General features: G+C 44.9%; 8 protein-coding genes across 16 annotated transcripts; 3 read left to right on the top strand and 5 right to left on the bottom strand.

The window, feature by feature from the left end:
• Window positions 1-5,504: 5,504 nt before the first annotated feature.
• Window positions 5,505-68,448, top strand: CRYBG2 (crystallin beta-gamma domain containing 2). Its single transcript, XM_035116928.2, has 22 exons — window positions 5,505-6,058; window positions 8,110-8,197; window positions 16,764-17,869; window positions 41,536-45,850; window positions 48,215-48,262; window positions 48,398-48,516; window positions 49,212-49,368; window positions 50,532-50,671; window positions 53,883-54,009; window positions 54,371-54,406; window positions 55,283-55,419; window positions 56,240-56,366; window positions 58,654-58,796; window positions 59,748-59,874; window positions 60,807-60,839; window positions 61,215-61,327; window positions 61,876-62,005; window positions 62,818-62,957; window positions 64,412-64,535; window positions 65,748-65,906; window positions 66,448-66,607; window positions 67,757-68,448. Exons 1-22 carry the CDS (start codon window positions 5,874-5,876, stop codon window positions 67,843-67,845), a joined length of 7,803 nt encoding a protein of 2,600 aa, XP_034972819.2. The 5' UTR covers window positions 5,505-5,873; the 3' UTR covers window positions 67,846-68,448.
• A 20,264-nt stretch (window positions 68,449-88,712) lies between these two features.
• On the top strand, window positions 88,713-114,821 carry UBXN11 (UBX domain protein 11). 2 transcript variants are annotated; one of them, XM_035116937.2, is made up of 15 exons: window positions 88,713-88,763; window positions 91,095-91,188; window positions 92,425-92,462; window positions 93,207-93,311; window positions 96,097-96,197; window positions 97,764-97,818; window positions 98,225-98,304; window positions 98,762-98,876; window positions 99,730-99,941; window positions 104,980-105,057; window positions 108,563-108,686; window positions 110,217-110,320; window positions 111,050-111,117; window positions 111,922-112,068; window positions 113,180-114,821. In XM_035116937.2, the coding sequence occupies exons 2-15, from the start codon at window positions 91,121-91,123 to the stop codon at window positions 113,337-113,339; spliced, it is 1,455 nt and encodes a 484-aa protein (XP_034972828.2). In that variant the 5' UTR covers window positions 88,713-88,763; window positions 91,095-91,120; the 3' UTR covers window positions 113,340-114,821. The 2 variants fall into 2 exon arrangements, with proteins under 2 accessions (XP_034972828.2, XP_034972829.2); XM_035116938.2 differs by lacking the exon at window positions 88,713-88,763 and adding an exon at window positions 88,772-88,987.
• A 1,483-nt stretch (window positions 114,822-116,304) lies between these two features.
• On the bottom strand, window positions 116,305-121,580 carry SH3BGRL3 (SH3 domain binding glutamate rich protein like 3). The gene is made up of 3 exons (XM_035116940.2): window positions 121,431-121,580; window positions 120,575-120,742; window positions 116,305-117,219 (listed from the first exon to the last, which is right to left on the bottom strand). Exons 1-3 carry the CDS (start codon window positions 121,476-121,478, stop codon window positions 117,154-117,156), a joined length of 282 nt encoding a protein of 93 aa, XP_034972831.1. The 5' UTR covers window positions 121,479-121,580; the 3' UTR covers window positions 116,305-117,153.
• Window positions 121,581-123,932: 2,352 nt separating this feature from the next.
• On the bottom strand, window positions 123,933-147,832 carry CEP85 (centrosomal protein 85). 5 transcript variants are annotated; one of them, XM_035116933.2, is made up of 14 exons: window positions 147,665-147,831; window positions 139,792-139,873; window positions 136,421-136,502; window positions 134,081-134,766; window positions 132,975-133,108; window positions 132,380-132,497; window positions 131,898-132,083; window positions 130,150-130,302; window positions 129,765-129,919; window positions 128,249-128,366; window positions 127,283-127,333; window positions 127,087-127,194; window positions 126,346-126,571; window positions 123,933-125,059 (listed from the first exon to the last, which is right to left on the bottom strand). In XM_035116933.2, exons 4-14 carry the CDS (start codon window positions 134,690-134,692, stop codon window positions 124,896-124,898), a joined length of 2,025 nt encoding a protein of 674 aa, XP_034972824.2. In that variant the 5' UTR covers window positions 134,693-134,766; window positions 136,421-136,502; window positions 139,792-139,873; window positions 147,665-147,831; the 3' UTR covers window positions 123,933-124,895. The 5 variants fall into 5 exon arrangements, with proteins under 5 accessions (XP_034972824.2, XP_060131766.1, XP_034972822.2 ...); XM_060275783.1 differs by having other exon boundaries at window positions 135,095-136,502; XM_035116931.2 differs by lacking the exon at window positions 136,421-136,502 and having other exon boundaries at window positions 147,665-147,832.
• A 4,724-nt stretch (window positions 147,833-152,556) lies between these two features.
• CNKSR1 (connector enhancer of kinase suppressor of Ras 1) lies at window positions 152,557-190,286 on the bottom strand. Of its 2 annotated transcripts, XM_035118981.2 has the most exons (21): window positions 189,880-190,286; window positions 187,247-187,404; window positions 186,264-186,466; window positions 185,147-185,231; window positions 179,466-179,507; window positions 178,270-178,389; window positions 176,832-176,891; window positions 175,849-175,920; window positions 174,112-174,246; window positions 172,279-172,364; window positions 168,091-168,212; window positions 165,140-165,315; window positions 164,461-164,491; window positions 162,434-162,606; window positions 161,127-161,200; window positions 159,505-159,576; window positions 158,856-158,929; window positions 157,745-157,809; window positions 156,861-156,999; window positions 156,498-156,679; window positions 152,559-155,889 (listed from the first exon to the last, which is right to left on the bottom strand). In XM_035118981.2, the coding sequence occupies exons 1-21, from the start codon at window positions 189,929-189,931 to the stop codon at window positions 155,677-155,679; spliced, it is 2,334 nt and encodes a 777-aa protein (XP_034974872.2). In that variant the 5' UTR covers window positions 189,932-190,286; the 3' UTR covers window positions 152,559-155,676. The 2 variants fall into 2 exon arrangements, with proteins under 2 accessions (XP_034974873.2, XP_034974872.2); XM_035118982.2 differs by lacking the exon at window positions 175,849-175,920 and having other exon boundaries at window positions 152,557-155,889.
• An 18,621-nt stretch (window positions 190,287-208,907) lies between these two features.
• On the bottom strand, window positions 208,908-212,851 carry ZNF593 (zinc finger protein 593). Its single transcript, XM_035120737.2, has 3 exons — window positions 212,613-212,851; window positions 210,346-210,408; window positions 208,908-209,457 (listed from the first exon to the last, which is right to left on the bottom strand). Exons 1-3 carry the CDS (start codon window positions 212,807-212,809, stop codon window positions 209,325-209,327), a joined length of 393 nt encoding a protein of 130 aa, XP_034976628.1. The 5' UTR covers window positions 212,810-212,851; the 3' UTR covers window positions 208,908-209,324.
• Window positions 212,852-216,768: 3,917 nt separating this feature from the next.
• C6H1orf232 (chromosome 6 C1orf232 homolog) lies at window positions 216,769-225,765 on the top strand. Its single transcript, XM_060275787.1, has 4 exons — window positions 216,769-217,630; window positions 218,777-218,863; window positions 220,344-220,441; window positions 222,421-225,765. The coding sequence occupies exons 1-4, from the start codon at window positions 217,544-217,546 to the stop codon at window positions 222,719-222,721; spliced, it is 573 nt and encodes a 190-aa protein (XP_060131770.1). The 5' UTR covers window positions 216,769-217,543; the 3' UTR covers window positions 222,722-225,765.
• A 546-nt stretch (window positions 225,766-226,311) lies between these two features.
• FAM110D (family with sequence similarity 110 member D) lies at window positions 226,312-238,397 on the bottom strand. 3 transcript variants are annotated; one of them, XM_035121022.2, is made up of 4 exons: window positions 238,295-238,397; window positions 237,043-237,148; window positions 233,848-233,980; window positions 226,312-231,306 (listed from the first exon to the last, which is right to left on the bottom strand). In XM_035121022.2, exon 4 carries the CDS (start codon window positions 230,980-230,982, stop codon window positions 229,930-229,932), a length of 1,053 nt encoding a protein of 350 aa, XP_034976913.1. In that variant the 5' UTR covers window positions 230,983-231,306; window positions 233,848-233,980; window positions 237,043-237,148; window positions 238,295-238,397; the 3' UTR covers window positions 226,312-229,929. The 3 variants fall into 3 exon arrangements, with proteins under 3 accessions (XP_034976913.1, XP_034976914.1, XP_060131771.1); XM_035121023.2 differs by lacking the exon at window positions 233,848-233,980; XM_060275788.1 differs by having other exon boundaries at window positions 233,848-237,148.
• Between the last annotated feature and the right edge of the window lie 5,169 nt (window positions 238,398-243,566).

The raw sequence follows: 243,566 nt of genomic DNA on the forward strand, positions 1-243,566 counted from the left end.
CAAAGGTTTTGAGTTCGAATCTTTCCCATTTTGTTTTCGAACTTTCACTCACCAGGAAAAGCTGCTGTTCCCTTGCCCCATGCCTGCTTCCCCTACTGATGCCTTTAATTTATTTCGTTCCCAGGACAGCTTAACTTGCCGTGTGAGACACATGGGGAGGGAGGGTGGGTGTCTCCTTGCTCTGAAGCCGAGATGTGAAACCTGCACTATGACGTGCGTGTATGACGTATCTTTGGGTTTGCTTTCTTTTTGCTTTCTTTGTTTTCTTGGTTTTTTTGGGGGGGGACGGGGTTTAGTGTTCATTGCTTTTGGTTTTTTTTAAAAAGAAAAGTATAAATATTCTGTTTTGTATTTTTGTATATTTTAATCTTTAAGAGAAAAAAAAGGAAGAAAAAGAAGAGGAAAAAAAGAGGACACGATTATTTCTCAGGTATTCTTGTACATCTCAGGGATGGAAGAACCTCAGCAGCCTTCTGGGGCTAAACAGATTGGAACCTTGTGGCTTAAAAACTTTTGGGGGGCGGGGCATTGTTACATTTAACAGCACAAAGAACAAAAGAGTCTCTTGTTTTTCAATTGTAGCTTGCTGCGTGTGGGTGGACTGATGTTTTTAGACACTGTATTTGAATAGATTCTCTCCCCCCCCAAACTGTATTCACAAATGGATTTCATGTACAATCTGGTGGGAAGTTTCTCCTGTGCATTGACACTCCTCCTCAGCTCCTATTCATTCCCCAAGGAGTTTAGGTAGGAGAATCTTCCTCCGGGTTGTACCTTTAGGCCATTAAGGGGCTACAGGGACAGCACAAGCCAGATGCATAAAGCTTGGGCAACAAAAGCAGTTTATGTATCAAGCCCATTCCACCTTTCTGGGGGTAGGTGGGTGCCCTCTCTGCTCCCAGATATCCAACCATTCCTTAAGATTCTTAACACTGTCTGTCCTCACCTGGTTGCCACATCTCCATCTTGCTGCTACTACACTCACGGATAATTATTTCTCTTTTGATTGTTTTGGCCCATGGTGGCTTTCTTGTGAGGCAAGGGAATGTTGGGTGCTGCTGAATCAGGGTGGCAGAGTAGAAGACAGAGAGATCTTGGCTCACAAGTTCCCTTGCCTGAGCCTGGTTCGGTCCCTGTAATAAAAGGATGCTGGACTCGATGGGCCATTGGCCTGATGCAGCAGGCTTTTCCTATGTGCATACGTTCAGGCAGGAAAATCCTTTTGGCTTCCATACCATCCTGTCTCTCTCTCTCTCTCTCCTTTTCCTGTGCCCAAGTTAGTCTTGTGAGTTCTTCTTGTAGTCCAACCACATTAAGAGCACCCCAAGAGGAATTCTGGCATTCTACTCTTTTAGCAAAGTGCTGCTTATTTAAGGAAGTTTTTAAGCCTCTTAAACCTCTACACTAGAGTAGGGAGATCAGCCTGGCCAGCTCCCCTGAGATGTGAATTTACAGGTCGATATTTGGGGGAACTAAAAAACATGTAAGGTTGTTGGTTAATCTCCAGATCACCAGCCATTTCCCACAGAGTTTCCTATCTAGTATATTTGAATAACTTACCCATGGTGGGCCCGTCAATTTCTAAATTACCTGCATTGCCAAAAAAAATTTCATAACTCACATAGCAGCTCTGCATGCTTTCCCTTACTGGACAGACTGCAAACATTTTGCTAGTGGAAGAAAGTGCTGGTTGTGGGCTTATTATCAAGATCCAACATTACCAGCTGCTACAGAGCCATGAAAAGCTGATATTAGATAACACTCACTTGCCTATAGCTGAGAGCGCACACTGTCTCTTCCCACCTCCCTCTCCCTCCCTCTCCTGCAATGATTGCAGCGAGGTGTGAAATATACAGGATGTTAGTTTTGAAATTGCTGTGGGGATCTTTACCTTATCTACCTCAGGTTAACGTATCTTGTGTCATTGGGGCCAAATGCATTGGTTTATATAGCTTGCTCTGAGTTGCCAGAAGAAAAGGGATGCTTCCCTAGAGTGTGTCCAAAGATTAAAATGCTACCCCTTCTAGTTTTGTATCCGTCTTAAAAGTAAAATAAAATACAGTAGCATTGCCCCCCCCATTCCCTTCTTAGATATTTAGTATGTGTAAATATCTTATGTAAATCTTTCTGGCTTATTTCCAGTTTACCTTTTTGATGATTGTTTACAAACTTGAGGGGGGTGGGAAATAGCCAAAGCATGTGGTGGGCATTTGCACCAGAGGGGCATAGAGGGGGGCACCCTCTTTGTACCTTGCCACTTTGCAACTTTGCCACGTGAGAGCTGGTTAAGGGGTGGGGGGAATTTCCCATATCTTCCTACAACCAATGAGAGAATTGGACTTCTGAAATAACAGGGATTTATCTGCAAGCCAAAAGGAACAATGTTCTTTTGGGGGGGGGGGTTGATTGCAGCTTCTTCCACCCACTAGTTTGCAGAATTGTTATGGAAATTCTTTAGGTCAGTCACCCAGATGGTTTCTAAAACTCTTCAGCTAGGCCTTGCAAATAAATCGCTGCTTGGAATAGGCAATATCATTACCATTTTAGACAGTGGTGGACACTATGCATTAGGGGCAAGCAGTCATTGCAGTCATTGCAGTCAGGCTGGTGCCAAGTCTGCACTCAGGGTCACTGTGGAATAGGGAGCACTGAATGTATTGGGGGTGGGAAGGGTGGGGGGATGATGGCGACTTCTTGCGTGGCTACATGATTGTGTACTAGGAGACAAAACGAATGTAACTCCCATGTTTACTGCTAGCGACCAAAGCTTGTTTTGTGTCAAACTCTTTGACTTTTTATGAAGCGGGTGGGTGGATGGGTGGGAGAGGGTGGGGGTGAGAGGGTGACTGTGTGGGGTTCCTTTTAGAGGGGGGGGTCACGTCTGAGCTGCAGGACTCTGTTCAAGCAAGCAGCTATCCTGCTGATTATGTCTGGTGGCGACATCAAAAATCCCCATGACTGCATTCCCTTCCCCTCCCCTATTTTCATTTTTGTACCAGTTTTGGAAAATGATGGAAAACAAATAAAGAATATGGATCATGGCTTTCTGTGCATCTCTTCCTTTCAGCAAAGCATACCTTGAGGTGAAGGCAAATTATTTTGGGGAGCTGGATTTGGGAATCTAATGGTTGCTCAACTTTGGATTTACTGGAGAAACTTCTGCAAGACCAATTTGTGAAAACACTGTCTGCTTACTAGCAGAGGTGGCTCTACCTTGAGATGAGGTGAGGCAGTGACCTCAGGTGGCAGATTTGGGGTATGAACACACCTGGGGGTAGGAGATTGGCTTAAGATTGGCCCTACTATTAATAAGCAAAGTGAGGCAAGGATGGGAGAGGCTCTTGTGGTATCCTGACCTCTCACATCCTTTGGAAAAGGCTCAGCAGTTATGAGTAGGTTCAGGTTTTTTGATTAATGAATATGGACTAAGCAACACATCATGGTTCTGCATATTACTTGCAATTACACACAGGTCCTGCTTACTAAACACAATGCATTCCATGGATATCACTCTTTAGACGTGCATTCGCATAATGAGCCTACAATTTCCATTATTTCTCTGGAAACATTTCTAAACTGGGGTTTGTCCAATCTCTATCCCCCTTTTTTCAATGGTTTCTCCCTGAAATGGCTGCAGCCAATCAGGAAGAGAATCTGATCTGTCCTCCCTGATTTGTTTGATCTTTCCTGCTCCCCAATGTATCCAATCTCCCTCCCTTCCACCTTGGTTTCTGCATGAAAATGGTTGTCACCAACCAGCAAAGCAGAAAGAAGCAGGGAAATAAGGAGGTAGGTAAACACTAGATGTTTGGATATCTGAATCTGCAGTGTTTTTAGCAAAGCTTTGCCGTAATTCATTACATTTAATTTTAGCACAGTGAGTGCGCCAATAGTGGGACTTGCGTACATTGAACACAATTCACAATAACGGACTGTGTTATTGCACATTTTGGGAAGTGGTGTTGCCTTTTTAGCCATTTACCAACCCTGACTCTGGGCAGATTCACACAACTAGCCATTGAGTGTTAGAAGTCTCTCACAGCGATGTCCACTTTGAGAATATCTGACAAGGTCCAGCTTGTAGTGGCCCCAAGGATAATGGATTGTTAGGTGATTAAGAAAAGATTTGAAGAACTTAATGGGTTTCTGAAGCCATTATCTCTGATCTCCAGCTGGGTTGAAGAGTCTCTTTGCCATTCCTGAAATTTAGTACCTACAAAAGCTACTAACGGCACAGTCTGAAGTGTGTGGTAAGTCCCGTGGAGTTCACCAGGACTTCTTCTCAGTTAATAGTGCATAGAATTGCACTGTGAGAGAGTGATTCCAAGAAAAGTCTGAGAACTGACCCATTTATAATCACTTCTTCAAAATGCAAGACACTAAAGCCCTATTCATTCAAAAGACTGCATGTGGGAAGAGACTGGAAGGCTGCCCAATACATTTGGAGTACTGATATGCCACTTTTATTGTCCTGGTTTTCCCCAAAGAATCCTGGGAACTGTAGTTTCCTAAGGGTTCTGGGAGCTGTTAGGAGATCCACATTCTCACAGAGCTACAAATAGCAAGAGTTCCCTGCTGTGAGGAATTGACAGTTAAAGAACTCTAAGAATTGTAGCTCTGTGGTAGGAGTAGGGGTCTCCTAACAACTGTCTTCACTCATAACAAACTACAGTTCCCATGTTTCTTTGGGGGAAGCCATGACTTTAAAGTAGTATTGGGGTTCTTTTAATTTTATGGCATGAATGTGGCCAAAGTGTGCAGAGGTGGCCATGCTAGCACCACACCTGGTGCCCTGTCTGTTCCACACACACCCCTCAAACTTCATCCAGTTGAGCAGAAAATTCTGAAGGGGAATTCTTCCCAGGTTCGCGTAGTTGTGCAGAATTCTAAACATGTTCAGTCAATCACATGAAGAATCTCTCCCCAGACTTTGAACCTCACTGCCTGAAAGTCTTAGGAGTGGAGCTAACAACTACCCAAAACAAAGAGAACATGCTCCAGTGGTTGCTAGTGCAAATCTATTAATGTGCATTTTGGAGTAAAAAAAAACACACAACCACCCTTCTTTGGGAGTTTGGAATTCAAAAACACTTCCTTCTTAAAATCTGACCAGAACTAGCTTGAAAAAGCAGTAGGACCAAACAAAAGAAGTTGTGTGTGTGGCCTGAATGAGTACCAGAGCCCATTCTCCTTTCTGTTTTGTATGGCCCATCAGGCTAGGGCTGATGGGAGTTGTAGTTCAAAACTTCCAGAGAGCACCAGGTTGGCAAAGGCTGCATTAAGGGCTTTAAAGGTTAAGACCAGCACCTTCCTCTTGAGCCCATAAAATAACCGGTAGCTTTTCCTCAATAAGTTACCAGTGGCTGCTTTGTTTACTCTCGGCTGCCGTTGCTGGAACCTTATTATGACCTAATCCCTCAGCCGCCACCTCTCAAATTCCTCAGGACTAGTCCTTCCCCACCTTTCCTTTGGGGCTCTGAACGGCACATTTGTCTCTAGGCTGCTCCTGACAAGGTGAACACTGCCCAAGTTGGAGAAATATCGGCCGGGAACTTAAAACCGCTCCCCTCTCCAGCATAGGCCTCGGAGGCTGCTGTTGGCTTTGCTCCCAAAGTGGCACGCCTGGATCTGTCAGCAGGTGTCACGCCTTCCACACCCGGATCCTCCCCAACAGGTGGGCCGCCTCCTCAGGCTGAGGCAGTGTGAAGGTGGAAAAGCAAAGCGCTTCTGGCTACAGAGAAAGCCACCAGCCTGGCCTTCGCTTGCAGGCAGGGTGTAGCGGCAGCCTCAGCCCGTCCTCCTCTAGCAGTTCATTTCCCTCAGGCCTGGAGGTCAGGACTCGGGAGCCGTCTCTCCCCAGACCGTTTGCCACCATGGCAAAGAAAGAGGGTCTGAAGAGGCGGCTTTCTCGCTTCTTCTCAAGGAGTGAGTTGAGCTTGAAGGAGCTGCAGCAGAGGCGGGAAAATGAAGATGCGGATCCCAGGTTGGCAGGAGCGAGAGATGAAGGCGGCAGAGGGAAACGGAGGATGAGGTCTCGGAAGAAGAGAACCTCGGAAGGGTGAGTGTACTAGGATAGGCATGGAAGTGTCCCTGGGTCAGGAGTAAGGATGGGGGTGTGGAATCTGTCAACGTGCGTTAATTTAATTTCTCTCCCCCCCAGTCTTAAATTCAGTTTTCCACATTTCCACATGAATCTGAGATTATCATTATTATAAGCATCTTGTGAAAATTCATATTTTAGTGCAATGTTCTTTGTATGCAGTTTTGGCTAATTACACATTTTTGCAAGCAGTTCCCCCTAATATATTGCATTTTTATATGTAATTTTCACAAATATTCTGTGAACCGCCCCGAGATCTTATGATGAAGGGTGGTATATAAATCTAAAAATTTAATAAATTATGCATTTTTATGCATGCTTCCCCCTCCCCCATATTTTTGTAAACATTGGTTGGAGAGTTGCATTATGAAATTCAGTTACTGTAAATGCAATTTTCAAAGGAGAGCTGTGATGCAGGTTACAAGTGCAGATGTAAAAATTCACCTTTAGACCTTTGTCAGGATATAGACCACGTACTTATTCATATACAGTAGTGTAAGGGGGTTTTTTTGTTTTTTTTTTTCATTTTACAAATGTGTACAATTTGGTGCTCAGATGTGTTTTTGAAGTTATCTACACATTCCTGTGTTGGGGGAGCATGCATAATTTTAGAACTGGGGAGAGACCGTGGCTCAGCAGAAGAGCCAGAAGTGGCTCTACTATTAGGCAAAGTGAGGAAATGGCCTCACACAGCAAATATTGGGGACCAGTGATAGTAGACCCCTGACTGTGCCTTCTCCAGGCAATTCTCTTTTGAAGAACAGAGGTATGTATGCAACATGGGATGTCCTGGCTCCATTAAACTAGCTTGCTTCTGTATATGGAATGTGTTTGTCCTCTGGAAAATGTAATAGTAGTAGTAATAATGATAATAATAATATTTATAGCCCGCCCATCTGGCTGGGTTTCCCCAGCCACTCTGGGTGGCTTCCAACAAAACATTAAAATACAATAATCTATTAAGCATTAAAAGGTTCCCTAAACAGGGCTGCCTGTATTGGGACAGCCCTGTGCAGAACACATCTTTTGCATGCAAAAGGTCCCAAGTTCAGCATCTCTAGTAAGGGTAGGGGGAAATTCCTGCCCCAAACCACGGAGAATGATTGCTAGTCATTGCAAACAATACCTGTGCTAGATGAACCAATAGTCTGATTTGACATAAGTCAGCGTCCTGTACAGAGATTTTGCAGGGAACAGCTGCATATCAGTGACAGAATCATAGAGTGGAAGGGACCACGAGGGTCATCTAGTATTCTAGTCCAACCCCTGCAACGCTGGAATCTTTTGCCCAACGTGGGGCTTGAACTCACAACCCTAAAATCAAAAGTCTCATGCTCTACTAAGTGAGCTATCCAGTAAAGCACATATGACAGGTGCACCTGAATGCCAGCATTTAAATTTTTTTTTACAAACAGATGTTTGGGTCATAATCGGCAACAAAAAGGACATTGGAGATTTGTCCAGGAGCCCTCAGCAATCCTTCCTCTCCACTCTGCAGCTTGCTGATATGCTCCCGTCCTCTGCTCTGTTTGCATTTCAACAGGAGCTGTTTCAGGAAACAGGCCACAGCTGAGTCATCCCAAGGAGCTCAGTAGAGATCATCTTTCAATGAACAATTAGCATCAGATTCTAGTTTTGCCCTCACTTCCTCTCAGCTCAGAGCATCCACTACCTGAGCCCTCACCTGTTGACAATATTTTGAAGGACCAAATATAAGAAAATATTACCTTTCTTGCTGGTGGCAGCAACGACATGCGATATGATAGTTAAGAACAGCAAAGCATGAGTGAGGGGGGTCACAATTCAGGAAACACCTTCCCCCAAAAGGGCATGCAGCCCTTGGGCTGTAAAAAGCTCTCCACCCCTCATATAGGGAGTGGCTGGGATGGGCAAGTGCTCAATGAAAAGGGGAAGCAGAAGCAATTATTTGGCTGAGAGACATTTGGCCTTTGTGGCCTCTTGTGTACCTCCCTTCTAGCTCCAATCCTTCTTTCTCGATTTCATTCCAGGGCAAGTGAGAAGGATGTAAGCTCAGTGCAAGTGAAGCATGTTATGGAGCCCCCTAATTGCAGTAGGTCACAGAAGCCGGCATCGAAGGTGAGCCCCACTGCTGTCAAAGAACCTGTGGAAGGGCCTTCTATGGGGCAGGAGAGGTTGTGAGGAGTGCAAACCCAGTGGGACTTACTTCTGAGCAGACATGTTGCGATGGTTCTCAACCTGGAAGGCTTAGATAAATTCATGGAGGATATCCATAGCTACTACCTCTAATGTCGGAGGCGGTATGCCTCTGTATTCCAGTTCCTGGGAATTACAAGTGGGAAAAGTGCTCTATTCTGGTTTGTTTGTTTATTTAGAAAACTTATAAAGCACTTGATCATAAAAATCTCCAAGCAGTGCAGAAATAAAATTATAGGTAAAACATGGCTGAAACCCACGAACCAATTAAAAACAGGGGCTTGTATACTTTGTTCCCCAACCCTTTTCCAAGGGTGTGTCAGGGAAACAGGATCCAGTGAATCCAAAGCTTCCCTCAATCTCCCTCAAGCATACCTGGAATAAGATCCCTTCTTTACTGTTACTGCCATTGGACAAAAATGGTGAAGCAGCAATGGCGGCAAAGCTCCCTTTCCCAAGGAGAGAGAGGGAGATTCACTCATTCATGCCTGCCAAAGGACCACAAGATCGCACCTTAGTTGAGTAATACCGGTAATTAATAATAATAATAATAATAATAATATATTTGTACCCCACCCATCTGGCTGGGTTTCCCCAGCCACTCTGGGCGGCTTCCAACAAAGATTAAAATACATTAAAATGTCACACATTAAAAGCCTCCCTTAACAGGGCTGCCTTCAGATGTCTTCTAAAAATCTGGTAGCTGTTTTTCTCTTTGACATCTGATGGGAGGGTGTTCCACAGGGCGGGTGCCACTACCGAGAAGGCCCTCTGCCTGGTTCCCTGTAGCTTTGCTTCTCGTAGTGAGGGAGCCGCCAGATGGCCCTCGGCGCTGGACCTCAGTGTCCGGGCAGAACGATGGGGGTGGAGACGCTCCTTCAGGTATACTGGGCCGAGGCTGTTTAGGGCTTTAAAGGTCAGCACGAACACTTTGAATTGTGCTCAGAAACGTACTGGGAGCCAATGTAGGTCTTTCAGGACCGGTGTTCTATGGTCTCAGCGGCCGCTCCCAGTCACCAGTCTGGCTGCCGCATTCTGGATTACCGGTAGTTGTAGTTTCTGGGTCACCTTCAAAGGTAGCCCCACAATCATTTAGATCAGGCATCCCCAAACTGTGTCCCTCCAGATGTTTTGGCCTACAACTCCCATGATCCCTAGCTAGCAGGACCAGTGGTCGGGGAAGATGGGAATTGTAATCCAAAACATCTGGAGGGCCGAAATTTGGGGATGCCTGATTTAGATCGATTAAAAATCCTTTGATTTTTTAATATGCTCCCCCTAAGTATCAGATTTTCTAAATAATGGTTAATTATTTTTAAGGCAAATAATTACACATCTATGTGTGATAAGCATCTTCTTAGAAAAGACACATGCATCCTACTCACACAGAAAGGCATTATTTATTTATTCATTCATTTATTTTTAAAATGTCTATCCTGCTTTCTGTCCTCAAGGAAGTTTTCAAGTTAAAAACATAAAACATCCATTTTTAAAAAACAAAATTGCAATCAATACAAACAAGATGCAAAGTCAGAAGGGTAAAATCGACTCAGCATCAAGGAAAGGCTCCTCTGAGCTAATGCTTGCTGTGACACATGCGTGAAACAGGGAAATATATTTTCTACCAGAACAACTGCTTCATTCCTAATCCATGCAGATTTCATTGATTAAATCAGTTAAACTCATATGATCAATAAGTCAAAATTTAGTTAAGCAATTGATAGGTAGCTCTCTTTAACTTGTATTTATTTAATTTTGCTTTTAATAATATGATACACAATCACCTGAGAGTCCCACTGAATTTGATCAGGCTTACTTCTGAGCATACATATGTATATAGGTGTTGTGTTGCTCTGAATATATATATATATATATAGGATGGCTGTTTATTTATTGAAAATGCTTCTAGGCCACCTATCAAAATAGAAAATACCTTTCCAAAGCAGTGTGAAAAATATACTGAAAGCGTTTTAAAACAAGCACCAGTATTCACAATCAAAACAATAGCACAGAAAGAGCAATAATAGCCAACAAGATATCTCATTTTGTAGAGCCATGAGACTTAATCTTAGGGTCATGGGTTCAAGCCCTACTTTATTATGTCAAGGTACATACAGCTTCTTTTCCCCAAAGATAAGGGTGCCCTCTGCTGGAAGCAAAGCACAACTGCATGGGCTTGTGCCTTTTGCAATACAGTTCCTTTCAGTAAGCGTGGGCACTTCCAGGTGTCCCGTTTATTGAGCTTTCATCCCAATTGGTTTGCATGGAGATTAGACAACATTGGCTCTTCAACAAGCAATCATTGTGATTTTTTTTGGGGGGGGGGGACATTGTGCCAAAGCAAGTGTTAACTCCCCACCCTTTCCAATTCATTTCCCCATCACTTTTAGAAAGCCCACTTTTGCGGGAGAAGTGGGTTTGTTGTGCAAGAGCTCCAAAATCAGCTCAGTCGTGCAACCTGGATTTGCCAGTATGGGATTGAGTCTCACCTGAAAACAGCAGCAGTCTGGAAACACCTTGTGCCATGTTATCCCTCCTTACTTAGCACACTTCAACTGTTTTTTGTACTCAGAATCAGAGTGATTAAAGGGTGTGTTAATATGAAGTATCCCGTCTCTTTCACCATGTACTTCATTCATTCATTCATTCATTCATTCATTCATTCATTCATATATTCATAAAATTATACAATGCCTGTCCAACCAAGCAGACTGCGAACATAATTTAAAGCATGAATTAAGACCAGCGAATCGACATTGGAGTGGAACCCTGATTCTCAAATCATGCCTCAAATCATGTTCACACAAACAGTCACTTCAGTAAAAACATTAAAGATCATTCCCTGTGTCTCCAATGTTCAGGCCAAAAGAGCACCACACCAGCAAGCTTGGGGTTAGGTGAAGTACAAAAAAACTGTAAGGAAAAATATCAAAGGGTGTGGGGAGGCAGTCTAGTGAGGATTGAACATGCTCAATGGACACATAATACTGACTGTTGTTGGGGTGTGTGTGTGTAAAAACAGAAAACCAGGGAAGGGAAATGGAATGGAGACTGGAAACTAGAAGAAGCAGAATCATACACTGCAACATTTTGTTGCAGATCCCACTTGTAATTTATTTTGCCATTTGAAGACTTTGATTACATGTTTTAATCTCCAGCACCCTGCAGCAGAAGACTTGCAAAGCTTGTCTTGCTTAACCTTTATGTAGCCTGTGTTCATGCAATGTTTTCTGATCTAGCATCCTTCTTGGACTTGTTCAATGGAGCAGATCAGCTCTTGCAAAGCAGATCTTGCTTACCTTTGAGTGAAGTATTATTTATAGATTTGGCTTTTGCAGAGTTCATTTTGCTTACCTTAATTGCTAACAGCTTTGGTTAAGAAATAGTCATTCTGAGACACCTTCAAAACAGAGATATGACACCACTCATTTTAATAGCGGACTTACCATAAGTGGGTGAGTGCCGACAGCTCAATAGAATTATAGCCAATTCTGATAATCAAGAGCAAGGTATTAGCAAGCTTAGAAAAGCTTTTGGATTTGTAGAAGTATAGAAATATATTTAAGGAAAAAATCCTAAGGCGACAAAAAAACAGCATGTTGAATAACCAAGGGAAGTTAGCTGTCAGATAGGAGAAGGCCAAAATAAAATACAAATCTGGGGCATGTGTGTAGATTGTACAAACTGAGCCACAAGAACCAAAGTTTTTCACAAGCATTTGTAGGGAAGGGAGCACAAAAAGATAAGTTACTAAGTATAACCTAGAAGTGCAGCTGCTTTATATCTTGGTAAGAGTCCTGCAGTTCTGGTAAAGTCCTTTGTTGCACACACTCCAGTTTGCATGATACTATATATAAAATGTTATTCCACTAAGAGAAGGGAGGGAAACAATGTTATCTGGTGTAAGAGGAACAAGGATTCTCCCCTTCTGGAGATTTATTAAATTAGGAGTGGGGAACCTTCAGGACCTTTTTCTCTGGCCATACTCTCCCCCAACCACACCCCCTCTTCCCAGGCTGCACCTCTCACCAGCCTTGCTTCTTCAAACCCTCCTGGCATTCTAGCCTGGATGGAGTGGGCCCTTGAACTCTGGCTTGCGTATGAACATGTGTATTAACTATCCTACTGCACAAAGGTAAATTCCCAATGCCTAGATGTCCCAGGGTTCTTGATGGGTATAAACAGGCCTGGAAGGTAGGATATTTTGTCCTATTAATTTAATGTGACACTCAAATTACTCAGAAGAAAAGTTTCTCCTTGGCATGTTTGTGGCACTGTCACTGTCAACCGGTACAGGAACCTGTTGGGGCGGAGAGGTACCTTGAAGCCTCTGAGTTCTCAGGAAATGATGGCATGCTCCACTGGGAGCAAGCAGAAGGGCGAGCCACAAACTAATTCACCCAGGGGCAGAACAAAGCAACTCACTTGAAGCTTTGAGCACATCCAGCGAGCAAATACATCTCTGGTGTTTCCTCTCCCCTTCCATTACCTACACAGTTTAGAAAAGGAAATGTGTAAGCTGCAAAAAATCCCAAGTACTTCCCTTACGTTCCCTGAAGCCAGAGATGTCCACCCAGAAGAGATTCATCTGAGCTAAATGAGATCTTGCCACATAGCTTACTAGTAGAACACATGCTTGGCATGCAGAAAGTTCCTGGTTTAAGCCCTGGCATCTCCATGTTGGACTGGGAACAGCTCCATTCTGAAACCTTACCAGTCAGTGAAGACAATACTGAGCTACGTAGACCTATGATCTGATTTGGAAGGCAGGTTCTTGGGAGTTATATCCAGCTAAGTTCTGCTCAGTGTAGATCCAATGAACTCAAGTTAGTCGCATGCATTGATTTTAAAGGGCCTGCTCTAGACCCACGAATCTGTGATGCTTCCCCAGCACAAAATACATCTTGAACTACTAGGAGGAAGTTGTTCTTTTGGCCAAGCCTTCTAGGTCTCTCTCTCTCTCTCTCTCTCTCTCTCTCTCTCTCTCTCTCTCTCTCTCTCTCTGCTAGCTGTGGGTCTAGCAAGAAGGAGATGGTGTCTTCTCCAGTGCTTCCTTTGAAGATCGTAGGGTGAATCACCCCTGTTTCAATCACAGCCATCTCTAGAGGCCAGCTTGCTTTACCTACAGTACATGGAGGTGGAGACATGTTTGGGTGGCAGCTGTAATCTCCAAAGGTGTGTGTGGAATGTGCACATTTGGCTGCTTATTATCTAGTGATTTCCTGCTACATCAGCAGCTCCTCTGGGTGGAGCACCCTTGGGCTGTTTTGTAGCAGTTGGAGATTTGCTGTGAGGGAGGGCAGGGCCCAAATCCCAGCAGGGTTCAGCTGATACAAGTGGAACCACCCACTAGCTGGTATGTCAAGGGGGATAGAGAGGATTACATTAAGGACACAAACCGCACTGCTGTTATGTGCCTAATCAGTATCACTACAATAGTCAACAGTTGGCTACAGGACTTAGGACCTGCCTCCAGAAAATCTGGTTTGGGGAGACAAAGATACTCCAGTATAATTAGGCTTGTTGAATACAAAGAATTTGGATTCTTGAGAATCTCAATGCTAAATTGAAATTCCAAAAGCTATGTGGCTAGTCCTCATGCCTGTGAACTGAAGACTTGAAAATAAGCGAGCAGTGTATTGGTAAAGGCAGCAAGAGGTGGGACTACTATGCCTGGCATGGTGGCTTGTCTCACCCTCCTTTTCGCTTTCCCATGCAGCCCTCCTGCCCTGTTTTTCTGTTCTTGCGACCAAATCTCCCTTAAAAGGTAAATGAAGCTTCTGAATAGAGGGTCATACTTACAAAAGCATGGGTTTTTTTTGTAATTATTTTAATTTTCATTTCTAAATGAAAAAAGCAATTAACAACAAAGAGAAAGAAAATAGACTGAAGCAAGATAGGAAAAGGAACGGAAGGAAGGATATGAGAAGAGAGGAGGGAATGGTAGTAATTCAGAAAACAACATTATAATTCCAGACAATTGTCTTAATTTTCAGGTGGCGTAGGGTTTGAGTAGATTTTTTAAAAAACTTTTGATTACTAATTAGCAAGTTGTTGTTGTTGGGTTGTTGTTTTTAGCAGCATACATTTTATTGATTTTATTTCAGTACAGAATTATGAGGTTTCTTGGAACAAAAAGGGGACTTCCTATATTAGGATTCCTACAGGTCAATGTCCAAAGGTTGCCCCTCTTTTGACTGCAGACTACTTAGTCCCGGAATTCCCCTCCCCAGCTAGGAATGTAAGGAGGCAGGACTTTCCATTGCATCTTGTGTTCTTCACAGTCAGTGCTGTTTCTATTCCGCCAAAACCTACCTTGTCCATCTAGCTAACTGCTATTCTGCTATGACCAAAACAAATGTAATTATTTCAATGGAGGGAAAATGTCAAAAAACAATGCAGAAATCATAGTTATTTACATAATATTTGTAGACTAAAAATAAAAATAAAATAAAATAGAGAATGCCACTCACATTCCATCCTGAAGCTGGACAAACATGCAAATTGTGGCAATTTCTGCTCCCATTTCCGATGGAATTCTCTGACATCCCTAAATACAGCTGACTGTATAAAACTGCCCTAAGGGTCTACTCTGCAATTTAAAATCCTCTCCCAGGGGCCGGCAAATGTTTGCTTCCCATTAGGCAGAGTGAAGCAGCTGCTGTGGGTTGCAGCTGCCAGGATACTGAGACAGTGCCAACATTTTGGAGAGAGAGTTGTGAGTGTCATGCGGCCTTCCCTGTGTCTCCTGAACCTGCCTTCCTCAGGCCCAATGGAAGATGCTGTCTTGTCATCAGTATTGTAGTAAGATTTGACTGCCAGCCTGCTTGCCTTTTGTTTATAGAAAGAGGAGTGCAGTATTGTCCATCTCCCCAGGCAGGAAAATATCTCGGCCATCGCTGTTCAGGGCATTTGCAGAACAGCAAAGCTAGAATTAGAGTTAATGGCTGTTTGTTAGGTTAGGTTTATTGAACTGATGAATAATTTCCCACAACAAAAAGGTCCTGAAGCAATTTACAAGAAGACTAAAATATAGCAATAAAAATACATAAGCATAATTAAAAACAGTGTAAGAACACTCAGTCTTTGGTGCTGGGAAAACAAAAGCATATTTCCCTGGTGCCAAAATGGCCACAAAGTTAGCACCAGGCAGGCCTTCCTGGGCAGAACATTCCACAGAAAACAGAATCTACTACAGCAGAGGTGGGGAACTTCTTTGGCCTGGTGGGCCAAATCTTTTAACTTCTCCCACCCCACAGGCCAAAGTTGGCAGGAGTGCAGGACCACCTGTCAAAATCTGACTTCATATCAATGTCAGGTGATTAATAGGAGGATAATCCCACCCATCTGTCAAAATTAGCCAATGAATATGGAGGAATATAGTGACCAAGCAGGACTGAGCTCCCCATGCATCAGCTGATGGATCCAGTCAGAGGATCCAACCATGTCTAAGATAATCACCAGGGGCCCAGCTCTGAGTCCTCCATCCCACTCTAAGGTGAGCTAAGTAGTTACCAGAGACAGGGCTTTTCTGGTGGTGGCACCCCAGGTTTGGAACTTTCTTCCATTATCTTTTTACCTCGTGCCAAAGTTTATGTTTTTGATTGACTTTTAATGGCTTTTGTTGTTGTGGTTTAGTCGTTTAGTCGTGTCCAACTCTTCGTGACCCCATGGACCATAACACGCCAGGCACTCCTGTCTTGCACTGCCTCCCGCAGTTTGATCAAACTCATGTTGGTAGCTTCGAGAACACTGTCCAACCATCTCGCCCTTAATGGCTTTTAGTAGTTTGAAAAGCTCATCTTGTTGTTCATAAACTTGTTATAATGTGCCGCCTTGAGAATTTGCGCTGAAGGGCAGGGTAGAAATATTTTCATTAATAGCATAAAAATAATTTGTGGATAACTAGTTCCCATCTTTTGTTTGATTGATGGATAAGGTTAGTCTAAGTTAGACAAGTATAAGGCAAAATATTTATTATAGTTGGAAATTTTGATTCAATGATTTTGGCTCAGTGTTTATTCATATTGATTCTACATCTGGGATTTATGGAAGGGGCAGTTAATGCTGGTATCTATTATTGCATTATGTCTTTATGTATGCATTGTTTCAATAAAGACTGCAAAACTCATACTTTTTAAACAAGCATTTCCATTCAGCAAATAACATGCCACAAAGTTTGTAAAAATACATTATGCCTAGTCGCCTATGGTTCAAAAAATTACCGTACCTCCAGGTAATCATGCTGGAAAGCTGTAAAACTGCTGGGCTTTCTTCCCTTTTAAGCCAAAAGTTAATAACACTGACAAATTCAGGGATGAAAGCTAGTAAAATATTATACAAGCTACTTATGATTGTGGATGTATTTGCAAAGCTGCAGGCAACCCAAACGTATATAATCTTGTTCAACTGTTGCATATACAGGGTTTCTGTCCCACCCCCCTTTCATAGTCTCTGTCTTCTCAAAGTTTCTTTTTCCATCCTGCAGGCCCAGGCTCTCAGTTATTCGGAACCTGATTTGTGGAGGAATGGCCTCCTGCGCAAGTTTGGGAACCTCACTTGGCACAAGCGACGGAGTAGCCATCTTGAACTCTCTCAGCACCCTGGGCACCTGGCAAGTGATCCTTGGTCAATGGGGCGGCTTCAGAGACCAGCTGTTGGCAGTGACATGGATATGAGGAGCAGGGCTGATGTTTATCCTGCTGAAAATCAGCCTGAAAAGCAGGAGAGACCTGAGCCTTCATCTAGGCTAAGTGAAACACACTCTCTAGGGACCAGCCCAGAACCCTCCACATCCTTTGACTCTTTGCTTTGTTGGGGAGATGGAAGCTCTTGGGAAGGGACTTTCTCCATCAGTAATTCTTCTCTGTGCTGCCCAGCGGCTCCCGAAATGAAGGGGGAGGAAACCAGCAAGGCCCCCAAGCCTGCCTCAGAGTGGGCTGAAAGTGAATTTGAAGGGTATTTGACCATGGGGATGTCCCACCCTGTTGTTACAGAACAGATGGAGAACCTGAGCTTCAGCAGTGGCCTCGGAGAGTCCGTCTCTGAGCACGTCAGTGGTGCAGAGGATGCTAAGACGGCCACTGCAAGCCTACCTGTTGATCAGCCTCTGGAGGTAGCAGACTCTGCCTCGGCCATTAAATTCAGCCTGGGCAAGAATGCCCCAAAGATCCGCTATGAGATAATGATTACAATGACCAAGGAGGTGGAGAGGGCTGAAGCAGAACCCACATTCAGTTGTGGTGAAAGAAGCCTGTCGTGTCACCCATCTGGGGAGGAAACACTTTCTCTGGGGGTTGCTGAGTTAGAGAAAAGAAAGGAGCGACGTCACCAGGAACCAGCCAGACCAGCTACCCAGCTGTCAGCGAGTGAGGAATTCCAAAACTGCAGAGGGCTGCTTGGGGTGGGAACCTGTAAGGTGTGCGGGCCAATCCTTACTCTTGCCACTGGGAGCCCAGCAACGCTGCAGTGGGGATCGGAGGCCAGCCCAGGAGTGGGTGAGGCAGACCGGAGTGAAACTGATCGACTGCACTCAGAGGATGGTGTGCTGGCGAAAGAGACAAACATCGTAGCAGTCGGATCCCCAGCCAACAGGTACGTGGGGGAACAGGTTTGGGAAGCCTCACACCACAACAGGTGTGCCAGCCAGCTCTGAGCTGCTGAGAATAGCTTGAGAGACATGTCTTGGCAGAGAGAAAGGGAGCCAGAGTGTCTGTTCTTTCCCCTGCATGCTTTGCTCTGCAGCAATGCAAGTGGGAAGTTTTGTGTTTGAGAGAGGGAGAGAGAGAGGAGTCTTTGGCGCACACTGCATGGGGGCAGGAACTTAGGGGGGTCGGAGAAAGGTGCTGTTAACTTGTCTCTTGTTTGATGGTCTAGACAGCAAAGTTCAGGGTCATGGAGAGGAATGAGCAGGATTCAATGCTTAGATCCTCACTGACCTCCGTCCTTGGGCTTCCACCCTCATCTGACTGAAGGCTTAAGTAATGCCGTCATCCAGGGGATTTCTGTACCACGCAACTGAAGAGGGAAAGAAAAAGAATTGTGTTTAAAATGGTGAGGAAGGCTTCCTCTTTCGAAGGTTTTCATCAGCAGGGAAGTCCAATGCAGGTGTGTGGCACAGTCCCACACACATTTACTCAGAAGTAAGTCCCACTGAGTTCATTGAGGCTTGCTTTCTTGTAACTGTTTAGGATTATAGTCACTGGGGCAAATTTGAAACAACAGGTCTGCAAAATAAGGGTATGCTACTACTTGTGAGGCTGTTTTGTTTCTGGAAATTATTGTTACTATTAAATTTCTATTCCATCCTTCCTCTCAAAGAAGCCCAATTACATTAATTTGGGAATGTAAATGAAAAAAAGACAGGATTTCTGTGTATTAAGTTATCACTTAAGGAATAAAAATTAATTATTTCACACTTCCTGAAGTAGCTTGGCAAGGCACCCACAATGAAAAGTTGGCTTCACAATATGTGAATTTATTTAACTTCAGGTTGCAATCCTATCCACCTGCTACCCTCGAAGGAAGCCCCATTGAAATGTATGGGACTTGTTTTGAGAAGACATGTTCTGTATAGGATTGCACTGTTAATCACTTAAAACGTAAATACTTACATCAGTTCAGTGTCCTGACTCCAGTCAGATTCACAAAAGCAATTATTTTGTTATAGTCTTTCACCATCTTTATTGCTCCCTCTGCCTACAAAGTAACTGGAAAGTAAAGCATGGTGAAAAGCGAAGATACATTCTCCTTTTTCAGGAGAACATGGCCCTGCTCTTTAAAAGAGTTTTACCCATTAGCAAGCATTTGTCATACACCCGGCAGGAGATGTGAACAGCATGCATGGGGAAACACGTATTTCTGAATAACCTTTACAGGAGCACTAAAGCCAATTGGGTAATTTACAACAATATAAAATATAGTGCAATATTAAAATCAGTTAAAACCGAATATTTCCTTAGGTGCACTCCAGCTCAAACATTCCAAAAAAAAAGAGTAAAGGCTTTGCCTTGGGTCTTTGCTTTTAGAGAAAGATGGGCAAGAAATATAGTCTGAAATAAGGACCCCTTTCTCACACGACAAACATCTAATAAAGTCAGGGTCACCTGTCCTGACTACAGACTCTGAGATGTAGCAACCAGTTGAAAAGTGTGTTTGTGTGTGTGGTGTAGGTCATTTCCCCAGCTTACTCCACCAGAAGTCAGTTAATCAGCTTGAGGAGACCCGGGACAAGGTGTCTTCTGGTGCCTTCTCCCAGTGCCACCCTACGGACCACCTGATAGGGGCATAGGAAGCTGCCTATCCCACCTGCACAAGAGCAACATTCAGGAGCTGACCCTAAAGGCTACCATTGCAGCTCCTTAGCATCACTGCCTTTACTTGGAACCTGGAGTGCCTTGAATACAGTATATGCATAGATGACAACCAGAAAGCATGCCCTAGATTTTGCTAGCATGATTAACATTGCTGTGGGATGATGTTTGTTCACCCATTCCAGGTCGCTGTGTTTGTTTGCAGTGGCTAGGACACTTCAAGTGAACTATATTATATATTAATTTTAAAACGTGTCACACATGTTATAATTTAAGTAACGCTTCAAAGTGTGCCTTAAACAAACACTTCAAAGTTTGTTCTTTACTAGATTTGCATCCTCCAAAAAGCTCAAGGTTCATGGTTTCCCCCCTCCTGTTTTACTGTCTCAGGAACCCTTTGAAGTAGATTAGGCTGAGATTGACTGGCCAGAAGGGTTGGAAGGAATTGCCAGTTTCAGTTCTCAGTTTCCCATTCTTAAATTCAGTTCTCCATATTTCTGCAACAATTTACGATAGATTTGTCTTTAAATGGTGAGCTGAATCAAATTTCTCCCCCATCCCTCCTGCAGGTGAGCTTCATAGTCAAGGGCTCATCCACACTGACCTTTAAAGCACTAGGGCAAAAAATGAAAAGGGCTCAGAGTTGGCGTTTTAAAGCGCAGACCTGTGCCTAGAAATGTGCCACAAAAGGAAGTCTAAATGAGCCCTCAGTGGTGATTTCAACCTTGGTCTCCTCTGTCTTAGTCTGACCCACTACATCCACAGAACAAAATGGAATGCTTTGTTCCCTTTTTTTTGGTCATTATGTAATGTGTGTGTGCGTGCGCGTGCATGCGCGTGCATGCAAGCATCATGGAGGTGCCAATAATATCAGAATATCTGATTATTCCCCACCCCCACCATCATGACACACAGCAAGGGGAACCCCACTGTGAAATACTACTTATATGCCAACACACATATGTTGCCTCATGAGTACACAATATAATGCTGCCTTCCATTCTCTGTGTACTTATGGTGCCCTCTGGTCAGTTCCTTTATTTTGCTTGCATTAGATCACAAGCTGCTTTTTGGCCCAAAATGCTCCAAAGCGGTGTGAATGAGTATAATGACAATCGGCTTTCAGGGTGACAATCTAAGTTCCTAGATCGTGGAAAGACTGCATGCAGACGGTCCCTGGTTCAGGTAATGCTAGGTAAATCTCCTGCCTGGTACCTTGGGGAGCCACTGCCAGTCAGTGTTGTCAGAACTGAGCTCTATGGGCAAATGGGACACCTTGGTATAAGGGAGCTTTGTATTATTGAATGGGTTTAGCTTTGCAAAAAAAGGGGGGGTAGTCTAAATGGCCCCCGTGCCTCAGTGATCCTATGATATATTTAGGATGGCACAGTTAACACATTGAAAACGTCCCTGATTGCAACGGATGCCCTTCCTATTCAGCAGGTTCTTGGCATTCTATTCACTGCTCACACCCAACCCCGCTAAATATTAATGCCTGTACTTTCTCACACACTAGTTATTTGTATATGTAAAAGCAGATTAACATGGGCTTCATTGCATGGCAGAGTAGGGCATTGTAACATTGCTTGCAAACAGGGACAGAAATAGGTACCAGAGACCACGGAAATGGGATGCAGAAATTCATGGGCCACGTTTTCTGCTAGCATTCCCCAAGGCCATGGAAGTATTTGCTAAAACGGTGGTTTTCAAACTGTGCCCTGTGGAGTTTGGGGACTCCTCTGAAGCTTACTGGGAGCTTCACAGCAGAGAAGCTTCCTAGGAGGATGCCTTGACAGCTACTGCTAATCTTTCCTTACCTTATCCACCCACAGAACAGTGTTGGCTGGGGGTATTCCAGCTTAACACACTCAGTTCATGCAAAACAGTGGCGAGGCTTGAAAGGTCACGACAAGGGCCTTCTATGAGCTGAGGCCTCATCTGCACTATACATTTAAAGCTGTATCATACCACTTTGAAAAGTCATTAAAGGTAAAGGTAAAGGACCCTGACAGTTAAGTCCAGTCGTGAACGACTCTGGGGTTACGGCGCTCATCTCACTTTACTGGCCGAGGGAGCTGACGTTTGTCTGCAGACAGTTTTTCTGGGTCATGTGGCCAGCATGACTAAGTCGCTTCTGGCAAAACCAGAACAGAGCACGGAAACACCGTTTACCTTCCCGCTGGAGCAGTACCTATTTATCTACTTGCACTTTGACGTTCTTTCGAACTGCTAGGTTGGCAGGAGCTGGGACTGAGCAACAGGAGCTCACCCCATCACGGGGATTTGAACCACCGACCTTCTGATCGGCAAGCCCTAGGCTCAGTGGTTTAGACCACAGCGCCATCTGCGTCATAGCTTCTTCGAAATAAACCTGGGAACTATAGTTTGTTAAGGGTGTTATGTGTTGTTAGGAGGCCCCTTTTCTGCTTAGAGAGCCACAATTCCCAGAGTTTCTTGGGAAGAAGGACCAATAGATACAGCACTCTGGGAATTGTAGCTCTGTGAGGGGAATAGAGGTCTCCTAACAATGCTCAGCTCCTGTAACAAACTACAGCTCCCAGGATTCTTTGGGAGAAGCCATGACTGTTTAAAGTAGTACAATTACTGCTCTGAATGTCTAGTACTGATGGGGTCTGCATGTAAGCACGAGAACATTTCTCCAGCATCCCCTGCAATGTTCTGAATGTCATGGAAGGCGTTGAGGACATAACAGTCAGGAAGCTAAACAAGAACTTAAGTGCCTCTGTTGAATGAGAGCAGATCAGACACAGGAAATGCCTGACTCCACCTGGATGTAACTAGTAAGTCCGGTGCCTTATTTATTACAACTGACCTATATTACAACATTATCCATACACTTTATCCATAGTTTGTGAAGAGCACCATTATAGTGCTCCCATTATAGATGGGAGATGTTATTTCTCCCTACTGTTTCCATATCACCTATTGATTTTTCCACTTCACTAGCACTTCAGTATCCGCAAACCTGCAATCAGCCTGATTTTGAAACGTGGTTGGGCAACTTGTCTGATGCCAAAGGCCATATGAAATAGGAGACAGCAACCGGAAGTCTGTTGGCCCTATGGCATATTTTGTTTGTGCGTAATTGGCATAGACTTCATTTAGCAGGTGCCAAACTCTCAGTGGCCATGTTTCCCCCCCCCCTCACCGCCTCCCAGCCAGCTCACAGAGCTTCCGTATTTCTAGCCCCAAGTCTTCAGAATCATAGTATATCCTTTTTGTAAGAAAAGATTAGGGCATAAATAAGATACAGAACTAAGCAGGCACTAACTATTCAGAACATAGCACCCTTGGGTGTTAAACCTTAAGGACTAGGAACCTACTTCATTTTTTTTTTAAAAAAAGCTTAGTATATATTAGTGCTTTAATTGTTCCAGTTCTTATGTCCCTCATTCCATATTTTAGACTATTGGTACAAATGGGATCTGCAACAAAATGTTGCAGTGTGGACTGCTCCTGTTCAGCGTTCCAACCAGCCAGATATGACCTTTTGCAGGATATGGCATTCATTTCCCCCCCCCCAATTATCCACAAATACCATCGCCATAGTCCGTCAGTTTTCTGTGTCCATTGAGCATGTTCAGTTCTCACAGGGCCTTTCTGATAGAATCCTCCCTCCCGTCTTGTTTAAATGGTTGTTGTTTTCTGGTACTTCTGCAAATCTCAGGGCTCCACGAGGCTCCAGATGACCCCCTCCTGTGTGAATGTGGTGTGTGCATGCGTGGGGGGCGGGGCGGGGCGGGGCGGGGCGCCATTTTGGCTACATATGCAACAGCACTGACACCTAAATATCAGAAATGGAAGGTATGATGTAACAGAGACAAAGCAAATGTCCAAAAGTTGACTCGACCAAGCAAGTCAGTCAAATTTTCTCCTGCAACTCACAGATATCACAGTGCTGGGAATTACCGGTACCTCTTCCTGAGACCCTGGAGAGCTGGAAAGATGGACCAATGGACCGACTTAACTCAAATTGTTCACACATTCCTATGGGCTGTGTTACACATTCAACAGAATGAAGTAGCAGACTTTGAGATGGTAGTATTCTGGAGCATTAGAGGTCGCATGTCCCCCACATAAACCACTCACCTCATGTAATAAGCTAGCATTTCAGGGGGGGAAGCTGACAGTCCCTGCAACTCATTCCTTAATGCAGGCATAGGCAACCTTGGCTCTCCAGATGTTTTGGAACTACAACTCCCATGATCCCTAGCTAACAGGGCCAGTGGTCAGGGATCATGGGAGTTGTAGTTCCAAAACATCTGGAGAGCCAAGGTTGCCTATGCCTGCCTTAATGCTTGCAATTCCTCCACTGTTGGAGGCAGTATGCCTCTGAATACCAGTTGCTAGGAACTGCTGGAAGAGAAAGCACTGTTACACTCAGGTCCTGCTTTCAGGCTTCCCATTATCTGTTTGGCTATTGTGAGAACAGCATGCCGGACTAGATGAGCCACTGGCCTGCCGCAGTAAGAGATTCTTTTTTCGTTCTTACATTCTTGATTAAACGGTGAATGTTGGCTAAGCCTCCCGCAGTCTGGTGGCGAAAAACAGAAGGCTGCTCATTAAGAAGCTGGTTTTGTCCCATGGTTTTACCTGTGGAAATGCTTTTCCGTGGCAACATTATCCTTCTGTTATTATCATGTGGTTGGGCATAAGCTTTCGGTGTTGTGAGTAACTGCTGAGGTGCTACTGAGCCACGTTACACACCAGTGAAGAGTGAGACATGGCAGTGGGACACCACAAGTGTTGAACCTACTTTCTTTTTGTTATTCAGAGCCACTCCAGTTTTAAGGGGACAAAATGTCCTCAGGTACAGGAGCACAGGAAGCTGTCTTATGAGTCAGGCCATTGGTCCATCTAGTTCAGTTCTGTCTACACCAGGCATCCCCAAACTCAGTCCTCCAGATGTTTTGGGACTACAACTCCCATCATCCCTGACCACTGGTCCTGCTAGCTAGGGATGATGGGAGTTGTAGCCCCAAAACATCTGGAAGACCGAGTTTGGGGGTGCCTGGTCTACACAGACTGGCACTGACTCTCCAGAGGTCCAGAGAGGTCTTTTCCCAGCCCTACCTGGAGATGCTGGGGATTGAAACTTCTGTATGGAAAGCAGGTGATCTACCACTGAGCTACAGCCCTTTTGGTGCCTGTTGCAAAGGACAAGATGGCAGCCATGTGTAGGAACCAGCTGGGCAGGCAATTGAATCTTACTTCAACACTGGGCATGGGTAGCAGCTACTCAGCTAGTGATCTTAGGGAATGAATGACAGGCCTGTGGCACACATAACTCTGATATCTTTGGAATTCCCTTCCTCATGAGGCTAGACTGGCTCCCTCCATGCCATTCTGCCAGCAGGTGAAGATTGTTTTATTCTGGCAGGCCTTTGGGAACTGGCTGCTTTTAAATAGTGCTGTGTGCTTTTTATTATCTCTGTTTTAACATACCATACTTTTCCGTGTATAAGACTATGATTTTTTTGCTGAAGAATGTTGTTTAAAATCATGGGTCGTCTTAGGTGTGACGTGGGATTGGTTGATGCCGTGAGCCGGAGATGGTCTGCAGTGTGTTATTGCTGTCTGCGTCCAGGGGTGCTGTTGATTGGGTGTTGCTGCGGCAATTGTGCGGGCAAAAGGTTGCTTCTCCCGGCGAGGGGAGAGACATTAGGAGGCTGTTGCTATGCGCGCGAGTGTTAGCATCGGCCAGGCGGGTGAGTGATTTTTGGCAAACCCCCTCCCCCTAAAAAAAGCTCAACAACTCTGTGCCATTCTCCGCAAATAAAACCTCAATCTTCCCCCATTTTCTTATTTTTTAGTCCCCCAAAATAGGAGGTGTCTAATACATGGGAGCGTGTTATACATGGGAAAGTACGGTATATACATTGTTTTAATTCCATTGTAGTTCGATTACTGTTTAACTATCACCTTAGCATTTTTATTTTATCTGTGTTTGTTTTAATTTTTGTAAGCTACCTTGAGTCCTGGTTCTGGGGAAAAGGTGGAATATAATTAAATAAAATAATATTATAATAATCTCCAACAGAGGAGAATGGCCAAAGGGCTTAGGATGAATGGCTTGGGGGCTGTCACTGCTGCCCATTAAGTTCATGCCTATTAAGTTCTGAAGGCAGACCTGCATGGGGAAGTTTTTAATGTTTAATGTTTTATTATTTTTTGTATATGAGGAAAGCCATCCAGAGTGGCTGGGGCAACCCATTCAGATGAGTGGGGTACAAATAAAAAAAAATATTATTGATTATTATGGTGGTTAGTGTAAAGAGAAGCAAAGCTCTTGAGAGGCTCTTTTGTTTTTTCCAGAACCAATGTGGTAAATTATGGGGGGAAGAAAATGACAGCCATCAACTAAATTGCTGCTACGCAATGTTCAGTCCTTGGGGACAGGGGAGTAAATGCAGGCAGGTGTTGACACAGTGAGTCTGACGAAGCCCAATACTGATGCTAGGAAAAAGGAAAGAGCAAATAACCCCAGGTGCTTAAAGTAAGTTTTATTACAGGCCCAATGTCTCGATAGTATTCCACATACTTGATGAAAATTGCGAGGAAGGATTTGTCCGGAACACATCTGGAATAAATTGGACCTGGAATAAATCCTATTTCAAGCTCCTGGACATTTTTTCTCCCCCTGCCCCCACCAGTGGTGCTGTCCCAGTTTTGTGGTTGGTTAACATGTTGGGACGCGGGTGGCACTGTGGTCTAAACCACAGAGCCTAGGGCTTGCCAATCAGAAGGTCGGCGGTTCAAATCCCCGCAATGGGGTGAGCTCCTGTTGTTCGGTCCCTGCTCCTGCCAACTTAGCAGTTCAAAAGTGCAAGTAGATAAATAGGTACCGCTCCGGTGGGAAGGTAAACGGCGTTTCCGTGCGCTGTTCTGTTTCGCCAGAAGCGGCTTAGTCATGCTGGCCACATGACCTTGAAGCTGTCTGCAGACAAACACCGGCTCCCTCGGCCTATAGAGCGAAATGAGCACTGCAACCCCAGAGTCGTCTGCAACTGGACCTAATGGTCAGGGGTACCTTTACCTTTACTAACATGTTGATGCTGGCCTGATGTTTATACTATTTCTATTGTTAATTATTGGAATGGAAATGGAAATTACATTTCTGCTAGAGGAGGAGGAGCTGGAGGAGGGCAGATTTGCCCTGTGTGGCTTTGATTGTTATATGTACTCTGTTTGTTATATGTATAAACAGAGGCCCTCAGCAAAAACCCCTTTGGCTGAGCAGGTCAATCCAGTCAAAGGTTGATGTATCTATGCTAGGGCAGGGCCTCCAGGCATCCTGGTCTGACCACTGCTTCAGGGTATCATTCCCTGCCTTGCCCAGCTGGAGTGGCATGAAGGCCCTGGAGCAGAAGGAGGGCAAATGTTCGTGGACCATTCATCCTGATTTGCTTGCACAAACCTTGCATGGAGGTTAGACAATGCCTGGCTGCTGTTGTGACTGAGTGCTGTTGCCGTGGCTCAAGGTGAGAGGATGCTTTCTTGCCGGCTTCTTTTTTAACTGCAATATATCATCACACATTTATTACACTTGCAGAGAGAATTCCAAGGTAAACACACATTTACTGTAGAATCTCACACAGGGCAAATTACTAGCTGCTGCACTGGTCAGTAAAGATCACAGCATGTTTCCAGCTTAGGACCATATACTTTTGGAGAAGGAAGATTCATTCTTTTCTCTTTATAATAGGGCTAGGGAACACATCGTGGATTTCAAATGGCCATCCAGATTATTACAGGGAGGCTGCAAGCACCAGCTTTTATGGCCCAGGGATTCGGGATAAAATCGTGGGAATTGTAGCTTTAATTAAAAGAGCAAAGCCATCCTTTCACCCTCAGGGGGACATGCAAGCATAACTGGAGTGCGTACCTTAAAAACTAAGAACATAAATGAAAAGAACAAAGTGTTGTTGCTTTTTAATCATACATTTGTAATCTAATCAGATTATTTGTGGTATCTGATTTTTGAACTTTTGAGTTGTACTGGCAGCAGGCAACAGTGTATGAAGATGAATAGTTGGCTTTCAGTGACTGTGGAGGTGTTACAAAGATTTTTTTTATAAATTACACATATATAGTATGCCTTTCTTCCAAAGAGCTCAGGGAAATGTATGTGGTTCTTCCTTCCCATCATATCCTCACAACACTCCTATTAGGTAGGTAGACTGAGAGAAGGTTCCTGGAATCGTTGAATTGTAGAGTTGGAAGGGACCATGAGAGTCATCTAGCCCAACGTAGGGCTTGAACCCACAACCTTGAGATTAAGAGTCTCATGCTCTACCACTGAGCTGTTCTCTTCATGAAGGTGTAGTCAAATCTGAGAACATTTGTCATAGTTACTTCTTTACCTCCTTATAATAACTACTTCAATATTACCATTGAGGCAGCCCTGTTTAGGGAACCTTTTAATGTTTAATAGATTATTGTATTTCAGTGTTTTGTTGGAAGCCACCCAGAGTGGATGGGGAAACCCAGCCAGATGGGCAGGGTATTATTATTATTATTATTATTATTATTATTATTATTATTATTATTACCATCTATTATTTTTTTGCTTTTGTTGCTGAGGCAAAAACGTTTTATGTCATGGGCATGCATACTAAGTGGATAGTGTCATTATATAGTTTAGTCACTAGATGGCGCTGGACTCGGCTGCTAGCTTTGTGGAGTCAGGTGTTTCTCTTTTGTTCATGTTGCAGAGGGGCAATAAAGTTCTTGTTTGGGTTCCTGACAGATCTGTCCTCAAGGTCTTCCATGACACATATTATGTACTAACAATCCCTCATTGTATAGAACCAGTGAGCCCATAAGAGCAGATCCTGTGGAAAAAAATCACATGTGGTCTGAAACATTAGTGGTTATTGTGGGGGAATGATGTCTCCCACCCTTCCTAAGTGGAATCTCTGGCAGTGAACCATGTAGCTGCCTCAATATGTCTGTTCCTTCTGAACAGACATGAACAGGCATGTTCTGAAACTGGGGAAGGCAGATACATGTAGGCCCTGAACCACTACCCCCAAAAGTACCCCACAGTGCACCAGTATCCACAAGTGCCCTCTCTCAATGTGTTTTCATGCAGAATGTAGAGGATCACACAGACATGCTCCCTCACCAGGCTAATAACATTTGCAGGGGTAAATAGTCCTAGGCTGCAATATTTATCCCATGCAATCCTTAGGATCCTTTGATATGGAAAGACAGCTTATAAATTAAAAACAAATAAGTTGTAATAAACTCTTGGTTCTTGCTGTAGCCTAGTGTCTGCTGAGTGAAACTCATTAGTGATTTCTTGTTATATATACATTTATGCAGCTTCGTCCATGTATATATATTACGTAAGCTTTGAAGAGTTTCGTAAGCAGAAATGACAGATTTCTGCCTTGAATGAGCTTCCCATCTACATGTTGCCAGTGAGAAGATGGCAGAGAAAGGAGAAGGGGTTGTATGTTAATCTTGCATTTTAAGTTGAGATTTGGGCTTAAACATATTCCTGTAAGGAAACAAAAAGCAGGAAAAAATCTTTTGAAATCAGCCTACAGGTGCTGTTCAGTCAAGTAGTCGCCCAAACTCTTTGGAAGTGTTAACTTTGCAACTGGAAGGCAACAAAGATGTGGCACCTCAAATGCTAATAAATCCATGCTGGCACAAGCCTTTGTGAGCAAGGATCTAATAATTCTTGATGCATGAAGTGCTGTCCTCAACTGGCAGGCAATTTGTCATTTGTAACTCAGGCAAGGCACTTCATGCCTCCTTGCCTTCTGCCAAAGCACTTGGGGAATAATTAAGTAGACTTATTAAGACACTCATTACTCCGTTGCAAGTTGAATTTCGACATGCTATGCAGTGCACACTCGGTTGATGATCAGGTACTAGACACTCTGGTTGGCTGTGTTAGGTATGTGCACAATTCTTGCAGAATATCAAAGAAATGATATTCTTGGTCCTGCTCAAGGTATTAGTTTATCTACATCAAGCTGTCCTTAAGATTACGGCAATCTGACAGTAAAACTGTGTACACTGCATTATTATTCTAACTGGCCTCAGTATACCTAAAAAGGGTGAGACACACACACACACACACACACACAGAGAGAGAGAGAGAGAGAGAGAGAGAGAGAGAGAGAGAGAGAGAGTGACCAGATGCAAAGGAAGGAAGGAATTCTGTACAATGAGAGCCAGAGTGCGATAGAGGTTAGGGTGTTGGACTAGGATCAGAGAGCCCCGAGTTAGGGTTAGGGTTAGGGTTTCTCTGCAGGGTTATGTTTTCCCACAGGGTTCGGGTTCGGGTTTTCCCGCAGGGTTATATTTGAATGTGATTTTAATCCAGAGCTTCCACATCCATATTCCCCGTTTCCCGCTATTTGCTGTTTCAAGCAACTGCCCCTCTTCATAAGCTACTCCACATAAAAAACACCTGCATTAAATAGAATTTTAAAAAATGGACAAAGGCGTTCACAGAAAGCTGGCTGGAGTGCTTTTAAACTGGAGCAGATGTCTTTTTTGGGTTTTCTGAGGATAAGGAAACTTAATTTATTGGGAAGAAAGTTTGGGGCAGCAGTTGTTTCCTGTGAACGTTGTATGCAGAAGGGAGAATTAAAGGATGCACAAGGGGCAAATGCTGAGGGGTGGTTGGACCCAAAGTCATCTGGTTTAGAAACTCTGGGGCAAATTAGCATTTTACAGATTAGCTTTTAAAAATCTGATTAGCTTTTGAAGAGTGAGAAGACCTTCATATTTACCCTGCTTTCACTATGCTTCTTGAGTGATCAAAAAGGTGCTAAACACCCACACACCAGGATTATGGAAATAAGTGTGGCAAGCCCATTATCGCATCATTCCCAAATTGCACAGGTATCCATAGATCAAGCAGGAATTACTCAGCAACTCCCACAGAGATGAACTAATCTCAACCCTTTCCCAAAGTTACTGCAGAGTGCTGACACAGGATTTCTAGGGCTCTCAGCTTGGGCACAGCTGGAGAGGGAGCAAAATGCACTAGATGGGGAACATCATGAAGCTTTAGACGGTCGGATCCGCATGTATGCAAATGTATACGTTTCACTTCAACTCTGTGCTATAGTAACTTCTCCCCTTAACATTGCACAGGATTAAAATGTGCTGCGCTGCCCCCCCAGCCTGGGTGTGCAGCACTGGGGCCTCTAGATGTCCTTTTTTTGTGCATCCAAGATTATCCATGCTCATGATGGTATATTATGGGCAGGTACGGTATACACAATGCAGCTTTCAGTACTGTTTGCCTGCAAAAGGTCTAGGACAGTCATACTTCTTCGTTTCTGGTCAGTGCATGCCCCATAGCTGTCCTCCTGAAATCCTGTAACCTTCTTTACCACAAATGCTCCTTCCAAATTATTTTTTGTCCTGCTTTGTTGCACTATAGTGCACCAGAGGTTGATAATGCAACTACTCTGAGGAAGCATCACAGTGCAACTAATCAAGCACAATAATATGTGTGCATGGTCCAGTATGAGTCCACTAAGGCAGCATTATTACATCAATGACATGCTGCAGAAACCCTGATCGTTGAGAGTCTGCTCTATTTTGCTTTGTTCTAGACCTTGAATATCTACGGTACTATCCAGAGACAGGTGCAAAGGCATTCAGTTGGAATTAAAGAACAGGGTGCCTCTGAGCACAATCTGAGCCAAGGAATTTGTTTTCAGTACCAGAACTGTTCACAGGCCTTTCACACAAAAGTCCACCCCTGCTTAGCTTCCATCATTTCATCAGCCTCATTTAGACAGGGAAAAGTTATATTGTCATTGCTTGTGTTAAACAATCAGGAGTAGTTAGAAACCCTCGCCGATCCTCTAGAGCAGGCATCCCCAAACTGCGACCCTCCAGATGTTTTGGCCTACAGCTCCCATGATCCCTAGCTAACAGGACTAGTGGTCAGGGATGATGGGGATTGTAGTCCAAAACATCTGGAGGGCCGAAGTTTGGGGATGCCTGCTCTAGAGATCTACCAGCAGTTCTTGATCTTTCTCCTGCCCATCTCGTGCTCTGCAATGCTGGAGCATGGAGGATTCCAATCTTTCTGGCAACCTGAGATCTGGGGCGGCAAGGAGTGTTCCTTCTTTGGACAGACTCATTCAGAACTTGGGAAGGTGCTCTTATTGTGCTTCAGCCTAGAAATTTGGCAAGACTGAATGATTTTCATTTTCTGCCCCGTAACAAGAAACCTTGAGAATCAACAGTTGACATTCATTTGATTCAAAGCCAGATGCCAAACTTGCACAAAAGAAACCCACGATTGTTGCTTCCCCACCCTGTTGCTAATGAAACGCTCAAAATATAACAGAATATTATAAACTGTAAATCAGAGGGTGGGGAACCTTAAGCCCTTGAGACTTTCCCTAGGTCACAACTCCTTTTGAGTCACACCCCCTACTGGTTTCGCTACATGCCTTCCTTGTATGTTTTTGCCAGGTTGGACTGTGCCCCTGAACTTTGAGTGGATGCTTGCCTGGATGGAGGAAAGAGAGGGGTGTGTGTGTGTGTGTGTGTGTGTGTGTGTTTGTGTGTGTGTGTGTAGAAACGAACCTATCATAGGTCAAAGGTCAATTTACATTCATTGCCCCACCTTTGCCTCTGGTGCTGCCCCCTACTGGCACGTGGCCCTCGGAAGATTGCTCAGAAGGGAATGCAGCCCTTGGTGTGAAAAAGGTTCCCCATCTCTTTTGTAAGTAGCCATAGGAAAGAGAGAGGATAAGGTCTGATTCTTCTTTTATGTGCTTTCTTTGGGTACTTCACTTACTACTGTAGCTACTCAGGCAGTGACTGAATATTGGGCTTTTTCAGTAGTGGCACCCCAGCTTTGGAATGTCCTTCCCAGCTATAAATGCTTAGGACATGTTTTCATACTTATTTGCCTTTAAAATCACAATATAGTTGTTTTTAGCTTGAGTGTTTTATTCAGAACTCCTCTTCTTCTGTTCCAGGCCCCAGCTGTGCTACACCTTTCAAGCTGTATCATACCATATTAAGTTATTGCTTCCCCCAAAGAATCCTGGGAACTGTAGTTTCTTAAAGTTGCTGAGAGTTGTTAGGAGACCCCAATTCCCCTCACAGAACTATAATTCCCAGAGTTCCCTGGGAAAAGAGATTGATTGTTAAATCACCCTAGGAGTTGTAATTGCAAAGCCATGACTTTAAAGTGGACTGGTACTGCTTCAAATGTGTAGTGTAAATGGGGCCATTGCATTTCTTGTTTTGTTTGATTGTTGACTGCCCCATGGGGTATTATTATTATTGGAATTATTTATTAAGTTTCTATACTGCCCTTCACGCAAGGTCACAATATAAAAACACAATATAAAAACACAAACTGCATACCATATTAACAAACAAAAACAATACCTCCCACAGTTTAAAAGGCCACAAATTGTTTAATTAGCCGAAGACTGGGATAAATACTGAGGTGTATGTATGGGGGGCAGCAGTAGCTGGCCATTCCTATCAGTTGGAGTTGTACATGCACAGCCAGCATGGGCAATAGTCAAGGATGATGGGAATTGACAAGGAAACCTGACTTCAGACCATCTAATCTACTGGGTCACAAACAACCTTCTGAGTATATCAAAGCTTCACCGGGATGAGTGTTAGACATGAACCTTTATTTGGACTTAGGGGTGTATGGCGTGTTAGGAGAGGGGTAGTACCTCCTTCTGCGGTAGTCTAACCACCTTTGGTCCTCACCCTGCACTCTGCTCTCACCTGTGGCTCCTAGAAGCTGCCAGCATGTGACAGTGGCCACATCCCAGAGGACTGAGTGGATGAGACCAATGGTGGGTCCAATGGTCAAGAAGGCAGCTGTAGATGGAAGTAAGGGGCAGATGAGGCTCGCCAACCTGGAAAGGTAGCCCGTCTAGGAAAACTGATCCTAAAACTCTGCTGCCTTGCAGGAAGTCTTCAAGAAAATAAAAGGCTAAGGAGTTAACCCAACACAAATCCAGAGTAGAGTTCCTAAGACAGTTGGATGGCACCAGCTGGTGCCAAATGGATTGCTTTTCTTTTCTTTGGACCATATCCGTGAGGCAGAGAGGAGGGTCTTGTCATTTGGGCACCTCCATACACACTTCCCAGGCTTGCGCACCACAGAAGGTGTCTTCGATGCTGCTAACGCAGCGGTTTGACTTCGCTCCCGGAGGCGCACTCCATTGTCTCTTGAGACAGACAGATGCCAACAACAGTTGGTCTTAATAAAGGCATTACCCAACTCTTCCTTATGCATGCAGGTCTGTGTCTTTGGGTGTGTGTCTACCACGTTACGTTACTCCTTGCATTTTTGCAATGGTGCACTTAGGTAATTTTAGACTAGCCTTCTCCAACCTGGTGCCCTCCAGATGTTTTTGGACTACAACTCCCATCAGCCTCAAGCAACAAGGACTAATGGGAGTTGTGGTCCAAAACACCTGGAGTGCACCAGGCTGGAGTCTGTTTTAGACTCTGACTTCAATACCCATTTCTCTCCCCCACTCCTGCTGCCCTTAAGATGTGTTTGGCGTCCCTCCCGCTCATTCTGCCCCAAAGTCCTGCTCTGATGGCACCACTGCGCCTTTGAGCTTGTGGAGAAGAGCCAGCTAAGATGGGTGAATGCTTTTTTAAAAATCTGACAAATTACCTATGTGTTGGCCTCATATAATATCTTGCTTTTTTATTTCAACCAGTCCATATCTCAGAACAGGAGAGAAAGTTTCCTTCCTGTTTCCATGGAATTATGTTTGGAACGCTGTTGGTGGCTTGGCAGGGTGAGTCAGGCACAAACCTGACTCACCCTGGAGATTAATGCCTTGTCAGACTAAGCAGGTCAAGACACATTGAATTTCTCAAGCCCTGTCTGCTTCTCTGCTGTAGAAAGGAAAGGCTGAGTAGACTTGGCTCAGATGGCATTTACAAGCACTGGTCAGCAATTCAGGTTAGGAATAGAGCAACAGGTTTGCCACTTACGGTAGGTGTGCCTCCTTTTTTTTCTTTCTGGGCAGAGATCCCAGGCCTTCAGCAGTTGCATGGTAGGAATAAAACAGGTGTATTTCCTGCTAGGGCAAAAAGGCAGCTATCCTATCATAGAATCATAGAGTTGGAAGAGACCACAAGGGCCATCCAGTCCAACCCCCTGCCAAGCAGGAAACACCATCAAAGCATTCCTGACAGATGGCTGTCAAGCCTCCGCTTAAAGACCTCCAAAGAAGGAGACTCCACCACACTCCTTGGCAGCAAGTTCCACTGCGAACAGCGCTTACTGTCAGGAAGTTCTTCCTAATGTTTAGGTGGAATCTTCTTTCTTGTAGCTTGAATCCATTGCTCCGTGTCCGCTTCTCTGGAGCAGCAGAAAACAACCTTTCATCCTCTTCTATATGACATCCTTTTATATATTTGAACATGGCTATCATATCACCCCTTAACCTTCTCTTCTCCAGGCTAAACATACCCAGCTCCCTAAGCCGTTCCTCATAAGGCATTGTTTCCAGGCCTTTGACCATTTGGGTTGCCCTCCTCTGGACACGTTCCAGCTTGTCAGTATCCTTCTTGAACTGTGGTGCCCAGAACTGGACACAGTATTCCAGGTGAGGTCTGACCAGAGTGGAATACAGTGGTACTATTACCGGTACTTCCCTTGATCTAGATGCTATAGATCTAGATGCTATAGATGCTATAGCATCTAGATCCTATTGATGCAGCCCAGAATTGCATTGGCTTTTTTAAGCTGCTGCATCACACTGTTGACTTCTTTTGACATGCACTGCTCTCAAGCCAGGTGTCACCCATCCTGTATTTGTGCCTTTCAATTTTTTTTTGCCCAAGTGTAGTACTTTACATTTCTCCCTGTTAAAAATTCATCTTGTTTGCTTTGGCCCAGTTGTCTAATCTGTTAAGGTCAGTTTGAAGTGTGATCCTGTCCTCTGGGGTATTAGCCACCCCTCCCAATTTGGTGTCATCTGCAAACTTGCTCAGGATGCCCTCAAGCCCATCATCCAAGTCATTGATAAAGATGTTGAATTACATAATGAGAGGGGAGGGAAGAAGAGGGGGGGACAGGTGGTTCATCCCTGCCCTTCTAAATGTGCACAGTTTTTATTAAAACTTCACATGGGACCTGAAGGACACCAGAGAGGAACATTGCCTGCATACTACCACCCTACTCTGGCCAAAAGAGGGAACTACATGCAAAAACAAAAATGAGTCTCATGGCAATACAGTGGTACCTCGGGTTAAGAACTTAATTCGTTCCGGAGGTCCGTTCTTTGCCTGAAGCTGTTTTTAACCTGAGACACCACTTTAGCTAATAGGGCCTCCTGTTGCTGCCGCGCCGCTGGAACACAATTTCTGTTCTCATCCTGAAGCAAAGTTCTTAACCCGAGGTACAATTTCTGGGTTAGTGGAGTCTGTAACCTGAAGCGTATGTAACCCGAGGTACCACTGTATAGAAAGCTTAATATCAAATACTAAATATATATTTTTATCAAAGATAATAACTAATCTAAACACAAACACAAACCAAAAGGAGGAAAACAAAGGAAAAAGAAAAAATAACTTCTGATTCTTCATCTGCCAGCTACATATAGAAAATTATTCAATACATCCAAGGTAACACCTAACAATTCCACTTGCTACATACCAATATTTTCTTTAATCCTCAAACCTAGGTATCATAAATTCAATTTCTTTTTCACGTAAAAAGTCTATAAGGGGTTTCCAATCTTTAGTAAATATTGACAATGATTTTTCTCTGATTAAACACATTAATTTTGCCATCTTAGCTAAGTCCAGTAATTTTATCAACCATTCCTCCATGATAGGTAATGATGAATCTTTCCATCTTTGTGCATATTAAAGTCTCACCACTGTGATCATGTATTGAAATAATGATCCATAATTTTTTTTTCTAATTATATATCCATTATTTCTAGCAGGAAAAGTCAATGTATGTATTTGTAGTCAATATTTCTTGGCTTTTCAACAAGTCCACCAAGCATGATAAAATGTCCCTTCACATTTTTCACACTTCCAACAAACATTTGGAACACCTTTAGACATTTTAAATAATTTCACTGGAGTTAGATACCAGTGAGAAATCATTTTATTTTTTAAAAAATCTTTAAATCAACTCAGTGCAAATTTTAGCCCTGAGTTTCATGGCAGCTTAAAAGACAAATTAATTTATCACTGCATAAGCTTTTGTAGACTACAGTTACTTCAATAGATACATGAAGGGTTATCTATACATAGTTGTGGAGTAGAGAGAATATTATATAGTGGGATTCCTTTTTTAAAAAAAGTTATATTTGTTAATTGACTAACCAATATCAGGATGTCTATGTTATCAACACCTTTTTTGGGTGAATGGCCACTGTTAATAATGGAATTAGCATAATCTGTACTTTTCTGCATTTCATTTTCTTCTGACCTGACTGTTTACAATTCTCTAACCTGCAACTCAGGATAACACTTCATGCATCTAATGAAGTGCCGCCAGATTTTCTGGGGCCAATACATAGCATATGGATCAGGCCCTCTGCTGTACTTGCAGAAGAAGACATAATTTTGCATAAAAGTTGTATACCCTTTGTCATATGCCAACTTATGCCTTCTCTGGGGGTAGAGGACCCAAAAGTAAATCACATCACAAACAAAAAGACAGAGACAGACAGACAGACAGACAGACAGACAGACAGACAGACAGTGAATAGCTGAAGCTTTCCCCATCACTGGACTTCCACACTAGAAAACCTTACCTGTTTTCTGCCTGCCACACAGCACTGCTCTCCCCCAATGCCAACCCTAAACCATGCAAAGAACTCAGATTAAGAGCAAAAGCAAAACAAAAACAAAAAAATTGGGCACCTTAAATTTTTTTTAACAAATGAATACCTGTGATTAAGGCGATGAGACACTAGAATTTTTTTTAAAAAAAACCCCACAAAGGAAAGCAAGCACCTCCCCACCCTTCATGCTTGATTTATTGCTGCATTCCACTCTTGCCACTTTAAAGCAAAAGACAAACACAAACCAGTTTGCCAACCTTAGTAAACAGCAGCTAAACTACTCAAGTGTGTGCAGTTTCGCATTTTAAAACCACTTTTCTCATCACTGGTCCCTTTTCAAAATTGTTTGGTCAGGTGAGATTTATGCTGCAGGACTGGATCTATATGAGGTCAGAATTCCCCAAATGCCAGGTTGCTACCCTGTTTCCCCGAAAATAAGACGTAGCCATAAAATAAGACGTAGCAGGATTTTTAAGCATTCAAGGAATATAAGCCGTACCCCATAAAAAACTCATAGTGATAGGCGCAGCAGCAATGCCGGCCGCGGCAGGAGGAGGAGAAAAAAATAAGACATCTCCTGAAAATAAGCCATAGTGTGTTTTTTGTAGGAAAAATAAATATAAGACGGTGTCTTATTTTCGGAGAAACAAGAAACATTTATGTGGGATATAATGAAGGTGTTCCTGGTCCAGTTGATCTTAGAAATAACACAACCAAAATGATTAACAAAGCAGGGGGGTGCTGTATTCTAGGTGAAGCATTTGAACTGATACCACTCCTTAAAATATTTGACCCATAGTTGTCCTAGTTGGATTTCATGCTTTGAAACTAACGCGGTTAGCAGCAGCTGCTCCCACCGCTAGGTATGGAAGAAATTGCCAAGTTTTCGTTGCACCTTGCAAGTCATTGCATCTTTATTTGTGTAAGTTCTTATAATGACCAGCTTGAAGGAACGGGTGAGGGGGGTGGGCAAGTGGTGGCTGGTTTCTCAGTCAGGCCAGTGCAGTAGTAAGTCCTGCTGCTCCAGGGGTGGCGAACCTTCTTGAATCTGAGGGCCGCATTTCCTTCTGCACACTCTTCTGGGGGCCGCATGCCAGTAGTAGGCGGGGCCCTGAGGTTAAAGTAAGCAGGGCAACAAATGCAACGTTTATTTTTGCATACTGTCCAATTTTTGGAGACCCAAAACCAGGACTTGTGTGTTCCGGGATGTGCGCCCGGGTGAGTCACATGACCCATGCCGTGCTTTCTTTGGGGCAAGAGTGCAGTGCAACAGCGCGCAAAAGTGTGACACCCAAAATTAGCCACTGCGATCTCACAAAAACAACACAACAGGAAGCCCCAGTTTTTTGCACACCCCTGTATATTCTCCAACTAGACAAGCAAGAGGTATTCTCAGAATTCAAGGACACCTTCCAACCAGGCAAAATCATGTGCTGTATGTAATAGAGGTTACCGCACACACACTTCCGCTGCTCTTTCTGCTTGTGTGGTGGCACCTCTGTAAAACCACTTCTTGCTGTTTGTAGCAGAGTTTCCTCCCGGAGGCAGAGGACAAGAACAGGAGTCATACTCAAATTCTTCAGTCAATAGCTTCTTTATTGCTTGACTGGTTGCACAAGCGTTTCTGTTACTATTATATACAAGCTATTTACAGTCCTCCTTTATCACTCCAGCATGGTATAATCTCAGTGTGTGTGTTTTCCTCGTGCGGAAATTGCAGCCTGCAACTTCCTCCCATTATTTGCACCTCCAGCTGACACCCATCAAGCCTAGAGTGCCACTCCTACACACGAAAGAAAATTCTGGAACCCTCTTTAAAGCTTCCAGGAACTTTTATCTGTTTCTTAAGGAATGTTTTCCTAACAGTATGAATCAAAGCCAGTGAGGGGCATGACCTGGGGAGAGTTCCTGGGGTCAGACAGAGAAGCCCGGAGGACCATATCTGCCCATCTCTGCTCCTCTGTTTCTCCCTCTGGTGCAACCGGGTGGAATGGCTGATACTAGATGTCGGTGGAGAGAAGGAAAGAGACAAACGGCAGCAAAAGGTGTGACTCCCACTGTCCCACCTCTCCCTTTTATCTGGTCCCACATTGATTCTGGTTGTGCAGCTACTGCTTCTTTTGGCAGTGGTTTATGTTTCCAACATTTCAATTGCTTAATTTTTTTTAATGGCATGCACCTCTTTTTATGGCTTACGTCGCTCCGGATACTTTGTTAGAAAAGTGACTCATAAATAGGTTACATAAAATAAGAGTGCATGTGTAATACACACACACCCCGGTGAAGGGCAGGGTGTGTGTGAGTGCAGGTTGACTTGCAGAGTCCTCTCCCATGGCCTGTGGTGGAGAGGAGGGCTGCTGGTGGGAGGGCACTCAGCCGCAGCAAAATCTTCAGCAGCAGGAGGTAAGCTTCTGTTGGCAACACTGCCATTGGCAGTAGGCAATAGAGAGCTCTGAAATGGGGGCTCTTTGAAGTGGAATGCAGGATGCTGATGGTTCGGCATCTCTCTGCTGGATCCAAAGCCCCACAGATCCCTTGAGAGGCCTGATCATCAGGCCCCTCAGCTGTGTGAACTTAGACCTCAGTTGGGGGGGGGGACTGCCTGCGCACCTCCTTCCACTCTGGCCAGGATGAGTCCCAAGGTGTGGTGTGTGGCAATCAGTCTGCTGCTTTGTTGCTCTCCATCCAGGATTGCTCTGTAATTATTATTTTTTAAAACGGCATTTGTGATTTGAGAAATTGTGCCATGCCATTATGGTTCAGATCTGTCCCCAAATCCATATCGTCGCCTGTACAATCGTATTTCAATCAAATGCTAGCACGTGCTACTGTGCTTGTGTATAACTAATAGGCCCTGGCTGTGGTTCAGTCAGTGCCTTTGATCATAAACTACTAGTTGTCTTTCAAGCCATTCAGAAGATTCCCATAGCCCCTGGATTGGTTCCAACTCACCGTTTTGCAATCGCTGGGCTGGATGACCTTTTAAACAGACCATCCCAGACCAAAATAAAAAAATTCCTTCAGTAGCACCTTAAAGACCAACTAAGTTTTTATTTTGGTATGAGCTTTCGTGTGCATGCACACTTCTTCAGATACAGTGAAATGGAAGTTTCCAGGCATTTATGTAGAGAAGGGGTGGGGAGGGGTGGGGATGGGGAGGGGGGATCACTCAGAAGGGTGGTGGAAATGGGTGATTGACTGACTGATAGCTGTTGATGACCGGAAACGACTGCAAATGGTTTTGCATGAAAAAGCAAGGGTGGAGATGGCTGAAGATCGCTTATCATGTATAATGAGATAAGAACCCGATATCTCTGTTCAAACCAGGTCCCTCCATGGTTTTGAGCTTGGTGATAAGTTGCAATTCAGCAACTTCTCTTTCCAGTCTATTTCTGAAATTCTTTTGTAGTAAGACAGCTACTTTGAGATCTTGTATAGAATGTCCTGGGAGATTGAAGTGTTCTCCTACTGGTTTTTCTGTCTTCTGGTTCCTGATGTCAGATTTATGTCCATTTATCCTTTGGCGTAGGGTTTGGCCTGTTTGTCCAATATAGAGAGCTGAAGGGCACTGTTGGCATTTGATGGCATACACAATGTTAGAGGATGAGCAATTAAATAGTCCAGACCAAGTATGTGATGATTCTGCGTTCTCTGGAGAATGAGTGTAGATAATTGGGGCCCAGGTAAAGGAGCACAGGTTTGTCGAAATAGTTATTTAAAAAGTAGGAAGTTTTCAAGGGGGAGGAGTATAATAGAATAGAAGCATGAAGGGATTTTTACATTGGCTCAGAGTGGGGAAACTTTGCCACCCCAAGGGCCACATTCCTTTCTGAGGGCCACATGCCAGTGTAGGGTGGGGACAGGGCCAAAGGTGGGTGAGACAACAAATGTAAATTTTATCTTTGTACAGTAGGCTGGTCTCTACACACACACAGGATTGTGGAGACTTGTGGCCTGGGGAGAGGGTGGATGGCTTCAGGAGATCCCCAAGGACTAGAGAGAGAGATGGGGGGGTTGAATTTGGCTACTGGGTCTGTGTTTCCCCACCCCTGCTGCAAAGAATTTAATGAGTCTCTTGTCTCCCCTTGGCCTGACCATTTCTTTTGTCCTTTCTGTGCCCTGTCTCTAGCTTTTCTGAGTCAAGAGGACTCTCTGTGGCACCTGACAGCAAAGAACCTCAGCCTACAGGACCATTTGACATTGGAAGAGGCCTCCTTTGCACTCAGTACAGAATGGAGGAGGTCGCTGGTGGGTCTCGTTCCACTCAGAGCAGGTCAGGGGGATCCACTGCAACTGCCTCGCTCAGAAGGAAGACAGCATCTTCTGATCTACTGAAGGAAGAGACCAAACCTTCCTTTGGCAAAGTCTCGGCTGTGACAAAGATGCTGGAGAGAGGAAGTACCAGAACCAGAGGCAACAGCCCCTCCAGAGTGTCCGTGTTGCTCGAGGCCTGGGAGAAAGGGCTTGTAGGCACGAGCACCATTGGCCCATCTTCCTCAACAGGCATCAGGGACTCCCGTTCCCCCGTGCCCACCAGGCGCAGCTTTTCATCCAAAGATGCTCCCCACCCACTTCTATCAGAAAATACCAGGAGTTCTATTTCTCCCACCAATGCCAGGCAGCCCATTTCTCCAGCAGGTAGCAGGCGACCCATTTTTCCAGCTGATACCAGGCGGCCCCTTTCCCCAGCAGATAACCAGCGGCCCCTTTTTCTAGCAGAGACCAGGAGGTCCCGATCTCCAGCTGATACAAAGGAGTCACCCTCTCTGGCAGAGACCAGGAACTCCTTCTCTTCAGCAGAGACCAGGCGGTCCCGATCTCCAGCACATACCAGGAGGTCTTCCTCACCAGCAGAGACCAGGAACTCCTTCTCCTCACCAGAGACCAGGCGGTCCCAATCTCCAGCTGATATAAAGGAGTCATCCTCTCTGGCAGATACCAGACACTCCTTCTTCCCATCAGAGACCCGGCGGTCCCAATCTCCAGCACATACCAGGAGGTCTTCTTCACCAGCAGAGACCAGGAACTCCTTCTCCTCACCAGAGGCCAGGAGGTCCCAATCTCCAGCTGATACAAAGGAGTCACCCTCTCTGACAGACACCAGGAACTCCTTCTCTTCAGCAGAGACCAGGCGGTCCCGATCTCCAGCACATACCAGGAGGTTTTCTTCACCAGCAGAGACCAGGAACTCCTTCTCCTCACCAGAAACCTGGCGATCCCATTCTCCAGCAGATATAAAGCAGTCTCCAACAGATACCAGGAACTCCTTATCCTCACCAGAGAGCAGGCGGTCCCATTCTCCAGCACATACCAGGCAGTCTCCTTCACCAGCAGAGACTAGACGGTCCCATTCTCCAGTAGAGATAAGGCGGACTCCATCTCCAGCAGATACCAGACACTCTTTCTTCCCATCAGAGACCAGGCGGTCCCGTTCTCCAGCACATACCAGGCGGTCTCCTTCACCGGCAGATGCCTTGTTGTCCTTCTCAGAGAACAGGCGGTCCCATTCTCCAGCAGATTTAAGGCGGTCTCCTTCTCTCGCAGATACCAGGCTTTCTTTCTCCCCATCACAGACCAGGCGGTCCCATTCTCCAGCAGATGTAAGATTTTCTTCACCAGCAGAGACCAGGCGTTCCCTTTCGCCTGCAAACAGCAGGACATCTTGCCTCATGACAGATACCCAGGGCTCAGCAAGTTCCCAGCCTTTGCCTCCTCCAGTAGAGAGCCGCTACTCATCTGCTGCAGCAGATGACGACCATCGCTCCTCTTCCACAGCAGATATACAGTGTTCATCTTCTTTACCAGTTGACAGATACTCATATTCTGTGGCAGATATTAGACGTTTATATTCCTCAGCCAATACCGAGAGTCCGTCTTCCCCAGCAAACACCAGGCACCCAGTTTCTTCAGCAGAAACAAAGCACCCAACTTCTCTGGCAGATGCCAGACACCCATCTTCCTCAGCAGACAGCAAGCAGACATTGTGTTCAGCAGAAAACAAGCTCCCAGCCTCCCCAGTAGACGGCAAACACACATCTTCCCCGTCAGACGCCAAGTGCCTATCTTCCTCAGCAGAACCCAAGCACCCATTTTCTTCTGCAGAAAGCAAGCGCTCCTCTTCCCCAGCAGGTTCTAGAAGTTTCTCTCCCACATCAGATGGGAAGTGCTCCTGTTCTCCCAGCCCACAGAGAGATTTTACAGCTCACGGTCCTGTGTTTGCTCAGGTATACACCCCAGCTCCAAAGCCAAAGAGCCTGTCAGGAACAGAGACACAAGATGCTAATAGCACCATAGTAGCTGGATCCCAGGCAGGAAACCACTGCGGTAGTGCTACTAACACCCCCCTGGCAACTAGATTTCAGAGAGAGAACCTCATCTCAAGCACAGATAGCTCTCAGGAGGAACTTCTCCCTGTTATTCCTATCAGCACTGGGGCAATGGAATCCCAGAGGGAAAGCCATGTGCCAAATGGTTCTAGCTCCAGTATAATCACCAGATCCCTGACAGAAAGTGCCCAGCCCAGTGCCATAATACTTAGATCCCAAACAGAAAACTACCAGTTGCAAGTTGCCAACACTACTTCATTGAGTGGATCCTTGGGGGAAAGTTACACGCCTGGCTCCACAAGCACTAAACCTCCCAGTGGGCCCTGTGTGCTAAGTCCCTTGCCGCGTGTTGTAAGCTCCAGCACTGTAGCCAAATCTCAAACCCAGTGGTATGGCCCCAATGGCAACAGCATGGTTGTCTTTAGGTCTGAACGACAAGTCATCGTACCCCAAGCTGGAACCACCACTGTCTACAGAGCAGGGCAAGAAATTATCATGTCCAGCTCTGGGACAGGGAGTGCAAGCAAAGCCCAGCAAGGAAAGTCCCTTGTGCCAAGCTCTATCAGCTCCCTGCCGCCAAAAGAAAACTTGCAGTCCCAGAGTGACCTCCCTGATGACAAGTCCCCACAGGGGAGCCCTGCATCCCTTCCAGATGATGTTTGCAACTGCCCCATAGCAGGATCCGAGCAAGAAAGCTGCATGACTCAATCCAGAAGTGCCGGTGTGAGTGACGCCCAAAGGCAAAGGTGTATGCTTCTGCCAAACCCTGCATTCACATCAAATAGAGATGCTACCACACTCAGGGAGGGAGTTGCTCCTTTGAGCACGTCCGAGAGGGACTGCAGCCCGCACACCAAGCCTGCATTCCAGAGGCACAGCAACTTGTTTACATCAAGCAGGTCTGAAAGGGAACAAAGCATGCCTGATCCAGGTGGGCCTGTAACAAATGGGTCAGAGCAGGAGAAAAACCTATCGAGAACAAAGAAAGCCAACACATCTGCATCCCAAGGACTTTGTTGCTCATCAGATGCTGCAGAAGAAACCAGCATGCTTAGAACCTCTGCTGAATCCCAGGAATCTGTGACAAGGGAACAAAAATCCACCGTCTGGAATGAGCTAAGGGAAGAAGAAGGTTACCCCAGAAAAGATTCCCCTGTATTTGCACTGGAACCAGCCATTCCCCTTACCGAAACAAACTCCTCCCATGAACCTCCAAGCCAGGAAGCAGAACACAGCAGCAGGACAGCAGAAGAGGAACCTGAAGAAGCTGTGGACATGGAGCTTTTTGTGGACACCCTCCGTAATATGGAGCCCCCTGAACTCCACAAGCCCCTGAAGCTCCTCCCAAGGCCTCCACGTCCTTCCACGTTTGCAAAGCACACATCCCTTCCACCTATCGACGAGGACCATGTCGCTCCCAAGTCAAAGCTTCCTCTCCCAGCAGCAATAGGTGAGCTGTTCGCTCTTACTGAGGAGAGGAACTCGGAGGGAGAAAAAGAAACTGAGGAGGAAGAAGATGAGATGGAGGAAATAGAGAACCCATATCTTACAGAGGATGAAAAGTCGTGGGAGAAGAGCCAGGTCAGAGAGTCGTACCCTTGGGAAAACAAGACGTTCAAGACCGAGGAGGAGATTGGCTCTTTCCTGGGGAAGTTGCAGGAAGGGGCTGCAGACGCCAAGGCCAAAGCCATCGCTCCTAAAGCTTTCGCCAACCAGAGCAACTTAATCAGAGCAAACATTCTCAAAGGGCTTACTCTTTTGTCTGGCTTCTCAGACAAGAAACCTGTGGAAGATAAGCCTTATTCTCGCTTGGACAACAGTCTCCTCTATAGCAGGTTCATCTCCCCAGAGAAATCTCAACAAAAAGTCCTGGAAAAATGGAAAGAAGGGAGAGATTTGCCCACACTCCTGGCTCCAGCTTCCCAAAAAGTCAACAGGGAATGCCAGACATCTCCAAATGAGCTTCTGCTGAAGGCACCTGAAAATCTGAGCTCTGAGTCATCACCATCTGCGCTGCAAGCTGAGCCTGCCTTTGGGGTGCCAGGTGCAGACAATAGCTCCCAGCAGGTTACTCTTTTGTCCATAGAAATAGACTCTCTTCCCCAGTCGAAAGCTCAGGTAAGTCAGTCTACACTGTGCAGTGAAGGGTTCCTTCCATCCTCCTTTCGCTGGCAACAGCTGCAATAATGTCACAAAAGAGATTTTGTTGTTTTAGGGCGTTCAGGAAATGTGGGCTGTTTGGAGCCCGCATGGGTGTGTAACAAAAGCGGGGTGCTGTAGCACAATTCATGCCAATGGGTTCTGTTCCTAGAATCTCCACCTTCGACCTGAAGTAGAACTGGCGGTACAACATCCAGTTGATGCTGAGAGGGTTGACAAAACCGGCATTCATAAGGATAATGATTACAGGGCCGAAACCACCAAGGTCTTGACTCAACTGTACAGTTTTTAGTCAAGTCACCAGGTGTTTGCACCTGGATGAAGGGCACAAGAGCTTAAGCTTCATTATGTTGTTGTTGATCTTCTGTAATGGCTGCTACAGAGTCGGTGATGCTCATTAAAGAAATTGAAGGGAAGCAGAGGGGTCCATTTAGGACAGGGATGAAGGCTGTGTAGCTGCCACATCACAATGTTCAAGCTTTTGAGACCTGGGATCCACCTTTAATTATAACTTGCAATGTGGAGCCCATTATCACATAGGTCCAATCTTTCCCCACCTCTCTCTCTCTCTTTCCTCTGTCTTTCTCTTTTCCTCCTTTTTTCATAATTAATGAAATAAAATGCTTATTTTAGTAATCATTTTAAAAATGTTTGTTTAAACACTTAATAAATCAAAACAAAATATGCTTATTTTACAACAAAGAGAAAGAGACTGCTGATAATCACATTATTACTATTCCAAAATTGTTTAAACCATTCCCAGTCTTGCTCAAACTTTGGTTGCTTCCATATAGGGATGGGTAAATCTGTCGATTTCAGTTTCTCTTTTTTCCTAACTTCAGTTCTGTGCATTTACACATTGGTTTGCCAATTTAAAGAAAAGTTCTCATGAAAATTCATAAGCATTTTAGTGCAAATTTCTCCTAATGCACAGGTTTGTAAATATTTTTGCACAATATGTACATTTTTCAAAGCAATGTCCCCTAATATAATGCATTTTTATATGTTTCTTTCAGTAATATAATGATTTTATATGTTTCTTTCACTAATATAATGCATTTTTCTATGCTGTTGCCACTCAATATATGCATTTTTATGCACACTTTCACCCAGTATATGCATTTTTGTACACATTACTTGGCTGCAGAATTGCATATGATTTGCTAATGGGAAGCTTGGGCAATGTTCTCTCAAGCAATTGTTATCCCACACTTTCCGCAGCATTTAACCGTTGCTTTCTTTGTCTCAAAAAGTCCAGTTTGTAGGGGATTTGAAAAATCGCTAGTTCATGTGGAAATGTGGAGAACTGAATTTAAGACTGGAAAAATGAGGAACTGAAATTGGCACATTCGCCCATCCCTAGTCTAACCCAAATCAACAAATCCCACTAGTCCCATGCCCCCCTCCAAATCAGCTCTGCAGGGTCAGGCAAACTCCCTGAACAGCACACAGGGGGAAGAGAAGGAAGGTCACTCTGTTTGGCAAACATAAATGCTTATGGTGACCAAACAATCACCTTGTGTTGTTGTTTAGTCATTTAGTCGTGTCCGACTCTTCATGACCCCATGGACCAGAGCACGCCAGGCACTCCTGTCTTCCACTGCCTCCCACAGTTTTGTCAGACTCATGTTTGTAGCTTCGAGAACACTGTCCAACAATCTCATCCTCTGTTGTCCCCTTCTCCTTCTGCCCTCCATCTTTCCCAACATCAGGGTCTTTTCCAGGGAGTCTTCTCTTCTCATGAGGTGGCCAACAGGGCCGCCCTACGGCCAGGCTGGGTGGCGCCGGCCCGCAAGGGGGGCGCCGGCCGCTCTGTCACGCAGCAGAGCCCTTGGCAGCAGCACTGCGCGCTAAGCCCGCCCTCCTGCCCGCCATGCAGCAGCGCTCTGGAAAACAGGGCGCCGGGGGGCGCCGGAGGGATCCGTCGCACCACGGCGCCGGGCGCCAGAGGTGCTTAAGACGGCCCTGGTGGCCAAAGTATTAGAGCCTCAGCTTCAGGATCTGTCCTTCCAATCACCTTAGTATGATGCTGAATTCCCCCCAGAGGGGCTTTTTATGTGTATATGTTTGTGTGTTTTCCACAAACAAGCAATATCTAACTTACGTTAAATAAATAAATAAACAAACAAATTTCATATGAGATAGGCAAGGATTATTATCTCCATGTTGCCGATGAAGTGGGTAGGAGCTTTCTTTCCCTTCCAATGCAAATACGTAGTGATTTCAGAGCAGGAGAGGAACTGGGGTAACTAGATGTTTCTGAAATGTAACCTTTTTGCCCTGTTTCCTCATGTAATTTTCCATTCATGTTTAAAATTGCAGCAAGAGGAAAAGAAGCTTCCGACAAAGATTAATGTGCGACCTGGAAAGGTACGGAGGGCGAAAAGGGGGGGGGGGATGTTGTTGCCAAATGTCTGGCAAGGGGCTGATATGCTTGCAGGGAGAAAGTTAAGGGCTGGGTATTATTGCATTGATGGTAATCTCAATTTCTGCTTTTCTCACTAGATCATTCTGTACTCTGAGGCAGGCTTTGGGGGTCAGAAGAGAGAAATATGGGGTGATATCTCTGATGCCACCTCTTGGGAGCTCTCCCACACCATCTCCATCCGAGTGATCCGTGGAGGGTAAGTAAGCCTCTGGGTGATTTGCTTTGGGTTGTGTTGCAGGGAAGGGCTGTGTGTGCTGTGCATATAGAGAAGGGATGGGGAGCCTGTGTGGCCCAACAGATGTCGCTGGACCCAACTCCCATCATCCCCAGATTTTAGGGCCAATGGTCAGGGGGATGATGGGATTTGTAGTCCAACAATGTCTGGAGGACCCCAGGTCCCCATCCCTACTGTACAGGCAGAAAACACAATGCCACATAGAAGTGAAATCAGAAGCAGATTAAGACATTTCTCCTAATGCTTAGTTGCTTAGTCAAAATATGCTCTCCATCCATTGGTCCTATTCTTGCCCTCTGAATCTTAAATGGTCAAGGGACATAATTTCCAGGCAGGGTTCATTTATTATTTTATCTATAAAAATGTAAAAGGGGCCTGCGCGTGTGCGCTGACCTTTCGCCAAAACCGATTGACTGATTACGTTCAAATTAGTCAAAACTGCAAACAAAAATGTTTATATTCAGAGAAATTTGCACTTAAATGTTCAATTACTTTCCATGAGGATTGTAAAAATAAATAAATTGGAAACTGCGGTGGAAATGTGAAAAAACTGAAATTAAGATTGGAAAAATGAGAGACTGAGAAAACTGAAATGGACAGATCCATCCCTACTCACAACTCTACTTGGAACTAACCCAATGTCATGTACTCTCCAGCTGGGTAATGTACGAAAAGCCACGGTTCCATGGGCGGAAGTGTGTGCTGGCAGAAGGGGATGTGGAGATCACCAACCCTTGGAGAATGTTCCACAAAGAAGGGGCAGCAACTGAGAATGCTTCGTTCCATATCGGCTCACTCAAGAGAGTTGTGCGGGTAAGCAGGACTTCTTTCCATTTGTGAGTAACGTCTTTCTGCTTCTTGCGGAAGCCAGTTGTTTGGAAATGCAGGTCTCATACCAGCCTTCCTCAACCTTGGGTTCCCAGGTTTTGTTGGACTACAACTCCCATCATACTTGGCCATTGTTCATGTTGTGTGGGAATATCATGTGGGGAAGGCTGCTCTATACATTGTGATGGATGGAAGGGAAGGAGGGAGGAAAACACAAGAATGGGGCAAGGAGCAAGATTGCAGTATGCCTATAAACTGTGGACAGAGGCAGATTTTGGGGAGCGCAATCAGGTCAGTTGCACTGGGGACATCCATCTTGCACAGTCTGCAGTCATACAGATAGTGACCATTCAGACCAATGGAGGCTGAGAGCTGGAACAGAAAGTACTATCCTAATTCCCTCCCTCCCTGGGCTTTCACTGTAGGCTTGCCATACGTCAGGAAAATTCCTGACATGTCAGGGAAAAGCTGGATGTATGGCAACGCGATGGGGAAAAATATTTTGGGGTTAGGTTTCCCCCCAAAAAGCTCAACTTTTTCCTGTAAAAATAGCTCAACAACTTTGCGGGTGTCAGGAATTTTACTTTTTGAAATATGGCAACCCTCTTTCATTGAATGTATGCAAAGGGCTTATTTGAGTTGTTCGAGACCACATTTGGATGTAACACTAAACCATGGGTTAGCATTCCATGAATGGGCTACTCTCCCCAGAGCTTGCATTCTCCTCTCCCTCCCACATTACCGAAAGGAGACGCCTAGAAGCTTTTTCTTCCAGTTTTAGCTGTTGTGACCCGTTGGGGTGGTTGAGAAGGCAGTGGCCTCCTCCAAGTGGTGGCAGCAATGCATTCATCAGGATAGGAATGGGGCAAGGGGACACCAGTGAGGTCGGGGGCTGCTGCATCGAGTGGCATTGATTGCCTTGGTCTTTACTTGTGTACTCTTGGGCACTGGACTTCAGACATTATGTTTGCAGCCCTAATGCCAGCCCTGGCCTTTGGAACTCTTCCAAGTAAGATCTCTCTGTCCCCAGGCAGTGTAGGAATTGGACTTTGCGGTACATTTCTGGATGCTGGAAATCAGTTTGGCGAGAAAACAAAGAGTTCTGTAGTTGTTCCCCCACTTTCACAAGCCAATCCTCTCTGTTTCAGGATTACAGAATTCCTGAGATCAGTTTGTTTTCTGAAGAGAATGGAGAAGGCAGAAAACAGAAGTTCACAGATTCCGCAGAGGACACACGAATTCACAACCAGCCATTGCAGGCAGCTTCTATAATTGTGCATTCTGGCTTGTAAGTGACAGCTTTTCAATGCTTTGGGCGTTCATGATGTGAGAGGTGATCTAGAACTAGGGATGGGGGAGAAAATCAGTTTGGTTTGGATTTTAATGTGAACTTACCTAATTCGCAACCAAATGCAGAAATGGGTACATTAGTGGAAAGTGTGCACAAACATGCGTATATTAGTGAAAATTACACACTAAATGCATTATATTATGGGAAAGAGTTGTGTGTGCATATGTATGTGTTTCCTCATTTTTCAACACAGCACAGATATTTGATGGTCCAGAAAGGTAGGTAGAGCAATAATCTGATTTTTTTTTTGCACAGGATCACAGCCTGGAGGATTATTGTGCAAAGGCTAAATTTTGATCAGGACACACTTTGGCCTGGCTTGCAAGTTATGCAAACTATGGTTTGTTTGTTTGTTTGTACAAGCATACTCCAGCCAGCCAACTATGGTTTGTTTGTGGCCATCAAACCAGAAACTATGGTTTAAGATTGGCTTATGAATTTCAGTTTGTGTTATTCTTGGTTTCTCATCACATTGAACCCACAATTCTAGTTTAATCCTAGTTTGTTTCAGCACCACACATCAGATACTCATCTGGCAACAGATGTGCAAGTCAACAGTCACTTAGAAAATCTAAACCAATATTAGATTAAGCAAGCCATGGTTACTTTGTGCATCTGCAAACCACAGCTAAAGCAAACCATTACTTTGTGATACATGTGAACATTGCTATATATTTATTGAGAAGTGGAACTTCTCCTGCAAAGCAGTTTGGGTCATATGTTTCTCTCATATTAAAATCCTCTTCCTAAACTTGGTGGGGGGGGTGTTGCCCATGTTTGGGGTACAAGTTGGCTGTACGCAGCAATGATTAGCTAGGGCTTGTGGCAATGCATCTCTGAATACCAGTCCCTGGGAAACAATGGCGGATGAGTGTTGTGGTGCAGGCTTCCCAGAAGCATCTGGCTGGGCACTGAGAATGGAATGTTGGACTAGATGAACCTTTGGTCTGAACCAACAGGGCTCATTTTATCATGAACCTGCCTCCCTAGGATCAGTTTTTAATCTCTTTAAAAATAGATGGTATGTATTTTATTATTTATTTTTTAAGGCCCCGAAACAGATGTTGAATTGGAGACATTTTCAAGTGGCTTTTGGGGGTGGAGGTCCAAGAGAGGGGCTGTTTGCTGATCAACTGCATTTGTCGAAAGCATTGAAAAACTGTTGGGGGGGGGAGCTAAACTTGTTCAGCAGGAGAAAAAAACAGCACTAAGTCCTCTTTTTAAAGTACATCTGTACACACCCTGAGTTGATTTCAGCTCAGCCCAACCTGAAAAGCACCTCTGGCATAGGTCCATTTAATTGTTTTTTTTTATAAACATATTTGGTATGTGCAAATCCACCTATGACTCAGTGGTAGTTATAGGTTCATGGCTTCATTTGTATAACTTTCCAGCTAGCAAGTGTGTGTTCAGCCTTTCTTTTGCACGCATATTTGTAGCAATTTGTAAATCCACACTTGACCTAATGGGAGGGATGTGAAATAGCTTGCAACACTGAGCTTGGGGGCAGATTTGATAGATGTATTTTAGTCAAGCGACAAGTGGGACCTGCCATCCTAGTGCTAGAGGTCTGAGTTTGGGGGCAGGCTCTCAGCTTGGAACCTGAACATTTTATTTATTAAATTCAAATTACTTAACACGATTCATATACCGCTTAAGCATCAAAGCCTCCAAGCAGTTTGCATAAAATATACATGAAAATTACAGATAGAATATAAATTAAAATCAGATGCCAGAAAGAAGTTAGGTTAAAAACAATCCTAATAAAAAAATCCGCATCATGAAGCATTTATATTATCTCTTTATGTCATAAAATGCGTATACTGTACCACAAAGCGGTTTACAAAAAAAAAGATACAACAATAAAATTATCACTAAGAAAAATGAACAATGATTTAAGACTTTCAAAAAATAAAAATAACAGATTAAAATACGCACCAACTTTCTAAACATCTGAGTAGGCTTGTCTAAACAAAAATGGTTTTTAGCATTATGAAATAAAACTACATTTTGCATATAATATATATTAAAATTAGGGATAAAACCAGATATTTAAAACAAGTTAGGCTTTATAAAACAAAATAAAATCAACGGTTTTAATATAAACATTATAAAATAAAATTATGTATTAAAAAACAATTCAAATTTACATGGTTCCCTTAAACAAAAAGGTTTTAGCAGGTGCTGAAAACAATACAGTGAAGGCATCTGCCTAATATCACTGCAAAGGAAGTTCCAAATTATTGGTGCTGACACACTGAAGTGTCAGTTCAGAACAAACATTATGTGGTTTTGCTGATATTGCTATTTAACTGGGTGGGGCTTGAGAAGAGGGAAGTGGGAAGTGGGAAGTGTGTCCTTCCTTTCAGCTCTTCTGGAGCTTCCCTGTATACAGGGAGGGCAGCTTTTTAAACCCCCACCTCTAATCCCCACCCCCACGATGTGTACTGTTAACTGTTAGGGGCTTGAGAAGGTCAGTTCCCTCCTATTCTCCACCTCATCCTGGAATATGAAAAATGTCTCAGGAGCACAAAAGTCCCTGCCTTCAGCTACTGGAGGCAGAGCTAGGGGCTTAATATTGGTCTGAGTACAGTATTGAGTGGACTAGACTCTTCAGACCAGGATGATACACAAGACCCAAGACGAAACTCCCGCTGTTTATATCTCACCTGGCCAATTCTGAAGCCTCATTCTGGCTGAATCATGGCACACTATAAACTATGGTTTACCATGCACAAGCAAAATTGCGTCTGTTTTCGCTCCTTCCAGCTCCCTCCTCCTGACGCTGGGAGGAGATGAACCATGTTCCCTGACTTAGCATTATGTTGAAACCTGGGATTGTGGTCTGCTCCCTCGCAGCGAACTACATTCTGTAGCCAAGGCTTATTCTTCGCTCGTTGAATATGGCTTGTTGGAGCAAAAGCATGATCCCTGGTTGGGACGTGATGCTAAGCTAGGGATTCTGGTGTGTTTCCTCCCAGCATATGCTTTATGGTTTACCATGATGTACGAACATGACTGCTGTCTTCCATTCACAAGTTATGCGTTCCTCTCTCCAGGCTGCCGCTAGGATGTTCTTTTCAGTTCATTGGGCACATGACACTACAAAGTTTTAGCAGTTGTTCATGGTCCTCTCTATGCTCCACAGGTGGCTTGTTTACTCAAAACCCTTCTTTGACGACGATCCTTATGTCTTAGAACCCGGTGGGTATCCCAGTTTGCGAGCCTGGGGAGCCAAGGACCCCTCAATCTGCTCCATGCATCCAATTAAGATGGTAAGTGTTGTTTGGCTGCATCTTCCTCCTGTTTTCAACCTTAGCAGGGCATAAACTGGGATCATTATAAGTGATGGACAGCTTATAAATCTAAATCATAAATATATGTTGGGACATGAGTGTCCAAGCTATCCATTTGCTTGTGGTTTCCTGTTTACACTTTAGAAGGCAGGCTTGAACTGCATGGAGACAGCAAATATTTTTTTTTGAAAGAAATACATTTTATATTTGAAAAGCCCCGCTATGTCAGATCTAACACACATCTAGTCCACCATCCTGTTCTCGCGATGGCAGAGTGGTCCATGAAAGGGAAGACAGAGTGTACTCACAGAATTCTCACTCTGGCTTATTCTTGTTTTAGGGCTGTCCTGTTGTGGAAAAGCCTGGCGAGCCCAAGGTAAGAGGGGGAAATAATTGCTGCTGAATTTGATCCTAGAGCAAATATACTTCCCAGCAGGAAAGGGGGCAAGAGGACTCAGCATCAGCAAATCTTTGAGTGGAATAAGCTAAAGTCTTTATTAATTTATATCCACTGTATTGAGTGGAAAGAGTCATTAGGCAGTTAATGTAGCTAGGGAAAGAAAGCTTAAGTGCTCTTCCTGAGTTGTGAGTTCAGTTTCTCTTTTCTTGTTTCACCTTTCCTCCTTCCTTCTGCCATTACCTGTAATGCCTGATGAAACTGAGTAAAATATGCTGTTTAAAGTTTGCAGACATTGCCTGTCGTCCTTGACAAAAACACACTCTACAACAGGCATTTCATGTTTTGGAGCTCAGAAAACTAAAATGTTACACGTAGAATAAAATGCAGAAAATATGCCAATGCATAGCTTTTGCAGAAACATGTGCAACTGGCATTCTTTACTTTGGGCTGTTGGGGGTGGTGCTTATAGATTTTAAAGGAATAAATAGCAAGTGACTACAGCCCACAGTAAAATGAAGATGAATAGAGTGGCATACAAAAGGAAGGGGGAGAGAAAGCAGTGCTTATGGACTTAGGAACTCTTCCATACTGGAGCTTTTTCCAAACATGAGCTGAACAAGAACTAGGAATTTGCTCTGTTATAAAAAGAAATCCCAGACATTTAAGGAGTCCAGATTGTAAGCTTTCCTCAAAAGTGAGTTGCTCCAGGCCCTCATTATTTTGGTTGCTCTTTTCTTTAAAAGCAAAAAACGTTCAAATGTTTGTGAAAAACACCAGAAGGAGGAGGTACCCACCATTTTACTCTCATTGTTCTCCATGTTTCATTCTCTCTTAATCCCTCTTCCTCTGCAGGCTCTAATCTATGAGAGGCCACATTTTTTGGGTCATAGCTGGGAAGTAAGCAGAGACATTTACAACCTGAAGAAGCCAGAAAACAACCAGGACTCCAAGATGTCTACTGCAGGCTCTCTGAAAATCCTGGGAGGCTGGTGAGCATTTGGAAGAATGAATAAGTGTTGTAGGGCAAAGGAGCCATCCAGGCAGCAATAATTGTCAGCTGACTCCTACACGCCAATCCCTGATCACCCAGGTCTAGGAAACCCTTGACGCAGAACCGGCCAATTAGTCTGAGCATGAGCAACATTCACTGTCTGTTCTGGAAAATGACCTCAACCCAGCCACTTCTCCCTTGGAGCCTGCTCCATCCTCAACCTTGCCTGTTTAGCCCACCTGCTTTCCTCAAGAGCATTCTGGGCGCTGTAGTTTGTTAAGGGTTGCTGGGAATTGTAACTCTCTGAGGGGTAAACTACAATGCCCAGAATTCTTTGAGGGAAAGAATGTGTTTCAAACATGCTTTAAAGGCAGAGTGGCTCTAACAGCTAATTCCACACCTTCTGCCCACCCCAATATTAACAGTACTGCTTGTTGTTGTCATTTCCCTGCCCTTCACCCTACGGTCCTAGTGTGGGTTACGACAATTACAAGGCATGCCTTCAACATTTGCACCTGGTACCTTCACTATACATCTTTTGGCAAATGTTGAAAACGCACCTCCATTACCCTGGCTTTTGACATCTGAGATGGGGAGGAAGCTGCACAACGTAGGGGGGCTGCTGCCACAGAGAATGCCCTCTCCTGGGCCACCATTGCCCCCAAGCCTCTGAGGGCAATGGGACAACCAAAAGTGCCCATGAATTATTGGGGGTGGGGGAGAAGAGAGATGGTTGGACATCTGGAAGGAAAGGGAAGTAATTTGTCTTTTGTGCTATATGCACGCTCTTTTATTGTCGGGTCGTTTCACCTTGGTAGCTGGATTGGTTATGAGAAGGAAGGTTTCCGTGGGCACCAGTACCTGCTGGAAGAAGGAGAGTACAATGACTGGACACAGTGGGGAGGCTACAATGAAGAACTGGTATCACTTCGGCTGATTCGGACGGTGAGAAAACCTGTCTGCTTAACAGGGCAAGGGATGGGAGATTTATTGCCAGGAGCGAAGAAAAATTTCCTGGCTTAAAACCTATGCCGAGTTCCTAAAATAAGAAGTGTCAAAGTTCAGCCATATCAAGGAGAAACAGGACTAGTTCAGAAGTATTATTTGTTTTATTTCTTTTAACTTTCCTCCGACTTCCAGTGTTCCGGCTAATGCTTATGTAACCAAACCAGCGCTACCCACACACAAGGCAGGTATTAGCAGACTTCAAAGTTTGCAGAAGGACAAAAAAAAAAAGATTAGGAAAAGAGCTTGAGGGAGGTACAGCCTTCAAAACAGCTGGCTAAGAACTGAGTGTGCTTTGTGGCCATGGAATAGTGACTGTATCGGGGACAGGCAATGGAAGCTACTGAAAAGGCAATTATAGGTCTTGTTTGTCCAGTGTGAAAGCAGGATGCAGGCTGTAGTTTCCCAATTATTTATTACGAAAGTGAGGACAACGCCCCCTTGAAATCTAAAGAAATCATCCTAGTGTACATTGCACATGATTATTTCATGTGTGTCTGCACTGAGGAAAGTGGGGGTATCCCATGTATTATTATATTTTATTATCATTAACTGCTGCTATTATAGTAATTTTCCTTACTGTTCAATTGTAGTTTCATTGCTTTTATTTTTTGGAATTGCCAACCACTTGAGTATGGTTTCTGTAGAAAGACACAACAAATTTGTTGTTGATGATGATTTTGCCACCCTTCTCCAGCAGTTCCCAGGGCAGGTTACAACAATTTAAAATTCAGAATTAAAAGCAATTAAAACAGTAGCAGTAAGCGTGTTACATGTTTTTAAATTAGTTATTTTTTCTCCATGCCACAGGATTTCTGAATGCATCTTTAATTAGCAGTTTCCTGTCAACAGGCTGTTTACAAACTCGTTCCCTTTTCACAGCCTAAGCAATTGCTTTTTTGATTGTTGTCATTGTTGTTATTTAACAGTTAACAAAACAAAAACAACACCAAAATAATACCTACACAACATCCACAATCATCCCTAAACCTTCTGCTATCACTTACGGTGTGTTCACATTACTGACTTAGAGTGCTGTAAAGTTGTTTCCTCCCTGGTGTGTTTCACAGCTCTTCCCCTCCCCCACCCTGTAGCCTTTCACATCAGCATAGTTTCATTAGTGTCAGATTCATTTCTGTTTGTGTACACACCAAGGGTCATTGACAGGGGGGTGGGGATGTTTGCACCATACATTAAAGATGCTCACAAACTGGCTAGAGACAAATTGGGAATGGCTTAAAGATGCCATTTGGTGTAAAGCTGATTCGAGAAACAATGCATCAAACAGTTGTAATTTTTGCCTATACATTTTGGATATCATGTGAATATGGATTAAAAACTCAGTACTAGAAACCTAGTAAACAAGAATGCAAAGACAGCCTTGCTCCTCCCCTCAATCCATCCCCACTGCCTTTCCTCCTTTTCTATAGCTCAGGTTTATAGGATGAGGATGAGGCTCCTTTTTCTTGGAAAACCATCTGCAAGGAAAATAAAAACATCCTTCAGTAGCACCTTAAAGACCAATTAAGTTTTTATTTTGGTATGAGCTTTTGTGTGCATGCACACTTCGTCAGATACACTGAAACAGAATCCACCAAACCCTTATGTATATTCAGATGGTGGGGGTGGGGGTGATGGGAATGGGTGATGGGCTGATGGGAGTGGTAAACCTGTAGATGGCTGTTAACAACTGCTGATGACTTCAATTGGTCCTGGGGGGGGGAGCAAGGGCTGAGACGCTAAAGAAAGCTTGATCATGCATAATGAGATAAGAATCCAATATCTTTATTCATCCCAGGTGGCTCCATGGTTTTAAGCTTGGTAATGAGTTCCAATTCAGCAACTTCTCTTTCCAATCTGTTCCTGAAATTTTTCTGTAATAAAACAGCTGCTTTGAGATCTTGTATAGAATGTCCTGGGAGACTGAAGTGTTCTCCTACTGGTTTTTCTGTCTTGTGGTTCCTGATGTCAGATTTATGTCCATTTATCCTTTGGCGTAGGGTTTGGCCTGTTTGTCCAATATAGAGAGCTGAAGGGCACTGTTGGCATTTGATGGCATACACAATGTTAGAAGATGAGCAATTAAATAGTCCTGAGATGGTATGTTGGATGTTGTTGGGGCCAGTAATGGTGTTGTCCGGGTGTATGTGGCAGCAAAGTTGGCATCTGCAAGGAGATGGTTTGCTGCTGGCTGTGCTGACACATTTTATTTTTCTTCACTGGGTAGGACTTCTTGGACCCAGCCCTTGTGCTGTTTGAAGCCATGGACTTTGAAAACGGGCCCAGCGTTGAGCTCAGTGAAGCGCTGCCAGATGTTGAGCTGGCCAGCTACGGGACCACAACACAATCCATCCATGTCCTCAGTGGAGTGTGAGTACTCTTTGGTTTCTCAACCCCATATGTGGGGAGGCCAATCAGGGCTTCACTGAAAGTGGGGTGAAGCATGAGGCACATGATCCCTGCGACAAAATAAATCTTCACGAGTTTCTGCACTGCGCTTTCATTCTGAATAGGGAAGTTTTTTTTAATTGTTTAATGTATTGTGTGTGTTTTTATATTGGAAGCTGCCCAGAGTGGCTGGGGTGACCCAGTCAGATGGGCGGGTACAAATAATAAAAATTGTTTTTTTGTTGTTATACAAGCTTGTAAATGAAATACTGTAACTTTGTGTGGTTATATTTGTTGTTTGCACTGTTTAATGAAAATAATAAAAATTACAAAGGAGAGGGGGGGAAAGGAACAGTAGCATAAGACCTCCTTTGTTTGAGGCAAATAAGAGGTCTCTATGAAGTAAATGAGCTTTTTGAGATGACCAAAACTATTCCTCAGTCTGGACACTAAAAAAAGCAAGCGAACGGATAGGTGTCAGGGAAAGCCCAAACCTGTGTACACACTCTACCTTCAAAGCACATTCTTTCCCTCAAATAATTCTGGGCACTGTAGTTTGCTAAGGGTTGTAAGAAATTGTAACTCTGTGAGGGGTAAACTACAGAACCCAGAATTCTTTGAGCGGTAAAATATGTTTCAAATGCAGGCAGAGTACGTACATATCCAAAATCTGCTGTTTGTAACAGTTTGATAGGGAATGGAGGAGGTAGTATGCAGACTTAACGAGGATGAGTGGTGATTATTGCAACATGGTTGCACCAAAGGCTAGACTGGAGAAAGAAGCGGAGCAGTGTTTATGCTCATTAAGAGCTGTAAGTAGAAATTTCACATGATAGAGGTGTCAGCAAAACACACACATTGATCTGCAAGTGCTCTGGGTGACAGATTGTGAATATGGAGGTTTAGATAATCCATTTCCATTTTTGCGGCCAGGTGGGTGGCCTATGAAGATAAGAATTTCTCAGGGGAGCAGTATATTCTGGAGAAAGGAGTATACCGCAACTGTGAGGACTGGGGTGCAAGCAGCTGCCAGATCTCCTCGGTGCAACCTATCCTACAGGTGAGAATAAGGTGCTCTGCATTCATGTGTCCCCAGTTCAGAAACCATGTTCCCAATCCCACCTGTCTCCAAATAGGTTTTTGTGCAAGGCCAGATTAAGAGGTTTGGGGGCAATTCTCAAAACAGGGCCCGCTTCCCCTCAAAAGCAACACATGAAATTTACCACCACCACAAAATACATCTTGTGTTATCTTAACGACTAACAAATTTATTATAGCATAAACTCCTCTAAGCCTTGGGAGTTTCACATCTCTCAGCAAAATACAAGCATTTTGCCAACCCTGATAAACAAAAAGAAAATATTCAGAATATGGGCTCTTAAAACCCATTACTGTATTGGTTTTGCTCACTGCCTGCTTTGGGCTAGTTACCAGCTCCCAGCCTCACCCACCTCAACATGGCTGTTGTGAAGATATAGAAGTAAGTTAGGATGGCAGCAAAGGGGTACTTAGTGCTTATATCAGAAGATTATGGACCTCATTGGAGGTTTTTAAACAGAGGTTGGATGGCCATCTGCCAGGGATTCTTAAACTGTGGTTCCTTTGTTGCAGGGGGTTGGACTAGATCAGGCATAGGCAAACTCGGCCCTCCAGGTGTTTTGGGACTACAACTCCAAACATCACTAGCTAACAGGACCAGTGGTCAGGGATGATGGGAGTTGTAGTCCCAAAACATCTGGAGGGCCGAGTTTGCCTATGCCTGGACTAGTTGACCCTTGGTGTACCTTCCAACTCTACAATTTTTGATTCTCTGATAATAGACATCAAAATTTTGTTTGTTTAACCAGAGGGATGCATTTTTCTGGATCTTCCCCTCTTGGATTGAATAAATGATCTCAAGGACCGTCCAGTCAAGCACATAATTCTTATCTTTCTAGGCTTGCCTAAAGATTATATTGTGTACTATTTCTTTTTCTTCTCTCTCTCTTCTAGGTTGGGGAACACAGTCTACACTTCATTTCTCAGGTGAGCAGGTGTACTTCAGAAGCAAAGTATGAGGGTGGTTCTTATGCCCATCACACTGCTGTTACATGGGTGCTACCAAACGGGCTGTTGATTCACACAAAATTTGCTCATCCCTGTTGTGACTTCCTCCAAAGACTCCTGGGAACCGTAGTTTGGTGATGGCACAAATATTTTTCAGTTAAAATATTTTTCTACCCCCCCCCCTTCCAGAAATACAGCTCCCAGTGTTTCTTTGGGGAGAAGAAATGATGGTCAGGAAACACAATTACATTGTCAGGATATACCTGTAGATATTTCCGTCTGCCCCAGGTCTGATTCCTCCATGTTCATTATTTCCCAAGTTTGTTCATATCTGACATTTTCTTGACTCCTCAGATCCAACTCTTCTCAGATCCAGACTTCTTGGGGAATTACGTCTCTTTCAAGGAAGACCAAGCCTCACTTCCAGAGAATTTCATCCCACGCTCCTGCAGGGTCAATGGAGGCAGGTAAAGTGATGCTTCCTCAGTACAGCAGCGGAATGTAAATGACATGATATGGGGAACTCATCATGTTGGCGCTAAAGATTTAGGGCAGGGACTGCCAGCATGATGCCCTCTCTAGATGTTGCTGGACCAGCAGGAGTGAGGAACCTTTGGCCCTCCAGATGTTGCAGAACTACAACTCCCATCAGCCCCAGCACACCTAGCCAATAGCCAGGGATGATGGGAGTTGTAGTTCAGCAACATCTGGAGGGCCAGACCCCCCCCCACACCTGGTCTACAGCTCCCTTCTTTCTTGACCATTGGCCATTCTGGCTGGAGCTTTTGAGAGTTGAAGTCTGGAAGGTTTCATGTTGGCTACTTAGGCTATCCTTGATTCTTTGTTCATCTGAACAAATAATGTTAGGCATGAAAGGTCATGCTGTAGCAACTGTCTTACTTTTGGATTTTGAAACACCTGAGTGGAGAAAGAATTCGAACCAGATCTACAGCCCTGAGCATGAAATTGCTGCCCCTTGAGCATTGGAGTCAAGCACGTCTCTGTCTTGTTTCAGCTGGATCCTCTATGACTGCCCCCAGTTTGATGGAGAGCAACACATTCTCTCTGAAGGCGAGTACCCAACACTGACTTCCATGGGCTGCCTCTTCACCACGTCCATCCGCTCACTGAAGAAAGTCCCCATCGTAAGTTGGGAACATCTTCTTGGTTCTAATACTGATTGGCAGTAGGTAAATGACAGGCAAATGAAAGTGATTCTTTCACACAATGCATAGTTAACTTATGGAACTCTCTGCCGCAAGATATGGAAATTGTACCCTAAATTGGTGGTTAGGAGGGATTAGACGTACTGTACGGTAATTTAGATAGGACAGTGCATTTCTGCATTAGGGCCCAATGCATTGCCAAGGAAGTTTGGATGCAGCAGCTACAAAATTCCAATGTCTCTGGGTTGTTATGGTACCAACTTAGCAATTTCATCAAACCACAAAGGATATTAGAATAGCCAACAAGAAACCTGACCTCATTTGAAACATTGATGCAAAATCTGAAGAATAAGTTAGGTTTCACAAATTTACTATATACTGCTAGATATGTGGCTGTCCAAGTTAGGACCTTGGATGGTTGTTCCCAGAGGGTAATACTTGGGGGGGGGGGTGCTCTTAGGCACCATGGAGTCTTCAATGTGGAGTTCCTCAGGCTTCAATTTTATCCCCTATATGTTGTTTAATATCTACATGAAACCACTGTGGGGGGGTCATCTAGAGTTTTGCAGTACATTATCAGCAATATACTGATGATTAGTCATTATTTGGGTTATCTTTCATTTGACCAACCAAAGTGAGTTCCTTGTCAAAACTTGAGTGTTTCACACGGTCTGAATGCTCAGAGACCTGCCACCCCTACCTTAAGGTTTCCATGTGTTTTGCCTTCTTCTTGTTCCTTGAGCCCAGTGGCATCCTTGCCCTTCAATCCTGTTTTCCTTTTCCCCCCATAGTTCTTCTCAGAGCCCTCCATCTTCCTACATGGACTGGAGTGTTTTGAAGGAAAGGAGATCGAGCTGAACAGCGAAGTGCGCAGCCTTCAGGCTGAGGGATTTAACAACCATGTCCTCTCTGTGCGGGTAAAGGGTGGAATGTAAGTAAAGGATAACCTGCTATTGCAAGGCTGTCACACATAAGGACCTGGGTCGTTCTTAGGGCTAGGTGGGGATGCACATGGGGCAGAACTGAGCCTGCCCCTTCCTGCTTCTCTGCTGATTTTAAAGCTGCAGTTCCCCAAAGTCCTCCAGCCAGCCACAGCCTGGAGGACTGGGGACTTCTTGCCACCACACACTAGGAATAGAGTAGAGGAGCCATTGCCCCTGGGAGTTACAGGACTTGATGTTCCATCACTCTCAGAGGGAATTGTATGGCAAAAACACCACTGCCCCTGGGGAATTAAATGATTTGTGGTGTGGGAAAAATTAAGTGAAGAATTTTATCTGCGTTGATTTTGATGAGAAAGTAGATGGCTTGCCTTCTGACATATTTTAATTCTAAATTTATACCTATTCAAATAAATTAGCTTGTGCAAATTTTGTGTCTGTAGGTTTGCGTCCCAAAGTATTTGAAATGTCTAGCAACAACTGGATGTGTCTTGGAGACAGTAGGCGGCCATCATGACTGCTAGCCTATGGTTACCAGACGTCCCCATTGCCTGGGGACAGTCCCCAGATTTACAAATCTGTCCCCAGACAAAATCCGTCCCCAGAATGTCCCCAGATTTCGTTTAATGTCCCCGGATTTATATTTTAAGTGTTGTAGATTTATTAGTAGGGAATGAATGTTGCGTGATTGGTTCAACGGCACAAGACACATCATATGGGGACTTCCGGCAAGGCAAAATGGCGGGCGCCAGGGCAGCGAGCAGCTCCTGAAGCAAGCCAGAGCCAACTGCGCTACCAGGCTGCTGCCGCTGCCAAGGGGGAACCGGGGGTGCCCAGCACGTCAACTGGGGGAGTCACTGACACACACACCCCTGCGACCCAAATCAAGCCGGGAGCAAGAGTGCCCAGCCACCCAGCCAACTGCCCAGCAGTGCTCCAGGGCCAGGAAAACCGCGGAGCCGACGCAGGGAGAAGGAGAAGAGAGAGAAAGAGTAAGGAGAAAAAAGAGGGGAGCCCCAACCTTGCCCGCACTGCTGCCACCGCTGCCACTGAGGAGAGGTGGGAGAGCACCAGGAGGGCAAGGACACGTGGCCGAGCCCAAGCCCGACCCGAGCCTACTCCATGCAGGCTAGCGCTCCAAGAGAGCAGGCCGGGGGCCAGAAGAAGGCTGTGCGACAGATGAGACCACAGAAGAGAAGATATTACTTCTTAATTATTATTTTTTAAATAACATTTTTTCTCTCCCCCCCCAAAAAAAGTGTCCCCAGATTCTTTAAAAAAAATGTGGTAACCTTATACTAGCCAGGTCTCTAGTGTCAGCAGCAAGCAGGTCCTATGCTCCTTTTTTTTATTACCATTTCCCAATTGATGAAGAGCCAAAGTGATCTGTGCTGCTAATGCTTTTTCTCCCATTGTTTGTTGCTCTGCCAATTCCCACATACAGTTGGGTGCTGTGTGAACACAGCGACTTCCGAGGCCACCAGTGGCTCCTGGACTGTATGGAGATCACCAACTGGCTGACATACAGTGGACTTCAGCACATCGGCTCCCTGTACCCCATCCGGCAGGTAAGTCCCCAGTGCTCTGGTCCACTGGGGAGGGGTTATAGGGAAAGGATTACTGGTTAAGGAGCAGTTTAGAAGTAGTTTAACCAGATGTACGTCTCTGTCCCTTCCCAAGCTGCTTAAATGTTCAAGTGGGCCATTATAAATCTGGGGAGCAGGTAGATGTCAGAATGCTGGCGATTCCACCATACCTGCTGCCCACTAAGGCATACATGCAGGGTGGAAAAGATTTAAATCAAATCGATTTAAATCACTTGTCAGTAAGACTTGATTTAAATCTCTCTTTTTTCAGAAAAGTTCAACCTTGCTGGCATTCTCTTAATATTTACAACCAGATGAAGGTTTCATTTTTGGAATGATAAATTTTCAGAGTAGTTTTTACAGTTATATCAAAAATTACTGATTTGATTATCCAGGCATGTCCAACAGGTAGATCGTGATCTACCAGTAGATCACTGGACTTCTGTGGTAGATCACTGGTAGAACACTGGCTCCCCTAAAAAGATGCTCAACAACTTTGGCTCCCCTAAAAAAAGGTCAACAACTTTATATGCACCCCTAAAAATTGGGGCTTTCCTTCCTAAAAAAAGCTCATCAACTTTGACCTGAACCCCCCAAAAGGGGGTAGATCACTGCCAGTTTTTAACTCTGTGAGTAGATCACAGTTTCTTGGGAGTTGGCCACCCCTGGATTCTACTATCAGAAATGCATAGACAGATAATAATGTAATTATTGTTTATATTTGGACAACTTTTCTGCTATACTTTATTGGAAGGAGAAAAATTATCATTTCCTTAATAACAATTTAAACAATTTATTAAACTAAAACAATAACATTATAGCATATGCATCCATGTTTGTTAACCAGTGTGGTTAAAGGATTAAAAATCTCAGACTGAGTTTTAGCACACATGAAAAACTTTAAACAAATCCTTATTTCCTGATGGCTAGCCTTTGGACTGTAATGTAACTTAAATAGAAAACTACCTTTAGAAAGATTTTCCCTCCATAAGCATTTTATTTTAAAAATACAATTTAAATAAAAGAAAATCTGATTTCTTATTTAAAAAATCATTGATTTTTGTCCACCTATGCATGACTCTTAGAACGGACAGATTGTGGTTAGATTGCTCCACAGCATGGAACTTGCTGAGCAGCTCAGAAGAATGCAAAGTGATTGTCCTTTCTGTCTGCCTCTCCCCTCCCTCTCCCCAGAGACGCATCTACTTCCAAATAAAAAACGAAGAGTTGAAGTCCTTCCTGTCTGTCCCGGATGACGTTGAAGACATGAAAGCTGGGCGAGTTCTGGTCTCAGAGCTCAATGGCAAGAGCAGCTCCATCTGGTACTATGAAGAGGGGCTTGTGAAGAACCAGGTGAGGGCTTCTTTCTCCTTCCCCTTGTGTGGCTTACAGGGACAGAAGCAGCTGGGGTGCACGGATAACCCAGGCCTGCTTCAAGAAGACCCCATACAATACCCTCAAGTTTAAATAGTTCCGCTCCCTCTATTGTCCACATAGCATTTGGGTAAGCCAGGCAAAACTAATATCCAAATCAGTTAATCATTAATATAATAAATACCGTAGTTAAACAGATGGATGAGGTGGCTGCTTCACATATAAAATGTCACCTACAAGGGTAGATGCTGGGCTGGTGTAGAAGAAAAGTCTGTATTTTGGTACCATGGCTCATGTCTTGTATACAGAAAGTCCCAGGTTCAAGCCCAGGTATCTCCAGATAATAGGCTATTGGGTATCAGGTAATGAGAAAGATCTCAAAAGGCCACTGCGAGTCTGAGTACTGGGCAGGATAGACCAATGGCTTGACTCAGTAAAAGTCAACTTCAGCTTCAGATGTTCACTGTCTGTATGCACCGCACTTTCATACAACACTGAATTGGCCTCTCTTGACTTTCAGGTTGCGCCCAACATGAGCCTGCAGGTGATTGGTCCAGCTGCGAAGGGATCCAAGGTGGTGTTGTGGTCTGAGAGCCGACTGCCCCGGCAGACCTGGCAAATTGATTCTTTTGGGAGAATCTGCAGCCAGATGTTTGAAAACAAGGTCCTGGATGTGAAAGGTAAGGCATTGGCTGTTGTTGTTGTGGTGGTGGTGGTGGTGGTGGTGATTCAGATTTAGGTTCATGAGGGAGTTACTGAGGCCAGGAAGCAAGTAATGTGGCTGTAGAAGGGATGAAATATAGCCAGAAATGCTTTAATCTCAGTTTCCTTTCACCTTTTCCCCATGTCACCCACCATTCCTGCAAATTCCTGTTCAATTTTTCCGCACCACTATTTAAGATAAGATATCTTTATTGTCATTGTCCCCTTGCGTGAACAACGAAATTACTCGGTTACTACATCCACTCAGATAAAGCATTCCGCATAATTCAAAATTACAAAACCTAATTAAAGACAGTAAATATGTCTTAATCTTAACATGTGTATAGCGCACTCAAACATCAAAAGCACTTCTCATGCATTATCTTTACTAGATGTAATGCTTACAATCCAGTTCCTTCAGCCTAACCTAATGGAATTTGCTTTCTGTTCTCTGAGCTGATATCAAGGTGGAGATCTGGTGATAAAAGTCACTTGGAATGTTTATGCACAGCTCCAATTAACATACCTGCTGCAAGACGATGATTCGACCAAAACATTACTTGTAGCAAGATATTTGATTTCAGTTCTTTCTTACAAAAAACAGCATAACTTACTTTACGACTACTGACATCAAGCTACATCATTTGAGTAACCTTCTGATCTGAGTAATGAAAAATGAAGGCCTGCAATGCAGTTACATTTTAACCATAGCTAAAAGCCCCACAAAACTACTTGAAACGTTTAAAAATGTTGTACATAAGTCCCTTGTATGAGGGACTAATTTTGTCTGATTGTTCTGATTCTTCTATGTCTTTATTTTGTCTGACTGTTTTTATGTATGCCGGTTTTATACTGTTTTATCCTTGGTTGCAGTGCATTATGGGCCTATGGCCGAAATAAAGTTTATCTATCTTTATGCACAGCATACCCTGGCCTAGTCCAGCAACAGTGAAGGGGACATCTATATATCACCTACCTACCTACCTACCTACCTATCTATCATAATTATTCACATCCTGCTTTTCAGGATACAAATCCTTCTTAGGGCAGCATACAAACAACATTGATTGGGTGAAATGGCTTTCTGAGGAGTTGTGCCCATTTTCTTCTTCCTTTTCTCCATGTAGGAGGCCGAACCTATGACCGGGACCATGCCATCCTCTGGGATTCTTCGGAGGAAAGGCCTACACAGATCTGGGACGTCCGGGTGCTTTGAAGAACGCAGGAATTGGAGAGCCATGTCACATGCAGAACTAGAATTCAGCCTGCAAGTCACAGACGATTGTCCTTTTGTGACCAAGCTGCATCTTTGGGGATTAGCTGCTGAAATAGATAAATGACTGGGTTCTGCATTTGGTTAGTAGATGCAACCAAAGATTCCCCACAGATTGCAGCCCAGAAAGAGAAAAATGTTTCTGTGGAGCACAGAGATTGGTCCCCTCGAGGGACTCTGTAGAGGGAAGGAGGCAAAAGCTGGTTCTTTTCCAACAACTTGGAGCTGACCCAGCAAGATGGAGATTATTGGCGAGTTCTGATACGCGGATCATTCATGAATGGACAAAGTCAAGCAGCTCACCTGTGCGAGCACAGGAAAACAAGTTGCCAAAGCCTCACAGGTGTCCCCAGCCCTGCTGGTTTAGGCTTATATATGAATATCTAAAACGAACACACACATACAGCATGAATGAACTTTTCGTCCTTGCATGCAGCCCGTTCCTTTTCCCCTGTGCTCTTCTTCCTAAGGGGACCTGGGCTACGTTGTAAACTCTATTTATGTACCTGTGTATGATACAATGCATTTTATAAATCCATCTCTCTGGCTAGTGTGCTGGCTCCACTTTTTGCCATTAGGACATGTTCATGGGGACACTGGCTACAACCACAGGCATAACATGTAGGGATCTTGCCCACAAGTGTTTTGGGTGGTGGAGATAAATGCATGCAGCAACAACAACAACAATTGGCTAGCTGGGATCATAAACAACAGAAAAGCAGGAATAGTATCACACAAATGTGACTGCAAACCCCATATTATAAGTAAGAGTAAGTAAGTAACAGTAAGTGACAGTAAGAGCTGTTCGACAGTGGAACTTGCTGCCAAGGAGTGTGGTGGAGTCTCCTCCTTTGGAGGTCTTTAAGCCATCTGTCAGGAATGCTTTGATGGTGTTTCCTGTTTGGCAGGGGATTGGACTGGATGGCCCTTGTGGTCTCTTCCAACTCTATGATTCTATTATTCTAAATGGTGAACATTAGTTCTGGTTACAGGTAGGTAGCCGTGTTGGTCTGGGTCGAAGTAAAATAATTTCACTGTATCTGAAGAAGGGTGCATGCACACGAAAAGCTCATACCAAAATAAAAACTTAGTTGGTCTTTAAGGTGCTACTGAAGGAATTTTTTTTATTTTACTGGTGAACATTAGGCTTTTGCAAATCTACAAAGCTGTGCTGTTTTCACTATCTGCGTTTTAATAGAGTTGTTTTTATATTGTTTTAATTCAATTATAGTTTAATTACTTTTAAACCTTTTTTGCCAAAGTTGTTGAGCTTTTTAGATCTCTCTTTCAAAAAATAAGCTTTTTAAAAGCAATTCCTGGACACTGCTCCTAATTTATCTGTGTTGTTTTAATTTTTGTAAGCTGCCTTGAGTCCCAGACGGTGAAAAAGGCAGGATATTAATTATGCTGCTGCTGGCACAGTGCAGGAATGGCTGGCCTGTGGCCTTTGATATGTTGTTGTATTACAGTTCCCACCACCCCTCACAACTGATCATGTTCGCTGGGGCTGAGGGAGTTAGAAGCAACAGCATCTGGAGAGCCACAGGGTAACCACCCTGTCGGCATTCGGGGGTCGAATGGCCAGCTGGCTAGCCCCCAGCTGGATCATCTCCTTCCAGCCAGCACTGCGAAGATCCCTCGACCTCTGGTGCGACATAAATCAGTGACCCAAGTCTGTGGACATGGGCCTACTTTACTTAGCAGAGCAAAACTGCGCAACAAAAGAAGCTTGAAGCTTGAGGAGACATACTAGGAACTACGGATTTATTATAATAAATCAGAAACAAAGAAACATGTCATCTCTCTCCTTGCCGTCTCTCCTGAGAGAGAGGCAAAAGCAAAAGAACCCAGCGTAGGTTCCGCTTACGCCAGCAAACAGTGCTGGAATGTAAACAGACATGAGACACGCCATCCCATGTCTGCAACTAAAGGTGGAATGGAAATTTGTCAGATCAACCTCAACCTATGCCATTCTCAAGCTTCTCTGCAGTGCTGGTGGATTATTATTATTTCTTAATTTTCTGTACCACCCACCAGAGGTTTACATGGTGATTGCAATATAAAAACACAAAATACATAACATAGTAACAAACAAAAACAATAACCCTCACACAATTTAAAAGGCCATAAATTGTTTAATTAGTCAAAGGCCTGGGAGAAGAGGAATGTTTTTGCCTGGCACGTAAAGATATGTAATGAAGGTGCCAGGTGAACCTCCCTGGGGAGAGCACTCCACAAATGGGGAGCCACTGCAGAAACGGCCTGTTCTTTTGTTGCCGCCCCCTGAACCTCTCACAGAGGAGGCAGATGATGAAGAGCCTCAGATGAGGATCACAAGGTCCAAGTCGGTTCATATGGGGAGAAGCAGTCCCTGATGTGTGAGGTTCTTCTGCACTGCGTAAATTCTGCTCCTAAAGGGATCCATGCTTAAATCCTTTGGGATCCGCTTCCGTATCCAGAGCTACATGAATCAGTAGTCTGACTCATTATGAGGCAAACCCCCATATTTATTCATCACTGACACATGTTGCACTGATGGTTGTTAAACCAGGAAAAGCTTCTTCCATGTGCTGGTTCTTGCCTCACTTTTCATAGCCCCAGCTTTTGGGGCTATGGGAAAGACATCAATTTGCAGTGAGAAATTGTTGCTGCTATTTCTCATTTCTACCACTAGAGGGTTCTGTTTGCTTCAACAGCGCATAGCACATGAGTTCTTCCTCAGTCTTTTTGTGTGAAGGAGCAGGGTTTCGTCAGGAAGCCATTTTGCATGTACAGTAGATATCAAATAAAGGTGCTTACATTTTTCACTATATGTACAACTTACAAAACTCAGGAGAGTCAGAGCTAGCAGTGGTTCCTTGCATGGATGTACACATTCTGAATATAAATGCATGCACAGGCAGTTGCTAAAAGTATGGTGCAGTCTTGCATTAGGACAGGCATCCCCAAACTTCGGCCCTCCAGATGTTTTGGACTACAATTCCCATCTTCCCCAACCACTGGTCCTGTCAGCTAGGGATCATGGGAGTTGTAGGCCAAAACATCTGGAGGGCCGCAGTTTGGGGGTGCCTGCATTAGGAGTTTAACAAGATCAATTATTTAACCAATGTGCAGCTGGAGGGCATAGTGGAAATAGCAGGGTCTTGGCATAACAAATTGTCTCTCCTGGAAGTTTTGTTTTTACGTGTGAAGCCAGCCCATTTTCTTGGATGCAGGCAGGGCCATTTATTTGTCTAGCTTTCTTTGGAATAGTTTTGCATGTGGTTAATTCTGGGTGCAGCTTCTCCGTGGGTTTGAACCACTGCTTTGGTTCCCAGTCGAGAAAGGAAGGCAAAGGAGCAAGTCCCTTCCCACCACTCAGGTAGGGGAAGAAAGCCCAGCATGTAGGGGGGGGGGCTCTTTGGCAGACGGTCAGGACTGAACTTGAGCCACAACAAAGTGTGACTGGGCCCCAGAGCCTGTTATGCCCAACAGGAGTCAAGTGCAGAACATTTAAAATATTGATGTGCTTCCAGTGCCTTGGGAAGGTCAAATCTCCTATATCATTAGGAACAGTTTGGGATGTGGAATAGAACCTTTCTCCCTCCTGGACTGTGTTGTCCCTCCCAGGAAGAGAACTCAGCCAATAAAGGGCATGCTTCCTGATGGGTGGCCTAGCCCAGAAGTTAGTTTGCTAAAGAGAATGTGAAAGAGGGTCTTGTGTCACCTTGGCTACTAATAGTGAAACTGGTTTCCCGCAGCATAGCTTTTATGCAAAGCTTTGCCTGGAAGTGTCACAGGTATCTTCGGACAAGATATTTGATTTGGTCCGCATTCAAGGCCAAATCTTACCAGATTTGCACTTTCTGAAACAAAGATGCGAACCTGTTCAGAAAGATGTTGACTTACCTCGGTTACAACAGGAAACCCACACTTATCTGCATGCGATCTAAGGCTGCAGACTGTGGCTTTCACATGTTTAGAAGGGAAATGAAACATTGGTGTCTATATATATATAAAAGCAAGGTGGGTGGGATATATGAGTATCCTGTTTTAAGCAGAAAAATAAAAGATTTTGTTCAGGTGTAATAAAGCAAATGTTAGTTGTACTTTAGGGGGGAATGCCCTTTTACAGTTTTTCAGCTAAATGCAAAATTACTGCTGTAGCATTTTGCTCAAAGGGGCAGAAACATTAATTTGAGACAGCAGATGCTAAAAGGGAACCCTAATGCTCAGGCCTCATTGCCCTAATACACTACATCGGCTCTCGTTAGCATGGTGCTCTACCAATGTTTTGGACTACAACTCCCATCAGGCAAAAAGGCCTGGCCTGCTTTTTGTGACTAGGGATGTGAACTTTTGAACCAATCTATTGAAACAGCAATTTAATCTGCGCCATCTAGCAGGTTATCATATTTAGCTCCGTTTGCCAATGACATTTTTAAAAACCTTCAACTTTTAGCATTTGTATATCAGGTAAAGTTAAAGTTAATTTGCATATTAAGCCTCTGTTGAACAGGAGCCAGCTGCTCTGATCCCCACCCCAAAGTAAAACCCCTCGGCCACTGCCATTTGGGAACCTATTTGTTCTGCTTCGACCTGATCTGCCGAAATCAGTTCTGTTTTTGTTTTTCATGGCATGGAGTTGATTGCCTACTGTTACCTTGTAAGCCAAGCTACTGCTGAAGGTCAGGGGAAAAAACAATCCCTGTCACATATGAGAATGTAAGAAGAGCCAGCTGAATGAGGCCAATGGGCCATGCAGTCCAGAATTCTGTTCTCACAGTGGCCAGCCAGATGCAAGCAGGATCTGAGTACAATAGCGCTCTCTCTTGTGGCTTCCTGCAACTGGCATTCAGAAACATCATTGCTTCCAGTGAGTAGCCATCACGCTAGTGATAGTCTTGTCCTGCGGAAAATAGTGTTCATGTGGCATGCACCCACACAACTACTATTTGCATTGAGAAGCCTCCTTTGGCACCAAAAAAGGCACTTTAAAAGATAGCTTTCAACAGGGATTAGACCAGGCATCCCCAAACTTCGGCCCTCCAGATGTTTTGGACTACAATTCCCATCTTCCCCAACCACTGGTCCTGTTAGCTAGGGATCATGGGAGTTGTACCGGTAGGTCAAAACATCTGGAGGGCTGCAGTTTGGGGATGCCTGGATTAGACAAACGTATGCCGGATAAGTCATTCCTATATACAGTCATACCTCTGTTTATGACCACAATTGGTTCCCCCCGAGGCACGCTTCTGTGCGTGTGTGAAGCGCCGATAGAGCACCTCTGTGCACGCACGCACTGCGCAGATCGCTTCTGCACATGCGCGAGCTGCGCAGGTGACTTCTGCACATCTGAGCGCCACAGAACCCGGATGTAAACACTTCCGGGTCCGCGGTGGTCGGAAACCGAAGCGGTCGCAAACGAAGGCGGTCACAAACCGAGGTTTGACTGTAATATAGTCCACTATAGTGGAACCTCATGTTACGTATAGTGGAACCTCATGTTACGTACTGTCGAATGCTTCGGGTAACGAGCTCCGCTAGCCTGGAAGTCGATGCCCCTAGTTGTGACCTTTGCCCCAGGATGCGAGCAGAAATTGTGCGCCGGCAGCACCATTAGCGAAAGTCCGCCTCATGTTACGAGCGGTTTCGGCTTAAAAACAGACCTCCAGAATGGATTACGTTAGTAACCGGAGGTACCACTGTATTAATTTTGGAAAATTGCTTGTCTATGCAGGTGGATGCTTCTTAAGATATTGTAACCAAATTTTGCTCATTGGCTCCTGAGGTCAAGGAGCAGATTTTTGTCTATGTTCAGATACAATTGGTCGCCATGTTTTTAATCAAGATGGTGGACCGAGCCTTTCCAAACTGCATTGATTTAAATCACTGATTTCAAACCAGCATTGACTTTTTGGTTTCTTAGAATTCCTGAGCAATGCCAGGTACAAGGCTGCTAATGTATAATAACAGTGACATCATTTTCAATAGTAGACACCAAGTTTCCCACTACAGGAGAAAGGAGTCAGCAAACATACTGTACTTGGGCAGAGCACAAAAGCACAAAAGGGGGGGGGCTAAAAGTGTGGGGTGGAGAGCAGACCTTTAAACACCTCAGTGAGGACTGAGCATACTCACTCAGTGAGGAAGAAATGCTGAAATGCCGCTTTTTTTTTGGGTTATAGGAATGAGGAGGAAAACCAGAATGAAAATGAAATAGAATGGGATATTCTGAAATGGGACATGGCTGGCTGGCTGGCTACAGCCCTGCATAGGAACACTCTAGACTACAACAAAGGCAGGCTTTCCAGCCAAGAAGCTTTTATTTCATTCATTGACCCACCCTGCTTGGGGGATTACAGAAAACAAAGGCAGAACATTTGCAAACACTGCTTTTTTATCTTGCATGGTTTTATCTTGCTGGACCATCTTCAGCCGACTTCTTGAGGTTTGCCACTTCAAAGGGTTGACATTCCACAACCGAATTTGCTGCTAATCAAGAGGCGACCTCCTGAAGACTTGGATGTGACCTCAAATGATTCCTGAAGTTGGGTGGGAGGGTGGGTTGCTTCACACAGGAAACCACGGCATTAACTGAAAGGCTTACAGAAACAAGAGGTGGATGGTCATCTTCTGGGACCTTGGATGACAGATTTAGGATTGAGGGTGGCAGACTAGGAGGCAGATCTGAGCCACAATGCCTCAGGACGGTCTCCTGACAGAAAGAAACAGGAGCCTTGCAGTGCTTATGCACAACTCCTGTTTCTTCCTGGAGGGCCTGCCGGAGAAAACATCCCAGTGGATTTGTGCCTCTTGTTAATTAGTAGACATGAGTAGCTGACACTTGGGTTGCCTATCTCAGGGAACCGATATGTCTTTATGAAGATGCATTCTAGACCTGTGTGCATCGCCTGCTGCGAAGACCATCTGAGCATGAGCCCACACATCTGGATTAAGTTCAAGAAGTCCTTCTGGTTTGCCTTTCATTCTGCAAATAAAGCATCCATTGTGGTGAAGATGAAGCCAAAAGCCTTTGGACCATGAATATTGGTGCATGGCCCAAAATTGTGGGTTGGTTGTAGCTAGAGCATAGGTGCTGGCTGGATCATCAGTGGAGGGAAGGTTTCCCTAAAGGCAGATAAGAGATGAATTCGCCCTCCAAGGAATACCCTCATAGCAGTGACTCTCCAGGCTCAGTATACTCGGAGGAGATGAATCACAACCATCAGGAGTGGTAGCAGAAAGCAAGCTGGGCCATTGAGGGACATGGCTCTGCCATGTACCGGAGAATGAGTAGTCGTGCTTTTGGGAGTTTCTGTTGCATCCTGACCCTAAAAGAGCAAATGAGAAGAGTATATGATACGGGGTCAGAGAAGTTCTCAACAAAACTGAAGGTCTACAGGGCACTTTGTTACGTTAGTTGACACAGTTGATACCTTACCAACATAGGAAGACTCATTATACCAAGGCAGACCCAATGATCCATCTTGCTCAGTATGGTCTCCACAGGCTAGCAGCAGCTCTCTGTGGTTTCAGGCAGGGGGACATTTCCAGCCCTACCTGAAGAAACCCGGGATTGAACTTGTGATCTTCTGCATGCAAAGCAGCTGCTCTACCACTGAGCTACACCCTTTTCCTTCAAACAAAGCTCTCTTCCGCCTTGCATGAGAAAATTGCTCTCCCTGTATTCACATGCATCTTGACATGCTTTTCTTCCTTTCTGGACCAAATAGAGGAAGTGCTGTTTACTCGCACTGAAGGTATCACAAACTTTTGAACTTTGCTTTTGACATTATGCTAGTGCAACAGCCCTTACACTGGCAGTCAGAGAACACTGAATCTGGGCCAATGGGTTGTTTCCAATGCTAACCCATTTAAATTAATGAACACGACTAAGTTTGGGTACATTACTTTTAATGGGAAAACTCTGTGCAAAACTTACTTGGATACAGCCTAATGGTCTTCCCAGATTGGGTCTCTTTAGATTGGGGATGGGGAACCTGATGCTCTTCAGATGCTGTTAGACTCTTACATCTATCACCAGGCTCCCCACTTGTAGAATGTTCTCCCCAGGGAAGCTCGCTGGACGCCATCATTACAAAGCTTTAGGCACCAGGCCAAGGCATGTCTGTTTTGCTAGGCCTTTGGCTCTTAACTATCTGTGGCCTCCTTGAGTGGGTAAAATGTTTCAATCCTGCCTTTTAAAAACAGGATTGCCTTTGGCCGTTTTCCTTGTTTCTATTCTGTGCTGGTTTTAATGTTTGTGTTTGTTTATAGATTACAAGTCCCTTTGCATTACCTTGGTCAAAAAGGGGACCAACAGATTTAATAAATAATAATTACAACAACAACAGCAACAACTGGAGAGCCTCAGGTGTGACATCAATGTTATGTCAAGAACAGTTGTACCTTGGTTTTCAAGCAGCTTAGTTCTCAAACGTTTTGGCTCCTGAACACCGCAAACCCAAAAGTGACTGTTCCAGTTCGTGAACTATTTTTGGAAGTCGAACTTCTGACGGGGCTTCTGCAGCTTCCGATTGGCTGCAGGAGCTTCCTGCAGCTAATCAGAAGCCGCGCTTTGGTTTCCAAATGTTTTGGAAGTTGAACGAACTTCCAGAACGGATTCTGTTCGACTTCCAGGGTACGACTGCACTTCAAAATGTGGACAGCCACCCCAAAACAGACTAGGAGACAAAGGCTGGTGAAGCAACAGAGGTACATTTCCCACCTATGTGCAGTAGCTTGTGGCTACACCCCCACACCTCCTCTCTGTCCTTCATCCAGAGAAGAAAGAGAACTTTTTCGGAGTTCAAGAACACATTCAGGCAGTGGGGGAGCAGGGCCTGTAAAGGATGAGGCCTCGGTAGAGTCCACAGGAAGCCCAAGGGCCTCATTTTGTTCTCAGTCCTGAGGTACCTTCCTTCTGTTTTAGATCACAACAAGAAAGATACCACAGTAGCATGGTGCCACAGAAGTTTGCTACATATGTAATGTGCCCATCCTCATAAAAGGTTATTTTTCACTGCTATCTAATCGGCATCTATGTCCTGGGAGGTTTTACAACTGACTGACTGCCTCTCCCCAGCTGGCCCCCAGCAGCTGATGTTCTGGGCCTTGAGGTTGGCAGGCAAGCAATAAAGAATGACAGGCCCTGATCAAGGCAATGCCAGCGCCTGAAACCTGTTTCCTGTTATTCTAGCAGATAAGGAAACCCAGGCAGAAAGCGATGCAACATTCAGCTTCTGAGAACTGCAGCGGTGGCAAGGAGACCGCACCCCAAATACCAGGGAAATCAGCTCCAGCCAGTACACCAGCCTTCTGCAACCTGGTGCCCTCCAGATGATCAGGACTATAATTCCCATCAGCTCCAGTCAGCACTGGTTATACCCTGGGAATAAAGTCCACTGGACTCAGTGGGGCTGCACTACCGGTATATATTTAAAGCAGCAGCATGCAACTTAAAACAGACATGGCTTTCTTCTAATAATCCAAGGAACTGTGGTTTGTTAAAGGTGCTGAGAGTTGTTCCCTTCACAAAGTTACAATTCCCAGAGTTCCCTGGGAAGAGGGATTGTTAAACCACTCAGGGAACTGTAGTTCTGTGAGGGGAACAGACGTCTCCTACCAACTCTTAGTACCCTTCACAAACTACAATATTTTTTTAAAGACTAAAAAAAGTAGTAAGGGTGTGGAACAAAGATGGCAGTGTATAAAAAGCTTGCTGAAATAAAACAGTGTCCATGTCTGTCTGAAAGCAAGCCAAGGAGCACCTAGGCCTCCCATGGGGACAATGGCCACATTCGCCCCATATTTTTAAAGTGCTCTAATACCACTTTAAACAATTACAGCTGTTAGAATTGAACTCAGCAATGGCCAGAAAACTCAGCAATGGCCAGAGGATTGGAGAAGATCAGTCTACATCCCAATTCCAAAGAAGGGCAGTGCCAAAGAATGCTCCAACTACCGCACAATTGCGCTCATTTCACACGCTAGCAAGGTTATGCTTAAAATTCTACAAGGCAGGCTTAGGCAGTATGTGGATCGAGAACTCCCAGAAGTGCAAGCTGGATTTCGAAAGGGCAGAGGAACCAGAGACCAAATAGCAAACATGCGCTGGATTATGGAGAAAGCTAGAGAGTTCCAGAAAAACGTCTACTTCTGCTTCATTGACTATGCAAAAGCCTTTGACTGTGTCGACCACAGCAAACTATGGCAAGTTCTTAAAGAAATGGGAGTGCCTGATCACCTCATCTGTCTCCTGAGAAATCTCTATGTGGGACAAGAAGCTACAGTTAGAACTGGATATGGAACAACTGATTGGTTCAAAATTGGGAAAGGAGTACGACAAGGTTGTATATTGTCTCCCTGCTTATTTAACTTATATGCAGAATTCATCATGCGAAAGGCTGGACTAGATGAATCCCAAGCCGGAATTAAGATTGCCGGAAGAAATATCAACAACCTCAGATATGCAGATGACACAACCTTGATGGCAGAAAGTGAGGAGGAATTAAAGAACCTTTTAATGAGGGTGAAAGAGGAGAGCGCAAAATATGGTCTGAAGCTCAACATCAAAAAAACCAAGATCATGGCCACTGGTCCCATCACCTCCTGGCAAATAGAAGGGGAAGAAATGGAGGCAGTGAGAGATTTTACTTTCTTGGGCTCCTTGATCACTGCAGATGGTGACAGCAGTCACGAAATTAAAAGACGCCTGCTTCTTGGGAGAAAAGCAATGACAAACCTAGACAGCATCTTAAAAAGCAGAGACATCACCTTGCCGACAAAGGTCCGTATAGTTAAAGCTATGGTTTTCCCAGTAGTGATATATGGAAGTGAGAGCTGGACCATAAAGAAGGCTGATCGCCGAAGAATTGATGCTTTTGAATTATGGTGCTGGAGGAGACTCTTGAGAGTCCCATGGACTGCAAGAAGATCAAACCTATCCATTCTTAAGGAAATCAGCCCTGAGTGCTCCCTGGAAGGACAGATCGTGAAGCTGAGACTCCAATACTTTGGCCACCTCATGAGAAGAGAAGAATCCTTGGAAAAGACCTTGATGCTGGGAAAGATGGAGGGCACAAGGAGAAGGGGACGACAGAAGACAAGATGGTTGGACAGTGTTCTCGAAGCTACGAACATGAGTTTGACCAAACTGTGGGAGGCAGTGCAAGACAGGAGTGCCTGGCGTGCTATGGTCCATGGGGTCACGAAGAGTCGGACACGACTAAACGACTAAACAACAACAACAACAAGAATTGAACAGGCAGAGATATCCTTGAGATAGCTGTTACTATTTTCATGCATGCATGTTTTTTTTGTACCATGATTGTCCTTAAAAAGCTAGCCCGCATCTCGTTCCCCACACACTTAACCCATTTTTATTATTTCCAGGAGGGAAACCTATAAACAAACATTTGTTGCCAATGACCCATTTGTGATCTCTTAAGGAGCTTCCTAGGCAGAAAATTAGAGAAAGTTGGTTATGTGAGTTAAGAGAAGGAAAGCGTTGTGTGTGATAAATTGTATCTATCAGAATAGCTGTGGTTTTAAAGCACCAATCTGGTACTCACCCATGTTTATAATCCTCAGTTGATCATCACCCATAAACCACAAGAGGTGAGTTTGAAGGTTTTGACAAGCATTGACTTTTCCAGTTTAGATTTAAAAAATGTCAGATAAACAGCAGCTTGCTTTATCAGCCCTCACAAGGGCCAATAGTGGAAAACTGCTGTTTAATCCTGTGAATGTACCTTGTGGTCAGAAGCAGTGTCCAGGCAGAAAGCGGCAAAATTTAAACTGGCCAGTGTCCTTGTGCCATTAAGAACAGATTGATAATACTTTGTCTCACAGATGGGGAGGCCGTGGCTCACCAGGTGCTGATAGACTCAAATTCCCATCAGCCCCGACCAGCATATCCAACGGTCAGGGATGATGGGTGTTGTAATCCAGAAAATCTGTTAAGGACCCACCTGTTTTATCTCCCAAACAATGGAAACATTTTGCAGGCATAATAATAATAATTTATTATTTATACCCCTGGGTTTCCCCAGCCACTCTGGGTGGCTTCCAACAGAAATATTAAAATACACTAATTTCTTAAAGATTAAAAGCTTCCCTAAACAGGGCTGCCTTCAGATGTCCTCTAAAAGTCTGGTAGTTGTTTTTCTTTTTGACATCTGGTGGGAGGGCGTTCCACAGGGCGGGTGCCACTACCGAGAAGGTCCTCTGCCTGGTTCCCTGTAACTTGGCTTCTCGCAGCGAGGGAACCGCCAGAAGGCCCTCGGCACTGAATCTCAGTGTCTGGGCAGAGCGATGGAGGTGGAGACGCTCCTTCAGGTATACTGGACCGAGGCCGTTTAGGGCTTTAAAGGTCAGCACCAACACTTTGAATTGTGCTCGGAAACATACTGGGAGCCAATGCAGGTCTTTCAATGCAGGTGTTATGTGGTCTCTCTCGGCGGCTGCTCCCAGTCACCAGTCTAGCTGCCGCATTTTGGATTAATTGTCGTTTCCGGGTCACCTTCAAAGGTAGCCCCACATAAGAGTGCATTGCAGTAGTCCAAGCGAGAGATAACTAGAGCATGCACCACTCTGGCAAGACAGTCCGCGGGCAGGTAGGGTTTCAGCCTGCGTACCAGATGGAGCTGATAAACAGCTGCCCTGGATACAGAATTGACCTGCACCTCCATGGACAGCTGTGAGTCCAAAATGACTCCCAGGCTGTGCACCTGGTCCTTCAGGGGCACAGTTACCCCATTCAGGACCAGGGAGTCCTCCACACCTGCCTGCCTCCTGTCCCCCACAAACAGTACTTCTGTCTTGTCAGGATTCAACCTCAATCTGTTAGCTGGCATCCAACCTCCAACCGCCTCCAGACACTCACACAGGACCTTCACCGCCTTCACTGGTTCTGATTTGAAAGAGAGGTAGAGCTGGGTATCATCCGCATACTGATGAACACCCAGCCCAAACCCCCTGATGATCTCTCCCAGCGGCTGCATGTAGATGTTAAAAAGCATGGGGGAGAGGACAGAACCCTGAGGCACCCCACAAGTAAGAGCCCAGGGGTCTGAACACTCATCCCCCACCACCACTTTCTGAACACAGCCCAGGAGGAAGGAGCGGAACCACTGTATGACAGTGCCCCCAGCTCCCAAGCCCTCTAGACGGTCCAGAAGGATGTTATGGTCGATGGTGTCAAAAGCCGCATATGTTTACACATGAGCTTTTAGTTAAAGGTGTAAAAGTAGGCTACGTGGGATGGGGTGGACAGTTTCCCCTTGGTCAGATGGTAATCTTCACAGATATGTCTGCTTCTTTACACATATTTTTGTAAGGATCAAAGAAACATATCTCCCTTTGAATTCACCAGGGGTTATTTGTAAGGAGACCTGCACAGTATGTGCCATGTTAAAAGTCCAATCCAACCAAATATACAGGGCTCACTTAAAAAGAAGAAAAGGTGTACATTGGGCTACAAATTTCTGATATTTTGAACCACTTAATTTCTCCCCCATCCCTATCAGTTTACAGAGTCAAACCTATCTAATTTTCACTTTCCGTACAATACACCAACAAAAACACAACCACCCCTTGAAATTCACACTTCTCTATATTTTGCAATGCAGTTCTCCAGTCAAGTAGTGTATACAAATATGCATATGCTGTAACAACAATTGCACAAAAATGTGTATACTATTAAAAATAACTCACCAAAACACATTATATTAGGGGAAATTGCTTTGCAAAAATGGGTATGTTAGGCAAAACATATTAGGAGAAATATGCACCAAAATGCTAACGAACTTGCATTAACTTCTTTTTTAATTTGGAAACGTGGAGAACTGAGGTTAAGCTTGGAAAAATGAACAACTGAGAGAAACCAAAATGGACAGAGTCCGATCTACAGAGACCAGCAGAGTCTAAGGGTACTTAACACTGGCTGGAGCATGCCTTTGCAAAAATAAAAATTCCAAGCTTTATATCCATGGTCCTACTCTAGAATTGCCTCCTACATCCAATGTACGACTCAGTCTGCATTCCCCATGTGAACTCACTTGGGACGGGAGTAAGCACTTTTGAACTCCGTGCAGGACATACATCCAAGGAAATATGCACAGGATTGGGCTTTGCATTTCAGAAACAGGTAGTATTAAATATGTTCAATTCCTATGTATGAATGCCGCCTCCACTCCCCCAAACTGCAGCCACTACATAAACACAGCCTTCTTTCAGTGCCCGAAATCAAGGTTTTGAAGCAACTGAAGATTCTCATTTCAGTTATCACATCCAATAAGACCAGTCCTTACCCCATTGGCAACAGTCAGATTCATCAGCAGCACAATACCAATGATCAGGATGGCCTTCATGGTGAAGCTGTCTCAGAGCTCTGATGGATGGAACTTTTTGCAAGGGGAGCTGCCTTCTCTGAGATGAGACGCTCAAGAGGTTTCACACTGTAGATGGAAAAGAGGCAGGAGGAGTCCACCAATCACAAACTCCTCTGCTTGCTGCTTCCTACATGGCTCTCTAACATTAGCTGGTGATGTGTGTGCGCGTTTGTGTGTGTTCTTTATAATAGATTTACGGAGGGGCCTCCAAAACTTCCTGTAAGACACTGAAATTCTGCTAACCTAAATGGAATATGTATAATAGCAGCAACCCAGTGCTCTGAATTCCAGCAAATGGATAAAAAAGTCTCTGATGCGCAACAGGGCTACTCCTTTGATAGTAGATTTTAGTTTCATTTGTAGCCTGTCCTAGTGGGAGGGCTCCAGCCATTCAACAACAATATGGGTCCCTTTCTCCGGAGAGCTTTATGTACTGCTGCTAATTGTGGGGTTTTTTAATGGAGTTTGTCTCTCATATCTATAGCACTTTAGTTCTGAGCTTTGCCATCATGCTCCTTGTTTTGTACAAGGTCTACAAGTACAATTGTACTTTGCCATCAGCCAACATATATACTGGTAACTACACTGTGTTTTATTTAGCAAGGCTGTTGTGTAGGTGTTTGAATGCTTTCTTTTCTATTGGGTTCATTGTGGTATGAGGATGGTTATACACAATTCTGCTTTCAATTCTTGTTCTGCTTGCAAACATTTCAGGGTGGCCATACTGCTTCTTTTCCAATCAGCACATGTCCCAAAACTTCATGCTGCAATCCTGTAACAGTTTACACCACAAATGTTCCAGTTAAGCTTTTTGACCCACGTTTGTTGTGGCAATAATGCAAGGAGTGATAAGAAGCGGGGCCTACAACAAGATACTGCAGTGTGGAGTGCTCCCCTTCAGGCAGCAGCGGATGGCATGGTGGGGCTGAGATACCTTACCTCCTGATGGGTCAGTCGCTGCTGCTCACTGGGGGTTGGGGAGCAAGGGAGTGGAGAAGTAAGTGCAGTGCAGTGCAAACACACCAGCAGCGCCATTTAGGTGGTCCTCCCAGTGAACTTGCACTACCTTCCCAACTGCTTCACTTCTCTCCTTCCCTGTAAGCAACAGTAATGCACCTGCAGGGAAGTCAGGTAAGCGTCACTGGCCCACCATGCCATTTGCTACTGTGTTCAGTTTTCCAGCCAGTTGCATCCTCTCCCAGGATATTCCATTCCACCCTCTCCCCAAGTGTTCTGTTCTGCTCTCCCTCTGCCCCTTCCACTCAACAGTAAGCCGGCATTCCCTGGCCACTCACTGAGCATGCTCATTCCTCTTTGGGCTATTTTTAGTTGTCTGTTCTTAGGGCAGAGCTTTCCAAACTGTGTCATGACACGTTAGCGTGTTGGTTGCAGTGTGTAGGTGTGCTGCACTAACGCTCCCCATGCTCTGCCTTAGGGTATCCCCCACCAAGACTGCTGCACGTCTGCAAAAGCTCGGGGGTTCCCCAAGCTTGCTGATACCTCTCTTGTGGGTGGTGGCATTTTAGGTGGAATTCATCGTGCTAAGACCATTGGTCCATCAACACAAGCATTTCTGCTTGCTTGGTGGAACAATCTTCCCTCTCCTTGCCCCGCATGCTGTTCTGGAAGTTCTCCCAATTTTCTATTCTAGAGTGTATCTGGGGGAACTGGAGGAGCACAGGGAGAAAGGGAGGTAGGAAAAGCCTGTTGTGCTAGCAGGATCCATTGGCTGACTCCTGCTAGTACACCGTTAACTGAATCCAAGCCTTTGGCCAGGGCCATTTTAAGATGAAGAGAAGCCCTAGGCTACTCGTGAGGCCACTCCCAATCCCCCACCCTCACGACTAGAAAATGGAAGAGTGTTATAAACAAAATTGAGTGAAGCCAAGGATGATGATGGGTATTTCAAATTCTGCAATTCACAATTTCTCCTCTAAAGGACATCAAAAAACTTCACCAAAAATTGTTTGTTTGTCACTTTCAATGTATAGAATGTTCAGCATGGACAACCTCTCTTGAGACATTGTGGCCCTTAATTCATTTTAAATTCTTTTGAGTCTTGAAAAACTCCTCTTTCCCGAGCAGTTAGTGACCATAAAGCTAAGGAATAGCCACAAAATTGCTTCCACATTAGGAAAGACCATCTGAATTTTTTTCTTTGTATATAATTTGATAAAGGTCTTATGAGACAGAGAGTGCCCTGCTGTAAGACTATGGCTTTGTCTCACATACAGGTGAAAGTGCAAAAGTTCATCAATAAGTTTCAGGTCAATATCTTCTGGGTATGCTTCCACCAACAGTTCAACACCCTGCTGAATTTATTGCTTAGATACTATCAGAATAGCAAGAACGGAAAAACAATTGTGCAACATCACTGTACACAGTACTTCTTTTTAAATTGGCTTCAAGTACATCTAATATAGAAATAAAGGATTTACCCTAAACTTATCTCTTGAAGAAAGTGCATCTTTTTTAAAAAAAACCTTTTATTTTTTATTATTCTTTATAATCATACTTTCATCCAGGGACATCAAATAAATTACAAAAAAAATCATTCGGTCAAAAATATAACAATAACATGCATCAAAACCACCCTCTTATTAGCTATACATAACAGTATATACTTTTGTCCCTACTCATTTATCCTAATTTCTTTTCTTTCTTTCTTTCCCCCCTCCGCTTTAGCCCCTCCCCCAGAATTGTTCTCTCTTCAAATCTTTAACCATGTGCACAGGTTATTCATTCTAATTTGAATGCTTGGGTTGGCTTCCCCCCGTGCTATCCAATTCCTATAACTTGTCCATTTATTCAAAATCTTTTGACATTTGTTTTCCCATGTGTCTTCCTTCATTACTTGTTCAAATATCTCAGATTGCATATATTCAAAAACATAGTCATTCAATTTTTCCATTGTCCATTTATCCTTTTCTTTCCATCCTGATGCAATAAAAAGCATGCCAGCTATCATAATTTTATACCAATCTTGCTATTTTCTTTCTATTTTACTGTTCCCCAATATTCCAGAGATAAGCATTTCTCTATTGACTTCTATCGTCACCTGAAATACACCAGAAATAACCTTTATAATCTTTTGCCAATATTCCTTGAAGAAAGTGGATCTAAGGCAGGGGTCCCCAGACTTACCGGGCTTCAGGCCGGAGGGTAGGGGAGTGCGCGCGCAGCGGGCCGGAGGGCGGGGGAGTGCGTGCCTGTGCGCATGCGCACACACACACAGTCGGGGGGAAATCGCCGAAAATCGCTTGTGCGCATGCATATGGGCCTCCCCCGACCTGGAAGTGCACCGGAAATTACCTCTTCTGGGTCGGGAGAGGCCCATACGCATGCGCACAAAGGATTTTCGGCGATTTTTTTCCGATTTGGAAGAGCGGGGCCGTAGTCTGATCTAAGGCATCAGGTGAAAGGATGTCATATAGAGGAGGGAGAAAGATTGTTTTCTGCTGCTCCAGAGAAACGGACACGGAGCAATGGATTCAAACTTCAAGAAAGAAGATTCCACCTAAACATTAGGAAGAACTTCCTGACAGTAAGAGCTGTTTGGCAGTGGAATTTGCTACCAAGGAGTGTGGTGGAATCTCCTTCTTTGGAGGTCTTTAAGCAGAGGCTTGACAGGCATATGTCAAGAATGCTTTGATGGTGTTTCCTGCTTGGCAGGGGGTTGGACTGGATGGCCCTTGTGGTCTCTTCCAACTCTATGATTCTATGATTCTAGGTGCACTTCTGTCATTTCTTTGCCGTTCCCTCACTCTTTGTCTCCTTGTTTTGTAGTTAACATTTGGCAAGGTGGCTTTTGCTTGTTTCTCAATCTCATCAAAATATTCTCTAATTTTCCTTTAAAAAAATCCAGAAGTGAACTGTACAAACTTGCACAAGAACTCAATTGCAGGTCTGATTTCTGAAGGGCTTTGCTGACCTTGTGAAAATGATCTAGCACATGGATTTATATCTCTAAGATTCTGTAGACTTTGGCTGTGAACTAGGGTCCCACAAAAATATTTCAAGTTGGGCCCCAGAGTTTCAAATTGGGCCTCACTGGCTGGCTCTGAGTCTCATAGTTGCTGGGCCCGAGTTGCCCTGCCCTTGTATGAAGTATTGGGTTTGCAATTTTGGGAGAGGGGAGGCCCCATATATTTAGAGGCCCTAGGCTTCAGCCTACTTAGCCTATACATAAATCTGGCACTGCCTTTGGCTACATATGGAACAACCCTTAAGATCAGGCATCCCCAAACTGCGGCCCTCCAGATGTTTTGGCCTACAACTCCCATGATCCCTAGCTAACAGGACCAGTGGTCAGGGGTGATGGGAATTGTAGTCCAAAACATCTGGAGGGCCGAAGTTTGGGGGTGCCTGCTCAAGATGATTGAGCTTGCTGGTACACATGATGCAGGGGTATTAGGAAGGAGGAGCACCCTAATGTCATTCATTTTGGACAGGAGTAGATATGGTGCTCAGAGCTGAATTATCAATTTCAGTGATGAGGAAGTAGTGGCACTCAAATGTTCCTCGTTCCTCATTCCTGGTAGCACTCAAAACACAACAGAGTCAGTGCTAGGCAACGCTGCTTGGGGATGACACTCTATAAATGGATCTTTGCTGCTGACAGACAAATATATTGAAGCAGCTCAGTTCTGATGAAGATGCAATTTGGCACAGGGTGGTGGGAGATGAGTTTATTTTTAATACGTTTTTAGTGCAATTTAAATTTACAAACATCCACTCCATTAAAGTTCTTAATATAGATAGCAGCCCGTGCTGCTTGGAAATTGTAAGAAACCAAAAAAAAAAAAAAAATCTGTGCATGTTTGAAAATGGTGGTTAAAGTGTGCAGTTTTGAAAGATTCAGTATGCCATCTCAGTATGCCATCTTGATTCAAAATGGAGTACAGCTGTAACCAGCAGGAAAACATGCTCTTTGATCTCCGGAACCATTGTGCAGAATTTTTCCATGTACTTGCCAAGGTAACCTAGCAGTTGTTATTAAATATAACACACAACCTTGCATAGAACTAATTATCTTAACATGCGGGCAAGCTAGTCTGGGATGAGACACTCCTTAAAGTATTTTTATGACACATTCTTACACAAGAGAAATGTCTACATAACAAACATCAAACTGACCCTACCTTTTGTCTGAAAAATGCTGGAGGGACTGTGTGCAGTGAAGTCCCTATATTTTCAGCATTCAAGCTGTGAGTGCCATTGCGAATGTAGTCAAAATGACACCATCCACATGCAAAAGAGGGAAATATCAGCAAGCTTTGGGGAACCCCAAAGTTTGCAGAAGTAAAATAAATAAGGAGGGAAGTGGGTGTCCATGTGGGAAGCAAATTGGGGAAATGTAGTGGTAAAATGGAACATCCTGAAATAGGGCATGGCATCATAAGAAAAGCCAATTGGGTCACACCAATGGCCCATCTAGTCTAGCGTCCTGTTCTCACAGTGGCCAACCAGATGCCAGTGGGAATCCCACAAGCGGGGCCTGAGCACAAGGGCATGCTCCCCTCCTGCTGTTTCCAGCCATTCGTATTCAGAAGCATAAAGCCTCCGAACGGTATATATGGAGGCAGAACATAGTAATCATATCTAGTAGCTGCTGCTAGCTGTTACCTCCATGAATTTATCCACCTGCGAAGCTATCCAAGTTGCGGGCCATCATTACCCCCCTGGGGAAGTAGGGTTGCATACATCTGGAATTCCCTGGACATATTTGGAATACTGCAGTTGCAAACAGTGTCTGGGAGGGAATTGGTTAAAAAGTTGTCTGGGGAAATCTGGATGTATGACAGCCCATGTCGGCAGTGTCATTTTTGGCGAGTTCCCTCAGAAATAGCTCAAAAGCATCCCAAAACTCAGCAACTTTGCCACCCCCCCCCAAAAAAAACAGCTTTTCTGTCTGGATTTTCATTTTTTGAAATATGGGAATGCCATGGGTTAACTATGTGCTGTGAGAATACAGTATGTACTATCTTTCACCTGTCCACAATCTTCCAACATTCCTCTTCCTTGGCCACAAGTTATAGTGTTCTGAGAGAGGGAGAACAACTTTTCTCTAGCCACTTTCTCCATGCCATGGCATAATATCCTACACCTACACCTCTCTCCTGTCCCCTCTTACTTGCCCTTTCTCTAAACCAAAAGCCCCCAACGCCACAATCTTCCCTCACAGGGGAATTTCCTGAAGACATGAACATGTTGCTGTCTGTCCTACTTTTATGCAGCCTGAAATCCTATGCTCACTTGCCCGGAAGTAAACCCAATTGAACACAAATGGAGCCTTACTTCTGAGTAAACATGCATATAGCATTGCGCCGCCAATCTGAAGGGGAAAGAAAGAACTGGTCCAGGAGCGCTGAATCCTGGGAATTGTAGTCTCCTGACTCTCCCTCCAGGCTCTGGCTTGGAGTCGTTACCTAGGCAACCGAATGTAAACAAGATGGCGCCGCCGGCCTGAAGCCTCAAGATGGGCGGGTGAGTCTCTTAATCTGTGAAGATCTGGCAAACTGTTAAAACGGGTCGGGGCGCTGTTTTTCATCCTCACAGGCGCGGCTCCTACCTAATTAACCCAGGAACCCGCGTTAAGTCTCTTGCAGCAAAAACAATGAAAACCTTCGTTAAATTCGTTAAAGACAAATTATGCCAGGCCATGTTACTCAGAAGTAAGCCCCACGGGATTCAATTGGAATTTCTTCTAGGTAAGTGGGTAAAGGATAGCAGCCCCCAGAATCCTATGTACATGCTTGCTCAACATCCTTGCCCCACTTAAATTTAATGAGGATTTCTTCTCTGGTAAGTGTGAAATCCTTTGGCTGACACCCCAATCCTCCTTACTAGGGAGTAAGAGTGAGGCTTACTGCTGAGTAAACATATACTGTATATAGGTTTGTGCTGTTAAACTGTAATCCCATGTGCATGAAGTGCGGAGCTTGTGGTGCTCCCGATGTCCTTGGGCTTCACCTGCCATTGCCCGCAGCCTTAGGATCCAAATCCCATTGAAATCAGTAGGATATACAGTACTGCTGAATGAACAGGGTTTTGCTGTGGAAGATTCATATGTCAGAAGCTTTCATGGGCTTCCTTCAGCCTTCTTTATCAAATGCAATCTTTCTCAGTGGGCAGATATGAATGGGGCACTGTTCTTGTATATTTTTGCACTCCGCAGACCCACAGATAAACATAAGAAGAGCTCCTCTGGGTGAGACTAACAGCTCATCTAGTCCAGCATTCCGCTCACACAGTATGTCTTTACACAAGCAGGACATTAGTGCAACAGCACTTGCCAACTTAAGGGACACGGGTGGCGCTGTGGGTTAAACCACAGAGCCTAGGGCTTGCCGATCAGAAGGTCGGTGGTTCGAATCCACTGCTCCTGTCAACCTAGCAGTTCAAAAACACATCAAAGTGGAAGTAGATAAATAGGTACCGCTCTGGCAGGAGGGTGTTTCCGTGTGCTGCTCTGGTTCACCAGAAGCAGCTTAGTCATGCTGGCCACCTGACCCGGAAGCTGTACGCCTGCCCCCTTGGCCAATAAAGCGAGATGAACACCAGAGTCTGCGACTGGACCTAATGGTCAGGGGTCCCTTTACCCTTTACCTTTACTTGCCAACTTAGATTCCCAGTTTCCCAGAAACGGGAATTTAGAGGCACACCACCTCTTAATACTGGAGGTGCTATATAGCCATCATGATTAGTAGCCACTGAGTCTCATCCTCCATGTGTTTGTCTGATACCCTTTTAAAGTCATCCAAGTTGGCAGCCACCTGTGGGAATGAATTCCACAGTTACAACTTTAACTATGCGCTGTGTGAAGAAGTACTTCCTTTTTGTCTTCTAGAATTTAACTCCATTGAGAAACCCCTGATTCTAGTATTACACGAGAGGGAGAAAACCTCTATCCACATTCTTCACACCATGCATAATTTTATATATTTCTATCATATCACCATTTTTCTTAACTAAAAAACATTGTAACCTTCCCTCATAGGGGAGTTTCTCCAGTCCCTTGATCATTTTAGCTGTCCTTTTGTACACCTTTTTCAACTCTGCAATACCCTTACAGTTTTCTTTGTGATTCTGTTTGTAATGATCTACCACTTACATTTCAGGTCTGGCTTTACTGTACAATACCTCCTCCTCTCCACTGCCCTGTATCTGTGTGTTTGGTATGATATGCCACCTGTGGATAACACTTGCACCTAACAAAATTACCCCAAGTCCACAAAATGTTATGCTCTGTGTTCCTTTGCATCTGGCCACATAATATTTTGTGCTTTCTCTCCAGATATTTTCCCATGCTGCCCCTCCATTGTTATTTTGGCACATTGGTGCACGACCTTTTCTTCAAGGAGCTCAGGCTGTAGTACACCTAAAAAAATTCTCATTTTGTGCTCACAAAAACATGAGATAGAAACAGATGCAGCCATATTTGTAGCTGACTTGAGTGCTCTGTGGGCTGTCAGGCAGATTAGATGGTAGTTTGGTACTAAATCTTACAGTCAGGAGTGCGAAAAGTTTATCTGGCAAAAGATGGTAACTTTGTAGTTTAGACAGTCCTTGAGCTGGTCTTGCAATTGTCAAGTCAGTCATGTGGATGGATAGAGTGTTGGCCTAGGTTGACTCCTCACTCCATCCAATGTGTTTGGACTGTGAGATCAGGAATGCTGTAGGGGTGCATCACATCTTCAAAAATTAGCAATGTGCAGAGATGTGTGCATCATACAGATAAACCACGTAGGCAATTCTGAGTTGCATATGTATGCCACAAATTGTAATGCATTTCTATCTCTTTCCCCCCCCACTTAGAATTTAAAACTGTAAATTCATGGTAAATGATGACGTCTCCTCTTTCCTCTCTGGGGAAGATTCGCAGGATGCCACTCCAGTTGCAGACACCAGGGTAAGTGAGGGCTCATTCATACAACCACCTGGACATGTGGGAGCCACAGAGAAAACCAGCGCCTGTTAGTTTTCTAACAGATAATAATAATAATAATAATAATAATAATAATAATAATAATAGAAGATTTTTATTTATACCCCACCCTTCCTGGTTTAGAAACCGGGCTCAGGGCGGCTAACAACAAATATAAAACATCAACCAAAAACAACTTAAAAACAACGTAAAATACACATCAATATCGCATCACAAGGGCAACTGGCCAAGTTAGTCCTGCTAAGGCCAGCAAGGAGACCAGGGAAATTTTTAATGTGGGGGGACCCAGAAGGGTTTCTTCATAAAAAAGGAAAGGGAAAAGGGATGACTGATCAGGATAAATTGAAGGCCACGCGGAATAACTCTGTCTTACAGGCCCTGCGGAAGGAGATCAAATCCCGCAGGGCTCTAGTCTCATGGGACAGAGCATTCCACTAGGTTGGTGCCATCACTGAAAAGGCTCTGGCCCTTGTGGAGGATTGTCCGGCTTCTTTAGGGCCTGGGACCCTTAAGCTGTTACTATTTGTGGACCTGAGGGTCCTCTGCGGGGCATACCAGGAGAGGCGGTCCCGTAAGTACGAGGGTCCTAGGCCGCATAGGGCTTTAAAGGTTAAAACCAGCACCTTAAACCTGACCCGGTACTCCACCGGAAGTCAGTGCAGCTGGTAAAGCACTGGGTGAATATGCTTCCATGGCCAGGTCCCCATAAGGAGCCTCGCTGCAGCATTCTGCACCCACTGGAGTTTCTGGGACAGTTTCAAGGGCAGCCCCGCGTAGAGCGAGTTACAGTAGTCAAGCCTGGAGGTGACCGTCACATGGATCACTGTGGCCAGGTCGGGGCGGGAAAGGTAGGGGACCAACTGCTTGATATGGTGCAGATGGAAAAATGGCTTTCAGGTTCATTCCAGCATTGTATGTACCTCACACCAGAAGCTGAAACTAGGAACGGTTCTATGTGTTTACAGTGTAGTTATCTAGGGGCTTTGTGGCCTCTACTCACATCACACTCTTGAAGTCACTCTTTTCATTATGTGTGCTCATGTCAGAAAACCAAAGGGCTGTGGCATGACTTCCCAACTGTAGTGTAAAATTGCAAGCATCTTCTTCATCAGTTATGTTTGAAGTATACATTTACATGGATAATCATTGAATTCGTGCCTGTTTTATGAGTGACAACTCCTGATTTCTTCTGGATTTCAGAAAAAGGACAGCACCTTTCAAAGAGAGCATTCAGAATGGTGAGATCCTTGCCACTGATTTGTTTACCCTGTTCCAAATAATTATGTATATATCAGTGTATGATTTTTCTAATTTCTCATCAGTTCCTACATAAACCTGTGGATTACTCTTCCCCTTTTACAGGCAAAGAATTAGGCTGAGAGTGTATGACACCTAAGGCTACCCAAGACTCAAAAGCAGAGTTGGAAATTCAACTGTGCTCCAGTCAACTGGCTGTTTGTGAGATGGGGGTGCCTGTTGTTTTTACAAACCTTGCCTCATTTGGCTGTGGTAACTAATGAGGCTCAGGGCCGCCGCCTCCTCACCCCCCGCATTTACTCAAAAAAATTGTCTATGTTTTAAATATATCATTAGTAATATATGAGCATTTTTACTAATCCTGAAAAATATCTAGTAAATTTCTGGGTGCTATTAATTAAAGTGGAATAACTCAAGAGAGCTCTGGATGGGTTACTCATGGGAAGTAGAAGATGTAGTTAGTCTTGACAGGATCTTGATGCAGGATCTTACATTGGAAGTCTACCAGCTTATGTTGATCTAGAGATTGGCTCACTTTTTTACAGCTTGCTTTACTTCTTGTCAATTAGCCTTCTCAATGGAAATTGGTACAGTTGGCAAGTCTAGCTACTTTGCCTCCTCAAGGCAAAAGACATCTCTGCTTACACACAAACTTGCACGCACCCACACAGCAGAGGAAATCCTTTTTGTGCTCCTCATAATGATTTGATCACTTTTGTTCACAGAGGATGAAGCTGCAATGATGGATGAAATCCTGGGGCCCAAAGCTCAGATACCAATCAGCAGGCCTTCATGCTCAGATGGAACTGCAGAAAAACCAACAGCATTGGGTATGAGTGGAAGGGCTGAAGATGAGATTGGTTTTGGGTAATGCCAAGGGCTAACACCAGCCATGCAAATTCAAGGTCTGGGATGGTAAAGGCCACAACACTTTCCACTATTTCCTGTTTTTCTCTTTCCCTAGCTAACTCAGACATTGTGTGCTCTATGTTCTCATTACAAGGACTGTTTGTCTTTTGTGGTTCCTCATGTATAGATCACATTGCATAACTGAAACAGAATTTGAACTCATGATAACCTCAGCTTTGAGTCTCTATTACAGTATTTCTAGCACTAAGGATAGTGGAAATACATTTGAAAATGTCCAAACTCAGGGAACTCTGGTTAGTGTAAACTCTGGTTAGTAAACATGCTGGGATAATAAACCCTGCTTTAAACCTGGCTTCTCCAAACTAACCATAATTTAAACTAGGGATGGGTAACCTGTGACCCTCCAGGTGTTTCTGCACTATAGGTCTCATCATCTTTGGCCATAGTGGCTGGGGCTGATGGGAGTTGGAATCCAGAAAGATCTGGAAAGCCACAGGTTCCCCATCCCAAACTAATAATAGTTTTGCAGTTTGTACATAATGGGGAACTCTGGTAAGTTTGAAATTAAAAGCAGAAGCTTTGATCTCACCCATTAAATCTGACAAGATCCAGTGTTTTTCTTTTCAAGGTTGAAAGCACTGTTGTTCGTTGTGTGAACTCACACAGGTTCTACAGGAGTTTATTTTAGTATATTTTTTAAAAACCTGCAGAACTTGCTTTTGACCAGAGGCAACAGTGGGGCAAAACAAAGATAAGTACATGTTGTGGGAAGCAAAACCTCCCACATACCCATTTTCAGTTCTCTTAAAACCCATTGTCTGCCTTTAGCCTAAGTTTAGAAAGAACCATGCATACTGAGAAAGTGTATGCAAAATCTCAGCACACATGACATTGATTTGTGTGATGCAGTTTGATTGTAGCAGGTGGGTTCCCTTTATTTAGAACAGAGATGGGGAACCGTTCTCAGCCTGAGGGCCACATTCCTGTCTTAGCAGCCTTCCAGGGGCCACATGTCAGTGGTGGCTGGGAACAGAGACAAAAAGGGCAAAGCAATGAACACAAAGTTTCCCTTTGTACAGCAGGCTGGTTTCTACACACACACCCCTCTAGCCTCCTTTCAGGCCTCATCAGAGTTCAAGGGCACATTCCAGCCAGACAAAAAAATTCAAGGAGAGTAGGGCTGCTGAGGGGTGTGGTTCAGAGAGCGTCTCAAGGGCCATTTAACCCTTGGGCCTCTGATTCTCTACCCTTGATGTGAAATACGGAATTGATTGGCATAGAGTATGGACAGCATTGCTGATAAAGATGCTTTTGCTCCCAAGCTAGGCCAAGTGACCTACACTAACGTTGCCTCTGAGATTAAAGGATTTAGGTCCCTTAAGCAGAACCGAATTGTGGGACCTCACACATGTCTATCCAATAAGCAGCACTCTTATTTGCCACATGCCAATGAAGCCACATGTACAGACTTTTTTCAAGTTTACCCTCTTGTTTTTTTTCTGCCTTTGACAAATTCTGCACACAATTTCTGCTTCTTTTCTTAGCTGGGCCCTGGAAAACATTTCCTTTTATTTTTAGTTAATCAGGTGACTAATGAACAGATAGAAACCCAAATGTTCATGCAGCACATTTGAAAATAAAAAACCGCACAGCCCACCAGAAGGATAGGGTGTGGGGTGGGTGGGTGGGAACTGATGCCTGAGTCAGCAGTGGAACAGCCAGCCTGCACATCTCTTACTTAAGTTGAAAGGCCAGGAGTAAATAAGATTTTCTCTGTAGATGGGGGATAAAAAATAAATAACTCAAGAATTAAGACTGTACAGCTGGACAATCCAGGATCTGTGTCAAGACAAATGAAATTCTGTACCCTGTATAAGCTATGGAAACAGAACTTTTGCATAATTTATTTTATTTTGCATATTTTTCCTGCACTTTTAAAAACAATGTTGCATGTTTTTATTCTGGTTTTGCTTGCCACAGGGAGCCAAGGAGCTTTTCAGGGCACTAGGTCTCCATCTCCAGCCACCAGAATTATTATCCAAACACCTGTCACTTCAACATGCCTTGCTCACCTATACACTTTCAACCATATCTTTGCAACCATAAGGTCTAGAAACTTTTAAAAAACAAACAAACCAAAAGCTGAGACTCACAGGAAACTGAATTCTAGGTCAAATATCTGTGCATTCTGTGCTTTCCATTCATTCCTTAAGAATCAAGGCATATGTGTGAGTCGCATCTAGCTCCAGTTGTATCCATTCCTTCTTCTCTTTCCTTCTTCGCTCTAGAACTAGATGGAGGGAAGGAGGAGTGACATACTAAGTTTATGCCATGGTGAGGAACATTGTTCCCTGGCCTCCTGTTTGTTTTGATCCTTCTGAGTACAACAGAGAAAATCTAGGGTGATTTTTTCGATCCTAGGGAAAAGAGTTCATCTACAGATGTGTGTGTTTGTGCAGAGAATCTGTGGAAAATAGAGTTTACCACCTACCACTGAAATGTCAGCCCACGTCTGGGATCCAGCATAGCTGCACCTCCGCAGTCTTCCCCCATTGGTGACCCAGATACTAGTCCTCTGTTGTTTACGCCAAGGATTTGGGCAGAGAGCCGACACTGGCGACATACCGAGCATTCTGGCCCTGTGCTCCATTTCCAAGGAGCACAACATGCCATTGTGGGGTCGCCATCTCGAAGGAACATTTGACACAAAATTGTTCTCATGCTTTGTTGACTTTGTGCCTTTAGGGTCTGCTCCCAACGATATGGAGCTGATGACCGCCATGATGCAGAAGATTGCTTCCTTGGAACAAAGCCTCAAGAGCCAAGCACGGGCAATATACCACAAGGTGAAAATGCCAGGCTTCAAAGGAACTGCATTAGCATGGCAACAGTTCAAACTGGTCATAGTTGATCTCAGAATCATGCTAAGATTTTATTTATTTGATTTTTAAAATTCAAGTGTTTATTATTTAATTATTTTTCTAAATTTCATAAATCATTCTGGGTGGGTATCTCACAACATGTTATGCAAAAAACCACAAAAAAACAACCATGATAAAATTACAATCTGATAAAATTACAGTCATTTACACTATGTATAGGCTGCCTTATAACAGAGTGCTCTGTGAGTGGTTAAAACAGCAAATTTTTAAAAAGCCATATGGGAATAAGAATGCAATGCCTCAAGTAAAAACACACCAGATAAGAACAAAACTATACTTTTAAGAAAACAGATCAGAAGAATAGAGAAAAGCAATATTGAAAGAACACAGCATAATTTTAAAAGCCTTGGAAAATTAAATGTCCTTGCCTGTTGTAAAAAAAAGAAAAGAAAATTAGCAGAGCAATCCAAACCCACAATCTTCTGCTTTTGTCTCTGCTGCACTGTTGAAAAAGCAGGCAGGCACTGGTTGCTGCAGGCAGTATCCTTGCTGGCAGTCAAAAATCCTTGGATCCTAAGCTGGTCCAGCTACCAGCAATGTTCCCAATTTAGACCTCTCTGGAACACCATCCTGGAGCTGGGGTGGGGGAGGAGGATGAAGCTGCCCTCCATCTCCCACCCAGGACAGCATGAGTGGAGGGGCTTCAAATATGGCAGTGGCTCCAACCGTTCTGCTTACAGACGAGAGTTAGAATTACTCCAAAGAGTACAGCTTACCTGAGGAGGACATTCCACAGCTGGAGAGGCACGATGGAGAAGGCTCATTCACTCCTAACCACTACCAGTAAACTCACAGTGGGAGGAAAGATAGATGAATCATTCTTTTTCTGATCATGTATGTTGATTCATAGCACTATTTTTTATTTTGTTTTATTTTTATTTTATTTTATTATACCCTGCCTTTTCCCCTAATGGGGCTTTAAAGAGTCTTGGCTTCCCCCCACCAGAGAATTCTAGAAAGTATAATTTGTTAAGGGCGCTGAGAGTTGTTAGGAGACCCCTATTCTGCTCACAGAGCTACAATTCCAGGGATTGATGGTTAAACTACTAGGGGGGTCACTCTGCGACACAGAAGGGGCACCCTGCAGATACCGTCATATCTGATGGTCTGCATCATAACATGGAGGAATCTTTCCTTTATTGTGGCAGCACCTACCCTTTGGAACTCCATGTTCCTACATATCAGACACAGGTCGTGTCTAATGTATTTTTAGTGTCTGTTGAAGACTTTCTTCTTCGAGCAAGCTTTCAGAGTGGAATCTTTTATCCCAGTCAACATCTGTATTGGTTTTGAATTTGGTTTCCTTTACAGTATATGCAATTGTTCTGCTTGTATTGATGCAATTGTTTTGTTTATGTTTTTATTCTGTTGTGAAATTGCTTTGAGATGCTTCATAGGAAGCAGTTCATATATCACATGGAATTAATAGTGTTTGGTAATAAATTTTGGCTTTTATATTTGCATCTGCAGGATAAGAAGATCGAGGAGCTTGAGGAGCAGATAAAAATCCTTAAGAAAGGAAAAGGTAACATTGTGGCACATGTCTCTATGCTTTTTCTTTTTCTCTTCAACAAGAGGCAGATGCCAGGTTTTGCTACACTTGAGGGATGTATAGCTGAAGGCCAGCCTCCAGGCCACAGCAGGGTGTGTATGAGCATGTGGAGAGAGAAGCTTTCGAGGTCTCGCCATAATGCAGGTCATGTTTTAAGCTCTAAGGCACCAGTAAGTCCAGAACCGGCCAGGTCACCATATGGAATTGCCCATTGGAAGGATGTGTGTCCAAAGGTAAAACACTAACCTTCTTTTCCATTCTGAGTCAGAACATTAATTTATAACAGAGACTTGGACTATTGCTGCTCTTTGTGCAGTTTAATATTAATCAAAATGAGGAACCCCCACATATCTTTGGGTGTTTTTTTTTTCTCTGCAAGCTGAATCTTCTTGGGTGAGCAGAGCAGAAGAACTGGAAGTGATATGCCTTAAGTTGCAGCATCAGGTCTGGGAAATGGAGGTAAGATTAATGGGAGAAAGATTATTATTATTATTTTTCTATGAATCTGAGCTTAATTTCTATTTATTCTATGGGTGGCTACTGGGTTGGACGTGAACAAGAGCCTTTGAACAAATTAACCTCTCAGAGTCCATGCTACCAGACAGAAATGGGAGGGAGGGAATCTCTCTTTTGCCTTTTTTTACTCCTTGTGTTAAGACAATGAGAAGTGGGGGAAGCGAGATCTCCAGGTTCTGCTTGGCCTCAGGTCTTCCAAATCCCCCGGGTTTGAATACGAGTTGGGCTCTGAGGAACTTTCGCATCATCCTTATTTAAAATTGATTTAATTGGGTTGTAGCCTTAAATAAAAGTTCATTTTGGGAAAGTAGCAATTTTGTTTTTCCTTCACCATTTTTCTATTCTCACCATTGGTTAGGCTGTCCTCCTTCCTAAATTGTCCCCATTTCCCCCATTGCAGCTGTTTCTGAATGACTATGGATTGATCTGGGTTGGAGAAGGGATAGACTCTTTGGGAGAAGTGGAGGCACAAAGTGATGAAAGGAGTGAGCTGTCAAAGCGTTACTGGAAACCAGGTTTGCCGGGACAAAAGATTGTCCTGTTTTAGATACCTTAAGACAACAGAGCATACTTAACTTCCATTTAAACTGTGAGCTCCTTGGTGCAGGGACCAGTCTTTTCATTTACAGAACTCAAAAATATGCTATGTACTTTGAAGACATTGTATACATTGTAAATTATCCCCATTGTCATTCATTTAATAACCTTACAAATCACCATTACCAAGACTCTCATAGCAAATAATGCAAACTTGTTAGGCACAAGTGGTTTTGGGGAAAAAGTTTATTGATTTTAATTAAGCTGTTTTAGTTGTACCATAAGCCAGTTTCTGAAAGCTTTTGCCTTGAAAAGCAGGGTATAAATGGAGAAAAACTCCTAATAACTATGGTATCCTGAACCTTGAGGTATCATGTACAGTACTCTGCTTTGCAACAACTCCACATCTAGAGCACAAAATCCATATTTGTCCCTATGGGTTGTACACAGTGCATGACTACTGTACATTACGTTAGCACAAGGATTTATTCTTGTGCAACAGAACTCCTCCCTCTCCTTTCTGTTTGTATTCCCTGAATTTGTTCTTGGGGGTTTCCCCAATCCTCTAGAGCAGATTTGGGGAGGGCACAGGGCATGTCCAGGAGGAGGAGAGGGTGGAAAGTTCAGTTGAACAAGCCTAACAGAGCAAGTGCATTGGATACCACCCTATGTAATCCAACACTAATTGTAGAAATATTGTCCTAGTGACAATATTCCTCCATTACTTTGTCATGGAAACTGCTTCCCTTGATGCTGGAAAAGATTTTGCAGTTAAAATGCAGTGTTGAGAGTTTCCCTTCCCCTTAGTCATTTCTCCTCCTTTTGTCATAGGTGAATCCATCGTTTCAGAAACCAATTTTGATGTAATTTTTGCAAACCTGAAAGATTTAAATGCTTTGGCTGGGGAAGGCATGTCCCAAATCGAGCGCACGGCAGGGGGTGCTAAGCTGAAGCAGCTGGACTCAATCCCCCTCACCTTCTATCAAAATGGGATTGTCATGTTCAAAGGGCCTTTTCGCTCATATGAAGAACCTTCCACGCAGGTATGCATCAATACTTAAAGAAATTTAATCACCGACTGGCTGGCTGGCAGGTGTACCCATAGTAATGGCTACATGATGACAAAGCAGACTTTCTTGTGTGCGTTTTCTGATAGCACAAAATCTCCACTTTCTGCCCAGAAATAAGTTATAGCATTTATGACTCCTTCCATTTTCTTGTAAGAAGCCTGATAAGAGGACAAGATTGTATACAGTTATGCATTTGAGCGGTCAAAGTTCAGTGGAATTGCACTCATTCACTTTGGACGGGTGCAATCTTCTCTGAAGGCTAGAAGCTCAGAGCTTTGACTGGTTCTGCTAGTTTCTAGCAGAAGCTGGCTGTGCATAGTACTGATTGGCTGACATCATGAAAGCACAACTCCCACTCTCTACAGGAGTTTTTCTTGTCTAAAAACGATTGACTTGTAATAATGGCAATAATTTGGCACAAGTATAGACCAAATTGATGCATTTGCAAGGTGCTTGAACTTTTTAAAAAACAAAAGCCTGCCTGAGGCAGGGCGTGGGGGGAAACGAGAATAACCATAACTGGATTCAGACGCAATACCTATGTAATGTGATGGACTTTGGGCTTTAACATTTCAGTGACACCTTGCCATCCATTATTTATCATTGTTGCAGCACCCTCTGTGGTGTCCTCTCGGCTTAGCGCCCAGTGTGGGCGAACTGGTTGTGCTCCCTTAAATTCGCCTCTGATGTGAGGTGGGAATAATGACAGTCAAGCTTTTCTTGCAGTAGAAAAATATATATGCTACCTTATGCTTGCACATACATCTGTATGCACCACAATTTTCAGGAGCTCAGGTGGATGGTGCAGTGGTAGGATACTAAAGTTTGCTTTATCTCAGACTCCACCTTATTGGCTAAATGGGGAATCTGATCACCTAAATCCTAACAAACCAGAATCAGTGACTTCTACAAAACCGTAATCTGAGTAAACATGGGATAGGCAATCTCAGGCCCAAGGGCCAAATGCTGTCTTCCAGGCCTCCCTATCTGGCTGTCAGAAGTTTCACAGACCACACACTCTGTCCCTAGGCCACACTGCTCACTGGCCTTTCTTCACACACACACACCCCACAAGTGTTTTTGCTGTGCTGGACTGTGTCCATGAACTCCAATGCCTGGATGGAGAATAGAGAGGGCTTTGGGAGTGTGTGTGGAAACTGGTCTTCTGTACAAATCATAGCTGCCAAGTTATCCCTTTTTTTAAAGGGATTTTCCCTTATGCTGAATAGGCTTCCTCGCGAGAAAAGGGTAAACTTGGCAGCTATGGTACAAATGAAATTTACATTTCATGCCCTACCCACTTTTGCCTCTGGCCCCACCCAGCACTGACATGTGGCCCTCAGAAGATTGCCCAGAAGGGAATGCGGCTGTCAAGCTGTCCACCCCTGGAACTGACCAGTAAATCATGAAGAATTAGGGACCAGGGCAGGAAGAGTATAGCAGGGAAGAGATGAAAGAGAATGAAGGTATTGAAACTTGCAGGGTAGGGACATGGTGAAGGAAGCAAATAAAGATTCAGAGCTGCAGCATGACCCAATTCCCTTTCCACTGCAGAGGGCAGAGGAAATGACTGCCAGGACGAGTATTTCATAGTGATCTTGAAATAAGAGGAACTATTTAGCATCTGTCCATGAAGAGACAAGAGATGAGAATTCAGTCCCTCCCAAGGGAATTGTGCTATTAGGCTAGAGTGGGCAGGAAGTATACTGTGGCCCATTGGCCCACTTCCAGTGGGTCACTTAGTACCAGCTGGATGCTGAGATTTTTGCAAATAATGTTGGGCTAGATTGACTTTGGCTGGATCTTGAGCAGTATCTTATGTTCTTAAGTGGGAGTGCATAGTCAGGGTCACTGAACACAGATCTGGAGCATGCACTCTTGCTTTATAAATTTAAAATGTGCCATTGAACCATGCAGCATCTCATTTAAAAAGAAAAGAAAAAGGTAGACTACAGAATCTGGGAGTCATCCTGCCCTGATCTAAGGTGCTCCTTCAGAAACACAATATGTGCCTCCTTGAAAGAAAGCTATCGAGGCTCTTCATGCCCACATTAGCAACATTTCTGTGTGCTGTTTGAATACATTCACTAATCACACAGAAAGATGGGTTGGGTGAGCAAAAGGGAAATGAGGGGGGTGAGTGCAGTACCCTCTCCTGCCTGCGGTCTGCCCTTTCTCTGAGGTTTTTACTTGAAAATTGTATCCCCCATCCCTCTGTGTATGCGATTGACACAGTTTCAACCTGAAGGAAGTGCCCCCATCATGCTTACTGTGGCCATCATTCTAGAAATGAGTTACAAGTTAAGGAGGAAGTAACGGAAGGCAAGAATGAGCACAGGACTGTTCTGCTTCTGACTTTGAAACCATTCCAGCTTCCGTCCTCAAGCACAAAGCCCCACCTGCTGCCTCTGCAACTGTTTGAAAGTTGTTCTATATAACTCACACATGGGACCTTTCTATTTGCGGCCACTGCAGCTCCCTATGCATAATGAGCAAGCTGCTGAACTCTTTACCACATGTAAATCCTTGAGTTTTGAACGTCCCTCTTCAGCCCCCGCAGAGATGGTTTGCAGCAGCAAGCAGCATGCCAGGCTTTCCTCCCAGTGAATGAGTCAACTATTGGCTGAACATTTTTAAAAAGCAGTACTGTGTATTTTTGAACACTCAATTTTGCCCAGTCTCTACAATTTTTTACCAGGAGAAACCTGTGGTGAAAAGGGTGCAGTCTCTTTCCTAGTAGATGCCTGAACAAAGCTTGATTTTCCTTTGGGGGAAAAGGTTGATAGTTCTTATGGTTGAAGAGAAAGTTTAAGCTTAAGTCTCAGTCCCTGCGAAGGGTAGACATGGAGTCTAGTGACTAAAGTCCCACACCCTCTTTTGGGAGTATGTACTTATTTTTAAGAGACTTCAGGCTGTACTCCAGTTTACACAACTTTCAGACTTGCACTGTGTGGGACTAGATCCACATGTAGGGTACCCAAGCAGTGTCTCATCTGTAACCTGACCAGGCCAGACTGCTTAGCTTCCACAAGGTAACTGGGTCATGTGCCTTCAGATCACACCCTAGTACCTAGCTTGGTCTATCTGCAAGTGTTTTCACTTTACAAAGATTTGAATTGTATAGGTGAGCTATGTGGAAGCCAGGGAGGTCTGTAAGCAGAGTGCTGGATGTGGGCCTGGCTTCAAATCTCACTTTTCATAATAGGCTCATTGTATGGTCTTGGGCAGATCTCAGTGGCTTCCATGCTGCATCTATAAACATGGGGATAACAACAATTAACCTTTGTGGTGGTGGTGGTGGTGATAAATGAAATAAGGAAGATGAGTGGAGTAAACCTAAAACTAATTTGCTCTTCAAAATTATCTTTAAAATTATTTTCTGAGCGTTATGATGTAAAATGTTCCCTTGCTGTTCTCTGAATATTTGATATCAATATTCAGATATCTGGCAAGGATATGCAGTGAGATTTAGATTTTGTGTTTGACACCTGCTAGAAAGGGAAGCTGTCTAGAGATACCTCCAGATCTAAGGATGGGTTCCCACAATATGAAATGCCTCCCCAAATGGCAGCCCTGTATTGAATTCCCCCTGACCACCATCCCATAACCTTTGCTGTATCCTGGTATCATTATTCTCATCATTAACCAACGCCAGTTGAGGATGTGAGGATAGGGAAATATGCTCAGCTTTGTGGTTGTACCCCAAGGAGGAGGAAATGAAACCCGACAGTGTTATGACCCAGACTGCCAGCAGCACCCTGAACACTGACTTGGGGAGAGTAGACAGCTGAACCAGGAAGCATTGATTGGGGCCCTGATGTAATCTGATTTCTGCCATCAAGGCCCTTCTAAGCCAGGCATGCCCAAATCTGAAATGTTTGAGCCACTGACTCCCAGTGACTGCAGCTCCAAAGCCAGACACCAGCAACCTAGTCTCAAATGTGCCTCTAAGCCTGCTCACCACAACAGGCAGAGGTAACGGGAGTATAAGGCTCCAGGCAGAGGACTGTCTCTTTAAAGCCTATCACCCTCTTGACCAAAATGTGCTGGGTCATCTTGAGGTGGAGAATGAAATCAAGGAGGCATCCAGAGCAAAGGGATGGCGGGACCTGGTTTGTGCCTACACTCAGGCCTAGGGACTATAGCTCAGTTAACACCAGCAGTCCTTGGAGCAAGTGGTCTACCCCCTAAGACCTGTCCAGGGTTCTGAAGGCTGTGGCTCTGATCTGCCTGTCAGTCCCCTGCTCTTGCTACCTGCTACAGACCACTGCCAGAATTGCTGCCACCAGATGCTGCTGTGGGCTCATGCTCACCAAGCTGGGCACTCAGAGCTGCCTCCCAAAATTGTAGTCCTCTTCTTCCTTATTGTGGGTTTCTCGTCCCTAAACCGTTTTGAATTTGAGCTACAATTTCTCTTTCAGAGAATATTTTGCAGTCGGAATTGGATTGGTGAAATGGAGGTTGTTGGCACGTTTCCATTTTTTTATGTGCATTTTTTGTTTCACCTCCAGATCTGAGCGTTGGTAAGAGAGTATTCTGTAAATTGAAATAAATGAGAGGTATTCATTTATCTGGACTGCTTATTGTGGTTGTTCAGTCACCAGAGAGCCCTGGGGGGTCTCTACTGTGGTTCCTGCGGGTGCTATTGCACCCTTAACCCTGCACTCCTCCTCCCTTAGCACCTGCCAAAGCCTCTGTTCCTCCCAGTGTTTATTTTTACTTCAAATTTTTATTTTATTTTATTTCAAGCTTTTTTGGCGTGTTCTTTTCTGGCTGTTTGGTTGGTTCCTTTTCCCATTTTTATCATGATTCGTTTGAATTCTGAGGGGGCTGTAGGTGTTTTAGTTGTTTCAATGTTCTGAGCATCACCAATTGTTCATCTGTGAAATTTCTATCTTGTGGTTCTTGTGACAGTGTCTTAAACTGGTCCCCCGGCCCAAAAAATATTTGGGGCACTATCACCCTCAGTATAAATAAAAATCTGACATGTGGGCCCTGCTTGTGGTTTCAGCAACTCCTGCGAGATATCATGGACGGTTACTTCCCTTCTGAGCTGCAGAAGCGTTACCCAGATGGTATCCCATTTCAGGTATGCCACCCCCTGCTCTCCTACAGCTTCCTGTTTATTGAGTTATTCGTTTGCAGAAGTTTCATTTGCTTATCAAAAATGTGGTCTGAAGTTAGAGCAGCTCCATTGTTTAAGCAGAACTGAGAACCTCTCTTTACTCTAAGCAGTTAAAATGTTTTCTCCTCTTTCAGGAACTGATTGTTCTATATATGAGGAACTAAGAGTGCTTCTTGCTTTAAAAAAACTGGAACACTTTTCAGTTCTTAAAAATGGAGATTCCCTCCTTAAAAAAACAAAACACTTATTTTTGTGTGATCATAATTTGATTATCACTAATTAATATTGATACGGTTGTTCTGTGTGCAGTAATAGATTCTGACTGACTGTGTGGATGAACATTCTCTAGAGAAAATGAGTTTATGTTTCATTTTGAGACCCAAGAAAGGAAGAGGGGTGGGAGAAGAGAGCTCTCAGGCAAATGGGAGGAATAATAGGATATGATCTCTGAGAAAAGGGCAGACTAAAAAGCCAGAAAATATTTGACAAGAGGAGGGGAACCTGTGGATCCCCATATGTTATTGGACTCCAGCTCCCATCAGCCCCAGCAAACATGATCAATGGTCAGGGATGATGAAAAACATACAGGTGCAAGTTATCACAAATTAAGATATATGTTATCTTCTGCAAAATGACAGTGCCTGAAAGTGGCTATCATATTTGGTAGGCTTGTCCCCAAGTTGTGTTTGCTTTATAAACTGTGATAGTAAATTATCTCCTGTTGTACACAAATTCTTCCTTTAGATTATGCCCAATATTATACAAGGCAAGTAAAGAATTAGAGATTAACTTGCTATAAACAGCCAAGTTTGAAAAAGCATGTGACTGGAACGTTGTTGAGAATTGATTAGAAGAGGATTAAATATATCGCTTGTGGAAAAACCTAACTGATTAGTGGTCCATACTAAGTTTCCCGAATGGTCTTTCGATGTTGTGGACCTCCCTCTCTGACTACAGAGAGGGAGGTCTGCCATTGGAGACCTTCTTGGAGCCATGGAAACCACACTAGGTAAAAGGTAAATGATCCCTGGATGATTAAGTCCAGTCAAAGGTGACTATGGGGTTGCAGCACTCATCTCGCTTTCAGGCTGAGGGAGCCGGCGTTTGTCCACAGACAGCTTTCTGGGTCATGTGGCCAGCATGACTAAACTGCTTCTGGCGTAATGGGACACCAGGACAGAAACCAGAGTGCACAGAAACACTGATTAGCTTCCTGCTGCAGCACTACCTATTTATCTACTTGCATTGGCATGCTTTTGAACTGCTAGGTTGGAAGGAGCTGGGATAGAGCAATGGGAGCTCACCCCCCCCCCCGTATGCGGGGATTCAAACCACCAACCTTCTGATTGGCAAGCCCAAGAGGCTCAGTGGTTTAGACCACAGCGCCACCCACGTTCCACTCTATTAATGCTCTGATGCAACTGAAGAAAGGGTGTGTGTTGGAGGCAGATTGTGGGAGGCCCTAGATTCACGGGATATGAGGCCTTTTGTTCCCTGAACATGCCCTTGACTAGGAAGTAATACTACACTCTTGAAGCTGATGTAGTTCTTTCCTTTTCCATTGAAACCAGTTGCAGCAGGGATGGGGGCGGGGGGGGGGAGAGAGAGAACAAGAAAAGCAGAGAGAGAGGGACTGCCACCCATCCTTTGATGGGTGTGCTCCCAAATAAAGTGGTGCCATAGTCTCTTCTCCCACCCCTGCCACCTTCCATGGGATTGCTGTGCCTTTCTGTTTTAGAGAAGGAAGGGAAATGAGGATGTCATTTATCAATAAACTATTTTTAACTTTCTAGAGTAGAGTATTCGGGTGGAACTACTGATACAGCATTGTTCTGATTCTTGTCGGCAGAAGTGACTTATTAAGATGGTGTGTTTGCTTTATTTGGAGGCAACTGGAGCAGTTTCTTCCAAACAGGTGGGAGGAAAGTGTATTGCTTTCTTGCCCATTATTCGTAAGTAGGTGGAGGAAACTGTGTTTCTTTGTTCTCATTATTCATAGATGAGTGGAAAATGTTTTACATAAAAGAGAAAGGAACAAGAACAAGGAAATGTGGTCTGGGGTTTCTGAAACCAGCCCCCGTGAGGCACCTGAGGGGGAAGCACCTGCTCCCTTTCCTTTTGCAGGGGAGATGTGGGGAGCGCCAGGACTGAACAGTCAGTTAGACTCAAGCAGGGAAGAGTGCACAAGCCACAAGGTCCAAAAGTTAGCTGGGGCAGAGGATCGTCTCCAGAGGATCATAGAGATCCAGAATACGTGACACCTGGGCCTCTTTGGCTTCATATACCTTTCTGGTTTTCCATTTGCTCTCACCTTCTAGTTTCTGAGAGATAGTTATAGAATCAAGTAGTGATGTATTTTTGTACGGTACTATGCTGGGTTGCCAGAGGGAATGTCCACATGTCACGGGAGAAAATTCACAACACAAAGGAAAGTAATGCATTATGTAGAAGGCTAACCAGAAGCCTTTCTCCCACAATGCTTATTTTCTGAGCACTTGCAGAGTGTTTTTTCTATATGTGTGTGTTTCTTTCTTTTTCTAGGATAATGTTTCAAATATGCAACCCACTTCCTCCCATAGCCCAGATTGGGGCAGTCTGGAAATGAGATGCCACTTGATTTTGTGGATCGCATAAACTGGCCCCGAGTTTGCTTTTGGATTTTAATCTTTGTTGGAAGCTGCCCAGATGTACAAATAATTTATTATTATTATTATTATTATTATTATTATTATTATTATTAAAGTGGTGGCTCTCTGATTAGATTCATATAGCTTTTCTGATAGTAGGAAAGAACAAGGGGTGGGACCCTCTTTTCTTTTATACAGCATCTGGTCTGGTAGAGGCAGTGGCTCATCGTGGATCATTGAGACTCCTCACACAAACACATTGGTTTGTGATGGCTGCAGAAAAGGCCTTGCTTGTGGTGGCTCCCAGCCGAGGGTTGTATCCAACCCAAGTTTTACTCAGAGTAGTCCCTTGAAATTACCGGACATTATTTAGCCATCCCAGTCTACTCGTGAGTAGGACTAGATTTGGATACAACCCTGAATGTTTTGCTTTGAGTGAACCTTTTTTGACCCACCTCTCTCCAAGTGTGGTTTATTAAGTTATCAAACATTGCCAGCTTGATATAGGTAGTGCCACTGTGGCAATTGTCCTGCTGATCAGGTTGAGGCATCCCTGCTGACTTATCATTTGTTTTGCAGTTTCTGCACAGGGAAATGATGACTTCTCTTCCATCCTCCATTTGTCACTGCTGCCAACATTTACTAACACTTTCTTGCCTAACACTGAACTCTGGAGTTTGGGGTTAGGTAGCTACCAACATGAGTTTGACCAAACTGCGGGAGGCAGTGGAAGACAGGAGTGCCTGGCGTGCTATGGTCCATGGGGTCACGAAGAGTCGGACACGACTAAACGACTAAACAACAACAAGGGCATTGAATAGCAATGCGGGTCTCTTCCACAGGTCACTGACAAGAGAGACACCTTATTTCAGGAGAGGAAGCTGCAGCATAAAAGTTTTCCTGGCCAGGGCCACGTCATTGGCCTTGCCAGACCAAGTGGAATAAAGGAGACAAACGAGATACCAGGTGAGATGGTGGTTAATGGTGAGTGTAGGAAGGGCCCTAACTCAGCAGCAGTATTTGGCAGGCAGAAGGTCTCAGGTTCAATCCCCAGCATCTCTAGGTAGAGCTGGGAAAGGTTCCCTCTCTGCTGCATAGCTGCTGCATAGCTGCTGCCAATCAGAATAGACCAATGGTCTAACTCACTATAAGGCCGCTTCCTATGTTCTGGTTTGGTTTCCCTTAATCTCTCTCTCTCTGTGTGTGTGTGTGTGTGTGTGTGTGTGTCGTTCAGTGTTTTAAAATTCTGGTCCTCCTTATTTTCTTATACCCACTCAGTTAATTATGACTCCATTTCTTGTATGACAAAACTTTTGACATTGCATTGTGTTGTGTTGAATGTGCTGCTTGTGATGAAAAGGACCTTTTGTTTTCCCCCACCAGTCAAGCATCTTGACAAGAAGAGCGTCAGAAGGCTTTTTGGAAAGGAGTCAATTAGTAAAAACGAATGAATGAAAAAACAATGTATATACTAACAACAACGATAGTATAATGTGCTGCACTGGGGGGCAGGGGGCGGGACAAAGAGTGGTTTCCAAAATGGCTTACATCAGTAAAAGGTACAATTCAGAGTTGATGGCAGGCACTGTAACTAAATCAAAACAAGACGCAGGCCCAACCCTTAGGCTCCCAAATGAAAATGACAAAAAAGGAGAGTGGAATAGAGGGCAAAGTCAGAGGAAGAAGATCCTGTCTGCCAATGCCAGAAAGGAGGGATGAGCTGTGAAACAGGCATATTTATATTGACTGTAAACCAGACTGATCTCTCCTTGCTGGCTTTCTTACCTGATTAGAAGTAGCACTTTGGCTGGTAGCAGAGCCAGGGGTCAGCAAGGTTTATCTTGCCTGGGCCGGATCAGTCCCCAGAGATCCCTCTGTGGGCCAGATCACTCACGCGCATGCGATTTCTGGCATCTTTGTGTGAACAGACACGATTTTTGGTGCCGCGGAAGTGAGTCCCTGAGCTGCGCTACGCCGATGGCTCAGTTCAGGGGCAGCTCGTGGGCCAGTCAAACAACCTCTGCAGGCTGCTTCCGGTCCATGGGTCTTAGGTTGCTGACCCCTGGATTAGGCTGTGCTTTGGTCAGTTGTCGGTCAGTCTCAGGGCAAATGGCTTGGAGCTCTTTCTTTTAGTGGCTGGCAACCAGAGAGTAATTGTCTCCCACTTCCGCAGCCACTGGATGACAAGATCTTAGTGCAAAGTCCCAGTGTTATGCCTAGGGCTCTTTCTTCGCCTATCTACTAAAGCAGGCATGTTCAAAGTCCATTTTGGGGGCCTAATCCGGCCCCCTGACTGGTTCAATCTGGCCCTTGTGGCAGTTTCTTTCTTGGGGTTAAATCCTAAAAAAGCTCAACAACCTCAACCCTAAAAGAAACAACTCAACAACTTTGGTCAGCCCTCACGCATGTCCACTTCATCAAATCTGGCCCTCTTTGAAAAAGGTTTGGGCACCCCTGTACTAAAGCATTTACTCCCACAATCCTCTGTTATGGCAGGTCCTAAGCTTACCATGGAGCAGTTTTTGAATAAGCTTCCAAAGTCACGGATTCAAGATGGGCAAGTGATCGATATCCGAGGAGAAATTAAAAAAACCCTCCAGGTAGGATGGAACTCCTTCTCCAGCCTGCATGAAATGGGGTTTGATTCTGGGTCTCCTTCTGCTGGCCAGCACTTCTGCTAATAGCCAATACTTTGTAGCAGCGTGGGCTTAGGTACCATATCCCTACCTAGAATCCTTCTCCCTACCAGAATTTAATTTCATGGCCAGGATGTGCCAAAAGAATATAGGATGCACATGCAGAATACCTGCCCTTTCAGGGTCTCCTTCCTTGTCCACCTAAAGCCCAACACAAATGATACACAATGATAGTCTTTCCCCTTCTTCCTTCATTTTGAGAATCAATGCTGACATGGGAGATAAGGTTAGGGGGGAAAGCACATCTCTAATCCTAAGTATCAGAAGGACAGGAAATTGGCTGGGGTTCATATGGTCATTTTCTCACTTCCCCAAAGACTATATACTATTGGCATTCAAATAGTGCCATCAAGCTAGTGTGGTGTGGTGTGGTGTGGTGTAGTGGTTAGAGTAAGGGTTGCCAGCCCATGGGCAGCTTCCCCATACTCTGAGCTTGGAGTCTGAGCTGAGTTTGGAAGTTTTAATTAATACCCAAGGACCCAGGACCAAACCCTTCAGTTCTAAACAGTACAACAAAAGACAACTTTGCTTCATCACTATGTTTGGATGTGCTGAGATGAGCAGGGCAGCTGATTCTGTTTACATTTCTCAGGACAGTCAGATTTTGACACAGATTTCCTTCTTTGATTCCAGGGCTCAAGTGGAAAAAGCCACGAAGTGATTGTGGTGGAGACCCCCAGCTTTGCAGCAATGAAGAAGAGGTAAAAAAAAGGCAATTCACCCTCTTCACATGAATGGCTGTGGCATCGTGCAGTCTCCTCAAGCTGTAGTGCAGGAGGGGGAACCTGCGGTGTTTCAGATGTTGCTAGACTACAACTCCCATCCTCCCTGACAACTGGCCACACTGGTTGGGGCTGATGTGATTTGGAGTCCAGCAGCATCTGGAAGACCACTGTAGCACTTTCTTTCATGTTGATGCCCTTTATTCAGAGCTGCATTGAGAAGTATGTGATTTGGGTTCTCATACTTCTCCTGATTCATTGAGGGTTTAAGACCCATCGGCTACCTTCACCTGGTTTAGCTGGCCAGCTGAAGCCATTTCCTGGGGTGTGGCCAGTGTCAGCTTCTAGAAGCCACAGGTGAGAGCTGAGTGCACCAAAGGTGGACAAACTACTGCACAAACTGTCCCCCACCAGAGATACTGACCCTTCCTTAATACCCCATACGGGTCCAACATGTTTCTGCATGTGCTGTTGAGGGAAATTAGGGGTAGATGCGGCTCAACTTGGGAAGGTAACCTATCTAGGAGGGGAACTCTGATCATAAACCTACCTCTGCTGCCTTGCAGCCATACACATTCATGAGAGAGGCTTCAGGTGTAAACCCTGAGGAACAATCTCTGGCTGAGATTTTGGAGAGATGTGACCAGTCAGAGAAAAATACTGAGCAAGACGGACCCAAGGATTATTCCAAGGGGCCGAGGAAGCCAGTCCGTGTGCCCAAGTTTCCCTACCCTCTTCAAAGAAAGCATTGTGCCTTCTGTAACTGGCTTTTCTGATCTTCAGGTTGGAAGGGAATGAAAAAAAGAAGGCCTCCAACCCCAATGTTGCAACTCTTCGGATAAAGTCAGAGAATGGGGAGAAGACCTATATCATCAAGATGCCATTCACCGAGACCATCGGAGACCTGCGGCAGCATCTTGCCCGGAGCAGGTAGTAACAGGGATCATTCTAGCAGATAATCTTTTGTAGAAGTTTCTGAACCTTAAACTCCTGATTCTCCAACTAACGTTCTGCAACTGAAGTCTGTGCTCACTATAAACAAATAGGGGGGAACTGTGTTTTTTTGCTTAATGTTGCCAATTTATTCAGATTGATCTCCCACCTAGAATCTGAGAGGACCAGGCCTCTGCAATGCAATGTAATATGGGGAGTAAATGTTTGGGGATGAAGGGCAAATAATAAACACTTTGGGGATTATGGCTGACTTTCAGGTTATTGGGGAGGGACAAGGTAGGCAAGACCCCATGGCTTTGGGGGAGTTGATCTATCACATCATACAGACACTTGGTTTCTGACTCACCTTCCAGTTAATTTTTTGCTATTGTGTATTCTGCTCCTCACTATCTGCCCTTCTTTTCTTCTGGTTTTGACCTCTGCCAAGTTCTCCAGTTTCTGCCACAACTCCATAGTGGAGTTTTTTTTTTTACAGAGAATCAATAAAAGTGCCTGTGATATCACAAAGCATGTCAGCCTCTTCCACTTTGGCATTGCTCTGGTATTTTTCTTTGGGGTCATGATACCATCAAAGCAGGTAGGGCTACTGCCAAGGGATAGTAGTAGTGAGGATCCTGGAAAATCTTGCCATAGGCACTGTTCATTCCATGCCCAGTATGTGTGGTTGAACCCACAGAGATTGTTATGACCACAAGAAACAGGGTACATCCCTGAAAGGTAAGCTGCATAGCTCAGATGTAGAGATACTAGGAGTGATGCAAATAATATTCATTCTTGAATGTAAGGAGCCTCTCTAGAGACTAAATTGAAGTGTGGTGTTCTGCTGTCTTTTCCTTAGAGAATCTTGCAATGGCGTTATTGTCTAGGTCCTGCAATGACATAGCGTAGCTTCTGAAAAGCAGACTCTTGGCTTGATGCCTCCCAAAGCCAAAGCAACGAAGATGCCGAGAAATCTAAACAAACATTTGCATTTTTTAAAAAAACAATTATTCAATATGTGTATTCAAATTTTAAAATTTTGCATTAAAATTTGAATGTCAAATTCCAAATCAGCTCACTTACAAGCACTATTCTGCTCATTTCCTAGGGGAGAAGAAATGGAACCTTATGAGATCATCAGCACTTTTCCTTATCGAGTGTATAACAACAACTCCATGACGCTGGAGGAGTGTGGGCTGGTCCCCAATGCCTCACTTCGGCTGCAGAAAAGGGCCCCGTCAACCAAATCACAAGGGCAACAAGTGTAATGGTTTACAGTGGATGATTCATCAGGCTTGGCTGCCACTCAGCTAGGGAGTAGTGTGCCTTCTTCTCCTTCTTCATGAGAGCCTGTGCAAAAACGACATCCTCTAGTCAGAGAGAGAAACAGGGAAGGACTGACCTTTCCACTTACCCAAGCTCCAACCTTTGCAGCTATTCTCAGCACTCCAGTCAAAGGAGAAAGCCGGGGTTGGGGTGCAGTTGGAATACTGGGCATCCACCCTCCCTTTGCTACCCAGCCTGAGTAGGGCTTAGCCCCAGGTCTAGGTTATCATTAGCCTCAAATGGATGAAGAGACTTTGGCCCTTGTAAAGCTCTCTTCAGAAACACTAGACCCTTGCTCCAAGAAAGAGCACACAGTTGGGCTACTGGTGCTAGCATGAAGTTTTCCTTTTCTAAGCTGCTGCATCACCAAATGAGCGTCCCAGACCATGCACTGGTGCACACCATGTGCTTGATAGCACCCACCCTGTTCCTGTAGCCTACAGGGGCCTCAAAAATAGGGTTTACCAACTAGTTGGTGGGGTATGGGGCACCTGTGATGCATGCCTGTTAATTCACCTAATGCAGGTGTGGGGAAACTTCAGCCCTCCAGATGTTACTGAACTATAATTCCAATCATCCCTGACCATGAGTTACGCTTGCCGAGGCTGACAGGAGTTATGGTTCAGCACCATCAGAAAGGCCCATGGTTCTCCACTAGTTCTAATGGGAAAGGGAGATGGTTATTTTCCTTTCCTGAAGCTGAAAAGGACCTGCGCACCCAACCATTGAACTGCTCATTCTGGGAGAGAGGTGGTCACAAAGGCAACTCAGCCACATATAAGCTCCTCTTCCCCGGTGCAAGAGGCTAAACAGGGAGTCCCAACTTCAGCCAGCCCATCCACTGTGTGTAATGCCTTTAGCAGGTCTCTTTGGGGGCCACAACAAAACCCAGCTAATTTCTCCTCCTCTGGCGATTTATATGCAAGCCTAACCGAATCTCTTAACAGCAACCCACTTTGTTCAATACAATGTCCCTTGTTATTGTTTCCCTGTTTGCCCAAGGCTTGCAATATTAGGTAGCGAGTTCTCCCACCCCCTGACTGATCTTTGTAGTTGTTCAGTAAAGAGGGCAGGCCAAAGTGCCTTGACAGCCATGTTTCAGGGTGTCATTCCCTACCCCTCCCGGGATGGAATTTGCATGTTTCAATTATCAGTCCATGCTAAAACCTCCCTTCCTCCAGAAAATTAGCATGGCAGAGAGAAGGGTTTTGAAATAATTATTAAGCCACAGTTCTGCTAAAAGGTGGTGTACTGAATAGGCTCAGCCTTTCTCTGATTTTTTGACAAGGAGGAAGGACTCAAGCATATCAAATTCCTTTTTTCCCTCCCCTTCTTAATTGTGCCGAAGTTATTAAGTTGTACTGTTTTGTGAAGACTACACCAGATGCTTTTTCTGAACTTTTAAATTGGTTCTTAGTGCTTACTAATCCATGGCTGCCTTATCTACTTGTTACTGGTTGCATGCCACAAGGAGAGAAGTCCAAAGTTTGGGTGATCTGCACCTTTTCAACAGGAATGCCAATGCATCTGGCCTTCCCTATGCATAACACAGCACCTCTAACCCCTAAAATCACCAATGTCCAGGAGGTCCACAAATCTCAGCCATTTGTGCTCATTGTAAAACTCTGCCTCTTCTGATTTGAAGCTTTGTCCTGAGTCTCCAGGACAAAGCTTCAAATCAGAACTACCAATACAGAAACAAGACCCCACTCTCCCCTCCTTGGTGCCGAACTGGGAGATGAGGACTACTTTCCTGCCAGACCTAGGCCCATCTGCACTATATATTTAAAGCTGTATCCTGCCACTTTATACAGCCATAGCTTCCCCTAAAGAATCCTGGGAACTGTAGTTTGCTAAGGGTGCTGAGAGTTATTAGGAGGCTGCTATTCCCCTCACAAGGCTAGCTTCCAGATTTCCTTCCCTCTGGAGAGGGACCAATTGTTAAACCACTCCTGAGTACGGAATGCTGAATGATTGATGGAGGGGAAAAAAAGCATAAAGCCTGGAGGAAGTGGGAAAAGAAAGGCATATCCTGGAAGAGAGCATGCTGGCTGGTTGGCACCATGAGCATAAGCACACACACTGCAACATTTTGTTGCAGTTCGCATTTGCAGTCTCAAATTAAGAACCTCAAACAAGTAAGGTGACATTTTACACCGGCTTACTGCCTTCCTCTGTGGGAGGTGAGGGGAACTCCACTTAAAGAAGTAGTGCATGATGAGTTAAGGGCCTCTTCTTGGTGATCACTATCAAGTGCATTTTCCCCTACTAGCACCTTCTGCATGGTGTTGTTTTACTGACAGGTAACCCCACACAATGAATGAATCAATCTATCTTGCCACTGAATAGACAAATCACAACCAAGCCTCCCTCCTAGAGACAACCTGACTGTAACTAGAAACAATTCATTGCTGCCACAGCTCCCATCGTACATCCGCAGCAAAACAATCCTGGGTTCAGTGCACAAGTCTTTACAAATTATGCTTTTATGATACATCCACTTCAGTTATTGAGGAAGGGTGCAAGGATACTATTTTAGAAATTTATGGGTATTTGATGCAACTGTGCCCAAACCGTCCCAATATAGCAGGCTTCCACAAACTTGGCCCTCTAGATGTTTTGAGACTACAATTCCCATCATCTCTAACCACTGGTACTGCTAGCTAGGGATCATGGGAGTTGTAGGCAAAAAACATCTAGAGGGCCGAGTTTGAGGAAGCCAGCAATATAGCCTACAGGGCTCTGCCACCTGTCCAACGCTTGTGCCAGGAACGAATCTTTTGTGCTGAGGCATAGTAAATGTGATCAACCCAGCTATTAGGAGAGCTGGAAAATGGATTTCTGAATCAATAATTAGGATGGTACTCAACTTTTATCTTCCAGTAAAAGATACACACAAAGCCACAGTTGAGGTTTTTAGCAACATTTAATAGCATCTCAAATGAGATGGCCATTTTTACAAATTTTGCTTTTAGCAAGGAAAAAAACCTGAAAATGCACTTGGTCCATGTTTGTAAAAAGCCAGTTTGTTTTTGTTTTTTAAAAAAAGAAAAAAGAAAAAGTGTGAAACAGCTGATGCAAGACCAGACCTAGCATTCTATATACTTCCCATATGAGTTTGGGTGGGAACACACTAATGGAATACAAGATCTGCTCTCACCATCCTCTTGGAAACCGCTTTTCCTAGGAGAGTATGAGCTGCACTGAAGTAATTTTTAAGACACACGTACAACCCTACCCCACCTCTCTGTCAGAAAACGAAATTTCAGCGCATCTTGTGCAGTACTTTTGCATTGGTATATAACAAAGTAATATTAATTATAGCAGACGGCTGCTGCTCTCATTTCCTGGGTAGGAATGAAAGAGGAAGGGTGGAAGCCAGCATTTGCAACTGGTTATAAGACAAGAGGCAACACCTCCCCTTGTTCTTTTCTCAAGGGCAGGCTCGGCACAAGGGGTGGGGGGAGGAGGTTTGGGGAAAGCTCTGCTTTCCGATGTCCTTGACCGGTAGATTTCTCATCCACAGAGGCACGAGGAGCAAGGCCCAGCAGCATTCAAAGGAATGTGCAAAGTGTTTTTCTTTTTGACCATGCTGAGAGGGAAGCAGGCAATCAAAGGGAGCTGGAGAGGAGTCTGGTCACACAGGGCCAGGCTAGGGCTGACAAGGACATGGGAGGTTGGGAAGTGATCCATTTGGAATGCAAAGTCTAGGTTTGGGGTAGGGCAGAGGGTCAAAGGTCAAGGAATAAAGCATGCTCAGGCTAGCTTGAGGAACTCCTGCAGGGTCTTCTGTTCCACTGCTTCCACAAAGAGTTCATAGTCCTGTCGGATGGGAGAAGCAAGAAACAAAACTCAAATACAGAGTCAATAATAAGGCAATATGTAATAGAAAGCTAAGAGCCTCTTTCTCTCCGAGGCCCCATCTGCACTATAAAGAAGTCTCTTGACACTTTGAATAGTCATGGCTTCCCCCGAAGAATCCTGGGAACTGTAGTTGGTTAAGGACCACCTATTTACCCAGAGCTACAATTCCCAGAGTTCCCTTAATGCAGCGTTTCTCAACCACTGTTCCGTGGCACACTAGTGTGCCGCGAGACGCTGGCTGGTGTGCCGCGACGTGCGGTGACGAGAAGGGCAATTTGCATTGTCACGTGCCTGGCGGCCGCCAATATACGCCACTAACACGCCGGAAAGCAATATTTCTCCTCCTCTTTCCCAAAGCTCAGTGCAAACGAGCCTGGCGGCCGCCAATACTCAACAATGACCTGCCGGAAAGCAATATTTGGCAAGTGTTTCTTACAGTCATAATTATAATATAGGGCAGCACAGAGTTAAATTTTTTAACTTTTTTAATGGTGGTGTGCCTCGTGATTTTTTTCACGGAACAAGTGTGCCGTGGCCCAAAAAAGGTTGAGAAACACTGCCTTAATGCTTAGACCACCCTGGGAATTGTGGCCCTCAGAGGGGAATGGGGGTCTCCTAACAACACTCTGCACCCTTAACAAATTACAGTTCTCAAGATTCTTTGGGGGAAGCCATCATACCTGTCTAAAGTGGTATGATACTGCTTTAAATGTACTGTATAGTGCAGTTGTTGAGCTTCTTGCTACTAGGGCAAGAAGCTCAACAAAACACTTTTCTCATCAAGGCACAGGAACATGACACAGGAAGCCTTTGAACTGAGTACTCAAACTAATGTCAAGAGTGTTATATGAGGAATCCTGCACCGACCACCGAAGAAGCCTCTGCCCTCCCAAAATTTAGCTTGCTCCTTTCTGTGACCTGCTCACATACTCAGGTGGCTCATCAGAAGCGGAAAGCGTACGGACCACAGTTAGCTAGAGGCTCATTATTAAAATTTTGTTTCAGGAAGAGTGGTTGCCGTAAGCAATGGTCATTACCTCCTGTCTGTAAAGACAGGCAGAGTTTAGAACAGGTGCAGTGACCCAGAGACTAAGTGAGCACTGGTGTGCGATCAGGAACAAGGGTTGTGGTGAGAGGATAACCACAGAATCAAGCACCTTGGCTTCAGTTTTCAAAAAACCATCCAACAAAAAGCAACTCACTTTCATAAAAGTCGTTCAGAACTTGGCCCAAGTATCACACTAGAAATCTGTCCCCAGACAGAGGGTGAAGCTTATTTAACGATGTATATGACACAATCCTTACGGGTGGCTCATGGCTGAATAGCTCCTTTTCACCAAACAAGGCTTCACAAGTGACACAGGAAATGACTTCTGATCTGGAATCTGTCACTTCTGGGTGTTGTTAAAATGGCAGGGAATTACAGCGTTGGGATAGAGATAGAACAACATAGGGTGCAGCCACAGCATCCCTGATAGATGGTTCTCTGGCGCCTCCAGTGAAGGAGAGCCAAGCACTGTCCACAGCAGTCTTGTTTCCATTTATAGAGGCTCCCCATACCTTGAGGATGGAGAACCTGTGGCCAGGATAGGCCTGACAAGGACTTAGGAGGTTGGGAAGTGATCTACTGTATTTGGAATGCAAATACAGCTATCACCATCCCTGGCCACTGAGTAGGCTGGCTAGAGCTGATGGGAACTTGGGTTCAGTAACCTCTGGAGGGCCACAGCTTCCCTGTCATATCAGGGAATCCTCAAGGTGGGGAGGAGAGTAAGAGGATCCTTATGATCCCAAGATCTATTCCAGACAGGGAGGGCACAGTTAATAGCCCACTGACATATCTACCTAGAAGAAGCTCAAGAACAAAGTTTTGTTTTAATATTAAAAAACACAGTTTAGCCCAGCTCTGACTCAAGAGGGGCCCTGCTGGTCAACTAGATGGCTATGGGATGGCTACAAACAGACCCAAGTGCAACAGCAACTCTTTCCGTTTGTAATTCCTAGCAGCTGGTCTTCAGGGGCACATTGCCTCTGATTCACTTTTATTCCCTGACTTAACCCGCTGCTCGCCACACATTCCAAAGCACTTTGCAATAAGCAGCTGATGACAAAAGCAGGGCATGAACCTTTGCTTGCTCCCTAGATGTCAGATGGCAACGGCATATCACCTCAAAAGAGCAGCACCCCAGGGATGTCATAATAATAGCAAATGCCATTTTAAGTACACAAATGTCCACAAATAGCCAGGGTAGGCTTTTCACCCAAGGGACATTCAAAAATGCCCATTTGGGGGAAGGAGCCCAAAAGCTCAAATGTTGGTCAACTTGCAAATCTCTAAAATAATACGATGTCACTGCACATATACTACATTTGTAATTTTTGCAGTTATAATTTACTACAATGCATTGGAAAAAGCATGAGAGACACATACAACCCAACTAGCACCTGAACATTATACATGCATTACCCACAAGTCCAATTAGGTCCATTCAGGTGTATGGGGCACCACCCCATCAACCCCAGCCTGCCCTCAGCCAGCCCTACCTGCCTGCCTGCCGCATTCTTTCTTACAACCAGACATGGGATGGGGGCTCTGCCTGTCACTGGTCTCTAGCCCCACCTAGTGTTAGTCTCCCTGCCTTCCATCCTACCAGCCACCACAGCCTGCTAGGGCCTAACCATGGACAGACTACAATAGGGCTAGAATGACAAAGTAGGCCTTGCCTTTTTAAGCTGCAAGTGCAACTCATGCGTAGAGCCATAAAGAACCTTGTATGTAAACCAGGGTAGGCATCCCTTAAGCCACGTTTGTGTGTGTGTGTGTGTGTGTGTGTGTGTGTGTGTGTACGTGTGATCTTTTCAGATTGAGGGCCAGAAGAAAAAATGGGCAGGACAACAAATACAAATTTTACCTTTCTACAGTATGCCAACTTTACACATATAGCTAGTGTCAGAGCATTGGCCTTGCATGCAGAAGGTCCCAGGTTCAATCCCCAGTAAAGTAGGGAAAGTCCCAAGGACCAGAAGAGGGGGGGGAGGCCTGGAGGGCTGCATTTGGCCCCTGACTTAAGCAACAGGCCTACTCTTTTAAGGCACACAGGCCTACTCACACATGTACTTGCATACATAAGTCTGGTTTGCATTCAAGGCTTCAAACTAAAGGCCTCTTGAAGGCCATTAAATATATGAACGGTCTTACAGGTTTCAGATCTATAGTTATATATTAGAATTTGTCCTGGGGGGGCCACACCAGTCACACCTCTTGTGAACAGCCAACTCATCTCTTCACTACTAGCCTGCACCAACCACTCACCCCACAGTAATGGTCCCCATTGAAAATCTGGGGAGGGATGGCTTTTGGGTTGCCCGATTTGGTCCTCATTTCGTCCCGCAGGGCATTATCCTGGGAGATATCCACCAGGGTGTATTTGATGTTCTTTCCATCCAGGATCCTGGTCACTTCGCTCTGCTGAGATTTGATCTGCAGAACACACAAAGGGGGAGGGGGTGAGTGGGAGATTAATCACCCTGTTATGGGATTTGATACATAGGGAAGGTGACAAATGGGAACATGGCCTGCTCATATTGCTCAATGCAAAACAAAGAGCCAGAGGCAGGGATTGCAAGACCAGCCATGCTTTGTGAGGGAGGAGGATCCACTTCTCTCCAAATACAGACCAAGCCCAGTATGTACAAATGCCAGCGCTGGCACGATTCTAGGCATCGAGGAGAGGGCAGGGCTACTTCAGAAATGCGGGGGGCGGGAGCTCCTGCTTCGGACTGCATCTTCTCCGACATCTCATGTGATTTATACTAATCACACTAGCTACACACTGACAGCATTGGTACTCAAAATCCTAACAAAATCATCCATGGGGTTTGGGACAGAAAACAAGATTACTGTAACATCTGGATCCCCTATGGAAAAGAAGCCCGTCTAGGGAGCGAGCTAGAAGGGAATTTCATAGAAGGGGGCTCAATTCAAGCGGGGGGACGTGAGGGTTGAAAAGGCATCCAGCTGCATGGGGGCGGGGAAGGGAGAGAGAGCAAGAAAGGGGAGCGCACGCTGCAGAGGGATGGCGGAAAAGCTCCGCCTCGGAGTGCCAGGAGGGCGGGGGAGAAGCGAGCCGCTCCGCGAGGCAGCTCACCTTCCCTGGCGCGCCACTCACCTCTCTGGAGCCTGTCACCGAGGTGCTGTAGACCGTGAGGCTGGCCATGATGCTGAGCTTCGTCGCCGCTCCCTCTCTTCTTTGGCTGCTGGGTGGGTGCCTGGAAGGAAGCGGAGGAAAGGGGTGGGGAGGGAATCTGCTTCCTTCCCAGCCCCGCCCAGCATGTGATCGCGGAGACCAATGGGGTCTACAGCCGCGGGCATGCGGGGCGGATATTCTGCGATCCGGCCGCCAGGCGATGCTTTGGAGGCGGGTCGCTCGTTGTCCCCATGCATTAGGTTGGGACTCGGTTTCTTTCAGGAGGCGCGGAGCCTCAGCCCAGAGGCTCTCAGGACTGTGTGCCTCTGTAGCTAGCTGGTCCTGGAAGTCTTAACTTGGAAGGAAGCCCCTTCGCGTGCAGATTTGCTTTCGAGGAAAGAACGCAGTCTGAGGTTTACCGCCATCGACCGTGCATTGTCGGACAACAGCTCAGGGATGAAGTTGAAAATACCGACCAGAGCTTTGCACTAAAGTATAGTTTATTATGGTTCATGAACTACATTGTATCGGTCCTTTATTAGTAAGGAAGAAACGTTTAATTGGTTTAAAAAGCTCAACTTAAAAAGCTTCCCCAGTTAATCAAGGAAGAATGAACTCTACAAGCAGGGATAAAAGTGCTCATTAAAATTCCAGCTGGCAAACACCATCGTGGAAAGGAACACTCCCTGCTTTGAGAAAGAGAACACCTTTTATGATGCATAAAAAATACGGCAACAAGTTTGCATACATAACAACTGCCAACATGTACATTTCTGCACACCCAATATGTGGGTTTGCTTGGGCAACAAAATAACACCTGAAGTTATTTCATTGTGTTAGCGGCAGCATTACTTAGACCAGCAAGCGTGGCCACCAGGCAGGGTTGATGGAAGGTGAAATTCCAATAACACCTGGAGGGCCAGAGGTTCCTCACAGAAAAAATGGTATTAATACAATAAATTAGTGCCAAATTGGATTAGTCTATTACTAATGAAATGGGAGGGTAGCAAGGCAGTGTGAAGGCCAAGTGTGGCGGAGGTTATAGTCAAAGCAGTCCAGGATAAAGGCACTTTTTTAAAAAGGCATAAACTCCACTTTATTTTGTAACCAAAATACTAAGTACCAAGTAGTCTGGCAAAGTAAGCTTTCTTTAGGTCCAAAAACAAAGTATTTTAAAATTATAACCCTGAGATTTTTCTTTCCAGTAAACCTGCGGTATATTAATAATAATAATAATAATAATAATAATAATAATAATAATAATAATGTTTTCTTCCTTTGACACTTTGCAGCGAGTTTGCCATGATAACAAAGCAACTATCCCTTTATTGGCTGGAGTCACACAACTCCCACTTCATTAGGAAATAGCTTTGGCAGGGGTAGCAGCTGCCAGTGGGCAAAATGTCATGTAAATGCCACATTTCCATTAACTGTCAGAAATTCAGCGCTTTCATTATTTTATGTTGGTTAAGCCTCTTTGGTGTAGCAGCCTAGCATAAGCAAAACTATATTCTTGTCCCAATACACAACTTTGGATGTTCCAGCCTTTCATGCTGATGACAGATTCCAAACATGGTACTTGTTCAATCCATTCACTAACCTAAAGCTATATTTTAAATCAATTTTTTCAGCAGGCTTAAAATAATTCTTCCTGGAAGTAAGTTATAGCCACAATAAAGTATGAACAATATATTCAATTTCTACATTATCTGTTCTCAAAAACAAAGAGATCTAGCCTTTGAGATGGGTCGTGTGTGCCCATCTTTCTGCAGGTTCAGTACCCTTTCCCACTGAAGCCTAGATAGGAGATGGTTACCAAGTTCCTCACTTTCTACTTCATAATGCTCTCTCTCCCTCTCTCATATACATCTTTATTACTAGTTTACTCAGTTCTTTATGAATGATTTAATGCACCTCAGGTAGATTCAGAGATTTGTAACCCACCACTTTAGAGGAGACAGGAACTTTAAGAATACATACATAGCAAGGGACTGCTGGCAGGATGTTAGTCAGCCAATTGCATGTTGAGGCAGATTTTTAAAAAGTAGGTTTGCAGTTACATCCAGGGAGGTGGGGAGAACAGCAGCAAGAGGCAACAAATGCTCTTTGTTAAGTTTGCAGTTAACTGCTTGTTAAGTTGGCAATTCCATGTGTATTCATACACCTTAGAACAAGTGCATGCATTGCCACAAGAGTGACTGAACATTCTTCCATATTATAAAGTTCCCATCTGTGTGAAGAAAGAGGCATAGGTTTCTTGCCAAGATCTTAAATGTTCTAATCAGAGGTTTGAGGTTTTATTTTGAAACATGAGGGACATTCAAAAACTCTTCCCCTACCTACATTCCATAACTTGTACAGATCAGCTTAGTCATAACAATTAACCAGTAAAGGATCTCAGTATTTTTGCCCAAGTCAGATCCACATGAGAGATGGAAAGAGTCCAAATGCTGCAATACAGGCACACACCTATTAGAATGCAGCTGATCTCAGATAGTTTATTTCTAGGAATTAAGGCACAGGAGTATGAAAATACACACTTTGGAATATATAGTTAGTACTTGTGTAAAGAACAGACATACAAAAACAGTTTAAAAGGTGCATTTGAATGGGAACATTTTAACCCATTAAAACAGGCACTGTGAAAGGCCATTTTACTGATGTAGGTTATAGCCGCCCTACCCCAGTTAGACATGTGGAGAACTAATAAAGGCTTTTAAGACCAGACTCCATGGAAGCAGCTGTACTTATAAGGCTTTTGAGGGTAAATGCATCAAGGCTTTTAAAATTCCCAACATTGTACTCCTGCTTCTTTGGGGGGTCCTTTCTAAACCAGAACAGTTCAGAGTACTTAAGAATTTCAGAACATCTTTATCCAGACCAATTTAAATGTTTCTACACACATGCTGACATAGTGGCTCCTCAGCCTTGTGCATGTCCACAATTGCACTAATATTTTCTTGCATAAGCTGCAGTACACAGGTATAGCCACAGTGATTCCTATGACTGGTATCTAGAAAAAGTGCTGCTGCAAAAATCACAGAAATGATTGTAGAGCTGTAACCATGTAACCATTCACATACTTCCTCATGAAATTGCAGGCTACAAGCTGAAGAGAGGGTGCATTTACTGGCATGTGATTGCAAGCATGAACTAGCCCTGGAACTGCAATTATGTCACTGCTGAGAACTCACAGTTGGAAGGACCAGCTATTTGGTAGCCTGCCCAAAATCTTAACCAATCGCAAATAAAAGGGTGTGCCAAACACAGACATTTTCTTCAAAGAACCTTCCTGGCAAGAGAAACACTTTGATTTCTTGGTGCAGGAAATATGCTCTACTTGGCATCAAATCGGAAGTAATATATTGAAGGAGCTTTGGAAAATTCCACCCTATAGCAGCTTTCATGGATGTGGAATCTTAGTCTTTGGGTCCCATCATTTTGCATTCATTGTGTGATACAGTTATCCCCCATATCCTGTGCATATCTGTCAGAAATAGCAGTCCGTAAATCTTCAATCTCTTTGCGCAATTGTTTTACATCCTCCAGCTTCTTTGCTATCATGCCCGGTTTCTGTAAGTCATCCTTTTCTTTAACCGAACAGTGCACAGCTGTGAAATCAGAGAACAAAGTTATAGATGAGTGATGGGATCACTTTACGGTGAAAAAAGGAAATATCCAGGGATTGCAGATATCCCATTTAAGGCTAGAAACAGATTTTACACCCCCCCTCCTTTAAAGCACATTCTAGCTCTCAATATTATGAATACACATTTGGGTATGTCTCCAAATGGTTAAGAAAGTATACTGAGAATGGTTGAGTGTCAATGGTCTAGTGATTCTGAAACGGAATTGCAAATGAAGCAAACATAACTGAATAATTTTAATGACAGCAAAACAATTTACAAGACATCCTCAGCACAAAACCCCAAGCTGTCAAAATGGTGTCTGTGGGCACCATGACACTCTTTACAGACTTTTCCTAGTGCCTGTGAAGCTTCTTGCCCCCCAATACTCTCCAAAACCTTTGTCATTCGGAGGCAAGGGGGCAGGAAGTGAGCTACCCTCTCTTGCATTTCTTTTTTCAGTTCCATTGGCTTTTCAAGGCTTCAAGCAGCACCCAAGCAGCTGAAGAGAAAGAAAAGTGTTTCAAGAGGATGTGAGGGAAAGGGGAACAATCTGGCGGACTGGGGGCAGAAATTAGGGTGCTGGAGTCAGGAGGGAGAGAGGAGTGCCAGGGAGAGCATGTGGGTGCACACACCACATGTAAAATGGATCCTCTTGAAATTGCATAACTTTTTTCAGTTCCTCACAGATTATATGTCCATTGAATGAGCCATAAGATTGATTCATGGATCCAGTGTTTTCTAGCACTGCCATGGTGCAAACACATGAATCTAAGGCTTATAGATCCTTTTTTCACCAAGAGATCCCCTTAAAGTCACCATCATGTGTAATAATTAAAATCTGTGATTTGTATCCATATTTTAGCAGTGTTGGCAAGCAGCTGGTATATAATTTTTACTGCACAGGCTACCAATGTAAGCTTTATTTTGAATATGCTTTTTGAGAGCTCTGTATGAAATCAGGCAAATTCATGAGGCTGTTTCAGTTCTACTGGATCTCTGTTTTACATAGTCCCCACGAACAAGCAAGGAATTTGTGTGTGCTCCTCTGTCCATTGTGGGAGCAGAATGACCCAGGGGAGTGAGGAGAGACATGACTATGCCCACAGAACTATCTCAAAACGCCAAATATGCCCACAGACCTAGAAAGGGTTGGCAACCCTTGTGCTATCAACAGGCAACCAATAAAACAGAAGCATTACATCTTCAGAGCCCCAAAGAAATAATATTCATCTACTACTACCTGCTGAAAAAAACACAGTTTTACTTACTGCAAATCCCCAACAATAAAGACAAGTTGGGATCCTTTCCTTGAGCCCTTTGAGTTACAACGCTATAGACAGACTGCAAGTCCTGCAGGCAGCTGGCTAGCTCTCTATGCAGCTCTTGAATAAGGTGGGCTGTTTCAACAGACAGTAGCTGACCCGGCTCAATCTGCCGGAGGTGCTCCTGAAGAGTCAGATTTTTTTCCATCAGTTCCTGGTTCTGTACAGAAAGCTAAAAAGGAATGGGGAAGAGAAGCTGGAGCATTAGAGAAGATCTCTATCACCCCCTAGTGTGAGACTGCAATTCTACAGGATGTCTTCTATTTTGGAAACCTTCAGACTGGCATCAGCACCCACTTTCTAATGTCTTTATAAAATATCAGAGGTCATTGTGTGATCTCAATTCTAACCATAATTACTGGGTAGGTGGGAATAAGAGATACTAGATCCTGAGCTGCTGGATGCTATGCTTTTGTAACCAAAAGCCGCCACAAGCTACAAATTGCTGTACAGCCCTAGTACCAAAAACACTAAACACTATTTCTAAATGGGTATAACAAACCAAAGGGAAGGAGGATTCAAATAAGGCTACAAATCTGAGAAGTAAAACACAGACTTATTAGGCAATCAAGGTGCTCTAAAGCAAAAAAGGGAGGGAGGGAGGGACTAGGAATGTAGATCCTACTATGTAGTTGTTTGGCTGGTTAATCTGTTTAACAGATGCCAATATTTAAAAAGGGAGACTACCTCTTTCACTGCTATGCGCAGTTGTTGCATTGCATTCTCCTGCCTCAGTGCTTCCACTTTGAGAGCCTGACCTGTGTCTTCCTCCTGAGCAATCCGATTCTCTAGATCCTGGAATACAAAAACAAACAAGTTCTGATTATCCTGTTGATGATTTGGATACATGAACCATATATCCAATCCTTCAATTTGAACTCACCTTTACTTCTGAAGATAACTGATTCATCTTCTTCTTCTGATTATCCACAATCTGAAAAAGATGAAAACCTTCCCATGTATTTATTAGCACCCTTAGATGTACTCTTAGCAAAATAAAAATTGAATGTTTATTGCTTTAACAAATGCATTTATGAGCACTGCACTACTGTGTATGACCCCATATTTGCAATTAGAGAGATAACATTCTGGTCTTATTCTCAACCCCAAATCGTTTGTGGACTCTTCAGAAGAGATTATGTGTCCTGAAATATAACTGTTCACAGCAATACCCCACTAATTCAGGACCACACTTGCAGGAAGTACTAGATTGTTGAGCTTAAGATCTTCATGATTTAAACTCTTATCTCTTCAGATGCTTATCTGTAACCGTGGTTCCTCATGTGGTCATTTGTGTAGTCACATACGAGTTCTGCACTAGGGTCAGGCAAAGTATCAATATATTGTCTTATATCGATATAAAGAGCAAATTGTGATAACCATTTTTTTAAAAAATTATCTGGCAATATATCGTGAATCGTGTCTGCTTGTGTGCAATAGTCAAAAAGCACAACATTGCAAAAATCGGGAAGCCGATGCTTCTTCCTGTCCTGTGCAGCTGTTGCTATTGCTAACTCTGCCTCAGGTGCTCTTCTGTGCCTCCTATAGCGGCGGCAGCAGCAGGCTGATGCAAACATCACTTTTTGAGAAATCATGTGAGAACTGCAGGATAACTCTCTGCCTTAGCTCTCCGTCTCCCCTGCCTGCCTCCTCAGCGGCAGGCAAAAATCATCCTCGGAGATATCGTGTGTGCGATGTTAATCACTGAGCTTGGCACAACCTATCTAAAAGAGATGTCTATCTTAGCAGATACAGAACCCATATGTGGGACTGCACAAAGACTATGATGCAATTGCCAGAGAATGTGACATCCACAATAACCACCAATTCCCCACTGGGAGTAGGTTACCTTCCTAAGGAGATCACATTCTTTTTGCAGAGAATCTTTTTCTTGTTTCTCTTTCTCCAACTCCTGGGCAGTGTCTTCTGTTGCTGAATTCTTCCCACGCTGCATTTTATCTTGTAAACTAAGAAACAAGATGCCAATGCTAAATGGAATGACCTCAACAAGCTCACCCCTTGAAGATGGATTTCATAATACTCAACCTGGACTACAGCCACCCCTTGATTCCATATTGACAAAGTAGAAATCCCTATTCTACTCCAAAAGCATACATTTTAAGTAACAAAAAACACATTTTAAAGACATTCTTAAGTCACAGTCACATTTGTGTTAACGAGACAAGGTCACGTTTTTCTGTGAAAGAACAAAAAAGCCAAACATTGTCTTGTAGCTCTTCCCTACCCCTCATCCAACATGGGAAGAGGTTGACAGCCTTACATAATCAGCATGGCAAGTTCCCTAAACTTTTTCATTCTGTCTTCACTGGATCCCAGGAGAGGCAGCAGGCCTCGGAGCTTGCTCCAACTGGACTGTCCTGTCAACTCCCCAAATACATTGTGGGAAGGATTCTGATTATTTATGTTTTTATATTGTTTATTGTGATTCTGTCAATGGTTTTTGATGGTAACTGTGATTCACATTGGAAGGATTTGTATCCCTAGAGACAGAATATAAACAGCTAAAATTTTTTTAAAAAGATATCCCAAACAAGGACACTCAGTTGATGAGACAAGCGTTGGGGATGAGGAACAGATTCATGGGCAGGAGGAAGGACTGTGTCCCCCCCACCCCCACTGTAAACTCTTTTTACTGTTAATCATTCAAAACACATCCCTCCTCCACACAACTGGGTAGTTTAAACAAAATGGATCTGCCTCCATCACATGCTACTAGTGTTTTAAAAGCAGCCCAAAGCTCAGTGTCAAATGATCTCCTCTTATTTCCGAAGCCAGAATGTTTACCTTAATTTGGAAGACAAAACTGATATGACCTTTTTAATAGCTAGCTCACTACATGCCTATAGCCAACTATTTTATTTATCTATCTATTGCATTTATATACTGCCTTTATGCCAAGGCACCCAAGGTAGTTTTGGCTACTACCCATATACTCAGCACCTGTGGTGTCTGCTCCTCCACTGTCCATTTCTCTCTCTCAAGTATCACGCTAACCCCAGAGTCCACTCTTTGCCCCCAAGCTCCCTTACTCAGTTTTATAGTTTTAAAAACCGAATGTTGTGCATCTACACAGATGGCCTTCAAAGCAGCTGAACACAATCTTTTTCTCACTCCACCGCCACTCAAAAGTTTACTCTTCTACAACTATTCTCACCTCTTGCCCCCACCCTCATTCCCGAGGCTTGTACTATCATATTGTCTCTCCCTGCATCCCTGATATAAATGCATTATAGGGAAGTTTCACCACAAGCACTACGGTATACAATATAAGGCTTTGAGACCACAGCAAATAACATTCTCCTATTTTATTCTGCTTCTTCACTCACAGTTCCCAAGAGCATTACCTGCGCACGGTAGAAAGCAGTTCCATTTCTTTGTGTTTCTGCATTTCTAGGTGCAGCTCCTTCTCTCTACAATTGGCACGAACATCTGCAAGCTCTTTCTCAAGAGTGGTCACGGATTCCTGAAAAGCTGTAGTTGCCTGCTGAGATTCTTTTAACTAGAAAGTAGAGAGAGAGTACACTTCAGAACCAACAGAATTCTTTCCTAGCAGTTTTTCTTTCACACAAAGCATATGTCTCCTACATCTTCTTACAGTTCCAAGCAATTTGAATAGATCAGAATATTTCACTTCCTGCAAACAGATTGCCATTCCAGCCAGCCATGCACACTCAGTTAGATGCAAAGATCTGGCACAAGTGCAGCTATATCCAGGAGATACCAATATACCTGATGGTGGAGTTTCTTATGATCTTCCAACATTGGAAGGTCAGCAACGTAACGCTCCAGAGTCTCAATTCTCTGCTGTTTCTCACGGTTCTGCTCAAATTCTTTTTGGCACTTCTTTTTCAGGTGCTCAATGTGTTTATCTCTTGCCTTTACCTGCACAAACAAAGAACAAAAGTAGGGGCTTTCTTAGAGGACTGTTTTTCACTCATTGAGTGAGTACATGTATCAGCTTTGATGCCTGAAGCTGAGGGGCAAACACTATTTTAACCTACAAGCAACAAATAAAATATACATCAGAGACTTCATTCAAGCAGAGTACTTCAAGACAGAATGGGCTATCACAAAGAGCAGGTTAATCTCACTCCAAGTTACACAAAAGCAGCAACATGATGTCAGAGGATAAGTTGTGTCAGCTAAGTAAAAAAAAATTCTCCTTAAGACATGCTGATGAAGAATGCAACACATTTTACATGCAGAGCACAGCTAAAGCTTCATATTGAAAAACTGTAGGATTTGGATGCTCAGAGAAACCCAGTCTAGTACTGATGCTATCGTTTTGGAAAAATCTTGATGTGCTCAGCTTTCTGCCCATTGCATTTCACTACAGTGGTACCTCGGTTTATGAACACAATTGGTTCTGGAAGTCTGTTCATAAACTGAAGCGTTCATAAACTGAAGTGAACTTTCCCATTGAAAGTAATGGAAAGTGGATTAATCCGTTCCAGACGGGTCCACGGAGTACTCAACCTGAAGCGTACTTAACCTGAAGCATGGGTGTAATTGGATCCAGAAGTCTGTTCATAAACTGAAGCATTCATAAACTGAAGCAAACTTTCCCATTGAAAGTACCGTAATGTAAAGTGAATCAATCCGTTCCAGATGGGTCCGCGGCGTTCGTAAACCGAAAATTCATAAACCGAGGTGTTCATAAACCAAGGTTCCACTGTATTTAGAATCTTCAACGCCGATGTGGGGTTTTGGTGGAGAGGAATTCTGATGCCCCAGAGAGCAAAATTGTTTACCATGTTTATTTTATCTATATTTAGTAAATAAACTTTGAATTTGCTAAGCTTGCCTAATAAATGTATTGCAATTAGCATCTATTCATTATAAAAAATTCCTTCCAGTAGCACCTTAGAGACCAACTAAGTTTGTCATTGGTATGAGCTTTTGTGTGCATGCACACTTCTTCAGATACACATGAAAGCTCATACCAATGACAAACTTAGTTGGTCTCTAAGGAGCTACTGAAAGGAATTTTGTTATTTTGTTTCGACTACGGCAGACCAACACGGCTACTTACCTGTAACTACATCTATTCACTGTTACTAATGAAACAGAACTATTTCTAACTCACATTACTGATCTTCAACACAGAAACCAATTTCCAAAAGCAATACTACATGATGCAAGATCAGCAAGCAAGAACTGTATCAAGACTCCAGGTTTAGATGCCAGAAGAGCCAAGTACTAGGTTTTCTTTGCTCCAGAGTCAATCCTTCAATATAAACTCATGTGCAAGAAGCTGTTGTACTCTTGCCTTAACCCCAAAATGCATGAGGGGGAGGATTCTGTATACCAACATTCCTTGCATATTTTGTGATAGTTTATTCTTACTACCTGCAATGACCATAATCAGAAGCAAAACACTCTGCATATACCATGTGCCCATGTACTGTTTTCCTTTTGTAACCAAGTATCTTAGTGGAAACCAGGAGATACCTATTGTATTAATAGAGACAGCCCACCCTTTCATCTTGTTTCTTCAGCTCCACTGTATGCTTCTGTATAGTCTCCTTATGGGCCTCCTGGATCTGTTTTACACTTGCTTCTAAAGCAGCCAGTTTCCTCTCCAATTCAATCTTTTCCTTAGTAAGAGATTCTGTTTTTTCAGTAAACTGAGCTCGTAAGAATATGTTCTCCCGCTGCATTTCCTGCAAAAGAGTTAATGAGGATCATACCAGCTTCCAAGCATTCTCAAAATCCACACCAAATATTGTACTTCCAGAAAAGCAGCAATTGCAAAAAGAAAGAAAAAAGACCAATGGTATGGTTGATACTGTCAGATCCAGAGCTTCAGAAGATCCTGAAATGGCAGGTGATTACTATGGCATTTCCCTAATACAACCTTCTTCACCCAAGCATTATTTCTGTAGCTCTTACTGTACTTCAGAAAAATTAAGGAAATTGAATCTTCAAGCCACACCAACCATGAACTGATGGTGCTTACCTGCATTCTGAGCAGATACAAGTCCCCATAAGCAGCAGGATGGCTCAGGAGGGCATTGTGGACTTGCAGCTCACTTTCTCGTACTTTCTGCTCCAGCTGTGAAATGTGTTGCCTTTGCCTTCAAAAAAGGAATAACCCCAACACACATATTTACATTTGCAAAGTCAGATATTCAGAAAACAAGAAGTTTTCTTTAGTAGGATGGACTTTATACAAGATTTTAAAAGGTATTTACTAATGCCTGCTTATAATCTAAAGACAGGAAGCAAAGGTGGGGGAGGGAGAGTAATGGAAAGGGAAAAGGTAATTGGGGATAAGGCTACCTTCCATTGTCATCCCTCAATTTAAACAATAAATATGCGTTGTCTGAAAGTGAGACAAAACATGAGCCCAGGTTTGAATATAACACTAAACCAACTCACAGTTTAGTCCTGGGGTGGTGTGACAACTTCAATGCCAGAACTCCCATGTTTGCTCATTCGTGCTAAATCATAGTGTGGCTTAGTGTTACATGTTAATTACATGTTAATTGAGTGACAGTCTCAGACTTGTTAGTTGTTAGTTGGAAATCTAAAAGATTATTTCCATTTCCTACCTGTCAATGAGGATTTCTTTCTCCCTGAGCAGGTTCTCATTTGAATTTACAATACCAACCCACTGGGCTGGATCAATAGTGTGCAGTGAAGTACTGCTCCCCAAAGGATGGTAGCAAGGAGTTTTGTTTTGCAGCTGGAATCATGAGGGTCAAACAGAAGTGAGGCATTAGGTTCAGCTCAGACACAACTTTTAAGAGGCTATTCGCTTCCATGCACCAATACATAGAAGACTCATCTCACACCCAGCTATTCCAGACCTACATCAAAACACTATGAAAAAAACTGCACTCAATAATCAAGAACTGCACTCAATAATTTTAGATCACTCTGTGTGTTACAAATAAATGATACACTGGACTAACCATGAAAGTTCCTTTTCTGCAGGGAATGGAAGGGATTTGCTCTAAGTCACTAAACAAAGATAGTTTCATCTCACTAGAAGAGTGTGGATTTTATGACAAAGTCTTCAAACAAAAAGGCAAAATGAGTCACAGTCATTTTGCTAACTGTTACTTGTCTGCAATTTTTTCCAAACACAGTCAAAAAGAATTCATGATATGTAGCAGCAACATTTGGAAAAACAAGGCTGGAATATGCACTTTGGAGAATCCCTAAACCCCTTAAAAACTGGACACAAAAAATACAGGACTTCTTACTATGCATACCCATGGGCTGCCCATTTTTTCAGGAACTTCTCCTTGAAAAATGGCACAGTGCCACCTCTCCCTGTAAACTAAAGCACCACATAGAAAATGCTAATGATTATCAATTCCACCCTCATTAATCGTTAGTCAAGGTAGCATATTACCTTGTACTCTTTCACCAGACAAATCCATACAACAGCTTTAGTCACTGACAACTGTATATTTTATTTCTATTAAACCACTATCATAGAGATTAAAGCAGAAAATAATTTAGAGTGGAAAGACTCACACTTAAATAGAAAGTGGAAACATATATATTTCAGAAACACAAACATGCAATGGAATAACCCTGTTTATATGCAACTGTGAATAAGGGCTAAAAGTTCTATTCAACTTTAAACTCTTGTTGTGTCCACACACTCTCTTAAACTAAAGCAGATTGTTTCAAAAAGACTTTCTACCTGAATCTGCTCCAATTGCAGCCGAACACGGTCCAAGTGCTGATTCCAGGCACTAAGCGCACAATTCTCATGCTGATGTAGTGTGCAAGTTTCCTGCTTCCACAACTGAGACTGAGCAGCTGTTGGGCTGGGGTACATAGTAGCAGGATTAAGCCCCAAGGGTACCTGCGTTTCACAGGCTCTGTTGGTTTCTGTTGCTGGTTTAACATCTAGCAGTACTTTGCGTGGGTCTTTTTCTAGGCCAGGAACAGCAGTATCTGAATTACACATTTGAAGCTGGGACCAAGCACCACCAGCAGACTGCTTATCCAGAAGAGGAGATTGGTTAAATGTGAGTTCAGCAGCCAATCTAATGGGCTTCTGAGCACATTCCACACTTGTTTGGTCAGGAGTAAGGAAAGAGGATTGATTACAGCCATTTTCCACTGAAGTTCGATAAAGATGAACAGGATTCCTGTGAAACACCTGGGAGTGCCTCAGAGTATCAGGGTCATGGTTGGACATCAGCCCTCCTGTGCTACTTGAAGAGACTGGCAGAGAGGAAGTCAGGGTGGTCCGAAGCACGCTTGATTCACCCACTGTACAAGAAGACCTATCTAGCATGGAAGGCATGACATGAGCTGTAGGGATGGCAACTTGGGTTTTGATGGGCTGAAATGAAGAACCATCACTGGAACTGCAGAATGCTGGGAAAAGAAAAACAACTGGTAGATTAGGCTCAAAACCTTACACCATAGAGAAGTGCAGTTTATCTGTACACTACGCAGCTAGGCACCTCAGACATTGCAGTAGAGCTACTACAGTATATGATAAAAAGGAAAAGCCATTTTCCTATAAACAATAGCTATATTTCCTAGCTTATTTACATCAGCCGCTGGTCACAATTCAAATGTAAATATGCAACCAGATGTGACTTTTATTTGATCAAATGAGATCTTAAAAGAAAAGTGGAACTTTCTAGCTACTCATAAAAAAACATATTGAAGTGTGGCTTTATAAAATGCTAACACTTACTCAGGATCGAGGAGCTGAGCTCTTGATTACATTCCCAACCCACAGCACTGCAATTCTCATTTGCTGCTGGACACGTCAAGTGAAGCTGGCGGCTACCCTAAAGCAGCAGTAGATTGGAACACCTCCTAGAAAAGTGAAGCAATTGCTGCCCTGTTTGGCATTAGCTTTCCCCCAAAATAAGCTTTGATTCTCCCCAACAGCTGTACAGAATAAGGCTGTACGAATGCTGAAAATACTGACGCAGAAGTACCAGATCTGACTAGATGGAAGTGTGAAGCTATTCTTAGCAACTCTCAGGTTTCAATACAGGAAAAACAACAGCAGTTCAACCAAACAACAAGGCACCATATTGCCTAACAATATTTATCCCTCTCTATATTCTTGGGTACCTTTGCGTGAATGTAAGTCAGCAAAAATACAATTTAAAAGTTTGCCTCCCTGGGATACAGCTTCTTTCCTGTTTCAGAATGATGATCTCATATTGCCACTTGTTTGCAATACCCAAATGCTAATATGAAGGGGAATGCAGGGCCCCAGTTTGATTATCACAGGATTGATGCTATGCATGGCATGGTTAAGCATCTACTGACAAGATGCCAATATGAAATATGTCAGAAGAATTGGTCAGCTGATAACTCCTCCAAGAACTGAAATTTGATTATGCAAGAGCTAGACACATTTCAAAAACAGGATGGCAACACAGTGCTGTTTAGTATTTGTTAAGCCAATCATATGAAGATGTGAATGCTATCTACTAATCAGAATACTGGCACTAGGAAACAAGTTCTATTAAGAGTAGAACAGAGCACGACTCTGCATGTATGAGATCCCACATTAGATTTCTAGCATTTCTTATTTTCAGAATACAGAAGTGCTGGGAAAAGTTATTTAAGACACTCTGGAAAACTAAAATCACACATGCTGTCTCTTAAATTAGGGGCATCTGGACATGCTCAGAGAATATTTGCATAGGAAAATTCACATCTCAGCTAAGCCTCTCACCTTGGTGGCCTACTTCACACATGGCATTTACCTATAAAGAGTGTAGAATGGTGTTGGGAGGCAATGCACATATGCAGGCTATGCAACATCTCCGTAAGAACTCCTTATGAGAGAGGAAAAGAGGGAAGTAGACTAGGGGCACAGCTACAGATGTGGATGACAGGGAAGGAGAAGGCACCCACAGTATCCAGGAAGAGATGGAACAAGTCATATCCTTTCTCCCACCTAAACTGCTCTCCTTACCAGGACACTGGTTAACAAGTCTTTAGTTCAGTGCCAGCAATTTGGATCTTGAAGTGATGAGGCAAGTGCTTGCTTCCTTACCAAGGGAGTCTGAGTGCCTGAAGGTTTTAGGATGCAGTTACAGCTGGACACTCTGAAATGTATTTGGGGTGTAGTCTACCTTCTGAACCAAGGAGACAACTTCATACAGTGCAAAAAAAGAAATGTACATTGCATATGTGACAGGGTACCAACTAATTACTTTTCAATTGATATGTATAGTCATACCTCAGGTTGTGAACACTGCGGGTTACGCATTTTCGGGTTGCGGACCACGCCGAACCCGGAAGTACTGGAACAGGTTACTTCCAGGTTTCGGCACTCACGCATGCGCAGAAACATGGGCGTAGGCAGGGGGGCAGGAGGGGGCAGCTGCCCCCCCTAGAAGCAAAAAAAATAATGTATTTTACAGACCATAACCAGCACTTTTCCCCTCCAAAAACTGAAGTGGAAAAGGCTTTGCTTTAGCAAGAGCAGCTAAGTCTCCGCTTGCTGGGGGGGGCACAGCAGTAACAAAAACACATCAAATAAATAAAGCAAAGTGGCTACCAGTAGTTAAGCAGTTAAGACAATGGAGCATATATCCCCAGGCAAGATTTGATAGCTGACCATTTCACCCTATTGTTCTTAAGTGGGACTTGTTAATGAGCATTCAGGAGCATTAAGAGTTCTATTGGCGATTTAATGAGGGTGCAGACTCAGAGGATTCAATTTGACTAAGGTGGCTCTGCAAGGCTAAAAGGAAGTGAATAAGAAAGGGGGGGGGCTGTAGCTTTGACAGACACAGTGATGTTTATAAAAAGCATTGGTGTTCCAGTCTGCCCCTCCTCCTGCATCTGTATACTGTAAATCAGGGGTGGCCACCTCCCAAGAGACTCTGATCTACTCAGAGTTTAAAACTGGGGGTGATCTACCCCCTTTTGGGGGGTTCAGGTCAAAGCTGTTGAGTTTTTTTTAAAGGAAGGGAAGCCCTGTTTTTTGGGGTTTAGGTCAAACTTGTTGAGCTTCTTTTAGGAGGGAGGGAGGCCCATATTTGTTTAGGGCTTCAGGTCATAGTTCAATTTTTTTGAGGGAGGAGGAAAATTTTGGGTGAGCTTTTTTTAGGGGTGCCAGTGACCTACCAGTGATCTACCACAGACATCCAGTGATCTACTGGTAGATCACAATCTACCTGTTGGACGTGCCTGCTGTAAATCAAGCAGAGAGAAAGCTGCTTACAAGGCTCCTGTACATGCAGAGTTCCAGCATCACAGTGTCACCCTGAGGCACCCACAAATATGAGTTATCCCTCTCTCTATTTCTTCCTTCCTTCCCTCCCTCTTCCATCCTTAATAAAATACGGGGGGGCAGATAAGCCCCACATAGAAAGCCCATCAACATGGGGGGATGACTCTTTCAAATACGGTATTTACCAGTATTTGGGGGGGGGGGAGAGGCACCTAGGCCTCTAGGAGTTGGCTGCTATGCCTAGGAGTAGGACAATTCAAGAAAGCAGAACGATGCATATGGTATGGTAATATATCAATAGAATCGTAGAATTGTAGTCGGAAGGGACCACAAGGGTCATCTAGTCCAACCCGCTGCAATGCAGGATTTTTTTCCTAAGGTGGGGCTTGAACCATGGTTGAAATATTATGCTGATATGCAGCAACGCCTCGGAGCTGTCGTAGCTGCGGCCATGCCTTGCCCCGCCCTCGCCCGCCCTTCCACCCCCTCTCGCCTGCCCGACCCTCCTGTCCTCTTGCTGTAGAGTTCCAGCATCACAGCGTCATCCAGAGACACCCACAAATATGAGTTATCTCTCTATTTCTTCCTTCCTTCCCTCCCTCTTCCATCCTTAATAAAATACGGGGGGGGGCAGATAAGCCCCACATAGAAAGCCCATCAACATGGGGGGATGACTCTTTCAAATACGGTATTTACCAGTAATTGGGGGGGGGCACCTAGGCCTCTAGGAGTTGGATGCTATGCCTAGGAGTAGGACAATTCAAGAAAGCAGAATGATGCATATGTATGGTAATATATCAATAGAATCATAGAATTGTAGTCGGAAGGGACCACAAGGGTCATCTAGTCCAACCCCCTGCAATGCAGGATTTTTTTCCTAAGGTGGGGCTTGAACCATGGTTGAAATATTATGCTGATATGCAGCAACGCCTCTGAGCCGTCGTGGCTGCGGCCGTGTCTTGCCTCGCCCTCGCCCACCCTGCCACCCCCTCTCGCCTGCCCGACCCTCCCGTCCTCTCCAGCCAAGCAGGGTAGCCGCCAACGCTACCAGCCCCAGAAGCACAAGGTGGCCGCTGCTGCCACCGCCACGATGTCATCAGGCCCGTTGGCCCTTTAGCCCCGCCCACTTTGTGGCCCCTCCCCTTCTGTGCCTTGGCCCCGCCCCTGAACGACCATGGCTTGCCCCCCCTAGTTTTGATCCTGGCTACGCCCCTGCGCAGAAACACAAAATGACGTCACACGCATGCGCAGAAGTGTCGAATCGTTCGCGGGCGCAGACACGGCGCTGCAGGTTGCAAACATGCCTCCCGCACGGATCACGTTCGTAACCCGAGGTATGACTGTATATAAACAGGAAAATAGATATTTCATGAACATCACACACAGCATGCACTAGGCAAATGCCTTCCCCCACACCCCATAACAATGTATATATGTGTAGGAAAAGTTCTACTGTATATGCAAAGTTGCCCACTGCTAAGATAAACTAAAGGGCATATCAAGTTTCCTTATAGTACAGTCACATCATGGATAATTTTTCTACAGTCAGAAGTCCCCAAAGCCATTAGCTCTGTAACCAACTATCACCTTTGAAATTCCCTAAAATGGAAACAAATTTCAATTCAAAGGAACTTAAAAAACCATGTGCAGCAAGAAGCTGATCTGTTTCCTGGTTGATATAAAGCCTCAGAAAAGGGAGATAAAAGACAAAGCCTATTTAATTATTTTCAAAATCTGTATCCATTGTTCAGCTAATATACTCAGAGCAGCAAAAAATAACCTATTAAAACAGAAATGTGTAGGAGAAAGCAATGCTTCAAGAAGTCAGATCACACGTATTTAAGGATTTAAAGGCAACAGGCAGCACTGTGAATTATGTTCAGAAAACAGGCTACTAGCAAGTGGAGTACCGTAGTTTTAAAAATGGCAACATCTGATCCTTGCAGCCAATCCAAGGCAGTTTCTGAAGTCTTCAAGTGAGTCCCACATACAACACACTGCAGCAGTCCAATAGTCAGGACTGCACTTCAGTTTATTGGTCCTCATTCAGTTCATTACCAATCCTATATACAGATTCAATACTGCCACTGTCTCATCTCAAAATGTGTGCAATAAAATGAGAAGGAACAGTAACCTGGAATGTAAAGGCTTTGTATTGGATTAAGGATTTAAAAATGGAAACTTACCATCAGTACTGTTTGAGGAGGAGGTTTCAGTTAGTGTGTCCCCATAGGCAGCCATGCTTGGAACTATGACCAAAGTATCTATCTGGAATTTTAGATAAATACCAAATTTACAAGACTGTATCTAGCAAATAACTATTCTAATCTTGCTTTATATCTATAAGAATTCCCAAACCAAGTGCAAGGAACACATCCTATTCCACAACCATAGACAGACCTCAGGAGCATATTCTCATTCTCTTGTGTATGTTGTAAAGATATCACTACAGTATGTGTGCAAGGTATACAGACAAACAGGCAGGCTCTGAAAAAAATAATCAATGGTAATATGCTAGGAAGAGAGAAAGGGTGTAAGACCAGGCTTAATTCTTGTATGTTGAGTTAATCACACTCCCTCCCCCACTTCACCCCTCTAAGATATTATGTACTGCATATCTTTTTTGCTGTAGGTCACTTGCAGACCTTCCTAATCACATTCACATTCATTCCCAACAACATTCAATAGCCGTGATAGTTCAAGAGTTCTCTGTGGGGCATATTCATGCAAAATCTGAAAAATGCCTTTGAGCCTCTCTCATACGACTTGTGTCATGTGTGATATACAGAAGATCATCCATATTCTTCCCAAAACATGTTTTATTTTCACATTTTAAAAGCACATGTATAATACTTTTATCCTGGGAAGATTTAAAAAAACACCTTTGCATTACCAATCTTGTGTATGTTTGTTTGAAAGTCCTGTTAAATTTCATAGGACCTGTGAGGGACAGGGGATATCGCGAAGTCCCTCCCCTCCTGAGTTCAAGCCCGTCCCCGAGCAAAGGGGAAAGCAGGGAGAGTTCCGATTCCAGTGGGGAAGCAGGAAGTCGTGTCCGAGGCTCAGGCAAGGTAGAGGAGCCAGGGTCCCAGGTGGGACAGGAAGGGGCAAGCAAGGGGGGAAGACCCATCCCCCCAACTCCAGAATTACGCAGGAAGAGGAGGGGCAAGAGGATGGGTCTGCCAAAGCTTTTGTGTTGGAGAAAGACGCGCCAAAAGCCATTAGGAGGTTCTGAAACCGACTGACCACATCACTCCGTGTAAATAGCAATGACTTGAGCACTGTAAATACGCAGCACCAATAAAAGAATAAAATGCAGAGCTGCGTGGCGTCGTTACTCTGAAGTAGTCCACTCCGGCCACCGTGACAGCAACCTCCTAATCATTTTTGGGCTACTTTGGAGTTGCCGGGATGAGCGTGTCAGAGGCGGAGAAGTGGCGGCAGATCGCGGAGCAAGCCCAGCTAGAACTGCAGCAGCTATCGCTGCAGGCGCAGGGAGAATTGAAGGCAGCTAAAGAGGAGACTAAGAAGGTCCAGGACGACCGGCTACAACTTGCGGAACAGGTGAGAGAGCTTCAGGAAAAAGAGCAGCAATTAAGGGCGGTGGCGGTAGACCTCCAAAACAAGCTGGATGCAGAGAAAAACAAGGCGGGAGGGGCACCCCAAGTCCAAGTGCTGCCAGGAAGGAGAGCTGGGACCCTAGTTAGCAAGTTCAATGGAGACCCGAAGGAATTTCAAGGCTTTGAGACTGAGATTGTGTATGCTCTTGAGCTGCACCACGATGAGTTCCCTGATGATGAGCACAGAGTAGCGTTTATTGTGGAGCACCTTACCGGGGCAGCCAGGGAGTGGCTAAGACCGTTAATTGCAACAAGGAATCCTTGCATGAAGAATGTCAAACTATTTCTAGAAGGTTTGAAAACGATGTATTCGTCCGATAGTCATATGGACCAGACTAAGGAGGAACTTCATAATTTACGCCAAGGAAATATGACAGTTCGCGCGTATTGGGCGAAATTCACCATGCTGGTGCACAGATTGGGGTGGGAACTGGGGTCCCCCCCAATGCAAGCGGCGTTCTACTTGGGGTTGCATGAGGAGGTGAAGGATGAGCTCTCGAGAGGTCCAAAGCCCAGTGATATGGATCAGCTGAGCAAAGCGGCTCTGGCGGTGGGGGTGAGACAGGAATCCCGGTGGAGCGACAAACAAGCAACGCGCGCAAAGCGGGCTTGGTTCCCACGGTCGCAGGAGAAACCACTCCCCCAACAACCCTTTCGAGCCACGCCTGGGGCCAGCCAGGACCAGGAACCCATGCAGATTGATAGCGCGCGCGCGCGGGCTTTTCAAACCCCAGCGGCGCCAAGACGCAAGGAGGGAAAGGGCGGGAATTGCTTTCTCTGCAACTCCCCCCAGCATCTCGTCAGAGACTGCCCACATCGCAGGGAGTGGCAAGGAAGGGCGGGAACGGTGGTGCCCTCCCCCACTGACGCAGCACCACAGCAGGGAAACGGGAAAGCCTGGCTGCAGGAGACAAGGGGCAGCAGCCAGGCACAGTCAGCAGACAACAGCCCCAGCCCACCCACCCGCACAGAGAGGAGCAGAGCCAGCCCACCCCTCCCAGAGCAGGAGTGGTTCTAGAAGTCACGCTAACGCTCCCAAATGGCTATCCCCTGACAGTCCTTGCCTTAATTGACAGTGGTGCCTCAGCGAACTTCTTCTCGAGAAACTTTGCAGAAGAGCACCAGATCCAGCTTCTGCAGCTGGATTTTCCCCTTCACGTGGCAACCATTGACGGCAGAGAGCTGCTGGGGGGGGCCATCACTCATCAAACCCCCCCCATGAGAATGACGGTGGGAAGGCACTCAGAGACACTGGCATTCAACGTCACCACCATCTCAGACCCCCCCATCGTCTTGGGCATGAGCTGGCTGGCGCGCCACGACCCCTCCATCAGTTGGCACCAGAGATGCATCACTTTTGGATCGGACTTTTGCCTGGAACATTGCATGCAGCACCAACCAGGGGAGGGGCCTCCGATAGCCACGGTGGCCACCATGCACGTCAAAGGGGGTGAGGCGATACCCAAGCCGTACTGGGACCTGCAGGAGGTCTTCAGCGAAGCGGAGTCCGACCACCTACCCCCACACAGGCCTTTTGACTGCCAGATCAACCTGGTGCCAGGGGCAACTATACCCCCAGCCAAGCTGTACGCCATGTCAGACCAGGAACTGGAGGATCTGCGCGCTTTCATCGACAAGAACCTCAAGCGGGGGTTCATCAGAGAAAGCAAGGCAGCAGGGGGCAGCCCGGTCTTCTGGGTGGACAAGAAAGACACGCAACAGCGCCGCCTGGTGGTGGATTTTAGACGGCTGAATTCGGTGACGGAGCCAGTGGCTTTCCCCATGCCCAGAGTGGATGATCTCCTGACAGCAGCACGCAGGGGCAAGATTTTCACCAAGCTAGACCTGAGGGGGGCGTACAACTTGATCAGGATCCGGGAAGGCGATGAATGGAAGACCACGATGTTCACGCCTCTGGGCTCTTTTGAATATCTGGTGATGCCCTTCGGGTTGCAAGGGGGCTCAGCCTGCTTCCAGGCCTTCATGCACCACGTCCTGGGGTCCCTCCTCTTCAAGAACTGCCTGGTCTTTCTGGATGACATCCTTATCTATTCCAATGACCCAGTGCAGCATGTGAAAGATGTCAGGGAAGTGTTGCAGCGCCTGAAGGAGAACCACCTGTATGTGAAGCTGGAGAAGTGCAAGTTTCACACCAAGGAGGTGGACTTCCTGGGCTACAAGCTGTCAGACAAGGGGCTGGCGATGGACAAGGACAAGGTGCAGGCCATCCTGGACTGGCACAGCCCCAGGACGCGCAAAGATGCCCAACGCCTACTAGGCTTCGCCAACTTCTACAGGAAGTTCATCAAGAACTTCTCTCGCGTTACGGCTCCCATCACTGACTGCCTGAGAGGCAAGCAGAAGTTCAGGTGGACACCAGAGGCGCAAGCAGCGTTCGAAAGCCTCAAGAGGGTGTTCGCCTCGGACCAGAACCTGTTCCACGTGGTCCAGGACGCGCCCCTACGCATTGAGACAGATGCTTCTGAGAAAGCTGTGGGCGCCATTTTGTTGCAACTGGACGCCAACAGGGAGTGGAGACCCTGTGCCTTCTTCTCCAGGAAGTTGACACAGCCCGAGCGCAACTACACCGTGTTTGACAAAGAACTTCTTGCGATCCACGCTGCGTTCAAACATTGGAGACACTTCCTGGTGGGCGCCAAGCACCCCATCCAGGTGTGCACAGACCACAAGAACCTGGAGTTCTGGAGAACTGCCAGGGTGCTCAACCAGCGGCAGATACGGTGGGCAGAGTTCTTCTCGAACTTCAACTTCTCCATACACTACATCCCGGGAGAGCAGAACGTCAGGGCGGATGCCCTCTCCCGCAAGCCAGAGTACATGGAGGAGGAGGAGCCACCAGCCCCAAGGCACATTTTCCCCCCGTCGGCATGGTCCTGCGGAGCAGCAGTGGTGAGCGAGGCAGAACTCACAGCACTGACGGCAGCGGATGACTTTGCCAACCGCATCTTCAGAGAACTGAGAGGGGGGAGGGAGCAGGCAAAAGACTTTGCAGAACGCAGAGGGCTGCTTTTCTACAAGGGGGCACTGTACCTGCCCACCACCCAGCTCAGACGTACGGTCCTCAAACAGATGCACGACAACCCAACGGCGGGGCATTTTGGAAGGGACAAGACCACTCACCTAGTCATGAGACACTTCTGGTGGCCAGGGGTGAGGGAAGATGTTCGAGACTATGTACGGGGCTGTGACACCTGCCAGCGGGCAAAGGTGGTCAGGGCAGCGCCACCAGGGTTGCTGGAGCCCTTAGCCACGCCACACAGGCCGTGGGAAGTGCTGTCCATGGACTTCATCACAGATCTGCCTTCTTCCCGGGGTAAGACCGCAGTGTTGGTGGTGGTGGACCTCATGTCCAAAATGTGCCACTTTATACCGTGTGCCAGGGCAGTCTCTGCAGAAGAGACAGCCAAACTGTTTGTTGATCACGTTTTCAGACTGCATGGATTACCTTTAAGGGTTATTTCGGATCGTGGCCGCCAATTTGTTTCCAGGTTCTGGCGGCGGCTCATGAACCTCCTGCAGGTGGAGGTCAGCTTGTCGACGGCTAGACACCCGCAGACTAACGGACAAGCGGAGAGGGTCAACGCCATTCTGCAGCAGTACCTGAGATGCTACGTCAGCCAGAGGCAAACGGACTGGGTGGATCGCCTGCCACTAGCAGAATTTGCCTACAACAATGCAGTGCACGTCTCCACAGGGGTGTCGCCCTTTAAGGCCAATTACGGGCGCGACCTCAGATCTTTCCCAGAGAGGGAGGGGGAGGAGGAGGAGGAGGGCCCACAGGCTGAGGATTGGGCAGAGGAACTGGAGACGGTGCACCAGCAGCTCAGAGAACACTTGGAGAGGGCCAAGGAAGCGTACAAAAAGGGGGCAGATCGCCACAGGCGACTAGGGGAGGTCATCAGGGTGGGGGACAAGGTGTGGTTGTCCTCGGAGGGCCTTCCCACCAGAGGGAGGTGCAAAAAGCTGGCACCCAAAAGGCTGGGCCCCTTCACGGTCACGCAACAGGTCAACCCGGTGGCATACAGGCTGGCACTGCCAGAGGACATGAGGGTGCATCCAGTGTTTCATAGATCGCTGCTGTCGCCGTACAGGGAAAGCAGCAGGCTCCGAGACAGCGAACAAACCCCCGAGGGAGGGGGGGAGAGGGAAGGCAGGGAGCAACTCAATGAGGCCACGGCCATCCTGGATTCAAGGTGGGGGGTGGGGGGACTGGAGTACCTCATGGCATGGGAGGATGCTCCACCGTCCCAGAATGAATGGGTCCCAGCCACTCAGATACAGGAGGAATTCTTGGTGGAAGAATTTCACGCCCTCTTTCCCCACAGACCCAAGCCTTGGCACATGGAAAGGGAGGGGGAGGAGGAGGAGGCACGGGAGAGCAGCTCACCATGGCGCTGGGAAGCGGAGTTTGAGGAACCAGAGGATGAGGTATGGGTGTCACCGAGATCCACCCAGTCAGAGGAAGGAGCAGATTGGCAGAACGTTTTTACCCCCACCAGCTCTGACGCCACGGACTTTTTGGGATTCCCGTCCGCCCAGGCGGAAGGGGGGGGGCTCGCAGGACTGGGGGGAGGTATTCACACCAACGGGCTCGGAGAGCACTGAGTTCTTAGGCTTCCAGTCGTCACCGACACATGGGGGGGGCCTGGGGAGGGGTGAAGGAGAGCTTGGGAGGGGGGTGGATGTGAGGGACAGGGGATATCGCGAAGTCCCTCCCCTCCTGAGTTCAAGCCCGTCCCCGAGCAAAGGGGAAAGCAGGGAGAGTTCCGATTCCAGTGGGGAAGCAGGAAGTCGTGTCCGAGGCTCAGGCAAGGTAGAGGAGCCAGGGTCCCAGGTGGGACAGGAAGGGGCAAGCAAGGGGGGAAGACCCATCCCCCCAACTCCAGAATTACGCAGGAAGAGGAGGGGCAAGAGGATGGGTCTGCCAAAGCTTTTGTGTTGGAGAAAGACGCGCCAAAAGCCATTAGGAGGTTCTGAAACCGACTGACCACATCACTCCGTGTAAATAGCAATGACTTGAGCACTGTAAATACGCAGCACCAATAAAAGAATAAAATGCAGAGCTGCGTGGCGTCGTTACTCTGAAGTAGTCCACTCCGGCCACCGTGACAGGACCTAATACGAAATGTGTGAATACGATTACAGCCTTCGCACATATTAAGAAGGTAGGAGTCATGCAGCACACTTAAATTGCCTGTCACCTAATGCATCTGCCAAAATTAACTTCTGGGTTTGCTGAAATAAAGACTGCCACATTTCTTTTTATCTCTGCTCTTTACCTGAGCAGGAACCTGTGGTTTCATTTGAAGTGTGTGGGAAAGAACAGCTTTACAGACTGGGCATTGCTTTTTCAAAGAAATGGGGGCAGCAGCCATTTTTTCCTTATCCACCCCAAAACCCCAAGTATATAAGCCAGTGTCTCAGCATCTGTGAAGGACTCAGCTTGTAATCTCCATTTGAGACATTACCTACAACCAGATCTTATAGTGAACATCCAGGGTAGTTTTTCTGGGTTTTTGCTTATTGTTTTTCCTCAACTAACCACCCCCTATTTTGTGTAACATCCTGCCCAATCAAGATTTCTATAGAACTCAAAAGTTTTTTTGTGGAATGTTGGTTGGACGCAATAAAGGCATTACCCAACTTCAGCCTCTAAATATATATTGCTTCTAATGTACATTACGGCTGCAATTCTACATGTCTGGAACGTACCTGGAAATAAGGACTCAAGTCTTCAGTGCATACACCAAGAAATGCACCTTAAGGCAAAGGTTCCCTGTATTGTGGTCTGTGGCCCACCAGTGGCCTACAAGCTTTGTTTATGTCCATGGCATGTCCACATTAAATATTCGTTTCGATTTTCAATTGTATTTTTATTGCTTCTATTTCTTGCATTATATTACAATTTAAGTTCTATGTAATGCAAATTGCAACACAATACAATATAAAACAAAATAATGAATAAAATACAACTAAAAGGCATTCAGCATCTAGCAGAGCACATTGCAATTACTACAATGGGCAGAAGAATCATTAAGTGGTCTATCCATTTTGATGGAGTTCACTTTCAAGTAAGCCTGGTTTTGAGTTTCTAGCCCATGACTTATTTAGAATCCTCTCAATCCGCATCATGTGTATATGAAGAGCATCTTTCATTCAAAGAGCCACGAAAGGGGGGAGGGGGAATCCAGCAATGGTGTTTTAGGGGGCGAGTTATGAGTGTATTTTAAGGCTAAATAGTGCCTATCTGAGGGCAAAGAAGGACACCCATCTCCTCACTACCTCTCCCTCCACGCTGGTTTGGGGTAAAGCCGTGGTTGTTTACCAAAGAATATACTTCAGGGCTCCTGAGCGGCGAATTAAATGGGGTCAGGGCTAAACCCACGAAGAGGAAAGTTATTTATTAGTATTATTTTACCTCTAGAATGCAAATGACGGGTCCGCGAACAAATGTCCCTCTGTTTGAGCGAGTGCTGAGGTAAAATACATCCGTTCACAACTCGGATAACAGCAGAGACGACGAAATCTCCCCAGACAACTCCGGGAAAGCGGAGCCTCAGACCAATCGTCGCTCACTGCGCACGCGCAACAACCGTTGCACGAGGGTGAAAAGAAAGAGGCTCACGACGCTCCGCCTTCTCCATTGTTGCCCCGCCCCCTCCCTCGCGCGGTGACTGTTGAAGGCTCGCGCCCTCGACCGCGGGGCGGCGCCACGCCCCATTTCTCTGCCAGTTGGCAAGTGAGGAGTTTCCGTTTCCTTTCCCATTGGTTCACAGCCTCCGAATGCAATTGGCCGGCGAGCACCCAATGAATGTTCTTTTCGGACTCAAGTACCTTCTCCTCGAATATTCAATTTCTCGTAAGAAAAAAATTGTCCCTTCTCGAGAACCGTAGTGAGGGCAGAGGTAGTGGAGGAGAGGGCGGAAATACCTGAAGCCTCATTCCATCAAAACGGGGTTGTAGCCTTTCCATCGTCAGTTGTACTGTACTGTACTGTACTGTACTGTACTGTACTGTACTGTACTGTACAACCAGCAACTTTTAATTCATCCCTAAATTTTTCCGTTACAGCTACTGTATTCACGGCAGGTCTCTGTAACCTGACAGCAGAAGTCTAACCATGTCTATTCAGAAGTAAGCCCTACTGAATTCAATGGAACTTACTCCCAGGTAAATAGGAGCCACCATTATTAATAAAATAGTGTTCATCTATAGTTGCTATATGTATGTGCCATTAAAGAATTAGAGCACTGCGTTTTTGAGAAGTACCTCCACTTTTCCATTTCTCTTGAAGAGCAAAGGCCATAACAAAAAACACTCAAATCTACAGTTGAGCAATAGTTTTAGTTTGTGAAATTTTCGTTTGTCCTCATAAAAGTATTGCCCGACTGTGGATTTGGATTTCTCTTAAATGTTTGATTTTACTGCGTAAATCTCCTTTGCACATTTATCTGAGAATATCTGTCTAAAAAAACGAGATAATTGCATATACAGTACATAATTACTTGCATATATATAAGCCTTGATTTACTTACGTTTTGGTTAGGGTTGGACTAGATGACCCTTGGGTATCTTCCAACTCTACAATACTATGATTCTTTATAAGCTTTCTGTGTATTGCTGCTGTACTTTTGAAAATAAAATAAATCCCATTCTTTATGTTGCTAATAACATTAATATAATCCAGCTCATGGATGTTATCTGCTTTAAATCTAGGGGACAGGTTAGGTCAGAGACAGCCCAGGAAGCATAGCCAGTGGTCAGGACTGGGAGACTCCCAGTGAGAGTTGCAGTCCAGCACCACATTGGCTAAATCCTAGCTGAGGTTATAATTTATTTATTTTTTAAAAGTTTTTTTATTAAAGTTTGAAAAGAAAAACAAAGAAGAAGCAATATACAAATGTTAACATCAAACGCCAAGCGTTTTAGTTTTTAACATAAAAAATAAAGAAGGGGAAAAAAGAAAGAAAAAAACACTTGTGGGTCTCTGACTATCAGCTTTATAGACTTATGCAAAACTCTTGCTCCGTAATTGCATTCCAACTCTTCTCCTTTCCATAAGCCAACCTTTCTTCAGTCTTCAAACTAAAGCTCATTTTCCTTATTGTGCAAAAAGACCACAAGGGGTTTCTAATTATTAAGCAACAATGATTTTTCTCCAATTAAACACACGGACTTGGCCATCTCAGCCAAAGCCATTAATTCCAATAAACATTCTTCCATAGTAGGTAATACAGTAATAAGATCTTCCATCTTTATGCATACTGTATTAAAATCTCTCCACAGTGAGCATATATTGAAATAATCTTCCATATTCTTTTTCTGGTTATATATCCATTAGTCCTAGCAGGAAGAGTTCTTGTTTCAGCTGAATATTAACTTTCAAAATCCTCTGTATCAATTTGTGTATTTGTATCAAGTATTTTTTAGCTTTTTGAACATACCCCAAGCATGATAAAGTGCCCCTTTGTGTTCTTGACATTTTCAACAAATATTTGGGACATTTTTATCATTCTAAATAATTTCTCAGAAGGTAAATACCAATGGTACATAATTTTGTAAAAATTCTATTTTAGATCATAGCACAGTATGTATTGTAACCCTTTTGCCTATACAGGTAAACCCTTTAACCCTTTGCCTTGCTAGACGAATGTGTGTATATGTTCCCACTGTTCCATCTGTAAAACCAACACTTTTTGCTCATTTAATCCTGCATTATTTAACTAGTTCTTCTTACATTTCAAATTTCAACAAACGTTTAAACATTTTTTATATACAATAACATGTTCATTATCCTTACACAATTGCTTCTCATAATCCATCTTGCTTTGTTCCATACCCCAAGTCTTTTTTTCCAACTTAAGTCTCTCTGCTGATTGTAAATAAGAAAAACCACTGGAAGTTTTAACTTTCCACTGTTAAATGTTCCCTTGTTTTAAGTTTACAATATTATTGATTCCACTCTGGGTCAGGTTATAAATGTGAGCATAATCATTCAAGATTAATTGTTGTGCATGCTGCTGGTGTGTTGCTTATTAATGATTAAAGGTCTTCATTATGACTGGCCATGAATAGGGTCCAGAAATAGAAGGATCATTAATATGTAACTCAATGGAGTTGGTTTGTCTCATGACGCTTGCCCTCTAGGAAGTGAGCTCCTTTCCCAGTTGTTTGTAATTGTGCTTTGAAAGTGATGAAGCTGATGTGGCTACCAAAATTATAAAAAGCAGCAGTTTGGATTCTGATGCTAGACCAAAATTAGGGAGACAAGCAAGTCTGGCTTAATCATATAGGAAGGACGGACATTTTAAGTGGATTATGGCAACTGGCGCTATGGTGCTAGGACTGGTGGTTGCACCCATGGGATGGGTTCTGATGCTGGCAGCTACAGTAACACCAGAATGGCGGGAGTTCCCCAAAAGACCTGGTTTCCCTCAAGATGTCTCCTTCAGTGACGGCCTTTGGGAGAGCTGTATGGAGATGACCAGCATACAAGACAAGGTATGCCAACCAGTTCCAGAGGAGATGGCTATCTCCTGGCCTGTTCAGATGGTGAGGGCCCTGACTATCATCTCTCTGCTTGGTGGCTTCCTGAGTTATGTTCTTACCCATGTGGGGACACACTGGTGGTCTGAACATCATCCAAACTACTGCCTTACAGGAGGCTCTGGGGTCTTGCTCCTGCTCTCTGGAGTCTTATACCTCTATGCAACATCCTATATGGCATACAGAGTCCTATCTAACATTGCAAACACAGAGACCCCAGATATGGACAAATTCCATCTTGGAACATGTGTCTATCTAGGTTGGACTGGAGGAGCAGCCAAGACCTTTGCTGGGATGTGTCTGGCTACAAGTTTCCAAAGGAAGCATGACAACAGCTTAAGGAATCTACCTACGCCCTACTACGTGGATTATTAAGGAACTGAATTCAGTCTTTCAGGATAATTGGTAGAACAAAATGGGTTGGTGGGTCTTTTAATCCAACCTTTGTATGTGGCAGCCTGCACTCTTTAAAAATATTTGTAGGATGGGGCTCAGTGATGACTTGGCAAATTGAAGATACGGAAGCTTATCAAGAAATGTGTGTTGTGTTTCATGACAGAAAGACTGGAAGATGAACCTGTCAAGGCTGAAGTGGGCAGGTCAACAGGTAGGGTGTAATGGATTGTTGTTGTTTAGTCGTTTAGTCGTGTCCGACTCTTCGTGACCCCATGGACCATAGCACGCCAGGCACTCCTGTCTTCCACTGCCTCCCGCAGTTTGGTCAAATGGTGTAATGGATATAAGTATATAATGTATCTGCACATTTCAACCATAATTAGAAGGGGGGGATTAAACTGAGATAGGGCTGGAACATGAGGATTAAGACAGCAATCCCATTTACCAGGGAGTAAATCCAATTGAATTCAAGTCTGGACTAGACATTAGATTATACTAAAATGCTGACACTCCAAGGATTTGTTGATGAACAGTGCAGTCCTACTCATCATCTCCCTGTCCTGAATAGGGTAGCATTCTCCTGGAAGGAGCAGGTCTGCCACTCATGGGTGCTGCTGGATCCAGCACTCTCACTGAAAGCTCAGGTAGCCACCATGACTAGGAGTGCCTATTTCCAGCACAGCTGCATAGCTGCCAAGTTTTCCCTTTTCTCGCGAGGAAGCCTATTCAGCATAAGGGAAAATCCCTGTAAAAAAGGGATAACTTGGCAGCTATGCAGCTGGTTTGCTAACTATGGTCCCTCTTAAATAGAAATGTCTTGTCCACCATACTCCATGCAGTGGTGAACTTCAGGTTGGACTATTGCAATGTGTTTTACATAAGACAGCAATTGAAGACAATTTAGAAACTTCAACCTACCGAACATGCAAAAAGCACCCCCCAAAATAGTACTGCCGTTTTAAAACAGCTGCAGTGGTTGCCAGTTTGTTTCCTGGCTCAATTCAAGGTGCTCACTTTAGTGTTTTAAAGCCTTAAATGATTTAGGCCCCAAATATCTAGGTAACTACATACCTACAGACCCCTCCCCACAGAAATGAGTCTGGTATGCTCATTCTATAGCTTTCCTTGCATGCTGAAGATTCATACCTCTTTATCCTGTTTTTTGTTTAATGAGACTCACCTCTTTTTTTTGGATCTATACTGCTCTGCTTTATTCATTAAAACAATACTGTGTGTTTTACTTATTTTTGTATAATTGTAATGCTTTTATTTCTTTTGATAGTTATTTTATAATATATTAGTTTAACAGACTTCCCAGGGGGCTCTGTAGGAGTGAGCCTGCAATTCCAAGGATTATTTGGGGGAAGTCAAGTGCTTTAAATGTGCATTGAATGTTCTTTAAATATGTATGGATCTCCCCTTTATCTTGCATGTATCTTGATCAAATACTCTACCCTTTTAAAATTTGGCTTTTCATCAGAAAGCTTATAGCTTCATTTTTTTGTAAATAAATTTTTATTGGTTTTACAATTTCAAATTCAACAATTATTTTCCATTAAAAAAAGAGAGAGAAAGAAAAAGAATGAGAAATGCAAAATATCAAACATGGAATATAAGAACTAAAACAAAAAAACATCTTTTCGGAGGTTCTCTTTAACCTCCTGAATTCCCTCCATTTCCTTTCCTGGTTCATTGAATATATATATTTTCTGCATAATTATACTTAAACCTCTTTTTTCTTATCCTTGTTATTTTACCTTAATTATATACCATCACTTTTTATTGTTTCAGTTCAAATTTCCTTCCATAAACTTTATCTTATTTTAATTTGGTGGGTGTTTTCGGGACTTGCGGAAGAGATCTTGCGCTCAGCTGGACCTCTCGACGACCCCCCGACCCTGGTGGATCTTTTTTGGGGGGGCACCTCGCCTTGGCGCTTTCCCTCTCGATCACCACGGTGCTCATGTCTATCAGACAGACATACCCGCGCTCCCTGTAGCCACTAGCAAAAACTGCAAGTCGGAAAGCTTATAGCTTCAGACCTTCTCTTGCAACAGCAACATAGAAAACTGCCTTATAATGAGTGAGGTCATTAATCCATCTAGCTCAGTACTGTCTACACTGACTGGCAGTGACTTGCAGGGCTTCAGGCAAAAGGCTAGCTAGAGATGCTGGGGATTGAACCCAGGATTTTATTCATGCAAAGCAGGTGCTCTACTGCTGAGTTGCGACCCTTTCCTATTTTGATTTCCCTGAGGACTTAGATTTATGGAGCATCCCTATTTTGACAAAGTCTTACTGCTAAGAGGAAGCATTAATAGACTGTGGGATTCTTTTTGAGATTCTGTGTTTATTTTGGAAATAAAGTGGTTTTAAGCTTTACTATGGTCAGTACAGTGATTTAACACTGCCACTCCCTCTCTTCCTGCCTCCACCCATCAATGAATAACTAGGAAGGAATGTTTGTGATAGAATCCTGCACTGCAATGCCAAGAGTTCCCTCTTCAGGATACTTGTTTCTCCAGCGCTGTATTGGTGCCTCAGTTTAGATAATAGTGAAGGTACGCAGAGCTTTGGAGCAAACAAAACAAAACCCTTCCACTTCTTGGAAAGAATTGCAGGAAATGAGAAGTCAGAAATATTTATCATTCAGCACTTACAGGTTTTTTATTTTACTTTAAGGATTTTGCAAGTTGTTTGATCTTGCAACAAGTCCCTATGAAGTATTTTATTATTTTTGAAGCTGAAGTTACTTTTTTGTTTAAAAGAATGCAGTGACTTACAAAAAGATCAACAAAGGACTTTAAACAACCAACACAAAAAGGGCATATTAAATTATACAAGCTCTGGTTAAACCATGGCAAAAAATATACATAATTCCAGCAGCAACATAAATAATTAGGAGGAAACTCCTTGAACAAATAGGTAACCACTGTTCCTGGTTTTGTCTAAGCTTGCCCAAAGTTTTAAAAGGGGCAGGTGAGGTTTGAACCCAGATACCCTGGAACAGCACTGAGGAACTACGATTCTGTGAATCTGCACCCCAATGAGCAAGTCATATGTGACCAAGTATAGGGCCAGGGGCATAGCTCACTGCTCCGGCACCCGGAGTGGTGGGGGCGGGGCAAGCTGTCCACGAGGGTGGGGTGAGCCGCCCATGGGGGTGCCACACGATGGTGCCACAGCGATCTGCATATGGGGGCACCACACTGGCGGATGCAAACCCCACGCTGCCATTTCGGGCAGCGTGGAGCCCCAAGCTACTGCATCACTCCCAGGAGACACACGTGGATCGGGCGCGCTACAGGCCAGGCCCCAAGGTAAGTGCCGACTCCCGCGGTATACCATTTTGTCACCCCCCTCAAGGATGACACCCAGGGCTTGCCGCACACACACCCTCCCCCCCGCACCTCCCTTCCTACGCCCCTGTATAGGGCAGCTAAAGCTGTGGCTATAAAGGAAAAAGCAGGGGCCTTAAAATGTGCTCCTGATTGGATAGTGGGGTTTGCTGTCAGCACCAATCAGCTGATTTCCCACAATGCCTACAGTGACTGTGCAACAGGGACATTGCGGGGTATTAAAAGGGCATGTCCTGCCAGACACTATCTATGCATCATTACAGCCTCTTAAAATATGACACCCACTTCTGCCTAATAATGGAAGTCTACTTGGATGGCTATAATTAACACAAACATGCATGAATCTGATATAAATACAAGATAAAAAGGGTGTCTTTGAATTGCAGGGGATTGCAGGATCCAAAAGTGTTCTTTTTAAAAAGGATAAGCATTGTCCTAAAAAAAATCCTTGATTTATTATAGCTCAACATACACTTCATTGTTTTGGGACTGGACAATTTGAACGTCATCATTTTGAAGATATATGCAAAGTAACATGTTTGACAGGCTTGAATCTATATATTGTCAGAGCATTTTTTGCAGCATAATAGTACATGTAGCCAATATTATTTATTCTCGCATATGCTTATCCCACTTCTTAACCCAAGCTGGGTTCCTGATGCAAACCACCGGTCATTTAAAATTGAAAACCACACACATTGCTAGGATGCCTTTTTAGTTATTAAAATTACACATAAGTGTTTCAACTTGAAACGTGTTAGTGAAATCGCTGCTTTCTGAATAACTTTCTCAAGGGAAACAAAGCTATGGAAAGCAACTTTAAAATCTTGCTTTTTCAGCTTTTTCCAAGATGTTGGTCCACAGACAGCAGTTAGTGTCCTGCTCCCTTGGTCAGGCTTCTCTTTTGCACTGTCAGAATCATGTGTCAGTCTTCTTTAAAAAAATAAACCCAGATGAAATCAAAATGCCCGTCATGAGAACAAACAAGCTTCCTAATCTCTCAGTTCAGCAAGAAGTTCTTTGTCATTCATATTCTTTCTCTATAGGATGAGAGGACCACCTGAATTTGTTTATGGGAATAGGGAGGATGGTAATATCCACAGAGCACATATCCTGCTGACAAAATAGTTTATGGAGCAGCAGCAGCAGCAGTGTCCTCTGGGTTGAAGTCCGACACATAGTCTGTTCTTGCGCCATCCTCTTGGCTCACCCTCTTGGCCCACCAGGCCTGGATTTCCTGGTACAACTCCTGATGTTGTTCTTTCCATGTGCTGAATTTCTCAGAGGTCAGTTCAGAGTCATCCAGAAGAATATCGAGTAGCTGAAGTTCAGCTGTTTTTGCCTGAGGGAGGAAGGAAGGTCCCATCTTTAATGCTGATGCACTGTTCTTTTTAAATTTATTTTTAAGTCTATGAAGTCTATGAAGCCCAGAATGGCAAGGATCTTAAAGCTTAGGAAATTGCCAGCCTGTTGCATTTCCATGCTGGTTGTAGTATCTTATCGCAGGTGTGGGGAACCTTTGCCCCTCTATATCTTGCTAAACTATAACTCCCATCAGCCCCAGCAAGCATGACCAATGGCCAGGGGTGATGGGAGTTGTAGTTCTGCAACATCTTGAGTGCTATAGGTTCCCCACACCTGACTTCTAGTCCACTTTCCATGCTACACCTCCTCTCCCCAGGTCATCCCTCCTCTCTGACTTTGCTTGGCACATGCAATACATGTTCTTGAACTCTGATCGTGCTTCCTGCCTGTCTGGAGGGATGAAGGATCAATAGTGTGTGCAACTGTTGACAGAAACTAGCTGATTGTACAAAGGTAAAATTCACATTTATTGCTCTGGCCTTGACCACCACTAGCGTGTGGCCCTTGGAAAGTTGCCCACAAGGGAATGCGGCCCTCAGGCTGAAATATGTTCCCCACCCCAGTGTAAAGTGATGCTGCACCTACCTTGAGTGTGCTTTGGAGGGTCCGAACAAGATGAACCTTCTCGTTGATCTCCGGGTTCTTGTTGCGCTTGACAAAGGACTTCCGGTAATATTCGCGGGTGAACACCTGCTGTTTCCCAATGAGAGACACTCCGCCTTGCTTCAGACACTTGATCAAAGACTCCAGTTCTTCCCCTGAAGGATCTTCATGAGGCAAAAGGTTGAAAACCATAAGCAAAAGCATTCTAGAACTCTGCTGCCCTAGAGGGCAGGGCTAGTACACAAAGAACAGCCTTTCACAGAGAAGAATAATGAACCGTGTTGCTCAGGCTGCATTTTCTTCTTCTTACATAAACTTGGAAGGGGGAGGGAATGTGAAACTCACCTGTGGGAGAGGGTGATGCTGGGCTGTGGTCTGCATTTTGTCTTGGGAGGGGACTACCCAGAGGACTACTGCTTGGGGATTCGTTATTCCCTGCGGCTCCTGTTAGCAGCTGATCTTTTTCCAGTTCCCTCCGCTTTGGCTGAAAGAAAGTAAGATTTTATTATAGCATGCAAGAAATGGAGTCAGGAAGAACTAAATTCATTATCTCTGGGCTCATCTACCCTTCTGCTTGTTGCATGTCTAGAAAGCATGAGTCTGAGTGGTTTTCTACTTGAACATCACTTGCTACTCACGTATCTGAGTGGTTTTGCCCTGCTCCTATCCCAGGGAAAACCCACTCTTTAGTGCTAAATCAGAGCCAACATCAATCTGGAGAAAACCCAAATTGTTGTTTGCTCCAATTGAGTGCTAAAGAGCAGTTTTCCCCGGGGGAAAGCAGTGGGATAAGAAGAAAGGTGGATAAGCCCATTTTGGCATTCTTATGTCATGCTTCAGCCCCAAAGGCTCCCCTGAGCAGCTTACAAATACCAGCGAGAAGACAGTCCCTTCCCTAAGGCTCACAATTCAAGAGACATGAAACTGAAGGAAAAAATGATGGGGAGGGAAGATGGGGAAATCAACATCAGCACTAATTTTTAGTTGAAGACTTCATGTATTGAAAAAGAGGAATGAAAAAATGTGGAGAATCCCCAATTGCATTTGATGTGAAAAGGTCAATATAGCATCATCACAACTTTTTGGCAGGCACTGAGTGTGGGAGTCCACTCCCACTTACCTGCATAGCTCAGGTAAATGGGGATGGGCTTGTAATTTCAAACAGGGGACCTCTTTTGGGTCACACATCTTTACTATGGGGTGCAAGGCTCCATCCACAAGACACTTACCAGATCAAAGCTATGCCTAGGAGAGTCGTCCTCAGGGTCCTCTGCTTCTGTTTCACTGTAGCAATCTGTTCAAATGGGAAGTTTTTCAAAGAAAATTCTCAGTGGCCAATCACATTCCAATACATGAAATTCACCATGGAATTCAGTCCCAGCAAGAGACATCATTTCTCTACCTTTCTGTAGGGGGCAATTAAAGAGAACGTGGTACTGTTCTTTCTCACTGTCAAAACACCTAAGTTTGTGTCTCTGAAAATCCCAAGACAGAAACGGAGGAAGCTGCCTTATTCAGAGGACCAGTTTGCACATAACACAAAGCCAAACTATGGCTTCATGTGAACGCATGAGTTCCTGCTGCAGTCCTCTCCTCAGTCTTGCTGCTGCTGCGCTCCTATAAATTGTGCCATGGTTTAGCTTAGTGTGGCATCCCAAACCAATCTTGTGGGTTGCCTCCTCTAGAAAAACCATGAGCTGTAAAACCTAAGAACAAACCTTGGTTGCATCTTGTGGTTTGCCTGGAACAAGACAAACCATATGCCTGCTGAACTATGGCTTAAGCTCACAGGAGCAGGATCTGAGGAGGAGCAAAGTGGCCGTGATCTCTCTGAGAACCATGATTTGGCTTAGCATGACACAGAAATGAACCAAATGTTGGACCTTTGGTGAAGTAGCTCAGCGCTGACTGCAACACTGACTCTTGTCGGCCAAAACCAAATGGAACATCTCCGGACCTGGATTTAGGAATCACAGGCAATAGAGTCCCTTCAATTTACACAGAGAGAATATGCTGAATAGGTTTTGTTTATGAAGTGGAAGCCCTTTTGCGGATAACCTTTCTATCAGAAGTGGAAAGCAACTGTGGAAAGGGCACTCTCCTGCCTCTGGAATTCTCACATCCCAGGATGCTCGCCAGGCACCTAATTTAATGCATTTTAGGCACTCTTAGTAGAATAATAGAATCATAGAGTTGGGAGGTACTCCAAGGGTCATCTAGTCCAACCCCCTGCAATGCAGGAATAGATCTGATACTGCTGTTTCAAGGATATATTTTAGTGATTTTTGTAAATTACAAAGGTGAGGCATAAACATTTTTAATCGAGTATTGAGAGCCTACCTTCTTGCCTATGTGGAACATATTTATGGACTGGAGTGTATTTCATCATAGAAGTTATCAAACGGCTGACCCACCTGGGAAGAGAAACAGTCTGTTTTGAGATTTACCCAGATGTTCAAGACAATTTTCCTCACTGCAGTATATGAAACCACTAAAAACAAATATACACTTGAATATGATCTTTTTATTAGCAGCATTAAAGCTACTTTTCCTCTCAACTCCCCTTTATGACTTCATTCCCCAAAGTGTATTTGGGTATTTCCTGGAGAGCCACAGACTCAGGAATTTGTCAGCTTGAAGCAGCTGATAACAGATACTCCCTAGATTTCTTCACAGTTTTTGTTTTTCTGTGCAAACCCTGGCTGGAATTTGACTAGGGTCATCTTTCTCAGTTTATGGTCCTCCACAATAAGGTTGCAGTGAGGCCTTTAGGGAAATCAGGCAACATCTGTCAAGGATTGCAACACTACTCAAGAAGACTTTGCGTGGGATGCATCAGTCCCCAAAGTTGCTTCTAGGGTGGAACCTGAGATTGCTCATGCCACTCCCATTTGGCTAGATAAGATAAGATGAACTTTATTTCGGCCATAGGCCCACAATACACAGCAAGCAAGGATAAAACAGTGTAAACTCCCATTTGGCTACTTACATGCTCAGGTCAGCTAGGGTCTCTGCTGCAAAGATAAAGGGCTTGTATTTCTCATGGGTAAGCTGGAAGACACTGTAGAAAAAGAGAAAAGGTGGCTGTGGTGGAATTTCCCACGGTTCTTTGCAACTGCAAGGCACGCCCATACCCAACTACAAATCTGCATAGTTACAGTTGTGTGTCAAGGCTTGAAAATGGTTGCAGTAGGCAACTTCACTCTCCCCACTTCTTTGCTCAGAATATGCAGAGAGACATAATTCTACTCTCGGCACATGATATGAGTGATAGAATTAAGGTCCGAGAACTTGAATAAAATGACTGATGAACTGGACAATATGATGGACTAGTGGGACCTGCAACAGAGTGTTGCAGCATGGAATGCTCACATTCAGGGTGCCATTCAGCCAAGGTCTCTTCCAGGATATTCCTTTCCCTCTTCCTTCCCCCACAACAACTGTCACATGCACCAGTCAGTCAGCATTCCATGCCCACTGAGCATGCTCGGTCCTCACTAAGCTGCTTTGCATATTCCTCCCCTTTATCCTGGCTCTCCTCTCCTTAGACCTGGAACTGGACTCTTCACTATGTCCATTCTGAAAGCTTTATTGGGCAAACCAATACAGCGTCCCAACACAGCTCTACAGGCTACAAACAGGTGAAGTGCAGTGGAGCAGAACAAGCTATGGCTAGGGGTAGGGAAGACATTGATCCAACACTTGACATGCACCTGGCCCAATCCTTTTGAAGGGTGGGGTGGGCCCTTCAATTCATGCAGTTTGCACCTAGAGCCTCGGGATTGGGCAAACAAATGTTATTCTTCCACATGGGCTGGATTTGTGAGGTTTGTTTGCTCCGGTGCTGACACTGCCACATCCTTGGGAGTCAGGAGTGGAGTTGGAGCCAAACTGATGTCAGACTTTTCCCCAAACACCACCCTGGGAGGGGAGACCTCCCTGCTGACAGGTGGAGGTGCTAGAAGTGGCTCCTCATTGGACGATGTCAAGCTTGGGGAACTCTGTGTTATTGGAGCCGAACACAGGCTCTGTCTTATGGGAGCTGAACTCTCCTCTGACAGCCCTCCTTGGGATCCAAACCTCCTCCTCCTCCCAACCAGATCAGACACCAGAGGTCCCTGTTTCACATTCCACAATTGCTCAAGGGTGTTTTACAGGAAGCAATTAGTAGGTGAAGTAAACAAAAACAGTAAGCATCTTACACTGTTGCTAGTCGAAGCCCCACACTGGGTTGATTCTCAGAGGGTAGTGGGTCCTAGCCATTCTTTCTCCCTACTTAATGGATAATGGATGCATTTCCCTTTCATTTATGAGCAGGGCTGTAGCTCAGTGCTAAGAGCATCTGCCTTGCTTGCAGAAGGTCCCAGGTTCAATCCCCAGCATCTCCAAGAAGGGCTGGAAAAGATTTCCTGCCTGAAACCTGGAGGGCTGCTGCCAGGCAGTGAATTACTGCATTTATGATGTGCACGTCCCTCTATGGAGCCCAGGGTGGTGTAGACAATACTGTGTTAGATGGATTAGCAGCTGACCCTGTAGAAGTCAGCTTCCCCTGTTTGTTCAAGGTTCAAGATCTCTCCAGAGCCACCCATCAGGCTCACTGCACATACTCACTATTTCTTCTTCTGCTCCTTTTTGCTTTCCAGTCTGTACGCCGACACATTGATGAAACCCACAGCCTTCTCATCCTGGAGTAAGAGAAGGGAAAGCACCAATTAAAACAGAGCAGCACTTCACACCCTGATTGGCTCCACTTGCTGCTACTCATATATAAAGCAGCAGCCCTGGAATGTTGAACAGGTTTCTACTACAGTTACCAACAGAAAGCAAGGGAAAGCTGTAGGAACCGCAGGCTGCTCCTAACCTTCCATGGGCAAGCTATAAAGCAAAGAAGGGGAGCTTGCAGGCCTCCAGATGTTGCGGGACCGCGGCTCCCATCATCCATGATCATAGAGATGCAGCCAGCTCCCATGGGCATGGTCTTCAACTTGCATTGAAACTGACCAGTTGCAACTTGGATGCAACTAGCAATAGCAGAGAATGAATCATTTTGTGTTTTTTGTAATGTAATTTTCTGTTGTGAAATGCCCTGGAGATAATTTGATAAGCTGGGGGGGGGGATGTGCTCCAAACTGCTCCACTCAGGATTGCAGACAATTTGTTTTGGTGGCTGGTGGATCAGTTGTCACTTCCTGCTACTCCCCTTTGAATGCCCCCCATATCCCATAGCATAGTTGCCCATCTCTGTAGAATCAGGGTGTCGTAATACACTGTATCTTGAATGTTGTACTCTCTGCTCTGTAAAAAGAGGAGGCAGGCAAAGACAACATTGGGGCCAGCTCCAGAGTCAGACTGCTCCCTCCCCTGACCAATTTTATGTTTTATATTTATAGCATTCATTTGCTTTAGTATTTTAACACTGTAAGACATTTTGGGTGCCTTGGCAGAAAGACGGTATTTAAATGTGTTAAATGAATAAATAAGAAGGAAAAATTGTGTTTTTTCTTTGGAGCCCTCAGATTTGCGCAAAACCAGAAAACCACAGAGGTGTGTGCTGAGAATTCACAATTGCCCGAGTGTGTGCTTTTGCGCACTTTCTAGGCAGGGGGGGGGGGAAGTGTATGTGCCGCCTCAGCACTTAATTGGAATAAAGGAGTCCACAAATTAGAAGGCAGGGACAAACACAAAAGCGAACAACTACTGGTATGAACAAAAAGACAGAAGTTGCTCCTCATATACAAGTTCAAATATGTGTGGACTATTCCATTCTAATTCAAATGGGGGGAGGAGGAGTAGATTAACAGCTAAATAATGCTTGAATATGGGCAGGTGCTCTGTTGAGACAACAACAACAACAAACAGGGCTACCCTTTAGTGATCCATGACTCTCTGAAATACTTAGCGACCTGGGATGCACTCACGTTGGGGTTGCTGTACCAGTAGAGGGCTTGACCCTTCAGCACGAACCAGAACCGCTTCCATTTCTGGGCCATGAAGCCCCCATGGTCTTTCTTCTTAAGGAGCCAACCATCACAGTCCACCTGCCCCAGATCCTGGCAGGAGATTCGGCGGCGACTCAGTCGGGTTGCCATTCCTCAACACAAACAAAGGGGGGGGTGTTATTATGACAAAAAGGAAGGACAGGATGCTCAACTCAATTCACTAAAAAAATCAGACTCATAGTATAGTTTGAGATTCTTCCACCATAAGCACTTGTTTTTACTTTTGCTGACTTAAGGAGGCATTTATAGAAGGGCCAAAAGCAACCCATCCTTCTAGGGATGCAGCTTTGCTCACCATAGGTTTAAAGCACATTAATACCACTTGAACAGCCAAGGCTTCCCCTGATGGATCCTGGAAACTGTAGTTTAACTCCCACAGAGCTACAGTTTCCAGCATGATTCTCTGGAGAAAGTCTCGCGCAGGGCCGTCTTTACCCGGGGGTGCAGGCGGTCCGGGGCACCCGGGCACCGAATTCTGGGGGGCACCAGGTGCCTGCCACTGAAGCCACCTAAGCTTTTAACTATCTACCTGTTATGAAATAATAAATAATTTTGATCAAGCTAGAAAAACAAAATACATATATACCTAGGTATTACCGAAATGTATACAGTGGTACCTCTAGTTGCATTCCGCAAAAGTTATGGACTTTCAGCTTATGAACGTGGCTAACCCAGAAATGTTTCCTTCCGGGTTCACCACGCGTGCATGCGCAGAAGCGATCTGTGCACTTTGCACATGTACAGAAGCGCTTGAGCATGCCGCACACATGCATGGCAGTGACGCTCTTAGTTGCGGACTTTTCAGGGTGCAAACGGCACCCCAAAATGGATTAAGTCCGCAACTAGAGGTACCACTGTATCTACTGTTTCACTAAAGGACTTTCGATTTTGTGCACTCCTTTACCAAAGATGCGCCGCGCCAGCACCAGCGCTTGTCATTCACAACAGAGGTGCTTGTCAGACTCAATGTTGCCACTTGTCATTCACAACGGCACCATGCACGCAAAATTAACTCTTACATCAAAATATTATGTTATGTATTGTATTGAGCTGCTTTGCGGCAGCGGGATCAACGGCACCTTTGACACGACTGATGTTTCTCCTAAGTAGGTGCCTAAACAATTCTTATAAGTTTAAGTGTGATGGTGTTGTATACTTAAGTATAAGTGTATTGTAAATAAATAAGCAAATAAAAGAGTTGCAAAATGTTGCAGTGTAGAATGCTCCTCCTCTCCAGGGTTCCAGGTGTCACATTCCCTGCCTTAGGGACCCAGGGGCGGCATGAGAAGGACTCAGATTCAGACATACTGAAATCTGTGTACATGACACTTTACAAAGAACAAGACTGCCAATTTTGAAGCACAACCTCATTCCTTTTCATTATTTCCTTGCTCCCCCTTCTCCTGTTGCTGCTAGAATTATGCTAGACCAGTATTCAGCAACCTGGTGCCCTCCAGTTGGCAGGTCCCTATCTGCAAGGGACTTGGAGGATGACCCTGTAACCTCACAGGCGCTCCAGAATGTGCAGCTGTAGAATCTACCACAGGCCCTTTAAAGATTGCATTCAACTATCTCAAGTGGGCAGGCGCCTCCAGAAGCGAAGGCTCTGCTAGTCTTCATAATCCTTCAGGTAACTCTGGTCCTTGGCTGGGACAACATTCCCCATGCGTGGCTGTATGCAACTCTGGCAATCAGCTGATCAACCACGTGGGCAAACATGGGTCACCTGGTATCATGTCAAGAGACTGACCACCCACCTATCAAACTTGGCCCACTGGGGACATAAAAGTTCCCCTCTTCCCTTGTCTGGTGAATGGTGGCACACAAAAAATAACTGTTCTCCTCCTCCTTCTAACCAGGATATATTTATGGACATGTTACGCAGCTTTAGCATAGGCTGAAATGCTTGCAATATTGAAGGATGAACTGATGTTTCCGGTACTCACCTTTTTGCTTTCGTCGATATTCAACACTGCCCTGAAAGGATTAGAGAGGGAGAAAAGCAATTTATCAGGATCTGCAAGAATGGCTGAGTGTTCCTGTTGATGGTGCTAGCCATCCCACATCACAATAATAAGTGAGTGGGGGAAATTACACTACAATTCAGCAGAAACACAAACTCACACTTTTACCATTTGTTTAAGACTGTTTCGGGGGGGAACCTCACCAAATAGCAGCATTTGTTAAGAAATCACAGGATTGATATGGATTGTGGCTAACATGTCTATGTAGTTTTAAAAACTAGCAGTGGGAGTGCACTGGATGCGGTAAATTGAACATGCCCTTAGACTTCCCAATGATCAACCATCTATCCCACACTTTTTATGCAGTTCCCTGTTACTTTTCTAGCCACAAACACCTGTTCCGTTTGTAAAGTGAATTTCTTGCACCAGAGCAAGAGGGAGCTTTAATCCACTTTAATTGCGGAAACCCAAATTTACAGTATGTGACTGAATCGCTCCTGCAAAATGCTGACAGTCTGGAGTCAATGCTGGGATTGGTCCTGCTGAATTAGTTTACATTTTTGTTTCTGTTGCACTAGCCATTCAGGGAGGCCTTTTTAGACCTGAAGCCAAAGGGTCTAAATAAAACCTAGAAATAAGCAATACACAATGCAACTCTCACCTCTTTGGAAGAACCTGCAGGTCCCAGCCCTCTGATTCCTCTGACAAACCCATTCTCAGGGGTTGTGGAGTCTTCCGATTCAAGTTCCAAGGTACTGGGTCTGGCAGGGGTAACAGCATCAGGGGATCTGGATCCTTCAAGGCTCTCACCTTCCAGCACAGGTTCAGCAAATGCACCTGGAAGAATAAGTCAAAAACCCAAACCAAAGCTCATTAATTAATCAGTCTGGAAAAAATTTCATACCAGAAGGATTTATTTGTTCATTAGATATTTTAAAATATCTAATGGGTACATGTCCTCAGCAAGTCAGTTTGCAACAATTATAAATCACCAATACCATAATAGCATAGCAGCAAACAATATTCTGAAGTTCTAAACTATGAAAACAACCCCGATCTATGAGGGGCTCCACTTGAGCCTGGTACAGAATGTTGCAGCATAACTACTGACTGAGAGGAGTGAGATCCTGTCTACATGTAACATGTTAATTCAGACACTTGACTGGCAATTTGTTACCGGGAACAAGTTCACGTTGTTACTATTAGTATATAAAGTCCTTAACAGCTTGGGACCAGCTTACTTGGAAGATCACCTTACCCTATGTATGCCCACATGAACACTTTGCCCCGTGGAACTTGTACAATTCCCACATGATGTTCAATCTGCACTTGAAAAACACCAATCTAACTATAGTGGTACCTCGGTTTATGAACACAATTGGTTCCGGAAGTCTGTTCATAAACTGAAGCGTTCATAAACTGAAGCGAACTTTCCCATTGAAAGTAATGGAAAGTGGATTAATCTGTTCCAGACGGTCCGCGGAGTACTTAAACTGAAGCGTTCATAAACTGAAGCAAACTTTCCCATTGAAAGTAATAGAAAGTGGATTAATCCGTTCCAGACGGGTCCACGGAGTACTCAACCTGAAGCGTACTTAACCCGAAGCATGTGTGTAATTGGTTCCGGAAGTCTGTTCATAAACTGAAGCGTTCATAAACTGAAGTGAACTTTCCCATTGAAAGTAATGGAAAGTGAATTAATCCGTTCCAGATGGGTCTGCGGCGTTCATAAACCGAAAATTCGTAAACCGAGGTGTTCATAAACCGAGGTTCCACTGTATTACACACTGGAACTCCCTGCCCATTGACATTAAGCAGGCATTTTGTTCCTTTCAGTGCCTGCTAAAAATGTTTGTTTAGGCAAGTCTACCCTGACATGTAAAGGTGACATGTACAAGTGAAACTCGGAAAATTAGAATATCGTCGAAAAGTGATTTCAGTAATGCAACTTATTATTTTTTTATTTTAATTTTAATTTTTACAAATGCTTTCTTTTGGAAATTCCACAGTAATAAAACAAATAGTTACAATAATACAAAAATAAGCATCGCTATTACATTTCATTAATTACATTCCATATATAATTGACCCACCTAATGACAAATAATTACAATTACAACAAATAAAGGCTTGACATATCTTGCTTTGCATGTCATGCATCTATCTCATATATTGGTTTCACCTTTTAAGTTGCATTACTGAAATAAACACTTTGACGATATTCTAATTTTCCAAGTTTCACCTGTATTCTAATTTTAGTTCATAATATTTTTAACACCACTGATCTTATTCATATTTTGATCTTTTTTTTCTGAAAAAAAATTGTCTTTAACTTTTATTTTTATTGACAATTTTCAATGTATATCTTATATTCTTTGTAAACTGCTTACTTGAAATTATTCACTATACAGTATAAATAAAATATACAGCCTCAAATGCTGAACTCAAAGTTTGGGCAGGTTTGTGTACAGCTATAAGCCAACCTCCAGAGCCTCAAACCAGCCTTTGTCAAGCTGGCACCCTCCAAGTGGTGGCTGGGGCAGATTTGAGTTAAACCCTTTAGAGTGAAGGTTGCTCTAAATGGTTTGGAACCAGGTTAACACCACAGCCTTAAATTAGGCCTGGGAACAAATAGACAATTTAAACGGGAACAGAATAGGTGTAATGCGGTCTGAATGCCTAACTCCAACAAGCATTCTAGCTGCCGCATTCTGCACCAGTTGTCATTTCCAGACCATCTTCGTTGTGAGTAGTGTGCATGACAGCAATCTAGCCTGGATGTAAGCAAAGCACGCCTAACTGAGGCCTCTATTCTCTAGAGAAGGCCACAGGTGATGAGTCAGCACAAGGTGATTAAAAGCTTTGTTAAAAATGATCAAATGGTGAGAGGACTGCAGCCCAGTGGCAGAACAGCTGCTCTGCATGCAGAAAGTCCCTTGTTGAGTACCTAGATCAGTGTTTCCCAAGCTTGGGTCTCCAGCTGTTTTTGGACTACAACTCCCATCACCCCTAGCTAGCAAGACCAATGGTCAGGCATGATGGGAGTTGTAGTCCAAAAACAGCTGGAGACCAGCGTATGGGAAACACTGACCTAGATTATCCAGCAGGACAGCAAATGTCCCCTGTCCGAAGTCCCAGAGAGTCACAGCCAGTCAGTGAGACAATGCTATGCTCTTGCTCCATGTAAGGCATCTTCCTACCTGCCATCATCCCTGAGCGCTGGCTAGGCTGGCTGTGACCAATAGGAGATGGAGTCCAGCATCAGTTGCTATGCCACAGGCTCCCCATGCCAGAGGCTCTTCACACCCCAGCAGAAAGGTGTGACCAGCTGGGGAAATGGCCTCCGCCCTTCCTGCACACGTGGGACAGAGGGAGCGGCATCATATGAACCCACATTCTCTTTTACCTCAAGCTCCCTCACAGGATTGTTGTGGGAATAACAGGGGAGTTGTGGGGGAATAATAAAAAAGGACAGCTCTGAGCTCCTTGGAGGAAAGGTGGGTTTAAACTAAAATGTAACAAACACACAAAATAATTAAATTTAAAAGAGTCCAAGAAGTCACGGCAACATGCAGCTCCCCACCATCAGCAAGCCAATGTCCAAATCCTTACCTGCCCCAGAAGGTTCTTCTAGCGAGCCGTCCGGATGCCATGAATTGGTTGCTTCCTGCTCTTCTTCATCAGCAGGAAGACCTAGAAGAAAATCTGGTCTCCCATCCACCTCAGCAGCCATGCTTTTAAAGGAGAAAAGAAAGAAAAGAAACAAACTTGGAGCTCTATCTTTCATAGCAGCTGTGCACTGTTTACCAGGACTTCAGATTCCAGTTGTCTGGCACTTCAGCCACAAGAAGGAGTCCAGCAAATGCCGATTCGGCAGCAAAACAGACAGCTACAGAGCTGGATGTTTGCCCGTGCCTTCCCCCTTGTCCTTCTTCCCTTAACACCACACCTTGAGAGATCTTGGCTCTCCATCACACACATACAGCTCTTCTCCCTAACCACCAGAAATCTAGGACAGGCAGAATCACTAGATTCCAATGCAATTTGCAGTAGATCAGTCATTGTTTTGTTTTGTTTTGTTTTACAGCCATTTGCTTAAAACAGCAAAAACAGCAAAAGCCTTTTTCTTCCAAATTAGGTTACTGAAAGGAAGAACATTTGAGGGTGGGGGAACCAGGAGTAGATTCATGGGTGAGAACTAAGATTAGTTCTGGTCCCGAAAAGAAATTCTTGAGCAGTGTGTATGCACTCTGAAGCATTACAATCCTTAATTCTCTCAAGGTTCTAGTAAAATTCAAACAAGAATGGATATGCCCAGTGCTTTTTTTTTTCTGGGGGGGACACAGGGGTACGCATACCCCTAAACATTTTGTGCATCTTTGTCCTTTTTTCCCTTTTACTGTATTTATTTTTCCCGATTTAAACTATAAACTGGTGATTTTCTTGAGTCAAAATGAGAGTGCCCCTAAATATTTTTTTTAGAAAAAAAAGCACTGGTTATGCCTGAGATAGAATCATAGAACTGTAGCGTTGGAAGGTACCCCCAATGGTCATCTATCCCAACCCTGTGCAATGCAAAAATCTCAGCTAAAGCATCCATGACAGATGACCATCAACCTCTGCTTAAAAATCTCCAAGGAAGGAGAGTCCACCACCTTCCAAGGGAGTCTATTCCACTGTCAAACAGCTCTTACTGTCAGAAAGCTCAGAATCTCCTTTCTTGTAACTTGAAGTCATTGGTTCGAGTCCTACCCTCTAGGGCAGGAGAAAACAAGCCTGCTCCATCTTCCATGCAATAGCTCTTAAGATAGCCCTCCCCGCAGCATGAGATCACAAAGGGATTTTCTAAGTACCTCTGCCCCTAGTTTCTGCTGAGCGAGTGGCCAAGAGGATGGAAAATATTTTATTCTTGGGAAGTTTAAACTTGGTCAGACCTTGGTTTGCGTAACAGGAAGGGGGAAAGGTCACTAATTTATTCAAGAGATACTCCATCTGCGCGTTGAACCAGAGAATGCCCCCTCTCTGGGCAAGTTCAAGCATGACCCTTTGCAGTTTCGTTCCCACTGAAAGTATGAGTACAGTGTGACATCATCAGAACTCACTGAGTTGCAGATTTTGTTACAGCTTCTAAGTCAAGTCCACAGAACCCTGGGGGTAAACCAGTGAAGCTGAAGAAGTTGGGAGATTCAGGACAGGAAATGAAGGGCATCCTCACAAAATGTTTATTTATACAGAACTAGTGGTTTTCAGCCCGTTCAATAACGGGCGCTAGAATCCTGGGGTTCGGAGAAGCGCTTGCGCAGCGCTTCTCCGAACCCTGGGACCTGTCCTTGCTGTCGGCGGCAGGGGGACAGGAACGGAGGAGGAGAAAGCGCTGCTTTTTCCTTCTCCGTTCCTCTCCCGCAGCCGCCGACAGGAAGCAGATATCCCAGGGTTCGGAGAAGCGCTTGCGCAGCGCTTCTCCGAACCCTGGGACCCGTCCTTGCTGTCGGCGGCAGGGGGACAGGAACGGAGGAGAAAGCGCTGCTTTCTCCTTCTCCGTTCCTCTCCCGCAGCCGCCGACAGGAAGCAGACATCCCAGGGTTCGGAGAAGCGCTTGCGCAGCGCTTCTCCGAACCCTGGGACCCGTCCTTGCTGTCGGCGGCAGGGGGACAGGAACGGAGGAGGAGAAAGCGCTGCTTTCTCCTTCTCCGTTCCTCTCCCGCAGCCGCCGACAGGAAGCAGACATCCCAGGGTTCGGAGAAGCGCTTGCGCAGCGCTTCTCCGAACCCTGGGACCCGTCCTTGCTGTCGGCAGCAGGGGGACAGGAACGGAGGAGGAGAAAGCGCTGCTTTCTCCTTCTCCGTTCCTCTCCCGCAGCCGCCGACAGGAAGCAGACATCCCAGGGTTCGGAGAAGCGCTTGCGCAGCGCTTCTCCGAACCCTGGGACCCGTCCTTGCTGTCGGCGGCAGGGGGACAGGAACGGAGGAGGAGAAAGCGGCGCTTTCTCCTCCTTCCTTCCTCTCCCCCAGCCGCCGACAGGAAGGACGCGCGCACTCTCCCCCCCCCCGCCTCCTCCAACCGCCGCTCCTCACGGCCAGGGAGGGTTGTGAGGAGGCCTTCGCCGGCCTCCACCCCGGCGGGAGCGGCGGTTGGAGGAGGCAGAGTGGGGTGAGAGTGCGCGCGCGCAGTCTCTGCTGTCCAATCCCTGTATCCCTGGGGCACATGCGCAGTGACCCAGGGACACACGGGACATCTGGACGCAGGGACAACATGGACATTATTATATAGGATTTGCTCCCATGGGATGCAGTGATGACCCACCAGCCTAGGGCACTTCTGGAGTGTCACTGTTTTGGGGCGGCATTTGATCACATACTAGCAAATTCAAGATGAGTATTTAAAGCTGATTCGCACAGCAAACTTGCTGCCACCCCCCCAATAAAAAAAATTCACACTTTCTGTGATAGGGAAAGCAATCCTTGATGGACCAGACCCACAGTTCACATGTCAACATATTTTTTCCCCCAAAGGTGGCCTTTGGATTACAATCTATCTTCTCTTCATACCCTGGAAAGCTGTCTTACACTGGGACCACTGATCTGCCTGGCTCAACACTCCCAGCTCCAGTAGTCAAGGGCAAGATGCTTTCAGAGTCTGAGTTGGGACCATGGCTGACATCATCTCCTCCTCTGCTATCATAAGACCAAATGCACACCTCATCTATTTGAAGCCCACAGGAAGAAAAATGAAGGCGATAGCACTCTTCCACTGTGGCTCCCCAGCAGCTGGTACTCAAGAGCAGGGATGGAGGAGGAGGAATTTGATTCAGTATGCATGGGCCTCTTGATCTCAGGGCCATGGGTTCGAGCCCCATGTTGGGCGAAAATATTCCTGCGTTTCAGGGGGTTGGACTAGGTGACCCTTGTCCTCCCTTCCAGCTCTATGATTCTATGTCTGGAGGGAGATTTAAAATGGCAGCTCCAAGCTATCTAGTGCTTGGGAACAGGGCAGGTGTCAGTGCAGTGGTGGACCCTGCCAAAAGGCTCATCCCCAGGCAGGTGTCCCAGGATGCCAACACCATCCTTGTCACTCAACAAAGATTAGGAGCACTTCATGAAGACCTTAATTTGTTTTTGAAACCCTGCATATGGACTCTTTCTTTGCCAATTTCAAACACACACACACACACACACACACACACACACAGAAGCAGATAGATGGGACACAGAGCCTCAAGTAAAGAACCAGAAAGAATAAGTAGACCATACAAAACTGAAGCTAGCCCACTCTTGTTACAAACTGTATGATAAACGTCCTGCATTTATTTTATTTTATTTTATTTTATTTATTTATTTTGTATTTGCAAGCTTGAGTGCACCTAGCACTGACAAAACTCACTGGATTGAGCTTGCAAATTCTCAAACTCAAGCATTTTGCAGTCAGGCAGGAGTTAGCATAACACAGGAAGCTGCCTCATACAGAGTCAAATCAGAAGCCCATCTCGCTCAGTTTTGACTGGCAGTAGCTCAGCTCTCCAAGCTTTCAGGTCAATGTCCCTCTCCGCCCTACCTGGAGATGACAGGGATTGAACCTGGGGCCTTTTGAACTCAAAGCAGATTATCTCTCAGAGCTATGGGCTCTCTCTCTCTCCTGCCCAAATCAACCCCAAATCCATGCCAATGCCTCTCCCTAGCTGTTCCCACTTTGAAACATTCCTCCCAGCATGACTGCCATACTGAGAGTGAGTATGCAAACATCTACGTAGCACAGTAGCGGGCCCGAAACCCTAAAATCCCCAGAAATGCTGGATTCCCTAACCTGGAAGTCGAAGAAGCAAAACTGGTCGCAGACTCATCACTCTGCAAGCTCAGGGTTTCCACAACATCGAACAAACCTCCCAGCACCTATGGAACGAACAGACAAAAGTCACCTATCTGTTACAATCAAGGGGACAGTCTGCACTGTGCCTTCTGTATATTGTTGAGATGATGCTTTCGCCTTTCCATTGGGTCAGAAATCACACTCCAGGGGAGTTGTTTAAAAAAAAAAAAAGCCTGACAAGGACGAGCAAAGATTAGGCACAGATTTATTTGGAAATGTGAGATTACTAAGAGACTCTGGAGAATTTTTTGCTCACTTCAGAATAAGCAACCCATAGCTGCAAAGATACGGTCTAAGGAGGCCACCCCAGCTCTGCTTCATCCAATGCTGAAGACACACCTCTTTACCTGGCCCACCTTCTTTCTGTGATTATAAGTTGTTTTGAACCGTTTCTAATATGGTTACCCGCCCTGGGACCTTAGGTTGAAGGGAGGGAAATAAATAACAATAATAACGGTAATGATGATAAGCAGCAGTAGGTCTGGCTCTAGAAGTTCCCGCCAGGACTTATACAGGGAGTAATCAGATAAACACCCCTTACATAGAATCACAGAATGGTAGAGTTGGAAGGGACCCGAGGGTCATCAAGTCCCAACCCCTTGCAATGCAGGTATCTCAACTAAATCATATGTGACAGGTGCCCCCCCCCATCCTCTGCTTAAAAACTCCATGGAAGGAGAGAGTGCATAACCTCCTTTCCAGGAGTCTCCTATGCCAAACATGGAGGTGGAGTCAGTCCAGGACCCGAGAAGCTGCTAGCTGACGTTCAGTGGTTTATCACATGGGGCAGCTTTACAGAGATCTCAGGAGGTCCTCAGGTGCTTGTTCTAGGGCGGAATAGGGATAATGCCTCTTGCATGGGGGTGCAAAAACCTTTAACTTTCCTGTAGATTGAGTGCTGCCTGCTGTACAATGTAAGAGTCCTGTCCTTTGCTTCGCCCATGTTTGCCTCTGGCCTCACCCACTACTGGGAAGCAGCTCAGGGAAATGTGGCCTTTGGGCTGTTCTAGGCCTCGTTTTAAGAACCTTTTAATGAGGGTGAAAGAGGAGAGCGCAAAATATGGTCTGAAGCTCAACATCAAAAAAACCAAGATCATGGCCACTGGTCCCATCACCTCCTGGCAAATAGAAGGGGAAGAAATGGAGGCAGTGAGAGATTTTACCTTCTTGGGCTCCTTGATCACTGAAGATGGTGACAGCAGTCACGAAATTAAAAGACGCCTGCTTCTTGGGAGGAAAGCAATGACAAACCTAGACAGCATCTTAAAAAGCAGAGACATCACCTTGCCGACAAAGGTCCGTATAGTTAAAGCTATGGTTTTCCCAGTAGTGATGTATGGAAGTGAGAGCTGGACCATAAAGAAGGCTGATCGCCGAAGAATTGATGCTTTTGAATTATGGTGCTGGAGGAGACTGTTGAGAGTCCCATGGACTGCAAGAAGATCAAACCTATCCATTCTTAAGGAAATCAGCCCTGAGTGCTCCCTGGAAGGACAGATCGTGAAGCTGAGGCTCCAATACTTTGGCCACCTCATGAGAAGAGAAGAATCCTTGGAAAAGACCCTGATGTTAGGAAAGATTGAGGGCACTAGGAGAAGGGGACGTCAGAGGACAAGATGGTTGGACAGTGTTCTCGAAGCTACGAACATGAGTTTGACCAAACTGCGGGAGGCAGTGCAAGACAGGAGTGCCTGGCGTGCTATGGTCCATGGGGTCACGAAGAGTCGGACACGACTAAACGACTAAACAACAACAACAGGCCTCGTTTACCTTCTGCTGTAGAGGAGAAGACTCAGGAGAACTGGGAGTCCCTGGGGAAACAAGTGGTATTTTCTTCAGCACCGAAGTCACCTGACTTGACGTCTCAAGAAGCTTTTTCACCAGATTCATCCGCGTCCAGCCCACCTACATGATTGACAGATTGTCTTGCCTTTAATGATATTTTTTAGCTTCAAAGTGCTTTTCGTTAAATTTCACATTTTTTGACATTGTTTTATTTGAAATATTTTTGTATTCATCTATCTACCTACACTATTATTTGGTGAGCCGACGTAGAAAGGCAGTTTACAAATACTGTAAATAAAAATAACAATTGTCAAATAAACTAAGCTAAATGAGGGCTGCAAAATTCAGGGCTTGGGCACATCTTATTTTAACACCGGTGACAGCAGCAGGCTAGCTTAGTCATATGCCTCATCTGCACTAGATATTTAAAGCATTATTATACCACTTTAAACAGTCATGACTTCCCTCAAAGAACCCTCCCTAAGGGTGCTGAGTTGCTAGGAAGCCTCTGCTCCCTCCACAAAGCTAAAATTCCCAGAGTTCCCTGGGGAGAGGGCTTGATTGTTAAACCACACACTGTTAAACTTCAGCAGTGAAACATCATGGGCCAATCCTGCTCCAACACATCAGCACCACTCCCCACCCCGTATCCACTGCCTCAGTTGGCTGCCTCGCAATGCCTAATGATATAGATATGCCTCGCAATGCCTATGCAAAAGCCCTGGGATAAAAACACTGACAGAACTGGCAATATTCATAAACCAGTTTTGTTTTTGTTTTGTTTTTAAAAAAACCATTTCAGTGTGCCAGCATACTCTGCCACTGATCTTAAAGGAATTTCAAAGGGAGTGGGGGGCTCCAGCAGGAAACAGAAGAATTGCAATGCCTGAGGTTTGATCTATTCATTTGGGTCTCAATAGAGATAATAGTTTCCTTTCCCATTCAAGGGTTAGTTAACTCAGCATTGCCAAGTTGGTTGTTTTATCACCTCTTGGGGCTGTTGTAGAGGACCACCCTGCTTATCTTGCACACATTCTAGCTCAAACCAAACTTCCACTATCTGTACTGTTTGCATTCCAGGTCCTTCTCTCCTCTGCTCACTCCACGTGCAACACTAGCCACTCTGCATCTATCCATCTGCAACTGAGGGTTACACTTCATACGCGTGATGTAGGCAACTCTAGCCCCTGAAAGCTTGTGCCACGTTAAAATGCATTAGTCTTAAGATGACAGAAGATTTTTTGTTGATTTTGGCAAGCACTAGGCACTTCAGATTTATTTTTAAAATTGTTACTGACGTGTCACACAATTAAATAACTTTCTATGTACCCTTAGGCTCCCTCACCACCACAATATTTCTGGCTAGAGGCCTGAGCTGCTGCAGTCACCAGTTGCTAGCTGCAAATTTACCTATAGGAGGCAACCAATTGCCATTTTTAAGGAGGTGAAGCACGGATAGCCTATCTTGTCCTCCGCAAATTTGTCTGAAACCTGGATGGCTTTGAAAGAGGATTAGACAAATTCATGGGGGATAAAGGCATCAACAGCTACTAGCCACGATGGCTATGCTCTGCCTCCATGACTTTCTATCACTACTACCAAACCCACATCAAAACAAGACGAGGCAGTCAAGCAGCAGCGTGGCAGGAGGAAAATTTGAGCCTGGCATTAATGAAGACCCCATCAGCCACGGAGCCAAATGAGGAAGAGGCCCACACTTACCACCACCTGGTTGTTGACTTGCACTATCTCGTCCCCTGGAAGGATCCCGCTGCTGCAGTGCTCAGCCGGGGACTGGAAAGCAGCAAGGAGCAACACGTGCAACAAACAAACAAACAAACAAACAAGGTCAAGATCTCCTTTGCTGGAAGGGAGAAGGAGGCAACTTGGACACTCTCACTCTTTGACAAATCCAAGTAAGCAGCTTTCTTGGACAGTGAAAGTTAAGACTGGGGGAGGGCTGGGGAGTTGCTGCAGAGGGGATTAAGTATTAACTTCAAGCTCTGACCTTTGGGGTAATTCCTGCTCAGCAAGGAGGCAAAGGAATGAAGAAACTAGCTGGGCTGAACAGTGCGCTTGCACATACACACACACACACACGCCAAGGTTTTGGCCAAGCTTCAGATGACGCAGAGTCACACTGGGGGGGGGGAGGTGGAGGGGAGAGAAAGCAAAGCAGGTGGGCTAAGCCATGTTCTGCCTGGCATGATCTGAGGAAGAAATATGAGCTCCCCCACCTCTAGATGAGTTGCTAGATTTCCCACACAGGCTCATTTCAGAGACCTGAAGTCACTGTGGTGGGGCAGGGCAGGGCACTATTTTAGGACCTAAGTTAATGCTCCCTTCTTCCCTATGGGAAAACCCAGAGTGTGTTTCCAGGCGACCTGCTTAAGCATTCATCCCGATTTGTTGCGGGGAGATGAGGTGATGCTATATAATGAGCATTTATGCCAGTTGGTTCACAAGGAGGACAGATGACATTGCAGCAAAGCAAGTGTTTATCCCAGACTTTCCAGTGCATTTCCCTTAGCATGAAAAATCTGAGGTTTCAGGGAAGCAAGTTTGTTGTGCAAGGCCTCCCGCAGTCAACTATAATTGTGCATCTTCAATTTGCCAGCATGAAACCGAATCCCTGTGAAATATAGTGACAGTCTGGGAATGCCCCTAAGACACAAATAACCCCCTGTATCTTCTTTCTGACTCACCTCTGGGGCAGTTCCCGATATGAAATGGAGACAGGTGGGCGAGGACTTAATCTCAATGCCCTGAAGAGGAAAAGATATAGTAGACACAGTTACTGAGATGGTGGCAGAAGAGATCTTAGCTCAGTAAAAGAGCATTAACTAGGCACACAAAAGTTGCCTGGTTCAGTTCCCAGCAATGCCAGGTTGGGCTGGGAAAGACCCATATCTGAGGCTTTGGAGACCCATAAATATTCACATATTTATCTGATATCCCACCTTTCCTCCATGAAGTTCGAGGTGGCATACATGGTTTTCCCACTCCCCATTTTCATCCACACAGCAACCCCTGAAGTAGGCTAAGTTAAAAGACAGTAACTGGCCCAAGGTCACCCAATGAGCTTCATGGCCGAGTAGTGATTTGAACCCTGGTTTCCCAGCTTCTGGACAGGACCGTAGCCTGACTCAGTATAAGGCATCTTGATATATCAGCAGAATAAGAGTTGTAGTTCAGCAGCAGAGCACCTGCTTTTGCATGCAGAAGTTTGCAGGTGAAATCCCCAGTATCTCTGGTTAAAAGGATCACTTTGCATAATAGACAATGATGGGCTTAACTGACTAGAAGCCTGTCTTGGGGGGGGGGCAGATGGCATGAGCCCTGGGGTTTTTGCAGTGGCACCCAGATCTCCTGTCCTTTCCTCTCTATAATCTTTGTTTTGTTCTGTTTAGAAACCCCCGTTGTTTACCGGGCGGCTAGGTGTGCTTAGAGCACAGTAACAGTGAAACTCCAGTTGTCTTAATTTGCCCAGAAGCAATTTTATGTCGTGGGCTCACTGCTTTTAAGTACCCAACAACATCCCTGCCTGACTCTGTTTAAGACAACTTAAAGGAAGGAGGGAGAAGAGCTCATTCATCCTGCCCATGATGAAGGTCAACATTCTTTCAATAAAGGACAATTATTCTGGGGGCTTCCAGGTTGCAGGAGAGGGATCTGACATTTTACTTTGCCAACCCAGCTTTGACAGACATGCATAAACAGGGAAGGCCATACAGCTCAGGGCCAGAGTGCCTACCTTGCATGCAAAAGGTTCTGAGTTCAATTCCTGGCATCTCCAGGTAGGGCTGCGAAAGACTCCCTGCCTGATACCCTCAAGAGGCGCTGCCAGTCAGTATAGATACAGAGCAGCGTGAAATGCTGTTTAGCTGCATCATGTTGCTTTGTGGGACTTTCCCACCCCCTCTGATAGGTAAGTAACTGCTAGTTATTGTGATTGTTATTTATTATTGATTTCCTGCTCCTGTTTCTTATTTCATGTTGGAGCAGTCAAGTACGACATCCGCCTTTATAAGTGCTGAATATACACTTTATAACTGTGGGTGGGGGCTTTGCACTCAGCTCTTTTGCCTGCGAAGGCCTTGCAAAAGAAAAGAAAAGAAAAAGAAAAGAGCCTGCCAGGCTCACCAAACTGTCCTCTGGACCTGCTGCCACAAGTTCCACTGTCTCCAAGATGGCAGTTCGATGCAGGAGTTCAGCTGGACTATAATTCAAGATATGCTCGCAGATTCCTGAGATGTGTCTGCCCTGCAGGGCACAAAGAGGGGAAAACTCATTCTTTTAGAAGAAGCCAGGTGGATTATGAGCCTTCTGACAGAGGTAAGAACAAATGCAATTGGAGGCACAAGATCCTCCTAGATCTTCCCCTACCCCCTGATTTTTTTAAAAATGCATTTGCTAACCGGGAGATTACATGCACACCAAAAATATATAGCACATTTACAGCACTTTCATGGGCATGGCTTCCCCCAAGGAATCCTGGGAACTCACTGAACTACAATTCCCAGGACCCTTAACAAACTGCATTTCCCAGGGTTCTTAGTGAGAATCAACATGCTTTAAATGTATGGTGTGGATGTGACCTGGGCCAGGAAGCATGATGCAGACCTGTCTCCTGCTATTTCCCAAATGGGATAAATATGGTTTTGATGCAGCTTACTCCATCATAAGACTATGCTATTTACCTAGATTATGCCAAGTGTTTAATTTTGAAAGAAAAATAATTGCTCCCAGTTCACTCTCTCCATACTATTCATAATTTTTATAAATCAATAGGTTGTTTCAGGCTTCCACAATCTGGTGCATTCTAGATGTTGTGGGACTCTAACTTCCATCAGCTAGCATGGCCGATGGTCATGGATGATGGGAGTTGCAGTCCAACAACATCTAGAAGGCATCGTTTCAACTACTCTGGTCCTACAGAACGATCTCGTTTAGCTCGTTTTATCTGTATTTAGTAAACAAAAGCAAAACTTTGAAACGGTCAAGCTTGCCTATCATTATATTTATTTGGAGTTGACATGCATTCATCATCCCTAATGAACTTAAGAAATGGGAAATATGCTGTTTCGGAACATTTTCTGCTGTACATCCCTGGTGTGCACAAGTCCAGAACAGAGGCAGTGGACACATTTCTCATGCCAGTAAAACATACTTGGCCATCTGAGGGGGCTTGTGTACTTGACAATGTCCAATTTAGATTAAAGGGACCTGAACCACACACACACACCCCAAAAAATAGCTGTCAGCCCAAGAATTTAAAGCAAGATTCCACCTCAGGTCTCATCTCATAGCGCATTCCATCCACAAATTGCAGTACTTACAATCAGTAAAATCCGGTCCTCCCTCTCAGACAGAGTGCAGTCCTGCAAGTACAAATGCAAAGAAAACCAAGCTAGACTCTTCAAACTATCCCAGAAACAGGTGAGAACTAGGGTCCTTCCAGATAACCTGTTCAGCTGAGCATTCATCCTGATTTATTTGTAGTGAGATTAGACAAGGTTGTTTATTCAATGAGAATCCATTCTTGATTTGTTTATGGGGAGCTCAAATGCTCCTGCATCAAAGGAAGTGTGATCCCACACTTTCCTCTGCATTTACTCATCACTTCGCTTATCATGAAAAGTCTGTTCTTTTTGGAGAAGCAGGTTTGTTGCACAAGTCCTCTCAATCAACAATAACTGGATAGCTTGAATTCGCCAGTATGCGACTGAAACCCACCCAAAGATAGCAACAGCCTGGAAGCAATTGTTCATTCCAAAGCAGCAGGGAGTCTCTCTGAGTGTACCAGTGACCAGGGAAACAAGCTCACCTGCGAAAGTGTAGTACAGATTGCACATTAATTCCCTCCAATGTCTACCCCCGCCAGTTGCTTCATCCACACTCCTAACTCTGGGTGCCTCCAGGCGGTCCTTATCTTGCAGGCCTATACCAGAAACTTAGATTTGCACAATTAAAGTGCTTGGCCCCAAAGGACTTTCTGCAGTTAGGAAAGTGATGGAGAAATGCACCATAATGTGTGGGATGAACAAATGATCAACAGGAAGATGTGTAGACAACACTGCAAGCAAATCAGGATGAATGTCCATTGTCAGATAACTGCCTTGTAAACAAATCAGAAGAAGGCTCAATAAAGGCTGGGCATATTCCAACTACCATGCAAGTTTTGTGCAAACAAAATCAAGGAGGAGCCATGAGAATGGCGGGTAATGGCTGCTAGATCCTAGGTTTGGCTCAGCTTCCTTCTGAGGGTTAGGGATGGATATTTTCCACATTGTGTACCACTGACCATATTCCCTGCAGCATTAAAAACACACACAGGGGAAAAAAGAACACCATTAATGCATTTCAGGGTTTTTTTTGGTGTGAGAGACTAAAACAGCCTTCCAAAATCTGGTGGCCTCCAGATGTTTTGGTATATAACATCCATCAGCCCAATCCAGCACAACTGTAGTTCAAAATACAACCTAGAGGGCACCAGATTGAGGAAAGCTGTACTATAGAGGACAGCTCTGTATTTTCACCTGCTATCCACAACTCAAGGCAAGTCTCATCAAGCTGTGCACACATGACACCTTGAATGTGCACAAGCATGCATATGCATGTATGTGCATTAGAGGCAAGTTGCCCTGAAGGATCTGGCTTTTATCTATGACAGCCAGAAAGATTGCGCAGTCATCAATCATGTGTATTCCACTCGATGGTATGCCAGGATCAAGAAAGATCACACTAGGGCATCTTATCTTCAAACACTGACCTTCCCCCAGTTATTAGGTTCCAAGTAATGCCATGCACACTTCTCAGAGGGAGGTACACATTCCACAAAATGATGTGTTTTGGGATGCAATTATACTGGAGGTAGAATGACTATTTACTGATCTGCTCACCATATGCTGATCCAATGGATTTTAAAATATCCCCTTAGATCCCCCCCCCTTAAAAAAAAGAGAGAGAGAAAGAAAGTGCACTGGTTAGAGTGCTGGACTAGGACCTGGGAGACCAGAGTTAAAAACCCCAACAGCCTCCTCCAAGGAGCCCAAAGTGGCACAAACAGTTCTCCCTCTCCTCATCTCATCCTGACAACAACCCTGTAAGGTAGGCCAGACTGAGAGAGAAATGACTGGCCCAAGATAACCCAGGGAGCTTCACTTCTGAGTGAGGAATTCGAACGTGGGTCTCCCAGGTACTAGTGCAACTCCACTCTAACCACTACACCATACTGGCTCTCATACATGCATCTAGCAAAAGGACAAAATGGAGACAATGCATTATCAGGGACAGGCACCATAATTCTGAGACTGTTCCAGTTAAATAGAGGCAGTTTGAAGATATAACAACCCTGCACTGGAGCACAATTAGAAGGAGTCTTCAGATCTCTTTAAAATACAAACACTAAGTTTTAAAGTCTCTGCCCCCTTCCCCAATCAATACGCACCACCCTCGGGCTCCCAGGCTCACGCCCCAAGTCTCAGTACCAGAGACTGAGATTTCCCAGCAAAAACTAATGACAGGAACCCAACTGCACAAACAAAACAAATAATTGTGGGAAGTGGGGAAGGGGAAAAAGGAAGAGAGTGAAAAGCAAAGTACTAAGAGACACTATGAAAGAAAATGAAATGTTCAGAATACACACATCTAAACCCTACCCTACAGGCTGGAGAAGGTTTGCAGATCACAGCTGAAGGAAGACCTTCTCCCACCACATTCCCAGCTTCCCTTCCCATCTGTCAAAATGAGTTGGCACATTCTTCTTTCCTGGTCATTTGTATGTTTTTTATCTTAAAAGCACTACAGAACGAACAATACAGGCTGCATGCCCACCATATATTTAAAGCACACCCACTCCATGGATCCTGTGAACTGTAATTTACCCTTCACACAGCTACAACTCCCTTACCAAATTACAGCCCCCAGGATTCTTGTGCGTGTGTCTGTGTGTGTGCTTCAAATGTGCTTCAAATGTACAGGGTGTACACAGCCCTAAACAGACACAAACACACCAACATACACACACAACCTTTGCTTCAAAATGCCATAAAATATCATTCACCTGGTAGGGCACCCCTAAAGATCAAATGGTTTTAGTAGAGGTAAAACATTTCCACTTACAATACTACAATGGGATGGGGGGGGGGGAACTCACCTCAAGTTTCTAGCTACTTCTACTTAGATAAAGAAGCCTAATTCTTTAGTTTCTTCTGCAACATGGCACACCTTGCCACACCCCTCCCCTCTCCTCCCAGCTCTTTTAAGAAATCTATAGCATGGAGCTTTTGACAGTTTCTTGCTATTACGACCTTCACACTTTCCTCCCTTTCCTTTCCCATGCTCTCGTCTAGAGCTGGCGGGATTTTCCAGTAGGACCATTTGTCATCAAGTCCCTCCAGCTCATTCCACAGATTCCATCGCAGAAGGTCACACAGAGAAGGAACATTTTACGAAGAAGCTACCTACCGCTGTGCCTACCTGTAAAAGCTTCCCTGAAGAGACTTTCTCTCTGTGTGTCTCCCCTCAGCGCATATGCTTCCTTTCACTGGGCTACATCCAACTGAAAATGGAGATTCCCCAAACTCGGCTATCCAGCCCTGACCCCGATCCCAAAGCGTGACTCACTGGATTATTTCTACAAAAAACAAGTCGCTCCCTCACCCCCGTCCAGTTTTGTTTACCTCCCTCTTCTCGGTCTCACTCCTCCCACCCATTTCTGGTCAGCTGCCATTTCCCTCAGTTCATTCAAGTTCAGAATAGGGTGTCTCATCCTCTGTCAGCCAACAATGAGCCACAGAGCTTGGCACCCTACAATCCACAGATGGATGGCCTCTCTGACCCAAACATGGGGGCGACCATCTTTCTGGAGCAGTGTACCTTTAAAGTACACTCAAAACACGTTCTTTCTCTAAAAGAATTCTGGGCCCTGTAGTTTACCCCTCACAGAGTTACAATTCCCAGAAACCTTTAACAAACTACAGGACCCAGGATTCTTTGGGGGGGGGGAACGTACTTTGAATGTGCTTTAAAGGTGTAGTACGTACACCGCCTTTATTTCATTTCTGAACAGTTTCCTAGGAAACACCCTAAACTAAGGGTTTAACAATAGAAACATCAACCCAATTTCAAATCCAACGCAAACACAGACCGAGAGAAGAATCTCCACTTAATAGGCTTGTTGAAAAAGGAAGGTTTTTGAAAAACACTGAAATGACAATGGAGACAGCACCTGTCTCATGTGTTGTGGAAGGGAGTTCCAAAGGATAGGCCCAGTTCTTACATCATAAAACAAACCTCCTGATGCAATGGTATCTGCAGAAGGCTCATTAAACTTCAGGCCAATTTGCAGTTTCTTAACACAGCTCAGCTATGTACATACAATATATTTAAAGCACCTCCCCTAAAAAAAAAGAATAATGGGAACTGTTGCTTAGCACCATAGAGCTATAGTTTCCAGCACCCTTAAACTACAGTTCTCAACATTCTTGGGGGCAGGTTTTAAATGTATGGTGTTTTCACAACCTCAGTTTTGAAATCACACCAAACTGCAGTTAATGAAGCTTCCCTGTGGATTATTATCATTGTTATTCAAACTTACAGCCCACTTTTCCTCATAAACTCCAAATGAGTTACATTTTAACAGACAAACCAAAACACTCCACACAAAGTCAAAAAAACAAAATAAAACACCATAGTAATTTCTTCCAATTACTATAACACCAAACAAAAGCAGATCACAGGAGCACTTAAAAGATAGCTAGATAGAAAGGAGAAAAGAAAATTCATAGCCATGCATGTTCTGTTCAAAACGCCAAAAAGAATAAAGAACCACAGCCTCCTTAGGGAAGGTACAGTATTTCACAATTAGGTTCTTCAACTGGGCAAGACACTCTTTGAACCACATTTGGCACTCAGAATAAGGCCTCAGGCACTGAATGGAGAATACACACAGGGACACCTAAATGAAGGAGGTGCTATAGTGTGGATGCCTGAAATGATAAACCATAGTTCGGTCTGCTACTCCTCCCCTGAAACAGGAATGCCAAACATACCAAAAATGAAATCATAGTTGGATCACCTGTACATTGAGAGGCTCAAATCAGGATATGTGTTCTAACCTATGGTGCACTGTCCAAATGGAACGAAGGAAATCAGTATTAAATTGCCTTTATGTGTGTCGGTGGGGAAGAATTATGGTAATTGGGACATACGGAGGAAGTCTTACGAACGCTCTCAACAATGTCACTGGATCACAACTCACCGTGTCCCAGGGTGAGGCTTCAGTTAAGTATGTGGCTACAGTGTGAGAGCTTAAGACCAGCTCAAGAGGCACAAAAATAAAACCAGCTTCAATTTCACCAAACCACATGATAGTCTGGGTGTGTCCTGCATATGGGGAAAGCCTGTGATAAGGTGCATCCTCATCTGTGGTGAGCTGTCGGCAAATCGTCATAGGGTACAGCACGCATTCGGGGAAAACATTTGCCCAGCACCTCCTAAAGCATGCTGAATTATGAATTCTCCACATAGTGTTGCAAAGTCCACAGCCTCCTGTGGACCAAACTCATTTCAAGTTAAGCATTCAGCTCATGGGAAGCCCAGAAACAGGATCTGAGCACACCAAATCAGCAGGTCTTTCCCTCCTCGTGATTCCCAGCAACTGGCATACAGCAGCATAGAGCAGGTGTTAGTTTCTGGAGTCACACCACAGCCTGCATCTATAAACTCTGTGGTCCCTGAAACATGTACGCCCAGCTTGCTGGGAGTGAGAAAGGACTAGAGAAGACCCAATAGAGCCAGCACACCCAAATCACTTGCCTTGCCATTGCAGGGCAGCTAATCACCTCTGGATTTATGGCAGTCAAAGACCCATGGAAGAGGCCACTGGACATTCTGGCCTTCAGAATACAGGTACTTTCAGCTGGTGGCATGAATAGGCACTTAATTTTCCCAGAGAGGGGCAAAGCTAAGCTTCCCTGAAAATGCACGTTATAGGCATTGTCTTTGAACAACTTACCGCTTTCATAATCTCTGCTAGATCTCCACACAGCCAGATGATGTCTTTGCTGGCTGAATAATCATTAAGGTGGGAGAAGAGGTACCTGCAAGAAAAGATCAATAAGCCTGCTTACTACATGCCAATACCCCCTACTTGATACTCAGAGGCCCCGTTTTAATGCCATTTCTGTCCACCCTCCACCTGACTAAGTAATACAGCATTGAAAAGTGAAACACTGCGAGAGTAAACAGTACCGTGCTAAACAAACCATCAGTCTGATGTGGTATATTATGGCAGCTTCCTATGTTCTCATAGACAGTCTGAAAAACCGCTAACATCTGGCTCCAATTTGGCTCTCAGAAAAATGGCCACCTACCTGATTATGCTGAGCTCTTGCATTGGCCCAGAAACCATTGGGTGTTTGAAGCTGAACACAGGACCTCCAATTTCCCTTGGTACCTTTTCTCTTAGACCAAAGGGATGAAGACACAAGCTCAAGGTTTACTCCTTATCTCCCCTCGGGTACAGAACTCTACAAGTGAATCATCATTTAAACACTCCCAAACCCTTTCCATTTCACACACCCTTAAATCTGCACGAAACCTTTCCCCTCTCCAACCCTTTTATACTATTTTCCTCCAGGCCATTGATTTAATACAGACTACCTCCCCTCCACTGCCCCCAAGTGGATAACAAGAAGCAGTATCTGTTTGTGGGAAACATTTGGCCTTCTGGATGTTCCCATCAGCTACAGCAAGCATACCCAATAGCCAAGAAGGATAGAAACTATAGTTCAGCAACATCTGGAGGGCCAAAGGTTCCCACACCTGGTCTACACCAATGGGGTCTGTGACAAAACGCTACAGCGTGGAACTCTACTGTTCAGGATCCCAGACACTCCACTCCATTCCATTCCATCTCCCAACTTATTTTCCGTTCTCCCCCTAAGAGCCAGTCAGTGTTCCAGGACCACAGAGTATTACTCAGTCCTCATCTGACTGTTTGGGAGGTTCATTCACAAACACACAAGTTCGCTCTTTTGGATGGGAGGTGCCATTTCCATGACATAAACAGCACTCCCAGCCTGAACATTAGAAATAAAGGGAATGGGGAAGATGACCATGACAATCTTTACCTGTTGAGCCATAAGAAGAGACCCTTTGCAGCACCGATCAGCTCCACCACACAGGCCAGGAGGTCCGAAGAGGGTTTCTCCATAGTGTATCCGTCGTAGGTGCTAACTTTCCTACGGCTCAGGATGAAGGTTTGAATCGTCCTTACAATGCCTTGCAGCTTCTCAGTCAGCACCTGCAGGTTGGTTGTGGCCAGGTCATAGTTCTAGGGAGAGGGAAACAAACCCAGCGACCCTCAATAATGGAAACAAAGGCTTGTATACAGCTAAGTATCACTCAAAGTAGGGGGGTGGGATTTGGTTCAGTTCGCATTTAAAAGAGAAATTAAACCAAATTCGCACTTTTCAAAACAAGAACTCAAACACAGCCATGCTTTAAAACTGACATTTCTCTTAACTTTGCAGTGCAGTTTCGCAGCCAAACAATGCTTATTAAAAAATACATATATCAAGGGAAAGCATGCAGAAAAATGAAGATATCGGTGAAAATAACATACAAAAATGCATTCTATTAGGAGAAACTGCTCGCAAAAATAGGTGGTCACAACTGTGTAACTGCACAACTGTGTTTAGGGCTGCATGAAAATGCTGGAGATATTTTTTTAATGAAGATACATATACCGTACACAGAAGATTGATAGAATAGATCCTGTGTGAGAGACAGACAGGAGTGATTGATTAAAAAAGAGAAAATTCATAATAAAAAGGCTAGTCTAAATAATAAAGTTTTCAAAAGAAAGAAGGGAGGGAAGGTTCCCCCCTGAATCTCTACTGGTAGGGATCTCCATAGGGCAGGGCCTGCCAAAGGTTTGCTCCCTAGTGAAGGTCAACTGAATATCATGGGCAGAGCCACCTTAAGGGCCCCGTCATAAGATGCCCATAGTTGAGGTGGAATATAAGGAATCAGATGGTCCTTAAGGTACTTCAGAGGCCCAAGTTGGTGAGGGATTTGTGAGCTGCACTGAGGTTCACAGCCATGCACTCACCAATACGCAGAGTTGCTCCACAGCTTCCAGAAGCAGCTCCTGATGGCCGACGCGCCTCATCCCCAAATCCTCCAGGTCCCGATAGGACAGATGAAGCAGCCCCTTCCCAGTCAGGCCCCACGTCTCAAAGGGATAGTCTTGTAATGCTGGATCCAATCCTAAACGCAGGAGCGGAAAGCATTTGATCCTCTTTCTTTCATGAAACTGGCCCAGACGTTTTGGAAAGAGCCATAGATCAATGGCAGGGCACTTGCTTGGCATGCAGAAAGCCCTAGGTTCAACCTTTGGCATCTTCAGTTAGGAGGTGGGTGGGGAACCATTTTTCTTTTTTAAAGCCTGGGGGTCCTACCCCGGTATGGTCCCCCTTTATCACACACACAGCCCAACAAGATAATGACAAAAATTTACCACCAGCAAACAAATCAGTATGGCTAACCTGACCCAAAAATACCCACCCCACCCCACTCACACATGAAAACAAAGACCATCATAGCCAGTCACAAATGAACAACCACACCCTTGGCCAACCCCAATCTCTCTCATCATCAAAAGAACACAAGTGAATAAAGGAGTACCAACACAATAAAAGCTGACACCAAGCCCTACATATATTAAGCAAAACAGAAACATCGTCACCTACTCTCACCCCCATCCACCCTCCCATCCCCTATCTCCCTCATTTCCCCTCTTTCTTCTTAGTGTCTTAACAAATGAAACTGATTTGCAAAAATGATACATGTTAAAATGAGTGACACTGCACACACCTTTGTAATTCAAGAAATCATATAAGCCTGGGAGTCCTTTTGGGTAACCATGCATGGGTCACATGCCAGTGGTGGGCTGAAAAGTGGCAGGGGCAATGAATGCCATTTTTACCTTCACATAGTAGATTAGTTTCTAAACACACTCACACAACACCCTGTCTTCCATCCAGGCATGCAAGAAGCATTATCAGAGTTCAAGGACTCTGTTTTCTACAGCTGATAACAAATTTGGCAAGGCTTACAGAATCTCATATTTTAACTTTGAAATCACATGTTTGGGGGAGTCTTGAGGGAGCAGAAGAGAGAAAGACGTTGTCAAGCATCATGTGGCCACAAATATTTTTATGACTTTGGTTTGTTCTCCAAAATCAGAGATGGGGAAGCTGTGCCCCTCAAGATCTAGTGTGACTACAACTCCCATCATCCCTGACAGTTGGCCATGCTTTGGGAGGTGGGGTTGGCCAATAAGAGTTGGAGTCAAACAACAGATGAATTAGCAGCTGTGATTTTTCATTGCAATTACTTTTTTTGCCTTTGCTGGTCATTGCATTTTAAATTGTAATGACCCGTGCTGAAATCAGTAGTGAGGAGGAGTAGGACATTAATTCTTTAAACTAACACTTCTACAAGGCCATGTTATTGCCCTAAATCTAATTACAAATTACAGCTGTTTTATTTTAAATGGTTGTGACCTGTCCTGAGATTATTATTATTATTATTATTATTATTATTATCAACCACCTTTCATTGTAAGATCTCAGGGCAGGATAAGTGAGAAGTGGGACAGAATACTAAACTTCATTTGTGGCAACCGCCCTGCAACCTGCTGGTGATGGCCGAGTAATAAATTGATTAACAATAACAACATAAATTCTATAAACATACACATCTGGAAGACAAGGCTTCTCTATCCTTGTCCTAAATCTAATTAGAATTATATTTTTGCAAACAAATGAGGACTTGGGTGATCTCTCTTCCTCTTCCCAGCCACCCCCATAGTTTTCCAGTTCTGTTTCCTTCAGGTCCAGATTTAAGTTTGATGAGGCCTTAAGCTACTGAAGGTAATGGGGCCCTTTTTATGTCCAGCTGTCCTTTGTCAACAACCAATTGCTGCTGTTTTTTGTGTTGAATATATGCTATATGATGACTTATGGACCTAATAGGTATCTAAAGCCATTGGCACATAACAAATAGGAGCCTACACAACACAAAACACTGTTGCTGTATGTAGATTTTGTTTTATTTGTTTTTTATCTTATATTTTGGAAATGTACATCTAGGGGGGGTTCTCTTTAAATTTTTGGGGGGCCCCAAGAGAGTGAGACCCTAAGCTATAGTTTGTTTAGCTTATATGTAAATCCGGCACTGGTTTCCTTGCTTTCCCAAGGTCTGCAAATTTGGAAAGCGAGCTGCCCTGTGTTAAGAAGCCAGAAGTGGGCAAAGGAGGAGGAGAAAGTCATGTCCGACAGCTACCTCCAGATCCTTTCCTTACCTATCCACAGTCAACACATGGAAAAATCAGGTATGTTATGGCAATCACAACACTGTTTGGGGGAGTGGCTTCTCCTCCTCCCACTCTATTGGACAAGTAGTAACCGCCCGACCAGGTAAGAAGGGCCTGCCCAGAGCAGGAATGTGCTTCATTCCTGTGGGCAAAGAGCTCGGCTATTATTTACTCCTACGGTACCATCTCTGTCATAGTTGGTTTTAGCTCAGATTTACACCTGCTGGTTTCGACCAGTTCCTCGAGTATGGGCTAGCCTCAAGTCCCATGGAGGCGCAAAAGCCGGATATAGAACCCTCCCAGCAACACACACATGTCTGATTTGGGTGTAAAAGCCTCCCCAAAAGTTCAGCTCTCCCTCTCACCTCTCATCCAGGCCGCCACCATCTTAGTATTCCAGGTGGAGATGGGATCCATGTTCCAAGCCCTGGCTTAGTCGCTTCTGGACGCTCCTATTCGAGGAATATGTTTCCGTTCCAGGGAAATCAGGGATGAAACTCAAGACGCACCTGCAGGTTCCAGCAGGTAACTCCCAGCTGAGTTTCTGGTTGGTCCGCCCACTTGTCACTCGGCAGTAAAGCCCGCCTTCTCTAAAACGCTGGATTCTCTAAGGCAGTTAGTAAATGTTCAGCGGTCCCCCTTTGGGGAATTGGGAAAGGTCGAGGGGGGCAGTTCACCCCCTTCAAAGAAGCTCTCATTCTGCAATCCTTGGGTGCTGATAACCTTTTGGCTGCTAAGAAGGCACACACTCCCTCCCCATTTTCGAGCGTCTGATTCAACAGGATGCCACACAAACCAGTTTCACCGCCTTGTCTAACTTCCTTAAAGGTACAGTGCATTTATCACTCTGAAGTTTGCCTGGAAAGGTAAACCTGCAGTCTTATACATGCTTGTGGGAGGGCAAGTCCACCTAAAATATGCTGGGATATAACTTCTCAGTAAACATAGTGAAGAAAAGGGCTGCGTAGGGTCTTTCTGCACAAAGGGGTGTGCCATTTATCATTTGCACCGTTGGCCCAGTAGGCCCTGGCAAGTGATTGATGGTATTGAAAATATTCCTTAACCCCCTTCATCAGAAGACTCCAGGGCTGGGTGCAAAACTGAAACAATGTACACCACATATATAAAAAACCTAATAGCAGAAAATGAAAAACAAAAAGTCTAAACACATAAAATGAAGGGGAAATATTTTTATTTATTGTTTACATTCAGTGCTTTTTCTGGGGGTATGCAGAGGTACGCATACCCCAGTCTAAACATTTGTGAATCTAAGTTTGGCCTCATTTCAGTATTGGCCTCATTGGCAGTATTTCAATATGAGTAGGAAAATAAGAGAAAAAAGAAAAAAACCACTGTTTACATTTATATCCTGAATTTCCTGGAAGGAACTCAAGGTAGCACACATGGTTATCTTCTCCATTTTTGTTCTCAAAACAACCCTGTGAGGTAGGCTAGGCTAAGAGACTGACTAGTCCAAAGTCAGCGAGTGAGTTTCATGGCTGAGTTGGGATTTGAAGCTTGGCCTCACAGGTACTAACCACTATTTTGGGGGTCTCAAAAAAGAAGCAGAAGCAGTTCTGCCTAAAATTCTATCTAAAATTCCTGGTCAACAGGAATTGGTGTTAGACAATTTTTTTTAAAAAAAAATCATTTATTTTCCACAGCGCCTTAATATTGTACTCCACAGCTCTCCATTGGAATTTATTTCAACCATTTCTCACATGGAAAAAGGTAAATAAATAGAGTCTGGCACATCTGTGAACTGGAAATAAAGCCTGCAGCTGGTGACCATTAACCATAGACAGTCAAGTCTGCTCCAGCTCCTACCTGCATATCTTCTTGGGAAAGAATACAGGAAGCTGCCTTATACCAAGTCAGACCACTGGGTATATATGATGCTTTTCAAAAGTCAGATTTCAAGTCTAGGGTTTACACGTTCTCAGGTAATTTCTCTATGCCTTTACTGCTAAGCAGTAGCACTCAAGTTTGCTAATCGTAACCAGGCAGGACTGGCTCTACCATTAGGCAATGTGAGGTAACTGTTCGAGGCAGCAGATGTGGAGGGGACAGCAGCAGCAGCAGCCCCTGGCTCCTGTTCTTTGGTTATGCTAGTAGAGATAGCCAAGTACAAAACCAGGTGATAAGATACAGCCCCCGAAGGCTTCCCATCTATTCTCCCACTATATTCCCTGAGCTCAACGCAAACAGAATCCAGAAGTATTCATTGTGTTTGCAAATATTATCATTGTGAAGGTTGCACGATGCTATGTACTACAGAGCTGAAATTGCAGTGGTGATTTTACATTATGGCATGTTCATCTTACAATCAGGGTAATCTGAGGATTTTAATCACTTGGAGGCAAACTCTTGACTCTGAAAGTTATGTTACAAAAATATGTTGCGGCCATAATTTCAGAGCTGTCTATGCCTACAGAGTAGTATTTTAAAAGAAGAAAAGAAAGAACATTATCAAATAATGATCTTCCAACTACGGTATTCAATGCTGGAGTGAAGATGAGCTCTAATCACCGCTAGAGGGAGATAAATCAGCAGACAAAGAATGCAAGAGGTCTACTCATCACTGAAGACATCACTGCATGCATAGCTATGTACCTATCTATGCTGTTAGATCATGGAATAATTCTTCAGTAATTTCTGTGTCAAAGTTGAGTTGCTGGATTGCTTTCAAGAGGATTAGCAAATTCACGAAGGGTAAGGCTATCAATGGCTAGTAACCACAATGACCGCTCCACACATCAAACGTGGGGCGACCTGTGGGGGGGGCATGCAGCCCCCTGATCCCATAGGGCGACTCCCTGTTAGTTTGGGGCTGGCACCACCTTCCCGGGTAGGATGCCAGGGATCTCCGCCTACCCCAGCCTAGCGTCCAATCCTGCCTGGGGAGGTGTTGCCAGGGGATGGCCAGGTAAGGGGAGGGACTTTCTAGCTCACACAATAGAATTTGAATCTTGCCTCCAAGCACCAGTTGGTCCCAGAGCGTCTCCCACCCTCCACACTCTCATTCAAGTTTCTCTTGCAGGTTAACCTTTTTCCACAGGTACACAGGCACTGCTATGTCAAGGTCGCTGTTGAAGGGCCGGAAAAGAATTTTCCTGCATTGGCAGATTTTGCCTTTCCCGTAGCAATACGTCACAAATTTGGCGGTGTCAGGCCTTGGGTGGAATTCTTTGGCGATTTTCCTAGAGGGAGGGGCATGAGGCGGAGACCTCACCCCCTTGCGGCAACAAGATCAGGGTATTGGGGAAAGCGTTGGCCATACCAATAGGCGTCATGGCTTCCCCCTTCCAGCAGCAGCAAACGGGGGGCGGGCTCTCTCTGCTTGAACATATGTTCTCCAGAGTCAGCCCCAACCCCCCATACATGTGGATAACCCCGAAGCCTCCCAGAACCCCGGCTGAGCCCAATGCCTGAGCCAAGGTCTCCCTACATCTGAATCTTAATAAAGTTGTGGCCAATTTGAATCCCATAGCATGTTGTCTTGCGTCTTTATTCCGCTCAGGGGGTCGCTCGGGGTTTTTGGGGACTCCGCCTGTCCACGCAACAACTGTTTTCTCCCTCCACTGTCAGAAGAGGCACATGCCCCTGAATACCAGGTGCTGGGACTCACAAGTGGGGAGTGTTGCTGTTGCACTCAGCTGCTGCTTGTGAGCTTCCTATCAGCATCTGGTTGGATTCAGGATTCAGGATTCGATGGGCCATTGACCTGATCCAGCAGAGCTCTTCTTATGTTCTTAATTGATTTCTTCAGGTTATTGCCACTAAAAGCATCAGAGCAGGACCAGTGAAAAGAAAAGTTGGTGACCACATTGCTACATTTTATTTTTTTTGCACTAAGGCTGTGTACACGGTATGCCTTCAAAGCACATTCTTTCCCTCAAAGAATTATGAGCACATTCCCCCTTAATATGTACATCTTTGTTAACATTGCATGGAGAACTGCATCACACAATAAGTGTGAAGTTCAAAGGATGACTGTGTTTTGGTTCTCATGTTGTTTTGGGAAGCGTACAATTTAAATGCAAACTGAATCAATATCCATTGGAAACAGAATGGTCATTTTTGAATTATTATAATTTTTTGAATGCAGGTCAAGGCAGAGAATTGTGAACTGGCTGAAGGTGAAGTACCTTTCTCAGAGAATTTTGTATACTCTATTGGATTCAAAATGTCTTCTGAGACTCTTCAAACTTCTTTGCAAGGGCTCCAACATCAAATTGCATGAGCAGCATTGCTGTTCATCACACCACCTTACAGTTCCACTTTGGAGGAATGCAATCCCACAGCTAACACCAGTGTGAAACACAAAAGCCAAGTTCTGCAAACAGTGAGAAGTTTCAGGAGGAAGCTGGTTTCCTTTGCCAGGAGGTCGCTGCAATCTTATCAGCATTCTGCAATATTTGTGTTTATTTACAAATATACAGGTGGAGCACAGCTAAAGATGAAGCTTGCAGATTCCAAGAGACAGAAAACAAATTCATAGGAGAAGCTGACCTTATACTGACTCAGATCAGTGGTCCATGTAGTTCAGTATTGCCTACACTGACAGGCACGGACTCTCCAGGGTTTGAGGCACAGAGTATTTTTCAGCCCTACCTGGTGATACCAGGATTGAACCTGGGACCACTGAGCTACAGCCTTTTCCTGGTGCTCCTTCATAGCGTCTCTAGGGAACCACTAGCACCCCCACAATTCTGAGCCTAAACCTCAGTTCTGTGTCCTTCTCCAAGCTGTAGCCTATTGTTCTTTGTTTTCACACCAATTTCTTTGTTCTCTTCCCCCTGGCTGGCATGGATGGGTATCCGGATGAGTAATCTCTTCTGACAACCATCTTGCCTTGTTAGAGTCCCAAGAAGACAAAGCGCCAGAATCGGCTATCAGCATTCATTTGTCAACTTTCAGGAAGCTGCCCACATATTTGCCTTGGTGCAGCATACACTGATAGTCCTGTTTGGAGAAATCTGATAAAAACAACACACACACATACACTGTATTTTTCTGGTTTTGACATTTTGCAAACAGCCCTGGAATTTTTCACAAAAGGCAGGAAATCAGGGGAAGGGCACCTATGACCTACCAGGTGTTGTTAGACCACAACTCCCACAATCTGGCTGAGGCTGATAGGAATCGGAGTCGAGCAGCATCAGGCAGTGATGGCTAGTGACTGTTAGATCTGGCAGGGTAGAAGGCAAGGAGACAAACATTAGGTGGAGCCAGAGCCAGTGACAAGCAGAGCCATCTACTTGTAGTTTTTCCCTTATCCTCTTCTTTGCTGAGTTCTACAAGGACAACTGATGCCCAGGATGTCAACATTTATTCTTGCCATCTCATTTTTGACCACATCCAGCTTACCTCCAACCATGGTTCTTACATTCCAGGTTCCTATGCAATATTTTTCTTTACAGCATCGGACTTTCCTTTCGCTTCCAGGCATATCCGCAACTGAGCGACCTTTTGGCTTTGGCCCAGTGTTCTCGAAGCTACGAACATGAGTTTGACCAAACTGCGGGAGGCAGTGGAAGACACGAGTGCCTGGCGTGCTATGGTCCATGGGGTCACGAAGAGTCGGACACGACTAAACGACTAAACAACAAGGACAACACTGCATCTAAGGCAGAGCAAGCTGATTAGCCAATGGGCACCTTCTAGACCAGTTTTAAGAAGGCAGACAGGTGGGGGCTGGCTAAGGGCTGACAGGTTGGTGGGGAAGTGCCCCATTTGCCCTGATGGACTAGTGTCAAATCAATCAGTCAAATTTGATGTGGAGCAGATCTGCAGCCTGTTTTTTAGGGATCACTTTCAGTGCTTCTGCTTGTACAGTACATTGATGCATGAAACAAATATTGCCAAAGAGACCAGAGGTTGCCTCAGAGCTCTCATCCAAAGGCAGTTAAACACTATCACTGCTACACTAGGTGCTCACTGCCCAGAGAAGTGGGGGTAAATGTAACAGAAGGCAGATGTTGCCTCCATGCTTCCAAGATCATTCCACAGTAATTCTCTTTTGCCCCACCTTATTTGGGGAAGATAACCAGGGGCCAGCAGATTAACAGGAAGCAGAGCATCAAGATAATCTCCTGTGATTTATTTCAGGCAACTGTGTGGCTCAAAGTAATCTGCAGCTGGTCCATTGATTGGAGCTGGTGGGTTTCCATTCTGTATGTAGACTGGAGTTGTTTCAAAATAATATTTCACAGTGTAGGGCCTAGGCATAACTGGCCAAATATTTGATGCTGATGAACTATCACTCCAAAACTCGTGCCACTTGCAATGAATAAAATTCTGCATTTTTTTGAAGGGGTAGTTATGGACAGGACAGGAACATTCATCACTTGTTGGCTATGCCCTGGCAGCCTCTAGGTTACATTGCTGCCTCATGTTATATGTAGGCCTGCCTTTAAGGATGGTTCAGAAACTTTGGCTGGAGCAGAAATTGGTAGTCAGGTTGCTCACTGGGGCAAGGCATTATGAGCATATTGCACGGATCTTGACCCGACTGCACTGGCTTCCCATTAGTTTCCAGACAGACTCTGGTAATATGATTATGGCACCATGAGTGAGGTCAAAATTTGGCACCCCCTTCCCATATTTCTTTCACAACAATTTCTTTTGGTACAGTTGCTTTTTTATGCATCTTCTCAGCAGGTACCTGTATAAGTGTAGGTTGTTGTTGTTGTTTTGTTGTTGTTGTTTTGCGCTCCTCTGCACGGCGTCCTGTGCAGGGGAACCGCCCAAACCACCCTAAACCCAACACTGTTCAAAATGCTAGTTTTGACCTACAGTATAAAGCCTTAAATAGCTCAGGACCGCAATACCCCAAGGAGCATCTTCCCATAGGCCAGTGTTTCTCAACCTTTTTTGGGCCACGGCACACTTGTTCTGTGAAAAAAATCACGAGGCACACCACCATTTAAAAAGTTTAAAAAATTAACTCTGTGCTGCCCTATATTATAATTATGACTGTAAGAAACACTTGCCAAATATTGCTTTCCGGCGGGTCAGCGCTGCCGAGTTCTTAAAAGATCCGGGTTTCTGATCCACCCCACCCGACCCCACCGTCCCGTATCTTACCCTGTGCGTGTTCTCGGACTTGTGAGAGGACGATTTGGACTTCATGCCTCCGTGAATTAGCAACAAACTACCTTTTGAATGATGGAGATTGAATATTTTAAAAGTAGCTACTTGAAGTCCGCTCGATTTTCCAAAAAAGAGACACACGTGCGGCACTATTAGCTGCTGGGGGCTGCCATCTTGGCTAAAGGATTCTGGGATGATCCTGTCACGTGAGGCATGGGGAAAATGGAAATACTGTAATGAAAGCTGATTGGTCTGTGGAAACTAGAAGGGGCGAAGAAATAGGACGCCCAGGGAGGTGGAGTTTGCAGCTGCAAAATCGCCCTTCTCGTCGCCGCACGTCGCGGCACACCGGTTGAGAAACGCTGCCATAGGCATTTGGTTGGCCTCTGTGAGAACAAGATGCCAGACTAGATGAGCCTTTGGCCTGATTCTGCGAGACTCTTTTTAACATTTTAACATTTTAAACATTCAGTTAAAAAAAAAAGTTGGAATGAAAAAATACATTTCAGAGGACGATGGATGCATCTTTAGGTCACTTCTCCATCTTTACACTCGCTGACCTTTCCCAGAATGCATCTGCTTTAGGTGGCAACTTTGTGAAAGCACCCTTTGTTGGTAAGGCCTACAGGTACAAAAGCCTGTGTTGTATGGTTATAGCCACATTTTGGAAAGACTTAAAAGATGCAGACTTTGAATACTTGGCATAAGGCGTATTGCCGTTATGGAATAGTATTGTAGCCGCACCAGCTGAGACTGGCAAGAGGAACGAAGCACAAAGACATCTTTCCTGCTTTATTTTGTTTGGAAAACCAAAGACCAGTTCCAAAGGTTTCTGCTAACTTGTAGATCACTTAAGAGCATGTTTTACAGTTGTATACTGTTATAAATCCTGGTGTATGTATGGGAATGCTGACTTTCATAATGTGCTTTAGGAGGTTCTCCAGGGAAAACTCCATTGGGTTTGTTGGGTTATCTTTGTTTCCCAGACAAATATGCACATGATTTTGAAAATAATAAAATTAGAAGAGGAAAACACAAATGCCAGCTTTGAAATTTTTTCTGCATTGGGGTGGAACTTGGTTCTCCTTGGATGGTGTGAGCAGCACAAAGCCCTCACAAGTTTTCTTTCCGCAACCAAAGCCGACTCCTCTTCACACGTGGATGGTGTGCGGTCGGCAGAGCAGCAGGCACTGATCTCTTGTGACAGCTGCTCCTGAGGCTGGCTGTGGAAGCGATCGTCATCGGGCAGCGATGGGAGGAGGGCAATATTTAAGCGCTCCCATAACACACTTGCCCGACTGTACTGCTGGAACGCGACACACAAGGAACGGGATCTAGAAGCTGGTGAGTGGTGGGATGAATGCTTATGAATATCGCCCTTGCATCTGAGTAAAAAATGAACAGGATGAGAGCAGGGCAGGCTGAAGAATGGGGAATATGGTTGGGAGCAATGGGGGAATGTAGGACGACGTTCCACCGTGCGCCGCTGTGACCCAGGGAGTAGGCGACTGATGTGGCTGAAATGTGAATTGTATTTACTTAACTCTAAAACAGTTCATGCAGTTAGCCCTTAGCAATGGTGGGCACTCCACAAAGATAATTCATTGATTGCCAACTGGGCTACCCATAGACAAGATCTATAGACAGTTCCACTGCCAAATTTCAGGGAGTGTTTGCTGCAACCTCCTCCTCTTCCTCTGCCCGTTCTTGGTCACCATGTTCTAACGAGCTCTTTCCCCTTCCTCCCGCAGCCTGAATCAGCCTAAAATAACTGGACAAAGCCACGAGGGGGGAATCAGAGGGGAGAAAGGTGACAGCAACCTATCCTTTCTCTCACTTGCTCTGGGCTATGATCTTCCGTCTGAAGTGTTTAACCCCAGGGTACTTCCGCCTCCTACAAGTAAGCTCAATACTTCTTACGTTGCTGAGTGTTAGAATATTTTAAAGTCTGTGATCTTGAGCAGAATCAGTTCCAAAGTAGTATATTCAGTAGTGCGGTTAGGTAATTTTAGACTCTGAATGAATTGTTACCCTGCCCTTTTGACACCCGTGATGTATATTTGCAGGACCCACCCTATATTTTTGTGATTGTATTTTGTGATTTTAAGTTTCAATTATTTTATTAACGTTGTGTTTTAAATTGATATAACCTGCCCTGGGTCCTTATGGTGAAGGGTGGGCTAATAATAATAATAATAATAATAATAATAATAATAATAATGGGAAAGTCTTTAGATCTCAGGTGGAGAACCTGTGGCCTTGCGGCTGTTGCTGGACTACAGCTCCCATCATCGCTGACCATTGGCCTCGTTGATTGGAGTTGATGGGATTTGGAGTCAAACAACATTGCTAACAGCCATGGCTTGTCAGTTAATGCTAACCCTGCCCCACACTTGTTGCACTCTTGGGTCTTCTTTTCACCAAGTGCCAAGTGCTCTATCAAGCCAAGTTTTTGTCGATAAGTGGTTTCTCCACTTTCCAGTTTCTAGCAATTTCAAGGTGTGCCGCAACTAAACCTTAGGAGAGCCTTGAGTTTTTCAATTGATGCATTAATTGAAAACTTGCCATGATCCATCCACAGAGTAGCCAAGGAACACTTAACACTGAGGTTCAGTGGGGCTTACTTTCACGTAAAGATGCAGCCCTGTTTAGGGAAGTTTTTAATCTGTGATATTTTAATGTATTTTTATATTTGTTGGAAGCCGCCCAGAGTGGCCGGGGAAACCCAGCCAGATGGGCGGGGTATAAATAAATAAATAAATAATAATAATAATAATAAAGTTAGAAGGGTTGCAGCTCTCGGAGCTAGAACTTATCTCTGTCTTTACCAGAAATTCATTGATTGCAATGGAACTTGTGACACAGCAACAGATGCGTATCAACAGTGAGGATCATTTTAGTTTTGCAGTTGACAAAAAGTGACCATAGGCTGCTGCCACTTTAAGCTGGGGAACATCTTGCTTAACCTTATCACCTCTGTCTGTTCTGTTTTATTGTACCAAACCAGTTACCTCCCAGCTACTTTTCCTTGGGGAACAAGAGAGGTAAGAGCCAAAGCTCAGCCACAGAACATTTGTTTTTCAAGCAGAAGGTGCCAGGCTTGATCCCTGGTGTCTCCAAGCAGGACTGGGAAAGGCTCAGCTAGGTGGACCAATGGTCTGACTCTGTTTAGGGGAGGGGGCACTAGTTCAGCAGTTGAATGCATGATTTGCCCACTGAAGGTCCCAGGTTTGATCCCCAGGTAGGCCTGGGAAAGACCCTGTTTGAAATCCTGGAGAGATGCTGCCAGTTAGTGTAGACAATACTGATCTAGATGGACCAATGATTTGAAACAATGTAAGGTGTCTTCCTGTGGGACGCGGGTGGCACTGTGGGTTAAACCACAGAGCCTAGTAGGGCTTGCCGATCAGAAGGTTGGCGGTTCGAATCCCCGCGACGGGGTGAGCTCCCATTGTTCGGGCCCAGCTCCTGCCAACCTAGCAGTTCGAAAGCACAAAGTGCAAGTAGATAAACAGGTACCACTCCAACGGGAAGGTAAACGGCATTTCCGTGCGCTGCTCTGGTTCACCAGAAGCAGCTTAATCATACTGGCCACATGCCCCGGAAGCTGTACGCCAGCTCCCTCGGCCAATAAAGCGAGATGAGCGCCGCAACCCCAGAGTCGTCCGCAACTGGACCTAATGGTCAGGGGTCCCTTTACCTTTAAGGTGGCTTCCTACATCAGCATGTGGGATGGGTGAATGGGGAAGCAGCATTATTCTCCACCCCCATTAAGAAATTGGCCTTCCTTAGCCTAAATCCCACTTGCACATCTTCTGACATCCAGCTTCCATTGTTGTTGTTTTTTAAGCCTGAATATTAACTTTGCACTCTCTCTAAAACACACCTTCACACCTGCCTTCAAACCAGGTTGTCAGTTTAACACTCCAAACTCACATGAACAAGAGCTGGCTAGCAACATGCATCTCTTAGATCACACTGCCTGCTGAACAGAGCTGTGTGTTTCTGGGCAGGGGAGGAGAGGGGAGGATGCTGCGTATGGCTCTGCCACGTGAGATGCTGGCTGGTTCATGCAAAGCCCTGCAGCGCTGGAGACTGCACTTAGTTTAACCATACTCTAGGGTACCCAAATGGGATTTTCAGCATCATCAAAAAGGAATAGATCCACTGGCTATTCCTACACTTGGTACCTGTCCCTGGTACACGAGAGACATTTGAGGAACTGCTGGGAATACCTTTTTAAAGCGTTATTAGTGCAAACACACACAAACACACACCCTCTCACTACCGCCACCCCTCTCTCCCAAACATGCCAGGTAGCTTTCAGATTTCATCTCTGCCTCCCTCCCTCAGGTTTCTATAAATTCAGCTTGCAATCCTATAACCACTCCCCTAGGAATAAGCCACACTGGGACTTGCAGGGGTCCCATTACCTTTACCTATAAAGGATCATGCTGTAAATTTCTGGTGTTCTTGGCTGTAGCACGCATGCGCATGAACTCACAATGTGTATGCACTCTCCTCCACCACCTACCTGGCTGCCAACCGTGGCTGATTTGCTTGACCTGCAGGCAAGGTCCATTGCAAAATTAAACATGCAACCCTATTTCTCCCCCGAGTGTCATATAAGGAAACAGCTCTAATCACTTAATTAACACAAAATTGCTCCAGCAGCCTGTGTAATATCAGCTACTTCAAATTTAATGATGTACAACTAACCAAGATGACAATCCCTGAGGCAAACTCGTCAGCAAAGTTCTCTGTTTGCTAGGATGTCAAGACAGGGTGTGTCTTAAGTCTAAACCGGTGGTGCACAATGCAGAAGGTATGGTCTAGTTTGCCAAAATACGGTGTAAAAGTAAACAGAGAAACGCTCGTTCTTGAAAAGGGATTTAGCAATTGTTAGCTACTGGAGAGGTTTCTCCCATCAGATGTCAAGGAAATAAACAACTACCTGACTTTTAGAAAACATCTGAAGGCAGCCCTGTTTAGGAAAGTTTTTAATGTTTGATGTTTTACTGTGTTTTTAATATTCTGTTGGGAGCCGCCCAGAGTGGCTGGGGAGGCCCAGCCAGATGGGCAGAGTATAAATAATAAATTATTATTATCAATCATTAAAAAAGGTAGAGGGTTAAAACAAAAACAAAAAAACGGAAAAACCTCTCTCCCGCTGCCTAAAAATGTAATTTGTAATATGGTTTCGTATTTTGGTGTTGGGGTATAATTCATAGTATGAAATTGACCGATTTGCCCTATACAAATGCTGGGTTTGCTTTTGACATTCTAAGGCAGCAATGGGGAAGTCATGGCTCTCAAAATGGTGGCTACATTTCCCATCATCCCTGATTACTGGTCATCCTGAAGGAATTTGGGAGTCCTGCAGCATTAGAAGAACCCATTAGATGAACCCATTAGATCGGATAATAAAGGAAGGGGATAGTCTGAATCTGAAACCATATGAAGAAATAAAAACATATTGCTCAAGCTGGTTACATTATAACCAGATACAAAGTTTATTTAAAACACATATAAAAATTGGCTTCCCTAAAAAGGAATCTAAATTGCAAGAAGTAATAATAAATAATGACAAGAAATTATTGGGAAAAATGTACACATTTTTACTAGATTGGGAATTAAAAGACGAATTAACTAAAAAGGTAATGATAAATTGGGCAACAGATATTGGAAGACCAATCTCAGTAAACCAGTGGGATAAATTATGGAAATTAGACACAAAATTTACAGCCTGTGTAACAATTAAGGAAAACATTTTAAAAATGTTTTACAGATGGCATATAACCCCGGAGAGGATTGCCAAATTTGACAGATCAGGGGATAGTAAATGTTGGAAGTGCAAGGAAAAGACGGGGTCTTATTACCATTGTTGGTAGACATGCCCCAAGGTGGCAAAATTCTGGAATGAAGTATATGAAAAATTAAAAAAGATGATAAAACATACATTTGAAAAAAGCCAGAATTATTCCTTTTAAGTATGGTCCCAGTAGATAGAATAAGAATTCTATCTACAGACAGAATAAACATTTTACTATACGCCTGTGTGGCAGCAAGGATATTGATTGCCTCAAATTGGAAAGAAGAAAAGGTACCGACAGTCCAAGAATGGCAAGAAAAATTAATAGAGTATTTAAAATTGGCGAAACTAACGGCGATAGTAAGAAACATACCTAAGCGCAAAATAATAGAAGAATGGAAATATGTACAAAATTAACTGGAAAAAGAGAATATAGAAAATAATATAGTAACGTGTCTAGAATAGAGATATAAAAGGAGAGGAAAAATGACCAGACAATAGAAAAAAACCAACAAAGAAAATAAAGAGAAATAGCAGAAAAAGCGATTAGATAAAGGGAAGCGTGTTGTAAATAGTAGGAAGGAAATTTTTATCTGTTTTCCACTTACCTTTTTATTCTTATGTTGTGGACCTGTTGTTCTTTTCTTTTTTGTTTGGACTTCTAACTGTTTTCTTTTTCTCTTTTTTTCCCTTTATATAATTTAAGTATTATGATTTTGTAATTATTAGTTATATTATGTTGGAAAGTTGGATATGATTTATAAGACTTACTTTGAGTTTTAACAAATCTTTATGTTTGTATGAACGGATTAGATATGTATGAGTTAAATGGTTTATATGATTTACCTGATTTAGTTAATTTTTATGTTTTGTATGAATGGACTTGATATGTATGAGACATAAGATTTAAGGACTTGTAAATTTTTTAAAAGATCAATAAAGTATAATTTTTAAATTTAAAAAAAAATAGATGAACCCATTAGATGAGACCGAAGGTTCGCCTAGTTCAGTATCCTGTTCTTACAGTGGCCAACCAGATGCCATCAGGAAGTCTGCAAGCAGACACGAGGGCACCGCTTTTGATGCCCAACAACTCTGGAGAGCCACTGCCCGTCAAGATGGGTCAAGTGGCTTTGACACTGCATAAGGAGGTTCTCCACCCCAGTTCTAAAGGTTTACACCTCAACTTTTCCATCCCTACAGATGCAACTGGCCAGTGGACTGGAGTCGGAACCTCAAGACCGGCTGCTGAATCACCTGGCTTTACTGCTGGCCATTATGGGATTAAGCCTCTCCTATTACAGCGCCCGGCAAATGAGTGAAGAGACCAAACCAAATCCGGAACCTTGACACTTGGGCTGCCAAGCGGCAGCTGCACGGGCCAAAGAGGACTCCAGGAACGCACAGAAAAGAAACAAGGTTGGAGAGAGACCCTGGCATGCACTCTGCGGCACAAGCAGCATCCTTTAGGTTTCCTATGCATGCGCCGGCTGGGTGGCTCACATTAGAAAGCTCAGCGCCAACTTTCCTTGTTCTTTCACAGACGGTGTGTTCCCAGTGCCTCTTTAGCCATGCTAGTTTCATTCTCTCCTCCTGGTCAACCCAGTTATTGCCCAACTTGCTTCATTCTAGTTTCAGGGGGCCACTACCAGGGTTGCAGCCCCCTGCCCCAATTCACCCCTTGATCTGATCCTCATTCAAAGCCCAGAAATGGATTTAAACCAGGATGGCCATGCAGGAAGGAAGCTGAAGAGCTGACCTCATTGCTTGGGTCTAATATTGCCTTAGCTTGTCATAGGAAGCTTTCTGCCTGGGCATGTTAAGATTGCCCTCCAGGGGATGCAGCAGGGAATTATTATTTTGACACTGGAAGAGAATTGGGTCTTTTCTTCACAGGAGATTAACAGCCACACATGGTGGCAGTTGAGCTGGTGTCACCTGCCCACCCGTCAGCAGGGGATGATCCTGCAGCCCAGAACCTCCCCACTTGTTTGATGAACCACCTGAAAGACGACATACATTAAGCGATATAGCTGAAAGATCATGATGAGGCCCAACGGAGAAAAGGGGAAATTGCCAGTTTCTAGAGCAAGCACCCCCAAACTCGGTCCTCCAGATGTTTTGGGACTACAACTCCCATCATCCCTAGTTAACAGGACCGGTGGTCAGGGATGATGGGAGTTGTAGTCCCAAAACATCTGGAGGGCAAAGTTTGGGGGTGCCTGTTCTAGAGTATCAACAACTCAGCTGCTCAGTTTGTGAAGTCAGAAGCCACCTTGTCACGGCAGAGCATGCAGGTGCTCCTCTTAGCATCTTCCTAAGCTGCTAGAGTTACATGCACACTCCTGCCAGTTGCTACCTTAAAGCAGGTATGGCAAACCTTTTGGACCTCTAGGTGCTGCTGAAGTACAACTCCTCCAGCCCCAGCAAGCATGGGAAGCATGGCTGTTATTCAGCAACACCTGGAGGGCCAGATGTTCCCTGCATCTGCCTTACAGCATTGATCTTCAGTGTGGGGTTAGGACCCTCACATGGGTACCAGCCTGACCTAGAGGGGCTGGACCAGTGGTTAAGACAAGGATGGGGAACTTTCAGCTCAGAGAACAAATGTCTGCCCTCCGAAGTCTCCCCAGGCTACACCCCTCCTCGGACCTGCTATACACCCCAGATTGTGTCCTAGAAATCTGATGAAGCCTCTCACTTGTCCAGATGGAAGATGTAGAGGGGTATATGCAGGTACTGTACAAAAGTTAAAATTTGCATTTGTTGCTCTGCCCACTTCTGCCTCCGGCCCCACCCACCACCAGCATGTGGCCCTCGGGAGCTTGCCCAGGAGAGAATGTGGCCCATGGGCCAAAAAAGATTCCCCACACTTGTTTTGAGAGAATAGGAAAGAGGGAGAAAGACGTCATAGATCTACAGTAAGAAATTAAATATGGATCCTTTGTTACAGATGGAGGTTTAAAGGTGGGTCTTTTAGAGACTAAGAAAAAAAGGGGTTTATTCCTGAAGGGCCAGGCCCACCCCCTCACAGTATGTAGAGGGGCAGGGAGAAAAACTCGGATGTGAATAATGCACTGCATTAAAAGGCAAGCGAATGTATTACAGACGGTTGAACGAGCGCATTCGCTGTCTGCTCCCTCCCACTTGACTTGGCCAAAGCAGTGCATCATGGGAAAACCAAAAGGAACTACAGACTGCCTGTTACATAACGGAATATGTGGCCAGACAGCTGTGACCTACATCATGCTTTTCCATGAGCGATTGAGAGGGGGATTTTTAAAGGTTCTCAGCCTTCCGTTTTAAAAAATGCACCCATGGTTTGGGGTTTGCAAGGAGTTTCAAAGGGTGCAAAGGCGCGGGAGGTGAATCTTTCACCTCTTACAGGAAGAGAATTGTTGCCTTCCTCAGGGAGGTTCAGACCAATTTACCCACAGAACACAGGAAGCTGCCGTTTACCAGAGTGGTTTTTGCATTTTGCCCAGTATTGTCTACTTTTGACAGGCAGAGGCCTTTCTCATCACCTGCTATCCACTGCTCCTTAAGCTAAAGATACCAGGGCTTGAACCCTGCATACAAAGCAGGTGCTCTGCCACTCAGCTGTGGCCCTCCATTAAATCTTCAACACAAAAATCTGCCCTTGTTCCTCTCTGGATTAGGCTCTTGCTAAGGCAGCTAGATCTCAAACACCACACTAGCAGATTCATCTGTGTCATACCATCAATGCTAGGAATAAACGTGTTGCACTGTGTACAATAAATCTCTGTTTTAAAGAATGTTGCCTGTGTCGTTTTTGCACCCTGGGAGCAGCTGTTTGCTACATGACCAAAGTCAGTCTTTCCTTAAGCAAGGGTGGGGGAACCCCAGGGGTCAAATGCATAGCTGCCAAGTTTTCCCTTTTCTCGCGAGGAAGCCTATTCAGCATAAGGGGAAATCCCTTAAAAAAAGGGATAACTTGGCAGCTATGGTCAAATGTGAGCCTTCAGACCTCTCTATGTGCTCCTTGGGACCCTGTGCAGGCCACGCCCCTCCCAAGTCACACCCCTCACCAGTTAAAAACAAACACCAAAGATTATCAGAGTTTAGAGACTTGCAACAGATTCCATGATCGGAGCCATAAACAAAGGCTAGAATAGTTCTTGACTCTGTGTCCCTCCTAAATAGATAAGGGAGAGGCAGTAGAGGCGATTAAAAGCATCCCTCCCTCTTCTTCCAAAAGCCTTTTTGTATAGAGGCTTAATCTCTGCTGATCCACAGAGAATGATGTGCTTGTTTCAGCAGATGTCAACAGCTAAACGCATTGCAGCAATATGCACGAATGGCTGTGGCAAAGGATTTATTTCTGCTCCTAGGATGCCAACCATTTATAGCAGGGGTTGGAAACCTTTGGCTCACCAGGTGTAGTTGGGCTCCAGCTCCCATCAACCCTAGCCAGTGAGGCCAAGGGTTAGGGATGATGGAAATTGTAGTCCAGAAACATTTGGAGGGGAGCACGTTCCCCTCCCATGATTTCTAGGGTCTAAAAGGGCTAGCAATATCTCGATTCAACAGGCATTACAAGACACACTGTGTATACAAGATGTTAGGGCCTGACTCACTCAATCACACCAGAATTAAGTTTAATGATACTTTCATATGGCCTAGAACAGGCATCCCCAAACTGCAGCCCTCCAGATGTTTTGGCCTACAACTCCCATGATCCCTAGCTAACAGGACCACTGGTCGGGGAAGATGGGAATTGTAGTCCAAAACATCTGGAGGGCCGAAGTTTGAGGATGCCTGGCCTAGAAAGTGGGCATGTAGTATACACCACGGTGTAACCCAAAATGATTCAATTACTTCCAAACCACCCAGAAATCTGAATATGGTACACAATTGCATGCTTGCCTAAATGAGATGTACATTTGCAGTATCTCATTCAACCACCTAAATAGGTTTTAAAAAACCCCAAAAAGCATCCAGACCTTGCAATGTAATATTCCTTGTTGTGAGCTAGCAGACCATTTGTAAAGAATTATCAACTGATGTTACACAACTACCCATGTCTGCAGGACCCACACTTTGCAACTCTCTCTCTATTGACATCAGGCAGCTGCCTTTACTGTTCTCTTTGCAGAGCCTGCTAAAACATTTTTGTTTAGGCAAGCCTACCCAGACATGTAGATTGCTGACAGGTGTTTTAATCTGTTTTTAGATTATCACTGATTTTTACTACAGTATGTTTTTAACATTTCCACTTGTGGTTTTTTAAAGAGTTTTGATTTTTTTTTCTTTTTTGTAAACCACTTTTGAGGGTTTCCTCCACTTACAATCCAGTGGTATATAATTTTTTTACTAACTAACCAACCAACCAACCATCCTGTGGGAGCAAGTCCAAAGTTTTACTATGTGCTGTGTGAATTGCTCCCTTTAATTGAAATAAGCTAAGGTTGTTGGTGTTGGCATCCGTCTGTCTCGAGAGACAACAGAGTGTGCCTGTGGGCGTGAAGTCAAACTTCTGATTAGCAGCACCGAAGTGACCTCCCTGGGGCGCAAGCCTGGGCTGTGTGTATGGAGGTTTTGGGGCTGCCCAGATGACAAGACTGATGTGGTCTCTGCCTCACTGATGTGGTCCAAATGAAAGCAGAACAATATGTTTGGGCACCAGCTTGGCTGCAGGACTTGCTGGAAGGAGGCGTACAAGGTGCCATCCGTCTTAGGGACTCCACTCCAGATTTGTATAGGGTTGACTCTTTAGCCTTTTCTTCTCCCCAAGATATCCCACAAGGCAGCAGAAATTTAGGACCATAGTTCTCCTTCTCCTGGATGAGCTACCTTCCCAGGTGGACAAGCCCCATCTTCCCAGGGCAGAAGCAACAAAACCAGGCATGCGATGAGGAGGGAAAGTGTGAGGAGGGCACATGCAAGAACATGGCTTGTTCTCTCTTCCACCTATTCTCCCACACAAGAATACCTCATCCCATTCTAACTACAGTGGAACCTTGGTTTACAACTACAGTACCTCTGTTTATGAAAGCCTCTGTTTACGAATGCTGCGGACCCGGAAGTGTTTACATCCGGGTTCCACGGCATTGGATGCGCAGCTCGTTTCTGCGTAGAAGCGATCTATGCAGCGTGCGCAGAAGCGCTCTATCGACGCTTCGCACACGCGCAAAACTGTGCCTTTGGGGAACGAATGCCTCTGTTTATGAATGCCTCCGTGGAATGGATTGCGTTCGTAAACCCAGGTTCACTGTATCTGGCTGCACTCAGAATAAGAGACGCTAAAGTGTGGCAAGATTTCTCTGAACCCACCAATGCACACTTAATGGAGGAAGTGGAGAGCTCTAAGCCAAGTTAGTTGTTCTGAACACAGAACCCAAAGCAATTGTTCCTCAAGTAAGTCATGCAAATTGAATGGTTTCTGGTGTGGCATTTGCTGCTCTTCTTCAAGGCTCTTGAAAGTCTACTTTAGAGCATTCAATCAAACCAAGTGAAGCACACAGCCCAGGATCAGCCCAGCAGGTTGCCAGCTCATTTATTAAAAGGGACTCATTTGGAAGCTGCAGAAAGGTCACATTCAGAGCAGAATGCTGAAAATCCACAGTCACGGCTTACAAACATGAGCCGCTATAAGAGAAGCAATTAGTTACATAAGCAGGTCAATAGGACAGTGGGGAGGTCTGCTCATCCGCTCCCAGACCTCCAGCTGAACTCCATCTTCTGATGAAAGGACAGGATAAGAGTGCTTGTTCCGTCACAAAAAATAAAAGCGACGCTTATGTCCACTGAAGCCATTTTATGCCCCAGATCTACTACCATAAAATAGTTGTGGTCGAAGCCCTATGTCACTTATGCCAAATCACACACCCCTCACCACTGTCTCAAGTTATCTACAGAATTTTCAATTGGGCTCCACTTCTCTCATCCAGATTCCTCCATCTCCTCCAACGGCTGTGTGTGGACTTCGACTTTCTTAGGAGGTATATAGGACCCCATCCCAGCCGCTCTCTCTGCTTCCTCCTGGGTGTATGGCTCCTCACTCAGCTGCTTCAGTCTACAAAGCAAATAAAATCAACTTAATTAGCTGGCAAACTTTGGCGCTCCACCTCCCACCCCACCACTGCTCAAAGTAGACCCATTTAAATTCATGGAGCTAAGTTCGTCACGTCCATTAATTTTAACTAGCATTGGCTACAGCCCATATTCTACCAACTGCATGGCTAAGAGCCATTTAGATGGCAGTACTATAAGTCAAAGAGGATCCACTGATGTACCGAGATGGAAACTGTTCCACTGCATTCTTTCCCATTTCAAGAAATGCACTTGTTTAATAAAATAAATTAGCAACACAATGAATACACTGCAAGTCAAACTGGACATCTAGAATGGATACCATATGATATCAGTCAAATGTAAAATCAAATCAGTATTTTGCCGTTTGTTTGTTTTTCAGGTGACTCTCCCAGGAAACAGACATGCTAAAATGAGTTAACAGTTTTCAGAAAAACAATCCATGAATCCTGGTTTGCACACAATACTAACTCCGGTTCCTTTCCTCTTCTGTGGGTCCTTAAAATATGTATCACAGGCTAAAGGTCAGGGAAGAGAGAAGTACACCATAAAAACTATGTTGTGAAGTGCCAGACACATCTATGCAAAGAGGGAATCCCACAGAGAATGCCCTCTCCCAGGTCACCCCCCCAAACCTCTGACAGTAGCACAACTGCCAAGAGGGCCCCCACTGCCCATCTTTTTCACTTATTTTATAACAAACATGTATTATCTAGACAGCACCCAGGCAACATACATAAAATTAGTGAAGTGCTTTTCTAAAACGTTGGAAGGTTAAGAGATCAGGGTGCATAGACAATCGTATGTGTCTACAGGTGTTCATTCCCTAGAGAAAAAGGCTATGCTCTATAATACGCTGAATTCATATTACCTCTTTTTGTGAACCTTAGATCTGAAGTGATCCTTCATACTTTTTAAATCAACGAAGTATCGCCTGTTGGGGGAGAAAAAAAGGAAAAAAGTTAAGTTGGTTGATGCCTATTGAAAAATAGAAAGTTCATTCCTACAAATCATTTTGTTGAACTACCTTTATCTGTGTCTATTGCAACAGCACCAAGCAAATATTTGAATGCATGAAAATGGCCATCAGAACTGCAGGCTGAGCTTTCATGTCATTTCACATCACCTCAACCCTCTAAATCAGTGTTTGAAACTCCCATTGTTCTAGGCGCATTTTGCAACAGGTAATTTCATTAGTGCGAGCAGCTTCTGAGCTCTGGGCACAGTACTGTGCCTAGGATTTCAGATTAAAACTGGAGAGTGGAAGGAAAGGAGGACCTTTTTATGCCTCCCTACGGTACTTCCAGCTACACTCTGAAGACTGGAAAAGAGACCCTTTTAATAATATTAGGAGGGTGAGCAGGGGAAGAACTAGACCTTGTGAAAAATGAACATATTTTAGCTGCAGTTCATTCATTTTGAGTTTTGTATTCTTGTTATTAAAAAGCGCATCTAGACATTCAGTTGTTGTGCCCGTAACCCAGGTTTAAAGTGCCATTTAGCTCCTAGCTTTCATATTTCAGTTTCTAGCACTGCTCTAAACTTCTCCACTTTTCTTGGCAATGCAGAAGAAACTGCCCAGATTCTCTAACTACAGTTAGGAGTGTGGGATCCAGCAACATGTGCTCTCTCCCAGGAACAAATAGCCCTTCTCATTTTAACCAATTAAGGGATACATCAGTTAAGGTCCTAATGCAAGGGCAGGAAACCTGTGGCCTTCAGGTGTGGTTGGACTCCAGTCCCATCATCCCTGTCGGATGCTGGATGGGGATGGTGGGAGCTGGAGCTCAACAACATCTGGAGGGCCTCTTGTTGGTTACTCCTGAGTTAAGGCATGAATGCTTATCCCATTGTTTGAAACAAAAGATAGCAATAAAGAGAAGAGAGCAGGAATTCTGCATTCTTTCAAAATCCAGTCCTAGCTGTGTGCAAAATATTGTTGTTTTTTATATATAGAAAAACCACAAGTGCAACATATCTGAGTGGAAGGCAATGAAGCACAAATAGAGTACAGTGGTACCTCTGGTTGTGGATGGGATCCGTTCCCGAGGTCTGGCTGGATCCTGAGGTTTTCGCAACCAGAGGATCGCTTAAGCGCATGTGCACGCAGCAAAACCCGGTAAAATACTTCCAGGTTTGCTGCTTTCGCACCCCGAAGTTTACGTAACCAGAGGGTTACGTAAACGGAGGTACTACAGCTGCTGAAATCCACTCTTCTATTCAAGTGTTAAAGGTGCAGGAGATCTGTCCTCCCTTGCATCTTGCTATGGTAAGCACAAGGCTTCTTCAGACAGCCAAAGATTAGATTTGCATCAGGGATAGGAATTCAAGTAGAATAACATTTGCTGCAACCCAAGGAGTATTGGGAGGGGAGCGGCAGTGGCAGGAAAGCCAAACCAGCTCCACCTCTCACCTGCAATATTAAAAGAGGGAAAAGGCCACAGCTCAAGAGAGCACCAGTTTGCATGCAGAAGGTCTGGAGTTCAATCTCCAGGTAGGGATCTGGCTCAGGCAGGCTGTAAACACACCATACATTTAAAGCATATTTCTCCCAAGAGAAATTGTGGGAACTGGAGTTAAGAGTTCTGGGAACTGTAGCTAAACTACAGTTCCCATGATTCTTTGGCGGGGTGCTTTAAATATACGGAGTCTGCGCAGCCCTTCCTGCGTTCCAGTGCACTTACTGCAGTAAGACCCCTCAATCCTACCCCATATGGATATAATTGGCTATTCTGGCACAGGAAACACAACTTAAGTATCTAAAAAACTGCGGCGGGGAACCGTGTAAAAACCCAAGGAAAGGCGTGAGTTAGAAAAAGATAGGCCTCCTTGGGTTTCTGCATGGATAAAGGTAAAGGGACCTCTGATCGTTTGGGCAGGAGCTGGGACCGAACAACGGGCGCTCACCCCGTTGCGAGGATTCGAACAGCCGACCTTCTGATCGGCAAGCCCTAGTAGGCTCTGTGGTTTAACCCACAGCGCCACCCGCGTCCCTTCTCTAGCCTTTCGTATCTCTATGCTGAAAAAAAGGCAGGGTCAAGCCCGAAGCAGCTTTCTTCATTACACAGGCGCAGTAAGCAAAAACGAAGCCGTACGAGAAGCAAACCGAACCCCGCCCCGTCTTCCCCCTTTACGCACGCGCAATGCAGGCAATAGTGCTGGGCGCTCCCAGGCATGTCAGGGTCCGGCTCTTGGCGCAGCAGCTTGGCCGATTTTTCAGGCAGCATATCCTCGTGGATCTGATCCAGATCCCGGCGCCGCCGCTTCGTCTTCCACTGGCGCGCCAAGGAATGTGCCTTGTGGGAGCCTGTCCGGCGACATCTGCTAGGGGCCATACTTCGCTCAAGAGGCTCACCAACGAGAGAAAGGAGGAAAGGGAACTTCCGCTTCCGGTGACTGTTCACGACGTCATCACATGCCGACACCCCCGAAACTATCATAATTTTTTTTTTTAGGTAGCGATATGTAAACATCGCTTATTAATAAAGCAGCTGTCTGTGCCTGCTGACATTTATTATTGTGGATACCATAACTGAGCTCCCCTGTGTACTTTCTGTCTTCCCTCCTCCGCCCAGTTTAATGGGGCATAACTTGAACTAATATATATCTATTTGAATTATTTATACGTATATCCTGCCAGTCAACAACTTAAATGAATAAAACATATGTAACATAAGCTCAAGAAAACAAGCTGGAATAAAGGTAACACAAGTAGGCTTGGTTTTTTAAATGTTTTTTAAAAAATGTGTGATATCCAATATCATTTCAGTAGGTCTACTCTTGAGTATGTCCTGCTTTGGATGTCACTCGTTAAGTTACTGAAATTCAAATTAAGGACAGCAAGACTTAATAAAATAGACTTTTGACAAAGTCTCCCATGATACTCTTGCAGAGAAACTGGTAAAATGTGGGCTGGACGAGGTAACTTATCTTAATAGACGTAAGCAGTTGCAAGAGCAGAGCATTTTTTATTTATTTTAACAAAATGTATATACTTTACTAGAACAAGATACACCTGAGTGCTTGGTACATGGGATGGTGCCCGTAAATGGTTTGAAACACTGAATGATGCTGGAACCACTGCCCCTCTTGTCCTTCCAGTGGTTTGCTTGGCTGGTCATGGCCGATGCCCATTGGGACTGGTGGGACACAAAGCAGGGAGGTGAACAGTGATAGGCCAACCACCAGGAGCAGGCCCTTTTTAGTAGTGCCACCGACTCAATGGAATGTGCTTTAGAGGGAGGCCTTTATGGCCTCAACACTGACTGCATCTGGGTGTTAGCTAAATACCTGGCTTTTGAGGTCAGTCAACCTGCTGACAGTTAATTTCTTTAAACATAGGGTTTCCCCTATTTTTGAGTGATTGCTGTTTTCTATTTATGCTGACCAAACTGCGGGAGGCAGTGCAAGACAGGAGTGCCTGGCGTGCTATGGTCCATGGGGTCACGAAGAGTCGGACACGACTAAACAACAACAACAACAATAATTTATGCTGACAGGGAGGTTAGGAACATAGGAAGTTACCTTATATTGAGTCAAACCCATTGGTCCATCTAGTTCAGTATTGTCTACATTGCCCACTGCCTGGTGGCTTCTCTCCAGGGTTTCAGACAGGGAAATTCCCAGTCCTAACCTGGAGAGGCCAGGGATTGAAGCTGGGACCACCATCATGCAAGACAGATACTCCACCACTGAGCTATGGCCTTTCCCCTAAAGGCTAGCCTGTTTATTTTTAATTCTGTTCTGTTGTTGTGTGTAATTTTTCAGCTGTTGATGTTTATTGCTCTAATAATTCTGCTATTAGCCACTTGGCCACTTGTTTATAAAATAAAGCAGCATCTAAATGTTAAAAAGGAACTAATATACTGTAAATATAGTCTTGGCCTGTTGATTTCTTGGCATGACTATGATTCTGGATCCACAGCTCTGCCTTGAAAACAAAACATCCATCCCAATTCTTTGTCCTTCCTTGGAAGTCCACTTTAAGTCTTGGAGATGAAAACGAGTGGAATGTAATTCCATAGGGAGATCACGTTGCAGCTCACCACTGATTAATGGCCAGTCACTGCAAGGGATGACCCTTTGACCTGTGTAACTGTTGTTTCTGGTGTTCAGCTAATCCTTCGTGAAGGAAATCTAAACCCTGAGGGCTGGCCATCAAAAGATCTCGTAGCACTCTTTGCAAGCAAAGGGCGATAACCCCAGTGTCCTGGCCAGGTTTCTGTGTGGGTCATTAGATTCGGCTGACCTAAATTTCCCCTGCAGTTTGAATTGGATACGGTGTTCTTTGTTTCCTGTCGTACAACCATTCCTATATATTATTGCCTAACCGAAATAGCAGATTTATGGTGTCCCTCGAAAGGGCTTCAGAATGCCAGTGGCACTCTGGTGATGTAAGTGTGCAAAATTATGAGCAATGTTTCACACGTGGATGGAAGGAGCATAAAAGTCCCTGGGGAGGAAGACTGGACTAGAGATGTAGTAAGAATTGGTCTTGGGGCAATTCCATAGCAAGGTCCCACTGATGGTGCTGGGACATTGAGAAATCAACATTCCATAGATTCTTTGGGCTTCTCCAGAAGTGAAGTTAAACAAATGCTGTTTATTGATTTGCCTGCCTGCTAATTCATTCTCCTGTTTGACAACAGCAGTTCTCACAAAATGGCATATTGGTAACTACAATCTATAGATGAAACATAGAGTAAATAGTAGCTAATGACTATGGAGAATTACAGCAGTCAATTTTACTTGAGAATTCATTAATTATTAATATAATACCACCACAACAGTAAAACTAAATAAATCAACAATTAACAGTTCACTTAGATATATTTTGTGTATAACTTTAACTGGTGGTGGTAACTATTAGCTTTGTGGTGAAAAATTTCTTACTTTTTCTACCATATCTGTATTTTCTTAGACCAGAACTTGCCTGGTACAGGAAGCTGCATAGCGGCTATTGAATAACTTATCTATAAATTTTCCACAACTGTGTTGCAAATTTTTTTTAAAAAAATTAACACTTCACTTAACACATCGGAATTTAAGTGAGCATAACGCTCGCCAGTAGGTCAATTTAAAATACCCAAAGTATCGTCAAACCTAATGACTTTTGTACCTAGCAAATCCCCCCTCAATCTTTTATACCTCAACTGTGAAGGTCAGAAAGCCCCCCTCCCCTTAATTTCTTTTGGAAACAGCCAACCCATGATGGCAAGAATTTAGTCAGGTCCATTAATTTCAACGGGTCAACTTTGAGTAACACTAATATGAATACAACCTATAGTGTCCACCTGGCCTCTACCAGCCAAGGGAGCATCAGCGTTTCTGGATAAGCCCATCCACACTGTCACTGGGCCACAGCTCAGTGGTGGTAGAGCATCTGCTTTGCAAACAGAAGGTCCCAGGTTGAGTCTCTGGTAATGTCCCCTGTCTGAAACCCTGATGAGTCATTGTTAGACAATGCTGAGCTAGGTTTGACTTAGTATAAGGCAGCTCCCTATGTTTCTATGTAGGTACTATGCTGAGAGTTCCCTTAAGCCCAGAGTCGACCCTGGATGAAGAACCTTTGTTCAAATACTGGCTCGTTTTTGAGTTTATGAACAGCATTGTGTGTCCAGTTCTAACACAAAGGATGTGATTTGTAGGCACAAATCTGACCCCCTGCCATATTTTTTTCCTCCTGAATTAAGCACTCACACAGCAACAGTGGTTTCACTTTGAGTGATCCTTGAAGGACGAGAACTCTGTGGGTCACCACACTGCCCTGAGGACTACTGTTCCCAGCGCAACTCAACTCGGGGAGAGGCACACAGTGGAGCATTATTGGCAGCATCAAGCGTAGCCAATAGGGATTTGTGCATTTAGGATGCGGCTGTCAGAGCAGGACAAAGGAACAACCGCCAGTCAGTTAACTACTCGCGATCACGTTACTTGCACCAGGCTGGGAAATCAATAATACATTTACAGGCATGTAAAGGCAGCAGACAGGAATCTGTCATTAGCCACAGGGAGAAGAAAGATGGGCAATTGAAAGACAACCCATCCTTTCATCACTCCTACAATCGGAGCACGAGTTGGGGGTGAAGGAGCTAAGAGAGCTTGATAGTTTTAACAGCGAGCAAAGAACCCGCACCCCTTGTTTGCAACTTGCAGGAGTCGAAGCTTCCTAAACTAAATCTGCAAAGGAGAAGACGACACAGGTCTGTGAGGCTATCAGCCCTAAGAAATAATTTAGCTGCCAGGCACTATTTTGAGAGCCTGTTGCTGAGCTACCGCATTCCAAAGTCCTTTTTTCCGCTGGAGATCAGTTACAGGACTCAGACAATGGAGAGTAAGTAATACAAGAGCGTAGCATTGCCAGAATGAGGTTTTCCTCAAGACTTGAAAGTAGAAGATTCTGCATGGGGGTGGTAGGGGGACTCAGGAGCTGTGTGGGGAGCACACCACTCTTCTGAATAAGAGAGGACTCTACACCAAGCAAGGGTGCAGACAGTAAGCTCAATGTTAGCGAGAGAACTAACTAACAAAGATTCACGTCTCAAATCCGGAATGGAAAGAAGTTCAGTGGGTCTTTTTGGCAAAAGAGCCTGGATATGGGATGCATAAAAGGTGATCAGAGGAGTCAAATTGTTGGGATCTGTGTCCACTGCACTTTCATGTGTTCCAGGGGCATTCATTGACAGAATCCATTGGTATTCTGGGTCAGTCATGGATCCGATTCCTCTCTGTTCTTTGAGATGTACATTGGAAGCTTCTGAAATTTTAATGAAGACACCAGATCCGAGAAAGAGGCAGCCAGTGACAGGTGTGAATTTGCAGGGCGCACAAGCATCTGCCTGAGCTCCTGGTTCCCTGCAGAGCCTCCGAAGCAGCTGGGGACAGAGGCCCAATGGCAACCGGAACCTGACCCGCTTAGACTTGGAAGAGAATCCAAAGTGGTGACTGTAAGCCGTCAGGCTTCCAAACTGCCGGGATCTCAGTTTGGAAGCCTGTTTGGAAGCCAGTTTACTGTGCGACCCTCTAGCTCCTGGGAGAAGAACCTGAGAGTGAGCGGGGCTGTTGCCAGGATGACTCAGGGATTCTGGAAGGTCTACAAGGCCAAAGTTCTACAGACCCTTGGCGGAGAGCTGCCGGATGAGGAATTCCAGGATGAGGTAGAGGCATCCTCAGCTGGGCTCTTTCCCCTCCTTCGGTCATTGAGCATGGGGTAGCAGCAGGCAATGGGTTGCCCTCTCTTAATTTATGGCAGGCAAGGGGAACCTATGGCCCTCCAGCTCCCATCAGCCCCAGCCAGCATAGACAAAGGATGATGGGAGTTGTAGTCTATCTGAAAGGCCATAGGTTCTCTGTGCCTGATTTATGGGGAAGAATAAGAAGTCTATGAAGAGGGGCCATGCCCCCTGGTTAAAGAAAACTCATGATCACATGCATTTTAGTTGATCCATTTATTCATTAACCTACTTCTGGCACTCTCCAGGTGTTGTGCTTGACTTCATCATCCCCGACCATTTGTTATGCTGGCTGGGGTAGGTGGAAGTTGGCAGCCTAGTGACATCCAGAGGGCACAAGGTTGGGGAAGGCTGGCTATTTAAATCTAAGAAATGTGATTGGGGGGGATGCTAAAGGAAGGGGCATAGACCTAAAGAAAGAAAAGAGTCTGTTCTTTGTTTTCAGATGACACAGCTGAGTCTGTCTTGTATATAAAAGCCATTGTCTGAGGGGAGGCATTCCCATTCATTCTCATACCTGACAGAATGCTTCTTCTAAGGTGGAGTTTGCCATCTGTTTGGTTTTGTTTGTTTGTTTTGTATAAGAGCTTGTATTGCAAATAATCAAATGTTTATTAAATAAGTAAATAAACACCTGCTGACCGATTATAGCCCCCCCTTTTTTTTAGCTGATTGAAATATTTCAAGTGATTTATTTAATGGATTAGTTGACAAAAGGCTAAGGCTTTACTAGAAAGGAAATGGACTGTGGTAGGGCAGAAACTACATTATGAAACTGGCGGAGGGAGAGTGGCAAACGCAGACGGCAGAGGAAGGACAGGAGGCCACACCCATAACATACATTTAAAACACTATTATACCACTTTAACAATCAGAGAATACTGGGAACTGTGGTTTGTTAAGGGTGCACAGAGCTACAATGCACAGAGTGGTTCAATAATCAATCCCTCTTCAGTTCAGGCTCTCAGCAGGAAAAAGCTTTTCCCACACTGCCATAGAGTGTAGTCCAAAAGGGCTGGACTATTCCATCAAGTCTCCTCCAGCATTCCTGAAGCTGATTTCTTGTTTCAGAGAGATAACCCTGAACTGATGGAAACCACAGACTCAACCCTGCTGACAGAGGAGGGGTCAAATCCTGTTTCTCAGCTGGCACGGCGGGTAAGGACCAGTACCGGTAGTTATTTCTCTCCAGAACTCAAGTTGCTTTTGAGCTTGGAGCTGCATTAGGTGGTGACCTTATTAGACCCCAGAGCAGGCCTGGTTGGCATAATGCTTGCCTCAGCCAATCAACCCACTAACGCCCTATTGTGTGGTTTGCTGAGTGACTGACAGGTCTCATGTAACCTGCGTTGGTGGGTGCCCATTGGGGCTGGTTGCGCAGAAGGCAGGGAGCTCACAGTAGGTGGCACCAAAGACAATGTCCCCATCCTCCTTCCTGCAGAGTTCTACCAGGCAACACTGAAACTACTGTAGTGACTAGGGTTGCCAGATTCAGTAGAGGACAGGACTTCTGTGCCTTTAATTGCCCTGCTCTCTTTTGAGTCTGGAAACCTTAAAGAGAAACCAGCAGACCCTTTCCTTGGAAATTAAACAAAGGGTTCTGCTGGTTTCTCTTTAAGGTTTCCAGACTCAAAAGAGAGCAGGGCAATAAAGGCACAGAGGTCCTGTCCACTATTGAGTCTGGCAACCCTACTAGTGACTGATGCCACTCCATGGACTGGTTTGTAGGCGAGAACGCTGAGGGCAGACTGAGGTTGGTGAGGCAATGCCCCATTCACCCCAAAGAACCAACCTCTACTGCAAGCAACTAGCAAAAATGAGATGTTTACTGACACCCCCCCAAACAGACTGTGTTCAGTATGCATCAGCATATGACTGTTACCTATGGGGTGGGGTCAACTTATTTGCATTGAGTGTCAATTGCTTATCTGTTCGTTCATAAGTCTATCCTACTCCATTTCTGCATGTATCAGCATTTAAAATAATACTAATAATAATTTGTATGAGAAACTATATTTAAAGACATATTGAATTACATATGTAACTGCATAGCAAAATTTAGATGAGGGCAAAAACATTGAGTGCATGCTCCTGAAAAGGCCACATGAGAACCACTGAATACTGCGTGAAACGTATCTAAACTGTGGTCTATGTGGAGCTCCACTGAGCCATGACCTTGTAAAATAATTTCAATTGCCTGTTGTTTCCTGGGAGGGCTAACAGGACTGCAGACAGAAATATGAACGTGTGGTCATCGTGTTGGGGAAGTGGGGCAAAATACTGGGTCAAGGGAGGGGCTCTCAATGGAAAGCAGCCACCCAACCCCTCCAAGTCAGCAGCATAATAAGTTTAGTAAGTGTCCACAGGCTTGTCAATCATCCCAGGGCTTTGCACACAGAGAAAGCAATAGACTGCAGCCGGAGTACAGGAGCACCTCTCACTAAGCAATTGGGTTGAATCCTGTTCCTTTCGTTTCAGCTCCACAAGTAAAAAGGAATAAAGACTGACTTTTTGTTTTTAAATGAAAGCTAAAAGTTCAGGGAAAGGGCCAGGAATTTCCCACTATCTAGCAGGTATGGCCCTGGGTGTGGCTAGTAGACCCTGATCTCCCTCCTTCTTCTCCCATCTTCCTCTGCAGGTCCAGGGAGTTGGAGTCAAAGGCTGGAGAAGTGTCTCATCTTTGTTCAGCCGGGAAGACGAACATAAGTTGCTGGCTCCTGAGCCTTGTCCCGACCAGTAAGTGAAATCCTTCCCTAATTCCACCCCTCAGGACCAGCTAGTTCACAAGACTGTGTTTATCACATGAGAATCACAACTCTTCCATGGTAGTTTGGCTGGAAGGGACAGAGAAGCTTCCCACTGTAGCATATCCACAGAAGCCTCTGAGTGCCTAGAGTGGCTGCTGGTTCTCACAGCCACAACAGGCTCTCATGGCTGGAGAACCTCCATCCAGCCCTCAAATTGCCCCACACTCCGGGCTAAGAGGGAGCCACCACCTACTCACACACTCATGGCCATGTTTTGAGGAACAAGAATATTACAGTGCTGTTTCCTTTTTAAAAAAAAAAACACAAAACTTCCCAGCGTTGGCTCCTCTCTTGCCTACAGTTGGCAAGGAAAAGAGCGGGAGAAAGCTGACATTAGAAGAGAGAGAATGTGGAAAGGAAAGTACGGGGGCAGAATCAACCTTGCTCCTTTCTAGAAACTAGCTTTTGGGTGCTTCCTGAGAATCGGTTAATTGAGCATGCATCAATAAATTGCACCTAAGGAAGTGTTATCCCACACTTTCCAGTGCATTTCCCCGTAACTTTCCTTACTGCAAAATGTCTGATCTTTAGGGGAAGCAGGTTGTTTGCATAAGACCTCCCAATCTGGGTGATTGGCAGGTGGGTGTAGCTTGGGGAAAATGGGGAAAATGGTCTTCCGGGCCTAATTCAGCCCATGGGCCGGAGGTTCCCCACCTCTGTTCTAGACAGAATGCCACAAAGGCATAGGTAGGTTTCCGCTGTGGAACCAGCAACGCTCCTGAAACATTCTTATCGGAAGGGACCCTAGCTCAGTGTCAGAACACAGGCTTCGAAAAAGGTCCAGGTTCATCCTCTCCTCTCCTCTCCTCTCCTCTCCTCTCCTCTCCTCTCCTCCCCTCCCCTCCTCTATTTTATTTTTTATTTGTTTTACCAGGTTCACTCTTCAGGTAGGGCTGAGCAAGACTTCCTATCTGAAAGTCAGGCCCCTTCTGTACTACACGCTTAAAGCACAACCATACCACTTTAACCATATCACAGTCATCAACAGGTTTACCACTTCTATCAGCCAATCACCCATTCCCACCACCCTTCTGAGTAATACCCCTCCCCACCCTCTGACTATACATAGGGTCTGGTGACTTCTGTTTCAGTGTATCTGAAGAAGTGTGCATGCACTAGAAAGCTCATACCTATGACAAACTTAGTTAGTCTCTAAGGTGCTACTGGAAGGATTTTTTTTTTAACCAACACGGCTACCTACCTGTAACTAATACCACTTTAAACAGTCATGGCTTCCCCAAAGAATCCTGGTAACTAAGGGTGCTGAGATATTTGGGGGGGGGGCTATTCCATCCACACAGCTACAAAGTAGTTTAACAATCGCTCCATCTTCCCAGGAAACTCTGGTAATTGTGCTTTACTTGAAGGAGCGTCTCCACCCCCATCGTTCTGCCCGGACACTGAGGTCCAGCTCCGAGGGCCTTCTAGCGGTTCCCTCGCTACGAGAAGCCAAGTTACAGGGAACCAGGCAAAGGGCCTTCTCAGTAGTGGCACCCACCCTGTGGAATGCCCTCCCACTAGAGGTCAAAGAGAACAATTACCAGACCTTTAGAAGGCATCTCAAGTCAGCCCTGTTTAGGGAAGCTTTTAATGTTTGATGGATTTCTGTATTTTAGTGTTTTGTTGGAAGCCGCCCAGAGTGGCTGGGGGAACCCGGCCAGATGGGCGGGGTATAAATAATAAATTATTATTATTATTATTATTGGGGGTGGGATTCAACTGAACTGATTAAAAAATTGCCCAAAGTTCCACTGGAACTTAATTCACATTCATTTTGCCCAGAATTTACAAGAACAGGCATAATTCAGAGAGATTTTAGAATTATGTGAATTAGCTAATCTGAACCAGTTCATTCAAAGCCACTGCCTGCATCTCTTTCCTCCCTAAATTCTCCTCTTGCTTTCACAGCCCACTGGCAGCCAGGCCAGAAGAGGACTCCCCTTCTGAAAAGAAGACATCTGGCCTTTGGGACGTCTTTGCCACCAAGTGGCAGCAAACTTCAGCTCTGGAAAAGGCAGCTTCAAAGGCTGAGAGTGGAGACCAGATGTCTGAGGGCGTTGGGGCAGCAGGAGAAATGGCGGACGAGGAAGCCAGCTGCACCAGCCTGGACAACGACCTCCGAGACGCTGAAGGGGTGGCCTTCAAGTGGAGCTTCCTGACCAGCAAGCTGGCCGAAATAAAGAACAAAAGTGCCTCTAAGAGCAACTAGGAATGAACGTGAAAGAAATGGACTTTGTGACATAAGAGACAACCTATTTCCAAGCAGGGAAAGTGTTTTTAGCCTCTCCGCACCCCCATTTCTCCAGGAATCTTTGACAGAACAGTCAGAGATGATGTGAAAGTCCCAGGGCCAGAGCTCAGTGTTATCTAACCCTCAAAACATTAGGATGCCCCAGATGTGTGTGTCTCGTGTATCAAACCATATCCATTCCATCTCTCCCCTTCTCTGAACATTGTTTTCTTGAGATAAAAAAAATAGACAGGTTGAAGCTTCTGCCAGAGGTTTTCTGCCCAGCAGTCTCATTGTTTTCCAGGCTTGCATGGTTTGACGACACTCTTGTGTGTTTTCTAAGGAAGCTTCCTCCTCCCAAGTGCTGATCACCCAAGCGTCCAATCAAAGTGTGGAGGAGGCAGCAGGGGATCCTGAGTCAAAATAGTGCGTTGGATAGACTGAGAAGTCCTGGGTTCAAATCCCAGATCAGTCACAGAAGCTGTGGGCAAGTGACCATCTCTCAGTCTAACCTCTCTTGTAGAGTTCTTAGGAGGACTGAATGGGATAGCTCCAGGCATTTTGTTCTTAGAGGATGACTGGGCTACAGGGGTTTTCAATAGGAAATAAACAAATCCTTGCATCAAGACCCTTCCTAATGGGACCAGCAATGGCACCCCAACACTGACAGGCTGGCCTTGCAGTTGAAGAATGGCTCTGCAGTGTTTGAATCCCAGGAGCCCCCTCTCTTAAGCAAAAGGGCCTTAGCTCAGTGGTAGAGCACCTGCTTTGGATGCAGAAGGTCCTGGGTTCAACTCCCTGACACCCCCAAGGTGGGGCTGGGAGAGAAACCTTCCTGAAATCCCAGGGAGCCACTGCCAGTCAGTGTAGACAATACTGAACTAGGTGAGCCAATGACCTGACTTGCTAGAAGGCAGTTTCCTAAGATACAGGCTGCTTGACTCTGACATTTAGATGGTCTAATTTGGTATAAATCAGCTTCCCATGTTTCTAGCCTAGGAGGATCTGGCTATCAGCCCAACTGGGCAAGAAGCAGGAGCATAGTCTAAAAAGAGCCAGGTGAGACTGACCAGGGGCTGACCCCTGGAAACCCCTCTACTGGGGCCTTACACTAGATCAGGCATAGGCAAACTCTGGCCCTCCAGATGCTTGGGACTACAGTTCCCATCATCCCTGACCACTGGTCTTGTTAGCTAGGGATGATGGGACTGTAGTCCCAAACATCTGGAGGGCCGGAGCTTGCCTATGCCTGCACTAAATACACACTTGCAATCTAGAACAGTGGAGGATTGGGGCTGCAGATCTTGCTATGGTTATCATCATGCTCTAGTCACACAACTCAAGGCAAACTCCTAGTGAACAACTTGCTCTGACGAAGGCTCTTTCTTGGGCTTCATCACCTTGTGGGGAGCTAGAGCCTCCTAAAGATGGGCATTCTTCTGCATTCCACGGACTCCTGCCTGCCACGTTCTCTGCACAATGGAACGGACAAGGCAGTTTGGGTGGCACTCAGATACTTGAGCCTACAGGAAGTCGCCCAGGGGGATTCAGCTTCAGCTTCTGTCAGCTGCTGATCACCAACATCAGACTCAGAGCCAGGAATGCAACGTCTTAACCAGTGACACTGCAGCTTCCAACTCATTGTCCTGGTTACTGCTGGACTCTGGGATTATGAGACTTAATCCATAGCCTGTCGACAGCCCAGGACTACCACTCACATCAAGGAACTTAGCTTCGTTGGTTCATCCATCCGTCCATCCCTATACCACATTTTCTCTCCTGCTAAGGTTTTCCTTCGGCAGCAGGGATGGGGAACCTGTGGTTGTTGGAATACAGCTCCCATTGTCCCTGACCATTGGACATGCTGGTTACCTGGGCTGCTGGGAGCTGGGGTCCAACAACATCTGGAGGACCATGTTAGCCACTCCTGCCTTAGGGACATGGCTTTGGAATGGCCAATAGATCAGTGGTAGAGCATCAACTTTGTACACACAGAAGGTCCCAAGTTCAACCCGTTTCAAAGAACCAGCTGATGCAGGGGAGAGCTTTGCCTGAAACCTAAGAGCCACTGCCAGTCAGAGTAGACAGTACTGGATTGGATGGGTTAATGGCCTGATTCAGTATGAGGCGGTTTCATATGAGAACTTCCCAAATTGCCCCAGGAGCAGATATTCTTCAGTTACCAAAGTTTCCTCTTTTAGCTGTTGTTGTTGGACTGCAGCTCCCATCATTCCTGATCATTGACCATGTTAGCAGGGGCTGATGGGAGCTGGAGTCCAACAACAGCAGGAGGGCCATGGGTTTCCCCAGCCCTGTTCCAAGGGAACAGAAAGTCACCAAGGGAAGACTCAGGGTTTATCTACACTTACCTTTCCTCCACTCTTTCCATGCATGGTCTGTGCTTTAAAGCTTGGTCGGAGCAAACGCCAATCAATGGAAAACCAAAATTGATATTTGCTCCGATTGAGCACTAAAGAGTGGCTTTTCACAGGGAAAGCTCATGCTTATATATGTGCTTGGACGCAGAGATTTCAATTGTGGACCTATGCCTGGAAAAAGCGAGAGGAAAGGTAAGTATGGATAAGACCAGAGAGAGCATTGGCTTTGCATTCTTGAGTCCATCACTGAAGATGCTCCATTATCCAACTCTCCTTTCACAAAGTATCTCCATCAGTGCTGGCACCATTATCCAGCAAGGAAGGGCCTTTGGGTTTGGGGTGCCCTTTTGCTGCCTTGTTGCCAGCTGGTGACTGGGTGAGCGTGGGCAGTTCAGCAGCCTTTCCTGGGTTCTGGCCCGCATGCTGAGCAGAAAGGGGGCATGCCTTCCTTGACCGTTCATGGTGACCCTTTTATTTGCAGTATCTTTCTTTGGATTTTCATTGACAACTGTATAATAATAATAATAATAATAATAATAATAATAATAATAATAAACAGGAATGAGCAAAAATGGTCTCTTAAAATTCTCCATGCCATTCATGGTCAACAAATTTTGAGACTGGGGTTGTTGATGCATATTCTTGGAATGGGGAGATTAAATTCACATAATAATTTTAAATATATATACTGTATATATATAGAAAAATCTTTTCTGGGAAATTTTGGCTCACTTGATGTTCAACAAAACTCTGCTGTTAGGAATGGGAATTGTCCCCTGCCTGGAAGTGCTGCTGCCAGTCAGTGTAAATACAGAGCTAGATGGACCAAGCAGCCTGACTCCATATACGACCGCTTCCTGTGTTGTTCTATGTTCTTTTTGGTGGATGAGCAGTGGTGGGCTGGTGCCCATTGGGTGGGAGGTGGGGAGCCCAACAGTAGGGGGAGGCAGTGCCAACTGATTTTGGTTTTGTCCCCATCCGCCTCCCTGCTGAGTTCCACCAGGGCACTTGGGTGCTGGCTGCCCCATTTGCTCTGTGGCCAGTCTCCACTGGATATGAGAATCAACAGACAATGAGAGAGGGAGCTTCCCATATCCAGTGGAGACTGGCCAGTTAAACCACTTTAAGACTGGATCCGCAGTTGCATCCAAAATACATGGATGACAAAGTTGTAGATGCCATTCTACTGAATGTACCCCAGCTATTCAGGAGAAAGATGGAAGAGGTTGAATTCAACTTTAGTTGTAGCTGAAGATTAGGAGTGCAGCTGAAAGCAAGAGGAAACCAATCACAGGGTATTGAAGTAAAAGGTTCAGGGTGGAATGGATCAAATTGTGCTTGTGTTTTTAGGGCTGTGCTGAAATTTATCAGAAAATAATTTTCTGGCAAATTTTTGAATTCAATCTCTTCTAACTTTCTCCTGAATAATTTAGTCTGCATAATTTAGTCTGCTTCTACTAATTATGGGGAACTTATGCAGGGCCCTGAAGGCCATTAGAAATCCAATTCAGCAGTCCTTTGGGCTTTTGAGATTTGCACTCTTCAAACACTTTAAAAACATGTTCTGCAATCATGAGGGCTAGAAACTTGGGTTTGTTTTAACATGAAAGCAAAGATTATCAGGAGGTGGATTTGAAGAGAATCCTGCTAGTCTCCCAATAAAAGGCAGGTGCAGTTTTGACGTAAGATGATCTTCCTGTATTCCTAGGGCTGCCACCAGGTGGCAGTATTTGTACAGTCTCGGGAAGCAAAAGAGGAACACCTAGGACTCAGCTATACAGCTGAAAACAAAACGTTTTGAATGTATTGTAAAGTTCAATATAGAATTGTGACACTAGATGGCGACTGTGAGCTATAGCAAACTCAATGCATTTTTCAAAACGGTTTTTTAAAAAAACATTTTCACGTTTTTAATATGTGTGTAGATTCCACCCTATTTGCAACTTTCCATGCATTACATGGCAGCAAACCCAGGTTTGTTACATAACACATACGGTTTTAAGAAATAAATAAATAGAGGCAGAGCCTAACACAATGAGACTTGGGACCACCAAACCTTTCCTCCTCCCCATGCTGCGGTCTCATGAAAATCCCCACATTCCCTGAAAAATGTCTATTGATCTGGGTGGAAAGCTACCACTGCTTATTTCTGGAGTGAACAGCATCATTGGGGTGTGTATGAGGGGGTTAGTTTTGTTGGAAACATGGTACAGGATGGAAAAGGTTAAACCCTCCCTTCTCTGTGGTATTGATCACCGGAGCCCTCCTGTAGCTGCTATTTGACAACTACCACCAGCGGCAGATACGTGAAAGGTAATCACACGTTTCATATATCCATTAGTTTGGCCACAATCAGGCTGTGAAGCTCTTAGGGTGCTGAACTTTTACAACAGTATCCACATTTACAGACTTTTCAAATGAAGCCCAGAGCCAGCCCAACCATTGGGTAAAATGGGGCAGCTGCCTCGGTCAGGTGTCAGAGTGTATAAAACCCTGCGTGTCACATGTCTTGATATTAAACTAGCTGTGGAGAGACACCAGCATGATACTCATGGATGATAAGGTACCCACCAGTACTGCCTATGGTGCCCACAAAAGGTTTCAGTAACTATCCCCTCAGAACCCCACAGGGCACAAGAGTCCACTTGCTCTTCCTGCTCAGTTCCTATTTGCACTGGATCAGCCCCTCCTGCAATGAAAATGCCCCCTGAAGCAGGCCCACATTTCTCTGTCTATCTTCCTAACCATTATGAAAAGAGAAGAGGTACAAAGAGCTTCTCTCTGTGGCCATATGTGGCAGTGGGCAGCATAGGTACCTTTCCCTCTCTGAAGTGCCAGCTAATGGGAGTTGCCCCATTATTTTGTGGTCTAGCTTCATTTTCTGTGCTTTCAGATGGGGTAGCCATTTTGTGTTCTGCCACGCCTCACAGGAGCAGCCATTCTGTAATGGGCCCTCATGACACTTGCTCACAATTCCAAATGCACCCACTGGCCCCAAAGATTCGACAACCCTTAATAGTAGCCTGATGCCCCCAACTGCAGTGCAGGATGTTGCCTTTTTGAACCCAATCCCTTGACCGAAGACGACCTAGCAGCTGTCCTAACTGTTTCACCCAAGCTTCATAGAGGGATGCTGGAGCTGAGGAACCCATAGTTGAAGGAGATGATTGGACTAGATGACCCTTGGGGGTTCCTTCAAACCCTGCAATTCTTTGATTCTATAATTTATGACATTTCTGCCAGAAACCTTCGAGATGGAGCGATTCTTCAAAAAGCTTTACTTTTATTAAGAATTCAGGGACAGAGGTAACAGTTCTTAATTGTAAATAAGATGTTAGCTGGCCCTCAGGAGGACCCATCAGTTTCGGATCAACGATGACTTTGTTCTGCTTTGGACCGTTGGAAGCAATATGCCTCTGAATACGAGTTTCTGGGAATCACCATTGGGGAGAGTGATGTTGTGCTCAGGCCCTGCTTGTGGGCTACCCATGGAGGTGCCTGGTTGGCCACTGTGAGAACAGGATGCTGGACTACTTTGGCCACTGGCCTGATCCAGCAGGACACTTCTTACGTTCCTGGCCGATCATTAAGAAAAAGGTTGAGCGCTTCTATTAATACCCATTCATAAAGCTAACCCCATCTTCCTGAGCCATCAAAGCTAGTTCTGAGGAAAAAGAAAAGAGATACGAACATGGATTTTGCTTTGAATATCTGGAGACTCTCTGAGGAAGGAAGGCACAGAAGGAAACAGAATTGGGTGCAGTACTGAGGGCCTGCTCTAGAGATTGTGCAAGTTCAAAGATTGCGTCTGTTCTTCCTGCTTTCATTTCACGGAATGGCTCAGTAGAGTAAGAGTCAAGGGCCTGGCAACCACAAAACGTTTCTCCCAGACTGCATGAAAATCACACAGTCTGGACTGGAGCTTGTATACACCCCACTAGCCACAGTGGTGGCTCTCTGGCAGCTTGTTGCTTGACAACATAGAAGGGCTAAGCCTGAGAAGTGCTTTGTAACACTAATGATCTCCTGTTGATCATGTTTGCATCACGTCCCTCCACAGAACTTCGGGGTTATCCCATGAGATGCTCTGGTTGTATCTTCATAACAACCCTGTGAGGTAGGCTAGGCAAAATGCATATGACTGGCTCAGGGTCTCCCAGGCAGGTTCATGGCCATGTGGAGGATTTGAACCCAAGCCTTCCCTGTCCAACACTCTAGCCCCCTACACCATGCTCGCTGTTGAGAACTGCGGGAGGGGAAGATTTACTCACACTCCTGCATGGGGAACGTATGGCTCTCCAGGTGTCGTTGAACTCCAACTCCTATCAACCTCAGTCCACATAGCCAAGAGTCAGGAATGATGGGAAATGTAGTCCAGCAATATCTGGGGAACCACAGGTTCCCCATCCCTGCTATAGAACGTATACTTTATAAGCTGGTCACCACTACTCACAGCGGGGAAAGAGAGGAGGAAAATTCTTTGTCCCGAACCCCCAAATTTTGCCTTCATAATTTAGGCCTCAGTTGAAAATCACATTGGTCCTGACATGTGTATCCCTTTCTACTTCACAGGCAATGCAGGACTGTTTTAAACAGCATCCATCATACACCACCTGCCATAATTCCATGGTGAGAGACACTCCCTGCTCGGCTTCCCATGTTGGGAATGTTGCCATCATCAAGATGGCATGAACTGGGCCCTTACTTAGGCACAAGACTGGCACTTGCAAGGTTACAGGAACAGTGAGGCCCAGCCGCCTGGCCTTCCCTTTCCTGTGGTAAGAATTGCATTTGAGACCATGTTTCCATTCACACAGTGGACTCCTTGGCCACAGACAGGGCCTGCTGGCAGCTGTACAGCCATTTAATGACACGGGCGTTTCGCTCAATGACAGAGACTGACGTGAGTGGCTTCTCGCTCAGCTCTTCTGCAGACAGCTCCTCTTCGTTGAGTGAGAGACGGTCATGCTCAGAACTGGCTGACCCCACACTCCCCAGGACCACACAGGAGGACCCCAATTCCCAACTCCCCGGCTTGAACCGCTCAGCTCCCAACATCTCTACCAGGTTCTGGTCCAAGCCGCAGTAGTTAAAAAAACGCTCTTTCTCTGAGAGAGGGAGAGAATAACTTGGTGCCAGCTCTCTCTTGGAGTCTGATGGTTCTGGGCTCGTGGAAGAAGAGGTTTGGTCCATAACCAGCTGGGAGCTAGGCTGGTGTCCCAGGCTGCGTTCAGAAGCACGTCTCACGGACGTCCTCATTAGAATGCCTACTGAATTTATGGTCCTCGTTTCCTCCTTTTCTGCCGGCACCCAGACCATGGAGGTTTCTTCCTGCGTGACTTGTAGCTGTCCATCTCCCAACATGCCTCTAGAGGAAGGGGAGGCACCATGCCCATCTCTCAACGGGCTTTGAAACAGCCGCCTCACTAGGCTGTAGCCTTTGGCGTTCTCCTTGTTGACAGCCGAACAGTCCCGTTTCTGCCGGTAGATGACAAGCGAATCAGGCCTCAGCATGCGCCTGCCACCCCCTCTCCGTGCTATGGGCAACTGAGGAGAAGGAGGCAGCTTCTTGGGCCCAAGGCCATCTTGGCCTACCTGAGAGAACTCGCCTTGTTGGTGGAGGGTCAAGGCTCTTCTGCCGCAAGCAGACGACTGGAAGGTGTAGCAGAGCAGCACTGGCTCTTGGCGACTGTTGATAACTTGTTGAGATTTGACGTATTTGGCTTTATCAGCCTCAAGCCTTTCCACGGCACTCGGGGTCCGCCCCCCGGTACTCCCCTCTAGCTGCTTACGGAGGTAGTCGGGCCCTCGGTTGAGCAGCCCAAGAGGGGAAAGTCCTTCTCCGGGAGACAGAGGCCTCATTTTATGTCCACAGTAGTGGGATAATGAGCAACCTTCAGTTTCAGAAGGAGAGTTGTGAAGAGACTTGCAATGTCAAGCTATCTCTGGGAGGTTGGGATGGCCAGAGCTTTGCCCTGAATTGGGCAATAGGTTAAGTTGGTGGTTTCACCACTCTAGGTTTTGGCTGGCTTCTTCAGAATCTGCAGCTGAACTCCTATGGCAGCACTTGTAACCAGCTTCCTGCTTCCTACTTCCTGTCATTAAAACTTCACGCTGTGAAGATTAGGAAAATTCCTTTTCTGTGAGTAGAGGAGTGGGTGGGTTATCAACAGGTCAACAGTCGCCCTAGAAGCAGAGAAGGTGGTCAATTAGTGAAAGAATACAAACTCTGAATGAGATCTGTCAGAGGAAATGACTCTAGAAAGAATGGAACAGTTGGTGACTAACAATAATAATCCTAGCAGTGAATGATTTTTGTTGAATGAGGTGAGCAGTTGTTGGCGTTGATACACTGTTGACCTATAACTGATTCGGTGAATTGCTATGTTTTGACTCAGGCTACATCCACACAGTATGTTTAAAGCACTATGATACCACTTTAACAGCTATAGCTTCTCCTAAACTAAAGCATCCCAGGAACTGTAGTTTGTTAAGGTTTCTGAGAGTTATTAGGAGGCCCCTATTCCCTTCAGAGAGCTACCATTCCTTATGCCATTTAAATGGAAATTGCTATCAGCAATGAGTTTCCTATGCTACCCCTTGTTCCAAGGAAAACTAACCCTGGGTAAGTATCTGGAAGCCAAGGAATCTTGCACCCCTCAGAGGCTGGGGTGGCATGCGACAATATTGACCCTCTAGAGAGGTGACTCACAGTCTTGGAAGCATGAGCAGGGGAAGAATTTCAGTGTTGTGTTCTAGCATCAAAAGACTCCATATTTGAAAACCAGGCCAATGCACCTGCCCCAAGGAAGGTACAGCCAAGAGCCAAGACAGAACTCTAGACAGCAGCACTTGAAGTGGGAATGACCTGACCAGGAAAAGGAAACTCTGCTGGGCATGTTGTCAAAGCGCTCTGATTTTTGTGTGCTGAGGTTCCAAAAGGAAACAAAGCAGGAAAAAATAAAGGAGCCAGCAATCTTATCTTTACAGTCTCAGCCATCCACAGGACAATGCAAACTCTGCCAGGGAAAAGGGGTATCTTTGCACTCCGCTCCAGGCGGTCAGTTATAGGAAGGAGGAGACAGCGGGAGGCTGGAAAAAGCCACCACAGTGTCATGGTTTCGCCTTCACTTCTATGCAGCTTGGAATAATCTAAAGGGGTTTTGGCTTACGCGGGACCTTGATGTCCGCTTCCTTTTCAGAAAGAAATGCCAAGAAACTCGGGAGGTGCCTTTGGACAGGATGGCTTGCCTTTGATCTCAGGGCTAGCAGGGAAGAGCTTAGAGGATTCTGATGAGTCCAGGGGAGAAGCAGGGAGGAAATATGGCAGGTCACTGGTGGAACCTCATTGGTAAGACCCACTAATCCATTGGCTAAGCATGGCAGAATGGGAAGCTTTCTGGCTTGTCAGATTTCATGACTGCTAACCTAGGGTCTAGGGCCCTTCCAGACTGAAGGGGATTGTGTGTGCGCGCACTGTGCAGGTTTATTCTGCAGCAGTGTAGCACTAGCATGTCATTAACACATTAATAGGGCATTGTGGTGGATTTCAACTGAAATGTCCATGCACTAATCCCCTTTATTAGTTGTTCTATGATGCTTCCCCAATGTTATTACATTCATTGCCATCTGAAAGTGCAGATCCAACCTCCAAGGAATGCATTGCTGCTGCCATTGTGGCAGCAACAGCACTCCTTGGCAGCGCATCTCCACCCCTCATGCCACCTCTACGGTGGCCTCTGGGTGAATTGGAGGCTCAGCTGGTCTCCTCCCAGCTCTAGGGAGGAAATGGTGGGGGCTGCCCTCTGCAATCTTCTGGGCTCTACACCTGCCTGGCATAATTCAGAGCAGGCCCCTTTCCCCCTCCCCCCTGCAATGGCCTTTGATTCCCACTTCAACCACTGGCTAAGGTTGATTTGATTACCTCAGAGAATTCTGGGAATTGCATCTCTATGAGGGGTAAACTACAGGGCCCAGAATTCTTTGAGGTGGGAGAATGCATGCTTTAAAGCAGAGTCGGCAAGGCTTACCTTGCCTGGGCCGGTTCACTGCCACGAAGCCCCCTCCGTGGGCCGGATTGTGGGCGTGCGTGAGCACGCGTGCACGCGATTTCCTGCATCTGCAGAGACGCAATTTCCGGTACCATGGAAGCAAGTCCCCGCGCTATGCTGCGCCGGTTTAGTGCAGAGACTCACCAAGTGGCATAGCTGCCAAGTTTTCCCTTTTCTCGTGAGGAAGCCTATTCAGCATAAGGGAAAATCCCTTAAAAAAAGGGATAACTTGGCAACTATGCCAAGTGGGTAGCTCTGTTTGGGGGTGGCTCGTGGGCCGGTTAAACGACCCCTGTGGGCCGCTTGTGGCCCATGGGCCTTAGGTTGCCGATCCCTGCTTTAAAGGTACAATGTGTACGCAGCTAGATTGTAGAGTTGGAAGGGACCACAAGGGACATCTAGTCCAGCCCCTTGCAAGGCAGCAATCTCTTGCCCAACGTGGGGCTTGAACCCATGACCTTGAGATTAAGAGTCTTATGCTCTACTGAGCTATCCCTTGAGTTGTTTTTAGCTGCAACCTCACTTAAGAACCAGTATATATGCAAATATAAATTTTTGTCTCATTCTCATGGTCCTTCTTGTTGGAATAATGCACATCTTTGTTGTTGTGTGGACTATTAATATAATTTGATATAGCTGGGATCTCAGCAGGCCTTAACCAGGTCCTGGCACTTACCAGTAGTTCAGAGGTGGTAAATGCCTCCCCCTCTTTCACTCCTCCCACCCAGTAGGAATCACAGGTGGTTACTTTTCTATTAGTAGAGACACAAATGGTTCAGCAACAGCCACTACACCATACACAGGGGGTCCTGAGAACAGAAGGATAAATGGGATTCACACCAAATATCTGGCACATGCTAAGTAGCCCAAAGCCATTTGTCTCTGGGAAATGCAATGAGTATTTCCTTGCTACGTTAATCTAAATAGATTTAAAGAGTTCTCAGAAACAAATTTAAAAAGCCACACTTGGCCACTTGTTTTTGCAAATACAGTGGTACCTCGGGTTACAAACGTTTCAGGTTACAAACGCCTCAGGTTACAGACTCCGCTAACCCAGAAATAGTACCTCAGGTTAAGAACTTTGCTTCAGGATGAGAACAGAAATCGTGCTCCGGCGGCGCAGCGGCAGCAGGAGGCCCTGTTAGCTAAAGCAGTACCTCAGGTTAAGAACAGTTTCAGGTTAAGAACAGACCTCCAGAACGAATTAAGTTCTTAACCAGAGGTACCACTGTAATGTGTGATGTAAATAGCGGGGCTGGGGGGGGCACTTTTGGAACCTAGGAAGCTGCTTTTTACTGAGACCTTTGGTCTATCTAGTTGAGTATTATCTGTGCTGACAGCAGCAGTTCTCCAGGGTTTTGGAACAGGGGACATTCCCAGCCTCACCTAGAGATGCCAGGAATGGAACGTGAAACCTCCTGCAGGCAAATCATGCACTCTCCCAATGAGGTACGGCCCTTCCCCTAAACATAAAGCGAGATTCTAGTCCTCATCATTCTGAATAAAGGTCTGAGTTAAAGAAGAACGTAAGGCAGCTGTCTTACACAGAGTCAGGCCTTTGTCCATCCAGCTCAGTTAAGCAGGTCAGTGTAGATCCAGCCTGGCTCTTTCTCCTGACTGCATGGGCTTGTCTAGGAACCGAACCCAGGGCCCTCCTGAACCCAAAGCAAGAATCCTACTCCAGAGACCGATCGACCTCAAAGACCAACAAACAATACTGAGGTAGATGAACCAATGGTCTGAAATTCCTCTGGATGCAGTTCTCAAATGTAGCTCCCTAGGGAATTAGGCCAGGGCTTTTCGTCATCCATGCTATTCAAGATTCCTTAAATGCAGATATTGGGGGAAGGGGCGGGTTTCAAAGGAGAAGCTTTATATACGGAGAACATTTATTCTGTCACCAAACCGTGCATTACTAGTTTATCTTATTTAGGGAAAATTATACATAATAGTAGTAAAACCTCTCATTGTTATATATGAGAATGAATAGGGTCACCTAACACCTACCCAGTGAAAGCTATTATCCTTCGGGAATGCCATAACAGACAGGTCTTCAAACACAGCTTCTGCAAGTGGCTTGAGCAACTGTCTGGCTCCTTGAGTCACCCCAAATGTGAGTCCAATGTTAATCCTTATGCAATCAGCCATGTCAGCTTTCCTGTAGCTTCCCAGCCCTATTGCAAGAGGAGAGGAAGCTGCAGAGGGTCCCCATTGCTCCATCCCTTGTAGCGAAAAGACCAGCTGTTTCCTGAGCTGTCTGCTACCCACTGCCTCTCCCTTCCTCTTTGCCCTGTGCAACTTTTTACTTTTGTCTGGTATTTGCCCATGGTTTTGGGCAAAAAGCAGCACTAAGGGCCTCTCCAGACCGAAGTTTTATTGGGGGTGTATTATTTAAGCCACAGAAGATGTGCTGATTGGAAGTGAAGCAGTGTAACTTTGGCAGGAGCAAAGAATATTAAAAGCAGGATTGCATATGGCTGCCCCAATATCATCATGAATGTTGAATAAAAGGGACATCTAGTATATCTGGTTATCAGTACAAAGATAGAAATTGCACATCCTGGAAAAGGCCCGGATTCCTTTGTACAGCCCCTCAAGGGATGCCCCTTTCCTTATACTGGGTCTCCTGTAGAGCCAGCCTTGCACCAGGCAGAGTGTCAGATGCTGGGCAGACTGCGTCTCCTGCGCCCCAACTCCTAGTCATTCCCACCCTTCTGAGCTGGCACCTTCCAGACAACGTATTTATTGATCATTCCTCCTGGCTGTGGGATGTTTTCATGTCTCCTTGTTAATAATCCACTCACCTCACACTGCCAAAGCATTTCCTGTCACTTTTTCAAACTGCAAAAAACTCCGGTATGGATAGCCTTAGGTAGGCCACCATCTTTCATCATGTGCTTCCCTTCAACCCCAGGGGAATAATAATACTAGATTGGCTTATAGGGTTTGAGGAAGGATTGCCAAGATAGTTTATGCCTTAAGCATAGAATCAACTGTAGAGTTGGAAAGGACCACAAGAGTCGTCCAGCCCCCAACCCCTGCAATGCAGGGATATTTTGCCCAACATGGGGCTCAAACCCACGATTAAGCGCCTCATGCCCTACAGACTGAGCTAGCCCAGCACTTAATAAAAGTGCTATATAGGAACACCAAGTCTTCCTTTCAATACTGGGCCATTCTACAATATATTTAAAGCAGTATCATGCCACTTTAAACCATCATGGCTTCCCCCCAAAGAATGCTGGGAACTGTAGTTTGGTAAGGATGTTGAGAGTTGTTGTTTTTTGTGGGGGGGAGGGGCTATTCCCCTCTCACAGATACAACCCCCAGAGTTTCCTGGGAAGAGGAATCGATCACTAAACCATGCATGAAATTGTAGCCTTATTATTGTGTCCATAACATGCTGCAGAATACAAGCATGGGGTTGGGATGGGTTTTTGGAAGACGCCTGTGCATGAATTTGTTTTATGTGTGTAGATCAGTGTATGCTGACCAACGCACAGTCTTTGCACACCCAACAATTTAGAGGAGCCCTCAGAGAGCCAGGACTGGCTGCAGCCGCCCATCATTTTTTTACTCTGTGGCAATGCAAAAAACCCGATTCCTTGCTGCCACGCACTCTGTAGGCTGACCCCAAGAGGAGGACATCCACCTCCTTCTAAACCTTGCAAAGGTCAGCCAGCTTTCTCCCTAGGACATCCTCTCCAGGCTACAGAACAAGACCCCCCCAATTACGGCTGAACTTTTTGCCTCTTGAATCCACAGCTATAAATAAGCACGCCTGGGGCAAGCAGCCTCCCTCCTCCCTGCGACACACCCGCCAAAGGCGGGTTTTAACTACAGGGCAGCCCTGGCCAAATGGGATACCTACGTGCAGCAGACTGAGAAGAGAGAAGAACTCCAAGAGTCGCATTCTGGGTTGCTCACCACAGGAAATACCTGCTAGCAAAGCAGATGGGTGGTCTGTCGAGTTCTGCCTGTAAGGACAAAAATGAAAATGGGGTCTCAAGGCATTAAGCAAAATAGAAAGCTGCCTTATATCGAGTGCTCAGCAATGTCTGCACTGACTGGCAGCAGCTTTCCAGTGTTTCAGGCAGGATTCTCTCCCAGCTCTGCCTGGGGACCTTACAATATTCTACCACTGTGCTATAGCCCATTTCCTGGGGACCTGACAATATTCTACCACTGTGCTATAGCCCATTTCCAGAGGGTGGCACACAACAAGTTTATTGTGTCCAGTGCTTCTGTACACTAAATCCCATTTTGTCACATGCATATAAACTGTTTTCCTGAAGTTTGTGCACTGGTCTTTATTGATTGATCGCAGGGATCTGCCTCCTGCCCTTCAGTTGAATTTATAGGGCATGTTATTTTCAAAATATATAAAAATGTTAAAAGTGGGCAAAAATACACCAAGAATAGCAGAATCTACAAGAGCAACACCAACCTAAAAGATCCATACAATGCAACCATCAGCAAAGATCAAATAGATTGCGGCTGAAAGCCTATACACACACGCTTTCCTAGGAGTAAGCCCTATGGAACTCATTGCATAGGATTGCTCTGTAAATGAAATTAAAAGATCTGAGAAAACAAGAAGGTGTTCACCTCGTACTCATAAAAACCCGTTGTTCGAACCTCTCCATTGTGTCTACCAAAAGTTATGCTACAACGATGCATTTGTTAGTATTTATTTACAGTACACAAGACTCCTGGTTTTTTTTTGGGGGGGGGGGTTTCATAGAGCTCAAAAATCTACATGCCATCCAAATTCATACAGCACAAGATTCCTTTGGGGAGATTTCCTAGAGCAGGAAGATCCTCAGTTCATCCAAGTTCATAAAGCACCCCCCCCCACCTGAGCAGCTAATCGGACACCACCACCGTTCTAAAAAAGTATCCTCTTTGAATGCAGAAGGTCCCAAGTTCAATCCCCGTGGCATCACCAGGTAAATCTAGAAAGATACCCTGTCTGAAATGCTGCATAGAAAGGCAGCCTAGAAAATCCTGATGAGCAAATGGCCTGACTCGGTATAAGGCTGCTTCCTATGACCCAACCTCGCTGGCTTTGGAGGCAGGGAGCCTCTAGAAACAGGTAGGGTTATACCCAAAGAGGCACTCACCTTGCTATCCTGGCCAAAGACATGTCAACGCTGCTTTGCCATCTCCAGCAAAAGATGGGCAGACAGACCAGCAAAGTGAGCTCAGCAGCCGCAGCAGCAGGCTGGCTGGTAAATATGAGCAGGGCAGGAAGACACAAACAAGCTCCCTCCCTCCCCTGCCTTAACCCTTTCTGAACTGAGCTGCCCCAGGCATGATGCTATTGACCCCTTCGATGCCACAGTCTTTACAGTATTGGCCCTCAGAGCCTTCCTGCATTTCTGCCAACATCATTAACCCTTCTGCTTCTCACACATCCCTCTGTGTTGCATTAATCACTTTTGTTTTCAGAAATCCAAAAAGCGAGGAGGACTTGGGTGTGTGCCATTTTTGCATGTGCTGCACCTGCAACAAGTGTAAAACTGACTTGTTGTGTCTGTAAGAAGCTGGTGAAGTATACTGATGGTCGATTCCACATTCAAAACATGTGTAAAGGACATGGTTCCCACTATGAAGCCTGCAGACTAGTTTGTTAAAGGTGCTGGGAACTGCAGCTCTGTCAGGGATAAACAACAGTTGTGTGTGTGTGTGTGTGTGTGTGTGTGTGTGTGTGTGTGTTTACACACTCTCACACCCCTAAATCAAATATTTTGAGGGTTGTGGGGACATTTGCAAATTGGAGATACTGCTGTGGGCATGACATTCCCTACAACCAAGCTCACACTTCAGCGTAGTGTATAGGTTATAGTACAGGGATCGGCAAAGTTTTTGTGGCTTGGGCCAGTTCACGGTCCCGCAGACGTCGCAGTGGGCCGGAGTGTGCGCGCGCATGCACACGCATGCATGCGCAAGCACTATTTCCGGCACTCCTTCTGGCGTGGAGGAGGCATGCGTGCGCAGCTTCCCATTGGCTGCAGGAGCTTTAGCGCGGTTTAGCACGGGAGCCGACTGAGCGGGCGGCGGGGTCCATGGGCCAGTTATACGACCCCCATGGCCACTTGTGGCCCATGCGCCTTAGGTTGCCGACCCCTGCTATAGTGTATAACACTTCTTTCAAGCTTAATTTCAGCACATGGGATGAGTAGGGAGAGGGGACTTTGTGGATAGAAGGAAAGGCCTTTTGGGGCATATGTGTGTCCACAGGTGCCATGGCAAACTTTGCTGCCCTGAACAACTTGGGCCCTAAATATCTGGACATCCACCTCCATCCATACAGACCCTCTTGATTTTTAATATCGGCAGAGGGGCCCCTCATGGTAGTCCACCACCCTCAGAAGTTCAAGGAATGGCAGCCCGGGAAAGGACTTTCTCTGTGGTTTTTAATCGTATGGTTGTTGTAACCTGTCCTGAGAGCCCCATGGTAAAAGGCTGGTTTGATCAAATAAATAAATAAATGGCCTTGTTGTTGGCATTCGTCCGTCTCAGGAGACAATGGAGGAGTGTGCCTTTAAGGGCGAAGTCCAACTGTTAGAAGATTGCACCATCTGCTGTAGCTGTAGAGACCAATACAGGCGAGACATGTTTTGTTGCAGCTGGGGCAGATGAAGGTATCTGGTTGTGCTGCTGCAGGTGTACCACGGTGTTTCAACTCTCTGCACTCCTCCCAGAAGTCATTCTCCTCTGGTCACCACTATGGATACATGACCTGCCTGTCTGTCCGTTTCCAGGCACTGCAGGGTCATAGGTGCCAAGTTCTGGATTGAAAAATCCGGGATCAGCAGCGCCACGGCACCCGAAGTCGCTTCTACGCACTTCCGGACATGCGTGGAAGTGACTTCTGGCGCTGCGGACATTTTGGGAATGGGCACAGCGGCATCGGAAGTCGCTTCTACGCATGTCCGGAAGTGCGTAGAAGCGACTTCTAGTGCTGGCGTGGCCCCAGTCCCCTGTCAGTTTCTAATATTTTCTATTCTTAGGTTCAGTTCTCCACATTTCCACATAAGTTTAATTTTTGAACAACAACAACCCCCAAACATATAAACAAACACATATCCTCATTTTAAAAATCACCAGCATAAAGTGTACATTTGTATGTGATTTTGCCTAATATATACATTTTTGCACTTCAATTATCCCAAATATAACACATTCTTGTATGTTACTTTCACCAACATGTGCATCCTAATGCACACTTTATACTGGTGGGCATTTCCCTCTCTCTCTACGGGTTTTCTCATACCCCCTCCTTTTCAGAGGATCCTCGATATAAGAAAATCCGGATTGAGGGATGGGAAAGTGCGGGAAGGGAGTCTTTTGGAAGAGAACGTAAGGTGGACAACAGAGAATTAATGGAAGTACAGAAAGCTTACTATCCACACCAAATGGCAAGTCTGATTGGGTGAGTGGAGCCCTGCCCTGCGAACCTCAGACAGCTCCCACTGGCCTGCTCTCTTACTTACAACCTGGCATGAGATGTCGGCTTTCTACCCCTTCTTAGTACAGTATTGCCCTTGTAGGGAGGAGAATGGAGACAAAACTAGAATAAGTTGTCTCTGCCTGTTATTGGCTCTGGCGCCACCTACTGGGATCCTCCCTCCCTACAGTGCTACCAGCTCCAGTGGACACCAGTCACCACTGGCCCTGAGATTACAACAATCTACTATATAGGGACGCGGGTGGCGCTGTGGTCTAAGCCACTGAGCCTAGGGCTTGCCGATTGGAAGTGAGCTCCCGTTGCTCGGTCCCAGCTCCTGCCAACCTAGCAGTTCGAAAGCACGTAGACAGGAAGGTAAATGGCTTTCCGTGTGCTGCTCTGGTTTCGCCAGAAGCGGCTTAGTCATGCTGGCGACATGACCCGGAAAAACTGTCTGCGGACAAACGTTGGCTCCCTCGGCCAGTAAAGCGAGATGAGCACCCCAAGACTGGACTTAACTGTCAGGGGTCCTTTACCTTTTACTATATAGGGCAGGTATCAACGTGAGTCTCTTATTGCAGCAAAAGCAGCGTGTTTTAGCACCTTAAAGACAAACATATGCATTCAATGTCCTAAGCGATTATGGACCAGAAAGTCCACTTATTCAGATGCATTAATATCTAATTGTGGCCCTTGGGTCTGTCTGGCACTGACAGGGTTAAGAGCCAGAGCCTCTTTTCTGCCCCACCCTGCCCTGCTCCCTCCCAGTCAAGAGGAAGTTTTGATCATACTCTTTCCTGGGGAGATTTAAATTGCAGGAAGCCTCAGTAGAACCTATAGCAGTTGCCAGAGGTTATTTTTGTGGCTGGTCTTTGAACTGCTCAGAATGTGGCTCCTTTTTAAGAAAAACAATTAGAATATTCTTTTCCCAGTAGAGTTACTATAGCAAATGGAAAATAAAACAAGAGAAATGTTTGAGATATAAAAGACAGGAGATTACTTTTAAACTGTTATCACACAATATATAATATACAAAAGAACTACAAACTGTTTTTATAGATTTTTTTATTTTTATTTTAGACCACTTAAGAGATTTTGTTACAATCAAACAATAATTGACATAAACTGCAATTCCCCCAGCACCAATACATAACAAAGCAGTTCCATTTCTATAAAGAGCCTCTGGACATCCTTTTTATGGTATATTCATTATATACATATAATGTGGTGGTATCAGGGGGGTTGTGCGTAATCCAGCTTTCAGAAGTTTGGGGGCAGTCACACTTTGTTCCCCATCAGTGGACATCCCATAGTTTCCTGCTGAAATCATGTCACTTTTTATGCCGCAAGTGGTCTGGAGGGAATTTTCATCTGGAGATCAAAAGGAGACACAGATGACATTCATGGGCACAGACTTTTGTTAGGGGGAGCAGAACTTCAGATTTGTATTGATTTGCATTGATTGGGGCGGGGCAGCTTCCCTCCCCTGGCTACGCCCATGATGAAGTTGATTAGATATGCTGTTCCAACCCACTACGAAACTCTTGATCTGCAGATATTACAGCCCTAAAGCTAAAATACCCAGACTCTTGTCCTGTGTTAGGCACAAGGCATCCCTTGAGACTGGCCTGGAAGCTGCAGCTAATGTGGAAAGCTGTGGCCAGGTGACTGGAGTGGATATGTACACATTCAGCCTGTGCTGAGGCCAGTGCCAGATTTACGTATAAGCTAAACAAGCTACAGTGGTACCTCGGTTTACAAACACAACTGGTTCCCCAAGTCTGTACTTAACCTGAAGCGAACTTTCCCACTGAAAGTAATGGAAAGTGGATTAATCTGTTCCAGACGGGTCTGTGGAGTACTCAACCTGAAGCGTACTTAACCCGCGGTATGAGTGTAATTGGTCCCAGAAGTCCGTACTTAACCTGAAGCGTACTTAACCTGAAGCGAACGTTCCCATTGAAAGTAATGGAAAGTGGATTATTCCGTTCCAGACAGGTCCACGGAGTACTTAAACTGAAAATACTCAAACCGAGACGTACTTAAACCGAGGTATGACTGTATAGCTTAGGGCCCCACTCTCTTGGAGGCCCCCCAAAAAATTAAAGGAAAAAAACCAGGATGTACATTTCCAAAACATAAGATACAAAACAAATAAAATAAAACCTACAAACAGCAACTGTGTTTTGTGCTGTGTAGGCTTCTATGGTGTAAGTAATGGGCCACGCCTGCTAGCCTGCTCCCTAAAATATCACTAGTTTGCTCATTTCTATATATAGGGTGCCTACATTCTGCATGTGCAAATGGCTTTAGATACGTATTAGGTCCATAAATTACCATATAGCATATATTCAACACAAAAAAGCAGCGACAATTTGTTGTTGACAAAGGACAGCTGAACATATGAAGGGCCCCATTACCTTCAGGAGCTTAGGGCCTCATCAAACCTAAATCCGGCCCTGGCTGAGGCAACTGCACAGGCTGCCGATCAGGTACTGGGCAACGTTCAAGTTCTTGTTATTAACATATGAAGAAAGCCCCTGAACAGCTTTGGACCAAGTTACCTGAAAGATTGCCTGGCCCTGTATAGACCGCAAAGATCACTTAGATCATTTGGGGAAATTCTATGGGTGTCACCACGCCCTACAGAATATCACAGGGCAGTGACCCCAAATGGGTATCTCCTGCCATGTGGAAGGTCCTGTGCTCTGCCAGTCATGGAGCATCACCCATCCGTTGCTTCAGGTGTCTTTTAAACCTATCTATTTTGCTTAGGCTTCCTCTGTTACCTGTTAGGCTTCCTCTGGACCCTGCTATTTCTGAATTCCTCTTTTAACCTGTTTTTGATGTTGCATCTCTGCTTTTTATGATGCTGGGTTTTCTGTTGTTTCATTTTGTATGCCGCTTTGAGATTTTAAATCATTCATTGGCTTTGAAATGCT

This window comes from Zootoca vivipara, chromosome 6, assembly GCF_963506605.1.
Source record: "Zootoca vivipara chromosome 6, rZooViv1.1, whole genome shotgun sequence".
Classification (NCBI taxonomy): domain Eukaryota; kingdom Metazoa; phylum Chordata; class Lepidosauria; order Squamata; family Lacertidae; genus Zootoca; species Zootoca vivipara.

What these genes read in the sequence shown, in the direction of transcription:
- ZNF593 (XM_035120737.2), bottom strand. Translation starts at nt 212,809, where the DNA reads ATGGCCCCTAGCAGATGTCGCCGGACAGGCTCCCACAAGGCACATTCC. An exon ending in CACTATTGCCTGCATTGCGC is followed by an intron (nt 210,409 to 212,612) that starts GTGCGTAAAGGG and finishes CTCCCCCAACAG; the next exon opens with GCGATACTTCGTTGATTTAA. An exon ending in TCTAAGGTTCACAAAAAGAG is followed by an intron (nt 209,458 to 210,345) that starts GTAATATGAATT and finishes TTTGCTTTGTAG; the next exon opens with ACTGAAGCAGCTGAGTGAGG.
- FAM110D (XM_035121023.2), bottom strand. Translation starts at nt 230,982, where the DNA reads ATGAGGCCTCTGTCTCCCGGAGAAGGACTTTCCCCTCTTGGGCTGCTC.
- CRYBG2 (XM_035116928.2), top strand. Translation starts at nt 5,874, where the DNA reads ATGGCAAAGAAAGAGGGTCTGAAGAGGCGGCTTTCTCGCTTCTTCTCA. An exon ending in GTCGGATCCCCAGCCAACAG is followed by an intron (nt 17,870 to 41,535) that starts GTACGTGGGGGA and finishes CCCTGTCTCTAG; the next exon opens with CTTTTCTGAGTCAAGAGGAC. An exon ending in AGGGGCTTGTGAAGAACCAG is followed by an intron (nt 65,907 to 66,447) that starts GTGAGGGCTTCT and finishes CTTGACTTTCAG; the next exon opens with GTTGCGCCCAACATGAGCCT.
- SH3BGRL3 (XM_035116940.2), bottom strand. Translation starts at nt 121,478, where the DNA reads ATGGCCAGCCTCACGGTCTACAGCACCTCGGTGACAGGCTCCAGAGAG. An exon ending in CGGTGACAGGCTCCAGAGAG is followed by an intron (nt 120,743 to 121,430) that starts GTGAGTGGCGCG and finishes TGTGTTCTGCAG; the next exon opens with ATCAAATCTCAGCAGAGCGA. An exon ending in ATGGGGACCATTACTGTGGG is followed by an intron (nt 117,220 to 120,574) that starts GTGAGTGGTTGG and finishes CCCATCCGACAG; the next exon opens with GACTATGAACTCTTTGTGGA.
- CEP85 (XM_035116931.2), bottom strand. Translation starts at nt 139,846, where the DNA reads ATGGCTGCCTATGGGGACACACTAACTGAAACCTCCTCCTCAAACAGT. An exon ending in CTCCTCAAACAGTACTGATG is followed by an intron (nt 134,767 to 139,791) that starts GTAAGTTTCCAT and finishes TTCTTTTCCCAG; the next exon opens with CATTCTGCAGTTCCAGTGAT. An exon ending in CTGCTTTCTACCGTGCGCAG is followed by an intron (nt 128,367 to 129,764) that starts GTAATGCTCTTG and finishes CTTGTTTCTTAG; the next exon opens with TTTACAAGATAAAATGCAGC.
- C6H1orf232 (XM_060275787.1), top strand. Translation starts at nt 217,544, where the DNA reads ATGACTCAGGGATTCTGGAAGGTCTACAAGGCCAAAGTTCTACAGACC. An exon ending in ATGAGGAATTCCAGGATGAG is followed by an intron (nt 217,631 to 218,776) that starts GTAGAGGCATCC and finishes TTCTTGTTTCAG; the next exon opens with AGAGATAACCCTGAACTGAT. An exon ending in TTTCTCAGCTGGCACGGCGG is followed by an intron (nt 218,864 to 220,343) that starts GTAAGGACCAGT and finishes CTTCCTCTGCAG; the next exon opens with GTCCAGGGAGTTGGAGTCAA.
- CNKSR1 (XM_035118981.2), bottom strand. Translation starts at nt 189,931, where the DNA reads ATGGATCCCATCTCCACCTGGAATACTAAGATGGTGGCGGCCTGGATG. An exon ending in CAGGTCCAGAGGACAGTTTG is followed by an intron (nt 176,892 to 178,269) that starts GTGAGCCTGGCA and finishes TTTCCTCTTCAG; the next exon opens with GGCATTGAGATTAAGTCCTC. An exon ending in AAGTCAACAACCAGGTGGTG is followed by an intron (nt 174,247 to 175,848) that starts GTAAGTGTGGGC and finishes TCAATCATGTAG; the next exon opens with GTGGGCTGGACGCGGATGAA.
- UBXN11 (XM_035116937.2), top strand. Translation starts at nt 91,121, where the DNA reads ATGATGACGTCTCCTCTTTCCTCTCTGGGGAAGATTCGCAGGATGCCA. An exon ending in AGAAAAACCAACAGCATTGG is followed by an intron (nt 93,312 to 96,096) that starts GTATGAGTGGAA and finishes TTGTGCCTTTAG; the next exon opens with GGTCTGCTCCCAACGATATG. An exon ending in AAAGCGTTACTGGAAACCAG is followed by an intron (nt 98,877 to 99,729) that starts GTTTGCCGGGAC and finishes CTTTTGTCATAG; the next exon opens with GTGAATCCATCGTTTCAGAA.